This window comes from Panthera tigris, chromosome A2, assembly GCF_018350195.1.
Source record: "Panthera tigris isolate Pti1 chromosome A2, P.tigris_Pti1_mat1.1, whole genome shotgun sequence".
Taxonomy (NCBI): Eukaryota; Metazoa; Chordata; class Mammalia; order Carnivora; family Felidae; genus Panthera; species Panthera tigris.
In genome coordinates, this window is record NC_056661.1 from 12,593,777 (window position 1) to 12,872,257 (window position 278,481).

Sequence of the window (278,481 nt, forward strand, 5' to 3'; positions counted from 1 at the left end):
TAAATTTTAAAAAGTTAAAAAAAAAAAAAAAGCAGTTTTAGGTTCACAGGAAAATTGAGTGGAAGGTACAGAGATTTCCCATGAACCCCCTGCCCCAACACAGGCACAGCCTCCCCTACTATTAAGTAACTTAGTTACACTTGATAAACCTACGTTGACATACATGATAGTAAGAAACAAGGGTGCCTGGGTGGCTCAGTTGATTAAGTGTCTGACTCTCTTTTTTTTTTTTAATGTTTGTTTATTTTTGAGAGAGAGAGAGACAGAGACAGAGCATGAGTGGGAGAGGAGCAGAGAGAGAGGGAGACACAGAATCCGAAGCAGGCTCCAGACTCTGAGCTGTGAGCACAGAGCCCGATGGGGGGCTCGAACCCACAGAATGCGAGACCGTGACCTGAGCTGGAGTCAGGTGCTTAGCGGACTGAGCCGTCCAGGTGCCCCCATCATCTGACTCTTGATTTCAGCTCAGGTCATGATCTCATGGTTCGTGGGTTCAAGCCCCACATCGGGTTCCATGCTGACAGTGAAGACCCTAATTAGGATTCTCTCTCTGCCCCTCCCCTGCACTCTCTCTCTCTCAAAATAAATAAATAGTTGGGCGCCTGGGTGGCTCAGTCAGTTAAGCGTCTGACTTCGGCTCAGGTCATGGTCTAGCGGTTTGTGAATTCGAGCCCCGCCATGGGCTCTGTGCCGACAGCTCAGAGCCTGGAGCCTGCTTCTGATTCTCTGTCTCCTTCTGTCTCTGCCCCTCCCTCACTGTGCTCTGTCTCTCTCTCTCTCTCTGTCTCTCAAAAATAAATAAATGTAAAAAAGTAAAAATAAAAAATAAATTAAAAAATAAACTTAAAAAAATAAAAAAGAAACAAGAGACCTATAATAGAGTCACTTGTGCGAAACCTCACATCAGCAAACCAAGACTTAATACCGAATTTAATAGCACTGTAAGCCCCTCCCAGGACTGTAATCTTAACCAGTAGGTCTGGAATTTCCTGGTCAGCACTAGTGAGGTAATCCACTTGATAGACTCCCTCCATCCCCCAAAGAAAGATAAGATTATCTGGTTGTTTTTTTTGTTGTTGTTGTTGTTTTTTTTTTTGCCCCCTCTGTCTATAAGATCCTTCCATTTTTTTACAGCTCCTTGGAGCTCCTTTCTGTTTGCTAGACAGGATACCGCCCAATTCTTAAATTGTTGAATAAAGTCAATTTGATCTTTAAGTTTAATCAGCTGAATTTTGTTTTCGTAACACATCGGAATCACAAGGTAAGCATTTTTGGCAAGACCACGTTGTAAAAGTTATATGTGGCTGCCTAACAAAGTACCACAAACAGCAGCTGCGAATAACAGCCACGTATGACCTCATCGTTTCTGTGGGTCATGAGGCCAGGCTCATTGTGGTTGGGTTCTTTCTTTGTTCACTCACGAGTGTTAGCCAGGCTGGTATCTCATGGAGTGGCTCACAGCTCTCAGGTTGTTGGCAGAATTAAGCTCCTCGCTGTAGGACTGTGGACCTCAGCTCCTAGAGCCTGCCTCTGTCCATAGGCATTCACGACGTACCCGGTTCCTCTTTCAAGGCTGGCAGGATAGCATCTGTCCACTGTCTCAAGGCGCTGACCTCCAGATTGTCCTTTAAAGGTTGCCCCTGATTAGGGCAGGCCCACCCAGAATCTTCTCCCTTCTGATGAACTCAAAATCAACTCAAGGGGACCTTAAACACCCCTGCAAAATCCCTTCACCTTTGCCATGTGGCGTGACCTACTTGCAGAAGTGACATCCGTCATACTCACAGGTCCTGCCCACACTCCAGGATGGGGGATTCGAGGGGGTACACATACCAGAGGTGAGACTCTCCAGGCCCGTTTCAGAATTCTGCCACAACGCGTGATTCTGGACTTTAGAGATTTTGGTCGTGAAGTTTGCCATCTGGAAAGGCTTCGATTAGTTCAAAATAGTTACCTTTTGATCATGTCTTTTTAACCTCGCCAAAAGACTGTCCAAAGAAAGACCTACCTATGAATCTTACCATAATGCTATTAAGTTTGTGAAATGGTAAGGAAATTAGTGTTGGTCTAGTGCAATTGTCAACATTAAGAGCTTTCATTCAATCTGTGCAGATGAGAACAACAAAGAAAAGAAGTTAGCATTTTTTTTTTTTTTTAACGTTTATTTCTTTTGAGAGAGAGAGAGACAGAGTGGGGGAGGAGCAGAGAGAGAGGGAGACACAGAATCCGAAGCAGGCTCCAGGGTCTGAACTTGTCAGCGTAAAGCCCGATGCCGGGCTTGAACCCACGGACTGTGAGATCATGACCTGAGCCGAAGTTGGAGGCTTAACAGACTGCCACTCAGGCACCCCAGAACTTAGCATTTTTTACGCTTTATAAAAATAAGAACGAAAGATGTCTGTGGATGAAAGACGTCAGCTGGCTGTATGCGTACAAACGCGCAGGCCCGCACAAACACCCGAGGTGAAAACTGGCTTGCCATCTCCTGTTCTCCAAATGAGTGAGGGCTTCCTCAGGGAGATCTGTAAAAAGAATGGAAAACTAAAAGTGATCCTTGAAATGTGAACAGACCCACCCTCCTCGGAGGCGAGGAGGCATAGAGTGAGGACCCCGTGGGGTGTCAAAAGCCCACACGTGCAGTTGGTACTCTAGGACAGTGACTAATAGGTTGCCAGGAGGCGTTGGTGTGAAAATGACTGTCCAGACATCTGGCGGCCTCAAAGGGTTCAGGCCCTCTTAGCCGATGTTCATGCAGGAATGCGCTGAAACTGAGCTGACTCCCTTTCTGGGCTGGGAGCCACGAATCCTGGAGGCTTGCTTCCTCCTCCTCCCCTCCCCCCCACATCTACCAGGCACCACACACAGTCTCTCTGCCTCACCTTCTGAATATTGCTTCCTTCCACCCCCTCCTCTCCACCTCCACAGCTCCCCTCCCTGGTCTAAGCCACCAACCTCCTTTGCCTAAATGATGAAACAGCCTCCCTGCACCCTGCCTGGCTTCCCTCCCATCACTTCCCTGCAGAGCGGCCCCGGGCACTCGCTTCCAAATTCAAAGCTGTTCAAGCAGCAGCTTGCTTGCATAAAACCCATGCGCGATTTATACCGGCGCTAGATGCCAAGACCAGAATTTGTAACTCATCCCATGAGGACGAGTGCTCTGCCTCTGCTGGCCTTGCCCTGCTTATCCTGCCCCTCCCTGCCCCCACTGCCACCCCCTGACTCCTCTGCACTCCCACAACACCGGTGTCTCTGTCTCTCTCTTTCTAAGTTCAAGTGCACCACGTCCCTTCCCATCGAGGGGCCCTTACACAGCTGTTCCTTCTGACTTTCATGGTAAATGCCCACACACCCGTTAGAACTCAGCTGGAGTGTCACCTCCTCCGGGAAGTCTTCCTCATCCCCGGCTAGACTGGGTTAAATCCCCCAGGGTGGCAGGTAGTATTTTCCAAAAATGGTCACGGCAATATTTCCCGTCCCCTATCCTATTCCAGAATCTGGCCACTGCCCAGGTTCTGGAGTCCGTCTGCCTTCCTTTTGAATTTGGGAGGGACTTTGTAATGGCTACAATGGAAGTGATTCTGTGTGACTTCTGAGGCCAGGTCAGAAAAGGCGATATGGCTTCCACCTGGCTTGCTCGCTCCTCTTGGGACAAGGGTTCTCAGAACCCAGCTGCCATGATGCTCAGGGTGTGTGTAGGGGCTGCAGGTAGGTGCTTCTGGCAACAGCTGTCTCCACCTACAGCCAGCGGCAACTGACAGACATGTGGGTGAGTAAACCCTCCGGAGATTCCAGCCTCAGCTTTCCAACTGCCCAGCTGACACGGAGGGGCCAGCGAAGAGCCTTCCCTGCCAAGCTGCCCGAATTGCAGGTTGCAAAGCAAATAAACGTGGTCATTTCAATCCTCTAAATCTTGGGGTGGTTTGTTACACAGCCACGGTAACTAGAACATAGTAACTGTTACACTTGTACCTTCTCTTTTGAAGTACCTGAGACAGTTCAAACTACTTTTGTGTGTGTGTGTGTGTGTGATTATTTGATTCCCATCTTTCCTGAAAGATGGAACCTTCTGTGAAGGCAAAAGCCTCGCCTGTTTTGTTCACCATTCTAATCCTGACACGGAGCCTGGCAAATGATGTGCTCACTGCCAAGGTACTCTTGGCTTTCCTGCACCTCCTCGCACATAAAAAGAGATGCCATGTGGTCATTGATTGAATGTTCATTCATTTGATAAACGTTCATAGATGCGGCTCCATGTCAGGGATTTGTGTTAGAGGTGAAGCACAAAAAGGTGATGTACAGGGGACAGGGGGAAGACAGAGGAGGGGTCAGGTCGTGTTTTGAAGGGTGCATAGGTGCTTTCTGAAGAGACAGAACTGGGCTTCTGACCAGGGAAATGACGTGTGCTGATGCATGGGGCCAGGAAGCAGCCAGGTTGGGCTGACCTTGACAAGAGGTTCTGCACAGGGAGAGGATGAGTAGAAATTTCTGCAAGAAAAGGTTTGTAAGGGCCAGGTTCTTATGACCTTCAATACTGCACATAGGTGCTTAGATTCCATCTCACAAGAAATAGGATGAACTTGGAGGTTTGAAAGCAGCTGTGGAATGATCCCAGTTCTGAGAGCACCAGGGCTAGGAAAACTGGTTAAGAGGCTCCTGAACTGGGGGCACCTGGGTGGCTCAGTCTGTCAAGCGTCTGACTTCCTCTCAGGTCATGATCTCACGGGGTTCGTGAGCTCTAGCCCTGAGTCAGGCTCTGTGCTGACAGCTCAGAGCCTCCAGCCTGCTTTGGATTCTGTGTCTCTCCCTGTCTCTACCCTTCCCCTGCTCACACACACTCTCTCTCTCTCTCTCTTAAAAAATAAACATTAAAAAAAAAAAAGAAAAAGAGAGAGACTCCTGAACTGGTCACTGGGCAAATGATGGAATCAGGACTAGAGAAGTGAAGAGAGAAGTGGAACTAAATCAATAGCCAATTAGCAAAAATGCACTTCCCAAGGCCCCCTGTGGTGCTGTGTGCCCATGCCCCATTGTCGCATCAACCCTATAAAGCAGGGGTCCACTAATAGTTTTCAGTAAATATATCAGGGCCTGCATATCTTAGGATCTGTCACAGCTGCTCACCCTGCTGTCGTAGTGCAAAAGTAGCCACAGACGATAGGTACACGAGCGGGTGTGCTCGCGTTCCAGTAAAATTTTAATTTACAAACACTGAAATTTGAACTGAAGAAATTTCACGTGTCACGAAATAGTCTTCTCTTTTGATATGTTTCCAACTTGAAAAAATGTAAAAGCCATTCTGAGGTTTGCTTGCGGAGCCGGACAAAAACAAGCGGCACGTCTCGGTTTGCTCTCTCCTGCTATATAAGGAATTGGTTAGCGTTTCAATTTTAGCAAGATCCCGGAGCAAGTCCCTCAAGGAGCCACGCCCCTCTCGACCTCATCAAGCCCCGCCCCTCCGGGAGGAGCCTGCGCATGCGCGGCCGGCCCTCGGGCGGGGGCGGGGCGGGCCGCGGCTCCGACTTCCAACATGGCGCACGCTGGCGGCGGCGGCAGCGGCGGCGGCGGCCCCGCGGGCCGGGGACTGAGCGGCGCCCGCTGGGGTCGCTCGGGCTCCGCGGGCCACGAGAAGCTGCCCGTGCACGTGAGTGCTGTCCCTGCCTTCCCTCGCGAACCCTGTCGTCCGGCCCCCGCGGGCCGATGCCCCTCGCCCGGGCCCCGCCCGGCCCCGCCTCGGCCTCCACTCCGCACAGTCCCCGACCCCAGTCCCCTGACCCCTTACCTCGGCTGCTCTGAGGCTCGGCCCGCCCCCCTCCCCGCCAGAGACCCTCGTCCTCCGTCCCCTCCTCCGCCGACCCCCGCCCACTGGGACCCTCTCCCTCCTCGCAGGTGGAGGACGCCCTCACCTACCTGGACCAGGTGAAGATTCGCTTCGGCAGCGACCCCGCAACCTACAACGGCTTCCTGGAGATCATGAAGGAGTTCAAAAGCCAGAGGTACCCGCGGGACCCCTCCCCACCCCAGGGGGGGCGGCCCTGGGCCGCGATCCGGCTGAGCGGGGTGGGAACCCCCATCCCGGTTTGCCTCTCCGCCCCAGTCGGGTGACCTTGCGCAGGTCGTGGAACCTCTCAGAGCCTCCTTCCTTCTTAAAAAAAAACAAAAAACAAAAAACAAAAACGGGAGTGGAGAGTACCTCCCCTGTGGAGCTGTTATGGGGATTCCTGGAAGGAGAGCAGGGATGGGGTTAGGAGACAGCGGGAGAGAAGTCCACAAGTGCACAGTGCGGTCCTGTTTTTACTGAAAATGATTTTTTCAGTGAATTTTGTTCGTCAAGAATTTTTTAAAATTAATTTTAATTTTTTTAAGCACTACATTAAAAGGCTGTTATCTTGATCATTGAGTGTTTTGGAGCCCTCTCCCCGCCTCCCATTAAATCTTGTCATCAAGGTACCCTAGTCCCTGGCCTGTTGGAAAGTAGTGTGCATAAAATGCTTTGTAAAGGACCTGGCACATAGAAAGGGTTTAAAACATTAACTGATTTTGTGGGCACACAGGGGGGTTGAAGATAGATGGGGGACCTCGAGACCACGCCCTCATTTGACAGGGGGCTTACTTGGACTTACAGGGGGCCAGGAGCTTGCCCAGACTAAATTTAGGGGTAGTCAGGACTAGAATTTCTGCACTCTGACTCTTAGGTCCCCGCTGGTCACATCCCCACCATGCTGCTTCCCCCTCTTGAGGAAATGTGATAGGGTTGGCCTGGTTTCCTTCCAAGAGAGCCATGCAAGGGTCTCGAGGGAGCCCCAGTGCAGCCATGACGGAGACCCCTGGCATCGTTGTGCAACTGACACTTGCATTGCCTTTGGTATTTATGCCTTGCCATCACTTGCTGGGATCAACACCGGTGTCATAGTTTATCGCATTGCTTAGAGGGCTTTGGCCTCCTCCCTCTTCCTGGAGTCCCGGACTTCCACTCGGCTCCCCTGACATCTTCAGAACCGGATGCATGTGCTTGGAGTGTTCTGGGGAGCCGTGCCATGCAAATGCCCTGTGGTTCTCACTAGGAGGGCACAGCAAGCCGGAGCCTGGCTGCCGTGGAAGCAGATTACACGTTACACGTTGGCTGAATCACAACCGGTCACACTGCAGGGTGCCTTGTTGTCCTTCGAGAAGCTCGTTAGGTGGCGCCGTGAAGGGAGTTGGGAGTAGATTTCGCTTTTGGCGTGCTCCCCGAGACACTTGTGCCCACTTCTCATTCTTTTCTGTTCCAGCATCGATACTCCCGGAGTCATCCGACGCGTGTCGCAGCTATTCCACGAACACCCTGACCTCATTGTTGGATTCAACGCCTTCCTTCCCCTCGGGTACCGAATAGACATTCCCAAGAATGGCAAGTTAAACATACAGTCGCCTCTGTCGAGCCAGGTATGCCGCTGCAGGCGTTTGAGGGATCTGGCCTTAACGTGGCCCATTCTGGTACTCAGTCCCCAGGCCCGGTGGTGCGTCTTGTGTCTTACGTTGTGGGAGAGTCAGCGAAGAGCCGGTCTTTTTCCAGACTGCTGCTCGCTTCTAGCACAGGGCAGAATAGATCAAAATACCTCCACTGCCTGCCTCTTTACCCCCAAATCGATGGATCCATTTGGAGGATTTAAATCAAGAGTGGATGTATGTGTTTGTGTTGGAGGTGGGGGGCGGGGGGGGGGAGCGCATTCTCTTAACAGTTTTATGTCCTGTCAGAATAACCATCCACAGTCACCAAGCTCTTGTCCTGAGGCTTTCCCTGTGAGCGGGCTAGGCAGTTCACACTTGGACTTAGGCACGTGGTCTCTGGGCATCCTAGGTGCCGCCGACAAAATAAAGCAGTTGCGATGCGGGTGTGAATAGCCATGTCAGTGTCGCCGTGCCGCATTTAATTACCAACAGGGCCGCTGGCTCAGACAAGGCTTGTGGCTTTTGTTCCTCCTCTGTCCCTGCAGTCCGTTCTTGCCTGAGCTCACCAGACCCCCTGAGAAAATGAAAGCCTACGTGAGCTTTACTTTCATAAAGTAACCATTGTCTTTTTCTCCACCTTGGCCCTGTTGCCATAATGCTGTGCTCTTGGTGGGGGGGGGGGGGGGGGGCACCTGGTGCATTGGGGATGTTTGGAAGCATCCCGGCGCTCCACCCACTAGGCCCTCACCCAGTGGCAACAGCCAGAAGTGTCACCAGACGTCGCCAGATGCCTCCTGGGAGCAAAATCGCCCCCATCAGGAACCACTGGTGTGTGTGAGCCCACTCTTCCAGCCTCTTCTTGCTCTGCCCCAGGGGTTTGGGTTTTTAGCGGGGAGCGTAAAGCATCGACCGCAGGAAGCATTTGGTTGGTTTCTGGGTTTCGCCTGTGATGAAAGAGTCAGATTTGGAAGGAGAACAGCCAGACGCAGTGTGACAGTGACAGCCCTCTCTGAGAGCGAGGTTTTAAAAAGGAACTTGGGAGCGTGTGGCCGCTGCACTCCAGAGCCCTTCCGTTTCGCATTCACGAGTGGGGCCCCACGATCCAGATGTAAGGCTCGTTGGTTCAGACAGCGCAAGCCTGAGTGGGATTAATCTTCGGAACTGTCACAGCTGGCGAGGAGACCAAGCTCATCTGCAGCGGTGTGCACGGGAGCACTTTGATGAGTCCGAAGCGCCATATAAACACAGGGTGTCATTGCCATCGCTCACGAAGAAAGAGCCGAGGTCGAAGACCTAAATTGCGCTCCAGGTGTGGAAATCGCCTCTCTCCATCCCCGACCGTTGGAGGAACTCTGCTCGCGGGGCTGGATCTCCGTGTGAACCTGCACGGTGGTTACATTTGGAGGCTGTCCTTCCCGGAAAACAGCCATAAGGCCCTTGCTGTTGTGCTCACTCCATGGAGAGCTGTTATGGAGAGAGCGAGGCCAGCCCAGCCCTTTCTTCCCTGTGACTTAACAGTTACTTAACCCGGCTTTATAATCTCGCTGAAGCCCAGAGCCCCGAAACCAGCATGTCTGGAGCCCCCTTCTACGGCCGCCCACGCCATTTCAGTCCATATTGATTGACCTGTCTGTTTTTCCAGCCCTGCTTTCCGGTGCTCCTTTGGGCCAGGCATAAACGAGGTGGCCTCTTGGCTTCCTGGAGTCCTTTGAGAGGGCATAGTAGCCCAAGAAATTTTTTTTGTTGGTTTTCCTAGCTCGTTTTGAAGTACAGCTTTTTTTTTTTTTTTTTTTTCCATTTTTCATCTTACAAGTCCCGTCAACTACAGGCAAGGAAGGAGTAGCTCTCAGATGCTGACAAAGAGAATTAAGGGAGGCCCACACTGCGGGGGGCCCTTTGCCCTTTGTGCAGGTTTCTCAGCCTTGGCCCTGTTGCCCTTGGGACCAGATCGTTCTTTCTGGAACAGGCTGTCCCGGGCACTGTAGGGTGTTGAGTGGCGTCCCCGGCCGCCACCCCCCACCGTGTGACAACCCAGAAGCGTCTCCCCATGTTGCTACGTGACCCTGTGGGACAGAATCGTCGTCCTTGAGAACACTAGTGTGAGAGGAGGACAGACAGACACGTGCCATGATGGGGGGGGGTGCGGCCAGAGGAGGGCCAGGGCAGCACAGGGGGCCTGCCGCCCCCTGAGCCAGTCATCCAGGCCTCCGTTGTAACGTCACTCCTCAGCCCTCGACCGCCCCCCCCCCCCATCCTCACATCACCCCACCCCATCTCGGGTGTTTTAAAATAGCAACGCTAGGATGTGAAGTTAAAAATGCACTGTGCCTTGGTTTGCCTGGCCCGGCAGACCTGAGCGCAGGTCAGACAGGCCCCTCTTCTGTCTGGTTCACAACAATGTCCCCTGTTCCGGGACAGTGCCAGGCGCTGTGGGAGGAGCAAGACAACGTGTGGGAGGAGCAAGACGCAGCCTGTGGGTGGGAAAGTGATGAATCTCCCAGCTCCCAGGTTCGCTTCAGATCAACCCCGCCTCCCGGGAGCCAGCCCTTTTATGGTCGGCGGGAGCACGGGTAACGGTAGTGAACCTTTAGGGGTCGCTCGTACTCTAAGTGGTCCCTTTCCGTTCAGAGGCAGGCCTGCCGCGTTTTCCCTGGGGGAGGGTCATTTGGAAGTTCAGTGAGTTCCTGGCGGGTCGCCTCTGCCTCTCACATTGGTGTCTTAGTCACTCAGGGGGCAGGTATAGACCATCTTCTCTGCGCCTGGCGCTGGGGTTTATTCAGAGTCCCTGCTGTCAGGGGCACTTTGTAGGTCCACGTGGGGGACTCAGAGGATACGGGTGGACAGATTAATACCCGAGGGGGTTTAGGGCTGCGAGTGAAGGCAGGGGCAGGGTTTGAGGAGCCGTGGGCAGATGCTGCATGAGCGATCAAGAACCCCGCCTGTGTCTTGGGGTGGAGGTGTCCTGGGTGGGGTTTAGGAGCCTGGGGTGGGAATGAGTGGGCGTGCTTGAGAAACAGCCAGGAAGCCTGTGGGGTTGGGAAGTAAAGGGGAGAAGGTGGAGGAGAGAGCCAGGAGCATGGGGAGCCAGTGGAGAGTTCCAGAAAGGCCGCTCTGGCTGCGGTGCCAGAAATGGACTGAGGGGGCAAGAGAGGATCTGGGAGGCCATGGAGGGGTCCGTGTGATCCAGACAGAGTGGGTGGGGAGTCTGTGAAAGTGGGAAGTCCACAGAGGCTCCAGGCGGCCTCAGCCTCTGGGTGAAGGTGGCAGGCACTTGCTGAGGTGAGCAAAGCCTGGGAGCAGTCTGGGTGGCAGGGTGCCGCCCTGTGTTTGCGGTATGCTGTCTGATGAGCTGTCTCCTACCTATCCGGGTGGGGCTGTGTGCGGCCACCACTCCAAGGGCTGGCTATGTGGGGCTGGCCATCTGTGCCTAGGAGTATACCTAACTGTGCCTGTTAGGTCACTCAGGGTAAGCAGACAAGAGAAAAACTTGGATTGTTCTGGAAGGTTTAGAGCAGGGGTTGGCCCGTGGGCCAAAGCCAGCTTGTATTTGTATGGATAGTGGTTTTTACATTTCTCAGAGATGACATTAAAAATGTTTTAGCAGGGGTACCTGGGTGGCTCAGTCAGTTAAGCGTCCAACTTTGGCTCAGGTCATGATCTCACAGTTCATGGGTTCAAGCCCCGTGTCCAGCTCTGTGCTGACAGCTCAGAGCCTGGAGTCTGCTTCAGATTCTGTGTCTCCCTCTCTCTCTGCCCCTCCCCTGCTTGTGCGCACTCTCGCGCTCTCTCGCTCGCTCTCTCTCTCAAAAATAAATAAACATTAAAAAAATTTTTTTAGAGGTGCCTGGGTGGCTCAGTTAAGCATCCAGCTCTTAATTTTGGCTAAGGTTATGATCTCACAGTGAGATTGAGCCCCACATTGAGCTCTGCACTGGGCTTTGAGCCTGCTTGAGATTCTCCCTCTCTCTCTGCCCTCCCCTTGCATGCTCGCTCACTCTCTCTCTCTCAAATAAATAAATAAATAAATAAATAAATAAATAAATAAATCTTAAAAACAAAGATTTTAAGAGCACCTGGATGGCTCAGTTGGTTAAGCGTCTGACGCTTGATTTCAGCTCAGGTCATGATCTCATGGTTCATGGTTTTGAGCCCCATGTCAGGCTCCGTGCTGACAGCTTGGAGCCTGGAGCCTGCTTTAGATTTTGTGACTCCCTCTGTCTACCTCTTCCCCCACTTGTGCGCTCTCTCTCTCTCTCTCTCTCTCTCTGAAAAACAAATAAACATTTAAGAAAAAAACCCACCAAAGTTTTGAAATTGTGATAATATTCACATAACCTGAATTCCCGTTTTGTAAGTAAAGTATCCAACTCCGTGGGTTTGCATATGTTGACACAGCCACTGACACTAATTCCAGAACATTTTTATCACCCCAGAAAGAAACCATACCTCCCAATTCTCCTCTCCCACCAGCTTCTGGCAACCACTAATCCACTTTGTCTCTGTAGATTTGCTTGTTCTGGACATTTTATTTCAATGAAATCATGTATAACTTTTTGTGTCTGGCTTCCTTCACGTAGCATGATGGTTTCGAGGTTTATCCTCCTTGTAGCATGTGTCAGAGCTTCCTTCCCTTTGGTTTTTTTTTTTCCTAATATTTTGTTTTTAATTTTATTTTAGAGCACACGAGCAGGGAGAGGGGCAGAGAGAGAGAGAGAGAGAGAGAGAGAGAGAGAGAGAGAGACTCTTAAGCAGGCTCCAGTGCTCAGTGTGTAGCCCGACATGGGGCTCGATCCCATGACCCTGGGATTGTGATTTGAGCCGAAACCAGGAGTCGGACGCTCAACCGACTGAGCCGCCCAGGCACCCCTCTTCTTTCCTTTTTATAGTTGAATAATACTCCATCGTATGGTTGGACCACATTGTTTATCCATCCCTCCGTTAATAGACACTCGGGCCGTCTGCACGCCTGTTTTCGACTCTTTGGTAGATACTTAGGAGTGGGGTTGCAGGGTCACGTGGTAACTATGTTTAACTTCCCGAAGAACCGCCAGACCGTTGGCCACGGCAGGTGCACCGGGACTGTCTGGCCCTCTTTGCCAAGCCGTGGCCGTGAGGAGAGTTCACCTTGACACAGTGCCTCACTCCAGGGCATTGGAAGGGGCACGCCCCCTAGTTGGGCAGCTCCGATGAGCACGCCGCCTCTGCAGCAAACCTCTGCCCCAAGGCTGCTCCATCCCCCTAAGCCTCCCTGGCTCCTGCTGACTCCTGCTGACTCCTTCTGGCTCCTTCCGCTGCCAGGCCAGCACACCTGGAAGGAAGGCGGTAGAAGTAATCAGCAAGAGCGTCCCCACCGCTAGGGAGAGCCAGTATTTAGAATTGTGGCTGCTGCGGGTCTTTGGCGTGTGTGCTTGTCTCGGCTCAGACTTTTCTAGAGTTGCTTCTGCACCCATGTTTTGGGCTGAGTTGTGTCCTCTCCCCAACCCCGTCCCCACCCCCCACAATTCATACATTGAGGGCCTAACCCTCAGTATGTCAGAATGTGACGGTACTTGGAGACCTTTACAGAGGTAATTAAGGTAACATGAGGCCCTTAGGGTGTCCTTATAAGAAGAGGAAATTTGGACACACGGAGGGACCCACAGAGACGGTCAGCGATGTGAGAACACAGTGAGAAGACGGCCGCCTGCAAGCCCAAGATGCCTCCAGAGATACCAACCCTGCCGACACCTTGATCTTGGACTCCAGCCTCCAGAACCGTGAGGAAATAAATTTCTGTTGTGTCAGCGGCCCAGTCTTGTGGTGTTTTGTTACGGCGGCCTGAGCGGTGTAGCACAGCCGTCCAAGAGGACAGCGAGTGTGCCCGACGGGCGTGCCCATCATGATGACAGCTGTGTGCCCGGCACTCCCCATCCTGCAGAGTCTCCGGGTCAGTGCTTGGTGCCACGTGCTGATGTCACCGCCCGCCGAGGGGGATGGGAACACCCGACTCCGTCTGCTCCTTCTGGTCATCTGATGATTCCCAGCAGTGGATGAGGCTGGCTCTGTTCCAGGCACTGTTCCAGGCGCTTGGGATACGGCAGCGAACAAAGTGGCATCTCTGCCCTCGGGGCGTTTGCCGTCTGGTCGGGGGTGAACAGACAACGAAATGAGTACAATATGTTATGTCTAGGAAGGTGACACGTGCTGTGGAGAAAAACCGAGCAAGAAAGGGGCTTGGAATGCTGGGAGACAAGGCCATTCGAGTTTGGCGTGGGGCGGTTCCGGAAGACTCGCCGAGAACGTGTCCTCACAGACACCTGAAGCGGAGCTGGAGGGATCCCGACCTGCTGGAGAACCAGCTGTGTGCGCGGGGGACCTGCAGGATGCCAGGGGGTCGCCCCTGAAAGCCCAGTCAGGGTTTGTGGGGCGTCCTCAGAACCGCGCATAAAATTTCAGTTTAGAAACCTCAGCATCCCCTTCTTCATGGGGGTGGTCCTGCCCTGCCGCAGGTTAGGATTCTGGGCGCCCTGGAGAGAGAGGTGTGTGTGTGTTTTCTTTTTCATCTTTGTACGGACAGGAAAGCACACAGACGGAGGGCAGGCATGACGACTGGCCGGGGCCCGTCTCCTCCCGGGTGACGCGCCCCGGGCTTAGCACCCGAAGTCCCACAGTCCTGGACGGCGTGGGCGGCGGGGCCCCAACTTTGCCGGCACCGCTGACAGCAGGTGCTTTCACACCTCAGGACAGTCTCGCTGCAGTGGGCTGGCTTGAAAGCGTGGGGAGATTCTACAAACAGCCCCAAACTCCACTCCGAAGGGGATTACACTATCCACTTCTCGTGCCTTTCTCCCGAATGCTCGCTTTTCAAGGTGTCCGGTTGTCCATCAAACTTCTGTGTTCTTTGGTGAGACGGAGGCGAGTTCAGGAGACTCACCGGGCACCAGGAAGATGCACAGAGTGGTGAGGGAGGAGTTACCTGCACGTTCCGTGCCACGGGCCCCCCCCCTCCTTCGCTCCCCCCAAAGGAACGTTTCCCTGCCTCTCGTTAAAAACCTTGGCTCCGCGCTGGGTTTTGTGCTTGCTCTTTGCGCAGGCAGTGGCTCTGCCCGGCGTTCCTCACCCCTGTTCCCGGCGTCAGGACCGCCGGTAACTCGGGTCGTGCTGTTTGCAGGAGAATTCGCACAACCACAGCGACTGCACGGAGAACTTCAAGCAGCAGATGCTGTACAAGGAGGACAAAGCCCAGGTGCCCTTGGAGTCAGATTCCGTGGAGTTCAACAACGCCATCAGCTACGTGAACAAGATTAAGACCCGTTTTCTAGACCACCCGGAGATCTATAGATCGTTCTTGGAGATCTTGCACACTTACCAGGTGAGCGGCCTCCAGTCACACTTCACCGGCGTTCATGGCGCCGCATCCGAGGTGTTCACGTTGTCTGGTCTGAATTCGTCAAACCCTGTAAAATTCTGATCGGCTTTTTTTTTTTTTTTTTTTTTTTTTTTTTTAACTGCGATACAGTATACGTAACCTAAAACCCCCCACTTTAATCTTTTCTAAGTGTCCAGTTCAGTGGCATTAACTGTGCAGCCATTACCGCCCTCCATTCCCAGAACCCTTTGCATCTTGCAAAACTGAGACTCTGTCCCCATTAAACATGAACTCCCCCAGCCCCTGGCTCCCACCATCCTGCTGTCTGTCCCTCTGAATTTGACAACTCCAGGGACCTCCTGTCATAAGTGGGATCATAACAGTCTTTGTCCTTTGGTGTCTAACTTCTTTCATTCACCATGATGTCCTAAAGGTCCGTCCACGTTGTAGCCTGTGTCAGAATCTCCTTCCTTTTTCAGGCCGAAGTATATTCCGTGGCCTTGACACCCCAGTTGTGTTTATCTGTCCGTCCATTGATGGCCACTTGGCCTGCTCCCGTGTTTTGGCTGTTGTGAATATAATACTGCTGTGAACATGGGCATACCAGTATCTGTTGGAGTCCTGTTTAGTTACGATTTGATTTGATTTGATTTGATTATCATTTGTTAATTTTTTATTTATTTTTGAGACAGAGAGAGACAGAACATGAGCGGGGAAGGGGCAGAGAGAGAGGGAGACACAGAATCTGAAACAGGCTCCAGGCTCTGAGCTCTCGGCACAGAGCGCGACGCGGGGCTCGAACTCACGGACTATGAGATCATGACCTGAGCCTTAGTCGGCCGCTTAACCGACTGAGCCACCCAGGCGCCCCAATTTTATTTTATTTTTAATTTTTCTCAAGATGTTAGGTAATCTCTGCACCCAACGTAGAACTTGAATTCAGAACCCTGAGGTCAAGATTCATGTGCTCTACTGACTGAGCCAGCCAGGCGCCCCTCGTTAGGATTTTAATGTGCTCTTTGAGGCACCTCTGCATCCAAGAAGCACTAGGAAGCACCTAATACAGGGATTTAAAAAGGACCTAAGAAGCTGGTCTTCTTTTTATAAGAAGGCTTCGCGATTGTTTTGACAACACAGCTACCCTTTATTTATGCTAATTGCCAGCAAGTTCTGTGCACGGCCTGGGGCGACAGACATAAGTGGTTGCTGCTTGGTTCGGTCTGGAAGGAGAAACTTAGAGCTCTTCGGGGTGGAGAAAAAAACGTGTGTGGGAGGAGGCCTGGGGTTCATGGTTGCCAACCCTGGACGGGGGTGGGGGGGTAGTAGGGGTCAGGAGGGGGAGATTCAGGTTGAATTTGACACACCAGTCAGAACCATCAGGCAGCTGAGTGTAGACAAAGGGTAGACTGTCTCGAAGCCAGGAAGGTCTGTGCAGTGCAGTCACAGGGGTCAGATCAGATAGAGGGCTTCAGGGGACCTGAGGGCTGGGAGGGAAATGTCAAGGCCACTTGATGGGAGGGCTCACTCCCCTTAGAGCCACGGAGCAGGAATGTCATGCTGTCCACTCTAGGGGAGCCCCAGCACCGCCACCTTTGCTCTGTCACATTCTTGGGGATAAAGTTGACAGGGACTTATTTCTAATGGCCGTCCTGAGTTCTGCTTGCTGTTTCCGCCCCTCCCGACCCGAGTCCCCTCCAGTCTTCATCTTGTCGCTTTAAGCTCCAGGTCGGGCCGTCTTCCTTCAACCATTGGGGTCTTTGTGACTCCGGGTGGACAAGCCCCTCATCCTGGTAGTCCCTTCCCTTCAAGGTCCAGCCCTAGCTCCCCTCCCCCCTGCGCAGCAAAACAGGCCCCTTCGCCCTTGGGAGGGGAGTGGGCTCATCACTCACCTTGTACTTCCCCAGCCTCTGGTTGAGGACACGCAAGGGTGGAGGCCAAATCGTTGATGGCACGACTGTGCCCCGCTCTCATTCCGTCCACACTCCTACACAAGCCCCATCCCTGGCCAGGGCTCAGGCTGTGTCGTGCGGTGGGACCAGGACAAAAGCGTACAGAGCTATTCTCCAGAGCGAGGGGGCCCAGCGCGGGGCACCCCGGGGTGTTAGCAGGGTGGCAGGCCGCACTCCTGTCTCCTGGTGGTGGCGGTCACGGGCTCTGTCGGCCGGTTAGTTCTCTGTTTCGTGAGTCATCCCTCTGTCTCCTCCACAGCGGGATGCCTGAATGTCACAGCCTGGGGTGCCTCGTTCCTTGGCTAACGACTCATTTTCCCTTTCCCGAAAATCGGCAGAAGGAGCAGCTGAGCACGAAGGGCCGGCCATTCCGAGGCATGTCCGAGGAGGAGGTGTTCACCGAGGTGGCCAATCTCTTCCGGGGCCAGGAGGACCTGCTGTCCGAGTTTGGACAGTTCCTGCCTGAAGCCAAGCGCTCCCTGGTGAGTACAGAGTGCCCACTGTGACCCGGGGGCCACCTTCTTCTCAGCCGGGACCCTGTTTCTCAGGGCAGCCGTGAAGACCAGGCCAGCCTTACCTGCCACCCCCCCCCCCCCCAGGACACACTGGCTTCCCCCAGAAGGCACACAGCGTGCAGACACCCATGGGTCCCCCGTTCAGGCTCACGTCCACATCCTGCTGGGGCAGGTCCTGCTGTGGAGACCTGCCTGCAACCGGTGCCCTATGGGCAGGTGCAGGTGGGGGCGGTCCAAGGCAGCGTGGGGAACGGGGGGCACAGAGGGCGACGAGGGGCTTGGGAGCGGAGGGCAGGCGTGCAGACCGCATCCTCGGCCTTTCCCCCCCTGCCGTGGCCTGAGGCCCGCCGGGCTGCCCTTGCCACATCCTTTTCATTTTATTTTCTGTGAACGTAAGGCTTTTTAAAACTTGAAGTGAAATTCACGTAACGTAAAATACACCATTTTGAAGCATTCGGTTCAGTGGCATTTGGTTCACAGTAGTATTCAACCAGCACTTCTGTCCAGTTCCAGAGCATTTTCATCACCCCGAAGGAGACCCTGGCCCCGGGCGCAGGCACTCCCTGCTCCTCCTCGCCCAGCCCCCGGCACCCGCCAGGCTGCTTTCTGTCCCTGTAGATTGACCTATTCTGGACGTTTCGGGTAAAGGAGATCACATGTCACGTGGTCTTTAGTGTCTGGCTTCCACTCAGCGTGATGTCCCCGAGGTTCATCCACGTCATGAGATGCGCCCAGCCCTCGTTCCTCGTTATGGCTGAGTCATACTTCTTTGTGTGGACGGACTGCGTTTGGTTTATCCCTTCCTCCGCCAGTGGACATCTGGGTTGTTTTCTTTTAGGGGATTGTGAGTGATGCTGCTGTGAACGGGCATGTGCAGGGATTGATTTGAGTCCCCGATTTCCGTTCTTTGGGGTCTGTACCAAGGAGTGGAATTGCTGAGTCATACGGCGACTCTATGTTTCACTTTTTAAGGAGCTGCCAGACTGTTCCACAGCAGCTGCACCGTTTTACATTCTCGCCGGCCGAGCACTTCACCTCGTCCCCAGCACTTGGTGGTTTTTGTTTCGTTTTGTTTAAAAATTTTTTTTCTAACATTTATTTACTTTTGAGAGACAGGGCGAAACAGAGCCCGGGCTGGGGAGGGGCAGAGAGAGGGAGACACAGAATCCAAAGCAGGCTCCAGGCTCTGGGATGTCAGGCCAGAGCCCGACGCAGAGCTCGATTCAGCAGGGCTGAATCTGTTTATTAGCTTTATTTTTTACTTAGTTTTAAAAGCTGATTTAGTTTTTGAGAGAGAACATGCAGGTGGGGGAGAGGCAGAGAGAGAGAGAGGGAGAGAGAGGATCCCCAGCAGGCTCCACACTGTCAGCACAGAGCCTGACGCAGGGCTGGAACCCGTGAATCGTGAGATCGTAACCTGCGGTGAAATCAAGAGTGGGATGTTTAACCGACTGAGCTGTTTGTTAGCTTTAATAGTCTTGTGTCTTCACTCGGAATTTTTATATACACGATACCATGGCATCTGCTAATACAGTTTTCCTTCTTTTCCAATTTGGGTGCCTTTTATTTCTTTTTCTTGGCCTAATTGTTGTGTTGAGTAGAAGTGGTGGGAGCAGGCATCCCTGTCTTGGTGCTGACCTTAGACGGAAGGCTTTCCGGCTTTCAACGGAGTGTGCTGGGAGCTCTGGGCTTGTCGTAAATGCCTGTTATCAGATTGAAGAAAGGCTTTTCTATTCCTAGTTTGTTGACTGTTCCGTTTCCTCTTTTTGTTCCCTGCTTTGGACGTTGAGTTGGGGCGCGAGCACACAAGCGTGCCCACTGCTCCCCTTCCCCCCCCCCCCCCCCGCCCCACCTTAGGGCATCACCACCTCTCCAGGGTCCCGCTTCTAAATGACGATGTGGTGGGGGTGGGGCAGGGCTGGGGGCAGCAGTCTCGGGTCGGGGGCTTGGTGGGATGGGCACAGGAGTCTGGGTTTGGATGCCATCAACATTCTAGGTAGAATCGCATGGCCTCTCAGTGTCCATGAGTGCTCTCTCTAAGTCGGGATACCACCCAGAAACACTTCCTGACTCAAAGTCCCAGAAGCTCTGCTCCTGTCAAGTCGGGAGCTGTAGCCTGTCCTTCCAACCTTCCTGGAGCCTCGGGCGGGCGTGCTCAGGGGCTGGAGGGCCGGGTCGGGCCCTGGGAGCACACAGTCTGGGCCGAGACACTGGCTCGGCCTCCACAGGGGCTCAGGAGGGCTTGAGCCAGCCGCGTCACCTCCTGCGCCTCGTTTCCTTGTGTCTCACTTGGGGATGATGGCCTTCCTGCTCAGATGCAGATTGGCAAGCCGTCAAGTGCTTTGCGCTCAGCCCGGGACACACGCGGTACCCCAGAAAGAGCAGCTCTCGTTGTTCAGGGAAGGCGGGCGTAGGACCCAGACGGATTATCCCCCACCCTCTCCCAGCGCCAGCGTCCCCCCAGAGTGTCCGCCCAGGCGCAGGGCCTCCCTCTGCCCCGCCAGGACCGGCCTGTGGGAGGCCCCTGGGGAGTACCTGGGGAGGGCTGAGCAGAGCCCCCTGGGGACAGGGAGCTCCCCTCTCCCAGAGGCTCTCAGCTGAGCCCACCTCCTCGCGTCCCCACCCTCGTGTGCGCTCTCGGCCCTGCGTGTCTCTCTGAAGCGCCACAGCCCACGGCCCTCCTCGGGCGGGCTCCCTTTTCCCACACAAGGCCCCCTGCGGTGCTGCGCGCGCCCTTGTGCTGGTGCGCCTGGGATGCAGCTGTGCGCACTTGGGCCCCAGTAGCTGGGGCTGAGTGGTGCCGCCCGCCGGCTGGCCCCGACCCACCCCCTCCTGTGGCACACTCGGTGGGCTGTCGGACTGTCGTGCTTTCGGATCGGGATCTCGCACCTGGGCTCCGGCCTGTGTGGTGGCAGCTCTCGCCCCGGGCCCTGCCCTCGCTAGGGGCAGCCCATCCTCGGGGCAGAGGCGCCTACTCGAGTCCCAGGCCCGCTTTCGCGGTCCTGGCAGAGATCAGGGGGCCAGGGACGTCCCCTTTCTCAAGAGCGCCCTGCCTGGACAGGAGCTGGAGGTGCAGCACTGGGGGAGGGACCCTAGCAGGTCCTTGGGGCTGCGAGCCCTGCCTCTGCAGGAAGTTGGGAAAGCCGGCGCCGGAGCCCCCCTCTGCTAGAGTTGTGGGGGTGGGGTGCACAGCAGACACGTGATGACTCACAAACAGGCGGTCCGAACTCTGCAGGCCTGCAGCAGGCACAGCCTTACTTTTCCCCTTGAGGTTTCAGTCTTGGTGCTGGGTCCTCAGTGCTGCGTGGGGCCGGCCTAGCCTTGTTCTCCGATTGCCATGGCCGCGCGCCCCCTGCTGGGCACCGCTGAGCATTTGTGAAGCTGGACGCTGACAAAGCCCGCCCTGGAAGAGTCAGCATCTCCCTCCCCAAAAGCACCTGCCCACACAGTTTCTTTAAATAGCGTCTGTTATCAATTCAGCAGAGGGTTTTTTTGTGTTTATTGATCAGAGCGTCTTGTACATTTTAACAGATTGAATGAACTTTTTTTAAACTATTAAAAGCACCCACATACAATCTGTTGTATAATTTGATCTTTTATTCACCATCCTTTATGTTAGTTTTTGAATTTCCATTAAGACTGCAGGAAAAAGAAACCAAAGATGAAATTCGATACTGTGCTAATTAAATGTGACCAATTGGCCTAAGAGGGGTCAACAAACTTTTTTTTTTTAATGTTTGTTTATTTTGAGAGAGAGAAAGCAGGAGCAGAGGAGGGGCAGAGAGAGAGGGGGGGAGAGAGAAAAACTCCCAAGCAGGCTCCGTGCTGTCAGCACAGAGCCCAACGTGGGGCTCGATCCCACAAACCCTGAGATCATGACCTGAGAGTCCGGTGCTTAACCCACTGAGCCACCCAGGTGCCCCAACAAACGTTTTATGAAGAACCAGATAGTAAGTGTCTTAGGCTTTGCAGGCCAGTGGGTCTCTGTCGCAAAGACTCTGCTCTGTCATTATGGCTGGAAAGCAGCTTTGGATGCTCTGTAAACCAGTGGGCGTGGCTATGTGCCAGTAAAACTTTGTTTGCAAAAACAGGCCCAGCATGGGTAATAGGTCAGCCCCTGGCCAAAGTGTCTTTGGGGGTCCGTCCGGCTCACATGTTCGTGGTTGGGCACACATAACTAAAAAGTAAGAACTGTCTGAATGAAGTATTAGAGAAACTCGATAATACTGAGCTTGTCTTCTGGCTGGGTGAGTGGTGGATTTCCCTGTCAGGCCCCTGGTCCCACTCGGCACATCACGGCCGACACTCGGTCACCCGGCCGCCTCCTTTAGGAATCGGTGCTTGTACCTGTTCTGGCATCTACAACAAGAAATAGCGGTTGAAGATGGTTCTTTCGAGTAGCTTTGAATCTCTAGAAAACTGTTCTCCAGAGAAGTGTAACCAATCCCCTAAGGGCCAAGTTTTGCCTGTAATTAAATGATGGGTCTTTAATATGATCGGTATAATTATTATGCTAAAAATCACACGTGTTCGTGAGAAAACCAAGCATTAATTAGAACATCAGTGAACTTCCCCTTCCCTGTCTCAGTTTCTAAGTCATTCTCTTCAGAGTTACATACTCGCAAATGTCTTACGTTATCTTTCTAGAAGTTTCCTACACACGTGCAAACGAATGTTTATTCTCCGATAAAAACTAAACATCCGCTTGTTAATTCTGCCCCTACATTTTTTTTTTTTCTTGTTCATGTAAGAATATACCAGGTACACCTGTCCCCAGCAGGGACACAGAGGACACGGACACAGAGTTCACTGGTATCTGATAGTTCCTGGCTATTTTGTTTGGCTACATCACACCTTGCTCACCCAGCCCACACTTCGGGCCAAGAATACTCCTCCCTTTAGGTCGTGTCTCCACGTCCCAGGTTCGGTGGCGGGGCGGGACCTGGGACGTGGTGGGGTGACTGCGGGGTGCCTCTCTGGCCCAGCACGCATCTTGCAGAAAACCTTGCGGCCTGTCTGCCTCCCCAGCGTCTGCTCCGCTCTCCGCCACGTGCACATAGATGCAAATCCTGAACCGTTCTTCCGGAACTATTTTTCGTAAATATGGCCGACACCCTGTAGACACCCCACTTGTGAGGAGCATCCCTGTCTATGAAGCGTAGGACCTGGGAGGACCGGTGACGAGCCCCTGGCTGTGTGCTGACTCTCCTCAAGACGTGTTTTCTCACTCGTAGAGAAGAATACAGACTCGGCTGGAAGCCCCCGCCCCCGCCCCCCTGCCCCGCAGGTGCCCTGGTAGCCACTAGCTGCTTCCTCTTACTGCCGAGGCTGGTGCGTGCCAGTGTCCCCGCCTGAAATGCTCTTCCTTTCTATGGGGCACTCAGACATGCAGTCACATCCCCGTTGTCAGTGGTCTGTTGGGTGCGCCCAACTCTGGTGTCTCCCTGCTGTGCCCTCCTGCACCTGTCAGGACCCTCATCCATCCTGGCCTTTCCTGCACCTTCACCATGTTAAGATTACGATGATTTGGGTGCACGGTCTCTCCCCTAGTAAACGTGAGCATCTCGAGGCTGGAGTCGTCTTGCCTGCAGACGGGGCCCCTGGCCTGTGGCAGGCGGCATTCACTGGGGCCGTGGGCCGAGCCAAAGGTGGTTCCACGCACTCAGACCCGCCAAGAGCCAGCCCCGAAGGGCCCAGCACTAATCGCCTCCTGTGTTTGTGTTTTTAGTTCACGGGAAATGGACCATGCGAAATGAACAGCGTCCAGAAGAGTGAGCATGAGAAGAATCTGGAACACAGCAAAAAGCGCTCTCGGCCCTCGCTCCTCCGTCCGGTGTCTGCACCAGCCAAGGTAACCGTCAGCTGTGCTCACAGGTGACCCACACATGTGGGCACCCGGCAGCCTGGTCCTCGGGAATAGGTGACCTCGGGAGCAATATGCAGAGGCTCCGAGCAGCAGGCCCTGGGAATGGACCCTGGTCTGACTGGAATTCATCAGCTGTGGGACCTTAGGATGTCAGCTCACTCCTCAGGTGGCTGTTTACCTGTTACCCCTGGCTCACAGGATTGGTATGAGGAGTGTTACCTTTTCCGGTGGAAATAGGATGTACTGCTCAGTCTGCTCCTTTTCGCCATAATGGCTCTTTCATAGGCAGGGCCACCATGTGCGGTTGTGCAGGTCGGTCACTGCACAAGAAGCCCGCTGAGAGGTGAGAGAGGCTGAGATCCAGCTCCTGTCGCACTCATTACCGGTGATGGCGATTTTCTAATTCCATCACATTTTGTGCATTTACTAGTTGGGTTTCTACTGTAAGGAAGAGCTTTTTCTTCATCCCCATTTATCAGGTTACCTATGCCAGCATGGACCCTGAGTTATAACCCATGATTTTCATTGTTTATCTTGGCATCTAAACTGTCTCAGATATGGCCAGTGGGGCCCCTTCAAGCTGGCTTCTGTGTCCTCTGGACATATCCCCAGCATTGGGAGATGATTTTGTAGGGTCCGCAACGCCTCAAGAGTGCAGCTAAGTTCTGGTCTAAGTCCAGTTTAGAGACAGAAGTCTTCACAGAGATTTAAAACCCAAGCTTCTTGGGGCATCTGGGTGGCTCAGTCGGTTAAGCGCCCAACTCTTGATTTCGGCTCAGGTCAGGATCTCACGGTTCGTGGGTTTGAGCCCCGTGTGGGGCTCCGCGTTGACTGCGCAGAGCCCGCTTGGGATTCTCTGTCTATTCCTTCCCCACATGCGTGCTCTCTCTCAAAATAAATTAAAAACAATTTTTTTTTTTTTTTTTTAAACCCGGGCTGATCCAAGAGATTGGATCATCCTGTCCTCTTCCCGTCCCCTTGCCCCCACCATCACAGCCCACGGGACAAAACAGGCAGGGGAGAGGGTTCTGATACTGTGTCCAGGGGCACGTCTCCCTTGCCGTTCCAATTTTGTGATGCTCCCGCCTCTCGTCGAGAGCCCTAAACTGCCGAGATTTAGATCCCAGATTGTGGGCAGGGCGGTTGTGACCGTCACCCTTCGCCAGGCCACGGAGGCTGAGGTGGGTGGTCCTGAGAATTCCTCCACAGGGGTCCGGGGCAGACCTCCCCCGGCACCTCGTGACGGTTGCTGTCGGAGAGCTCAATGTTGCCGATGTGGCAACTCTGACAAAGATGAACGGAGCCTTCACGGCGCGGGATTTCTCTCCACAGAAGAAAATGAAACTCCGAGGTACCAAAGACCTGTCCATCGCTGCCGTGGGCAAGTATGGCACGCTGCAGGAGTTCTCCTTCTTTGACAAGGTGAGCCGTCGAGGCCGGCCTCCCCCAGCTCAGACGTGCAGGATGGGAGCCCCAGGGAAGGGAGCTGGGAGGGTGGGGAGCTGCTGGGGCCGGCCCGGGAGAAGGGGCCGGCACCCAGCTTCCACAGCAGAGGGGGCGTGGGCAGGAGGCAGCAGGGCTCGGAGCCCCAGCAGGCTTGAGGACGCACGTCCGCCCCTCCTGAGCTGTATGGCTTTCCTAAAGCAAGGATGGTCCCGTGGTTCCCCCATCGGGGTCGGTGGCAGGAGCCAGCGAGATGGCCCCGTGCACGCACTGTCCGCGCCACGTCATCAGTTGCACGCAGAGCATTGCCCTGCGGCCCGCGGCCGTCACTCGAGAGCATGCCTGTGTTGGTCACTCTGCGCTCACCGAGCGGTGTCTGAGCCGAGCGAGGGGAGGGGTGAGGGTGGGGCCTGGCCCTCCGGGGCCCCCTGACCCCCTGTCCCCGCAGGTTCGCAGGGTGCTGAAGAGCCAGGAGGTCTACGAGAACTTCCTTCGCTGCATCGCACTCTTCAACCAGGAGCTCGTGTCCGGCTCTGAGCTCCTCCAGCTCGTCAGCCCGTTTCTCGGGTGAGTGACGCTTCCCGGGGCTTCCCACGCGGGTGTGTTTCCGGAAACTCCGTCCACCCTGCCGTTGGTCATCGCTTTCGAGAAAGAGTGAAGCCTTTTTTTTTTTTTTAATTTGGTTTTCAATCGCAAGGGTCATAGAGGTCGTAGGTGGAGCTGCAGTCGGAGGAAAGAACACAGGTCCTGGGCGCCGTTCGCCCGTGGCGGCATCTGTGGTCACGTGACAACCAGGATGTTGACTCTCGCCCAGGCCACCCATCTCTTCAGGGTTTCCTGTTTCTAGTGTATGTGCGCGTGCGTGTTGATACAGCTCCGTCACCTGGGAAGCCTCGTGTGTCCGCCGCGGTCAAGATGCAGAGTGGCTTCAGACCCACAGGGGTGCTCGTGTTGACCTCTGATACCCTCACCCGTGTCCCTCCTACACGCCACCCCAGTCTCGGCCCCAACCCCCTGGCAACCCCTAACCTACGCTCCACCTGTAGACCTTCCGCAACAGAAGTGTATAGATGGAATTATACCGTAGGTAACCTTCGGGTGATTGGGTTTTCATCACCCAGCGTAAATCCCCTAGAGATTCACTTGCTACGTGCTTTTAAAAACTACCAATCAGAAATTTCGAAGAAGGATGAAAGGGCCACCCGGCATCCCGGCTGTCCAGAGAGAAGCCCTGTTAGCGGGTCAGCGGTCTGCTTCCAGCATCCCCCGCTGCTGCAGGTGTGGGCGGACCCTTGGGGCCGGGGCAGCCGCTGGAGGGCAGAGATGTTCTAGGAGGTGAGTGCATGTGCCCAGTTCGTGCACAGTGTGCTTTCTTGCCTCCTCACCAGCTCTGTCCCTTCGGGCGAGTGTCCCAGCCAGTCTGAGCCTGTTCTCCATTTATAGAGGTCCCGCACGGTCTTGGAGCCCTCCAAGTGGGCTGGACGCGTAAGACCTTTGAAGTCGTGTCTGGAGCATGGCGAGCGCACGTTACACGTGACCCACGGTATCTTAGCGCTAAAGATGTCCCCAGGGACTGGTGCCTCCTGAGCCTTTTACTGTGAATTTAAAAAATGTTTTTAATTTTTTTTGAGACAGAGACAGAGCATGAGCAAGGGAGGGGCAGAGAGAGAGAAGGAGACACAGGATCCCAAGCAGGCTCCAGGCTCTGAGCTGTCAGCACAGAGCCCGATGCGGAGCTTGAACTCACGACCAAGAGATCATGACCTGAGCTGAAGTCGGACGCTTAACCAACTGAGCCACCCAGGCGCCCCGAAAAAATGTTTTTAATTTTTAAAAAAGTGTATAAACTTAAAGCACAGATCCAGGAAACCATGTGACGGAGGACTCCATGAGTCATGAATCATTTTTAGGCAAAGCCCCTTGTGCCCACCACCCAGGATACAAGTGGGCCTGGGCCGGCCCCCAGGAGCCCCTCCGTGTGCCATCCCATCATGCTCTCTGCCCCTTCAAAAGCATCACTGGGGAGTGAGCACCTCCCTACGCTACGGATGGCACAGGAACCACCAAGCACACGGCTCAGTCTTGCCCCTTTGTCTGGGTTTGGTCTCCTGATTCGTCCTGCGAGTCCCTCCCCCTTTTGTCCTTACTGTTTCGGTGTTGGCGCCCTCACCCCTTGGGTGGGTTTTGCCACCTGCAACTTCACGGTCCCATCCCCCACGTCCCTCTGTCTATCCGGAGGCGGTGGTGTCCGAGTTCTTTTTATGGTTCATTCATTTATTTATATGTTCGCTGGGGGTTGCAAGAGAGAAAATCTCAACAGTATTTCCCACCTTTTGGCAACCCAGGGTAGATGCTTGATTTCTCCCTTTATTGTGGTGTCTGGGTGATGAGTCACATTCTTGTCTCATCGGGACCAGTTAGGGACCAATTCTTTTTTTTTCTTTTTAAGCATCATATGGACTCACGGACACATTAGATGTGTTTCTGTATATTTTAAAGATGGAGAAGCTGAGGCCCAGAACGAATACCTCTCACTTCCCCAGAGACCAGCTCCTCAGAGAGAGCTTTGCCGTGGTGACTGATGGGTCTGGGGTGGACCAGCCTGGCAGCTGGCCCTTCATTCATGCTCTGCCCTCTGGTTATGAGCGTGGCCGTTGTTTCCCAGAAGTAGCATCATACTGTCAGACTGGGCTACAGCACCCTTTTTTTTTTTAATTCAGTATTTCTTGGCCAGTGTCAGTGGTCAGTGTCAGACGTGAGCGTACATGATCATTTTTAGCGACTGCATAATGTTCCCTTATTTGTATGTACTGTGGTTTTCTCAGCAGGGTCTGTAACGGACATTGGTCTCCAGTTTCTTTCTGTAATCGGTGCTGAGATCATGGCTCCGTAGGTTGGGATACCCAAAGGTCAAGTTAGGGTCGTCAGGAGGTGCTTCCTTGGTGATTCTGAGAGAGGGTACCCACGTCAGGGTGACCCGTTTGCTGGGGTTAACTTTCCCAGGCTGGTAAAGCTGTGGTAACACTTTGAAAAACGGCCCAGAGCAGGATGGTGTGGCCACTTACACTGCCTCGGCCATACCGTGCCTGGCTTTTTATATGGACTTGGACTGCCTGCTCACTCCCACGGAAGCGTGTCTGTGAGCTCAGAATCCAGTGCTCTGAGCCTGGTTCCTGGCCGGGAAGTGGGCGCTGTTGTTGGAAAGACGAAGTGCCGTGACGAGTGAGGGGCCCCTGGAGGCCTGTGCGGGGCGGGGAATGCCGCACGTGGCCTTGGCCTGCCCAGCTGGGCGCGTCACCAGCCCCCAGTCCGAAGTGGGCCTCTGCTTCCTACCAGCGGAGCGAGAGTTTCTTTGTTCGCCAAATGGCCAAACCTACTTCCTGCAGTTGTCGGCGGGATTAAGGGAGAAGAATGAAGGAACTCAAAATTTGAGGTACTGAGCAGGTGGGCAGCGTTGGGTCGGGGTCCGCTGTTCCCACGTCCGCGTGCCGAGAGCAGTGTGGGGGCAGCAGGCCTCTCTGACTGCTCGCCTTGATGTGAGGCCCGGCTGGGCGAACATTCACCTCGAAAAGGCCTCTCTTGCGTTGTGAGCCTCGGTGTGGGTTTGCACACCCACAGGCAGCCATGCCCGGGGGCCCAGAGATCTGCCACCTGGTGATGGCACGGCCTTAGTCGGGGCCGGAGTGGGGTGTGCCGGAGTGACCGTTTCCCCTTCCGAGCGTTCGTAGTTTCTGCTTATGCCGACTGCAGCCTCCGTTGTCCTCTGCACTGGTTTTGTGGATGTTTTCCATCCCTGTGTTTCCATTCGCTTGTGTGTTTTCCTTGTGAGCTGAGTTGGCATGGGGTCCTTACAGCTGGGGCACAGTGGACGGCCGTCTCAGGAGAGGAGGGCATGGGTCACGAAGGAAGGAAGCTGCCGGAAGGCAGGTCACCATGCCACCTGTCAAAGTAACTATCCTTTTGGTAGGATTTCATACTCATTTAATCACAGATCCAGGTGACGCTGGGGGCCAGTTGTGTTCAGATCTTCCCATTGCACAGCCGTTACGTTACGACTCATGTGAACTTGTCTGCGGAGGGATCCTTTCCTGGGAGGGATCGCCCTAGGGGAGGCTTCTCCCTCAGGGAGGAAGGCTCTGGAGCAGGGGTTGGCGGACTTTTATCTGTCTGGGGCCAAGGGTGGCACTACGGAACTCTGGCATTGTGCAAAAGCAGCCACAGACCATACTGAGCAATGGACACAACGATGTACCAATAAAACTTTATTTGCAAGGACGGGCACGGACAGCTTGCCAATAGTTCACCGACCCCGGGCCTGATGCCCAACCTCTTCCGGTTAAAGACCATCACTGAGGTGCCTGGGTGGCTCAGTGGGATAAGCATCCGACTCTTGATTTTGGCTCAGGTCACGATCTCATGGTTTGTGAGATTGAGCCCCATGTGGGGCTCCGCACTCAGTGTGGAGATTCTCTCCCTCTCTGCCCCTTCCCCCGTGCACGTGCGGGCGTGCTCTCTCTCTCTCTCGCTCTCTTTCAAATAAATACAATTTAAAGAACATCAGTAGCCCCAGCTTCTGCCAGTCTAAGTTGTCTATTCCAGCATGTTTCAAGGCTCTCCTGTTAGTGGCGGGACCTGGCTGGTGACAAAGGGGTGGGAGGGAGATTTACTCACCATTTGAGGGCATTGCACACATCTGGTGCTTGGTTCCGCCTCTCGCCACTCCTCTCTGACCACCTTCAGCAGGTGTCTACACGAAGCCATTCTGAAATCTCCAGGTCCCTCTCAGAAAGCCCCCCCCCCCCCCCCCCCCCCCGGAATCCAACTTACTCTTTGTCTTTATTTCTGAAGGAAATTTCCAGAACTCTTTGCACAGTTCAAGTCCTTCCTGGGGGTAAAGGAGCTGTCATTCGCCCCGCCCATGAGCGACAGATCCGGGGATGGAATCAGCCGGGAAATTGACTACGCGTCTTGCAAACGCATTGGATCCAGCTACCGAGCGCTCCCCAAAACCTACCAGCAGCCCAAGTGCAGTGGGAGGACGGCCATCTGCAAGGAGGTAGTGCCACAGTAACACCCATCACCCCCATGCTTTACAGAAAAGAACTGAGTGTTGACCCCCTAAATACTGAATGGTGGATGGTGCTGGGGTGTGGCCAGACAAAATGCCTGCACTGAGAGGATGGTTTCTTCTGCTGGTAGTTTTGGCAGCCGTGGGACAGACGATGCTGGCGTAGGCTTTGGCATGTTCTTCTGTTGTTTAGACTTAACGTTTCTTTCTGCCGTCAGCCTGCTCTGTCCCAGGTTCGCTGTGCTTGGTATGTTCCATTTAGCTTGACCATTGAGTACTTTTTCAGGGTTAGTAGACAAGAGTGTTCCTCTGTTTCCATAATTCAAGAGTGCTTGCTGGATTTCAGGGTATGTAGCCCAGGAGTCAGTAAACTAAAATCCGGCCCATGCCGGTGTTTGTAAATAAAGTTTTGTTGGCACACAGACATGCCCGTTCATTTACATAGCGCCTGTGACTGCCATTAGCAGGACAGAGGCAGAGTTGAATAGTCCTGACAGACGGGATGGCCTGCCAAACCTAAAACGTTTAGTATCTGGCCCTTTACAGAGAACATTTGCCAACCCCTGCAAGAGTACGATTTGTTTACTTGACCAAAGTCACGTTTTCTCTTAAACTCACTTTCAAATTAATGTTGCCCTTTGTATGATAAAGTGGTTTCCTGTGAAATTAGGATTCCATTTCTTGTCTCCATTATCTTTTACCCTGGACGACGTAGTAAACCGTCCTGGCCGCCGAGGCCTGCTGCACTGGGCACACAGCGTTTCCTCTCCATGCAGGTGCTGAATGACACCTGGGTCTCCTTCCCCTCCTGGTCAGAGGACTCCACTTTCGTCAGTTCCAAGAAGACCCCCTACGAGGAGCAGCTGCACCGCTGTGAGGACGAGCGTTTCGAGGTGTGTGTGCTGGCACCCCGGGGCCCTGGGCGGTCAGGGAGGCGCGGGGCGGCGCCTTCCTCCCCATCTCCGCTTTAGTCTGTCCTCCTCCCTCTCCACCCTGGGAGGCGTCCGTGGTGATCCTCCCCACCCTCCCGAGTAGCAGGGATTCCAGCGCTTTCCAGCAGGGGGCAGCACCTGAAAGTGTCCTTTTCCTGCCCCCTCCGCTTTCCCGCTGGTTAGGAAATGGTACCGTTCCTTTTCATTTTAAATATATGCGTATTTGAATTTAATTAATTAACTCTAATTTTTTTCATTGAAATGCTTGTTGAGATCGTTGTGTATTTACGTGCAGCAAGCGATCCGGGTGCCCTCCTCCCAGTGGTCGCCGCTTGTAAAATCTCTGGCACAGCGTCACAGCCAGGAGGTTGACACTGGCACACCCGGAGGCCTCATTCCCATCCCCACCGTTGAACTTGTATTTGTGTGTGTGCACACGCGTATGTGGGCACGTGTGTTTAGCTCCGGGTGGGGGTCTCCCCCGTGGAGGTTCCCGTATTCCCCGCCACCGCTGAGGTACTCCGCTGCTCCCCCACTGCCGCGATCTGTCGCGCTGCTCTTTATGGCCCTACCCGCCTCCTTCCCCCACCCTGTGCTTGACCCCTGGCAACCCCTGACCTGGCTTCCAGCTCTGGCACTTTTTCCTAAGGGGAATCACCCAGGGTGTGACCTTTGGGGACTGGCTCCCCGTCAGCACGTGCCCCGGGGAGTCATGCGGGGGGGCTGCGTACGCAGTGAGTCCTTCCTTTTTATTGCCTGTGATGCCCCCGAAGTGGGTCAGCCTGGGAACTGTTTCCCTCTTCTCACGGGTCCACCCGTGTTCTAGCCGCGGGACGTTCACGCGGTGGTAAGAGGCCCACGAGTCCTGTTCCGTGAGCACCTGGCTCTCACCATTGCCGGGTCGCGCCCCAGCCACGTGACCCGCTGTGCGTGCTCCGCGCCCCTGGAGCTGCGTCAGCGCTGCCGCTTCCTGGTTTTCGTCATCCTCCCTCAGAGACGTGGAGGTTTATTAGTTCTGTCCAAGCATCGCTTCTCCTGACCCACGTCTGTCCCTGGGGCCCTGCTGCGCTGCCCCCCGCACCCTCGACAGCCCACCCCTGCCTTCCTTTCCATAGTTAGATGTCGTCCTGGAGACCAACCTGGCCACGATCCGTGTGTTGGAAAGTGTGCAGAAGAAGCTTTCCCGGATGGCGCCTGAGGACCAGGAGAAGTTCCGGCTGGATGACTGTCTGGGGGGCACGTCGGAGGTGATCCAGCGCCGTGCCATCCACCGTATTTATGGGGACAAGGCTCCAGAGATCATCGAGAGCCTCAAGAAGAACCCTGTCACTGCTGTCCCTGTCGTCCTGAAAAGGTGCCCTCCCGATTCTGGCTGTCCCACCTGCTCTGCAAGCAGGTTCCCTGGAGCCCATTAGTGCTCTTTGTCCCCAGTGTGATGGGGTGGGGGGGGGGAGGAGCGGGGCCCCAGGCTGGCTTACTGTGGTTTCCAGCCTTTTCTTCATTTCCCCGTTCTACTCTTGAGAGAAAAGCACAACTGGGAATAATTGTGTCCTTCTAGAACTTTCCACCATGCACATAATCATCAAAACGAGAAAAGGAGCTATTTTAAAGCACAAATAGGATTGTCCTATGGCAGCGCTTGCCTTTTACATGCTAGTACATTTTGGAAAACTTTCTGACCTGGTGAACAGGTATTAATTAAATGGCCGCCCTTGGCCAGATGCTGTGCTCAGCCCTGGGGTTGCAGAGCTGAGCGAGGCTGACAGAGCCCCTTCTCTTGGGGCTTGCAGTCAAGCAAGAGAGCCCAGTAGTTAACCTAGCAACTACCCAGAGTGTGGTCAGGGCCATGGGCCAGGACAGGGAGGAGGTGCTGGGGCAGTGATATTTGAAAAACCATAAAAGCAGCCACATTGCTTCTACAGAGCCCATGCTCCCCACCTTCCTCTTTTGTTCAGCACAGAACCCACTGCCCAGGCCAGGGGCTGGCTGTCCCGAGTTAGGAACGCACCCGGCTGGATCTGTGGGTGGCTGCCAGGCTGCCCGCGCAGGGGTGACGGGTGGGTGCCCCTGGTTGTCCCCATGCTGAGCCCCTCTGACCCCACAGGCTGAAGGCCAAGGAGGAGGAGTGGCGGGAGGCCCAGCAGGGCTTCAACAAGATCTGGCGGGAGCAGTACGAGAAGGCATATCTCAAGTCCCTGGACCATCAGGCCGTGAACTTCAAACAGAATGACACCAAGGCCCTCCGCTCCAAGAGCTTGCTCAATGAGATCGAGAGTGTCTACGACGAGGTGAGGCCCTCTGCCCAGGTCTGAGCCAGCAAGTGGTCCTGGCCCTCCGCTCCCGGCCCTTCTGGTCTCAGGCAGGTGGCTGGGTCTCGGTGCCTCTGTTTCCCCAGCGTCACCCTGGCTTCGTAGGGCTGGAATGGATGCTTCTGTGGCACTCAGCCTAGAGCTAGTCCGGGGGGGGGGGGGGTTGGATTGTAGCGGTTCTGCCATTGCTGGCAAAGGGCTCTCCCCTCCCCTCCTTCCCTCCCCTCTCCTCCTTCCCTCCCCTTCCCTCCCCTTCCCTCCTTCCCTCCCCTTCCCTCCTTCCCTCCCCTTCCCTCCTTCCCTCCCCTTCCCTCCTTCCTTACCCACTGGGCCTTGCTCGACCTTCCTTCAGGCAAATGGTAACAGCAGCTTTCCTTTGCTGCCAGCTGTGTGCCAGGCACAGGTAGACCCTAAGAAGGAACGTTCCATAGAATTTGTACAGACTTTATGATGCAGTACCATTATCTTCCTGGTCTTAACAGTGAGGAAACTGAGGCACGAGAGGTGGCCACTTGCCAAAGCCAGCCACAGGAGTCCGGGCCCTAGGGCTCCGCCTCTAGCCGCTGCCCTGTGCCTTTTTGCCTGCTTTGGTCCATTCAGGCTCATGGGGCCTGCACCACAGAACTGAGGCAGGGCTGAGCTCCAGGCTTTGAGGATTTAGGCATCAAAAAAACTCGTGCAGGGAGTAAGTGACTTGGCGAGAGCCTGTGATCGAAGCCCCTTCTGTCCTGCCTGCCTCCCCTGGGCCACCTTGGCCCTGTAGGGCCCACCTGCAGGTCATCTGGTCTCCTTGCTCTGATCCTTGAGTGGGTCCTTAAGGCCTGAGAACACCGCCTCCCCCCCCACCCCCCCGCCCCAGCAGGGCCCACGGTTCATTATCAGAATGAGAATTGACGAGGTGACACGTGAGATGAACCTCAGTCACCACAGAGTTCCTTCGCTCTTTCCCTGGGGGCTGAGGGAAAAGGAGCCCAGCGCTCTGTGTGGGACCCGAGGTTGGCCCACCAGCCTGGCAGGCTCCGCATGTGCGGGCCCTTCGTGTGTAGGGAGGTCGGCCCCTCGCTGCATTGTGGCTTAGTAGAGACCAGTTCTGTATTCCACACGTGGAGCTTGTGCGGAGAAAAGGAGTTAAAAAGATTTTCCAGGGCATCTGGGGCACAGATACGAGAGGGACTCCAAAAGCAGCAGGAGGAAGGAGGTCACATCAGAGCCGGGAGACGGGCTGAGTGTCCCCACCACCCGTGTGCCAGCTCCCAGGACTCCCGCCGGCACGGAGGGAAGGAGAGCTCGGGCTGCTGCACAGTTCAGTGTCGCTAAGGGAGCCTGACCTCTGGTGGACACATGGGGCGCCCACCCCAGAAAGCCACGGTCCTGGGCCTACCCGTTTTCTGTTGGTCACTTGCTCTGTGGTGGTTCAGGGAGCCTCTTCAGTGCTACACCCTGGACTGCTCACCCAGAGGTGAGGATCCGTGCTCACTTTTTCCTTTTTTTTTAATTTTTTTTATTTTTTAACATCTTTATTTATTTTTGAGAGAGAGAGTGGGTGTGTGCGCCTGTGGGGGAGGGGCAGAGAGAGAGGGAGACACAGAATCCGAAGCAGGCTCCAGGCTCTGAGCTGTCAGCACAGATCCCGGTGTGGGGCTCGAACCCATGAATCACACGATCATGACCTGAGCTGGAGTCGGATGCCTAACTGACTGAGCCACTCAAGCCACCCCCAGGCTCACTTTTTCTGAAAGCCTGGGTTCATCAGCCTTGGGGCTGGGGCTGGGGCTGGGTGCTGCCCAGGAGAGCGCGTCGTTGGGGGCTGACATCGGCAGGCAGCTCGAGGCAGTCTGGACAAAGTGTGACCATCTTCAGGTTTGCAGGAAGAAAAGTCGTTAGCTGGATAAAGACTGAGGGAAGGAGTGAGCCCAGGGCTTTGGTTTTCCAGGGCAAAAGAGCAGAGGGGCACGTTCAAAGGTCCTGCGCACAGCAGGAGCTCAGCACCCCTGAGCAACGAAAGAGGCTGGGTGGGGCGGGTGCCATAGGACCATGTGCCAGGGATCGGGGTCCTGTCATGAGCAGTGCAGCAAGGCCCAGAGTGATGTGATAGGACTGACCGCACTCCTATAGGTCAAGTCACTCTGGACCCAGAGAGGACAGTGGTTGGAGCGGGCTGCTGAATGGGACGGGGCAGGCAGGAGGTGTGGGCTGCACCCAGACCAGAGCGTGATGCCGTTAGAGCCCGGTGGCCCCGGGTGCCCCATCTCAGACACCCCAGCTGGTCACTTCCTGCCTGATGGCCCCCTTGTGCCCCAGCACCAGGAGCAGCACTCGGAGGGCCGTAGCGCCCCCTCCAGCGAGCCGCACCTCATCTTCGTGTACGAGGACAGGCAGATCCTCGAGGACGCCGCCGCCCTCATCAGCTACTACGTGAAGCGGCAGCCGGCCATCCAGAAGGAGGACCAGGGCACCATCCACCAGCTGGTGCACCAGTTCGTGCCCAGCCTCTTCTTCTCCCAGCAGCTGGACCTGGGGGCGTCCGAGGACTCCGCCGACGAGGGCCGGGGCAGCCCCCAGGGGCAGAGCGCGGAGCCTGGTGACCGGAAGAAGCCGGCGCCCGGGCCGCAGAGCAGTCCCCCGGAGGAGAAGGGGGCCGCGGGCGAGACGCCCGCCACCGAGCAGGCGCCACAGCGGCACAAGCCTCTGGACGACGTGTACAGCCTCTTCTTCGCCAACAACAACTGGTACTTCTTCCTGCGCCTGCACCAGACCCTGTGCTCCCGGCTGCTCAAGATCTACCGCCAGGCGCAGAAGCAGCTGCTGGAGTATCGGACGGAGAAGGAGAGGGAGAAGGTGCTGTGTGAGGGCCGCCGGGAGAAGGGCAACGACCCCGCCATGGAGCTGCGGCTGAAGCAGCCAAGTAAGCTCCGGGGTCCCCGGGGTGGCACGCGGGTGCTGGCGGCCACCAGCCGGGCGGGGGGGGGGGGGGGGGGGGGTGGCGCCAGGCTGCCAGTCGGATGCGTCCCGGCACCTTGGGCCGGTGTTAGGGAGCCGGTGGCCGGAGGCGAGGGCCCCACGCGTGTCTGGCCCCCGGTGACCGCGGCCCCCGCGCCCCCAGGCGAGGTGGAGCTGGAGGAGTACTACCCCGCCTTCCTGGACATGGTGCGGAGCCTGCTGGAGGGCAGCATCGACCCCACGCAGTACGAGGACACCCTGCGCGAGATGTTCACCATCCACGCCTACGTGGGCTTCACCATGGACAAGCTGGTGCAGAGCATCGCCAGGCAGGTGAGCGGGCGCGGGCAGGCGGCGACAGGGACGGTGCGGCCCCTCCTGGAGAGGCTGCGCGGTCGGCCCGGGGCAGCAGCACCTCTCCTTTGTAGCTTCAGCGGAGTGGAATTCACGGAACACAAAATGCGGTTCAGTGGCATTCAGTGCGCTCACCGTGTCGTGCGGCCACCGCGTGCCCCTCCCCCGGTCCCTGGCCACCGCCAGTCTGCCTTCTGTCCCTGCGGATCTGCCTGCTCTGGGCGTTTCGTGTAAATGGAATCCCACGCCGTGGCCTTTTGTGTCTGGCTTCTCTCAAACTCCGTATGGTGTTTTCCAGGTTCAGCCACGTTGTGATGTGTGTCATTGCTTCGCTCCCTCGTGTGGCTGCCTCCCGTCGTGTGGATGGACCGTACTCGTCCGTCCACGCATCTGGGGGTGGCCACTTTGCTCGTTGCCACGTTTTGGCGATTGTGAACAGTGCTGTGAACACGGGTGTACAAGGATTCGTTTGACTCCTCGGTGACAGATCTTTTTTTTTGTTTGTTTATTTTTGAGAGAGAGACAGAGCGTGAGGGGGGAGGGACAGAGAGAGAGGGAGACACAGAATCCGAAGTAGGCTCCAGGCTCCGAGCTGTCAGCACAGAGCCCGACATGGGGCTCAAACTCACGGACCGTGAGATCATGACCTGAGCTGAAGTTGGACACTCAACCGACTGAGCCCCCCGGGTGCCCGACAGACCTTTCTTAAAGGTAATTTGGCAACACGTAAAGAACCATAGCCCAGGGACACCGGCGGGGGCGGGGCAGCCAGTTAAGTGTCCCACCCTTGGTATCGGCTCAGGTCATGATCTCATGGTTTGTGGGTTTGAACCTTCCTGGGATTCTGTCTCTCTCCCTCTCTCTGCAACCTCTCCTGCTCACTCTTTCTCTCTCTTAAAATAGATAAACTCTAAAAAAATCAGTTAATTTAAAAAAAAAAAATTGTAGCCCACTTCTGGAGGGAGAATATCGGGGACATTTATTAGCATCGCTTGTAAGAGCAAAAGTCACCCAGAGCTGAGTGTCACCAAGAGAGAACAGTCATGCTAATAATATGCACAGCAGTACCCCAGATGAGTCAGATGTGGTCTTGGGACGCTAGTCCTGCTTAGTTACACCAGAACAGTTGTCGTTCATCCTGACTTTGTTTCCTACTTATCGAGTAAGGCTGTTTGCTGTAAAGCCGCAGAGAAGCCGAGGAAAGTAGTGTCCCAACTCTGCTGCCCAGATACAGTTGCTAGAAACGGCATTTCCTTTCCTGCCAAAGTAGAACACGCACAGAAGCGTGCCCAGATCCCACGCGTGCGGCTCAGTGGGTGGTCACGAACAGCCCCAGCGCTGCCTTCTTTCAGCGCCCCCCCCCCCCCACCTGCGGGCACCCACGCCCCTGGTTTTGAGGTTTGTGTCTGTGTGCATCTGGCCACACCCCGCCAGTGTGATTCTGTGACATTCCTCGGCCGAGATGCCTAAGCTCCCTTCCGCCTCTGCCTGGGAAGGACGGTGGGAATGAGCCCCTGTTTAGACCTTCGAAGTTGCCATCTGTTCATTTCCACCACTCCCCCCGGCCCGGGGTGGGGCGCAGGCAGGCTGCCCGGGGTGCACGGAGTCCTTCCTGGGGCTCAGGATCGGTGGCCTCTCCACCCTCGCGGGCCAAACGGTGGTGACTGTTGTGGCTTATGTTGCATTTCCCTGAAGGTTCGTGGGGTGGGGCCTTTGCGTCCCTCTGTGGCCGTGCAGACGTCCTGGCTTGAGGGCCCTGTCTGTGCCGTTTGGCCCTTCCCCGTGGAGCCCACCTTTTCCCCCACTGATGAGCGGGGGGCTTTGCGTCTTCTAGGTGGCTGCTGGGACGCATCACCACAGACACCCGTGCTCTGAGACCCTAACTAACCCTTTTGGTTTTGGCCACCTCCCCGTTTCCCTCTGCGTGCCGGGCTGGGTCTTTGTCCTTTCCTGGCTCTCTCTCTGGTCGTGACCTCTGTAGACGCGTGTAGAGGAAGCAAGCACCCAGGGCCCTGTGCACAGCTCTGGGCGACAGGGATGCCAGGGATGTTACAGGGCTGGGTGCGCGTCCCCAGGGTGAGCGTCCCGCCTGCCCCCAGCAGGCCACAGCTCTGGGGACAGTAGCCTTGACTTTAGCACCTAGAGGTTGGACCAGACCAGATACTCTGATTAATGTTTAATTATCCTTTCCACAAACGTCTCCTGTGGAACTCCTCTCCGTTTTGGTTACCAGCAGCCAACGTTCACTGGGAACTTGTCACGTGACAGGCATCGTGTGAGACTTCAGTGCGTCCACACGGTGTCTTTATTCAACAAAGCAGCACGTGGGGAAGACTCCCGAACCCCGAGCCTGTAGCAGCCTGTCCGGACCGCAGCTGGTGCCCTGAGGCCCCGGCTCACCTGCGCGGTCCGACCTGCCGCCCGGCCGCGTCCCTTACCCACCTTCTCCTAAACCTCAAGGTTTCAAGTGTGTTTATAGCGGTTCAAAGAACTAATTGTGTTTATAGCAGAACGCTCAGGGAGACGTGACTTGCCACTGTGGCACCTTTAATTACCGTCCCCACTCTGGCACCTTTTCTTCTGTGTTTTTTTTCTGTGTGTTTCTCGTGCCCCGGCAGGGCTCGTGGGTCTGGGCCGGGCTGCCCCTGGCCTTCACGCCCAGCCTCGTGCGCTTTGCCGGCGTCCTCTCCGGGTGAGGCGGGGGCTGGGGTTCCAGCCGCACCCCTCCCCGCTCCTGGGGGCACGCGCGCCGGGCACCCACTGGCTCTCCCTCCCTGCCAGCTGCACCACCTCGTGAGTGACGACGTCTGCCTGAAGGTGGTGGAGCTCTACCTGAACGAGAAGAAGCGGGGCGCCGCGGGGGGGAACCTGTCCTCCCGCTGTGTCCGTGCCTCCAGGGAGACCAGCTACCAGTGGAAGGCCGAACGGTGCATGGCTGACGAGAACTGCTTCAAGGTGAGGGGCTCACGCGAGGCTGGGGCCGCGAGGAGGGCACCCGCAGCGGGGGAGGACGGGCCGCGTCGCTGCGGCCCGAGAGCCGGGCTGGGCCTGGGCCCTCGCTCGGCCGCCCGCCTGCCTGATCCCACACGCTTCTGCCGTTCGGCCCCTGGAGGCTGGGGAAGGCCATCACCGATGACCTCGCAGGCCTCGTTCTGGGCTCTTCCGTGGCGTCGGGCTGTTCACCCTCCTTCTTCCCCAGGTCATGTTCCTGCAGCGCACAGGGCAGGTGGTCATGACCATCGAGCTTCTGGACACCGAGGAGGCCCAGACGGAGGACCCCGTGGAGGTCCAGGTAAGAGCCGTGGCCCCCCCGCCTCCACCCCCCGCGAGCCCTGTGCACACGCTGGCCGAGCACAGGCTGCGGAAGGCCCACCCGGAGAAGCCCCACCGCGCGGCCTGAACGCTGTCCTTGGAAGCCTCGGAGTCGTCGGGAGCCGGTCCTCCCCCGAAACCCTGCTCCTGGCTCTTCCACCTGCTGCAGATACCGTGGCCGGTCCCCCTTGGGCCCGCGGCCCACGTGCTCGCTCGCTCCCAAGCACGAGGGCCGGAGAGCTGGATCCCGGTCCCCGACCCGAGGAGAGATCCCCGGGCCCGCACTCTGAGCTGCACGTGGCGCCTCCTTCACCAGCACCACGGCCGGCGGGGGGAGGGGGAAAGCATCCTCACAGCACCCCGCCCTGCACGCTTCAGGCCTCCCCGCAGGGCGGGGACTGCACACCCGGCCCCTTCCAGAAGCTGCCTCCAGAAGGCCTGAGTCCGGAGGAGCCTCTGGCTCTCACAGGGTGGGAGCAGATAAAGGGTCACTTGGACACTGCAGGCCGTGCCCACCCCCGACCTGTGGCCCCTGCTCACCCCCTTGCCCTGCTGCTCGTGTCTTGATGTCGTTCCTGCTCCCCAGACCGCCCTGTCCTCTGCGTGAGGGCCCCGTTACCCGTGTGCGCTTGCCACATGACGGATACGGCGGGGATATTACCGGGCAGGGATTTACCCACGTAAGCGTGAGATGCCACGAGCGTCTAATTCCTGGCTCTACACGAGTGCTTTATCCACAGCTGCCGTCTGGCGCTTTCCGTCACGCGTCAGGCTCCCCGGGAGCTGCCCTCCTCCCAAAGCTTTGCGGGGCGGGAACGAAGTCCCTGAGCGCCCCTGAGCTCCGGGTGTCCGGTGACAGAGGTCTGTGCCTCCAGTGACACGGGCCCGCCTCCCTCTCCCCGCAGCACCTGGCTCGGTACGTGGAGCAGTACGTGGGGACCGAGGGGGCGTCCGGCTCGCCCACCGAGGGCTTCCTCCTGAAGCCCGTGTTCCTGCAGAGGTGAGAGGCCCTCCGGACGCGGTTCCCTCCCGCGGGCCCCGGGCAGCCCCTCCCGCCGCCATCAGCACCAGGGCCCGACCGGCTTTTACTTTTCACCGCACGGAAGGGTTCGGGGGGGGGGGGGGGGGGGGGGGCGTGTGTGGCTTTCGTCGCTTCAGTTTGCCTCTCTCCGACCCCTGGGAGGTCGGCGTCTCCCGATGCCTGCGGGTCGTGAGGGGCTCCCAGCCTGCGCGTCCTCCTCTCGCCTCCAGGAACCTCAAGAAGTTCCGCAGGTGGCAGTGTGAGCAGGTGCGCGCCCTGCGCGGCGAGGCCAAGACCTCCTGGAAGCGGCTGGTCGGGGTGGAGAGCGCCTGCAACGTGGACTGCCGCTTCAAGCTCAGCACCCACAAGATGATGTTCATCGTCAACTCCGAGGACTACATGTACCGCCGCGGGACCCTCTGCCGGGCCAAGCAGGTGCCCCCTCCGCCCCCGCCCACGGCCGGGGACCCTGGGGCGCGGCCCGTGGCCGTGCGGGGGGTGCCGGGGCCCCCGAGACCCGGCCCGCGGCTGACCGCCCCCCCCCACCCCCCACCCCCTCGCGCAGGTGCAGCCCCTGGTTCTGCTGCGGCACCACCGGCACTTCGAGGAGTGGCACGGCCGCTGGCTGGAGGACAACGTGACGGTGGAGGCGGCCGGCCTGGTGCAGGACTGGCTGATGGGCGAGGAGGACGAGGACATGGTGCCCTGCAAGACGCTGTGTGAGACGGCGCACGTGCACGGCCTGCCCGTGACCCGCTACCGAGTGCAGTACAGCCGCCGCCCCGCCTCCCCCTGACTCGCCGCGTGGGCGCCGTGACCCCGCGGCTCGGCGCGGCCACTCCCTCGGCCCGGGTGTCCCTCGGGGGCGCTCTGATCAACGACCTGAGGGGGCCGAGCGTCCCTCAGCCTTGCTGCTACAGGCCACGAGCTCCGGAGAAGGGCGGGGTTGTGCTAGCTCGTGGCCCCGAGCTGCCGTCCCTCTGGCTCCCCTGCTTCCTTGGGGCCCGTTCTGTGCCAAACCCGAACCCTTCCTGCACCCGAACTCTGGGGGCTCAGTCCCTGCTGGAAGGGGGAGGATCGACACGCCGGCCAGGGAGCGAGTGATTGCGCTCATGCACCTGCTGGACCGCCTTCCATCACACGTGCCAAATCCCCGGGCGGGGGGGCACCTCCGGTCCTTTGTCCCTACGGCGTCTGGGAGAGTCAGCGATGAACCGTGCTGGGCGTGTTGGGGGGGGGAGGGAGTCGGCGTTCAGGACACCCCAGCATCGAAGGAGTTGGGCCTGGGCGGACCTGCTTGAAAAGCATGTCCTTCCTGAATGGTTCTGAGAACTTCTGGAAACTTCCTAAGCTGGGCCGTGCCTGCATCTGATAGTTTGGGCACGGGCTCGGCCCGGCTGAGGCTTGGGGTCCTTGGTCACTCTGAGACCAGGAAGAGCCCTTTCGGCCAAACCGTTGAGATCCTGCTTTGACGTCAAGATGCGGAGTGGGCAGGCGGCACCAGAACTGTCTGGAAGAACCCAGTCTGGAAAAAATGAGACTCCAGACCCTGTGTTGTCCTGGTGGCCACACTGCGGGCTCTTGAGGGGAGGGGCTCAGCCTGCAACTCCCGCCGGGCTCACGTGGCCCCACACCTGGGGTGCGGTCGTGTACCTAGGATGGCCCTTCTAGAAATATATATATGCACACACGTATTTATTCATAAGCTCTCTTAGTGGTTGTAACTTACGCAGTCAGCCGCGTCCCACCGTTTCTTGGGCAGTAGAGCCCTCGTGGAATTCTGCAGTTGTGCCCTTAACGCTGCCGCCCTACCTGCGGCCACCTCCGGGAGAGGGTGTGGGCGCGAGGGGCTGAGGCAGCCGTCCCGCAGAGGCGTCCGAGGCCTTCTGGGCCGCGAATGCTGAGCGGTTCGGGCTGGGGACCAGCTCTTTAAAATCCTTGCACCGTGAGGGGCCCTGGCCGGGCTCCCGGCACCATCAGAGTGGGATCAACCAACGGGGGCCCGGAACCGCCTCCTTGCGGCCTCGTTTCTGCCCGGCGGCAGCCCTCACCCCCTAAACCTGCGCTGTGCCAAATCCGCCGTTCTGGGAAGTGGAGATGTGTTTCTAGAAGTTTCTAGAAGTTACCTGTGGAACTCAAGGTTTGCAAAGCCTCTGACTCGGGGCCTGGGCGAGTCCAAGGCCGGTGTGTCTGCCCAGGGTCTCCCAGCCCGTGTTTGCTCGAGTGTGCCAGGCACTTTGTCCACATCCTTGTTTTTTGTAAGAAGGGAACTTTCGGAATTCCTGAACCAGACCCTCTCGGCAGCCATCCTCCCCGGGAGCCCGCGGCCCCTTCCGTGCCTCCGCGTGGGCCTGGGGTGCGGGCCAGACCCCACCGAGCCCCACCCTGCATGCTTCTAGGGAGCGTCTCTTCTGTTTCTGAAGAATTTCTCTTCTGGGGCTTGTACTTCCTTTGCAGCTGTTTTGAATGTAGTTTTCCTTTTCTATTTATTTGCACATTAAAGTTAAATATTAAATATTGACCTAAATCTGTGAGACGCCCTCAGTCATTTCTTGTCAGTGAACCCACAGGGGGCGTCTGCACCTGTGCTCCAGTGGTTCCCAAACACCAAGTGCGGAACCCTCCCCGACACCGCCTCCGCAGGAAGGTCCTGATCCGCGCCCCCCGCCCCCTCCCCGTGGGTGTCTCCCCGCCCTGAGTTTTCTGGAACGTTCGTTCCCAACTCAGTTTTCGTAGTCAGTAGAAAGGAGAGGTGTTGCCTTCAGCGTGGTGCGGGGGAAACCTAATTTAAAGACAGTGGTGTTCGCGCTGAGCTTCCTCCACCGGCCCGGCGAGCCAGCGAGGGGTGTTTCCCCTCCCCTCCCCCTCAGTGCCCACCGCCAGGCCTCACCTCTCAGTTCCGAGCTAAGTCCTCGCTGCCCACCTGACCAGTCCTCTCCCAGGTGGTGTCCCCGGCCTCCCCGAGTGGCCATTGGTACCTTCCAGGGGCCCCCTCTGCCCATGGGTACCCCCCACGCACATCAACGCCCCTGGTGCTGCACGACTCCCCCTCCAGAGAGCCAGGGCTCCCGGGGAGTTGGGTGAGCGAGGCTTGTTACTGTCCCAGATTCCTCCTGCCTCGAGCCCAGAATCCAGGGCCCTCTGTGCCCATAGACCGGCCATCCGGTCAGAAGCTCTGGGAGGGGCGTCCTGACGGGGGGAGGGGGGGGGGCAGGTCCTGGGGTGCAAGCCGTGGCATCTTCCGGGCCGGGCACCCGGCCCCAGGAGTGGGAGGGGCCTCTGGCTGTGATCAGGCTCCCGAAGGAGAAAGCGGAGAGGGTCTTCTGCTGGCCCCGTTGGGAAGGGGGCACGACCCGTGCTGATGTGGACGGACCTGACCCTGGGGACACCTACCTAGCCTGCAGCCTGGTGGGGCCCTGGGCAGGGAACCAGCCCACCGTGCCCGGACTCCTCACCCACGGAAGGACCCGTTATTCCAAGCCACTGTGTCCGCAGCAGCTGGTTATGCCACAGTAAGGAACAGCCAGCCCTGTGTCCTAACCACCCTGCACCCCCCTCCCTAAATCCTTCACGTCTGGGGAGTGCTCGTAGGCTGCCCTCCCTTGCCCAGTCGTCGTGGGGGGAGCAGTGGTGGAGGGAGCAGGCGTGTGATGCTTAGGGAGGTGGGGGGCGGGGGTCCGGTGGGGCCTCGTGAACATTTCTTCTCTTATTTATTCTGTCATTAATGAGGTGTTTGTCTCACTGGCTATTTTGCAAGGTCTAAGCAGCACTTTACCCCTGATGTCCTGGCCGAGAAGGAGGCCGATTGTTCTGAAAAGCAAGTTGCTTTTCAGGCGGGCGCCCACCTGCCTCCAAAGCACGACACAAAGAAATCACAATCTGCACGAAGATGGTACCCCGAGAAGCGTCGTATTGGGAGGACCCGAGGCATCTCTTAACTGGTCAGGAGATGCACTGACCTCCAGCTTCCACTAGAGACCGTGAGCCCGGCCAGGACAGGCTCTGGGGGCTCCTGGGGGTCCAGGCGGGGCTGGAGGCTGAAGAAATCCAGGACCAGCTGCCGACTCGGATCTGACTGCTTTTTTCCCCCCACCATTTTAAATCAGTTTCTCATTGTATTAAAATACGCACAAAAGTTAGCCATGGTACGTGTCCAGCTGAGGGGCTTTGGGCCACCAGCCCCACCACCCATCTCCAGGACGCTTCGTCTTCCAAAATGGAACTCTGTCCCCGTTAACCACTGGCTCCCCGTCCTCCTCCCCCAGCCCCTGGCACTCACGCTCCTACTTCCTGTCTCTATGAATCTGACCACTTGAGGGACCTCCTATCAGTGGGATCACGCAGTATTTATGCTTTCGTGCCTGGCTTATCTCACTCGGCATGAGTGACAGTGTCCTCGAGGTCCACCCCCATGGTAGCGTAGCTTGGGTCAGATTTTCCTTCCTTTTTCAAGCTGCTGTTCTGCCTTTTTAAAAATGTTTTTCCGCTGTCAGCGCTGAGCCCGCTTCAGATCCTCTGTCCCCCCGCTTTCTCTGCCCCTCCCCCACTCGTGCACACTCTCAAAAATGAACATTGTTCAAAAATGTTTTTATGGAAAGGGACAGAGGATAGAGAAGATTCCAACAGTACAAAAAAGCACAAGGGGGAAAGTCGGCACCCAAATCCTTCTCCCCAAAGGCAGCTGCCCCCAGCCCCGCCCCCCAACCCCACCCAGAAAGTGCCTCGCCGTGGTAGGTGGTCCTGCACCTTCTGTGTCGGGGGGTGAGGGGGTCTGCCCCCTTCTGCTGGCACCAGGTTTTTCCCGTGATGGGCCTCCCCGCCTCCGTGCTGCTGGGAATACCCCGTAAGGCCACTCACTTCCTGCACATGTGTGCCTGCCTTCGATGTCCAGACACAAACCTCCCCCCTTGGGGGCTCGGCCCTGCCCCAGAGTCGCCCAGCTGCCAGCCCCCAGCCTCCCCCCATACGGGCTCGCTGCTCTGCTCCTGCAGGGCCACTGGGGGTCCTCATCCGGGTTTCCCTGCGCCCTGAGAGTGACACGGGTCATGAGTTGCCAAGAGACGTAGGCATGGGGCTGAATTTGTCACCGGTACCGGTGGGAAAAGCTTGGAAATGGAAGAGACTCCTGGCTGAGACCCTGTCCCAGGGGGAGCTCTCCAGGCCTCGGTCCCCCCAACCCTCCCCGGGCTGGGGGGCAGGGACCTCAGCATCTCACCCTCAGCTGCACTGACTCTGTCCAGGACTGCTCAGTCACTTCCTGGTTGGTCCCTGAGACCTCAAGTGTGTGGCTAGATTAAGGCTCGCCACACCAGAACACGGCCACATCGCACTCCTTCTCCCACTCCTAGTTCGTCTCCCTTGACCCCCACCGCCCCTCAGGGTCCCCCTGCTCTCAGACCACACCCCCCTGCCGCCACTGTGGCCCGACCCTGACCACACAGGTCAAGAACCCCCAGTGCGGAGCTCCCCAGGGCACGATGGTCGAGGCCTCTCCCTAGAGGGACATCTGGGGGGGGGGGGGGGGTTGTGTGTAGAAGAGAGGACTACCCTCCCCTCTGAGCCCCTCTGAGTGTCTTCATCTGCACAGTGGGCCCCCATCTCAGTGCAGGGACGTGGAGGGGCCAGAGCGGGGTGGGGGTGGTTGGGGGGTCCTCTCTCCTGGGCTGGCCCGGCCACCACTCTCAGGCTCAGATATGGCCACGACCATCCTCAGGGGCCCCCTGAGGCTGAAGGTGGAGCCAGGACGGGAGCAGAAGGGGCTTCGAGAGCCAGGGATGGGCACCTCCCAGAAGCAGGCACCCCAGGGTAGCACGTGGTCAGCATCGTGGGTCCAGGCTGAGGACCAAGACCCCCTCAGACACCCTCAGCAGACCCCAGACTCACAAGAGTGCCTTCCCCTCTCCGCACCTCACTTGGTGCCCGCCCGCCCAGGGGACAGTGCAGGGGTGTGAGTGAGGCAGCAACAAGCAGGGCAGCCCCCACCGAGGACCTGGGGTGCTTGGAGGAGAGGAGAATCACTTACCTGCTCTGACCTCTGACCTGGGGAGGCAGGGCTCTGGGCCAGCCAGCCACAGACAGGAGGGGAGGGGTGGGGGGGCTTCGGGAAGGGCCAAGAGCCCTCAACTGGGGATGCGACCCAGAGGGCCGTCGTGGGAACGGTGGCTGCAGATGTGACTAGACGGCGGGAAGCGGCCACTTGGCCCACAGAGGCTTTCTGGGCCCAACGGGTGCTGAGGGGGCGGGGACTGCAGCCTGGAGCCTCCTCCCCCGTCCCGCCGGCCCAGCGCCTGGACCCCATGAGGCACCTGTGCATCACTGAGTGACCCCAGCCACCGGGACTCCTCGGGCCACGCCGGGAGCCTGCCATGGGCTTGTGGGGGCAGGGGCTGGTTTATCTCACCAGGCCGTGTCCACTCCTCCACTGGCACTCAGGAAGCTGGGGGTGGGGGTCCAGCTGGGCAGGAAGCCCGAGCTCAGCCGGCCGCAGCCCAGAGCAGCCGGTGTCGTCTCGGAGCATGTGCCTACTTCTGCTGCTGTGGCCCCTGGTGCTGGGGTTCAGCCTGGAAGATGGCACTCAGACCCACCTCACTTACGACGAGTTGGGGAGCACGGGGGGAGGTGATGGTGAGTGACCGTGGGCCCCGTCTTGGGACCGGGGGCAGGCCTAGAGTCGATGGGGGGGAAATAGGTGGCGGGTGGGGGTGGAGAGGGGCCTCCAGCCCAGCCCTGGGCCCACACGGGGCCGGGGGCGTCTGCGTCCGGCTCTGACCCACCGAGCTGGGGGCTCCCGAGAGCCGGGGCCTGGACTCCGGCCCCCTCGGGAGCCGCACCACCGGCCGGGCGGTGGGGAGTGGGGGTGGCGGTTAGACTCTCAACGCCTCTCATCCCCTTCCCCCCGCAGCCGACACACCGGGGCCCCCGCCCGGGCCCCGGGAGGGGACCCCTCTCCCGCCCAAACTGCGCAGCTTCCCCGGCCGGCCCTGGGCCAACAGCAGCGACAAGGTGGAGGTCTCGGACGGCTCTCGGGCGCTGCTGCTGGGCTGGGTGCCCACGAGGCTGGTGCCCGCGCTCTACGGGCTGACTCTGCTGGTCGGGCTCCCCGCCAACGGCCTGGCGCTGTGGGTGCTGGCCACACGGGTGCCGCGGCTGCCCTCCACCGTGCTGCTGATGAACCTGGCGGTCGCCGACCTCCTGCTGGCCTTCACGCTGCCCCTGCGCGTCGCCTACCACCTGCGGGACCAGCACTGGCCCTTCGGCGAGGCCGCCTGCCGCCTGAGCACGGCCGGGCTGTACGGCCACATGTACGGCTCCGTGCTCCTGCTGGCCGCCATCAGCCTGGACCGCTACCTTGGCGTGGTGCACCCGCTCCGGGCCCTCACCCTGCGGGGCTGGCGCCTGGCCACCGGGCTCTGCGCCGTGGCCTGGCTGGCGGCCTTCGCCGTGGCGCTGCCCCTGGCGCTGCAGCGGCAGACCTTCCGCCTGCCGCACTCGGACCGCGTGCTGTGCCACGACGTGCTGCCCGTGGGCGCTCAGGCCTCCTACTGGCGGCCCGTCTTCATCTGCCTGGCCGTGCTCGGCTGCTTCCTGCCCGTGCTGGCCATGCTGCTGAGCTACGGGGCCACGCTGTGCACGCTGGCGGCCGGCGGCCGGCGCTACAGGCCCGCGCGGAGGCTGACGGCGCTGGTGCTGGCCTCGGCCGTGGCCTTCTTCGTGCCCAGCAACGCGCTGCTGCTGTTGCACTACTCGGACCCCGGCCCGGACGCCTGGGGGAACCTGTATGCCGCCTACGTGCCCAGCCTGGCGCTCAGCACCCTCAACAGCTGCGTGGACCCCTTCGTCTACTACTACGTGTCTGCCGAGTTCAGGGACAAGGTGCGGGAGGGGCTGCTCTGCTGGGCTCCAGGCGCCTCGACGGCCTCCAGGGAGGGGGGCACCCCAGGCACCGGCACCCGGTCCACCTCGCTCGTGTGATGGCCCCTTGGAAGGTGGGTCAGATGGGGGGGGGCGCGGCACGGGGTCGAACCGGGGTCCCTCCCGGTTCACATGCACCGGGAACCTCTGAAGGTGAGCTTGTTTGGAAATAGTCATCTGGTGGGCCTGGTGTCCTTGCAAGAAGGGGACGGGGTGGGGGGGGTGCCTGGGTGGCTCGGTCGGCTGAGCGGCCGACTCGATTTTGGCTCAGGTCGTGATCCCCGGGTCACGGGATGGAGCCCTGCGTCAGGCTCTACACTGAGTGTGCAGCCTGCTCAAGATTCTCTCTTTCTCTCTCTCTCCCTCTGCCCCTCTCCCCCACTCGCACTTGCTCTCTCTCAAATAAATCAAAATAAAAAATGAAAATAAATAGAAGAGGGAAAAGATACACACAGGGAAGAAGGCCATACAACCACGAGGACAGACACTGGGGGGACGTAGCCACAGCCAAGGAGCCCCACGACCGACAGAGGCCACAGAGGCCGGGACAGCAGCCTGAGTCACTCTCCCGTGGAGCCCCCAGAAGAAGCCAACCCTGGCCACGCCCGCGTCTCAAACTTCTGGCCTCCAGAACCGTCAGAGAATAAAGTTCTACCGTTTTAAGTCACCTGTTTTGTGGTATTTGGCTACAGCAACCCCAGGAAATGAATACAGGGGTTTAATGAATATTCCCAGGCCCGGCCAGCCACCCCCCCCCAACCTTGTCCAAGGTGGGGCCAAGGAGGCAAGGCCAATGCTGTCCTGCACCTGCTGCGGGACACCCCCCCCCCCCCCCCCGCCAGGAGACTGGTGGGCCATCCTCCTTCCTAAAAGCCCCCGGTTGAGCTCTGGCATGGGCTCCAGGGTTTGGGGGTGGGGTCTCCTGAATAATCACCGTGGAGGCCCCCATTCCACTCCTCAGGATCCACAGGACTCAAGTCTCCTACTGTCGCTGCCAGATGGCCCCCCTTCCCTTTACCCCAAGGTACCCCTTCTTGATGCTAATGTCCCCCACAACTGCAGGATCAGATGCGCAGGTGACTGGAAGGTGGATAGTGTGGGCCTGGGGGGTGAGGGCTGTAGCCCTGTGACCCCCCCCCCCCCACTCCCAGCTGTTTGCCCCGGGCCTGAGCCGTTCTGAACAGACTTAGAGGAGGGCACCACATGGGGAAGGACGGCCATTGCCTCCCAAAGAGCAGCACGGGGCACTGTGTCTGGGGGTAAGCAAGCTCCCCAAGGCAGAGGGAAGTGGGGGCCAAACCGGGGCTCCCCACCGGGGCCCATATTGTCTCTGGGCTGGGGAAGAATGAGCCAGAGGGCAGGCAGCCCCAGGACACATTCACGTGCACAGGAACCTGGGGAAGTGTAAGATTAGTGAAGCACATCCACGTCAATAGCCTGGTTGATGACGTAGGAATTTTCCAATATGTTGCCGCTGCGGAAGGGTACCTGGGACCTCTCTGCACTGGTAGAATGTCTTAGAAATGCACAGGAATCTACCATTAGGTTGGGGGGGCAGGCATCTGAAACGTTCCTCCCCCATCCTGCTCTGAAAGGCTGGGCCCTTCGACTAGGGAACTAGGGATCTGGGGCTCCAGTCCTCAGTGCTGCCCCCCGGAGGCCAAAGCCTGTGACTCTGGAAATGAGCTTTTATTACACCAGCTGCCTCCACCGGGAAAGGGGCCCAGGGCCCAGGAACCGTCCCTTGTAGGCTGGGAGTGGGAGGAACGGGCAGGGGAAGTGGCCGGTGCTGCAAGACAGGGACCCACTGGCCAGGCAGCACCCTCAGGGTCTCTGTGCTGTCCCTGGTGGGGGTCAGAGATGAGCAGCGTGGGCTGAAATAAATACCACCGCAAGGGGGTGGGGAGACAGTGCGCGGGAGGAAACAGAGACAAGGCATCCCCCGCGGGTTACAAAGAGGAATCTGATGACAGTTGGGAGGGTCCCCCAGGGAAGGCAGGTCTGGTCGTGGAGCTGGGAGAGGGCAGTCCCCACGATCAGGAGTCCGGGGGTGGGGGGAGTAGGCGGTGGTGAGGCCCCGAGATGAGAAGTCGACCTAGCCCTGGAGGCAGGAAGCTGAAGGTGCCTGGGTCAGAGCCATTGGCTTGCCCTCAGGGGCTGGCAGGCCGTCAAGACAGAACATTCAGGGACCCCTGGGGTGAGACAGGGGGTGTGTGTGGGGACTGTAACAGTTATGGGATCATTTGGGGTCTAGGTCCAGGGGCTCAGCGGCCCAGGTGCCCCAAAGGGGGCCACAGCTTTGCGATTTCGGAGAAAGGCGGACTGTTCCACTTCGAAGTTGGTGATGAGGGGATGGGTGTTTTTTGTGTCCCTGATTTGGGCTAAATGTCATCGTGTCCCCTCCGACACAGGCCTTTGGCCACAGGTCCTTCCGAGGAGCGTCTCCTCTGGGGGAGCATGAGCTGCTCTGGCCTGAGGAGGGAGGGTACCCAGCCCCAGGTGCAGCTGAGGAGGTGGGGGGATAGAGGCCGACCCTCCGGTTGAGGGAGGGCTGGGGGGAGGCCCGTCATCCATGGAGGCAGGTCTCTGTGTTCTGTTTATCAGGTTCATTCGGAGGCTGGGGTCACCTGGGGTGGGGTCCGCCAGCCCACCAGAGAGTCACGGGAGCTCTCCCATCAGTGGCCCCCTTCCAGCGACCGGACAGTGATAGCACGCAGCCAGATCAAGTCCTCCTGCTCAGAGCGTCAGGAAGAGAAGCCACTCTGACTGAAGAGAGAAAAAGAGAAAGACACCGTGGGCTGCCAGGTCCCCTTGGCAGAACCTGCCTCCACGTCACGGCTCAGCCTGGCCGCTTCTGCCCACTGGGGCAGGTGCATCGTCCCTAGAGAGGGGTTGGGGGGCCCATGGTCTGGCCCGGCCCCTCAGGACCCTGTCCACCCCCACCGGGTCACGGTGATGGGACAGGTTGTTCACTCCCGCTACACGCAGCAATGTGGGCGGATGGCAAGGGAACTCTGCTGAGTGAGAAAAGCCAACCTCAACAGGATTCCATTTACACAGCATCCCCGAAGCGACAGACTACAGACAGGGGCCAGGTGGGCGCCACTATGAAAGGGAAGCTGCTCTGTATCGACTGTGGGGGTGATGACACAAACCTATGTGCGGGGAAATAGCACAGGCTCAATTGCCAAAGTGGTGACTTATGAACACAGGAGGTATGGACGTCAATCTCCTGGTATGACACTGTCTTCAGACTCATCTGCCGGGTGTCACCGCAGGCGGGACTGGGTGAAGGGCACCTGAGAGGTCTCTGTGTTATCTCTGACAACCGCGTGGGAAACTAGGATTACCTCAAATTTAGAAGTTTTATAACTACCTCCCTCCCCCCCGCCCGAACCAAAGAAAAACAAAAGCCAACCTCTGGGCGGGCACTGGAGACAGCTAGCAGATACAGGAGGGAGGGGTGGGCAATGCTTGGGAGAGTTTAAAGCCGGGCACAGGACAACTACAACATGAGGGGCGGGTGAGGATCACACATGGACAGAAATGGCTTCAAAGTTGCTATGTTTTTGGTGAAGCAGTCCGGAACTCTCACCAAGTAAACCGAAAAGTTTAAGGACGTATATTGTAATCCCCGGAGATACGAGTAAAAAGTAATGCTAGGGGCACCTGGGAGGCTCAATCGGTTAAGCGTCCGACTTCGGCTCAGGTCACGATCTCGCGGTTTGTGAATTTGAGCCCCGCGTCGGGCTCTGTGCTGATGGCTCGCAGCCCAGAGCCTGCTTGGGATTCTGTGTCTCCCTCTCTGCCCCTCCCCCCTCACGGCTCTGTCCTCTCTCTGTCTTTCAAAAATAAACATTAAAAAAACAAATTTAAGGATGTCTGATAATTCCCGAAGCTACGAGTAAAAAGTGATGCTGGGGTGCCTGGTTAAGCACCTCAGTCGGTTAAGCGTCTGAACCTGGATTTCGGCTCAGGTCATGATCTCACCGATTGTGAGTTCGACCTCTGCATCGGGCTCTGCACTGTGTCACCATGGAGCCTTTCTCCCCCTCTCTCTGCCCCTACCCCACGTTCTCTCTCTCCCTCTCTCTCCCTCTCAAAAATAAACAAAAAAGATTTAAAAAAAAAGAATGCTAAAATAGGAAGAGCAGAATCCAAATGGAAGCCTCCAAAAATATTCAGTAAACCCAAAGGGAGGCAGGTGGAGAACAAAACAGAACACGTATTGAAACTGCAGCCATAAAAACCCAGCAGACCTACCAACGATTGTATTAAATGCACTCGGACTAAGCCCCAGGGCCTGGTGTGGGATGACGCTCCCCACCCCCACCCCGAGCCTCCCAGACTTTGGTGGGTGCCCAAGGACAAGCATTCCCACTGGGTTTGCTGAGTGGGAGTGGAAACCAGCCTGTGCCACTGATGTATAGTGGAGAGACCCGGGGCTCAGGCAGACACAGCCTCAGGCCTGACGGTGCTCAGCAACCCCTGGGAGCTGGCACATAGCTGAGCCGATAAAATCAACCTGTGGCTTACACCTCTGGAGCCTGCTGTTAACTTAGAACCAAAAGATTCGCCTCCTCCAGGAAGTCTGCCCAGCGCCCCTTCCCAGCCTCACCCACTTCCTCTTCCCTTCCCTGGAGTGACGAAGATTCTCTGACCAAACTCTTTTTCAGCTGGGCCTCAACTTCTGGGCTTCTGTGTTCATCTCAGCACTGTCCAATTGTGGCAAGAACCTTGCTACGTTAGCTTAAGCTGGAATCCTCCCCCGCCCCCCCCCCCCCCATATCTGATCACTCTTGATATCTAATGGGCCTCTTCCTCCCCATCACCCCTGGGGCGCAGTCTGATACCCTGGCCTGCCTTTAGCGGAAATACTGTTAGGTGGGTCCCGCCAGAATCCCCCCTTCATCCCGATGTTTCCTGTTCGTAATTCTCTGTCCACTGCCCCCCATCCTGGTCCTTGGCTACAAATCCCCACTTTTTCTTGTAGAGCTGGGTCCCGTCTTCCTCTCCACTGCAAGACCCCACTGCATCGTCCCGCTACCTATCTCATATTCAAGTTCTCTCCCTTGAATAAAGTCTTCCTTCCTATCTTTTTTTTTTTTTTCAATGTTTTTTTTATTTTTGAGACAGAGAGAGACAGAGCATGAATGGGGGAGGGTCAGAGAGAGAGGGAGACACAGGATCTGAAACAGGCCCCAGGCTCGGAGCTGTCAGCACAGAGCCTGACGCGGGGCTCGAACTCACTGACGGTGAGATCATGACCTGAGCCGAAGTCGGACACTTAACCGACTGAGCCACCCAGGTGCCCCCCTTCCCATCTTTAACAAGCATCGTGAATAATTTCTTTCTTTAACAGAGAGTCCCAGTGGGCCTCATGGACAGGCCTGTCCTGGGGTCCAGTCCTTGGGAGGACTCAGCCTCACCAGGCTCATACAGGCTGTTCCCTGATGTGTGTTGGGTAGACTGTGGGGAGAGGGGTCAGGAGAGAACGGATCCCCCATTTCGTTCCTGGAAACCTGCAGGCGGACCCCTCGATGAGTCACTCTCCTTCCCGCTAGGTCCAGGGCAAGTGAGGGGAGGGAGTTGGGGGGGTCCAGCTCTCACCTGTCCTCCGCCTCCCCCTCCAAGTCTATCACTTCATGGCCATGAGCAGCTGCCACACGCCCAGCGTCCAGGGGGGCTGGGTCATAGTCGTAACTGTATGACGCAGAGGCTGGTGTCAGCTGCTCTGAAAGGAAGGGGCACTCAGTCAGTAGGAAGGCACTGGAGGGGGGGGGGGTTTGGATGACAGCCCAGAGGGACCTTGCAGAGGAGAGATATGGGCCAGGAGGTGGGAGGTCACAAGGGTGGGGGAAGAGGACACAGAGATCACAGATGGGTAGATGCAGAAAGGCGCAAGCTTCGGGTGGGAGTGAGGAGAGACTCAGCAAGATTGAGGAGACCCAGAAACCCAGATACACGGAACCAGAGGCGGGGGGCGGGGAGGACACAACGCCTGAGGAACAGAGGGTGATGGTCTCGAGTCCAAAGACAGAGAGACAGAGACTGGAGGAGAGATGCAGGGACCACCGTTGTGGGGAAAGCTGTGGGGATCAGGGACAGAGAATCCAGGACTGTGAGATTCAGGAAGGAGTGGTGGGAGAAACGGAAGCAAAAAGGAAGGAAGAGGAGAGAGTGATGCTAGAAGGGGGTGGGGGGAGTGGGGAGGTGGAGATGGGGAGGAGGAGGTGATGGAGAGGAGGAGGAGGTAATGAAAAAGATAGGGTGATGCACTATTTATATGCAGGGAGAGGTGGGGTCCCAGAGGCTGGATCCAGAGTGGGTCCTCACCGAGGACACAGTGGCCAGGGGGCGCGGGCTCCAATCTCGCGCGGCCTAGGCAGGCGGCCTCCTGCAGGTGGCAGGCGCTGGTGTAGACGATGCCATCAGAGCCGCAGACAGGGTCCCCGCGGGCGGTACAGTCGCGGGGACAGCCACAGCGCGTAATCTTCGCCCCCTCCTCCGGGGCAGCCGCAGGACCCCGCTCGCCTGGGGACCAGCCTGGGGGCGAGGAGAAGTCGGCAGGGACTGGGGGACCCCAATCCCCACCTGGTCTGCGCTTCCCACCGGGCCTGGAGTGAGGGAAAAGTCCCCGGGGGCAGGGACTACCTTCCACCGGGTGGGGCCTGGGGCCTGACAGTTACTGGGAGTCCCTGAGCCCTGACTTGGTAGAATTTCATTCAAGTGTTTGCTTACTACTTACGAAAACAAAATTTTATCAACGAAAGCAATCTAAACCCATTTCAAGATGTTTGAAAAATAAAGAAAAAGGCCCTGAAGGACCCCTCCCAGCCCCGCCCAACACTTTGCTGCGACCACTCTCTGAGTTCATGGCCCGGGCCCTGCAGTCGCTACGCCTCTATTTTGTGGAGGAAGAGAGGTACGGGTTCTGCTTTGGGCGCCCTCCCTCCCCGCTCGGCCCCGCCCCCTTCCGCTGACCGCCCACACCCCATTCGGGCCCCGCCCCTCCCCACTTTCACCTGCACCCCGCTCGGCCCCGCCCCCTTCCGCTGCCCGCCCACACCCCGCTCAGCCCCGCCCCTTTCCGCTGACCACCCACACCCCATTCGGGCCCCGCCCCTCCCCACTTTCACCTGCACCCTGCTCGGCCCCGCCCCTCCCCACTTTCACCTGCACCCCGCTCGGCCCCGCCCCTTTCCGCTGCCCGCCCACACCCCGTTCGGCCCCGCCCCTTCCCACTTTCATCTGCACCCCGCTCGGCCCCGCCCCTTTCCGCTGACCACCCACACCCCGTTCGGCCCCGCCCCTCCCCTTTCACCTGCACCCCGCTCGGCCCCGCCCCTTTCCGCTGACCGCCCACACCCCATTCGGGCCCCGCCCCTCCCCTTTCACCTGCACCCCGCTCGGCCCCGCCCCTTTCCGCTGACCGCCCACACCCCATTCGGGCCCCGCCCCTTCCCACTTTCACCTGCACCCCGCTCGGCCCCGCCCCTCCTCGCTGCCCACCGACCTTCTGCTCGGCCCCGCCCCCACAATGTTCACCCTTGACCTTGCCCTCTTCTCCTGCCTTTACCAAGCGGTCCCCCTCTGCCTGGAGACCCCCTTCCCCGCTCTGATCTGAGCTCCAAAAGGACGGTCGGGGTGGCAGTGGCCCCGCGCACTCACCGGGGCCCTGAGCCGGGGCGCGCTCCACCTCGTTGCACGCGGGCCCCGCGCACAGCTCCTGGGCAAGTGGACTGCGCGCGCTGACATTGTAGAAGCGCGTGGCTTCAAAGGCTGCGGGACGCGGGAGGCAAAGAGTGACGAAATGATGGGTGACAAGGCGAGGAACTGAGCTGGGGGCGCGGGCGGGCGCGGGCCTACCAGGCTCGTAGTAGTCGTACACAGAGACAGGCAGCGCGGACGTCCTGCCCACTACATGTTCACGGAGCGCCCGGAACCGCACGCAGGTCAGGCACCGGCTGGGGATCTGCGGGGTTAGCGGACGGGCTCAGGCCTGGCTGGGGCCACTAGGCTCAGGGATGAGCTAGGGCCCCTAGGCTCTGCTCTGCCTCAAAGCATGCGCCCAGAACTGGCCGATTTGTGGGGGGGGGGGGGGGGGGGTACCCAGGGGTGTGTGAAACACAGGAACCTGATTCCACTCAATTCTCTGGGTCCTTCCATCCTACCTGGAAAAACATCTCTGCCGGTCTTTCACTCTCCCCTCCCCTAGCCCCTGGCATCCGCTAACCCGCTTTTTGTCTCTATGGATTCACCTGTTCTGGACATTTCATGTGCATGAGATCATACACTACGAAGCCTTTTCGTGTCTGGCTTCTTCCATCCAGTATGTTTTCCAGGTTCATCCACATGCACCCGTGCTCCATTCCTTTCTATGCCTGAATACCGTTCCACATCCCTCCCAACTTTTCCCACCAACGTGAGCTGAGCTGGCTGGGGCACAAGGCCACCAGCTGTGCCAGCTCTGCCTGGATTTATTATTGCCCTCGTTTCTTTCTCATGATAGGAGACGGCTGCAGGAACCACACTGGGCCAGGACAGCTCTGCCCTCGCTAATTGGGGTGCGGTCGGAGCCTCCACCCCTGCCCTGCCCCCACCCCACTGCCGGTACCTCATCAAAGTAGAAGAGAACTCTGCGTCCAGCCACCTCGTACCTCTTCAGCGTGAAATGCTTGTCAGAGAGCAGCTGGCGAGGAAGCCAGAGGTCAGGGTCCACCCAGCCCCTGTCCCCAGTGCTTGCTTCCTCCCCGGTCTCCGTGGGGCCTCCGCTGCTCAGTGGGAGGTGGGCCAGTTCCGGAAGGAAGCCGAGGCCCCAGAGGCTGGGGGGCTTGCCTATGGTTGTCCGGCAAGTCGCCATGGACCGGGCCCAGGGGATGGAGGTCAGTGTGACCCGTGAACCCAGGAGAAGATACTCCGAGCTCCCGCCTTCCCTCCCCTTCCTGCAGCCTCCCTTGATCCAGCCCCAGCCCATGGCAACCCGAGGTGCCCAGCTGGGCCCTGCCACCTGCTTTTACCTCATCTACAACATGTAACACCCTCCAGCCTGGGAATTCGTGTTTGATCCATAAAACCAAGGCTTCTGTGCTGGTCCTTCTCCTTACCCTGCCTCTTCCCAGCCTCCCTGATCGCCCCCACCCCCTGCCTTTCCTTCTCCATCCTCCCTACACTGCAGGCCTCCTCCGGCCTCAGGCAAGACAGCACCCCCATTTTTGTGCCTCCCTCACACAAAAGGGGGCATGGGGCTCGTCTCTCTTGAGTTTGAGGGTAGTGGTAGGTCTCCGGAGAACGAGGGCGGAGGGTATCCTATGGCACCCCATGTCGTCCCTAAAACACACCCATATTTGCTGAATCCCTCCTCCACCACCTGGATCCCACCCCTCCCCACCTGCCCCTCAGCAGGCGACCAGCCCAAAAGCACCAACTTTGCCCGGAGAGGCCAAAAAAAAAAAAGAGCTGGGAATTTGCAACCTGGTCAGGGTGGCCAGCTAGAGACCCCGCCCGGCTTCCGCCTTCCAGCACCACCTCACCTGCTCTAGGCTCTCGATGTCCACCCGGAAGCCTGAGAGCAAGGGCACGTCCAGGACAGCCATATTGGAGGACCCCGCATGCAGCCACCTTCCAACGAGAGGAGAGATGCAGGCCCTCGAGCTCAAGCCCCACGGTGGAATTCGTGGCCCCCTCTGTGCCCCCCGCCACAATCCCCACGCCTGAAGTCCTGGGCGAACCCGCCCCAGGCCTGGCTGGGTGGCCCATTTGTACAAACACAGGTCACTGGTCAGCCCGTTTCACAGTTGAGACCCTAAGATCATAAGGAGAGGGCCCTGCCGAGGGTTCTGGGCCTGACCCAGGTCTACTGACTCTGGGTTGTGCTTGCCCCGAACCCCGTGCTGTGTCCCCAGCACAGGAAGCAGTTTCCATGGGGCCATGGGAGCCCAGGTGACTGGGGATACCCAGTCACTCCCCAGTGCTTGTCCTCAGTTTCCCCTTCTGTGACATGGGGTATGCCCAATTGACCTCTGGGGCCTGCTACGTGCCAGGCCCTCCCAGTGCCACGTGCTGGTGACAAGGAAGGTGACTGATATTCAGAGGGGAACCGGTAGACTCTGGACCCAAGGGGCCATGGTGACCGCAGCCCCTGGGGAGGATGGGGAGGCTTCCTGTTGGGGTGAGGCCTGAGTAAGCCCATATCTGGATGGCACACATACATCCGAGAGAGGAACAGAGATGTCCCCAGCTACATAGGGCCATGGGAGCCCAGGCATGTCCCCAGCAGGCCTAATGGGGCCAGAGTTGGGCCAGTCTGCCTGCTTCCTGCTCCCCTACCCCAGCTGATGGCAGATTGAGGGTCATGGGAGAGTGGCCTTGGCAGCCCCAGTGGGCTTTGGATGCCATGGCAACCATCCACCTTTGGGCTCCCATATTGTCACCAAGGCAACGAGCATCCTCTGAGGGCAGCTGCCCGTGCCCCCCCTGAGGACCCCTGTGACCTGGTCCTGGGGTCACCCTCAGGAAACTGAGAGGCCTGAGGCTCTGGTGAGTCGGGCAGGGGCCACAAACAGCTGTCCCCACCTGGGCCACCTGCCTCACCTGTCACTGGGGTCTGCTGCATCCATTTGGAAGCTTCTGTTTCCTTTTCTCATTCAAAAGCCATCTGCAGTGTTAAGTGCCTGACATCAAGCATTTGCTTGCAAAAGCATCCACGTCAAAGATGTCCATCTCAGATAAACGCACCACCAGCTGTTTGACACAGCTACTAGATTCAAGAGCTAGACAAGGAGCCAGGCGCCCCACGCACAGGAAGTTCCCCTTTTAGAAAACCCTGGGCAGGGGCGCCTGGGTGGCGCAGTCGGTTAAGCGTCCGACTTCAGCCAGGTCACGATCTCACGGTCTGTGAGTTCGAGCCCCGTGTCAGGCTCTGGGCTGATGGCTCAGAGCCTGGAGCCTGTTTCCGATTCTGTGTCTCCCTCTCTCTCTGCCCCTCCCCCGTTCATGCTCTGTCTCTCTCTGTCCCAAAAATAAATAAACGTTGAAAAAAAAAATTAAAAAAAAAAAAAAGAAAACCCTGGGCAGCCGAGGCAACTAACCTGCTTTTCCCTTCCTGCTCCCTGACTCCTGCCCTTAATTTTAAATTCGCCAAAAAAAGAGTGGACTGACGGGGCTGAAGTGTCCGACTCTTGATTTCGGCTCAGGTTAGGACGATCTCACGGTTGTGAGTTCGAGCCCCGCGTCAGGCTCTGCTCTGACAGCACGGAGCCAGCTTGGGATTCTCTCTCTCCCTCTCCCTCCGCCCCTCGCTTTCTCTCTGCCCTTCCCCTACTTGTTCACACGCGTGCTCTCTCAAAATAAATCAATAGACATTAAAAATATGAGAATGGACTGGCAAAACCTTAGATCCCCTCCCTCTACCCCAGTCAAGGCAGAGCCCCAGGTGCATACTTTTTCTCTCTGTACCTGTGACCTTGCTGTCTGGCCCCAGGAATGCTGTGTAACTTCCAGGACCAATAAGTCATGAACCTTGTCCCTCAAAGTTCCCTGAGAGTTGTTGCTGAGGGTATCTTGCAACTGTAACAAAAGCCACAAGGGCTGGTCCGGCCACAGCAGTGGGAAATGTAGTAGGGAGCAGGTGCGTGCCCCAGGCATGCCAGCTGATAGCATCACAATCCGCAGGCTCAGACTGACGCAAAACACCAACCCTGAGCACCTGCTCAGCACCCTGGGCCCGGGAGGAGCTGTCTTCCTCTGATACGGCCCTCCTCTGAGGCCCAGGCAGGAGTGTTGGCCGCGGGGAGGTGGCCTTACCTGGTGCACACCTCCAGGGTCACCTGATACTCCTGGTGATGCTGGTCGGCTGCTGGGTCGTCATCATCGGCCGAGGAGGCGGGAGCGGGGGTCCGCCGCTGCTCAGCCTCGGGCTCCCGGAGGCTCACGAGCAGCTGGAAGGCTGGTTTGGCCACCGGGTCTGGCACATTGTAGGTGACATCAATCTGGGAGAGGGGGGGCGGTGTGGGAGGACCGAAGCTTAGGGAACCTGGGGTTGGGGGAGGGGAGAGGCAGGGCCATGGCCAGAACGATGACAAAAGTGGCATGAATGGCAGATGTGGGGACAACTGTTACTTCGTTTAGCCCTGCAAGTGCCCAAGGGGGTGCAGATATGACCGTCACCCCATTTTCACGCATGTCAAGCCCAGGTCCAACAGCCTCCAGGCCTCTCCCACCTCTCTGCTGTGTCGTCTGGGCTCCCATTTTAGAGATGGGGAAGCTGAGGTTTTCAGGGTCTCCAGGCAGACTTGCCCTCTGACCACCAGCCGGAGCCCGCAGGCTGGGCTGCCCCAGCCCAGAGTGCAGCTAAATCCCAGGGCCTGGTGACCGAGGAGCTGTAGGGGGGGCAGGCTGGGTCCGGGGGAGGGGGGCACATCCTGGTTCAGACAGCAGCAGGGAGAACAGATTTGAAGCACTGGGCAAACCCTGGGCGCGGGGGAGGGCATCTGCGTATGGTCAGAGACCACTGGATTGAGGAGCAAGTGGATTTTCTTGTGGGGGGGGGACCCACACTCGAGAGAATGCATGGCCACCTGCCTTGGTCAGGCTGGGCTGCATGACAGGGGTCAGACAATCTGTCCTGGGGTCTCTCTCAGCCACACACATCCATCCCACTCAGCCTGGCCCACCACTGAGCTTGGAGCTCCCAGCCTGCCCCTCGGGGCGTCCCCAGGTTCCAGAAGCCCCAGCGAGTGCCCCATCTCCCTCCCTGAAGCCCCACCTGCATCAGGCAGCAGCCTTCGCCCTTGGCGCTCACGAACAGCCCCGTGGGGAGGCTGGGAATCTGAAAAGAGAAGACACTGTGACACCCTCTGCAGACACACAAGGGGGTGTGGCAGGCAGGGGGGAGGGGCCTCCAGCACTGCCCCCCAAACCCTGGTCCAGGAATACACACCGCTGCGGTCTGCAGAAGCTTCTGGTTGGCCCCGTGCAGTTCGAAAGTTTCCTGGTAGTCCAGGTTGGTAGAAGCCAGGGAGACGGTGAGGTTGACGCTGCCGGCATATGACAAGATGGCATAGTCTGCCAAGGCCTGAAGAGCCACACAAGTGTCCTGGGGACACAGCAGGAGGTGCTGTCAGCCCCAGGAATGGGTCAGCCAGCAGTGTCCCTCCCTGCTCCCCGCCCCTCCCCCCCATCCCCAGAGGTCTGGCCCAAACTGGGGGCACCATGCACCGTCTCTGAAGGCCGGAGACCCATGTGGGTGGAATGGAGAATGATTCTGCTGCAGACAGACATCCATGGCCTGGGGGCCCTGATAACAGGTGGGCATGCCCACAGAAGCAGAGGCTGGGTCCCTGTCCCAAAGCCGGGTGCATCTGTCCCTCAGGCCCCACCCCCTGCCTTCTCTTGGACTCCTCATCTCCAGGAGCCGCCTTGGGCCTTGAAGCACGTAGTGGCTTCCTGGCGAACTGTGAGCCCTGAGCCTGGGCCTCAGCGACCCCGCCGGGACCTGAGCCCCTTCTTCTTGGCCCTGCTCAACTCACCTGAGTAGAGGAGAAGCCCCCGAGCGCGTTCCGCTGCTGGGACAGCCACTTCACCACGGGCAGGGCCGTGGCCACATCACCCAGGAGGGTGTAAGTCAGCAGGGCATAGGCCGTCATTTCCACCTCAGCTGAGACCACTGCGATGGACAAGGCTGGCTGGGGCCCTTCCAATGGCGGGACCCAGCACCCAGCACCCAAAGCAGGGGGCCAGTACCTGACTGAGAGACCCCATCGCTGAAGCTCAGGAATGCATCCTTGTCCACGTCCCGGGAACCCGTCAGGCTCCAGTGGGTGACCCCATCTGCAGGGCCAGGACAGGTCAGGGGCCACAACCCAATTAAGTGTTCAGCCTGGCATCCCGCGGTGAGTGTCAGTACATATGGGTCTCGAGGAGAGACGTGGCGGGGGTGGGGGGTGGACCCCAGGGGAGTAGGGTGCCAGGGGCAGATGGCTGGGACAGGAAGGGCCTTGGGGCTGTCTCAGATCTGCAACTACATGACGGACCCAGTCTCTCCTGTACCCCTGGAAGACATCGGTGGCCTCCCTCCTGACGGGTCCCTGATGCGGCTCCAGCCATCCCCACTCGGGACCGAGGAAGCCGCTTGCTACCTGGTAAGGCTCCAAGGATTCTGAGTTCGTGTGTGATGTAAAAGGCCCTCGGACCACAGAGAAATCCGTGCTCCCTGCCCCAGATCTCAAGCAGTTAGTCCTAAATAGACACTGTCATCCAATCGGGTAGTTTCAGAATTCTGCTTAATGTTTGTTTGTTTTTCTTCTTAGCAATGAAAGCATTTCTCAGGTGACATCGTGGGCAGAAAAGCTGCTGGGGAAGGTGGGGGGCGGGTAGCGGGATGAGGGCCGGGAGGGGGCTTGGTTTGAGAGGTCTCCACGACTGGGGCTCCCCAAGCACAGTGAGTAGTCATTTTGTGGGTGGAGAGACCAACATCCTGCAGACAGAAACGGCTTCCTTCCCAAGGTTCACCCGGCGATGGAAGGCAGGGGGGCCCTCCCTGCCTCCCAGCACCCTGTCCGGGGGTTGGTCTCCAGGAAGCCTGGGGCGTTCTCTACTGCCCTCTGGGCTATCCCCTATTCCACGAGGGAGAAAAATGACACACGGGCTCAAGCCACTTCATCAAATGGAGCCGCTAGATGCAACAACGAATAACAAACAAAACGGACTGAGCAAAGGGTGCCTCCTTAGCTCCATGCATGTGCTCATGAACCGTTTAGGGAGATGCACGGTGGGCGGGCCCCACGGTGGCCTCTGGGGTGGCGATCAGGAGCCACCTACTCTGCGTGATGGCCAGGCTGCGGAGTTTTCGCAGCGCTGCGGGGGCTGCTGGGCTGCGGAGCAGGGTCAGCGCGTAGGTGGTCAGGGCACTGCTGTAGGGGTCGGCGGCCAAGGGCACACTGGACTCCAGGAAGTGCCTCGCTCTGGCAATGGCGCCCCTCTCCTCCTGCGGGATGGGGTGGGGAGTGGAGCCCTGCGAGGCTGCTCTGTTCCCCCACCCACCTGCCCACCCGCAGGTTCCCAGGGCGCCCCTAGGGAGAGCTCCCAGACTCTCATTCTGCCTCCTTCTAGGGCTCCCGCAGCCTGCGGACCTGGCTTTCAAAACCCCATCCCCTTTCTGTTGGTGCCAGCTTTCTTCCGAATGAGGTCTGAGCACAGTGTATCAACCCAGAGAAGTACTGGGGGAATCAGGCAGAGCCCGGACCACCCTGTCCCACCCACCCCTTCACCAGGCTGGCTTTTAAGAACCCCTGCCCAGGCCCACTTCATCCTCCAGGCCTCACTTCAAGTGTTGCCTCCCCCAGGAAGCCCACCAACCCTGATCATGCTTCTCCCCCAGCCCTAACGTGAGCCGCTGGAGGACAGAAACTGAGGCCGCTGTCCAGCGGGGGCTTGATGCAGAGAAGCTGCCCAAGCATATTGGTTAAATGGAAAAAATGAGTGATTAGAAGCATTCGTGAATTTAATAAATGAGCAACGGTGTTCCCGTGGGCACCGATGGAGCCATGGTGTTAAGATAACTCTGCTTTTAGGCCGCCTGGCTGGTGCAGCTGGCTCAGCGTCTGGCTCTTGATTTTGGCTCAGGTCACGATCTCCCGGTTCTGTGAGTTCGAGCCCCGCACTGGGCTCTGTGCTGTGTGGGGCCAACTTGGGATTCTCTGTCTCTGCCCCTCTCCCACTCCAGCTTTCTCTCCCTCTCAAAAAAAGACATCTCTGCTTTAGATTGTTAAGATCTCAGAAAGCATGCTCTCCCAAAGTTCTCCATCTTTCGATCAGGACAAAGTATGGAAACCGCCCCTAATGCGGGGCGTTGAGATATACCAGGTACCTCCTGGGGCCTGGACACACCGCAGTTAGGACCCATGTCCCCATAGGAGAGGACACAGAGACGCAGGCACAGGGCCATGCAGAGACAGAGGCAGACACTGGAGTGACGCGGCCACAAGACTAGAAATGCCCGGGGCCTCCAGAAGCTGGAGAGGCCTAGAAGGACCTTCCCTTAGAGCCTTCGGAAGGAGCATAGATAGCCTTGCTGATACCTGGACCTCAGACGTATGGCCTCCAGGACTGTGAGAGAATAAATTCGTGCTGTCTGAAGCCAGTTTGTGGTACTTGCTACAGCAGCCCGGACCCCGATCCAGGGGCCACAATCCAGCCTAGGGCACAGAGGCATTCAGAGTCCGGAGTGAATGAAGACACACATGACACAGCTCTAAACGTGTGACAGGGTCCGAATGACCTGGAAGTCCATTTAACTGGAAGAAGGAGCGGAGCCAGAGGAGACAGGAGGGGCCCGCCTCAGGGGATGCGGAGGGGCCGGGGTCCCTCAGCCTCAGAGGTGCAGGCACTCACCAGCCCCCGCCCCCAGTCCTGGGACTCCCTCAGGACTGCTGGCCATCCTAGAGGCAGGGTGTATGAGTTTGCAATGGCTGTGTAACAAAGTGCCACAAAGTGGGTGGCTTAAACAGTAAAAAAAAAGACAAGGTGTCACAGATCTGGAGACCGGAAGTCTGAGGTCATGGTGTGGGCCACTGAGGGAAGAGTCTGCCCCAGGCCTCTCCTGGGCTTGCAGCCGGCTGTCTTCTCCCTGTGTCTCCATGTCATCTTGCCTGTGCGTGTGTGTCTGTGTCCAACCCCCTTTGTATGAGGACGCCAGTCATATTGGATTAGGACCCATCCTGATGGCCTCATTTTAACTTGATTTACCTCTTCAAAGGCCCTAATCACATTCCGAGGTATGGGGGTGCTGTCTGGGCCCCCCACCACAATACGTTGAAGCGCTACCCCAATGTGATGGTGTTAGGAGGCGGGGCCTTTGGGATGTGATTACGTTTAGCTGAGCTTCTGAGGGTGGAGCCCCCACAATGGGCTTAGGGTCCTTACAAAAAAAGGAAGAGACACCAGAACTCCCTCTCTCTCCACACGTGCGTACCAAGGAAAGGCCATGTGTGGACACAACGGGAAGGTGGCTGTCTACCAGGCAGGAAGAGAGCCCTCACCAAGAACTGACTCAAACAGAACCTTGACTTGGGTTTCCCAGTTTCCAGAACTATGAGAAGTAAATGTCTGTGGTTTAAGCCTCCTGGACTGTGGTATTTTGTTACGGCAGCCCGAGCTGGCTAAGACAGGGGGTTAGGATTTCAGGATATACATTTCGGGGAGACACGATTCAGCCCTTTAACACGGGGCAAGGGGCCCTCCAGGCAAAGTGCACAGGACCTAGAAGATCTTAGGTCACGGCAAACCCTAGACCCAGAGGTTAAATCTGGATCGGGAGGCCACGAATTCTGAGAAAAGCCACAATTCCCAGTTCGTCACCAGGGGATGTAGAACCGATACAGATGTTAGGAATGGTGGGGTCCCTACTCCCAGGATTGGGGTCCACCAGGGACGCCCTCACCGCAGGGAACATGCTATACGCACCCCGCTTCACAGAAGCAACAATGGCCCTCCAGTCCCTTGGGACAACTAAACCTTGACTGGCTCCAGTACCCACTGTAAATGGAGGTTCTAGACCCTTCCCCCCAAAAAATTTCACAAATTTTTGTACAGGACTTCCGGAAGTGAGCCCATGGGTCACTAGCCAGGAACGTGATGTAGCCCCAAACAGGGTCCCGGGGTGTCAGATAGTCCTGGGACGTCTCATACTCAGGATACAGCACCTCCACACCCCCCCACCCCACGACTGTCACAGGACCCTCTCAATCCTCTGCCCGGGCTACAAGAAGGTGAGCATCCTGGGACCACAGGAAAGCATGAAAAAAGAGTGGAAGGAGGGCATCAAGGAAGAAATAAAGCCTGCCCGAGGACGGCCAGCCTGGCCTGCGGGGGGGACGTTGCCCACCCACTCCCCCAGCCGCCCAGTGCTCACCTCCGAGGCAGTGCCTGTCTCCAGGAGTGCAGCCACCACGTAAGCCGTCAACGGGACTGTGCCGTGGATCCCACCCTGCAAGAGGACTTTGGAGCCTCACCCTGAGCCAGAGGGGACAGCCCCTGACCTCCTACTGGCCCGAGACAGCCAGCACCGGGGAGTGGGGGAGGGGGCAGGGCTAAGGCACCAGAAGGAGGCGGAGAGGCCACTCACCTGGATGTCCTTGTTCAGGATCCTGCCCACGGCCGGGAAGGAGCCATCCCCCCGCTGCTGCTGGATGATCCAGCCCTTGGCAGCCGCCAGCTCCTGCGGGTCGATGAAGATGAAGCTTCGTGCCTGGGCAAAGGACTTCAGGACAAAGGCCGTGAGCCTAAAACAGGATGAGGCAGGGGCTGGGAGGGCCATGGGTCGGGGACGGTGGTGCAGAAAAGGTCACCTCCCGCGGGCACCCCGAGGAACCGTGCACGCTCCCTGCACTGCCCGAGTCTCCGCTTCCTCCCCTATAACACAGGAGGGTCCAGCTTGCCCTCTCGGGGGCTGTTGTGAGCACGCCAGGGAAGTGTGTGGGCACCCAGCAGGGCCCAGTGACAGAGGCCCGCCTCCCTGCAGCACCAGGGTCTGGCACTCAAGGCCTTCCCGGGAACTGGTCCAGCCCTGCCTCCCCCTGCCACATGCAGGAGACCTTCCTTGTTGCCCCTCCACAGCCACTCCCTGAGAGATCCCCAGTCTTCCAGAGAGATCTCTAGTCTTTCTTGGAAGCCTGCAGCCAGGTGCCTTAGATGCTTAGACCCCCGATGGCCCCACCCAGCCACAGTTAGGGGCATTTCAGTCCCTGGCCCTGAGAGTGACTTTAGAATGGGCACATGCGGTGATGCTGGGAGCAGCTGCTGCAATTTTGCCACCATGAGGGGAGCAGCCACTGTGCTGAGAGAGCCCACAGGGGCCCGAGGAAAGACCCGGGGCCCCGATGCATTGTGGGCCTGCCAGGCTGGCCAACCCTGTGGCCTCCCCAGCACTGTGAACTGGCATTCAGAATTGCCTATCGGCCAGATTTCTGTGGCTTGAAGTTGGTAACGTTCCGCCAACCCACTAGCCTCAGCTACGTGTCCAGGCACGTTTCCCTTCCCGTTTACACAGGACGAGGTCCCACTTGTCTCTCACCACTCAGCCCACGTGCCTCTGCCCGGAGGAAGCCTCTCGGGCACCCCCGCTCTGGGATGGGCTCTCGGGACCCTCAAGACCCCCGCCTGGCCTCCCCACAGCCCACCTCTGGGTCACAGTTGCCCATCCCTGGCTTTGCGGCCTGTGCTTTGCCCACCCCGCACCCCTCCCCGCTCTGTCACGGTGCACCCGAGTGACTTAGTTAATGGGACCGGGGGATGAATGAGGGGGTGAAAAATAATCGCGGGAGAAACACTGGATGGAAACCAAGGAGCCGAGAGGGACGAGCGATAGAACCGTCGGCGGGAGAACGCCCCACTCAGGACGGGGGCGCGGTCCCCGCTCCTCAAAACCCAGCGGCTCCCCCCCGCCACGCCCATCAGGGGGCTGTCGTCCAAACGGCACAAACCAACAAGTGTCGGCAAGAATGTGGAGGGACCGGAGCCCTGTGTGCTGCTAAAGAAACAGGAAGTGGTGCGGCAGCCAGAAGAAAACGGCCAGCGGTTCCCTGACAGGCTGAAGGTGGCGTTCCCATGCGACCCGGCGGTCCCACTTCTGGGGACATCCCCAAATACGAAAGCGGGGTCTCAAGGAGGTATTTGTGCACCCGTGTTCCCAGCAGCTCTGTCGCCCTAGACACCATGGGAGCCCCCCCCAGCTGTCCAGACTGATGAACAGAGTAACAAAACCGGGCGTATCCACACAGCCAGATATTTATTACTCGGCCTTAAGAGGGAAAGAAACCTTGACACCTGCTCAGCACGCGTGAATCTCGAGCACACGCTCGCAGTCTCATAAAAGCACAACGCGGGGTGCCTGGGAGGCTCAGTCAGTTAAGCATCTGACTTCAGCTCAGGTCATGATTTCATGGTTCATGGGTTTGAGCCCCGCGTCGGGCTCTGTGCTGACAGCTCGGAGCCTGGAGCCTGCTTCCGATTCTCTGTCTTTCTCTCTCTCTCTCTCTCTCTCTGCCCCTCCCCCACTCACACTCTTTCTGTCTCAAAAATAAGTAAGCATTAACAAAAAGTTTTTTCAGGGGCGCCTGGGCGGCTCAGTCGGTTGAGCATCCGACTTGGGCTCAGGTCATGATCTCACGGCTCGTGGGTTCGAGCCCCGCGTCGGGCTCTGTGCTGACAACTCGGAGCCTGGAGCCTGCTTCCGATTCTGTGCCTCCCTGTCTCTCTTCCCCTCCCCTGCTCGCGCTCTGTCTCTCTATTGCTCTCAAAATTAAAGAAACATTAAAAAAAAGCCAAAGTTTTTTCAAAAAGAGTTCTGGGGAGACGGACAGTAACGACTGTACGAGAGGGTGAATGTACTCGATGTCACCGCACTGGATGCTTAAGATGGTGAAGATTATAAATTTTGTTTGTGTAGTTTACCAAAACTAAAAAAAAAAAAAGGAAAAGGAAAAGGAAAGAAAAAGAAAAAAACTCAAGTGGTGGCTCCGGGCTCTGTTGATGTGAATCGCCAAAATGCGAAATAGCCCATACCCTAAAACCTGTGCGTGCCTGCCCCAGGAGTCAGCTGGTCCTGGCCACTCTCCCTCCGGGACCCTGAAGCCCCATCCCTGCCCTGGACGCCCCAAAAGCCAAAGGGAAACCAGGCCCCAGGCTGCTGTGCCCACACACTCCCCCGACTTCAGCCTCCAGGTGGTGGTATGGCCTCTCCCAGCCCACCCCCTTCCTCCTCCGGGTCACCCCCATTTCTGGGTCCAGTGGGCTCTGAAGAGACCAGAACGCCCAGGACCTGCTCCCAAGGGGCTGGAGGGCAGGGGCTCCGCCTGGGGCACTGCGGCAACAGCAGCAGAACCGCCCCCCCCTCGCCGCACCCGGGGCCCAGCACACCTGCCCACATCCTGCCCTCTGAATCCCGGGGGAGCAGGGGCCACGGCTGTCTCCAATTCCCAGCCAGGCCCCCTGGCCACCCCGGGGATCTGGCCCCGAGCGTCCTGGCCCTGCTGTGCTGCGCGTGAGGCTGTGGTTCCAGGGTGAGGGGGAGGTGGAGAGACCCCGCGGCCATACCCTCCGGAGTGGGGACTCACCACATGCTCCCCGATGCGTCCCGATCCCCGAAGGCGCTGTAGGAGCCGTCCCGGTGCCTGTAGGTCAGCTGCCGCTGGTAACCTGCGGGGCAAAGGGAGGGGTCGGCATCCTGGCGAGCCGCTGGGACTGGGCCTCGTCCTACCGTGGGACCTCCACATGATGTAATACTCCCATCCGGGGGGGCCAAAACTGTCCCACGCTCACAGCCGAGGCCCTGGAAACTGCCCCACCACCCACAACCGGAGACGCACAACCCCACTCCACAGGTGTGACCGAAACCTCCACTCTATTCCTCTCGCTTCCTGACATCACCTCTTTGTCACCCCTGCTCACATACCCATCACGCCTGGGTGGTCGGTGACGTGCACCATCTCGAGGCAGCACCCTCTGTCCCCGGGGGTGGGCACTATGCCACAAGAGCTTGGTGTGCTCAGAGAACAGAAGAGCAAGGGGGCAGGGGAGGGAGGGGAGGAGGCCACTCGGGCCACCCTGGGGGTCTGGCCTTGCTGCCAGGGCAGCGGGGGGGGGGGCATGGGCGGTGTGAGCGGGGCTGGGACGCAAGGGGACATGGGCAGTGGGTGGTCTGTAGGGTCCAGGGAGGAAGCAGGCAGACCGGGAGGTGGGCACCGTCCAGGCGGGCAAGGACGACGGGCTGCCCCGGATCAGGTGGTGGAGACAGTGTGGGCAGAGCCGCTGAGGCCTGGAGGAAAGAAAGATCTGGGGGCGCCTGGGTGCCGCAGTCGGTTAAGCGTCCGACTTCAGCCAGGTCACGATCTCGCGGTCCGTGAGTTCGAGCCCCGCGTCAGGCTCTGGGCTGATGGCTCGGAGCCTGGAGCCTGTTTCCGATTCTGTGTCTCCCTCTCTCTCTCTGCCCCTCCCCCGTTCATGCTCTGTCTCTCTCTGTCCCAAAAATAAATAAAAAACATTGAAAAAAAAAATTAAAAAAAAAAAAAAAAAGAAAGATCTGGAGAGCAGCAAGGTTTGCAACTTCCCCGCTGGAAGGACGGTGCTGCGCCCTCGGAGGTGGAAAGAGCAGAAGGGAGCGCTATACCCGATGGACAGTGACCCCCCCCCAAGTTCATGGCCACCTGGAACCCCAAAATGGGACCTTATGGGGAATAAGGGTCTTTGCAGATTCAATTATGCGGAAGATCTCCAGATGAGATCATCGTGGAATAAGGGAGGACCGAGATCCAGGGACTGATGTGCTTAGAAGACAGGAGAGGCAGAAATAGAGACGCAGGAAAAAGTCCTGTGAAGACGATAGCAGGGAGCACGGTGATGTGTCTACAGGGCGGGCTCCCCCAAAGCCTCCAGACGGAACCAACCCTGTTGAACCTTGACTTTGGACTTCTGGCCCCCGGAGCTGAGAGTGAATCCAGTCCTGTTCTGAGTCACGCAGCGGGTGGTACAGGCATCCCTCAGAAATACCGCGGGTTCGGTTCCAGACCCGTTTGCAATAAACCGTGTCAAATGAATTTTTTTGGTTTTCCAGTATATTTAGAGTTATGGTTACGCTACTCTATAGTCCGCGAAGCCTGCGACAGCATTACGTCTAAGATAACAATGTACGTGCCTCGGTTTATTTAATTTAAAAATACTGGGGCGCCTGGGTGGCTGAGTCAGTTGAGCGTCCAGCTCTTGGTTTCGGCTCAGGTCCTGACCTCACGGTTCGTGAGTTTGGGCCCCACATGGGCCTCCGTGCCAACCGTGCAGGGCCTGCTTGGGATTCTCTCTCCCCTCTGCACTTCCCCTGCTGTGCACGTGTGCGTGTGCTCTCTCTCAAAATAAATATATTTTTAAAAAATTTAAAAAAGAAGAAAAACTTTAAAATACCATGGCCAAAAAGATGCTAACCATCATCTGAGCCTTCTGCGAGTTGAAATGTTTTTGCTGGTGGAGGGTCCTGCCTCCACGTGACGGCTGCTGACTGATCGGGGTGGTGGTCACTCACGGCTGGGGTGGCTGTGGCAGTGTCTTAAATAAGACAGTAGTAAAGTTTGCTGCATCGAAGGAGCCCTCCTTTCACGAGCGGCTTCTCTGCAGCATGCGATGCTGTTTGGTGGCATTTCACCCACGGTGGGACTTCTCTCGGAATCGGGGTCCGTCCCCTCAAATCCCGCTGCTGCCGCCCCCTCCACTCTGCCTCTGTGACGTTCTGAACCCTGTGTCGTCGTTCCAACAGTCTTCACGGCATCTTCTCCAGGAGCAGATTGCAGCTCAAGAAGCCTTCTTTCCTCGTGCTCTCAGAAACCTTCGACTTGGAAAAAACGCCCTGCCTGCGAAGCGTCTGCACTTGTGAAGGTGGGCCCAGGAAACGAACACCAGCGAGTGTGCAGAAAACCGGTAGAGTCTGAAATGCCAACTGGCTGAAGGGCACAGGGTCTGGCTGTCCAAGAGAGGTCCGCGCTGCTGGTTACGACTAGGGGTGGCCTTCAAGGCCCTTTGCCGGGATGGATTCAGCAACCTGAGCGTCCCCAGCCACAGACTGAGCGGGCTTGGGCTTCCCAGCAGTCTTTGGTCAGCCCTTATCAGGCCAGATTTTCAGCCCATGGCAACCCACCTTATTTTTCCATCAAAGGGTTGTACATTTTCATCACGACATCTCGCTGTTTCCTTTTCCCGTTGAGGACGGATGGTTCTAGATCATCAGGACTGCTTTTGGAGATCTCATCCAGAAGCACAGTCACTGGGAACCTTAACAGGCCAGGAGGCAGGAACCCCAGGCTCGCCTCAGGGATCAAGGCGCTCTCATGCCTCAGTTTCCCCATCGGAGAGGGGCCTGGCATCATCTGGGCTGGGCACATGCCAGTCTTTCTTGAAAGCAGAACCCTCCAACGTTGTGGCCGTGGGCTCTCATCTCACCCTGGCAGGGACCTAGTGCCCTGGCTGGCTGATCCAGGAGAGCCTGGGATCTCAGAAGCCCCCACCACTCGCCCCTGAATGGTCTCAGGCTGGCTGCTTCCAGGACTCTCGCTTTGCTCAGCTGGGAAATGAGGACCATTGGTCTGGGGGTGGCCGGGAAGGTGACTTGGGGCAGCACGGATAGAAGTGCACGGACCTGCCCGCTGTGGATGCCAGCTTCACAGACGCGTCAAACCTTCTCCTTCCTCTCCTTCACTCCACCTCCAGCCCAGGGCCAGAAGCACACCCCAGGAGGCCCCAGGACCTTGGCATCACTGATCTTAACTCCCTTGCTACACACATAGGTAAGAAACCAAGGCACTGAGAACAGGCCCTACCTGAGAACACACAGCAGGTGCCCGTGACAGAGGCGAGGCTACAGTCTCCCTTGTCCCCCTCCCTGCAGGGCCAAGACGTGAAGAGGAAGCTGAGGTCAGGGCACTCAGAGGTCCTACCCTCCACACACAGGGCTGTTCCCTACTCTGAGGATCTGATTCCTGGCGACGGAAGACATTCAGCGCTGCGTCATTTCTGATATTCGGTGCTGCGTTGTTTTTTTGTGAAGATATTCAACGCTGTATTGTTTAGGGGGGAAACTCGAGAAATAATCCCAACGTGTCTAAGAGAGGAGTTTAGCATGTCGAAGTTCATAAATGTATTACGATGGACAAATGGCGTAGCCTCGAAGATGATTATGAACTGAACACGTCCCGAGACCCAGCAGTTTTACTTCTGGACACCCCCCCTCCCGCCCCCACAGATATTCAGGTGTTTTCACCGAGCACCCGGACAGGATGCTTCGGGGCATCACGACTGTAAAAGCCCCGAATGTGAATTTCTCTAGCGCCCGTCATCAGACACACCGCCCATGGTCCCTCCACGCAGCCATGCAGGTGAATGGACCACGGCTCCGCACAGCCCGGCGGACCAATTGCACACGCACAGCGTGTGGCTGGGGCACACGGTACGATGCCACGTTATAAGGCACCAAGAGCGGTGACGCTAACCTGTGCTGCTGGAGGGCAGGAGCATAAATACGGAGCCAACACTGACATGGGGATTACAGGGAACGTTTTGTTTCTTTTCTTCTAAATGTTTACTTATTTTTGAGAGAGAGCGCGCACGCGAGCAGGAGAAGGGCAGAGACAGAGGGGGACAGAGAATCCCAAGCAGGCTCCGCGCTGACAGCAGAAAGGCCGATGCAGGCTCGAACCTACGAACTGCAGAGCCGAAGTCGGGGGCTTAACCGACTGAGCCACCGAGGTGCCTTTCATTTTTGACTATACCTTATTTATTAAAAAAAAATTTTTTAAGTTTATTTAGTTTTGAAAGAGAGACAGAATGTGAGCAGGGGAGAAGCAGAGAGAGAGGGAAACACAGAATCATAAGCAGGCTCCAGGCTCTGAGCTGTCAGCACAGAGCCCGACGTGGGGCTTGAACCCGTGAACCATGAGATCATGACCTGAGCCGAAGTCAGGCGCTCAACCGACTGAGCCACCCAGGCGCCCCTATATCTGTTTTCTAATGTTTGTTATATTGCTATTATATTGCTCTGTTAAAAAAAAACAACATTCTTATTTTTATTAATATTATTATTATTTTTTTATTTTTAATGTTTATTTATTATTGAGAGAGACAAAGCATGAGTGGGAGAGGGGCAGAGAGAGACAGAGACACAGAATCCAAAGTGGGCTCCAGGCTCTGAGCTGTTAGCACAGAGCCCGACGCAGAACCCGAACCCACGAACCTTGAGATCGTGACCTGAGCCGAAGTCGGACGCTTAACCAACTGAGCCACCCAAGTGCCCCTATTTTTCTAATTTTTTTTAACGTTTACTTATTTTTGAGAGAGAGACAGAGAGAGAGCAAGCGAGCGCGAGTGAACAGGGGAGGGGCAGAGAGAGGGAGACACAGAATCCAAAGCAGGCTCCAGGCTCTGAGCTGTCAGCACAGAGCCCGATGCGGGGCTTGAACTTGCGAACTGTGAGATCATGACCTGAGCCGAAGTAGGATGCTTACCTGACTCAGCCACCCAGGCGCTCCCCCCAAATCTACATTTTTTAAAAGGTGCATCTGCTGTCCCCATAGCTGATTCCCAGCATTCAGAGCCTTGTCCTAAAGGGTGCAGACACGGGGCTCCTGCTGACAGGGACCAGGCGGGGGCCTGGAAGTGGCCTCTTCCACTCCCTTCCGTCCCTCCACATCCGCTGCACCGGGCACATAGGCTGCCTCCCTCCCCGTGTCCTCCGCACAGTCGCCCGGCCCCAGTACCTTGTACCAGGTAGTCAGTGGTCTCCCGCTCCACCTCTGGGCTGAGCTGCCGGGTTTTCTGAAGATACTTGAGGACAAAGATGTTGGGCGCAAAGTGGATCATGTTTTGCTCTCCACAGCCGAAGGGCAGCCGCAGGAGGCTGCTGAGGTGGTTCAGGGTCGGCCCCATGACGTCTCCTGGTGGGAAGGAAAACAGGGCTGGGCTGCAGGCTGGCCTCAACCGGCGCCCTGGCTGTACTCAGGACGGCTTTCCCCAGGGCGGCCTGTGGCCTCACACCAGCTCCCCACCCTCTGACGGGCCGGCGCTGCCTTTGGGACTGGACCATGCCCTGTGCTCACGTGGCCCACCGGGTGCCCTGGCTTTGGCCGCCACCTGCTGGAACTCTCCCACACGCCTCCCTCTCTGCTCTTCAGTCTCAACTCGGTGTTCTCTCTCTCTACCTTTTCATTAGGCTGAATGCTCGTTTCTTTTTGGCTTTTAAAACGGGTACATTTAAAGCTATGCGTTTTCCTCTAAGTACGACCTTGGTTGCATCCCACACGTTGACAGGTCAATCCAGTCACTGTGGTTCCATTTTAAATATTTTTTTCCTAACTTCCAATAGGAAATGTGATTTTCTCTTCAACCACAAGTATTTAGATCTTTAAAAAAAGTTTCTGTACACACATGATATTGTTGGTATACTTTTAAAGTTTTTTTTTTTTTCTTTTTGATTTCTCCTGTGCTTTCCTCCCTTCAGCACTCTGTCTTCCTCTTCTTGGCCTCTCTGCACCACACATGGCTGAACTCCTGCTGTTCCTGATCACACCTCCCTTCCTTCCTTGGCCTTTCCTCCTGCCCCACTGAGGCTGCCACTGCTCCTGCAGCCTCCATCCATGGCAGGGCCTGCCTGGCTACTTTCTCATCACCCTTCTCCGGGCTTTCCAGCTTCTTCTCCACCTTCTATTCCACTATGCTGAAGGCACTGGCACACAGGTCCTGGCCTTCACCCCCTCTCCATCCCTGCCCATCTGCTGGCTTCCCTTCACCCCTACCCAGGCCACTGACCCCCACGGCCATCTCTGACTTCATCTCCTGACTCAGAAATTATAAACTCCCACTTCTTCTGATTGGGCCACAATCACCAACCTCTCTGGGCCCCAGGACTTCTGTTCTCCAGTGTGAGAGAGACCTGAGACCCCCGCATTGAGGACTGTCTGCCCTTCCTGGCCTCTTCCCCTCTTCCCACGCTTCCAATACCCAACACCACATCCGTCACAGAGGCCCCACTTTCCACTCCTGTAGCCGGGCTACAGGAGACCACCCACACCCCCCAGACCCCCTGTCACAGTCACTCGCTCCTGCTCAGGAAACGTTCTGGAAACTTGCCCCCCTCACCAGGACCCCCACCTTCTGCCCCGCACCCGGCTGACTTCACCCGCACTTTCTGTCCTCTTGCACATCACCCCATGCTCACTGCCCTCATGGAATTCGCCACCTGCCCCTTGGGGTTGCTTCACACAGGGCTTGGGTGGGCAGACGGGGAACTCCTCAAGGACAGGGCTGGGGTCATCTCAGGGTCTGCCCCGGCATGGAGAAAGCACCAAAGTGGCCGGTCAGGTGAGGCCCCAGGGGCACAGATTCCCAGCACAGGCTGACGCGAGACCAAGCCCGGGGCGGATACCCTGCCCCTCGGCCTCAGTTCTCGCCTCTCTACTCCCCAAGCCAGCAACAGGGCAGACGCACCTATGACAGAGGCTGCTGCCCGCTCTGACCCAGGGATGGCGCTGTGCGGGACTCCCAGGGTAAAGGCCTCACTGTAGCTCTCGTCCACCTCCACCTTCTTCCAGATGCGGAACTCACCCATGGAGCCCCAGCCAGTGGAGAAGCCGATGAATCGGACCTCCGGTGGCCTGGGGAGGGTCCAGGCCATGATGACAGACTCATTGGAAGGCTCTGGGCCATGGCCAACCTGGAAAAGGAGGCCAAGGCTGCTGGCTGCTGAATGCTGAAAGGAAGCGCTCAGGCAGCAGTGACACTGGCTACAGGGCCCACAGAGAAACCAAGGGTCACCTCATCCATTAAATGGCCAACAAGAGACACAAGCGTAGCACGTAGTTTGCCAAGCCGTCAGTTCCCTGGAACCCCTGGGCCTTTGCACATGCTATGCCCTCTGCCTGGAACATCCTCCACTCCCTAGTTTGCCTGCTGAACTCCTATGCATGCTTCAAAACCCAGTTTGGCTATGTTCCTCTTCTAAGAAGCTGTTAGCTGCTCCTTTCCTATGTCCTCTTTGCCTGACCCATAAAATGTCCCAGCCTCGATTTCACCTGCTTATATGCACTTTCCTTCCCCACGACGACCCACTATACTTCAGCTCCCAGTTCCCCTGGGTGCTTCCTCCACCACAGCTCTCACCTTTTTATTTTTTTTTTGTAAGTGACTCTAGGCAGACTGTGAGCAACCTGAGGTTGCACCCTGTGTTTATCCCCCCCTCCTCCTCGCCCCCTGTTAAGAGCTGGACACAGAGTAAGAAGCAGCAAATGCCAAGGAGCCCGGGGTTCCCACGCCCACCCCAGCCAGCCCAGCCGTGCCTGGATGAACCCGCCATGCCAGCTGATCCAGAACGTTCTGAATTCATCCCAGGACAGGATCTTGGCCGTGTACGTGCTGGCCACGGGGTCGCCCATCTTGCTGGTGGAGATCCAGGACCTGGTGTTCTGGTGCCCCCCCAGGACAATCTCTATCATGCCCGCTGTGTCCTGGGGTCCGGCGGACAAGGCCACGCGGGCATCATTGTGGGCTCGCACGGCCACATCAAAACGGGTGAGCCACAGCGGCCGCTGCACGTACTGGAACTCGTACTTGTTGGGCGTGGAGATGTGGACTCTCTCTGGACGGAGGGAAGGAGAGAGGGTGTTGAGGGGGCACCTGGAGGCATCCTGCCTCTCCCTGCCTGTGTCCAGAGCTGAGGATCAGGGCCCCTGGGGGGCCCGTCTCACTGTGGCTCTGCAGGCAGCTTCCTGAGCAACGGCGAACGGAGACGGCTTACCCACAGCTTTGCCGAGGGCACACAAAAGAGGAGATGCTCACGGGGCTAACTCCTACAAAAGCCCTGTATAGCCAGAGACTGCAAAATGCTGTTGCAGCCAATTCAGACCCCAATCAATGGAGAGCCAGACCGCGTTTGTGGGTCAGAGGACAACACAGCAGATACGGTAATTATTTCCCAAACTGACACACGGATTCGCGGCAATCCCAGTCAGAATCACGGGAGGGTCTTTTGCGGAAATGACAAAGCCGATTCCACAATTCATATAGAAACGTAAAGGACCCAGAGGGTCAACACAACTTTGAAACGGAACCAGGGTGAAGGACTCACACCTGTGACATTGAGACGCACTCGGAAGCGGCAGTAATCACGACAGTGTGGTACGGACATCAACCCAGGCTCACCAGAACAGCGTAGGGAGTCCAGACGCGGACCCGCTCGTGTGCGAACAACTGATTTGCAACAAAGGTGAGAAGGCAATTCGACAGTGAAAATCCTTTCAACGGAGGCTGTCGGAACCACTAGTTACCCAGAAGCAGAAAAGGGAACTCAGATCCACACCGCGCGTGGTTTTCCAAGGACCAACTCAAAACGGATCAGAGCTATTTTGTAAGCGTACAACGTAATGCTTACAAACGTGGAGGAGAACGTGTAGGAATTGGAAAAGATTTCTTTCTTTTAAAATCTTTTTTAAGTTTATTTTATGAGAGAGGGACAGAGTGCAAATGGGGGAGAGGCAGAGAGAGAGGGAGACACAGAATCGGAAGCAGGCTCCAGGCTCTGAGCTGTCAGCACAGAGCCCGATGCGGGGCTCGAACTCACGAACCATGAGATCATGACCTGAACCAAAATCAGACGCTTAACCAACTAAGCCACCCAGGCGCCCCAAGATTTCTTTTTTTTAAAGTTCATTTATTCATTTTGAAAGACAGAGAGAGCACACACGTGGTTGAAAGGCAAAGAGGGAAAGAGAGAATCCCAAGCGTGGAGACTGGTGCGGGGCTCAAACTCATTATTAACTGCGAGATCATGACCTGAGCCATAATCAAGAGTTGGACACCCAACCAGCTGAGCCACCCAGATGCCCCTGGAAAAGATTTCTTTTAGATACAGCAAAAGCATAATCCATAAAATGAAAAACTGGTAAACTGGGCCACATCAACATGAAAAACTTCTAAAAAAAAAAAAAAAGAAGAAAAGAAAAACCTCTGGTCTTATAAACACACTATTAAGAGAAAAGACAAGCCACATATTGGGAGAAATGTCTCTGCGAAGCATTCATCTGATAAATGACTTGTAACAAGAATAAATTTATAAAAACTTCCAAAAGTCAACGTAAAATAAACGTTAAAAGATCTGACCAGACACTTCACCAGAAAAGATACATTAATAGTAAACAGACACATGAAAAGATGCTTGAATGAGGGAAATGCATATCAAAACCACAATAAGATACCATCAGGCACCTATCAGAAGGGCGAAAAGTAATCAGAGGGACAACACCAGGTGTGGCGAGGAGAGGGAAGAAGTGATTCTCGCCCCCTGCTGGTGAGAATGCAAAATGGGACTACCACTTTGGAAAACAGTGTGATCATTTCTTAAAAGGTTGAACACATACCTCCTGTATGATTTAGCTATTTCACTCATAGGTACAGACTCAAGAGAAAGGAAAACATATTATCCATACAAAGACTTGCACATGAATATTCATAGAAGCTTTATTGGAAATAGCCCCAAACTAGAAATAACTCAAATATCCATCAGCAGGTCAATGAACAAAATGCAACACATCTATTCAATGGAGGCCCACTCGGCCTTAAAATGATTGAATTAGTGATACACACAACGTGAATGAATCTCAGCATTTTTATGCTGAGTGAAAGAAACCAGAGAAAAAGAGTACATTTTTATATGATTCCATTTATATAAAAGTCTAGAAAGTGCGAAGTAATCTACAGAGACAGGAAACAGGTCAGTAGTTCCCTGGTGACAAGACTAAAAACAGGGGTGAGTGATTACAAGGGGGCATGACTTTTGGGGTTAATGGAAATCTTCATTATCTTAGATGTGATAGTTTCACACATGTACACAGATGTCAACACTTCCCAAGCTGTACGCTTAAAAATACGTGTGATTTATTGTATGTCAATTATACCTCAATCAGCATGTTAAAAATATTACTGACTTTACTTTGAATACAAATGTACATTCAACCTAGTGTAAATTATGATTTTAAAAAAGTAGAAACAGGGGCACCTGGGTGGCTCAGTCGGTTAAGCATCCGACTTTAGCTCAGGTCATGATCTCACAGTTCGTGGGCTCGAGCCCTGTGTCAGGCTCTGTGCTGATAGCTGGAGCCTGGAGCCTGCTTCCGATTCTGTGTCTCCCTCTCTCTCTCTGCCCCTCCCCCAGCACTTTCTCTCTCTCCCTCTCTCTCAAAAATAAATAAACATGTAAAAAATAAGAAGAAAATTCTATAGTGGTCAAATTCTGGAACAGTCATTTGATAGAACATACTGAAGCTGTTTTGAAATGCTGTTTATAAAGTCTTTACAATAACAAAGAAAAGTGCTTGAGATGTGTTAAATGAGCAAGGCAGACCACAGAATTATTTAGCTCACGAGTCACAACTATGTTAAAACAAACAATGATCAACCCTATGCAACCAAATATAACAAAATGTTAGAAAAGGTCATTTCTGGATGAGAAGCAGAGGAGATATTTTTCCTTCTTTCTATCTTCCTAAGTTTCCTGTAATACACAAGTATTGCTTTTGCTTTTCCCAATTTTTAAAATTGTGATAAAATACAAATAATGTAAAGTGTGTCCTCTTAATCATTTCTATGTGTCCAGTTCGGGAGTATCAAATACAGTCCTACTGTGCAAACATCATCACTGTTTCTCCTTGCAGAACTGTAACTCTGTCCCCATTATACACTAAGCTGCCCTCCCCTCCTGGCAACCCCTGGCTCCCACCATCTACTTTCTGTCTCTATGATTTTGACTTCTCTAAGTAGCTCATATTAGTGGAATCATACGGTATTTGTACCTATGCGTCACTTTTACAAATGTTTTTATTTTACTTTTGCTGAGATAACTGTACATTCACATATGACTGTAAGAAATAACACAGAGAGATCTGTGTCCTCTGGACCCAGTTCTCCCCAGGGGTATCTGGCAAGATTCTAGTACAATATCACAACCAGGATATTGACATCGATACAACCCATTAGTCTTGTTCAGATTTCCCCAATTTTATTTGTACAAGATCCCTCTTATTGGCCTTTATCAGCATACCCACACTCTTCCTCCCCATCCCAGCCATGGCTAATATAACCTCCATTTCTAAAATTTTGTCATTTCAAAAAATACTGCAAACAGAATAATTTATGGACCCTATTGGGATTGAGGGTTTTGTTTTTTTTTTTGTCCCCACTCAATCCCCTTCACCCAGATAGCTGCATATGTCAATAGCTCATTCCTTTTTATCACTAAATAGCATTCCAAGGTAGGGACGTACCGTGATTTGCTTATCCACTCATCCACTGAAGGACACCTAGGCTGTTTCCAGTTTGGGGCTATTACAAATAAAGCTGATATGAACATTTATGTATGGGTTTTTGTGTGAACATAAATCCTCGTTTCTCTGGGAAAAATGCCTCGTAGTGCAATTTCTGGGTGGTACGCATGGAGCATGTGTAGCTTTTTAAGAAACTCCCAGCAGCAGCCACACCATTTTACAATTCCCACCAGCAACGTATGAATGATCCTCTTTCTCCCCATCCTCGCCATTTTTTACTGCTGTCGCTATTTTTTTTTTACTTCAGTCATTCTGATAAGCGTGCCTTGACAACTTACCGTGCTTTATTTTGCATTTTGCTAATGGTTAACGATGTTGAACGTCCTTGTGCCTATCTGTCACCTGTATACCTTCTTTGGTGAACTGTTTGTTCCTTTTTCACCCTTTCTAATTGGATCGTTTGATATTCTAGATACTAGTCTTTTGTCAGACCTGTGTCTGGAAGTATTTTCTCCCAGTCTGTAACTTGTATTTCCTCCTCTTAATAGCATCTTTTGCAAAGCAGTTTTTCATTTTGATAAGGTCCATTTATGAGTTTCCTTTTATGGGTGATGCTTTTTGGTATCATGTCTAAAAACCCTTTACCCAGGTCCGGATCCCAAAGGTTTCTCAGAAATTTTCTCACACATTTTTCCTAAAAGTTTTATCATTGTACATGTAAGTCCATGATCCATTTGAGTTAATCTCATATAAAGTGGGATCTTTAGGTCAAAGTTCATGCTTTTACCAATCATGTCCAACTACTCTATCACTATTTGTTGAAAAGGCTCTCCTTCCTTCATTGACTTGCTTTTGCACCTCTGTCAAAATTTGTTTCAGCTTGTAAGTGATGCATTGCTGTTTAATACACAAAGGGCGTGGCGGGGGGTGGGGTGGTGAATGTCAAGAGGAAGCCTGTGTCTAGAGTGGTCCATGTGGGGCCTGTCACGCTGGATGCCTTGGCAACGGGGAGGTGCTGTACCTGGGGAGCCGACAATCCCCAGGGACTCGCTCAGATCCTCAGCTCGGCCACCTGGCAAAGCCTGCTGGGTGCTGCCCAGTGCCAGGCCAGGCCTGAGCTCCTCTGGGAGGGGCCGGACAGGGAGTGGGCAGACCCTCCCACTGGCAGCCGGGCTCACATCCTGCCTAGCATTTCCCTGACCCCACCGAGGCAGAGGCATGGAAGGGCCCTGCTCTGGCCATTCTGTCCACCGCACACTCCTTACCCCTTTCTTTTCACGGATCATGTACAAACCTAATATCGATTTCAGGGGATCGAGGCAGACCCCAAATCCCACCCCTTCTGGAACCCACTTGAATTTCCTATTTTCTCTTTGGGCCCAGGGTTCCGGGTCGGTCGTTTCCCACAGCTTTCCCCTGACATCTCTCTAAGACCTCCCTTCTCTGGATCCTAGGCTCCTCACCCCAGGACCCCGAGGACAGCCCTGTTCCCGCCTGTAGTCTCTTTTCCCATTGGCACCTCCAGCCTACATGCATGTGCACGTCCTTCCTGTGTGGCAGATGCCCAGTCCTCTCTCTGGCTTATGGTTGTCACCAGCCAGGACATCTCAGTTCTCCCCTGCCGTGTCCTCTGGCCCCAGGAAGGGCAGGCATCCACTTAGCAGCAGGAGTGCTGCAACAGTGTGGTGGGGGGGAGGGCCAAAGTCCTCAGTGGGGTGGGTGCAGGGACTCACCGTTGGGACAGAAGAAAGCACTGTAGGTGTAGCTGCGGGGGGCTCCTTCCGGCTGAAACAGAGAGATGGGGAGAACTGAGCGGGGGAGGGGCAATCGGCACGGGGGAGGGGGGGGGGAGCGGCTGCCCTCCCACGGCGGCGGCTCCGAGTCTGGACCCTGCAGGGTGGTGCCAATGTCACGGGTACCCAGAGAAAGACCAGGCTGCCTACCTCCTAGGCCCGAGTGGGGAAACTGAGGCTCATTCCTCTTCTCTGGGCTCTGGTCAAACCCACTCACCAGCTGCTTCTAGACTGGCCGTGCTTCCCATACTCCCCCTTGTCCTCGGGGTCTCCTGGGCTAATCGGGGAGCCAGGCAGGAGGGCACCAGCAACTCCTCCCTCCGGTTTAGCGCCCGCGGTGGTTCCCAACCGTCACCTGCTTCCCCACCTCGCGGGAAGGTACTGGTGCCACGCGCAGTTTCGTCCCCAGCAGAAGGCACGCAGCGTCGCGTGAGGGTCCACCAAATATCCGATCTGGCAAACAAACCACGCACCCGGAGCTCTCCAGCGGGGTGGAGAGGCAGCAGGGCTTTGCTGCTTTATCAAACCGCACGTCGGCCACGTCCTGTTTCATAAACCTGGTTTCCTCGTCCACCACGCTTCAGTGTTTCTGCTTCGACCTCTCAGGTCTTCTGATGCCCACCTGTCACCTCCCGCCCCCAGGGCCACCTGCACAAGGCGATACTGCAGATTAGGCAGCCCTTGAGCCGTGTGAGTGGGAGGAAAAAGGCCCAGGGGCAGAGCCCCTTGAGAATCCCTCTCTGTGCATTGAGAAATTCCTTCTGCAGACGGACGAGGCAAGAACTCTGGATGGCCTGCCATCTCCTCTGGCCCCAGGAGGGCGGGTTGTGGGCCAGGGAGCACGTTCAGGCCGAGCAAAGGGTTGCCAGGGGTCTCTGTGTTTCCCGTTGAGGCCATCCCCTCACCCCACTGGCTCACGGAGATGGCATTCCTCATCAGAGGACCCACTTGTCCCGGAGGAATCCATCAGGTCACGTCAAGCACGCTGTGGCCAACGACTCGTCCACCTCGGGGAGTTCTGCCCAGCACGTGTGTGTGACTCCGGAGGCTGATGGAAATCATTTGTGCTCCGCGCTGCCAGGACCACGGCCAGGAGGGAAGGTGGCTGTTTGCAGCTGAGCCCCTGGGGAGGGGCAGACACTGGGGACGCCGTGAGGAGCTTCCTCGGGGCTGTCGTGCACTCTCCACGTGGCATGAAGAGTCTTGGCAGGGCTCTGGGCTCTGAGGTGTCCAAGCAGCCCCCAAAAGATGGGACATCACTGCTACCACATGCCCAACGTGCACTGCGAGGTGCCCTCTCCACATTGTGGGGTGAGCGTGAACGCCCCTGATTTACGGAGCAGGATTGGACTAGCAAGGCACACGCCCAGCCCACACGGAGCGGTAGATCCTAGATTCCCAGCCAGCAGGGGAGGTGGGGCGTCAATGAGACCCCAACACCCGGGCCCCTCTGCTGCATAGGCTCTGCGTCCTTTCTGCCCCAGGCATTCTAGTGACCGCCCTCCAAATGCCAGGTCATAATCCCTACGGCTGCCTATGACAAACAGGAAGTCGGAGACAGAGGCACATCGCCCTCCAACACGGTCAACATGGGGATCAGAGGACACTTCCCTGCGGCCCCTGCGAGTCCCAGACCGCTTTCCCCAAGTCCACGGTGCACGGCGGAGGGGCTGGATGCTGAGGGCCTCTAGCGAGGAAATGCAGACACCCCACGCCTGCCCCGAGCCCCAGAGCAGGACCCGTGGGGGCTGCCCCCGCCCCAGCCAGGCCCCCGCCTCATGGGTGATGGAATCAGGCCCCGGCCGAGTGCCCTGGCTGAGGACACGGGCTTACCTCAACCATGACACTGCGCCTGATGTGATCCCTCCCAGTGGGGCCCCTCCTGTCAGCGAAGTGGTCCTCCAGGTGTCGGATGGACTTCCCGTCCCGGCAGCAGCTTGTGTCTCCGTAAGCCAGGGCTTTGGCTGCGGGGATTTGTGTGCTCAGCGCTTGCGGTCCGAACAGAACGCCCGCCCTCCCGGGGAAGCCTCACGCCCCACCTCCTCGTGGACTGCCTCGCCCCACCTCCTGACCATTCCCCAGCCGCAGTCCTGTCTCTCAACGTGGCCTTGACCTCACATACTGCCCCACCGGCCACTCACCTGTGCCTGGGGTCCGGACGGGGGGCGGGGGGGGCGGTGGATGCCTGAAGCAGCACGGGGCCTCACCTGTGACATTGCTGAGTCCCAGGTCACCGAAGGACAGAACCACCCAGGTGGGTTCCGTCTCCCCAGAGGCCACGCACATCTTCTTGGTCAGATGGCGTCTGCCTGGATGCCCCACAAAGCGGATGCCCTTGGGAACTGAGATCTTCACGTAGACCTGGGGAGGGAGGTATGCCGCTCTCAAGGCTCCCGGGATGCGTGCGCCCTCCAGGCACATCCCACTGGCCGCCGCCCACCGCGTCAGCCCTCTCCAAAAGCCACGCTCTTCTCGGAAGGTCCCCCCACTACTCACCGTGGTCTTGCTGGGAGCCCTCTTTTTACTTCGGCCCCCCCAACACCCCACGGGGTCAGCCTCCCCTTAGGGCCAAGGCTGATGGGGGGCACCAGATGGGTACCAGATGGGAGGGACCGCTCCCCCTGCAGGCCCCACAAGGCACTCCCCCTGACCCTCCATCCAAGCTCTGAGGTCCACAGGGTCATAACAAGAGTTCTGTGTGTGTGTGCACATGCGCGCATGCATGTATCTCTGTGCACACCTATGTGCATGTAGGTGTGGTCTATGCATACACACGTGCACAATGCATGTGTGCATGCGTGTGCACACGAGTGTCTCTATGTGCACGTGCGGTTAGACCTCCCAGTCTGCAACTTGGTCCACGGAGCCTTGGTCCCAGGCTCCTTGGTCCACATCCTTTTGTCCAACGAGCATGTGTGAAGCACCTAGTGGGTGCAGGGGCCCTACTAGGAGCTAAGGTAATGTAGCCAAAGAGGACACGAGTGATCCCTGGGCGCCTGAGGGTCAACACGCCTACATCGCACACACATGCACGTGTGATGTGGAGGGAAGGTTCCGAGGAAAATCTAGTGGCAAGTGTGACAGAGCATCTGAACCCCGCCTGAGGACAAGCCCGGAGGGACCTGAGTGTGAGCAGCTGGTGCAGGCTGCGTCAGGAGCTCCCACATCCCTCTTGACTCAGTGTTCTTCCAGAACATTCTTCCAGGGAGGAAAGAAGAAACTTGAGAGCCAAGTGTCGGTGGGCCGTATTTTCCGGCTCCTGGGTGGAACGACCGCCTGCCCGTGTTGAGGGAGCTGGATGGGTCCGTTTTCCTGGTGCCTTGGGGATGTGCGACAAACCAGCCTCCAGCGTGTTCTTGCAGCTGAAAGGGGCACCTGAGGGTCCCGCCTGCCTATTCGGTGAGGACCCTCCCTTGCAGGGGCCACCTGGTTGATCAGGGATCAGTCTGCACTTACTCCGGCTTTTTAAGATGGGGGTCCTATTCCTCCTGGCAAAAAGAATGACAGGGGCACCTGGGTGGCTCTGTGGAGTAAGCATCCGACTTTTGGTTTCAGTTCAGGGCATGATCTCACGGTTTGTGGGTTCCAGCCCTGCGTCGGGCTCTGCGTCGACAGCTTGGAGCCTGCTTGAGATTCTCTCTCCCCTTCTCTGCCCCTCCCCCCTCCGTGCTTTGCTCTCTCTTGCTCTCTCTCAAAATAAATAAATACAACTAAAAAAAAAAAAAAAAAAAGAATGACAGAGGATGGACCATACAGACACTGGGCTTTGGGGCACTGCTCCCTGGCTGCCTGTTTTGAGCCTATTTCACGTGTCCCCCTTAGTCCCCTCAGGCCACCCCTCGGCCGCCGCCTTGCTTTCCAACACAGCAGCTCCCACCCAGCCAAATGCACGGGGTTCTGATTACCCCACTCCTGCTTTCCCCACCAGGCCCTAAAGCCCAGCTAGACTGTGTCATGGGCAATTCCCGGGACAGGCTAAGCCGCCTCCTGCCTCTGTTGCATGTGTATGCTGTTCCCTCTTCCAGGAATGCCCTTCCAGGTCCTGGTGCCTGGCTCAAACAGTGCCTGACGACTCCAGAGCTCAGGAGACCTGCCTCTTCTCGGGGCTCCACTGGCTCCCTGAAAACACTCAATTCTAACACAGCTCTGCCCCAAACTCCCTGGGAGAGCTTGGGCATGTAACAATGAGTCTCTGAGCTTCCTGTCTGGGAACAATTGCATCGACAACCCTTCTTCCCCGGCCCACGTGGGCATTTGATATCGATGTAGGCAAAATCCTGAGGCCAGCACGGGGCACAGAGGTTAGTGGTAACAGCGCTCCGAGGTTGAGCACAGATGGACCCCATGTCCTGGGCCCTGGGGTCCTCTGACACCTGCACAAGGCCCAGCACACACAGAGCACGTGCACAATTGGTTCTGAGTGACAGTGAATTCGAATCACTGGCATTTTACACCCAGGGGCCCCTTTCTGGTGGCCTCTGGAGGTTTCATTTCTATTTCAGAATCTGCAGTGACTATTCTTTTTTTTTTTTTCCCCTCCAGTTGAAATTTTCCTTTAATTATAAAGTTTCAAGGGACAAGAAGCTCCTATGTGACAACACATTAACGTGTGGCTCTTCTGTAGAATCAAAGAAACACCAGCGGGAAAGTCAAATATAAACACCAGCATCGAACTTGTGCTGTGCCAGCCGGATGGCTGTGCGAGAGTCCTTTACTGGCCTTCAGGCTGTCACTCGCCATCACATGCCACGTGTTCTGATGCAGACATAATCATTCAGTGGACGTTTAGAACTTGCAAAGGAAAAAAAGGAGTGAAATATTTTGTGCAAGCTCAAGGTCACCTTCTGAGCCGGGACTCAGTGCTCGCTGTCGCCTCCGGGCCAGGCTCAGAAATGATCAGAGACCACAGCCATCCCCTTTGAGACTCACAAGGGACCCTCGTGTCTGCTCTTTCCCTCCTGCTCCAGAGAAAGCCAGTGAGGGCGAGTGGGGCCAGGGTGAGCTCTCCTGCCCAGTTTACAGATGGGGTAACTGAGGCAAAGTGGGGCTGTAAGTGGAAGTGCTGAGCCAGAGCCTGGTCTTCTGGGGGCAGTGGGGTCTGAACTTGCTGGGACCACAGCTGCGGGGTAGTGGCCGTGCCTCCCACCCAGGCAGCCTTGGGTACCCCGCTGGTAGCAAATTCCAATCACTCTCTAGCCACGTGTCCTCATTGTTTCAGGAAAAGCCAAAAATCTGGGGTGAAGTCTCTTGGTTTCCATGGTGCCTGCTTTGCGGCTGCAGCTCACATCTGCCCTCAGTGTGTCGTGAGCCCGCGGCCCTCGGGGTCCCCACCCACTTGGGCAGGGCCAGGGGGAGGTCAGCCACGTCCCCAGCGTGTGGCTTGTTAGGGTGAGGCTGAGACCTGCAGAGAGCAGGCCTGCTCCCAGCTGGACCACTGATCCTGTGCCCCACTCACCCCTCTACCCACAGCCTCGGCTTCCAGCCCCTGAGGGTTGCCCCTAACCCCGGAGAGCCCTCCCCACTTCCCTTCCTCCCACACACCACTGACATCCAGGCCTAGCCAGCGCCCAAGGATTACAAAGTGGTGGAGGGTGAGTGCTCCTGGCCTCCCCAAGCCGCACAGATACACAGACCCCTGCCCCCCGAAACTCTCCCTTCCCCTCCATGCACCCACCTTATCTCACAGGCCACCCCCCTCGCCGGCCGGCCTTCCTCCCCAGCCTCCAAGCTCAGCCCCAAGCCCCCCTGTCTTGGGGTAGCTGTAACGGTCCGACTGTGGCCCCCGGAAAGTTATGTTGAAGTCCTAAACCCTCTGGTACCTGTCAACGTGATTTTCTTTGGAAACAGGGTCTGTGCAGAGGTCATTAAGTTACAATGAGGTTATTAGGGTAGGCCCTACCCCAACAGAATTGGGATCTTTAGAAGAGGAAACACAGAGAGAAATTCACAGAGGGAAGGGAAAGCAAGGGAAGAAGGAAGGCCATGTGAAGACAGGTTGCACATTGGAGCCATGCAGCCACAAGCCAAAGAACATCAAGGGCTGCCCACAGCCGCCAAAGCCAGGCCTGAGGCACCAGAGGGACCCTCCCTCAGAGCCCCCAGGAGGAACCCACCCTGCCTGCACCTTGACCTTGGACTCTGACCTCCAGAACTGTGAGACAACACATTTCTATTGTCTCAAGCCACCTGGTTCCCACTACTTTGTCACAGCAGCTACAAGAAAGGGGTAGAGTAGACTTTTCCACCAGACCCCACCGCACAGCCCCTGCAGGGGCTGGAGCCTTGACAGCATGACCAGGGTCTGGGCCCCTCTGCGGACACCCTTCTTAGCACCTGCGAACCCATTTAGCGTGTAACCACCGGTGACTCCTATCTCCCTGACATTTGTGGAACCTGAAACACCAACAAGCAGAGCAACGCGGCCAGGGCTGGCCGGTGTGCAAGTATAAACTGGGAGACCGGGCCGCCTCAGTCAGTAGAGCGTCCGACATTGGCTCAGGTCATGATCGCAAGGTTCACGGGTTCGAGACCCGCACAGGACTCTGTGCTGACCGCTCGGAGCCTGGAGCCTGCTTCGGATTCTGTGTTTCCCTCTCTGTCTGTCCCTCCCCCACTCACATTTCTGTCTCTCTCTCAAAGATAAACATTTAAAATAAAGAAAGAAATAAACAAACTGAGATACTGAGCACTTGCTTTGCTGACCTCCAGGACTTCCTGCCCCTGCCTCCCCAACAACACAGGGACCACCCCTTCGGTGACTCCCTCCCTGATAATGAAGATGCTCTGTCCCCTTCCAAGCCCCTCAGGCTGATATCCTCCCCTCACCCCTGCCTCTTGACATCACGGGTGCCATCCCCCCACCCCTGCGGGGCGGGCGTAGTACCTCGGCACAGGTGCCCATGTAGTTGTAGACGCTGAGCGGGATCTTGGCTTGCTCCCCGCGGACCACGTAGGCGGGCAGGGTGAAGTCCACAAAGAAAGGCTTGAAGGTCTTCAGCAGGGCAGGCACGGCGACACCCAGGCCCCAGGCCTCGGACAGACCCACGGCCTCACCCACCCAGCTGGTGATGGAGTCCGGGACCCGCACGCTGAGCATCTCCTCGCCGGACGGGTCGCTGCGGAAGGATGGACAACCATGGGACCCTTTTCCAGGGCCAAGCTGAGGCAGCCAGGTGGGAATGCAGGGCTGCAGCTGGAAGGCCTGGGGGCCCAGGCAGGCGCCCCTGCAGCTCGGCAACAAGCACGCAGGCACAACGCGGCGTGTGACAGGAGAATGCCGCCCCTCGGCCCTAACTCAGGTAATGAGGCACACCAGTGGCTCTCAGGACAACGGTGGACCCACAACAGTGCATGCTCCACCCAGTGTAGGGGGAGGGTCGAGTCATTTGGGGCTTGTGTCTCCCAGAAGTTACACCCAAGCCCTAACCCCCTGTACCTGTGAATGTGACCTTATTTGGGGAAACAGGGTGTTTGCCGATGAAATTAGCCAAGATGAGTTCATACTGGACGAAGGTGGGCCCCAATCTAAGGATGCGGGTCCTTATAAGAAGGAAATCTGGACACAGAGGAGGAGACCATGTGAAGACAGAGGCAACAGATGGGAAGGATGCAGCTAAAAGCTGAGGAGCACCAGAGCCCCCAGGGGCTGGAGGAGGCGCAGAAGGCTCCTCCCCTAGAGCCCCCAGCGGCGGCGTGGCCCTGCCCACACCTTGATCTCGGATGCCTGGCCTCCAGAACTGTGAGACAACAAATTTCTGTTGTTTTAAACCATCCGGTCTGTGGTTCTTCGTGACAGCAGCCACAGGAAACGCATACAGTACCAAAAAAAAAAAAAAGTACAACGTATCATCGATCATTTTTTATATTGATCGCATTTTGAAACAACCATGTTTGGGGATGTGTATCGGGTTGAATAAAATATAAGATTCAAACGAACTCCACCTGTTTCTTTTTGCCCTTTATAACACGGCACTAGGAAATCTGACGTTACGTATGTGGGGAATTGCAGATGTTATATTTCGAGCAGACGGTGCTGCTCACGATTCTCCCTGCCTTCACCCCGCCCCCACCCAACCCCCACCAACAGCACCACTGATCACGTTAGGATGGCTCGGGAGGGAACCTCTGTGGTCAACTTTGCATATCCAGGATGTCCTTTCCAGATTTATCGCAAACATTCACTGCAAGAATCCTCTGCTCCTTACTCACCTGCCTGACCCCTGTCTGCTTCCCGGGAGCCTGACCCCAGGCTGCGGCACATGGAGACCCCGCTGTCCATCAGGCCCCACAGGACCTAGGACACCTATCCTCACTTCTACGAGGGCCACACGTTGTCACCCTGTGACAACTCAAGTCAGCCTCTTCCCATGAAAAGTGGCAGAACTTTTACCAGCTTCATATGGGCACAGCCAACTTTTCTGTGGACGCTGGGTGCCACCAGCCTGCCCTTCAGGGGTATCTACTCTTCCTGGCCTGGCATCCTTGTCCCACAGACTCCTGCAGAGCCCGACCCTCGATTATAAATCTTTGTGTGATTTTTTTTAGGCCTGACTACAGGCTGTTACAAAGGCTTTCCCTCGCAGGCCTCGGGGAAAGCCGCCCTCCCCACACCAGGCTTGTGGCCTAGCCAGTGTGCTGTGGTCTCTGAGGGGAACTGCAGTCAGGGACTCTGGGCCCCTGGCCAGCCATGCTTCTCCCATATTTGCCTTCCCAGCCCCAGTGTCTCCATTCGTAGCTCTGTGTGTTTTTGGGGATCTGCCTGGGCCCCAAGGTCATTAGGTATCTGAAGACCTCTGCCAAGGTCTCCTTCTCATGGGAGGAAACCTTGAAGGCATTTCTCCCACTTTGGCTCAGCACCCAGTACTTTCCCACTCTGAGCTCTCCTCTCCCCCATTCTGTAGGTGTCAGGGCCCATAAAACTGCCAGAGCCGTTTGTCCAGGGCTCTCTCCATAGTGAGACGACCCCCATGGCTGATCCACCTGCAAGGTGTTCCGTTCTGTGGGGAAACCGGGACGGGGCGTCAGGCTACACTGCCACAGTAATGATGAAAGGGCTTCACCATTACTTTCACTATGGCTTCTCGTCATTGCTTGACTTGGCCACTCCAGCACCTGACAGCTCAGTTCTCCCTCTCTCCGGCTCAGCCTTGACAGCTCCCACCCATCCCACCTTTGTGCATCTCGACCCTTGAGCCTCGTCAAACTGCTCAGAGTTACCTGCTTTCACAGTCATACGACACCTGGCTCTGCCCACCGACCTGGGGGCGCTCCCTCTGCCTGAAATAACCATGAAACAGCCACAAGAATGGGAGCTGCCCACCAGCCTAGCTGGGCTGTTGTGAGGGGCCTGGAGATGCACGGTGCACTGTGACTACCCACAAACAACTCACAGAGGGGAGGTGGGCATTACAGCCGAGGACAGAACATACTGGGCACTGGAACCAGGATACTGTCCCCAATCCCTACCATGTGCCCAGACAAGGTCCCTGCCTTGTGCTGCCTGCTATAAGGCACACAGAAAACAAAAAGCACAGTGATGGAAATAAGGCCCTCCTTATGAGCAATTACATTAAATGTAAATGGATTAAACTCCGCAAGTCAAAAAAGCAGAGATTGACAGAGTGAATTAAAAAAAATGACCTGACTCTGCTGTCTACAAGAAACTCACTTTAGCTGCAAAGACAAAAAATAGGTTGGAAATGAAAGAATGGAAAAGATATCCCAGGCCAACTGTAACCAAGAGAAAGTAGCCGTGGCTATCCTGATACGAGACAAAATGGGCTCTAAGTAAAAAAAGAGTACATAAGAGACTAAGAAGGACATTAGATAGTAATAAAAGGTTCCATACAGCAAAAAGATACAACAATTACGAACACCTACACATCTAATAACAAACCACTGACATATATGAAACATACAAAAAGGGAAGGAACTGAAGCAAGAAATAAAAAGCTTACAATAATAGTTGGGGACTTCAATAGCCTGTTCTGAATAACAGACTGAACAACCAGACAGAAGATGAGTAAGCAAGTAGAAGACTTAACACAATAAAGCAACTAGATCCAGAGGCATGCACACACGACAATCTTCAAGCAAGATCATGAGTAAGGCCACAAATGAAGTCTCAGTAGATTTTGAAAGGCAGATATTATACAAAGTATCTTCTCTGACCACAATGAGACAAAATTAGAAATTAGTAACAAAAGTAGTAACAAAAGGAAAACCAGAAAATTTACAAATCTGTGGAAATTCAAGAACACATTTTTTGATGTTTATTTATTTCAAGAGACAGAGAGAGCATGAGAGCATGCATGCAAGTGGCGGAGGGGCAGAGAGAATCCCTAGCAGGCTCTGTGCTGTCAGCACACAACCCGACACAGGGCTCTATCTCACAAACCGTGAGATCATGACCTGAGCAGATGTAATCAACACATTCTTAATTGACCAATGGATCAAAGAAGAGATCACAAAGGAAATTTTAAAATACTCAGAAATGAATGAAAACAAGATATAACACACTAAAACTTATGGGATGCAGTAAAAGCAGTGCTGAGAGGGCAATTTATAGCTATATATGTATTGAGAAAGAAGAAAGATCTTGGGGCACCTGGGTAGTTCAGTTGGTTAAGCGTCCAACTCTTGATTTTGGCTCAGGTCATGATCTCACGGTTCCTGAGTTCAAGCCCTGAGTTGCTGATGGTGCAGAGCCTGCTTGGCATTCTCTCTCTCTCTCTCTCTCTCTCTCTCTCTCTCCCTCCCTGTCTGCCTCTCCCCACTTGCACAAGCATGTGCACACTCTCTCTCAAAATAGATAAACTTTAAATAATAATAAAAAGAAATATCTCAAATACACAACCTAATTTCACAACTTAAAGAACCAGAAAAAGAAAAACAAACTAATCCCAAAGCTAACAGAAGGAAGGAAATAATAAAAATTAGAGCAGAGATAAAGGAAATAGAGAACAGAAAAATAACAGAGTATCAACAAAACCATAAGCTGATTCTTTGAAAAGATCAATGAGACTGACCAACCTTTAACTAGACAGACTAAGGGAAAGAAAGAGAGAAGACTCAAGTTACTAAAATATGAAATGGAAGTGGGGGACATTACTACCCATTCTGAGAAATCAAAAGATTATTTTTAAAAAGTACATAAAAAAGTACATAAACACCTATATGCCAAGAACTTGGATGATCCAGACGAAATGGGCAAATTATACAAATGCAAAACCAACCAAGACTAAATTACAAAGAAATACAAAATCTGAACAGACCCAGAACTGACCAGACCTCTAAAGAGATTGAATCAATAACCCAAAATCTCTTTACAAAGAAAAAAGCCCCAGACCTGATGGCTTCACTGGTGAATTCTACTGAACACTTAGAGAAGAACCCTTGTGCACTGTTGGTGGGAATGTAAAATGGTGCAGCTACCGTGGGAAACACTATACAGGTTCCTCAAAACGATTAAACATATGGGGCGCCTGCGTGGCTCAGTCAGTTAACCATCCGACTCTCAATGCTCAGGTTCAGCTCAGGTCATGATCTCACGGTTTCATGAGCTCGAGACCCGCACCGGGCTCTGCACTGACAGGGTGGAGCCTGCTTGGGATTCTCTCTTTCTCCCTCTCTCTGTACGCCTCCCCCGCTCACGCTGTCTCTGTCTCAAACAAACAAAGAAACAAAAACCGATTAAGCACAGAATCACCATACGATCCAACAATTCCATTTCTGGGTATACACCCAAAAGAACCGAAAGCAGGGTCTGGAAGAGCTATTTGCACACCTGTGTTCATAGCAGGATTATTTCTAACAGCCGAAAGGTGGAAGCAAGAGCAATGTTACCTGGCCCCCCCAAAACATCCAGCACCCAGAAAATAGATACATTTGACACATGTGAATGATTACAGACAGACAAGCTCATCTTAGATTTAGACCCCTGGAACTTGACGCAATTATCTGGATCTGTTCTGACCAGGAGTTAAGTCTTTCCATAACGGGGACACAAGCATCTGTGAAAGCAGTCTGAGGAACCCCCAGCTGTGAGCTCGGTTCTGTGGTGACCACGTGCCATGGCATCTCGTGTCTAGAAGCTCCCCCCACCCCACCTGCTCAGCAGCAAGCCCACCCATGGCCCAGGGGCGTCTGACCCTTCATGCCTAACTAGTACCACTCGTGTTCTGACCCCAAGCATTGAAAGAAAAAAAACAGCCAATAGCATCTGGCAGGAATTTGGCACAGCAGGGCTTCTTCAAAAAGAACTAAAAGGGGGAACAAATGTGGAAAGGAAATGTGCTGAGGAAAGCAGCCTGTTTTGTGGGCAGGAGCTTGAGTCCCCTGAGGAGTGAAGAGGGGATGGAGGGGGGTGGGGTGGAGTTCACGTTCCAGGGAACTGTAATCGTTTTAATGAGCTCGTTACGCAAACAGAGCGGATAGAGTTACCCCAAGTGGGAGTTGTGAGAGGCACAAAGCCCCTGCATTTCATATTTCCTGAGCAGATGTCCAAAGCTGCAGCGGGATTTGGGTTGACTTCATGGCTTTGAGTTTTTATGTGTTAGGAAAGGATGCCCAAAAAGTCTCACTCAGATGTTGATGTCAGATCTGAAAGCAAACCTACTCGGGGCAATCTGGACTTGCACGAGTGCCCTTGAGTCAGCCTGCAAACACAACGAAGAAAAGGAATCTGACCGTACCTGATGTTGAGACAATGCCAAATCCATGTTTCGGGGAAGAAGGTCCTTTTCCTCTTCTCTGCTCTATGAAATTCGAAGAAGAAATGATTAAGTTTCCATGGGCGTAATGTAATTCTGCTACCTGGCAGGTTAACATCTACACAAGTAGAACGTTAACACGTTACTTCGTACCTGGAAAGGTTAACCTTCTACCCAGTTAGGGTGCAGTGTGTTAATTCTCTTGGCTGTCCATTAACATTCTACTTGATTAGGACGGAACGTGCTAACTCTTTTACCTGGCAGGGTTAACATTCTACTCGATTAGGACTAGTAGGAGTGAAGCATCAAAGGCTTGATAGAATCACCTTAAATCAACAGGCACTTCACATCCTGAGTTTAGAAGGGAAGAAGGGTCACAGGGACCATGCGTCACAGGGCAATACCCACGGAGACGTCTGCCAAGATAGACGAATGGACTGGTTTGTCGGAGCAAACAGCCAAAATCTCCATCAAGAGGGTGACTGGGTTAATCAAATGGTAGTACAATCGTGCAGTGGGATGTTACACGTCAGTCTAAAAGAGTGAGGTCAGTGCAGATATACTGATACGGATTGGTCTCTAAGGCTTATTGTTGACTTCAAAAAAGAAGGCACAGGGCCACCTGGGTGGCTCAGTCGCTTAAGTGCCCAGCTTCGGCTCAGGTCATGATCTCATGGTTTGTGGGTTCGAACCCCACGTCGGGCTCTGTGCTGATGGCTCGGAGCCTGGAGCTTGCTTGGGATTCTGTCTCTCCCTCTCTCTGCCCCTCCCCACTCACGTTCTATCTCTCCCTCTCTCTCAAAAATGAATAAACATTAAAAAAAAAAAAAGAAGGCACAGCACAGTACTATAGTATTCACTCATTGTTTAAAAAAAAAATCCTTGTATATGCATGGAAAATTTCTAGAAGGATCTCTAAGAAATTACTGGCCAAAAAGGGGAATGGAGGGTCTAGAGGTAGGAGAGAAACTTACATTAAATTATATAAACTCTCACACTGCTCGAAAAAAATTTAAATCACTGCATATGGTTAAGAAAAATATCTTGTCTTCAGAATACAGATGTACAGATGGGTTATCCAATTACAAAAAGATATGAACACTTGCTTTTGAAGGCATTTGTTATGCCTTTGTGCAGCAGGATTTACAACTGCCTTTGTGGTTTGGGGTTTCAGAAAATTACTTTCATATCCACTCCAGGCCAAGCTCTTGGGGGTCCTGCTACACGAGAGTGTCAGGACCCCCAAGGCACTATCTGGTGGGTGGAGGCCCAGAGGCCAGTGTTACACCTCCCTCACCAACCACATCCTAGAATACTGCCGTGTACCATATGGGGAGCCTGGTTTGCCCATGCTGTGATTTGGAGTTTGGAAACTAGGACCCTCCTGGGCCTGCCACACTCCTGCAAAGTGTGCGGCCCAGGCAGAAAGAACCCAGGAGAACAAGGTATCCAGGATCTCAGTCTAGGTAGAGAATGTGTGAAAGATGGAGAGGGCTTTTGGGGACAGGCTTGCCAGGGCTGGAGGTCTTCTCGGCCACTTCTGGCTTAGAACAAGGGCTGAGGGGTGTGGGGCCCACCCTCAGGGTCTCCAGAGAGACAAGATGCTGAGCCACTACCGACCACACTGATGCCAGCCCCAGCCCTTTGGTTCTGTGCCCTTCTTGGAGTGGGTGGGAGAGAGTAGAGCTAAGGCCTGCCTCCCTAGTCCCAACCCCTAAATCCAGACAGAATGGGAGCCAAGGTCTCCAGAACACTTCCCCTTCCCCAGCTGGCTGGTTGAGACCTGGGCTTGAGGAGGTAGTAAGAGAGGCATCAGACGAAGGGGTTGGGAGAGAAGAGAGGGGAGACAGGAAAGGATAGGAGAGACTCGGAGAAAACAACACCTCCTGTGAAACTAAGTTTCCATGACTCCAGGGACAAAACCACAAATCCAGGGGAGAAATGGGAACTCTTCTCTGTCTCAGTCATTGATAAGTTAGCAAACAGACAAACAAGAAGTGAGCAAGAGTATGGAGAATGTAGGCATCACCATCGATAGGCTTGACCTAAAGTATCCATAGAGAGCCCTGTACAGAATTGATGGGGGCTTAGATCTTCTTTTCAAGAAGACATGCACATTTACAAAAATTGGCCACATAAAAAGTCTTCAAAGTAAGAACAGGACAACAGATAACACGCAGACCATGTTCACTGGCCACAATGCATGTTTGCTACAAATTTATGAAAAACATTAAAAAATATTAATTAAAAAATATCAGTTGAAATTTTAAAAAGTGTCCACTTCTGCACAAGTCACAGCTCAAAAAGTTAGAACCTATTTGGAAAGAAGCAATAATGGAAACACTTCACAACACAACTCAGGTGCTGCCAAAGCAGCACTCTTAGGGAAATTCATGCCTTTCAAAAGGCTTAAATGTGCAGAGTTCAAATAAGAGACTGAGAAGTATTACTTGGTGTCCAACTTGAAAAGGCAGAGAATTGAAGGTGAAAAGGGAGGAGAGAGGAAAAGAACGAAGAAGAGAGAGATACTAGAAGGAAGTTTGTAAGCAAAGTCCCTGGGAGAGGGAGGACCAAGCCCCAGCTTCCCTCCCCACCCCAACCCTTCTGTTCCAGGCAGTTCTGCTCCTGAGGTGCCTTCCTTTCTCTGCACCCCCAATCCCGTGCACTCGGGTGTGGTCAGGAACTGGGGAGGCGGGCTGGCATGCTTGGTTCCCGGGGTCACTACTAGGTCAGTAGTGACTTTGTCCACCAGGGGACACTGGGACATTTTTGGTTGTAACAACTGGGAGAAAGGGGTGCTATTGGCAACAGGTGGGTGGAGGCCAGAGATGTTGCCCAACACCCAGCCGTGCATGGACAGCCCCACCACAGAGAATGATCCAGCCCCCAAAGACCACAGTATGAGGCGAGACAGCCCTACTCGACGTGGCAATTACCTGGGGGGTTGTCTGGAGGACCCTGCTGCTGCCAGGCTCCCCGTGTGGGGCTGGAAGGCAGGAACAGCCTCATCGGTGTATAGGCCGCCATCTTGTCGGTGGTTCAGGCTCACCAGGTCAGTCATCACCACCAGTCCCGTTTCCTAGGCAACAGACAGTGCCGTGGATGGGATGGCCCCAGCAGTTCCATCACTGTGGGGTTACCAGCCCAACATCCTCTGCTCTGGGCTTGGTGACACAGGCTGAGGAGATCATGGGGCCCAGTGACCACGTAAGATAGAGCAGAGGGGAGGCCAGCATATCTGTGGCTCAGGCACAAAAAGCCACATGTATGACTCCACGGATATGAAACATCCGGAACAGGTAAATCCATAGGGACAGAAAGTAGATTAGCAGTTGCCAGGGGTTGGGGGAGGGGGCACAGGGAGCCACTACTCATGGGGATGCGGTTTCCTTTCGAAGGGATGAAAGCATTCTAGAATTAAGACACAGGTGTCGGTGGCACAACACCGTGAATGCCCTAAATGCCGCTGAATTGTGCATTTTAGAATGGTTCGTTTTCTGTTTGTTCTGTTCATTGTGAATTTCACAATTAAAAAAAAAAATCAGGGGCGCCTGGGTGGCTCAGTCGGTTAAGCGGCCGACTTCAGCTCAGGTCACGATCTCACGGTCTGTGAGTTCGAGCCCCGCGTCGGGCTCTGGGCTGATGGCTCGGAGCCTGGAGCCTGCTTCCGATTCTGTGTCTCCCTCTCTCTCTGCCCCTCCCCCGTTCATGCTCTGTCTCTCTCTGTCTCAAAAATAAATAAAAAACGTTAAAAAAAAAAAAAATCAGTTGGCACCGTGCCTGATCTAGACCAGAGACAGACGGAGATCTGCAATTGTTACTGTTATGATCTCGACCACTGCGCTAAATACAGGGGGCAACTAGACTGCAGGAAAGCCCCACCCCAGACTGACCAGCTCTGCTTTGGGAATAAGGAGTATAAAGTCAGTGACTCAGACTCAGAAGCACCCCCCCGCCCCGCCCCTTAATTCCAAGAGCGGCCAGGGCCCAGCAGTTCAAACTGCCAGGCGTTCAACAAATGTGTAATTGAAACATCGTTTGTTCCAGTACAGACATAGATGTGCAGACAAATATATAGACAGATGTAGGCGTGTACTATTTTTTAGCTAATAGAGCAACGTGCTAATTGTGGGATCTACAGGCGGTGAGTATATAGGCATTTGTTCCTTTGTTCAACTTTTCTGTAGGTCTGAAAATTTCCCATAAAAAAAAAAAAACAAGAGGAAAAGGATGCGTTTTTAATGATTTTTATAATGGGGGGGGGGAAGAGCAGCCACAGATGGGCCGTGAATTCGAGTGGAGACCGCCAGCATGCTCATGGGGGCTGGCGGTATGATCTAGAATGATGCTTGTGTCTCCTGCACCCCCGGTAGCCCCCGGCGTCCGCAGCCCGGAAGGAGGGGGACGACGTGAGCCCCTTGAGAGCACGGCCGCCTGCTCCCAGCGTGATGGTTTTCCTCCCAGCAAAGCACCCTTACTACCTCTGCTCCATACCAAGTCCCAGTTATTGGTTGACACCCATAGCATTCTGCTCTGGTTGGCCTTGCAAATCAGGAGGGTCCGCTTATGAGCTTCCATTGGGGAGAATCAAACTAGTTCTGCCCCAATAAAAGTTTGGAAACCTCCACCCTGACCATCTCCGTATCTCGGAGTTCATTTGTTTCCAAGCGAGAGGAGTCTGGAAGGGGCGGTGGGTCTAAGACCATCTGTGCTTACGGCGAAGGCAGACCCGGAGTCCTTGGTGACGCCCCAGGGCCACGGGAAGATGGATGAACGCCTGCGTCGGGCTGCCAGTCCAGCCCACCAGAAGGACCCATCCTCCCGGGACACCCCGAAGGCATCAGAAACATCATACTGTTCCAATTCCCGGAAAACCTACAGGCAAAGGAGAACAGAGAGCAGTCAGCCGGAGGTTTCCTTTCAACCCAAACTGGCTCTCGGGGGTCTGGCTGCTCCTTCCGTGAATACCACTTCGAGACAATCTCAGGAGATGGGCGTTGGTGGCATTAGCCCATTCTAAAGATGGGCAGACTGGGGCTGGAAAGGTAGGACCTGTGGACAACGTTCTATTGCAAGAGTCTGATGAATTCGACTCTACGATCTTTCACTACAGCAATAAAGATTGGGTTCGATGGTGAGAGAAAGAATCTGGTTCACATGGGGGCTCTTCACTGACTGGAAAGGGAGAGACCCTCGTGGGGGTGCTGGAGCCTGGCACCAGAGGGCCCCACTCACCTGGGCCGGAGTCAGCTGAAACCCAGACCTGAGCAGGTAGACGCTCTTATCCACCGCAGTGACACACACACAGCTGCCCCTTGCAGCCCTGACCCGCAGGTCAACAACCTCCCCAGGCTGGGTCTCATTTGCTGAGTACGTCACTGAAACCTGGATCCGAACACAGCAGAGAGAGACCAGGAGCTCGGCCAGACTCTCCTGACTCACCCACCCACCCTCTCCGCCTGCCAAGGAGAACCGGTCTTGGCCAGCTCACTTGGGACCCTGGCCTTGCTGCCCAGGTGAGGACAAGGGCGGGAGGCAGAATGAAAGGAACAAGGCTGGTACAACTGGAACATTCTGCGCAGAGGAGGGGAGGGGAGAGATGGGGAGACAGGCACGGGCTGAGGGCATGCGGCAGCCAGCTTCAAAGGATGCAGGGAGAGGCGGCAGAAGGCTGAGCCCACTGCGGGGGACATGAGTGGTGTCCCTTAGATCTGGAACGCAGTAGGGACAGCTGACTGCTTTCCCTGCGTGCGATCGGTGGTGACTTCTGGAGGCGGTCCAGTAAAGATGCAACCTTGGCTGCAATCATTCCTGAAGGGTCCTGCCCGGGATACCATTTGGGAGCCCGAGCGGCAGCTGCGCACGGCCCGGCGCGGACACCCTGGAGCCCCCAGCTTTCGGTGGCGCTTGCCTGTCCCCACTCCCCTGATTGGCCCCCCACGTTCTACCTGGTTCTCAAAGAAGCTCTCCACAGCAAACTGGAGGCTGTCGGCGACGCCTTCTCCGTTCTCCCTGACGTAGAAGACCAGCAGGCGGCCAAGGGGGGCCATGCTGGGGGTCACGGCCAGCCGGAGAGAAGTCACACACACGTTGACCTCAGCTGCTGGGGCTGGAGGGGGCTCTAAGACAAGGCAAAGGTGGGGAGAGGCGTGAGGACCCAGCACCCCACGACGGGGCCACCAATGCCCCAGGTTGCCCTGGGGATGACCTGGGGGTGCAGCGTGGAGGTGCTGGCCCAGGGCAAGGGCTCCGTGGACACTTGCACCACCTAGAAGGGAAGGGAAGGCCCAAAAGGATGTGGGTGTGTGATTCCCAGAGCACCATTCAGGCCAGCAGTTCTCAACTAGGACCGTGCTGCCCCCCAGGGGGCAGTTTTGGCTGTCCCGACTTGGGAGTGCCGCGGGCATCTAGCGGGGTGGGGCCTTAGCGGGGTGGGGCGCCGGGGATGCTGCTCAGCCCCCTGCAGTGCACAGGACAGCGCCACCAATGGGAGAATGATCTGGCCCCAAACATCAGTAGTGCCGAGGGTGAGAAACTCTGCCTTCTCATGAGAGAGACCTTGACTTCCTGTGTATCTATCTATGCACCTATATCTCTATGAACTATGAATTAATCTATGAATCTGAGTGTAAATCTAAGTATTTAGGGATCTATCTGTGGATCTATCTATCCATAAATCCATCTATCTATCTATCTATCTATCTATTGATCTATCATCTATCTCTATTATCTACCTATCTTCCTATCTAATCTATCATATCTATCTATCTTCCTATCTATCTTCCTATCTATCTATCTATCTGATTCTCACCTACAGATGACTTCTCCTCAGGGACACTGCCAATGTCTGGAGACTTCTTAGGCATCGTACTGCCTGTGGATAGGTTGCTACTGGCACCGAATGGGTGGAGGCCGGGGATACGGCTCCATACCCCACTGCACACAGGACGGCCCCACCACAAATCGTCTGTCTTCAAGTGCCCCCAAGGCCCGGTTTGGGGATCCTGCTTCAGGCAGAAGGGCTGTGAAGGGGATGGGGCTGGGGAAGACCCAGGGGAGGTGACGGACATTGTAGTGAGCACACAGAGTCAAGGAGAGGAGGAGGGCTCCTAGTTGTGGTGGGGGGCGGGGGGGGGGTGACCTGGGCAGAGTCAGAGCGGCCACCGGCAGATGGCAACACAGTCCAGTGCGGGCCGGCGCAGGGGTCTAGCCTGTGGCTCGCCTCCCCCAGTCCCCTGCAGACAGGCGGTGAGGACACCCTCGAGAGGACGTCTCCACCCCCCCTGCGGCTGACCCCTGCCCATCCTCCTGGCCCGAGCCCCATCTCGCCTGGGACACACGCCCTCCGCCCTGAAGCAGGCACCTCTCCAGGCTGCGTCCTGCTCCCCCTTCCCGTCTGTCCCACCCCAGTGTCAGTGGGAACAGGGAACCCCAGCCTAATGGCCTGGCTCACCCGTCTCAAGAAGGTGCATTAAGCGAATCGGTTTCTCCGGGGCCGCCCGCCGGCTTCTCCGCTGGGTGAGGTGGGCGGGCTGCCGGCCCGAGAGCACGATGTTGCCCCGCGCGGCCACCTCGTAGTACAGAGTGAAGCTGCAAGGGCACGTGGACTTCACCGGGAAAAGCGCTTCCTCTCCGACCTGTGGGAGACACGCAGCACGGGGGGCCCTGCCTGGCACCCACGGCCCGGCACCCACGCCAGGCAGATGGCCGCTCTGGGGCCACAGGGAGGCTGGGATGGCTGCGGCAGGAGTGCTGGCCTCCCGGCAGAGAGCCGGGCATCCTGGCGCCGGCCGTTGTGCCCTGGGCGGCGGGGCAACTGTGCTAACAGCGTGGAGACTCTCGACGAGCTGACGGTGCAGGAACATGGCCCATGAGAGGTGTGGCCTTTGCCCCCCAGCTCCTGAGAGGCGATCTCCAAGCCTCTGAACTGTCCTGCCTGCCTGTCTCTGTTTACCTGAGGCCTCAGGCCACACCAGATACTGACAAGATGATTCGTGGGGGGCCGGGGGAGGGGTACAGGTCACACTCTGTCACTTTGACCTCTGGAGGGGCTGGGACTGAGGTCAGCTATGCAGGTGGTCGGCCAGGTCTGGGTTACTGACCCCTGGTAAAAACCCCAGACGCTCAGCATTCCTGGTCATACGCCTGGTAAGGGTCTAGCGTCCGGGACGTATAAAGAACTCTCACAACTCAGCAATGTACAGATGACTTTCTAAAACTTAAAAACAGCAGGGGAAGCCGGATGAAGGATATACAGGATCTCTCTGCACCGTCTGAGCAACGCTTCTGTAAATCTAAAATTATTCCAAAATTTGAAATTAGGAGCACCGGGGTGGCTCAGTCGGTTAAGCGCTCGACGCATCTGCAGTGCGGGTTATGATCTCAGGGTTCGTGCGTTCAAGCCCTGTGTTGGGCCCTGCGCTGACAGCACGGAGCCTGCTTGGGGTCCTCTCTCTCTCCCTCTCTCTCTGCCCCTTCCCCACTTGCACTCCCTCTCTCTCTCCCTCTCAAAATAAAGAAACTTTAAAATAAAATAAAATAAAATAAAATAAAATAAAATAAAATAAAATAAGATAAAATAAAAAGTATGAGGGGCGCTTGGGTGGCTCAGTCGGTTAATGGTCCAACTTTAGCTCAGGTCATGATCTCGAAGTTTGTGAGTTGGAACCCCGCACCAGGCTCTGTACTGACAGCCCAGGGCCTGGAGCCTCCTCTGGATTCTGTGTCACCCTCTCTCTCTGCCCTTCCCCCGCTCCTGCACGCTCTCTCTCTCTCATATGGACACAGAAGAGCCAAACGCAACATGGGTGGCCACGGATCCCGAATGAAATGCGCACATGCCCACGCGTGCACACGCGCTCACATATACACGTGCATGCACACAGCCGCACATTACTTGCACACGTGTGCACAAGACTGTGGGCGTTCACGCGCAAGATAGAAGAAGTCACATCCTGGGGACATCTTTGAAAATCTGAACACTGCCCGTGTTGAGTTAATGTAATTTTCTTAGATGTGACAATAGCTTTGAGGTCATGTTGAAGAATGTCCTGATTTTTAGGACGTATTATGCTCAAATATTTTAAGAGTGAAGCATCAGGATGTCTGTAACTCATTTTCAAATGCTGTAGCCAAAACAAAAGGGCTAAAGAAATAGGTGAGTTGATGGGGTGCCTGGGTGGCTCAGTCAGTTAAGCATCCGACTTCAGCTCAGGTCATGATCTCACAGTTTGTGAGTTCAAGCCCCACGCCAGGCTCTGCATGGACAGCTCAGAACCTGGAGCCCGCTTCATATTCTGTGTCTCCCTTTCTCTCTGCCCCTCCCCTGTGTGCTCTGTCTCTCTCTCTCTTTCAAAAACAAACATTAAAAAAATTGTTTTAATTGAAAAAAATAGATGGATAGATGGGTGGACAGGTGCCTTGGACAGGTGCGTGGATGGGTGAGTGGGTGGATGGATGGGCAGAGGGCTGCATAGGTGGACAAGTGGGCAGGTAAGTAGAAGGACAGATGGACAGAAGCAAAATGTGAATTCATAAATCTAGGTGAAAGGCATAGGATTATACTTTTTTTTTATGATTTCTAAGTTTGTAAATAGTCACCTTATAAAAAGGCACTGAAACAAAAGTCCCCTTCTGTTTCAGATGTTAGAGGGCAGAAAACGCATAACCTTCCTCTTCTCATGCACTAACCCCACAGCAACCCTAAAAGATAGGGGTGTCAAACCCATTTACAGAGCAGCAATCCCCCCTCCCCCGCCCTGCCTGGGCCTTCAAGCTGGAGGAAGGGGAAAGGGCCCTGACACAGAGCCCAGACTGGACCAAGCACGGCCACTCTTGCCTCAATGCCCTGAGGTTGCGCCCAGGGCCCCGGCGATGACAGTCGTGGGGGGGGGGGGGGGCTGGAGCCAGCTGACCCGACTCTGGCAGGATGGAGATGTCCCTCCAAGAGGAAAGTCCGAGTGGCTCAGCCAGGTCCTTGCCTAATGGGAACAGACGATCTCATCTGACTCTCTTATTCTCAAAACTCCCACAGTGGGCCACGAAGCCCCCAGAATGGGCCGCTCCGGCACCAGGATTCCTCTAAGCTGCATCCCAGGCACCCCCCCGCCTCCCCTGGCGGCCTTGGGCCTGAGCAGCGGCTGGTTTACGGGCCAGTAAGGCCTGGGAGCAATGCCGGGGAGCAGCTCACTCTGCAGCAGCCAGGCTCTGCCTGGGGCCTCTTGGTTAACGGAGTTAACAGGGTGCTTTACACTGTACACAAATGTGTATCTTATTTAATAGATGAGGGATAAGCAAACTACAGTTCATCCAAAGTGAAAGAAGCTGATGTAAAAAGACTACACGCTGTATGGGGTGCCTGGATGGCTCGGTGGATGGGGCACCCGACTTTGGCTCAGGTCCTGATTTCACGGGCTCATGGCTTTGAGCCCTACATCCGGCTCTGTGCTGACAGCTCAGAGCCTGGAGCCTGCTTCCGATGCTGTGTCTCCCTCTCTCTCCCTCTGCCCCCTCCCCCCACCCCTGCTCACGCTCTGTCTCTCTCTCCTTCAAACAGAAATAAACACTAAAAAAAGAAGGCCACACGTTGTACGATTCCAGCTACCACAGTCTCCCCTGCAGTTACCGCTGTCAACAGCCTTCTGGAAATGGGTGATCCTCCTTTTTTATTTTTTTAATGTTTATTATTTATTTTTGAGAGAGATAGAGAGAGACAGAGCGTAAGCAGGAGAGGGGCAGAGAGAAAGGGAGACACAGAATCCGAAGCAGGCTTCAGGCTCTGAGCTGTCAGCGCAGAGCCCGACGCGGGGCTCGAACCCACAAAACGTGAGATCATGACCTGAGCCGATGTCAGATGCTTAACCGACTGAGCCACCCAGGCGCCCCAGGTGATCCTCCTGATGTATCATCAGAAGGTCAGGTGCAGCCTAATGCTTTGTCACAACGCCTGCATCACTCACCTTGATGTGGGAAACAAAGGCAGACTGAGGGCGAGTCACAAATTAATAACCTACCCCCCCCCCCACACACACACACATAGGTGACATTCCTCAGGCACTCCTGGCCGCCCAAGAACAAAGGAAAGGGAAAAACCCATGGTTAACTGATAAGAGATCACAGTCATGCGGGCCCTGAGTCTCCATCAGTTTACAACTGTCTTAATAATTTACAAGGGGAAAAAGCAATTCTATCAATCGCCAGACTTCCAGGAACCTGTAGATTCCATTTCCTGGGACCCTGACACCACCCTACCCCCCTCCGCCAATAGGATAGAAAATCTTACACCATCAATCACTCCTCACAACTCCAGTGCAGCTCTTTCTGCCCAAGGGTCCTGTCCCCGTGCTTTAGGAAAACCACCTTTTTGCACCAAAGACGTCTCAAAGAATTCTTTCTTGGCCGTCGGCTCCGATCCCCAACACTCCGAACCACATCAACCTTACTTCATCTCCTCACGTAGACACTTTACTATCTCATGATCACAAGAAAGCAGGCTGGGTACAGTACAGTATATTTCGAGAGAGAAGGAACCACATCCCCGTGACTCTCACTACAGAATATTGTTACCGTGGTTCTATTTTATCATTATTGTTGTTAATTTTACTGCACCTAATTTATAAGTCAGTCTTTGTCATAGGCTTGTAGTATAGGAAAAAACAACACACGTAGGGTCTGGTACAATCCGGAGTGTTAGACGTCCACTGGGGATGTAGGGATGTATCCCCATGGATAAGGGAGGGGGGACTACCATATACATGTGATGGGAAAACAGCTATTTTGAGCTGCTGCTGGGGCATCTGACGGCCTGACAAAGCCCCTCACACCCGGAGTCTGGACATTTAGATAAGGACCCGAGCTTAGGATTCTGGCCGCAAGTTTCTGCTTCACTTTTCCCCAGGGGGCCTTTTGAAATAACCACATAGCACTGACCCCCCCCCCCCCTACAGCTATGACCTCGTCTCCAACCACCTTACAAGTAAAGGGTGCTTGCTGCCCGGCTGCCTGTCTCCTGCTCGCTTGTGACCTGGGACGGAGGACTGCCCTTCCCCCCACCCTTCACTTTGCACCCGCGCACCCCACTCTGGGATCTGTAAATAACTCTCACGGCTTGACTTCTTGTGTGTGTGTGTGTGTGTGTGTGTGTGTGTGTGTGTGTGTTGAAACTGTGCCTCCAATCAAAACAACCCCGGAGGTTTTCACTTCTCCCAACACAACATGACATTCTAGAAAAGGCCAAAGTACAAAGATGGTGAAAAGATCAGTGGTTGCCAGGGGGTAGCAGGGAAGGAGGGATGAACGAATAGGTAGGTGGAGTCCAGAGGATTTTTAGGGCAGTGAAACCATTCTGTATGATACTATAACACCAGAGACGCCTGGGTGGCTTAGTCAGTTAAGCACCTGACTTTGGCCCAGGCCATGATCTCATGGTTCAAGTTCAAGCCCCGCATCGGGCTCTCTGCTCTCAGCTTGGGATCCTCTGCCCCATCTCTCTCTGTCTCTCCCCCGATCCTGCCCCCCCAAAGATAAATACACTTAAAAAAATTGGGGTGCCCAGGTGGCTCAGTCGGTTAAGTGTCCGACTTTGGCTCAGGTCATGATCTCGCGGCTCATGGGTTCGAGCCCCGCATCAGGCTCTGAGCATTCAGCTCAGAGTCTGGAGCCTGCCTCAGATCCTGTGTCTCCCTTTCTGCCCCTCCCCCACTCACGCTCGGTCCCTCACTGTCTCTCAAAAACGAGTAAACATTAAAATAAATAAAACAAGAATAAAAAAGATACTACAACCCTGGGCACACGTCATCATACATTTGTCCAAACCCACAGAATCTGCAACACGAAGAGAGGACCTAACATACACTGCAGACCTTAGTTAATAACAACACATCCAACCTGGCTCATCAACTGTACGAGATGTGCTACCTTAATGCAGGCTGCTAATAACTGGGGACACTGCCTGCAGGGGTGAGGGGGCACAGAGGAACTCTCCTCCTTCTGCCCAATTTTTACAGATCCGTGTCTCCACACACATCTCCGCGAATCTTACTTAATCGGGATTGCTGAGTAACGGGGAAGAAGGAACACGAGACCCAGCTCTAGGTCCGTGGGGAAACCTCAGAGCCTGTGCACAAGAAGTACAAGCCCGCAGACAGGAGCCCTGATGGCCAAGTTTATGGTGGTAAACCCCGGGGCCACAGCCTAAATGTTCACCATAATTAAATTACGGGCATTCATTCCGAGGAATACGGCCTTGCTGGAGGGCCGGGGGCCAGGGGCCGGGGCATGCACACATCCCCTGGAGGTGTGTGGAGGGCACGCCTGAGCACCTTACCTGCAGGGGGCGGGCGGGGGGCTGCAGCTGCAGGTGGCACCGGCTGGGGGAGTACCAGCTGCTGAGAGAGAGGTAGCTGGGCAGGTACTGGGCCCCCACGGGCTTTCCATTGAGTGCCGTCACCTTGGTCTGAGGAAAAGAGGGTACTTGGTCAAGGCCTGGGTGCTCGGCCTAGGAAGGGGGTCCTTGGCGATGCTTCTGCCTGCCCTGGCCTGCGGCAAGACCCTCCCACGTCCCAATTCCCCTTTGGGGAACCCTCCCCCCGGCTCTCAGAGAATGGGGTCCAATGCGCTTTTGCCCCCCTCTCCCCGTTCCTCAGCTCCAGGAAGCGAGTGTCCGAGGCTGGTCACAGGGTGTTAGGGGGTGGCTCAAGACAGAGGCAGGTGACTCATGTGGCTGCCAAGAGACAGCTCTATCATGGACATACTAGGAAACCCTCCCCATGCCCCTGTCTCTCTCTCTCTCTCTCTCTCTCTCTCTCTCTCTCTCTCTTTCTCTGGCTTGCTAGTGACCCTGGTGGCTTCTTGGAGGGGATCACAGGCCTGACAGGACGGTCAGGAGATGGAGAGGCTGTGTGGGACAGCATCCCCGTGGCTCTGGAGCCTGCTCCTCCCTAAGCTCGAGCCCTGCCGCCCTGCGTGCACCAAGCCCTGGGTGGTTATACGGCTTTGCTCCTTTGGGCTTTGAGCTTTTTCCCTTCACTTGCCCCAACACAAGGGAGAGGCCAGAGGTGCAGTTCTAAGACTTCTGTGAGATCAAGAATAAAGAAGTTGGCCATGGGGCGCCTGGGTGGCTCAGTCAGTTAAGCGTCCGACTCTTGGGTTTTGGCTCAGGTCACGATCGCAGTTTGGTGAGTTCGAACCCTGCGTCGGGCTCCGTGCTGACCGTGTGGAGCGCGCTTGGGATTCTCTGTCTCCCTCTCTCTCTGCCCCTCCCCCACTTGCACTGTCTCTGTCTCTCTCAAAAGAAATAAACTTTAAAAAAAAAGGAGGGGGTGCGCCTGGGTGGCTCAACTGGTTAAGCGTCGACTTTGGCTCAGGTCATGATCTCACGGTTTGTGGGTTTGAGCCGCACATCAGGCTTTGTGCTGACAGCTCAGAGCCCGGAGCCTGCTTCAGATTCTGTGTGTGTGTGTCTCTCTCTCCCTTTTTCTGCTCCTCCCCAGCTCTCTCTCTCTCTCTCTCTCTCTCAAAAATGAGTAAATGTTAAAAAGAAAAAAAAGAAGTTAGCCCATTTTTGTCCCCGGTTTCTGGGAGGTAGCCTCCAAAGCCTGGAATTTTCCAAGTGATGAGAGTGTCTTTGTTATTTACGGTGCATCCTGAGGGTATAGGCCACCGAGCCGAATCAGGATGGGGCAAAGGGTTGGGGTTTTGAGACTTGTGATACCAGCCTAACCTCCAGGGAGGGAGGCGACTGGAACCGGAGTCTGTCACGGGGCCCGTGATTCACAGCTACTTTACGAACCCCGATGGACACCGTGGACACCGAAGCTTGAGAGAGCGCCCCCGGCCGGCCGTTCTCTGGGGGCACGGTCACACATCATGAGCCAGGAGGATGGTGTGTCCCAGGAACCCCAGAGGGACAGCTCAGGAAGCTTCAAATGTGGGACCCTCCCAGCTCTGGCCCCACACCTCTCTCTTTTTGGCTGGTGCTGATTTGCCACGCTGCTATAAAAAAAACTGTGATTGCAAGAGACACGCACTTCGAGTTATAAACTAAGTCCTGGGGATGGAATACCCAGCGGCCGTGACCGTAGTTAACAACACCGCAGTGTATACTTGAAAGTTGCTAAGAGTAGATCTCAAAATTTCTCGTCATAAAAAAAAATGCAGAACTAGGTGTGATGCTGGCTATGAATTACACGTATGGTGGTGTCTGTTTCACATGTGCAAATATGGACTTATGGTATACACCTGAAACTAACACAGTTACAAGTCAACTGTCCCTCATTTAAAAAATAATTGACTTGGGGCGCCTAGGTGGCTTAGTTAAGTGCCTGACTCTGGTTTCGGCTCAGGTCACCATCTCATAGTTCGTGAGTTCGAGCCCTGCATCGGGCTTGGGATTCTGTCTCCTCTCTCTCTCTGCCCCTCCCTGACTCGCACGCACACAGCTACTCTCTCAAAAATGAATAAACATTTTTAAAAGTTAAAAATAATTGATATTTACAATTAGCTTCCCTTTTTAAATTTTTATTATTTTTTTTTTAATGTTTATTTCTGAGAAAGAGAGACGGACAGACAGGCAGGGAAAGGGCAGAGAGAGAGGGAGGCACAGGATCCAAAGGAGGCTCCAGGCTCTGAGCTGTCAGCAGAGAGCCTGACACGGGGCTCGAACTCACACATTGAGAGATCATGACCTGAGCTGAAGTCAGTCCCTTAACTGACTGAGCCACCCAGGCGCCCCAAGTTTTGTTTTTAAATTTTTTTTTTTTCAACGTTTTTTATTTTATTTTGGGGACAGAGAGAGACAGAGCATGAACTGGGAAGGGGCAGAGAGAGAGGGAGACACAGAGTCGGAAACAGGCTCCAGGCTCCGAGCCATCAGCCCAGAGCCTGACGCGGGGCTCGAACTCACGGACCGCGAGATCGTGACCTGGCTGAAGTCGGACGCTTAACCGACTGCACCACCCAGGCGCCCCAAGTTTTGTTTTTAAAAGAATAATTACAGGGGCGCCTGGGTGGCGCAGTCGGTTAAGCATCCGACTTCAGCCAGGTCACGATCTCGCGGTCCGTGAGTTCGAGCCCCGCGTCAGGCTCTGGGCTGATGGCTCGGAGCCTGGAGCCTGTTTCCGATTCTGTGTCTCCCTCTCTCTCTGCCCCTCCCCCGTTCATGCTCTGTCTCTCTCTCTGTCCCAAAAATAAATAAAAAACGTTGAAAAAATAAAAAAAATAAAAAATAAAAATAAAAAATAAAAGAATAATTACAGACCTTTTCCTAAACAGTATTTGGTAACAGAAATAAAATATCTTCCTATTAAAGTGACATTTTGGGGAAAAGCTAATTTTTAAAAAAATTTTTAAGTTTACTTATTTTGAGAGAGAAACAGACAGACAGACAGAGAAAGCAAGCAGGATAGGGGCAGAAAGAGAGAGAAGCCCAAGCAGGCTCCACACTTGAACTCCTGAACCAGGAGGTCAAGACCTGAGCTCAAGTCAGGCGCTCAACCGACTGAGCCACCCAGGTGCCCCAGGAAAAGCTCATTTTTAGACATGTATCTATGAGAGAGAAAATTATTCAGCTAATTCTGGTATTTGTAGTCATCTCAGGGCTTTGCTGCTACTTAATTGCTAGACGACTAAATGGAAATAAAAGGGATGTCTTGCGATCATTAAGAAAAAGCTCATTGTAACCAGGAATTTGCAGCCCGCTGGATGGCCCGGAGAGCCCCAAGCTTGCAACTTCCATGCTTAAAAATCTTTAAGGACACGTTGCCCCACAGAGGACAGTCACCACAAGCGTCCTCGGCTCCCACCTACACATTTACTCTAAGCTGCCCCCACCCCTTCCCCGCCATCCGGCGTCCGTGGGGCTGTCACAGAGCCGGACGCCCTCTTCTGTCACTCCTGCTCCTCTCTTCCCTGACAATGGGACCCCGTGTCCTACCTTCATAGCTCCAGGCTTGGTGGCCTCTCTGTCATCACCTTCTGTCTGCCCACCTGTGCCCGCTCCCCACCCCCCGACCAGGTACCCTGTAATGTCACTGGAACAACTGTTGAGTTTCAAAAATCAGGCCACTCTGTCCCCCTGATGCTGCCTTCTGGGTAAACCCCAAGCACCCCTGTGAGGTGGGGGGCACCCCACCAGCTCCCTCCTCCACATCTTCCTGAATGGCTCAGCCTGGCTGGGCCCTGCAGGACCCAGTTACACTATGATCGAGGGCCTCTGGGCCTCTGCACATGCTGTTCCACCCTCCTAGAAGCAGTCTGGATGACCCTCCCCAAGGTCAGGAGTCCACATGGTGGGATCCCTTTGGGAAAGCCTCCTTCAGCATGACAGCAAGGAAGCTTCGCCTCTCCTTGACTCCTGTCTTGCCTTGGGCTCTCCCCCGGTCAAACTCCCTGTCAAAGACCATAAACTCCCTCAGGGAAGCAGCAGGCCACAGTTCCACTGAGCTCGTGCCCAAGCATAAATCAGGGAAGGCACCAAGGCTGTGCCTTGTGGCTGAATGACAAAGGTCCAGGCAACTCACCCACCTCCAGCCACACGTGTTGGGCCGACATGGGGATGAAGGGGATCTCAAACCCCACCAGCCCTCCCCGGGACACAGATTCAGTGGTGTAGATGTTGTCCTTCGAGGTCAGCTCTGCCCTGATCTGGACCGTCACCCCCTCGGCCGGGCTGCCGTCTGGGTAGGACAGCTCCACCTGGAAGGGGACCACCAAAGATTCAACACAGGCAAGGCAGTACCACTCCCCAGACGGATCTACAGACTCGACCCAATCCCCCACCAGAATCCCAGCCAACTTCTTTGCAGAAATCGACAAGCTGTTGCTAAAATTCACAGGGAAATAACCAAATAACCAAAACAACCAGGAAAAAGAGGAACCGAGAAGAACTCATATCTCCTAGTTTCAAAACTGTGAAGCTACAGTAATCAAGACTGGCCTAGGAGAGACATGGCGATCAATGGTATGGAATTGAGAGTCCAGGAATAAACCCACACATCCGTGGCAAATTGGTTTTCAACAAGCGTGCCAAGACCATTCAATTGGAAGAGAACAATTTCCTCAACAAAAGGTGCTGGGAAGCCTGGACGCCCACATGCCAAAGAATGAAATCGAACCCCTACCTCACACCATCTGCAAAAGTTAAAAATGGATCATAGGGGCACATGGGTGGTTCAGTCGGTTAAGCATCCGACTCTTGGTTTCAGCTCAGGTCATGATTTTGAGGTTTTGTGGATTTGAGCCCCGAGTCAGGCTCTGCGCTGACAGCATGGAGTTGGCTTGGGGATTCTCTCTCTCCCTCTCTCTCGCTCTCTGCCCCTCCCCCACTCACACTAAATGTCCCCCTCAAAATAAATAAACTTAAACAACTAAAAAAAAAAAAAAAAAGATCATAGACCTGAAGTTAAGAGCTGGAACTCTGAAACACTTAGAAGATGGAGGGTTGGGCGGGGGAGGCCAGGAGAGGAGGACCTTCACGACCTTGGACTTGACCAAGAAGTCACAAGGTACAAGTTACCACGGGCTGGCTGTTAGCCTGGTGCCACGTGGTGTGGAAAAAGAACGAGCAAAGGCTATTTATTCACAGCTTGCTGCAGCCAGGGAGTCAAAGCCGCCATCACTTGTGTTTGGCAGAGACTCAGGTGCAGGTGAAGCGGGAAAGCCTTGTAGAGAAGCAGGGAGGGCTTCAGGTGTGCCTCTGTTGAAGGCTATAGCTGTGGGGAAGCTGTGGGGGCTAACTAGAAGTGGGGTATCCTAGACAATCGGTTAGGAGAGCGTACAGGGACTCAGTATCTCTCCAATGTGCGGATCTGATCTATTCTATTCTATTCTATTCTATTCTATTCTATTCTATTCTATTCCATTCCACTGCATTTTAGAGACAGTGCACAGATGCCCAAGTAGGGGAGAGGCGCAGAGGGAAAGAGACAGAGGATCTTAAGCAATCTCCATGCTCAGCGTGGAATCCAAAGAGAGGCTCGATCCCACGACCCTGGGACCATGACCTGAGCTGAAATCAAGAGTCGGACACTTAGCTGACTGAGCCACCCAAGTGCCCCGGCACTCTCAATTCTGTCCCATTGGTCTCCAGGTACAAATTACCGTGTACGAATCACCACATGCTGGCCACTGGCCACTGGCCTGGTGCCACGCTGGGGGAGGAACAGAACGGGTAATGCTATCAACAGTTCCGTGTGATGCTCAGACCTCATTCAGATGTAGAAGAGGCAGTCGGAACGAGGGGTTCAGAAGACAGGGATGGTGTGAAAGAAATATGGCCAGTGGGCCCTGAAGGACCCTAGAGTAGCCCCTCGACCGTGCAGGTATTTGGTGACAGAGTGACAGGGGCTTCGGCCGGCACGATCCCCATTTACAGCTCTGTTCTTTAATGCAGATGGTGGATAATTTCTCAGTGGTCCCTGAAATGCTCCCTTTCGTTGATCTGACAGCCCGAGCCTCTTCTTCAGGCACATTCTGACCCTGCACGTTGGGCTTTAGCTTCTCCTCAAGCTGGGACCCTCAAAGCCAGGGGCGCACAGGCCGTGTCTCTGTGATTGCGCCTGAGGGGCTGGGATCCGGCACAGACAGAAGGGAGGTCTCGGAGCAGAGCAGGAGTAGCAGGCCACAGCATGAGGACACCGGGATCCTGTGAGTGACCCACAGAAGGTTAGAGGGGCCAGCGATGTGGGCGGTGGGCAGAGCTGTGGTCAGGGGTGCAGCCAGCTTCCTCTGGGGTGACACTAGGCTCCACTGGCCTTGGCCCCCTGGGACACAAATGCCCAGTTCAGCAATTAGGATAAGGATCTCGGGTTTCTGGTCACCTAAAACTTGACTGTGTATAAGAATGGCATGATGGGTGGGCAGGAGGTGGGGGCCTATTCAAATTGCCACATTTGGGGCACCTGGGTGGCTCAGTTGGTTATGCATCCGACTTCAGCTCAGGTCATGATCTTGCGGTTCATGAGCTTGAGCCCCACATCAGATTCTGTGCTGACAGCTCAGAGCCTGGAGCCCGCTTCGGATTCTGGGTCTCCCTCTCTCTCTGCCCCTCACTCCCCTTAAAAATAAGTAAACATTAAAGAAAACACACACATACACACAAAACGCCACTTTCCCCCAGGAGATCGAATCAGTCTGTCTCAGGGACAGGAGATCTGCCTTTTGGGGCATTCCCTTGGATATTAGTTCATCCAGAAATAAGTCGACCCAAATAGGAAAGGCATTGCCTGAGAGAAACCGAATGAATGGCTTTACAACGCCTTGGTTTAACGCTGTAGATACACGAATGTCTATCTACGTCCACTAAAGCAGACCATCCTTTTAGGTGGAGCAAAATGCCCAGTCCCCTCACCCTGGGCCCAGTACCAGCTCTTGCCACAGTCAGCAGAGGAGGCCCTGGTCCCCAGACAGCAAAGGTTATACAATGTAATTAAAGGACACCGTCCTCCGCAGAGTCACCGTGATGGGACCCACTGCCGTGGATTCTCGGTGGTCCTCGGGGGGCGGGGGGGCTGGGGCGGGAGGTGGTGCGGAGCCTGCGCCCTCAGACGGCCCCTGCTGGGCTCTATCCCTAGCGCTTACCTTTCCCACGTAGGACAGGCCAGGCTTGAACTGCTTCCTGGTGTCCTTGGAGTAGCGGACATCCACCAGCTGCCTCTGGACAGGAGTGGAATCATCAAAGGCCACCTGCTGGCTCCCGTCCACACTGACCACCGTGGCCCAGATGCTGACGGTGCCCCGGAAGTGCTCGGGGACATCGGCTGGGATCATGTCCTTCACGCAGATGTCGAAGTCCTGGGAGCCGTGGATCTGGAGGCAGGAAACGCCCAGAACGTGCTCACTCGGGGTCAGAGTGGTTTCAGTGAACGACTCTCAAAAACACATGTGAAGTCCAGGACTCTCCAGCCGCTTGGAGGCCCAGGGGGTCACTGGATCCCTTGTTGGATATGCAATATGACCCAGGGAGGAAGGGCATCGGTCCCACCAGGCAGAGGAGGTGAAGGCTTCTGTAGTAAGTTGCTCACCCTCCCACAGACAGCAGGACAGGGATTTGAACCAAGTCGCCCCCACTTTGGAGCACTCGCTCCCGCTCCTGGGGCACAGAACGCTCCCATTCACCCCCTACCCCAGGACCCAGCCAGGAGCCGGGCGAGTAAGTCCATCCAGGAACAGCTTTGGAGTACATTACTCAGCAAACCAGACAATTAAGGCTAGGGCACCACAGCCTGCGGGGAGGACAGGGTTCAGTGCCGGAGGCCCCTGCAGAGACAGAGGATCCCCAGGATGTGTGTGCACGTACGGGGCGGCACGCTCACAACTGAGCCAGGTTATAAAACTTTACACGCACGGGAGTGTGAAATCATGCAGCCGCCTTGGAAAACAGTCTGGGAGTTTCAAATGGCTAAACATAGCTACCACTGAATCTACAAATGGGTAACAGGTTGGCCAGACCACATAGAAAAATGGCCAACCCATTGCCTATACACCAGCCTTGTAGAAAGTCTGACCCCCAGGAAGAAGCCAAACCCCCATAACAACCAGCCCCACACGGCCAGGACTTGATTAACCACGGGCAGCTTCTCTGATTTTTTTTTGCCCCTACTTCTTGTCTTTTTTTAATTTTTTAAAAAATGTTTATTTCTTTCTGAGAGACACAGAGCATGAGCAGGGGAGAGGCAGAGAGAGAGGGAGACACAGAATCGGAAGCAGGCTCCAGGCTCTGAGCTGTCAGCACAGAGCCCGACGCGGGGCTCGAACCCACAAAACGTGAGATCATGACCTGAGCTAAAGTGGGACGCTTAACCGGCTGAGCCACCCAGCCGGCTGCCCCTACTTCTTTGAACGAACTGAGAAAGCCACACATGCACCCCTAACCAATCTCACCGGATGCTCCCGTTCTAGTCAGGTGGTGACAGCTTCCCCCAAACACCCACAGCCTCCAACCGGGGCACACGCGAAACCCTCCCTGTTTCTCACGACCAAGCGTCAAGCCTGCCAAACGCAGGTGATGGCGGCTGACTCCCTTGCTACAGCAAGCTCCGAATCAACGGCCTCTGCACGTTCTTACTCAGGTGGCTTCTTTATTTAATTCCATACCACACGACCTAGGGACGCCACATCCAAGAGAAATGAACACGGGCCAGCCCCACAAAAACCTGGACGCGAGCGTTCAGAGCAGCAGCAGCGGTAATAGCCGAAAAGTGGAAAACAATTCAGATGGCCATCGCCGGGCAAACGGATAAACAAAATGTGGTCCCTCTGCATGATGGAATATTACTCGGCCACAGAAAGGAATGAAGCCCTGACACGCGCTACACTGTAGATGCACCTTGAAAACATCGTGCTGGGGGGTAAGAAGCCAGACGCTGAGACCATATAGTGTGTGATTCCATGTGTACGGAACGTCCAAAATGAACGCCCAAAATCCATAGAGACAGAAAGCAGATCTGTGGTTGCCCAGGGCTGGGGGTGGAAAGAGATTAATCACAAAAGGGCATGAGGGATTTGGGGAGGATGGTGGAGATTATCCTAAAACTGGGCTGTGGCAACTGTTGCACACTCTGAATATGCCCCCAACCCCCAAATCCTACATTCTATAAGAATATTTGAATCGTATGGTATGTGAATTGTATCTCAATGAAACTATTTTGGGGAGGGGCGCCTGGGTGGCTCAGTCAGTTAAACGTCTGACTCTTGGTTTCGGCTCAGGTCATGATCTCACGGTTTGTGGCTTCGAGCCCCACATTAGGCTCCGTGCTGACAGCACGGAGCCTGCTTGGGGTTCTCTCTCTCCCTCTCTCTCTCTGCCCTCCTCCCGCTCACTCTCTCTCTCTCTCTCTCTCTCAAAAATGAATAAGTAAACTTAAAAAAAAAAAATAAGGGACGCCTGGGTGGCTCAGTCGGTTAAGTGTCCGACTTCAGCTCAGGTCATGATCTCAGTTTGTGGGTTCGAGCCCCGCGTCGGGCTCTGTACTGGTGGTGCAGGACCTGCTTGGGACTCTCTAGCCCTCTCTCTCTCTCTGCCCCTTCCCCACTGGTGCCCTCCCTCTCTCAATAAATAAATAAACTTAAAAAAAAAAAAGAAAGTAAAATAAACTGAACGATCACGGAGCTGAAGCCTTCCCTGCAGGAAGGGATCCATTGGCTAAGCGGCCCTGGGGCCCCTGCTCCTTACCTTGGTGGTTCTGAGGACGGGGCGCCCCACCTCCTGGCTGTAGTACCCCACACCATTTACAGTCATATTGATCATCAAGGTCCCCGAGACAGGTTTCCCAAAGGTATACCTGGAACAAAAGGATAAAGGGAGTTAATTTCACACAGAGCAGCAGGAGAGGGTCGGTCTCAGGAAGACCAAGCCCCCCGTGTCGTGGCCACTGGTATGGCAGCTGATACAGGGCTCCTTCGCCCTCCTACATTCTCTGCTTACAGCCCTTTCCACAACCCAGAGCCAGGAGAGATAATGTCAGGGGCCTACAGTCCTCTGCCCCAAGATTTATGTTTGAGAGAAAAAGAGACCAAGGGTCAGAGAGGAACTCTGAACCCAAGAGCAGGAGGGTATGTGAGACGACCACAGGGCCTGGCCAACTTGTTGGGGCAGGACAGTACAGGGGAGCAAACAGCCGTGGGCACCAGGGAAGCCCGGGTCTCAGAGCCCTGGTGAGTGCAGTTCTGAACCAAGGCTCTGACTTCTCTGAGTCTTGGTTTCCTCACCCAGAGAACGGGAATAAACCTATCCTCTCAGAGATGCTGGTAAAACTTACACATATCTTTGTCATGCCCTATGCAGAGGGGACACCTGCTTACAGGGGCACAGGAGCAAGAGGGACGATCACAGCGAATAACAAAAATAATGCCAGGCACTTTGATGGTATTTTCTAGACTATTAAAAAAATGTGTGTGTCTCCCACACATCCTTGGACTGTATTTTTTTTTTTAATTGTATTTAAGGAGAGTTGACAACATCCTTGGGTTTTAAACACACCCAGCTGGGGAACCTGGCGGGCTCCGTCAGTAAAGCGTGTGACTCTTGATCTCAGGGTGGTGAGTTCGAGCCCCACGTTTGGGGTAGAGATTACTTCACACACACACACACACACACACACACACACACACACAGCTGGAGGAGAGGAGGGCAGGAGAACCGCCTCAGCCACAACCTCTGGCAGGTGGCAGAGCTCAGCGGGAACACAAGGCTGGGTGGGCTCTCCCTCAGAGCCCCCAAAAGGGACAGTGTCTCTGGACACCCTCTGGTCGACGCCCACTTTGGACCTGGTCACCAATCTGGTCATTAGACAGGCAACCCCTTCAAGAAATCCCTTGTGGGTCAGCCCACTCACTGTGGGTGCTGTCTGCAAGGAAGAGGGAGTCCCTGGAAGGGGTCCCTGGGGGTCTCCCCCCAGGAGGAGGGGGAGGATACCTGAGGGAGGAGGGGCATGCCTGTAGGGGATGTCCCAGGGAGGGGCATGTCATGGGGGCGTGTCCCAGGGAGGGGCCTGCGGTGGGGGCGTGTCCTGGGCGTGTTTCCCCGCCCCCAGGGGGAGGGGCTTACCCATGCTGACCACCTCTTCCTCACCTGGCCCTCACGGTGCCCTTCTCGCATGTGTCCAGGTCCCGGATATACCGGGGCGGGTCAATAAGGAGCTCAAATTTTGGCAACACTGGAAGGAGAGAGCAGAGAAGAGGGAAGGGCGGGTTCCACCGCTGGGGTGGCCTCAGAAAGTACTGGAGGTGTTGGAGGCGTTAACAGCAAAGCCGCAGCCCCCGCCACGGAGCAGCCAACCCCACAGAAATACACACCACCCTTCGCTGAATAAGGGCAGCATTCTGGGGATTTTGCTGACCCACCTCTATTTCCTATTTTCGGAGAGACCCACACCCCTTTTTTCTCAGGAGGTCCACATCTCATCACTTTTAGGCCACATGCTCTGAATGCAGCCCAGCCCAGAAGCGCCCAAGTGGCCAGGTCCTAGACCAACTAGGGGTGGCTGGAGAGTGCTTGCAGCTGGAGGGGTTCTCTGCTTCACGACTCAGCCTTGGGAGCATCCAGCCATCTGGTCACCCTGTGCAGCTTGGGGAGCAAGGGAGCAGCCCAGAGGAAACGTAAAGACCCTGGTCCTTCGAGCTTGTTACACAAGGCGAGAAATGCCTTTCCTCGGGAAAACAATGAAAGAACCAAAAGAAGTGGACTTAAAAGGGAAGGAAATTTGGGGCGCCTGGGTGGTTCAGTTGGTTGAGCATCCCTCCAACTCTTGATTTCGGCTCAGGTCATGATCCCAGGGTTGTGAGATCGAGTCTCGCGTCAGGGGCTGCACCGAGGTGGAGCCTGCGTAACATTCTCTCTCTGCCTCTGCCCTTCTCCCCCACTTGCATACATGTTCTCTCTCTCTCTCTCTCAAAATGAAAATTTTAAATTTAAATTTAAAAAAAGGAAGGGAATTCTGCTACAGTATGGATGAATCTGGAGGCCATTATGCTGAGTGAAATAAGCCAGACACAAAAGGATAATACCGTATGATCCCGCTCACATGAAGCACCTAGACGAGTCAGACCCAGAGGAACAACGAGTAGGATGGAGGGTGCCAAGGGCTGGGGGAGGGGACAAGGGGTCAGCGTTTAATGGGGACCAAGTTTCAGACTGAAGGATGAGAAAGATCTGGAAATGGATGCTGGTGATGGCTGTCCAACAACATGAATATCCTTAACACAACAGAAGTATACACTTACGAGTAGTTAAGACGGCCAATTTTGTCACGTATGGTTCATGACAATCCTTTAAAGAAGGAAATGACAAAGCGCCCAGCTCTCTGCACTGATCCCCCAGTGAACGGGGCTCCTGCCACTCACCCCCATCACCGACGTCACCACTGAGTCTGTGGTTTCTCCCAGATGTGAAATCCCAAGATCCCAACATTCTCTGGCTTACCATACTTCTGAACTTCGAAGGACTTGTTGTACACGTGGCCTTGCATTTCGACAAAAATGAACCATTCTCCCAGCACCGGCTGGTCGGACAGGGGGAAGGTCACGTTGGCGACGCCTGTGTGAAGAGAGACCACCCGTCATCCTGGGGCGAGTGCACGTGCAGGGTGCCAGCTGGGTGCAGCAAGGACGGAACAGAGGCACCCCGGGGACCTGCACCCCCCACCCTTCCCAGAGCCAAACCTCGGGGGAACCAGAGACGAGGCCAAGGCCCGGGCTGGCGGGGGGTCTGTGCCCAACAAGCTCCCCCGCGGGCTGAAGGTGAGAGATGTGGAGAGAGGCCACCCTTCAGCTTCCTGGGGGAGCCCTGTGGCCAAGACGCCACGCGGACAGGGAGGTGACAGGCCATGGAGACAGGGCACCACGCTCAGCCACTCTGCTTCCCGCCTGAGCCAATTCCCAGCCTCGGCACTGCTGACATTTGGGGCTGGGTCGCAGTCCACGGTTGGGGACATCGTAGGACACTGAGTGGCATCTCTGGCCTCCACCCACGCGATGCCAGTAGCTCCTCCCCCCACGTCACGGCGACCCCCAAGTATCCCCCACGGAATGCTACATCCCCTGGGGGGCTGAACCCACCCCCTGCCCACCAGTTTGCTACCCAAACTGAACACGGATTCTCAACAGGCTTCAAGACCGGGCACTGCTCTCCCTGCAAATGGGCAGCCGGAAATGCCAGCGGCCTCCGGGACAGGGGGCAGCCTTTGCCCTGGGTCTGCTCCTTGGAACCCCGGCTGGAGCGGATACTGGGAGGAGAGTCAGGGCGGCATTTTGCACGCGCCCCGCCGCGGGGGAGTCTGAAGGGGTGCGTAGACTCCAAACCGCTGAGTGTGACGCGCTCTGCCTGTCCCCAACAGGGACACCGTGCCGGCAGTTCTCACTGGGACTCCCGCGAAAACCCAGACTCCAACAGCACCCTCTGCTTCTCTCCGCCACTCTGGAATTGGAAAACGCGACGGCCAAAGGTCCCTTTCCTCACGTATTCTGAGCCTTTGATGGTCAGAGGACACTTAGGGTACATGTCGCCAGCGTGCATTTTTTCTACGGGGCCTCAGCCAGGAGCAAAATCACACCAGTTGAGCACCTCTGGTCTACATATATCACAAGGGGGTTAAAAAATTCTTTTTAATGTTTATTTATTCTTGAGAGAGAGAGAGAGAGACAGGGAGCCTAGGTGGGGGAGGGACACAGAGAGAGAGAGGGAGACACAGAATCCGAAGCAGGCTCCAGGATCTGAGCCGCCAGCACAGAGCCCGACACAGGGCTTGAACTCACAAGCCGTGAGATCACGACCTGAGCCGACGTCTGATGCTTATCCGACTGAGCCACCCAGGCGCCCTGCAAGGGGTGTTTTAAACGGGAGGCTAGCCGTTCCCTTCCTCTGTGTTCTTCAGATCAAGTCCACACACCTCCCCGCAATCCAAGACGCCCCGATCTCACTGCTGCTTCTGCTGTCAGCACTCCTGACTCCCGGGGCCTCCCTCCTGTTCCCAGCCTCACTCTCCCTGACATTCACTGGCCTCTGTCTGGAATGCGTTCCCTGTCCCCCCACTTTTCCTGGCTAACTTCTGCTCCTTCTTCACTTCGTTGCTGGAAAGGCTCTTCCTCCCGGCAGGCTTCCAGGATTGTCTCTGCTGCCCCAGGCTGGGCGACAACTCCATTCTGCTCTCTCTCGGTTTGTATTTCTCCTTCCTAGCACTCATCATGGCGGATGTCATCGCCTGTTATCGCTTAGTCGATGTCTGCCTCCCCCGCTGGCCTGGAAGTTCACCCTTTGTCAGCGGCAATGTCAGTGCCCCACTGACAGGAAAAGAGAGAGAGTTGTCCTGCCCTTGGCTCCGCCGCAGCCCGTGCAGCCCCAGGCTCCGAACTCAAGGAAGCCCTGTCCCTGCTCGTCAGCCCTCCCCAAGCCTTCTAGAGACGCTGCACTCTTACATCCGGCTCGCAGAGGCAGTCGGGGGTCCAGGAGCCCCCGAGGGGATGATGACACGAAACACCTACGCTGGGAGGAAGATGTGGGGGGGGGGGGTTGGCGCCCACAAACAAGACCGTGATAGTCCCGAAAGGCCTCAAGTTATGTGCAGGAGCCCCAGCCGGATGCCGGGACCAGAGAAGCATGGGTGGGGGTGCCACGCTGCAGGGAAGGGCTGGTGGGGTCCCAGGCAGAGCACATTCTATCTTCCTGGAAGATCTGTTGCACCTGCCGCCCAAAGGTGCAGCCCCCAAGCCGCAGAAGGAAGAAGGGGAGGGGACGGGAAGAGGTTTACCGCAGCAGAGTGGCTCCAAGTGTCTCCACTCCATCATCCTCGAGCCCCTGGGGTCCTGCGGGGGACAAGCGCGCATAGTGAACTCAGGGCGCCCGGCTTGTGTCCGACGCACGCGAGCACCCCCGAGCCCTCTCTCTCTCTCGGGTGCGACAAGCACGGAGGACAGGCCCCCAGATTAGCCATTTACACGGGAGCAAATGAACCCTCAAGGCGCTGAAGGGACTTGTGTGCGAACACGGGGACAAAGGGGCCAGATCTGCTCCTCGTTTAGGGAGCTGTGTGCAAATCTACAGACAGACACACACTTGGCTTGTCCCAGGGCAGATCCGGGGCCCGGGATGGACCCGGCCCCCGGCTTGGGAGGTGCTGGGACAGGCAGGATCTACCTCGACAGCAGACAGTCGGGGAAGACAGACCAGGTCTGCAGAGAGCAGGTTAACCGGCCCCAAGTCCAAGCTGCACTCACCAGAATGTAGGCTTCTAGCTGCAACACAGACAGGCAGGCAGGCAGTGAGCAAACCCCCCTATAAAGCCCCCGCCCTCTGAGCACGCTGCCACATGCCCACCAGTGCTCTGGCCTCCCCGTGTCCCACGGACCTCCCCCTGGCTCCCCAGGGGACTCGGAGCCACAGGGAAAAACGAGAACGGAGGTAGAAACCGGAAGGAATTGGGAAGAAAGACCCGTTGCTGGTGGTGCCCCTGGCCAGGTGGTCCCGGTTGGGGGGGGGGGGTGTTCCAGGCACATGGTTTTATTGGTGTTTTTTGGTTTTGGGGGGTTTTTTGTTAAGTTTATCCAGGCACACGGTTTTAGATGCTGCTCTCACCTTCCTGCTGACAGGCCTCAGGTTTGGGGTGACAGTGAAGATGCTTATAAGCACTGGAAGGAAAGGAGACAGTCATGCAGCAGCTCAGGCCATGGCCGGCCCTCCCCGCAAGCCTGCACGAGCCGCCCACCTCGGTGCTGGGGCTTGTACACTGGCTTGTCCGTCTGGATGAACACGGAGACGCCCCGGCCGTCCACAGTCACGGAGGTCTGGTTGTGGAAGAGGGGGCCCTCCTCTGCCCGCCGGCCGCGGCCCCACACCTGCAGGAGGGCCTGGCCCTGGAGGCCCGTGGGCACCTGCAGGCAGAGCACAGAACTTGGCGAACGACACGGCATTTCTCAACCTCGGCGCTGCTGACCCTGAAGGGCTGGATCATTCGTTGCAGCGGGGGCCATCCTGTCACTGCAGGGTGTTGAGGAGCATCCCTGGCCTCCGCCCACTGCATGGCGGCAGGACCCTCACCCCCCGAGTCATGACAGCCAGAAATGTCTCCGGCCACTGCCAGTGGAGCCAGAATCTCCCCCCACACAAGCTGAGAATCACTCAGCAGGAGCCAGTCTAAGAGTTGAGGAGCCCAAGACCTTTTTTGGGCGTCTCTAGTCTGCAGATCCCCTGGTCCCCTGTCCTACCCCTTCGTGGTCTCTTACAAATCCACAGCACCAATCCTGTGAAGAGTGCCTTCTGATGTGCAGTGGCCAGGGACAGTGTGTAATCTTAACCCCTGTCCAGGGCAGCCCTGCTTTCTGATTCACAAGAAAGCCGACCTGTAGTTCAAGAGGACTTATCAAGGGTTTCCCAACTATCGACATCTGGGGCTGACTCTTTCTTGGTCGTGAAGGCGGTCCTGGGCACTTGGGGGGTTCGGAGCTCCCACTAAGTGCCCTCCCCAATTGTGACAAGCAAAAAGGTCTCCATTCTCTGTCTCAAATATAAATAAACATTAAAAACAAAATTTAAAAAAAAGGCGGGGGGGGCGCCTGGGTGGCTCAGTCGGTTAAGCATCCGACTTCGGCTCAGGTCGTGATCTCATGGTTCGTGGGTTCGAGCCCCGCGTCGGGCTCTGTGCTGGCAGCTCGGAGCCTGAAGCCTGCTTCGGATTCTGGGTCTCCCTCTCTCTCTGCCTCTACCCGCTTGCGCTCTGTCCCTCTCTCTCTGTCTCTCAAAAATAAATAAACATTAAAAATAATTTAGAATGCTAATAGATCTTTGTGCACAAAGACGCTTGCAACTTTCAGATTACATTACCAAAACCCTGAAAACAACCTTTTAAAAAAAATCTAACCATGTACAAGGTGGAGAGGGTTAGTAAATTAGTACATAAAAAAAGATCCAGTAGGATGCTGTTTACAATAAAGGGCAAATTACAATTATAGAGGCTTGAACACACGGACGTATGTTTATGCAGTGTGTTAAGAGAAAAGAGCAGGAAACGCCAGGGTGTCTACCCTTTAATTGCAACGATGAAAGAAATACCTTTTTGTTTTAAGTTTATTTATTTGCTTTGAGAAAGAGAGCAAGCGTGAGCAGGGGAGGGGCAGAGAGAGAGGGAGACAGAGAAAATGAAGAGTCCGACGCTTGGCGCGCCTGGTGGCTCAGTTGGTTGAGCATCCGACTTCAGCTCAGGTCATGATCTCTCTGTTCATGAGTTTGAGCCCCACATCGAACTGGCTGCTGTCAGTGCAGAGCCCGCTTCAGATCCTCTGTCCCCCTCTCTCTGCCCCTCCCCACCTAGCATGCACACATTCACGTGTACTCTCTCTCTCAAGAATAAACATTAAAAAAAAAAAAAAAAAAGAGCCAGACTCAACCAACTGAGCCACCCAGGCATCCCTAGAAATGTCTTTATGTGGATGAAGATTTATGGGAAACACAAAAGGGAAAAGTATAGGGGATGGGATTACAGGTGAGCTTTCTCCTTTTCTCAATTTTTTCTTCATTTTTCTCACCACACATGCAACTTCTCTCGCTCCATTTCAAATCAATTATTTCCAAGGTAGGATTTATGATTTTAAAAATTCAGAGCTTACCTTGAGTTTGATTGTTCCTTTATCTACAAAAATAAAAATTAAATGACAACAGTTAAATTGGGAGCTCTGTTTTCCTGCCTCCCTGAGCTGCAGTCTTACAACTAGGAGCCTTTTCTACCCAGAGGGATTTTCTGTAGACAAACACACACACTGGGTCATGCTGGTCTGGCCTGGGCTGGGATTGGGAAAAATGAGATGTTTCCTCCTAGGTGGTGAAAGCTGAAGGCCAGAGGGGATGGACAAGGCTGAGTTATTCAGGGGAAAGTTGGCCAGCCTGTATTCAATTCACTTCACCCTTGGCCCCTACCCAAGGTAAGCTTGAAGAGAGCAAAGGGAAAACTCCAGGGGAGTGGAACAAGGAGAAGGGTGGAGAGAAAGAAGAGGAGACTGAAGTCCCCAGTGGACCTCACTCCAGTAGATCTATTTTCCCATCACCTCTCTCTTTACCCAAACAGAATCATTTACCATTCTGACACTCTCTGGGCTTTCTAGCCTCTAAGACTTGATTTAGCATCTACTGTTTTTGCCTCCCAAAACTCATTCCCCATTTTCCACTAGCAGAACCCTGATTTCCTTCGGGGCGCCACCTCCCCAGCTCCCAATTCATGAGGCTTGGTGGGGGTCTGCCCATCTCTCTTGGGGCTCTGTGCAAATCTACATAGGTCTTCCCTCAGCCACAGTGATTGGTTCAGAGTTGAACACATGACCCAAAATGGGCCAATCAGCATTGGCTTCCCCAGTCCCGGAGGTTGGGTCAGGATTGAGCACATGACTCAAGATAGAACAATCAGAGGGAATGATGGGACATTTCTCAGAGGTCTTGAGAACCGCTTACTCTCTCAACTTTGGGGAGACACAGGCCCATCCAGAAGTGAGCCTGGGAGACAGCCAGTGACGTCAGTGGCCTTTTCTAGTTGTGACAGCCCATAAACACTGTTGTTGAAGCCAACCTGATCTGGGTTTGGGGACTGGCCAACAGGACTGCTGTGCTCCCACCTGCCCAAGCCCTCTCCCGGTTTCCACTCCAGGTCAGCCTCTCCCTCGTCTCCCTGGGGGACAGGTACTGCCTTGTGGGCCTGAGAGCCCGGACATCGTCTCTGTGTCTCCTGTGGCCAAATCACACTCTGCGTGAAGAACGAGTTGTCTGTCCTGCTGGACAGGTCCCTGCTCTCACCAGCTCTGTCCAGGAGGCCAGCATTGTTGTTATCTGAGGTTCACCAAGGGCGGCAGGGGAGAGGCTGGCTGGGGGCCTGAGCTCAACTCAGTGATAGTCTGGCTGTAAGCCCAGGTCTGGGCCTAACACCACAGGGGTGCTAGAAGCTCAACAAAAGGTCTGAAATGGTCCTGCGATTCCCTCTGGGTCCAGGCCCCACCTCTAGCCAAAGCTGACACAGAAGGGTTCCCGGCTCCATCCGGATCGGCACCCACAGAACCTGGGCTGCCGAGGAACAACGGACTCTGATTTCCCAGACAGGGCAGGTGGCTGCCCCTCCCGGGTCTTACTCTTCCCATCTGGAAAAGGGGGAAAAGGCAACCCGCTCTCCCTCTCCTGCTGGGAGGTGGGGTGGGAGAGAAGCAAAGCAGTGCCCGCACGGCCTGAGCCCTGGCCAGGCAGTAAAGGCCACTTTACAAAGAGAGACGAAGGAAGCACCCCAGGGACCTACCCAGGATGGCTCCCTGGCTCCGTGCCACCGCCTCGCCCTGGGCCACCAGCTGAGCCTGGACCATGACATCCCTTGGGGAGTTAAAGATGGTCACACTGATGACTTCCTCCACTCCCGAGCGGAAGACAGAGGGTGCAGCAATCAAATAGCCCCTGTAGGAGAGGAGAACCTGAGTGAAACTGACCCACTTCCGGCCTCCTTGCCACTCTGGCTGCGTCAGGGTACTCCCTGGGTGGTCTTCTACCTATGCCTGACCACACCACGATGACACTGTCATTTTATGTTATCTGTGTCCCCCACCAACCTGTGAGCTCCTGGAAACCAGGGGCTGGCTTATTCATCTCTGAAGTCCCCGGATTAGGTAAGAATCTGGCCTCTCTGTATCTACCCAGCGCCGCGCCCCTCCTTCAGTGTCTGCATTCTGGCCTCGGGCCTTTTTAGTCAGCTCATTCTGCCCCAGGACCTTTGCTCCTGCCGCACCAACACGGCGAAATACTCCCCCGAGGAACTGACCGGATCCCACTTCATCCTCACAGCCGCCCTGGGAGATGTGCTCAAACCACCCATTTACAGAGTCAGAAATTAAGCCCTGGACAAAGCCAAGTCATGTGCCCAACCCAGGTTTCGAACCGAGGCAGCCAGACTCCAGAGCCCAGTGGCAAGAAGCAAGGAGCTTCCTGCAGCATTTAAAGAACAAAACCCTGAAAATCAACAAAATGGCCTGAAACAGGAAATGCTCTGTGAACAGTGGAACCAAAACGGCCCTCTCTTTCTGAAAATCCTCAGCTCAACTAACCGTGAAGATATTCCTGGAGAATAAGTAGCATCATCTCACTTTCCAGATGGGAAAGCAGTCGCTCCGGAAGGAGAAGGAACATGCAGCAGATCGCATTCGGACAGGGGAGAGCCTTGGGATGCCCTTAGGGCACCCGACCTGAGGTACAGGTCCTCCTCACCTGAGTTCCTGCCTCTGTTATTCTAGAACCTTCCATGGATAATCAAGAGGTCTTATTCACCTGTAACCACGAAAACTGCTCACGATGCAACAGTAAACACCAAGAGCCTAGACAGCAAAGGCAGAAACCCAACGGTGCAGAACTACAGGCACCAGAAGGAAACAGGCAAAAGGCAAAACACGAGGCCAGGCAATGAGATTAGGAGAGATTTTTGTTTCTCAAGATCCTCTCTGGGACAACCCCACGTTCACACGACAAAGAGACGAATTTAGACCCTTACCGAACATCTTACACTCAGGTGAACTCAAACCGGGTCAGAGATCTAAAGGTAAAACTCTAAAAGCACCAGAAGGAAACATAGGAGAAAGGCTTCGGTGCGCTCGGGTTAGGCAGACGTTTTGTGACTACGACACTAAAAGCTCAATCCGTAGAAAAAATTGTGGACGAAGCGGACTTCGTTAAAACTTCGTGACAAATCGAGCATTTCAAAAGACGCGGTGGGTTCCTGTTGAGTACCATCTGGCCACAGCACCGACCCTGGGAGCCCACCGCGCTCCGTCCAGCTTGAACAGTGGCCAGAGTTCACGAATCCTGGGTTCCTACATGCACTGTCCTACTTCAGGACTGTTCGGGGCCCACAAGGACCTCGGGACATACCATGTACAAACCAAGTACCATGTAACTCCAGCACTGATGGGAATCTGCAAAGACCCCAGTTTGGTAGGTACACAGCCCAGATCCAGCGATGACTGGAACCGGTAAAGACCCCGAGCTCCCCTGTGCAGCGTCTCCTCTCAGCAGTTCACATAGCGGGCGGTGACCCTGGGTACATAACCATGCTTCCTGGAGCGCATCGTCACACTAAGTACGTGCTGTGTATTATCTAATTCCACCACGGACCCAGGCATGCAATGACTCTGGCTTCCCATGTGTCCTGTGGTGCGGCAGCATGGGAACCCCGTCTCCTTTAGAAATACTCTTGCGGAGCCTGGGGTGGCTCAGCCGGTCAAGCATCCGACTTCGGCTCGGATCATGATCTGGCAGTTCGTGAGTTCAAGCCCCCCGCGTCGGGCTCCTGGCTGATAGTGCGGAGCCTGCTTGGGATTCTCTCTCTCTCTTTCTCTCTCTGTCCTCCCCCCACTTCCTCTCTCTCTCTCTCTCAAAATAAATAAATAAACTTAAAAAAAAAAAAAGGAATACTCTTTCCATCTCCCAGCTCCCAGCTGACCTCTAGGGCCTCCCACATAGCCCATGCAGAGTATGGACGAGCATCTGGGGAATATACAACCCCCGTGTTCATTTTCCTTGGTCACTTCGTAAAGCCTTTGTCCAGAGCTGAGGTAGATTTTTCACCCGGAGACCCCAGAGAGCCCGAAGAAACCACATGAACTCTCCCTGAGGTTCAGGAGTTGCAGCTGTTGGGATGCTTGCTACCCAAGCACTGTTGACCTGATGCATGCCCTGGGCATGTGGACCGACAACTGGCTTCTCATCCTTTGGTCTCAGAAGGTCCCAGCCTGGGAAAGGCAGTGTATGGTAAACAGCAGACAGCACTGGTCTTACTACAGGGTGCAAACCCACGCTGCTCTCTGGGGTCAGGGATCCCTCATGCAAAAATCACATGGATCTCAGAAGCGGGTATCCAGGGCTGTTCCCAAAACAGGATCCCACAGCTCTGGCCTAGAGGCCGACGAATCTAGAACCCCGGGTCAGTAATTCTGCAAGTTCATTTCCTAGCCCGTGTCTCCAGCACAGGGACTACATTTCCCTCGACAGAAGGTAATATCCCAGGATGACTTTAGTCAGAGGCCCACACTCCCGAGAAGTGCTTGAAACTCTGCAACTCGGAGACTCTGAACTTGCCCTTAGAAGGCAGGGTCTCTAATTTCGGGCCAGGTCAAGCTTTGTGGTGGCGGAGGACCTGGGTGTGGCAAAATGTTGAGCAGCATCCCTGGCCTCCACTCAGTAGATTCCAGAAGCATTGCCTCCCCTAGACGCCAAGCAAAAACGCCCCTGGGATTGCCAAACGACCACCAGGGAAACAACCCCCTCCCCACTCCCCCACCCCCGCCCCACCCAACCCGGCTGAAAACCTCTGTGTTTAAGGGACGCTCGCTTTGAAAGATCAGGACAAAAATTTGCTGGATTCCAATTTCACAGGGTCCAGGGGCACCGGCACAGTACGGTGTCTTACTTCTCAAACTGTGGTCCCAAAGGAGCTGTGGCTGGAAGTGACACGACCCCCCCTAGCCCCACTATTGGCCTATTTTCTGGACTAAACAAGCACTGCTTGAACAAGCCACCTCATGAAGACCGAGGCCCGCCTCAACGGCTGAACTTGGGCAGCTCCAGGCAGCCCCCCTGAACCCACCGCCTTGCAGGTCTGGAAATACTCCCGAGGACGCCAGCTCACGGGGGATTCTCCTTAGCAGCTAGTTAATTCACCTCCTCACTGTGTCAACTCACCAGAAGCTCTGTAGGCAAACTTCAAGAAAAATGTGGAAGCAAAACAAACACTTCCTCCCCACCACCACGCCCTCCCAAGGAAAACGGAACGGTAGGTCTCTCCTATTTCCCAGCCAAGACACGCACCTCTTACCTTCATGCCACGGGCAACTTGAAATCGCCACCCAAGACGACAGCCCCCGTCACGCCAAGGGGGCGAGCTGGGGAGGAGGCGCTGGCCTCGCAGCCCTAGCTCTGGGGACTCCCTGTACTTGGATGTGGCCCCCTCAAGAAGGCTCAGGGGGACCCCTTCCCAGCCCGACCCCTGGAAGTCAAGGGACAAGGTCCCGCCCAGTGCGGAGGCTGTGTAGCCTCGGACAGGTCGCTGCACCTCTCTGAGCCAGTCCCCGGGACCCCCTCCCCGAGAAGACAGCCAGCCTCCTCAGCCGCGCGGGGCAACTCACGGGGCCTGGGGCGCGGCGCACACTCCGTCCCGCGGCGACAGCAGCAGAAGCCGGAGCCACAGCAGCGGGCCGAGCAGGGCGCCCCACATTTTTCGGCTCCGCGGGGGCGCCGCGCCCGGGGAGGGGGCCGGGCCGGGGCTGGGCCAGGGCCGGGGTCCGAGCGCCGCGGTGCCCCCTGCGCCGCCGGGGGCCCTTTGTTCGCAGCCCCCGCGCCGTGCGCACGGCGCCATGCGCCCCGCTCCGCGCCGGGCCAAGCTGGGGCAGCCCCGGACCAGCCCCCTCCCGGGACCCGCCTCGTCCACGGGCCCGCCCCGCCCCCGCCAGGGTCCGCCCCGCCCCTCGCGCCCCCTCCCGGCCCCGCCCCGCGCCTTTCCCCGGACTCGGCCCCTCCACCCACTCGCCCCCACCCACTCCTGGACCAGCCCCGCCCCCTGCCCGGACCCCTGCGCGGATCCCCCCCATACCCTGCCCACGCCCTCCCCGCTCCTCGGACCCGACTGACCCCCTATTCCCCCTACACCCCGCCCCCTCCCTGCCCGGCCTCCCGACCCGCCCCCTTTCCGGACCCTGACCCGCCCCCTCTCCCTTCCGGGGACTCACCCTCTCCAAGGACTCTCTCCGGTCTCGCCCCGCCCCTTGCCCAGGCTTGACCCCACCCTGGACTCACCCCCGGCCAGGCCCAACCCAAGCCCACCCCCTTCCTCGGACCCGAGCTGTCCTTCGCCCCCAACTTCCCTTTGCGCGGGTCGTTATCCTCCTGGAACCCGCCTCCTCCCGGGACTGCCCCCCACCCGGCCTCCTCCGCCTCCTCGGCCTCATCCCCAGCCGCCCCCGCACGGCCCCCACCGCGGACTCGCCCCGCCCCGGCCACCCCCGGGGCGGCTGCTTCTCCCAGGCGTCTTCACTCCCCCGCCCCGCAGGGCGCCCACCGGAGCCTGGGCCGGCGACCTTGTGCAGTGCACCCGGCCTCAGGAGTGGAGCTCTTTGGGGAAACAGGCTGGCAAAGGACGAACTTACCAGATGTGCAGCTGGCCCCCCCAACCCACCCACCCCCCCCCCCCCCCCCCCGGGCCTCCGGCTGCCGGTCCTCATTTTTACCCTCTCCCCACCCCTGCTGCTCTCCACAAATCCCCACGGCCAAGGCCCTCCCTCTCTGGGCCTGCCTTTCCCCTCTGGCCTACAGCGAAGTTGGGCCGGCACCCCTTACTGTCTGGGGGCAAGGTGCCCGTCCTGCCCCCCAGAGTGTCCCCACCTGAGCAATGGCCTCATTGTCATAGGTTGGGGGGGGGGCACCTCCTCTCTGTGTCATGTCCAAGTCCTGCTCCCTCCTTCCAGCACCTTCAGCCAGCACCACTGACCCCTCTAGGAGGATTACTCCAGCTCCCAGGGCCCTCTAAAAGTCTAATGCTGACCCCACTTCCCTCCTGCCCCAACTCTTCGAGGCTCCCTGTTCATTGAGACCAAGTCCAAACTCCAGGCTGCCCTGATGGCTCAGCCTCACCCTGGTTCCTCAGATGCCTTGTGCCACGTGCTCAAACTCTGTTCTTCTGCCCTTTTCCTTTGGCTGCCCAGCTCCTGCTCCTTCTGGAAACTTCCTTTGAACCCCTCCTGCTCCCAGGCACAGTGGGCCCTCTAGGGTGGCCTCCCCATCAGTCCTCTCTTGGCTTTAGGCCCAGCCCTGGGCCGACAGTGGGGACACGAGGGCAGACAGGGCTTGCATTAGCAGACGTTGGAGGGGGTTCGTGCAGGAGCCTGGCTGAAAGGGGGCATCAGCAGGCGCAGAGGGGGCCAAGACCAGGAAGAAGAGGTGCAGGCCTCTGATCTCAGTCCACCCCGGGAACCAGGCAGGGCCTTCTAGTATAACCCTCCTAATGTACCGTCTGTCCTGCCCAGCTTGCCCAGCCTGCCACACCTCCTCTTGCTGGGCCATAAACCAGGCCCCCCTCTACAGTCAGGAAGCCAGCCTCCTGCCCAGCCCTTTGCTCCCTCCTCCACTGGACTCTGGCCACCCACCACCCACCACCACAACCTGCGACTGAGAAACCTGCTGTCCCCTCTGCCTGGGATGGTCTTCTGGAGTCACAGGCTGGCCCCCCTCCACCTTCAGGGTCTACTGTCCACCCCCTTCTCTGTGTTGTAAGGACTCAGATTGGACGTGCTGCCCTTACAGGTCCCCAAGGGCCTAACTGTGAGTTCCCTGCTCTCACCAGATATGCCCCCCGCCCAACAAAAGAGGCTGCTCCCCACCTATTCCCCTGTCAGCCAGACCGGTTACACCCCACCAGTCCCCAACCTAAGGGATCTCATCTCCTTGTCTTTCTAACAAGCCAGGCACATCCTCCCGTGGGAACCGGGGGCACCCCACCCTCCTGTTACTACGAAGTCTGCCTCTAACATCTTCTGGCGGTTCACTCCCCTCCCAAGGGCACCCTCCCACATGGTCTCCTGTGAGCTGGGTCCTCCCGCAACCCCGGGGCTGTGAGTAGATGTGACTAAGAAACTACAGTCTGTCTCACCTGATCGGCATTGGGTGTTAGGCGTTCAGTGCAGGGGATCCCTCTTTCACTAATGGGGTGAATAGGGGGTGAACAGACTCTACCATGCCCCTCATCACCCAGTTTAACTCTCTCCCTGGGGCCCAACACGGGGTGGGGCGGGGGGCTGTGATCTTATCATCCCAGGAGCATTTTCTTCCCGTCTGTGTCCCCTGGGGTAGTAGAAGCCCCTTTTGCTGCTGGACACCTGGCCCTTGGCTCAAAGTGGGCGCTCAGTATAAACGTGCTGACATCCTCACTGCCCCCTCCCCCCCCTCCCCGAGCTGCAGTAGAACGCTGGAGAAGAACCAGCTGATACATTTCCGGGAAACGGTGTGAGCCCTTGCTAAAAATTCAGTTGTCCAGACTTGCAACTAAATTCACGATATTAAAATTAAGAGTGGTAAGTACTCAAAAGTTCTCACGTCTTCATTTCACTGCATCTTCCTATGCTCTGTGCTCTTGAGGACATCTCTGGCTCTTGTATCTCGAGGTGAAAAGATTCTATAATAACTACACATCTCGTCCCACACAGCGCATTGCGTGACCACCCACCGGCGGGGGTGGGCGGGGGGGGGGGGTCCAGTCAATTCCGCTCTGAAGCTTGCTTTGAAAACACGGATTTGTTCCCACGTGGTGAATACGTGAGGGGTGGACTTGAGCATGATGTGATCCAAGGTGGTGATGCTTATGCGGGATCTTGTCCCGGGGGCAACGCTGGATGAATGCAGAAAACGGCTGACCCAGGTTGCATGGGAATACACAACCCCCCCCCCCCGCCCACACACACACACACATCCCTCAACATCTATACTCTCCCTCAGCTGTTAGGAGCTACCATGCCAGGCCCCATCTGGAAAGCTGGCTACAACCTTCCCACACCCATGTCCACCTGTGAACCTCAGGTCCTTTCCAAAGACCAACTGCTGTATTGGCTGTAACGTTCCTATCATTCTAAGCCGTTCGACCTGTGTACAATTGCCCTACTGTTTTTAGTAGGTACCTATCTATTTTTAATGTGTCACCGACAAGTTGAAAAGCTGTGACCTGTCCCCATTTCCCCATAAGCGCTGTGGCTGGTGCAGATTTGCAGAGCGTGGTCATTTTTAGGAATGTCACGTCAAGGTGGAACCGGCTAGGTTTGTCCTACCTGGAGATTGTTAAACGTCTCTTAGCATGTCAGTGATGAGAGGCATAGTGGGCGGAGTTTGGGCAGACGAGGTAGATGGTCCTCTTGTTGAGAAGTATTTTGGGGGCACCTGGGTGGCCCAGTCAGTTAAGCGGCCAACTCTTGGTGTCAGCTCAGGTCACAATCTCACGGTTTGTGGGACCGAGCCCCACGTCGGTTTTTGCACTGACCATGTGGCACCTGCTTGGGATTCTCTCTCTCCTTCTCTCTCTGCCCTTCCTCTGCTAAATAAATAATAAACAAACAAACAAATAAATAAATAAATAAATAAACTTAAAAAAGAGAGAGGGTGGTGCCTGGGTAGCTCAGTCAGTTAAGCATCCAGCTTCAGCTCAGGTCACGATCTCACAGTTCATGAGTTCGAGTTCCGCGTCGGGCTCTGTGCTGACAGCTCGGAGCCTGGAGCCTGCTTCGAATTCTGTGTCTCCCTCTCTCTCTGCCCCTCTCCTGTTCATGCTTTGTGTCTCAAAAATAAATAAATGTTAAAAAAAATTTTTTTAATTAAGAGAGAGAGAAGCATTTTATCCTTCCATGGGGCCAGCCAGCTCCTAGACCCTCCGAGCAGTCAGCAGTCTGAACTTGGCATGGGAAGACAGACGTGCAGACTTATCCCCCTCAGGGTATAGGGCTCCTGCACAGCACGGCCAGGACCCCAAAGCCAGAGCGGGGAACCGTGCATGCCTGTGTGCAGGAACAGCTGTGGGGCACAGCAGTGACATCACTTGGGGAACCCCTGGCCATACTAAAAAAGCTGAAACTGCATGTGACCTCTGACCCCGCTGGACAGATGCCAAGGTGATCCTGCCAGGAGCTTTCACAGCAGCTTTGTTGGGGGCAGTGAATAACCAGAAGCAGCCTTCATGCTCGTCCACAGGAAGAGGGACAACCCGATGGAGGAAGGAGGTGCCGCAGTCGATCCCCCCCAAAGCAGGGAAGGGAGGACGCAGGGGAAAACAGCAGCCAGGGAGAGGGTGCAGGAAGGCAATTTGGACAAGACCCAAGCACTTGCACTTCCTGCCGCCCGGGAGACAGAAGCCGGCTAGGTGGGGAAGGGATTCCTGGCCCAGAGATGTGAGCACAGGGGTGCTGGCTCCACAGGGGGTCAGAGGTCTCTCCCCACCGCCAGTGTGAGCCCACTGCCTGGGCCTGGGGTCCAGAGTAGGCAGTGAGGAAGACTCCTCAGCCAGCCTCACCTGATCTCAGCAAAGAAAATGGGCAGGAGGGCTTCTTGGTTTTTCCCAAACCCCGAGGGTCCAGGGAGCCAACCTCAATATCTTTGTGTGTGTGTGTGTGTGTGTGTGTGTGTGTGTGTGTGTGTGTGTGTGTGTGTGACTGAACTAGGTAAGTGGCTTTATTGCAGAAAGCCAAGATTACAATGGACTTAAGAGTTGGCATGGGGGGGGGGGCCTTCTTCTTGCCAAAGGTGGGCACAACATAGAAAAAATGCAGGTTGTACTGTGTCCCCTGCTTGACTCGGCCCGTCTTCGTTTTCTCCTGTTTGGCCACCTTGGGAGTCCTCCCTCTTACTTTCCCAGCACGGACCAGGGAACCACGGACTTTCCCAACCTCCTTCCAGGGGTCAGAGCCCCAGCTCCACACTGACCCCGGGTGGCCTCATCCTCTAGGGGGCGTACCTGCCAGGAATCCGACTTGATCTTCTGGGGCGATGCCCTCCAGTGAGGCTCCGTGAGCCTTGATGTGGGCAACCGGCTCCCGGATGGCCACCTCGAGGGTGTGTAGCTCCTGGATGCGGACAAAAACCTGCATGTCAGCGACTGAACCACGGCCACCGCAGCCACGACCGCAAAGGTGGAGTAGAGAACAAGGAGGAGCAAGGGTGTGCACGTCCTCACCGCCTGCTGTGTGCCCCAACCTCAGCATCTTCTCAAGGACTCCCAGGTGTTTAGAAAAGACGCCCAAGAAGAGCACGTGGGAGACGCTGCTCGGAAGCAAGGTGCAAAGGCTGCTGGGGCCCTCCTTGGAGCAGCATTTTTACAGATCAGGAAACATCCAGGCTGAGATCTACCCGGTTCTCTCCCTGCTGCCCATGGAGAGAAGTGAGCATTCACCCGCCCCGGCAACAACCAAAATGTCTGGGCGAGGTGGGGGGGCGGGGTGCGTGTGTGCACATGCACACATCACACGTGCGTCCCGGGCCAGGCAGGGGCATGGGAGGAAGAACACTGTATGAGTTTCTGCATGAGTGGCTCCTGTAACAAATCGCCAGAAACGGGTGACGTAAACAACAGTATCTTAGACAACCCACAGAATGGGAGAAAATATTTGCAAATCATATATCTGGCAAAGGAGTCACATCCAGGATATATAAAGAGCACCAACAGCTCAATGACAACAAAAGGCAAACGACCCAATCAAAAAATGAGCAACGGATCTGAATAGATGTTTCTCCGAAGAAGGCGGTACCGATGGCCGACAGGCTCATGAGAAGAGGCTCAACATCACTAAGCGTCAGGGGAACTGCAGATTAAAACCACAATGAGATGCCATTTCACACCTCTTACAACGTTGTTGCGAATTTTTTAAATAGACCATAACAAGTTCTGGGGAGGAGGTGGAAAAGTTGGTGCAGGGCTGGTGGGAATGTGAAACGGTGCAGCCACGATGGAAAACAGTTTGGTGGTCCCTTGAAAGCTAAACGTAGAATTACCATATGACCCAGCAACTCCGTGTTGGGGTATATACGCAAAAGACAGATTTTAAGTAAGCATGGGGCTAAATAACAATGTCTTCAGCAGAGAAAAGGCATGAATTAGGTGCAGGGTTGCCAGAGTTAGCAAATAAAAATATATTTAAATTTGAATCTCAGATAAATGACCAAAAAAAAAATTGGATGTGTGTATAAGTATATCCAATGCAATATTTGGAATGTACTTACACTAAAAATAAACGTATTTGTCCCTTAAATAGGATTTACATTTTTTTAATTTATTTTTTTATTTGAGAGAGAGAGAGCGAGTACGAGTAGGGGAGAGGGGCAAAGGGAGAGAGAGAATCTTTTTTTTTTAATTTTTTTAATGTTTATTTATTTTTGACACAGAGAGAGAGAGAGAGAGAGACAGAGACAGAGCACAAGCGGGGGAGGAGCAGAGAGAGAGAGAGAGAGAGAGAGAGACAGAATCCGAAACAGGCTCCAGGCTCTGAGCTGTCAGCACAGAGCCCGATGCAGGGCTCGAACTCACAAACTGTGAGATCATGACCTGAGCTAAAGCCAGACGCTCAACGGACTGAGCCACCCAGGCGCCCCGAGAGAGAGACAGAGAGAGAGAGAGAGAGAGAGAGAGAGAGAGAGTGTATCTTAAGCAGGCTCTACGCTCAGCATGGAGCCTGACATGGGGTTTGATCTCAAGACCCTGGGATCATGACCTGAGTCAAAATCAAGGGTCAGATGCTCAACCACTGAGCCATCCAGGCGCCCCTGTAAGATTCACATTTGACAGGGTGTCTGTCCTGTGTTTTATTTGACAACTCTAACGGGGTGGGACAGAGAGTAAGGTGTTCATTATCATCTTTTTAATAACCTCAACCAAAGAAGGAAATGATTCTTTCAAAAGTTAAACACAGAGTTTGCAAAGGACCCCGCAACTCCACCCCTAGGCTTGTGCCCAAATATTTGAAAGCAAGTGTTCAAACAGATTGAACACACGTGTTCACAACAGCACTAGGCACAATCGCCAAAAGGCAGAAGCAGCGGAAATGTCCATCAACATGTGAATGGATACAATGTGGTCCAACCACCATGCAACCAACGGAATATTACTCAGCCATAAGCCGAGGGAAGCCCTGACTCGCATTACAAGGTTGCACGGACCTCGAAAACATCGGGAGGAGAGAAAGAAGCCAGGCACAAACAGACAAATAGGGTGTGATTCCATTTATATGAACTATCAAAGACAGGCCAATCCACAGCGACAGAAAGATGAGCGGTGGCCAGGGGCTGGGGCAGGGGGGTGGGGACGAGGTCTTCTTTGGGGGTGATGGAAATGTTCTAAAAGGTTCTAAAGCGGGAGCGGTTGCACGACTCTGTGAACATACTACAAACCAGCGTACTGAACACTTCAAAAGCGCGAATTAGAGGGCCCCTGGGGGGCTCAGTCAGAGGAGCATCCGACTCTTGATTCGGGCTCAGGTCAGGATCCCAGGGCTGTGGGATCGAGCCCCGTGTTGGGCTCCTTGCCGGGCGTGGAGCCTGCTTGAGATCTCTCTCTCCCTCTCTCTAAAATAAAAAAATTAAATTAAATAGAAGGGTGAATTGTATGACGTATCTCAATAAAGCTGTTGCTCAAGAAACAGAAACCTGGCTCTTCGGTGGCTGGCAGGGAGTGTTGGGCCCAATGTGGCCCCACCCAGGCCCAATGTGCCTCTTGGACATTCAACCTGTTGAATTTGCTTTGGAAATTTGGATCTAGCAAGTCCATCCTGCTCCAGATCCCTAGGCTTGGAGCAGCAACCCTGCACACCCCCAGCGCCTCGCCTCACCCCACCCCTACCGCCCCCACAAGGCCAAAGCTTTTCTCCATGGTGTTGTTCCAGGAGTGACAGGCCCTGCTTGGCTCGCTGGGGCAATACGCTGAGATGTTCGGCATCGCTCGAACCTGGACAGGCCGTGGGGGACGGTGCTGGTCTGTGCTGAGCAGCAGAGCTGGCTCCAGGCCACGGTGGCCCTGCAGATACAGGGGACCACTCAGAAGTGGAAATCTCAGGGCAGGACACAGAGAGTCTGGGCACATTCTTCCACTGCCCCCCAGCACAGGGTACCCTCTGCACAGGGTACCCTGCCAGGGAGGGGCAGGCGGGTGCATTTCCTTCCCCTTGGCCTTTGCAACAGGGACAGATCTGGGTGGGGGGGGGGGGTCACACTGGAAATCTGATTGCTGGCTACTTTCAGGACTCAAGGAGGAATAAGGAGTGACTGCTAATGGGTACGGGTTTCTTTCAGGGGTGATAAAAATGTTCTATATAACGAGACAGAGGTAATAGTTGCCCAACATCTTGAATATACAAATGAATTGTTCCCTTTGAATTTTTTTAATGTTTATTTATTTTTGAGAGAGAGAGAGAGAATGTGAGCAGGAGAGGAGCAGAGAGAGAGGGAGACACAGAATCCGAAGCAGGCTCCAGGCCCTGAGCTGTCAGCACAGAGCCCGACGCAGGGCTCAAACCCACAAGCCACGAGATCATGACCTGAGCCAAAATTGGAGGCTCAACTGACTGAGCCACCCAAGTGCTGAATTGTTCCCTTTAAAATGGTTAATTTCAGGGGTTCCTGGGTGGCTCAGTCAGTTAAGTGTCCCACTTCGGCTCAGGTCATGATCTCACAGTTCGTGAGTTCAAGCCCCGCGTCGGGCTCTGTGCCGACAGCTCTAGAGTCTGGAGCCTCCTTCAGATTCTGTGTCTCCCTCTCTCTCTCGCCCCTCCCCTGCTTGTGCTCTCACTCTCTCTCTCTCTCAAAAATAAAGATTGCACTGTCTCACTCTCTCTCTCTCTCTCAAAAATAAGTAAAGATTAAAAATTTAAAAAAAAACAAAACCTGAAGTTGGAGATTAGACTCACTGGGACAGTATCTGACCTACAGAAAGCGCTTGATAGAAAGGAATCACGTTCATCCAATGGAACAATACCATGAAGCAATTTGAAAAAGGGAGAAATACTGATGGGGCAACAACGTTGATGGATCTCGATAATGTGGTGCTAAGTGAAAGAAGACAAACAAAAAAGAGCACACATTGCACAGTTCCGCTTATAGAAAATTCTAGAAAATGCACACTAATCTAGAGTGGCCCAAAGCTGACCAGTGGCTGCTTGAGAAAGAGAGGGAGGGGCAGGCAGGACGGATTAGAACTATTGTTCTTGTTATCATGATGCAACAAGAAACCATATTTGGTTTTCGTTCTGGTTCCCAGCACAGAGCTCCTAAAACCCTTGTCCTAAGCGATGAGCGATAGAAGCATCTTTTGTACCATTTACTTTCCGTCCCACGTTTCTGAAGTAGGAGGGTCTTTTGTTATTCACGACAAACCCTTTCAACGACCCCCAACTTTCTGTGAACGGGATGACTTTTGGAACACAGCTAAGGATGGGGGCTGGCTGCCAGGGAACCAACTATGTGATTAGATTCCAAAGAGGCAGGAGGGGCTGGAAATAATCACCGATGGCCAATGATGGCGTGAATCATGACTATGTCTTGAAGCCTCTGTGAAAACCCAAAAGCACGGGGCTCGAAGAGCTTCTGGTTTGGTGAACACGTGGCGGTGCTGGTGGGGGGCGCACCCAGGGAGGGCATGGAAACCCCATACCCCTTCCCACATCCCCTGCCCTACGCGTCGCTTCCTCTGGCTGTTCCCGAGTGGCATCCTTTATAGTAAACTGGTGACAGTAAGTAAAGCACTTTCCTGAGTTCTATGAGCAGATCTAGCAGATTATGGAATCCCAAAAGGGGGTCATTGGAACCCCCTGATTTGTAGCCAGTCTGTCAGAAGTCCTGGAGACCCGGATTTGTAGCTGGGGTCGGAAGTGGGGGCCATCTTGTGGGACCAAGGAAGGCTCTCACCTGTGGGGTCTGTGCGATCTCCGGGTGGTGTCAGAATTGCCCAGGGTGGGGCGCCTGGGTGGCTCAGTGCGGTAAGCGCCCAACTCTTGATGTCAGCTCAGGTCTGGATCTCAGGGTTGCGAGTTCAAGCCCCGTGTTGGGCCTCGCACTGGGCATGAAGTCTGCTTTAAAAAATAATAATTATAATAATTGCTCGGTGTGGAAAACCCACATTCGGTGTCAGAAGTACTGTGAGTACAGTACAGGAAACAGAAGTTTGCTTTTAGGTCCCAAGGACCTTTGGGGGGAGGCAGGGAGGCACTGGTTGTGTTCAGGATCTCGACCGCGGTGACGGTTTCACGGGCAAGTACTTATGTCAAAACTTAGCCAGTCAGATATTTTACACAGATGTGTGCAGTTTATTGTGTGCTGGCTGTGCCTCAATAAATCTGTTTATAAAAACAGAAACATACATTTTTTTCTGTATTCAAGAGCTACGGCACGAGATTGGGCCACAGGGCGAGGACTTTCGGAGGAGGGAGAGGCGTCTCAGAACCCTGCCGCGTGGGATCACGGGCCTGAAATGCGCTGTTGGACTCTGCCTGCTCTGGGTTGGGGAGAAGCCAGCAGTCCCCGGATGCTGCCCTGGCCACAGCAATGTCACAGAGCATCCTGCCGACAGGAAGGAGCTCGTGCCCACTGCAAGGAGCATGGGGAACCAGGGAGGGGTGAGTCTAGCTGCGGTGGGCCCTCTTGGGGTGCAGGAACCCAGATCTCAAGCCACCCTGGGTCCCCACCCGTGGGCTGCAGGCCCTGGCGAGGGAACGATGGGCAGACAATCCCCGGGGTCAGGCATAGCCAACCTTTCAGCTCTCAGGTCACCTGTGGGCCCCCAGGGCAGTGTCAGGGTGGTCTTGGCGGCCTGCAGCTGACCCCGGCCCACACTCTGGGAACACGCACCAGCCTCGCTACTCCAGACTTGATAGCAGAAACTTCCGGTCGGACATCCCCAGAACCACTTCCCTGAGACCCCAACTTCTAGGTTTTCGCCTCAGGACAAAAGCTATGATCTTCATGCCCCAGCTTGCCCGCCAGCTGTCCCCTTGTCCCTGGGACAGACCCCAGACATCCCCCCCTAACCCCCGCAGGCCACCCTCAGGAGATCACTCACTGATGTGGCCTCTGCACCCACACAGCTCTTTCTTCCTTTTTTTTTAAATTTTTTTAATCTTTATTTTTGTGAGATATATATATATATATATATATATAGAGAGAGAGAGAGAGAGAGAGAGAGAGAGAGAGCGCAAGTGGGGAAGGAACAGAGAGAGAGGGAGACCCAGAATCCGAAGCAGGCTCCAGGCTCCGAGCTGTCAGCACAGAGCCCGACGCGGGGCTCGAACCCACGAACCGTGAGATCATGACCTGAGTTGAAGTCAGATGCTTAGCCAACTGAGCCACCCAGGCGCCCCGTTTTTTGTTTTTTTTTTTTTCCACACAGCTCTTTCTGGTCTCATAGGTCCTGTCCAGGTGCGTCGAGATCGCGAAGCCCCGCCCGGGGGGGTCCCTCAGCTGAGTGGCTGTGACTCCAAATGAATCCCTATAACCTGTGCTGCACCTGGCCCACCTCCCCGGGGGCCCGTGCACCGATGGAAAGAGTGATCCTGGGATGCGTGTGCCTGTGCTGGGAGGAGGGTAGAGGCACCATCTACAGCCCTTCTTACACAGCCAGAGCCCTGGGCATGGCAGGGAGTCAGACACCCCCAGGCTTTTATCTGTCCCTTGGGCTGCCACCACGGCCCAACCACTCATTCTTGGAGGCCCCAGTGAGATGAGAGCAGGGACCAGCCTCAGACGGTACTCCGGCCAGCTCTGAGGCCTGGCGGGTGAGAAGACTGACGGCCAGACAATTCACCCCCAAAATGGGTGCCCTGGCTGGTTCTGCCTTCTGGGCAAACAGGCTGGAAATAAAAGCACCACAGTAAACGCCCTGGCCCGTCTCAGCTCCGCCGGCCACTTCTGTCCTGGGGAAGATGCCAGCTCGGTGCCCGGAATGTTCCGGACACACCCTGGGCCAGGAGGCAACTGGCTGTAAGCATCCTCTGCTCCCTGTGGGGACTCACCCAGCCCTGCAGGACATTGGGTCTGCAGGGGACAGAGCCCAAGACAGCCACCGGGCCAATGGCATCTCTGGGCCAGTTGAGGTAGGCAGGGACAAGACCCCCTGGGTCAGGTGGGCAGGTGCAGTCAGCCCTCGGGTGAGGCGAGCGCGTCTTCTCCTTCTTCTCTCACCAAGCATCCAAGGTCACCACCCACTAGGCCAGTGAACCAGGTATTTAAAGATGGAACCAGACTGGCCCAGCCCTTGAGGGTCCACAACGTTTAGGGAAATCAGTTCTAAACAGGCGAGTTCCAGAACCTCTGACAGCAGAACTCACCTCACAGGGCACCAGTGGGGACCAGAACTGAGGGTGGAAGGCCAGCTCTATGTCCAGGATGTATTCAGTGGTCCATAAAGGGCACCTGTTTCCCATAGTGCAGGTGGGGGGCCTCCTGGGTGTGACACAGGGGCCAGGTGGCCTGGGAGTGGGAGGAACCAGCTCCCAGGGGCCGGTTTGCAGGAGGCGATGTTTCCATGCAAAGCTGCCAAGGCTGCTTCGCTGTCCTGGCCCCCCAGGCCCATGTCCCACCCCACCCTGGGTCCTCAGCCCCTGCTGCCCTGTGAACCGGGGGGTGTCATTCCTACCTCCCCAGCGTCACCTGCCTTGTCTCCAATGGACTTCAGCTCTAGGGGGCAGACTCCAGGCCTCACCACCCTCTACCTCTTCCATGGGACTCTTTCCATTCCTTTCCTTTTTTTTCTTTTAACAGTTTATCAAGATATACTTCCCGGGGTGCCTGGATGGCTCATCAGTTAAGCCTCCACCTTTGGCTCAGGTCATGATCTCATGATCTGTGAGTTCAAGCCCTGTGTCAGGCTCCGTGCTGACAGCTCAGAGCCTGGAGCCTGCTTTGAGTTCTGTGTCTCCCCCTCTCTATGCCCCTCCCCTGCTCACGCTCTGCCTCTCTTAAAAATAAACATTAAAAAAAAAAGATATACTTCCCTAAAGTTCACCCATTTCAAATGTACAATTCAATAGTTTTTAGTATATTGACAGAGTTGTGCTGTCACCATAACCTAATTCTAGAATATTTTCATCACTCCGAAAGGAGAGCTCGTTCCCATGAGCAGTCACCATCCATCCCCCACCCCACCCCCAGTCCCTGGCAACCACTAATCTGCCTTCTGTCTCTATGGATTTGGGTCTTCTGGACGTTTCATGTCAATGGGATCACACATCATGTGGGATTTTGGGACTGGCCTCCCTCACTCAGCACGATGTTTCAAGGTTCATTCCTGAGGCCTTCTTCACAGCTTATCAAACCGGTGGAGAGAGACAACAGTGGTTCTGCTGAGAATAAGAAAGGGCCCCAAAGTCCCAAAGACAGCAGCAACAGTGAAACCACCAATAACAGTAACCGTTGGCCTTTATGGAGTGAGCACCATGTAGCAGGAATGAATCATGTCATTTTTTTTTTTCATAACCACCTTCAGCAAGGATGACTATTGTCCCCAGTCCTCAGACAAGGGGGCTGCATTCCAGAAACACTGGCTACCCAGTTAGAGCCCAGATCTCAGAGCACCCCGCCCCCCTCGCACACACCCTCCAGCCACACTCTGCCCTTCTGCCACTGGCCTTGCCCTCTCTGCTTGGAACACTGTTCCCAGCAGCCTCTGCATGGTCGGTTCTATCCTCATGGAGGGTTGGGAGGCTGGCAGCTCCCCTGTACCTGTGGGAGTTCCTCAAAATGGCAGACTTGGGACTTGGCCCCAACTTAAATGTTCTAAAGAAAGAAAGAGAGGAAGGAAGGAAGGGAAAGAAAGAAAGAAAGAAAGAAAGAAAGAAAGAAAGAAAGAAAGAAAGAAAGAAAGAAAGAAAGAAGAGGGAAGGAGGAAGGAAGGAAGGAAAAAAGAAAGAAAAGAAAGAAGGAAAGAAAGAAAGAAAGAAAGAAAAGGAGGAAGGAAAGAAGAAAGAAAGAAGGAAAGAAAGAAAGGGAGAGAGAAGAAAGAGAAAGAAAGAAAGGGAGAGAGAAGAGAAAGAAAGAAAGAAAGAAAGAAAGAAAGAAAGAAAGAAAGAGGAAGGGAATGAAAGGGAAGGAGGAAGAAGGAAAGAAAGAAAAAAAGAAAAGAGAAGGGAAGGAGGAAGGAAGGAAGAAAAGAAGGAAGAGAAAGAAAGAAAGAAAGAAAGAAGAAGGGAAGGAGGAAGGAAGGAAGGAAGAAAAAAGAAAAAAGAAAGAAAGAAGAAGGGAAGGAAATGGAAGGAGAAAGAAAGAAAGAAAGAAAGAAAGAAAGAAAGAAAGAAAGAAAGGAAGGAGGAAGGAAGGAAGAAAAGAAGGAAGAGAAAGAAAGAAAGAAGAAGGGAAGGAAAGGGAAGGAGGAAGGAAGGAAGAAAAGAAGGAAGAGAAAGAAAGAAAGAAAGAAAGAAAGAAGAAAAGAAGGAAGAGAAAGAAAGAAGAAGGGAAGGAAAGGGAAGGAGGAAGGAAGGAAGAAAAGAAGGAAGAGAAAGAAAGAAAGAAAGAAAGAAAGAAAAGGGAAGGAGGAAGGAGGAAAGAAAGAAAGAAAGAAAGAAAGAAAGAAAGAAAAGGGAAGGAGGAAGGAAGGAAGAAAAAAAGAAAAAGAAAGAAAGAAAAGAAAGAAAGAAAAGGGAAGGAGGAAGGAAGGAAGAAAAAAAGAAAAAGAAAGAAAGAACGAAAGAAAGAAGAGAAGGAAAGGGAAGGAGGAAGAAAAAAAGAAAAAGAAAGAAAGAAAGAATGAAAGAAAGAAGAAGGGAAGGAAAGGGAAGGAGAAAGAAAGAAAGAAAGAAAGAAAGAAAGAAAGAAAGAAAGAAAGAAAGAAAGAAAGAAAGAAAAAGGAAGGAGGAAGGAAGGAAGGAAGGAAGGAAGGAAGGAAGGAAGGAAAGGGGGAAAACACAAAAGAAAGCAAGGGGCTGTTTTTCAGTCTGATGCACTAATCTGTGAGGATCTCAAAGAAATGTTAAAGCCTCTGTTGGTATTAGTGCTCCAACTACATTTTGCACCTCATACACAAAGTAAGCCATCCCCTGATTGTTTGCTACACTAGGAACGTATAACTGAGCCCAATTTAAGTCTACAATACTTCCACTAAGAAAGAAATCCTTTATTTACCATTAATAATCCGCAAATGATCTGTTTTCTAATAGCCACGATTATTTCATTTGCCATTTTGAAAGCTTGGTCAGTAAAAAGTTGGGTGTTGTTAGAATTGGGGAATCTTTTCTTTTTAATTTTTTTTTAATGTTTATTTCTGAGACAGAGAGAGACAGAGCATGATCGGGGGAAGGGCAGAGAGAGAGGGAGACACAGAATCAGAAGCAGGTTCCAGGCTCTGAGCTGCCAGCACAGAGCCCGACGCGGGGCTCAAACTCACAAACCATGAGATCGTGACCTGAGCCGTAGTCGGTTGCTCAACCGAGCCACCCACGTGCCCCAGAATTGGGGAATCTTGAGCTTGGCCTCTGTAGTGAGCTGAAGTCCATCCCCCTGCCCCCCTCCCCCCCCACAATCTCCCCAAATGATGTCTGAGTCCTAATCCCGACTCTGGAACCGGAGAATGCGGCCTCCATTGGAGTTAGGGTCTTCAGGCTCCAGTGCTCACATCTTACCCGGATGCCTCGTTATCAAAGGAGACGCAAGGAGACGTGAGATGCCAAGACATTCAAGGGGCTGAAGACGAGCTACGGGGAACAGCTCAGAACGAGGCCGGGCAGCACCCCAAACTCCCTCCAGCCACCAGGACACAGGCGTTGGGCTAGGAAAGCGCATAAAGGCTTGTCTCTCTCTGCGAGGGATACCTTTCACACGTCTTTTTGCCTAACGTGTCTCCGAAACTCCATAAGAACATGTCTCGTTCGCAGAGTAACTGCAAAGCGCTTTGGCTGGGCCACTGGTCAGGTCCCCCTTGGAACTCCACTTATCTGCCTTCACCTGTTCATCCCTGATGCCAGATCCGAGGACAGGACAGACTAGGATGTGGATCCTAATGGCCTGGTGTCCCCGGGCCTCTCGCAGCCGCTCGGGGAGGCTGGGGTGGATGGGATGCTGCTGTGTGAGCGCGCGAATCGCTGGCCCGTGGCCAGGGCAGCCCGGGACCCGGAGCCCAGAAGCTTTTAGGTCTCCGGGGAAAAGTGTGGTGCCGACAGGAAAATATTTGTTTGCTTTGTAAGCGGAGCTAGCCCTCTACGGAAGTGACTGAGGAGACAAGAAAGGTGGAAGCCCGTGTGGTCACGATGTTGGCGAGGCTCCCGACTCGGCTTCGCCAGGCAGCACGGGGGCCGCGGTCCTAGGGGGCTCTGCACAGAGGTGATGGACGTGACCCGCGACCCTCTTGCTTTCTGAAATCATCAAACATCTGCTGAGTGAGCTGTTTGGGAACGGGTCCCAGGCCGGTAGTGGAGGGAGCAGAGCCAGGGGCGGGGGTAGGGCGGGGGTGGGGGGAGAGGGGGGTGGCGGGGGTGGAGGCGGATAAGCCCCAGGGCCCTTTTCATCAGGAACACACATGAGTCATTTTTCATCAGTCAAAAAGGGGGAAAAAGACCAAATGCAGTTAATGAATGCTCGCATACCAAGCTGTGACCGGACGGGGCAACAGCGAAACCTTGGAGGGACCTTAAATGCCCATCAGGAGGGGAGAAGGACTAAGTCAACAAGGTCGCGTCCACCCGACGAGATAGCAGGTAGCTGATATAAAGAGCAAAGAGGAGCCAGATATGCTGACACGGAAAGATACAGGACAGATTGTTCAATGAAAGAACAACTTGCCGAACAATCTGTGCCTGCTGTACAGCTGACCTTGAACAATACGCATTTCACGTGGGCGGGTCCACCTAAGACGCACGGTTGTTTCGATACAGTACAGGACTGTAAATGTGTTTTCTCCTCCTTATGATTTTCTTTTTTTTTTTCTTAATTTTTTTTTAACGTTTATTCATTTTTGAGAGACAGAGAGAGACAGAGGGTGAGCGGGGAAGGGGCAGGGAGAGAGGGAGACACAGAATCCGAAGCAGGCTCCAGGCTCTGAGCTGTCAGCACAGAGCCCGACGCAGGGCTCGAACCCACAAACCATTATATCCTGACCTGAGCTGAAGTCGGACACTTAACTGACCAAGCCACCCAGGCACCCCAGTTCACCCCATTTAAAAACATTTTTTTTAATGTTTATTTATTTTTGAGAGAGAGAGAGACAGAGCGTGAGCAGGGAAGGGGCAGAGAGAAAGGGAGACACAGACTCAGAAACAGGCTCCAGGCTCCGAGCTGTCAGCGCAGAGCCCGACGCGGGGCTCGAACCCACGGACCGTGAGATCGTGACCTGAGCTGAAGTCGGACGCCCAACCGTCTGAGCCACCCAGGCGCCCCCATCCTCTTTATGATTTTCTTACTAAGATCTTCTTTTCTCTAGATTGCTCTATCGTAAGAATACAGAATAGAATACATGTGACATACGAGGTGTAGGTTAATTGACTATGTGTGCTATTGGTAAGGCTTCTGGTCACCAGTGGGGTATTAGCAGTTAAGTCTTGGGGAAGTCGGATGTTATCTGTAGATTTTCGACCGTGGGCTAAGGGGGATGGTGCGGGGAGTGAGTGTCAGCCGCCCTACCCCCCTCGTTGTTCGAGGATCGACTGTATTTTCTTCCCATGGCTGTTGTAACAAATTGCCGTGAACCTGGCGGCTGGAACAACACGAACGTATCCCCTTATGGTCTGGAGGCCGGAAGTCTGCAGTCAGCGGCATCAGGCTATGGTCAAGGTGTCGACAAGGCTGGCTCTTTCTGGGGCCTCCAGGGGAAAATTCGTGTCCTTGCCTTCCCTGGCATCTGGATGGAAATAGGAGCAGTGTGACCTGAGTTTCAGGCTCGTGGCCCCTTCCTGCATTACTCTAACCTCTTGCTTCTGTGGCCTCATCGCCTATGTCGTGTGAGACTGTCCTCTGCTTCCCTCTCATAAGGACACGTGGGGGCGGGGGCGCCTGGGTGGCTCAGTCGGTTAAGCGTCCGACTCTTGATTTCAGCCCAGGACATGATCTCGTGGTTCGTGAGATGGAGCCCAGTGTCGGGCTCTGTGCTGATAACACGGACCCTGCTTGGGATTTTCTCTCTCTCTCTCTCTCTCTCTCTCTCTCTCTCTCTCTTTCTCTCTCAAAATAAATAAATGAACGTTTAAAAATTAAAAAAATAAAATAAAATAAATGAACACTTGGGGTTATATTCAGGACCCACCTGCAAATCTAGGACAATCTCACTGTCCTCTCGAGATCCTTAATGTAATCACATCTGCAGGGTCCCTTTGGCCATAAACATAACATCTGCAGGTTCCAAAGATTAGGACACGGATGTCTTTGGGTTGGGGGGTACATTATTCAGCCTACCACATGCATCCTTTTAGGGTGGCTGAAATTGTGTCTAGTTCTATGGTTGTATCATAATGTATTACATATCAAGACATAGTGTATCAGTCAGGGATCAGGGTGGGAGAACAGAAGCCACTTGAGGTCTTTAAACAGAAAGATACAGGGGCGCCTGGATGGCTCAGTTGGTCAAGTGCCCGACTTCGGCTCAGGTCATGATCTCACGGTCTGGGTGTTTGACCCCATGTCCGGCTCTGTTGCTGACAGCTCGGAGCCTAGAGCCTGCTTTGGATTCTATGTCTCCCTCTCTCTCTGCCCCTCCCCTGCTCACGCTCTGTCTCTCTCTCTCTCTCAAAAATAAATAAACATTAAAAAAAAAATTTTAAATACTTTATAAGTGCTAAAAAGTGCTAAGCTTTCAGTGAGTTGTAATCACTGATCACAGATCACCGTAACAAACGCAACGATAACGAACAGGTTTGAAATATCACGAGAACTACCAAAATATGACAGACAGATACAAAACGAGCAAACACTGTTAGAAAAACGGTGCTGATAGACTTGCTTACTGCAAGGTTGCCGTTGCCACAAACCTTGGGTTTGTGAAAAACATGTCACCTGCACAGCGGCATAAGCGAGGCACAATAAAGTGAGGGATAGCCTGTACAGGCAGTTCACGGCTCAACCCCACTGGAGAAGGAAAGCGGCCGCAAGCCGTGTGTAAATGAATGAGAGTAGCTGTGTGCCAATGAAACTTTATTTACAAAACCAGGCTGCAGGTCCGCTTTGGCCTGGGGGCTCTAGTTTGCCAATTCCTGGCCATCCCGCACAATTTGAGGATAATAATTCCATTTTTGTACGGAAACTGAAGAACGGGACAAAAACTGTGGGCAGCAGCTCCCTGCTGCCTCTGAGGTAGTCATGCTGCCTCTATCTTTAAAGAGTTTCCAGAATGTGACCATTTCTCCTCACCTCTGCTGTCCTGCCCCGGGTGAGCCCCATCATCACCTGCCTAGACGACGCGGCCCCCACAGGTCTCCCAGTCCCTGTCCTGGCAAACAGATGGCAGAATACTCACTCCTCTGCTCCAGAACTCCCGAAGGCTCCTCCTCCCACCCAGGCGCTCTTGCCTCAGGGCCTTTGCACTGGCTGCTCTTGCCGCCTGGAACACACGTCAGCTGGATACCTTCGTGGCAAACCTCCTCACCCTCTTCTTGGTAAGACGTACGGTTGCTGCTCTCACACCCCGATGTCCTCACCTTCACAGCTTTCTCAGCTCTGTTCCTTGTTCACAGAACGACCATCTGATGTACCAGATAACTTATTTATCGTGGTGACCGTGTGTTGTCTAGCTCCCTTCACTACAGGGTGAGCCCCACGAGGCAGGGATCTTTGGGCGATCTTTCTTTGCACATGAATACCTTTCGGTTGAATAACAAGCGTGCACCTGTGGAAAGATACATATGCATGGGGGTCTGGGGTGGCTCAGTCGGTTGAGTGTCTGACCCTCGATTTTGGCTCGTGTCATGATCCCTGGGTCGTGTAATTGAGCCCGCCTACTTAAAACACATGCTCTCTCTCTCCCCCTCTGTCACTCTCCCCTGCACACACTCTCCCCCTCTCTAAAAAAAATAAAAACAGATACATACACGTATCGGAAAGGATCCACACCAAACCCTCAGAGAAACCTAGAGAGACCCTCTTGATCTCACGTACTTTTTGCAACAAGCATATCCTCTGTTCTAATACAAATTAAAACACAGGGATGTTTCTCAAAGGCACAAAATATTTTATAAGGGCTCAGAACCAACAGAAAATCTTTATAGGGGAGAAACACTTGTTTGGGAGGTGCATTTCAGTTAGAAAAAAAAGAACAGGATTTCTGGGAACGTGAAAAATGGGCAAAATAGCTGGGACCTCTTCGAAATCTGCTTTTGGTGTTGGAAGTCACGTGATGAGGAAGCCATGTGTTAAAATGCCCTGGGGGTGCCTGACTGGCTCAGTCAGAAAAGCACGCAGCTCTTGATCTCGGCGTTGTGAGTTCAAGCCCCATGTTGGGTGTAGAGATGACTTAAATAAATAAATGTATTTTTTAAAAATGTCCTGACTGAGCAAACTGACCAACCTCAGCATGGGAAGTGGGGCGGGGGTGGGGGTCGGAATGAGTGTTTCTGTGTGTGGGCACCCCTTGTCTGGGGCAGGCCCTGGGCTGGAGGGTGCCATCTGAGGTCTGGGTCGCGCCTCAGATGGGAAGCAGCACCTGCAAGGTCAGCCGCTTCAGGAGCCCTCGGCTTCTACTGCGATGTGAGTGTTCTGGGCTACTGAATAAAGCACCGTAAACTGGGGGGCATAAAACAGTAGGAATTTTGGGGCGCCTGGGTGGCTCCGTCGGTTGAGTGTCCGATTTCAGCTCAGGTCATGATCTCATGGCTCATGAGTTCGAGCCCCGCGTCGGGCTCCGGGCTGACAGCTCGGAGCCTGGAGCCTGCTTCAGATTCTGTGTCTCCCTGTCTCTCGCCCCCTCCCCTGTTCATGCTCTGTCTCTCAATAATAAATAAACGTTTAAAAAAAATTTTTTTAAAACAAAAAACAATAGGAATTTGTTACCCCAGAGTTCTGGAGGCCAGAAGTCCAGAATCAAGGTATCAGCAAGGCCATGCTCCCTCTGAAGGCTCTAGGGGCGGATCCTTCCAGGCCTTTTGCGGCCCCTGGGGACTCTGGCGTTCCCTGGCTGGTGCCGCGTGACCCCAATCTCTGCCTCTACCTCCTCCTGCCTCTACCTCTTCTCCCCGTCTTCCTTCTGTGCATGTCTCTTCTCTCTGTGTCCAAATTTCGCCTTTTTTTTTTTTTTTTAAGGACACTAGTCACACTGGATCAAGGCCCAGCCTAATGACCTCATTTTAACCTGGTTAAATCCAAAAAGACCCTCTTTCCAAATCAGGTCGCGCCATGCAATTCCGGGGGTCAGTAGTAGCATTGGTGAGGGACACAATTCGGCCCACAACAGAGGCTGTGTCCTCCTCAACGGGCAGCAAGAGAGGAAACACATCTACCTGCGTTTGGGGACTGAGGACGGCATGTGCCAGGCCACCACTCGTTCTGCAGCGGCCGATGCCCCTTCTGGACCTCCCGGCTGCCTTGCTGGATTCAGGAGAGAGAACAGGCTTCGGCTGCAAACCAAGTGTTTCCGGGAGAACTGTGCCGGCCACATGCTTATCAGCAGGGGACACCTCATGGCCACGGGGACACCCACGGGGGTGGGAGAACACAGCACTCCCCAAAAGTCTGATTTTGCTAAAATGTTCAATTGTGAGAAGAAAATTAATGTTTATTTATTTTTATGAGAGAGAGAGAGAGAGCACAAGCAGGGGAGGGGCCGAGAGAAGGAGAGACAGACTCCCAAGCAGGCTCCACACCATCAGTGCAGAGCCCAACACGGGGCTTGAACTCACAAACCGTGAGATCATGACCTGAGCCGAAATCAAGAGTTGGCTGCTTAACCGACAGAGCCACCCAGGCGCCCCAGAAGGAAAATTAAGCGGATCTTTCAGACAGCCGTGAACCAGAACCCGGAGATTCAGCACAGGGAGGAGGAAAAAAACACAAAGAAAGACAAAAGATGAACAGTGGCCTGGGTCCCTTATGGGGGTGGGGGGACAGCTGGATGCTGGGTTCGTTCACAAGCCAAATGCAATCTGGGTCCGCAGAGAGGGCGCCTGGGCCGACTTCTGGGTCCACAGCGTCTGGTCACAATCCCAGCAAATGCTCTTAATTGTTCAGGGTTGGCAGTTCACTGAGCAAATCGTTGGGACATCGGGGGTCTCTCTGATCGCCGAGGGGGGCTTCCGGAACTCTCTGGAACCCAATCAGTTCCAATTAGCCTAAAAGGCAGGAATGCGGGCTGGAGACAGAGCAGGGGGGGTAGAAGGGCTTCTCCACAGGAGATGAGGCACAGGAAGGAAGGGAGGGAACCCAGGGCCCGCGGTCGGTGGGGGCCTGCCAGGTGACTTAGCCACACCACCCTTCATAGTTAATTTGCTCGTTCAAAAGCTATGGTTCAGTAAGCCAGAGAAGGACAAATACTGCACGGTTCCACTCATGCAAGGTCCCTAGAATAGGCAAATCCATAGAGTCCAAAGTAGGACGGAGGCTACCAGGGGCTGGGGGCAGGGGCTGATGGGGAGTGACGGTTTGATGAGCGGGGGTTGATGAAAAATTGGGGGGTACAGAGGCCACCCAGTTGTACACTTTCAGACCCTAGAAATGATAAATACTACGTGGAGAGTCTATCACACTGCCTTCATCGAAGGAAAATAAAACAAAAATCCAGCCGGATGCTGTGTATAGAAGCTGGCTTCCTTGGAAGTAGCTGTCGCCATCCCCGTTTGTAGGGGACAAGGTGATGGAGGCATTTAGCCCACTGTCACCCAAGCACGGTGGGCAAGCATCCAAGCACAGCCTCGTACTCCCCGGGCCACGACCCCCTGGGCATAGTCCCAGGCCCCTGGCCAAGGCAAGTGCTCAGGTGACGGCCTGCATCCAGCTCTAACCGGGCACATCAGGGCATTCTCGAAGGTTCAGGCTGTTTCTTCCCTGCATCTCCCGGTTCATCTCAGAGGCTGGTGGCCACAGTTCTTGTCCTAGATTCGAGGCAGCCTGGGGAGGAGTCTAAAAACCACTTCCCGGGGGAGCCTGGGTGGCTCAGTCGGTTGAGTCCGACTGACGACTTTGGCACAGGTCACGATCTCATGGTTCATGAGATCAGGCCCCACATCGAGCTCTGTACTGACAGCACGAAGCCTGCCTGGGATTCTCTCTCTCTGTCTCTCTCAAAATAAATAAATAAACCCAAAAAAATAAAATAAAGTCTTTAAGAAGAAAGAAAGAAAACCGCTTCCTGTCCAAACTCACTAGACAATGTCAGGCCAGAGGATCCCCCCAGTAAAGGGGTCAGCCCAGGGGGCAGCAGAGTCCCTAGGAGCTGACCAACCGGCATGGCCAAAGTCACGGCACCCTCTTTTCCACACAGAAGTCCCTTCGTTTCTCTGACTGGATCCTGTATTAGCTTCCTGGGGCTGTTGCAGCAAATAACCACGGATGGGCCCCTTAAAACAACAGAAATTTACCTTCTCGCAGTTCTGGACGCCAAAAAGTCTGAAAGCAAAGTGCCAGCAGGGCTATGCTCCTCCTGAAGCCTCTAGGGGAGGGAGGGTCCTCTCTGGCCTCTTCCAGCTCAGGGGCGCTCCTCGTGTCCTTGGCTTGGGGCCGTGTCACCCCAGTCTCTGCCTCGGCCTCCACGCGGCCTTCTCCTCCTCTCCGTCTCAGTCTCTCTCTGCCTCTCCTTTAAGGACCCTCGGCATCAGATTTAGGGCCCATATGGATGACCCAGGATGATCTCATCTCAAGAGACTCACCTAATTATATCCGCAAAGACCCTTTTCCAAACCAGGAGGCAGTCCCAGGTTCCGGGTGTCGGGGTTTGGATGTAACTTCTGGGGGGCTGCCATTCACCCCACTGGGGCCCCCAAGCACATCCTTCCTGAAGACCAGGTGTCTGCCTGAGCCATATAAGTTCTTGGGCAAAAAAAAAAAAAAAAAAAAAAAATTTAAATCTCCCTTCTTGGAAGTGCTCCAAACAGACCTAATCTTCTCATGATGTGGCGTTCTCTATGAAGATCGACAACCCCAGCATTGAAACCTCCACCAGTAGCTAGAATGTTCCACATTACAGAGCTGGACAGGCTGGACAAGGACAGGCGACCATCCAGAGTGCTCAGCTGAGGGGTTCCAGGAGAGGCACAATGCCCTGGTGCACCACCGAAACTTGAAACAAAGTGCACTAGGCCTTTAAGAGTGATGGCATTGGAGGGGGAGACTTCCCCGCAGGTCCCTATCTTGCGGGTTGTGAGTTCAAGTGAGTTCAAGCCCCACGGTCGTCGGGCCCTGCGCTGACAGCTCAAAGCCTGGAGTCTGCTTCAGATTCTGTGTGTGTGTGTGTCTCTCTCTCTCCCCTCTCGCCCGCTCACGCTCAGTGTCTCTCTCTCCCTCTCTCTCTCTTTCAAAAATAAACATTAAAAAAAAAAAAAAAAGAGTGAAGGCATTCAAGGGTACTTGACGCAAAAAGATGTCCATGATATTACAGACGAAAGAGAGGCAGGTTACGAACGTATGTTTCCACTCTGTATTGTCTGAAATTCGATTGGAATTCTGTGCTCCAAAATGTGAATCGTGCCGGTCTTACTGGTGACAATTCTGGATGGTTGATAACTCTCCCCTTGATTATCTCAATTTTCTACAACAAGCCTGTCAGCAGAAGTCCACTAAGATAGAAGAAATAGTAAAATATGAGTATCATCTGTGAACGTTGATTTTTTTTTTTTTTTTTTTTTTTTTAGAGCGTGCAAAGACACAAGCAATTTCATCTGAATTGACAGAACTGGCCAGAGGGCTGATAAACGCGGATACTGGCGAGCCAGGGCCTTGCTGCCCCCTAGAGTCCGCCAGGAGAGTCTCCAGCAGAAGACGGGACCAGAAGGCCAAAGTTCCTTGAAGCCAGACGGCAAGGCTGGAAGAGCCCTCTGTCCACTGCCCTGATTTCATCTCCTCCGTGAACACTCGCCCCTGGAGGGTGCCGTGCTCCCCTCCCCCTGGACCCCTGTTCACCTGTCAGCTGAGAAGGACTTTGCAGAGCACCGAGGCTCTATCTCACCTCCCAGCCCAGGCGCCCGGGACGATTTGAGGCCCAAGTGACCTCAAGGCTGCCTCTCTGTGACTTCTTCCTTTGGGTCTCCTCTCCTCCGCCTGCTTCAGCCCCCCTCTTGCTGACCAGGGGGCCCAATTACAGCCTTCATCTTGCCGCCTGATACTCACCAATCACTGGGCTTCACTCGTGAAATTACCCTAAACAGGCAGTTCCCAAGCTGGGTACTACGGACATCTGGGGCCGGGATCATTCTTTGCCGGTGGGGGGCGGGGGCTGCCCTGTGCATCGTAGGATGTTAGGCGGCATCCCTGGGCCGACCCACTAGGGGCCAGTAGCCTCCCCCACCCAAGAGTTGTGGCAGCCCAAAATATCCCGCACATCCCCCAAAGCCCCCTGGGGGTCGGGGAGGAGAACTGTCCCAGGTGAGAACCACAGCCTGAAACGGACAGGGGCTGTGTACAAAGAGGGGCACACTGCCCCCCAGAAACACCACCAGCATCCTGCATGGGAGGCAGCCTTTGGGACACACAGGTTATAGGAAACAAGATTTCCTTAAATTTAAAAACTTTGTGCTTCATTTATTTTTTATTTTTTTTAATGTGTATTTATTTTTGAGAGAGAGACAGAGTGCAAGCAGGGGGAGGGGCAGAGCGAGAGAGGGAGACACAGAATCCGAAGCAGCTCCAGGCTCCAAGCTGTCAGCACAGAGCCCGACGCGGGGCTCGAACTCACGAACCGCGAGATCATGACCCGAGCTAAAACCAGGAGCCGGACACTTAACCGAGTGAGTGTTAAGTTAACGCTTAACTGAGACACCCGGGCGCCCCCAAAACTTTGTGCTTCAAAAGGACACCAGCAAGAAGGTCAAAAGACAACCCACAACAGGCAGAAAATATTTGCAAATCATATATCTGATAAAGGATTTCTATCTAGAATATATAAAGAACCCTCACAACTCAATAAAAAAAACCACAGTTTAAAAGTGGACAGAGATCCACGCAGATGCTCAATGTCACTCATCACCAGGGAAACGCCAATCAAAACCACGAGATACCACCTCACGCCTCATCCGAAAGGCTATTATCGAAAAGATAAGAAATAACAAGTGTTGGCGAGGGTGCGGAGAAAAGGGAGCCTCTGCGCACTAGTGTTAAAATCAAGGACAGAGACCGGCCTTGAAAGTTCCCTGAGACAGAACCAGCTGAGGCCTGCAGGCAAAGCTTAAAATTCAGCTTAGTTTGCACGGCTAACTTGACCTGGATCACTTTGCTTGTGCCTCTGGAAATGGTAAGTTAAACTTGAACTGTTTCCCAAGGTTGATATGACCGTAGCCCAGCTGAAAATTGTAACATTGTAACCAATCACCTTGAGGCATAAACAGTCATTGCTTTCTTCCTGTAAAAGCTGCTTTACAGCAACGTACCCCTGAGCCTCATCCCGTGTTTTAGTTTGAGTGCTCCCGGCTTGCAAACCATGTTTTTGGTGTGTGTACAATTTCTACTAAACACTACGTGAGTGATTCACTGCTTTCACTTTGGCTATTTTGAACCTTTGAGAGAGACAGTGTAAACGGAGGCAGCCACACTGTGGCAAACAGTAAGGAGGCTCCTCACAAGATTCAAAATCGAACACCCATATGATCCAGCCACCCTGCTTCCGGTATTTATCCAAAGGAAACAAAATCACCGACTCAAAAAGACCTCTGCACCTTCAAGTTCATTGCAGCATTATTTATAATAGCCACGACATGGAAACAACCTAAGTGCTCACTGATAGATGAATGGATAAAGAAAATGCAGTGTATACACACACACATATGATTGTGACATATACACACACACATATAATGCATATATGTCTCAAAAATAAATACACATTAAAAAAGAGAGAGAGATTTGCTATGGAGTGCATATTTGTGTCCCCCCCCCCCAAAAAAAAAAATTCAGGGGTTGAAATTTAAATCCCCCCGTGTGATGGTATTAAGAGGCAGGGCCTCTGGGAAGTGATTGGGTCACGAGGGTGGAGCCTCATGAGTGTGATTAGTGCCTTTTTGTAAGAAAAGACGTAGAGAGATGACCTCTCTCCTCTTCTGCCAGGCTCCTAGAAGATGACTTTCTATAAATCAGGAAGAGGGCCCTCAGCAAGAATCCAAACACGATCTCAGACTCTCCAGCTTTCCAGAAGCCTGAGAAATAAATGTTTGTGGTTTAAGCCCCCCAGTTTCTGGCATATTTGTTATAGCAACCCAAACTAAGACAGCAGTTCTCCAAAGAAGATACACAAGTGATCGACACATACTTGAAAAGATGCCCCACAGTCACCAGTCGTTAAGGAAATGCACATCAAACCCACAAGGATACCACCAGACACCCACTAGAACGGCGGTAATTAACAAGCCTGCTGGCTTTCCTTCCGTTGCGCGCATTTCTCGTGGAAATGTGATACGTGCGGATGGGAAAATGTTTGAGGGAAATGTGAAGGGAGTGGAAAAGGCAACAAAAAGGATAACAAGCAGGCGTCCCTCCTCCCCCAGAGTCCCCAACCCCCAACCCTGGAGGCCGCTTCTCTCCACACATTTTTGTTTCTCTTTCCAGGTTTTTTTTAGAAGCCTCCACACAAACTGTTCCCTCTCCTACACATTATTTTGACCCCTTCTGTTTTCCTGTAAGAAATCATGGCGATCTTCCCACGTGATTCATGTTCACAATGCACGGTGGTGCCTTAAATACTTTTAAGTTTCGTTCCTGGCACAACAGAGGGTATTTTACGCACCATCTGTTCCTTTCGCAGTGCTCTGGAGCCCTTGCTTGACTGAAGCATGCAGTATGTACCACGGCCCCCATTTTACACGGTGGGAGGCACAACTTCACAATTATAAGTGGAGGCTAAAAGATGGAGGGAAGTACAGGGAAGATGAATAATCCAAAACCCGCCAGAGAAAAGAAAAAGAGCAGAGGGAAGAACGTGCATATTTGCAGACAGAGCAGCAGCAGCAGCCCTCAGGGTTAGGAGTTTGGACCGTGTGGACGGCCGCAGGAGGAGCAGAGTTTATGTGTGTGTGTGTGTGTCTGTGTGTGCAAGCACACGTGTGCGCTTATGTGTGTGTGCTGCCCACTGTGAATCGTATCGTTGGGTGGTGTTATTGTTTCCGAAGGCTGTCGTAACAAATTCGCACAAACGAGAGACTTAAAACAACTGAAATTTACTCTTCTGGAGGCCAAAAAAAAAAAAAAAAAAAAAAAAACCCAAACAAACAAACAAATAAAAAAACAAACTAAAAACCAGAGTGAGGGTGGGGTTGATTCTTTCTGGAGGCTCCGAGGGAGAATCCGCCCCATGCTCCCGGTTTCTGGCGGCTGCCGTGAGCCCTTGGCTACGTTATTCCCGTCTCTGCCTCGTTCATCTCACGGCCTTCTCTTCTGTGCCTTGTGTCTGTTTCCCCTTATGCTTTTCGTATACAGTCACCTGTTACTGGATTTAGGACCCACTGCGAATCCAAGATGATCTCACCTTGAGATCCTTATGTGAATCACATCTGCAAAGAGTCTTCTTTCCAAATTAGGGTCTCAGTGTGAGTCCAGATGAATGTATCTTGGCGGGAGGGGGGGCACAATGGTTTCTACTATATTTACAGACTTGTGCAGCCATCACCTCTATCTAGTCCCAGAATCTTTCATCACCCCAAAGGAAATCCCATCCCCCTGAGCAGTCACTCCTCCCCACCCCTCTCCCCCAGCCCCTGACCACTAATCTGCTTTTCTGTCTCCATGAATTTACCTATTCCGGACATTTCATAGAAATGTTCAAATGGATACACGCTCTGTGACCTTCTATGTCTGGCTTCTTTCGGGTTCATCCACATAGCAGCGTATATCCCTGCTTTATTCCTTTTTAGGACTAATATTCCATTGTTTGGACACACCCCATTCTGGTCATTCACTCACCCACTGATGGGCATTTGGGTTGTTTCCACCTTTTGGCTATGGTGGATAGTCCTGCTATGAACGATGTGCTCAAGGATCTCTGAGTTCTCTGTGTTCGGTTCTTTGAGGTCCATACCTAGGGGTGGAAGGAGTGAGTCACATGGTAATTCTACGTCCAAGTTTTTGACGAGCCGCCATACTGCCTTCCACAGAGGCAGCACCACTGTCCTCATATCTGACACCTAAACCATTGTCAGGTTTGGTCATTCACCAGAGGGGCTCACAGAACTCACTGGAAGCTGGAAAGAGATGCACGGGGCAGGGCGCAGAGGGGGTCCAAATGCGGACCCCCAGTTACCCTCTCCCCGGGGTGTCGCAGATGGCTGTTCTTTCCCCCCCAACCACACTGCACGACAATGCACACCAATCTTGCCGACCAAGGGATCTTGCCTGAGCCTTGGTGCCCAGTTTTGTTGGGGCTTGGTCATCTACGGCCCACATGGCTGACATTCAGTCTCCAATCTCCTCCAGAGGCAGTACCGAAATGCTGTGGGCCATAACCTGCAGACAAACACACATTCTTGTCAGGCGGAACATTCCAGAGGACTGGAGGTCACTTCCCAAGAGCCAAGAGCAAAGGCCCGACCTCTCTGAGGCCAGGTTAATTCTTCACCACACACACATCTTGGCAGTTTCTTCTGCAGCTATTTTCTCTACCTTCCTCCTGGAGTGTGAAGAATGACCCTCCCTGTATCGTTTACATTTTTTTATTGTGGTGAGAAATGCATGAAATTTACGATCTTAACCACTTCTAAGCAGACAGGTCAGTGGTGTTGAGTATATTCACGTTGTTATGCAACCAGTCATTTTGCAAAACTGAAACTGTGTCCCCACGAAGCACTGACTCCCCAACCCTCCCCCACCCCCGTCCCTGGCACCCCCCAGTCTACCTTCAATCTCTTTGAACGTGACTACTCTAGGGGCCTCGTATTAAGTGGAATCACACAGTATTTATCCTTTTGTGGCTGGTTCATTGCACTTAGCCTAATGTCCTCAAGGTCCATCCACACTGTGGCATGTGCTAGAATTTCCTTCCTCTTTTAAGGTTGAATAATATTCCTCTGTGTAGGTAGGTCACATTTTGTTAATCCATCCGTCTGCCTACGGACACATGGGTTGCTTCCACATCTTGGCTATTCTGAGTGTTGCTGTGAACACGGGTGTGCAAAAATCTCCTCAAGGTCCTGCTTTCATTTCCTCTGGATATATACCCAAAAGTAGAATTGCTGAGTCTATGGCAGTTATATTCTTAATTTTCTGAGGAACCATCATACTGCTTTCCATAGTGGCCGCATCACTTTTACATTCCCACCCATCACGCACAAGGGTTCCAACGTCTCACATCTTCGCCAACACTTGTTAGTTTGATAGTAGCCATCGGATGGGTGTGAGGTGGTATCTCATTATGGTTTTGATTTGCATTTCCCCTTATGACTATGACGTTGAGCATCTTTATAGGTTTGTTGGCCATTTGTGTACCACATTAGGAGAATTGTCGGTTCGAGTCCTTTGTCTCTTCCTTCGATTATTTGGGGGTTTTTTGGTTGCTGTTGTTGAGTTATAGGAGTTCTTTATGTACTCTGGATATTAGTCCCTTACCATATATATGTTCAGTGAATATTGTTTACCATTTCACAGGTTGCCTTTGCACTCTGTTCATGTCCTTTGATGCACAGAATTTTAAAATTTTGATGCAGTCCACTTTGTCTGTTTTTACTTTTGTTTCCTGTGCTTTTGGTGTCACGGCCGGGAAATCCTTGCCAAATCCAATGTCGTGAAGCTTTTCCCTGTTTAGTTTTTTTTTTTTTTTTTCTTTTTTAAGTAATCTCTACACCAAACGTGGGGCTCGAACTCACAACCCCGAGATCAAGAGTTGCACATTCTACTGACTGAGCCAGCCAGGCGCCCCCCCTCCTCTGTTTTCTTCTAAATTTTATCATTTTAGGTCTAATGTTTAGGTCTTTGATCATTTTAAGTTACCATTTGTGTATGGTGCTAAGTAAGGGGTCAACTTCATTCTTTTTTAATTTTTTTAATGTTTATTTCTGAGACAGGGAGAGACAGAGCATGAGTGGGGGAGGGGCAGAGAAAGAGGGGGGACACAGAATCCAAAGCAGACTCCAGGCTCCGAGCTGTCAGCACAGAGCCCCACGTGGGGCTCGAACCCACAGACCACGAGATCATGACCTGAGCTGAAGCTGGACGCTCAACCAACTGAGCCACCCAGGCGCCCCTCAATTTCATTCTTTTGCATGTGGATATCCAGTTTTTCCAGCACCATTTGTTCAGAGACTCCTCTTGCCTCACTGAATGGTCTTGACACCCTCGTTTAAAATAATTTGACTATATATGTGAGGTTTTACTTCTCGGCCCTCTATTCTATTCCATTGTTCTGCATGTTTGTCTTTATGCCAGTACCGTGCTATTTTCATTATTTTAGCTTTGGAGTAAGTTTTGAAATCACAAATTGAGACCTCCCAACTTTGTTACCCTTGAGGTGCCATATGCATTTTTGGGAAGGATTTTATTCGTTCTCTTAAAAAATGCTGTTGGCCTTTTGACAGGGATTCATTACATCTATAGATCACTTAGGGTAATAGTGACATCTTAACAACATGACGACTTCCAGTCTATGAACATGGGATGTCTTTCCATTTATTTGTGTCTTCTCTCTTTCACTAAAGTTTTCTAGTTTACACGTTTTTTGCTTTCTTGGTTAAGTTTAGTCCTAAGTGTTTTATTCTTTGTGGTCCTCTTGCAAGTGGATTATTTCCTTAACTTCCCTTTTGGATTGTTCATTGTTAGTGTATAGAAACACAACTGAATTCTGAGTGTTGATTTTGTATCCTGCAACTTTGCTGAATTCATTTATTAGTTCTCACAGTTGTGTGTGTGTGTGTGTGTGTGTAATTTTAGGATTCTTCGTATACTATCATGTCATTTGCAAACAGATGCGATTTTAATTCCTCAATTCCTACTGGGATGGCTTTTATTCTTCTGACCTCATTGCCCTGGCTGAGACTTCCATAGTACTATGTTTAATAAAAGCGGTGAAGTGGAGATCCTTGCTTCTAATTTCAGAGGAAAAGCTTTCAGTCTTTCACTATTGAGTATGTTGAGTATGACGTATGATGTGATCTGTGGGTTCTTCATATATGGCCTTTATTATGTTAAGGTAGCTTCCCTAAGTCGGTTTGTTGAGTGCTTTTATTATGAAAGGGTGTTGCATCTTGCAAAGTGCTTTTTCTGCATCAATCGATATAATCATGCTTTATTTTCCACCATTTTTGTTTGAATAAACCTCTTTTTTTCTTTATCCTCAGCCCTAACAGTGTTTGAAGAGGGAAAGCAGAAAGGATGAGTTAGATGGGTGCATTCACGAAACACTGTCTACCCTTTAAGCCTCCTCCAATATAAACATTTTCTGAGCACAACCTTCCCATCGTACACAGAGGCCGCACAGTGAGCCCCATACCCAAGGCTCAGGACTGGCTGTTCAAAGAGTGTCAGACAACACAAGTCTTACTCTGATACCAGTTACAATGTGTGAGTTTTCCCTCCACGACACCAAGCAATTCTAGGACGCCCAGCTGGGTGTCCTACAATTTAACTCAACTCGGGCACGACCTACACGGAGACAGTGTCAGGCCCACTGCCTCCGGGTTCAGTCCTAAAAGGCTGTCTTCCACTTCAGCTGCCCATCACCAGTCCAGGTTGCTCTCCGTGCTCCTGATTGACGGGCTATAAAATCAGAGGTTCCCATGACCTCTTCCCTCGAGTTCCATTAATTTGCTAGAGTGAGTCACAGAACTAAGAAAAACTGCTTACTCATTCAGTATATCACCAATTTACTATAAAAGGATATGACTCAGGGACAGCCTGATAGAATAGATGCGTCCGGCAAGGTAGGGGGGAAAGGGCATGTAGCTTCCATGGCCTCCCTGCACGTGCACCCTCCCGGCACCTCCTTAAGCTCACCAAGCAGACCAGACATTCTCTGAATCCTATCCTTTTGGGGTTTTATGGAGGCTTCATCCCACGAGCATGGCTGATTCAAACACTGACCCTTGGCAACTGAACTCAACCACCAGCCCCTCACCTCTCCCAGAAGACGGGGATGTTGGGGGTCGGGTGGGGCTCAAAGTTCCAACCCTCTAACCACCACAGTTGGTTCTCCCCATCCTTATGTTACCTAGGGGCTTTCCAAAAGTCGCCTGGTTAACAGCAAAATACACCTTTATCCTTCTCATCACTTAGTGGTTTGCAAGGGTGGTAGGAGCTCTGCCCAAAATCCAGGTGAAGACCAAACATATTTCTTACTATCAGTCACAATATCGTGGGGCACCTAGGTGGCTCAGTCGGTTAGGTGTCCAACTCTCGATTTGGGCTCAGGTCACGATCTCACGGTTCATGGGATCCAGCCCCGAGTTGGGCTCTGTGCGGACAGCACAGAGTCTGCTTGGGATCCTCTCGCTCCTTCTCTTTCTGCCCCTCCCCTGCTCAGGCACTCACATGCACCTGCTCTCTCTCAAAGTAAGTAAACTTAAAAAGGTATCCTAACTTTCAGCAGTCCCCTATACACAGAAAACAGAGACTTGAAGAGCAAAAGGGGTTCATTTTTCAAATATCAAAAAAACCCAGTGACCACACAGATAGCTGTAACAAGTGCATAAAGTGGTCAAGTTCACTGAGTATCACATACCGATCACTGAAAAGCCCTCTCTGAACAAGCGTCGTAGGAATGTGCTTTTCCCAGCTGTTTGCAGGGAGGTCTTCACTCGGGTTAGTGAACGTGGCCTGGGTGTGGGTTCAGGAGGCACGAAGCACGTTGTCACCTGAGGGGAGCATGCTCTCGAGCTCTCCCCGAGATTTCCCAGTGGTGCTCTCTCCCTTGAGATACTAATGGACTTCCTTGTTCTCTTCCCAGACTTCTGGTTAATGAAGCCTGCTTCTGTAACTAAAGGATATGAAATATTCTTTTTTTGAATGTTTGTTAATTTATTTTTAAATTTTTTTTAACATTTATTTATTTTTGAGACAGAGAGAGACAGAGCATGAACAGGGGAGGGGCAGAGAGAGAGGGAGACACAGAATCTGAAACAGGCTCCAGGCTCCGAGCTGTCAGGACAGAGCCCGACGCGGGGCTCGAACTCACGGACCATGAGATCATGACCTGAGCCAAAGTTGGACGCTTAACCGACCAAGCCACCCAGGCGCCCCAATGTTTATTTATTTTTGACAGAGAGTGCATGTGCACGCAAGGGGGAGGCACTGGGGGCGGGGGGTGGGGGGCGCGGACACAGGATCCGAATCGGGTATCCTGATCGGGAAAGAACCCAATGCGGGGCTCGCACTCACGAACCTTAAGATCACGACCTGAGCTGAAGCCAGATGCTGACCCGACTGAGCCACCCAGGCGCCCAGGATATGAAATATTCTCAAAATCTGCCATTCCCATCGTGTTTTTGATGGTGTCGGAGACACACTCTATCGGTGACAGCAATGCCCACACTTTACTAATACCATGCACAACCGTGCTACTGGGGAAATGAAAGGAGTAGATACCCAAGATATGAGTGGGCAGGGAGCCTCTTTTCCCCTGGGACGGGCTGTGAAGCCGTGCGAACAGCTGCCAGATTCTATTGTCACTAAAAGCGTGCCCTATAAGCAGCTCTCAACTGACGAGGAGCTGCGCGGCTTATGGAGAACAATGGCCAAGCTATTGGCCTGTCTGGAAGGCCAGCACTCTCACCAAAGAAGGTACAAATCAGTCCGGTGGGGGCTGAACCGCACTCTTTTCTCAGCGGCCATGGAAGACTTAAGCAGTACCAAGAGTCCCTCTCTCTGGGGTCTTAGACTCGGGGGTCGTGGCCATAGAATCCGGCAAATGGCAAGGGAAAGCTGGCCTACAGAAGGGATGCCCATGTGGGACGCAGCCCTGTGGAAGTCACTATGGGAATCTAAGGGGTGCATTAGAATAGGACGTACCTGGGGCGCCTGGGTGGCTCAGTCGGTTAAGCGGCCGGCTTCAGCTCAGGTCATGATCTCGTGGCTCGTGAGTTCGAGCCCCGCGTCGGGCTCTGTGCTGACAGCTCTGAGCCCAGAGCCTGCTTTGGATTCTGTGTCTCCCTCTCTCTCTGCCCCACCCCCCACTTATACTCTGTCTCCCTCTCTCAATAATAAATAAACATTAAAAAAAAAAAAAAAAAAGGGTCCTGACGGGAAGAGACACCAATTCTGAAGGGGCTTTGCTTACCGCGTGGCACACGTGGGTGCCCAGAGTGCCCGAGTCACATTCCATCAGACTGGGAACACGCTTATATCCCATAATATCCAGCAACAGGCAGAGAGAGGTCCTCCGCAGAGTAACAGTTTGATAGCAAACTGGAGACACTGGTTGTTAAAAACCGGGGAGACAGGGCCTGCAGGGCAATAAGCGGGTTGGTAACTGCAGGGAACGACGGAGAAAGGGACCCGGGTTCCTGGGTGTCCCTTCTATGGACCCAACACTTTCTGCACACAAATGGGGGAGGGGGGTGGGAAGTGGTCAGGGGCTGGGAGAGAAGTTTCTGGAACTCTGATACAGAAACTCCACGGGAAGCCCCAGAGGGGGCTTTGAATGGACGCAGGGACTGGGCATGTGCAGGCTGAGAATGATGGGGGACGTGTGGACAGAAACTGGAACGTTTCAACAGGCTTGATGGGAAGAGCTGGTCTCAGTCACTGGCTGTTTGACAGAACGGCTAGACGTCTCCCCAAGTCTGCCCGCAGCTGTAAATCCAAACCTGCTGGGGAGGCCCCGGATAAGGCTGCTCGGGTCGGTGGGACAAAGGTGAGAGCCGCACAAGAGCGGCCCCGTTTGAACGGTGTGAGGGACAGTGGCTGTGTCTTACTCGAACGCGTGATGGGGACGGATACTGGGTCTCTCTGGGGAACGTGCCGGTACCCAGAGTGTGGCACAGGCGTGTAAACGGGAACCAGCAAACATCAGTGGAGGCACGCTACCTGGGGAGCACCAAGACGGCCAGAGCCCACGCAGTGTAGACAGGGGCTGGTGGGCTGGCTGGGCCGAGTCTCTGCGCCTTCCTGGGTGTGGGGTGTGGACCGCAGCTTATGGCAAAAGCCCGTCTGCGCGTCCAGCAACAAACAGCGCCGGGACTCTGGACTGGGTGGAGAACTTCCAACTTCCAACTTGCTGTCGGACAGTAGACAGAAGCAGCCCAATCGCTGAAGGACGTGAAATCACCCTGCAAGTGAAACAGTCCTAACGTCCCAGACGTCGTCCCGAGGCTCAGAACCAGCTGTTTAGAACTTAAGATACCGCGTGCCTTCCACTGGCCGCTTAAGTAGAAACTAAGGCGCGATTGCAAAAGTTTTATTTTTTCAATATCAGGCGATATGCTCATACAAAACAGCTACTCTGCTGAATTAGCGTCTAAAGTGCTTGAGCTCCCAGAGCATCACACATGTGCCACCACAGCACACGTGTGCCCTGAGCCAGTGGCAGGGGACGGGCTTCCTTCCCGACGGTCTGCAGAGGTCCCCAGCTGTGTCAGGGGACACGGCCGCACACAGATTCACACCGTGCGCGGCTCACTAGTGGCCAGCAAGAGCGGAGGCCTGACGTGTCCCGGGGTTTCCCCGCAGGCGCCTTCTTGATTGAAATACCACTGGCTGGAGGCCGTGAGGCCCTGGGTCTCTTCCCAGGCCTCCTGGTTGATCAAGGCCGCCTCTTTACTTGCCTCGGCAGAGAGTTCCAGCACCTGGGCAAAGCTCCTGCAGAAACAACAGGGCAGGTGAGGCCTTTTCGCTCTCTGTGCCCAAGAGCCAGATAGCCGGGGCACCTCGGCCTTCACAGCTGCGGTGTGGGGAAAGGGGTTACTTCCTGTGTGTTCATGGGAAAACGCGGGAAGCTCCGTCTGAACAGAACCTAGAGACGCCTGTAAGAAGAGGACTGGGCAGGCATAAAAGATGATCTCGGGAACACTGACGCCGTGTCAGGAACCACGCCACGAACGAACCGGGTGGTCCTCACGCAGCATACACGATGGCGGGGAAATCCACACTAAAGGAGCGTATCCGGCCAGCCGAACCTGAGACCCTTATAATCTGGAGCCCTCTGATGCGTCCCCCTTCAATCTCAGGGCACGTACAGGAGCAGCAAATGCCCCAGTATGCACCCGGCTGTTCTTCAAGAGTACCTTTCCAGTGTTCTAGGCATTTCAGGGAGTAAATTGAACATCACAAAGGAGAACACCACAAGACTCTTATACCGAAGAAGAGAAGGAAAGCCCCAGAGTGAAGAAAATCCCCTGCGGGAAAGATGCCGGTGGGGGAGCTGGCTGTGGGGAGCACTGGGACCCGGGGCACACGCATGTGAAACCCATCGGGCTATACTGTCAAGGTCTGTGCCTGTTCTACATGCATTTACACTCCAGTAACAAGTTCTAAGATCACCCCAGGAGACACTTAAAGTGTGAACAGCCGATCCAAGGGCACCTGGAGTGCTGTCACTCTGAGGAAGTAAAGGGCTGGGGCTGTTAGTGCCCCCTTTCTCCCATGTCTGCTGGAGAACGCACACAGGGGTTTGCACTGACTTGGGAGGTGCTTTACCCACCCCCCCACCCCCACCCCGCCTCAGTGGACCCTTGCACCCTTGGCCTCTGCAAAACCACAGCTGCCTGCTCTCCTGAGTGTGGCAAGCTGCTCCCGACTTAAAATCTTTTCTGAAATACCTTCGGAGCTCTAGATCCTTCTTTTGGGTCATTTCCTTGAGTTCGCTCAGCAGGTTCAGAGCTTTCAAATTTTCTTCTAAACTGCCGATCCCAAGTTCTCCCAGCAGGTGGCATGTGGTCGTCAATTCACGCTGCAAACTGTCTGGAGGGGAGAAGGGAGGGTCAGCCAAGGGTTTCAAGGCGCCCCAAGCAATGGATGGGCAGCTGACTAGATTTTTCGCGTTCACTGGAATGCTCTTAGGCTACGCTCGCTCGCATCGCATCGTGAAGCTCAAAGGCAGAGAGGATCGGGTGGTGGAGGGCGACATTCACGTGCTGGTACCGCCTCTGTGCCCCTTTGCCGGAGATCATGGCGGCCTGAGATCATGGGTCACGGTTGTCCGCCATGCAGGCAGTCACTGGAACAGACCTGGAAAGCCACTTCGATGTCCTCAACAGAAACCTACGCAAAAGGCCAAGGAAGTCTGTGCTACGAGCGACTTAAACCCAAGCCCGTGGTTCCCTCTCTCCGTTCGCAGGATCTCTGTGCCCCCACCCACGAGACAGCAGCCTGTATCCACACTGTGTCCCACCTGCTCTAAGGAGACCAGCACCTGTCCGCTTCTGGCACACACACCTGTACACACGTCACAACTGTACACAGTAACAGCTTGAGACCTCGAGAAAGGTTTTTCCAAACACCCGACCTCTTAATACTTCTAATGGGGGTCTGAATCGCATCCTCCCCAAAAGACACGTTCAGGACCTAATCTCAAGTGCCTGTGAATGTGACCTCCCTGGAAATGGAGTCTTGGTAGACATAACTGAGGTAGAATGAGGTCACAGGGCAGGGTCTGATCGGTACCTGGCATCCTTCTAAGAAGAGGGGAATTCAGAAGTGGAATGCTCAAGGGCAAGGCTGTACGAAGACACAGGTGGACCGCAGTGAAGCTGTCACCAGCCAAGGAAAGCCAAGAACCGGGGGCAACACCAGAAGCCAGGAGACAGGCATGGAACGCCTCTTCCCTCAGAGCCTCTAGAAAGGTCCAGCTCGGCTGAGGCCTTGATTTCAGACTTCGGGACCCTGAACTGATGGGAATACGTTTCTATTGTTTTAAGCTACCCAGTTAGTTTGTCACTGATTCCAGGAGCCACATGACACTCGTACACTCCCCGACCCCAACTCCTGGCAACCACCCATGGCACTTATGAGAGGCGGAGTCCAGGAGCCACAGGCATGCGTGGCCACTGCGGTAATCCTAAAACCGCACGCCTGCACACAGAGAACTACTCCACGAGGCTCCTTCCTTAAGACTCCACGCCACTGGCTTCCTATTTCATACTGGGAAAAGCTGGATTAAAAACCATCTCTGTCCGAGATTACCAATTCAGCAACACCCTCTGTGACCTTGAACTGTGTCTATGGAAAGTTCTGGAAGGAAAGTCCATCTGATTTTAGGTGGAGATGTCCTAGTACATCAGCCTCAGACAAAACATACTTAGATGGCTGGCAAGGGCCCTGCCTGGAAATGACCGGATTCCAGGACGGCTGAAAACTTGTTTGGGGAGGATACTTGCTCTAAAGAGAATTTTAAGACCGAGCACGGCACTCTGCACGCCTGCTGATTTCTTCAAAGGGTTAGGCGGGAAGCCTAGGCAAGCGAGGGATCCCACGAAGCTGCTGAGAAGGCAGGACAGGCCCGGGGATCAGCAGGTCTGAAGAGACCCGCCCCCAGTCTCAGGGGATTACAGCTGCTCCCCAGGAGTGCCTTTCAGCAGGGCTGGGAACTACTGGCCTGTTCCACCGACCCGGGTTCAAATCCCAGCACGATCCTTACTTGGGGCACAACTCTCGACAAACCCCAGCTCTGCCGGCCCCCGTGTCCTCTGCCATCTGACGAGGGATGCGCCATCCGCCTGACACGACACAAGCGGATAAAGGTGGCTGGCACACAAGGAGTGCCGACACGCACGGGCCACTCACTGGACCCGCTCCCTGTCCAGGAGCCGCCCTGTTTCCTACCTAAGAACTGCTGCCCGTCCCCGTCCAGGTGGATTGATTTCACCGGAAGTTCATGCCTCGTGGTGTCCAGGGCCGTCGCGAACGTCTTGTACTGCTCCTTAAAGCGCTCGGCCACAGCCTCATAGGGGCTGAGCATCTCAATCTGCAGGCAGGAGGGAACGAGGTTTGTCAGACAAGACTCAGTGGCGCACTTGGGGAGTCCAACGGTCCGTGTGAGGTGAAGACACGCCGTTCTTTAAAAAATTTTTTTTTTCAACGTTTTTTATTTATTTTTGGGACAGAGAGAGACAGAGCATGAATGGGGGAGGGGCAGAGAGAGAGGGAGACACAGAATCGGAAACAGGCTCCAGGCTCCGAGCCATCAGCCCAGAGCCTGACGCGGGGCTCGAACTCACGGACCGCGAGATCGTGACCTGGCTGAAGTCGGACGCTTAACCGACTGCGCCACCCAGGCGCCCCTACGCCGTTCTTTCAGAATCTCCTAAGGAATCCTCCAGGAAGCTTACGTGGGTGTGGCGGCTCTCCAAAGGCTCAGCCGACAGCAAAGTGGCCCAGGCCGCCTATGAACATGGTTTCCAGAACATTCCAGGACCAGGCCCTCACCCTAGGGAGCTTGGGCCCTCCTGCTTCAGAGAATTGAGCTGAAATGTCTGCCCCCTTGTAAGACTACCCCAGCAACCCCCTTCTCCTTCATACATGCTGTCAGGGTCCTCGTGGGGGGTTTTAAGGACACATTTGCTTACTTGTCTTTCCTTTTCCTAACACTGTGAGTTCCATGAGAACTGAGACCTCGATCTTAGCTCAGGGCCTGGCCGCAGGCAGGGCGTTCTCTCTCTCTCTCTCTCTGTTTCTCTCTCACACACACACACACACACACACACACACACACGCACACATGCACACACACACACACACATGCACACACACACACACACAGGGTATTATGGGTTGATCGCGTTCCCCCAAATTCCTCTGTTGATGTCCCAACCCCCAGCACCTCAGAACATGACCTGATTTGGAGACAGGGTCTTCACAGAAGTAACAGGAGTTAAGATGAAGTCGTCAGGGTAAGTGGGCCCTGATCAGAGTTCAAGACACGCGTCAGGCTCTGCACTGATGGTGCAGAGCCTGCTTGGGATTCATTCTCTCTCTCTCTCTCTCTCTCTCTCCCTGTCTGCCTCTCCCCCACTCGAGTTTTCTCATTCCCAGGGCTCTGTCCCAGTGCTGACCACACGGCACCAAGACCTCGTCTCCCACCAGCACCCTGGCCCTGCAGGGAGGCCTGAACTGCATCTTCGTGTCACTGAGCACAAGCGACAGGTGCCTAAAGAATACGTGCACGTGTGTGATGAAGGGACAGGTCCCTGTGGCTGGTTGGTACTTGACGTCACAGCCCCGTCCTCTTTAGAAGCTGTCACAGACTGACACCCAGCGGTGTCAAAAGCTGGCCGCAGAGTGAGAGCCCGGCGGCAGTGACACGTACCGTCAACAGTCCCTCCAACTTCCCCACCGGGACCACCCCTCCCTCCGGGACACGTGGCTCGGAGACCAGTCACCGCTGACCTGAGCGTCTAGGATGTCTGCCAGCTCCCGCTTCCTCTGACAGAGGAGAAGTTTGCGCTTCAGCTCGTGGGCCTTTTTCTGCAGCTTCTCCCTCTCTTTGCACATTAGTAGTAAGTTCCTTTCTGCCTTTTCTTCGAATGGAACCAGGTTGTTCTCCATCTGTTGAGTGTGCAACAAGAGCTCAGGCCGGAGGAAACTCCTCTCTGCGGCTGACAGAGGCCGCCTTCCACCCACATCACGCGGGAACGAGGCTCCGTTCTCACCTTTACGGCCAGTAGAGTCAGGAGCAACGTTTGGGATTCCATCATTTCCATCGACTCAGACGGGCTCTCGAGGGTGAGAAAAAGACATTTTTGGTTGCCGACGAATTGGTATAAATCTAGCTCTCTCCCCCAGAGGGGCAGAAACCTAACCTTTACAAACTTTACTCAGTTCAGGAGTTTGAGGATTCTCTCCTGTAGGTCAAGCCGTGTCTACTTTCTAGTTTACTCTTTTTGGGCACTCTGGGAGAAGGCAGAGGAAGGTCTGGCCCCGTCCCGTGGCTGGCTGGTGAAGGGCCAGCCAGGGGGCACCCATCCGGTCACCGCCGCACTGGAACCAGGTCTCGGGCCTCCCACCCCCGTGAGACCGCAGCCCAGCTGTCCTCCCCTGGGGACACGGCCCAGCCCCGGGCCTCCCCGAGCACAGCATCGGCAAATAAGGCCCCAAATCTCATTTTTCACGTGATCTCGCATTCGTAACTACTCCTGTATGTGTACTTGGGGAAACGTAAGCTCTAGGAACATTCTGAGAACACGCGTGGTCTCCGGTTTGTCCTAAAACGCACGGCTGGCTTGTTCAGTCATAAAGCCTCGGGGCCTCGAGTGGCACCTGAATGGGGCAGGAGCTGGTATCAGCTTTCTCTGACTGAGTAGCTTCCCTTTCATTTCGGACACTTACTGGGCTCTTCTTCTGTGAAGCCGAAAAGGACGTCGACTCGGTTTTCTTTGACATCGTTTTTTCTAACTGCGGAGTCTTTCTAACCATGCTTTTGTCTAAGGCCAAGGAGAGCATTTTGAAGGTGAGAGGAGCTTCCTTCGGAAGCCGACTGGGACAACCCCCCACTAGGGAAAGCAGGGGCAGGGCGGACGGCTTACCGTTGATGGCCGAGAGGTCCAGGTCAGGCGGGGCGGTGCCGTGCCCTTCCAGCAACGTGGACTGCAGGTCTCCTTTCCCAATGCCACTGCTGTCTGTGGGCCCAGGGAGAACCCCCAGAGGTCAGCACGGTCTGCAAGGTACTGCACACGCCTCCGTCGGGAAGCCGGCAACCTCACTGGATGCTACCACCTGCTTCCAGAAACTCAGCTTCTTGGGAGGTGAGCAGCACCGAAGGCTGAGAAAGCTTTGCAACTTCCCAGCCAGCGGGTTGAATGGATTTCTAAGTAGAACTAGAAATAAGACGCAGGCTTTATAAGCCTTTCTGCTTAATAAAAAAATGCTGTGGGGGTGCCTAGGTGGCTCAGTCGGTTGAGCCGACTTTGGCTCAGGTCACGATCTTGCGGTCCGTGAGTTTGAGCCCCGCATCGGGCTCTGTGCTGACAGCCTGGAGCCTGTTTCGGATTCTGTGTCTCCCTCTCTCTGACCCTCCCCCGTTCATGCTCTGTCTCTCTCTGTCTCAAAAATAAATAAACGTTAAAAAAAAAAAAAATGCTGTGTTCTGGGTAGGAAGTCTGGTACGCGCCATGTATTTGTCCTTCCCTGTGTTTTTCCCTTCTTTCTCCAGCGGCTTCTGGACTGTTCATCTTCCCTGGGAGTTCCCTTCATCTTTACCTCTATTTAAAACTGGGAAATTATGCCTTACACCGTCTAAAATGAGCCCTGGGGTACTGCGGGCTTCAACTAGGCAAGGGCTCCAGCGGGCTGCAAAACGAACAGACAGTATGTGGAATTCTCTGTCGTGTTAGGAACTAAACAGAAAGTGATTTAATGAGCAGCCGTGAGGGGCGCCTGGGTGGCTCAGTCGGTTAAGCGTCCGACTTCGGCTCAGGTCATGATCTCGCGGTCCGTGAGTTCGAGCCCCGCGTCGGGCTCTGTGCTGACAGCTCAGAGCCTGGAGCCTGCTTCGGACTCTGTGTCTCCCTGTCTCTCTGCCCCTCCCCTACTCATGCTCTGTCTGTCTGTCTGTCTGTCTGCCTCTCTCTCTCTCCCTCTCTCTCAAAAATAAATAAATGTTAAAAAAAAAATTTTTAATGAGCAGCCGTGAAGTTGAGGAAATGAGTATGTGGAGATAAACAGAGCGAAATGACAATCTGTGGGGTATGCTGCCCTTTGTTAGGATTTTTGAAAAGTTCTAGAGAAACAAAAATCGATCGACCTCGTGGGTGAGGGGGGAGATGAGACTTTATTGCTATTGTTTTTGCACTGGTTATAGGTTTTGTCATCCACGTGTACAGACAGCATTTCCACTGAGAAAAGTAATCTCCTAGGGAGCTAGACGGTGGAGCTCGAATAAGCAGTCTCTCTTAATTATCATGGTTATGCTTTTTTCCTTAATGTGTATTTATTTTTTAGTATATGTGCTGCCGAAGCGAGCGCAATGTTTATTTATTTTTGAGAGAGAGCGCGTGCGGGGGAAGGGCAGAGGTGGGGGAGGTGGGGTGGACAGAGACAGAGGATCCAAAGGGGGCTCCGTGCTGACAGCAGACGGCCCGACACGGGGCTCGAACTCATAAACCGTGAGATCATGACCTGAGCTGAAGTTGGACACTCAACGGACTGAGCCACCCAGACGCCCCCGGATGTGGCCGGCCCCATTTCTGACCCCTCTGGGTTGTACTCCAGCCTTCCCGGCTTGACCCACGGCCTTCAACCCAACTGCATGAGGAGAGACCAGAGGGCCGGCCCCAGTTTCACGTGCTGTTTCTCAGTCATGCCCCCGGGTCAAGAACAGCACAAATGCTGACAAACATCTAGACCAGGACCAGCAAATTTTCAAGCCCCCAAAATGTGACCACTGCTGTTGACCGGAGGCCCTACTGACAAAATAAAGTCAATCAGCGTGTATTTTCTATGTTGTATGTATTATACACGGCATCCTTACACACGCTGTCTCGCTCTTCTATGTACGTTCTTATACGTACCGCACCCTTACGACAAAGTAAGCTAGAGAAAAGGAAACGTTAAGGAAGTCGCGAGATAAAATACGTTCACGCCACTGCACTATGACAAACCCGCATAGAAGTACACCCAGGCGGTTCAAACTCGTGTTGTTCAAAGGTCAACTGTACTTCATTTTTAACGATGAGACTCAAAGCTGTTGCCGTTTTGAACAAGGAGGCATGGGCCAAGAAACGGTTTTGCTTTTTGTGAGCTGCTTTCGTGCCAAAGAGCTGCCGGTGATCGCTGGAGAAGTGGGCACGTGAGGAGCTGGAGGAAGCGCCTGGGGAGAGGCCTTCCCAGAGTCCGGGATGGGCACACGGATTACAACGGAACACCTAATACACAGTGACGATCTGAGTGGGGGATCATGAGGGAGTTTCCACCCTCCTTGTCCACTTTCCATTCTTTTTTACAAGGAACACCTATGTCTACAATCAGCAAAACTGCAAGGTTTTCGTATCACTTTGGGGACAGCTTCTAGAACGGGTCAGGGGACACCATGACGAAGAAGACCTAACCCAAGGTGGTGAGAGACAGGAAGATGAGGCCTCATGCCCCTTCTGAGTCTTGCTTCCGGAAGTCCCACCCAAGAACTAGTCACGTGACCAAGGAAGCGCCATGTTGGAAAGGTGGCTCTTCTCCGGGGCCATACAGGACGTAACCACCCCTTTCCCCCTGCCATTTCCCTACAGCTCCCCACATGCTGCAAATTTGTCCTCACACGGAAACACTTTCACTAGCTGCTGCTTCTGACACTTCCCAGAAAGAGGGAGCTTGACTTTAGCGTACTTGAAAACAAAATTCACCACCGTGTTCATCCCTTACTGAATGGACTTCAGAGCTGTCTCCCACCCTCCTCCATCTTTACACACCTTTGCTCTTCTGGAGCAGGTGGACTCTCCTTGCACCTTCAGGCATCTTCCCACTGGCCTTTAATGCATCTGCTGCAGAAGCCTGTTAGGGGAACACATGACATTTAGGGCAAAAGACACCTCCCCTGCACGAGAAGGGGCCCCTTCATGGTCTGTGCAATTTGCACCTGCTATTACTTGGAAGCAAGGCGTAGACAAAAAGAGTTCTGACCTGTAATCACCATATACACAGGATGAACTAATTTTGTCAAAAAGGATATCCTCACATGCACAGAATATAGGAAAACACCAAAAAGTGTACCAAGGATTATCTCTGGCATGGCAGGTTCCAGTTGACTGATATTCTACATGCTTTATAGTATTTACAAGATTTTCATTTCATTTCATTTCATTTCATTTCATTTCATTTTTCATTTCATTTTTCATTTCATTTCATTTCATTTCATTTCATTTCATTTCATTTCAGTAGGCTCCGTGCCCATCATGGGGATCGAACTCACAACCCTGATATCCAGAGTCACACGTGCTCTACCAACTAAACCAGCCAGTGCCTCCCCCCTGCCCTGCATTTGCCAGTTTTAGACAAACAACATATTACTTCAGTCATCAGGAAAAATAAAAGTTTTGTACAGGTATTAATCTTCAAAACATTAAAAAAAAAAAAGGCATGCAGGGTTGGCAAACCATTACAATAACATACAAGCAAAAAGAAAATCTCCTAAAGAGCAAGAATATTTCAATGCGTAGACACCACTCCTATTCAACCCCCTACTGGAGGTCTCAGAATAAAAAATAAAAGGTAAACAGATCAAAAAGCAAGAAGTAAAACTCTCTTCTTACAGATATGACATGATTTACAAAGAAAATCCCAAACGCTACTCAAACTAATAAAGTTTATTTAGCAAGATTGCAGGATACAGGGTCAACATAAAAAAAAGCTCATTTCTAGCAATGAACACATCTGGAAAGTGAAATTCAAAGACAGTACTATATAAAAGTTCTCAGTAAGGAAAAAACAAAGCTATGTATGGTGATAGGTATTGACTAGATTTACTGGGGGAACCATTTTGCAACATATACAAATGCTGAATCATTATGTTGTCTACCTGAAACTAATATAACTTATGTCAATCATACCTCAAATTAAAAACGAATTTCTTCATTTATAAAATAACAAAGGGGTGCCTGGGTGGCTCAGTTGGTTAAGTGTCCGACCTCAGCTCACATCATGATCTCACAGTTTGTGGGTTTGAGCCCCACGTGGGGCTCTGTGCTGACAGCTCAGAGCCTGGAGCCTGCTTCAGATTCTGTGTCTCCCTCTCTCTCTCTGCCCCTCCCCCACTTGCCTTGTCTCTTTCTCAAAAAATAAATAAAAATTAAAAAAGAAAAAAGAAAACACAGTATTACGTATAGCAGCACTAAAAACCACCAGATACTTAGGTATAAACCTAACAAAATATAGGGAAGGCCTATAAGGAAAGGAAGGCCAACATGACCAAATAAAAGGATAGGTGTACCACATCCATACATTGAAAGGCTTGGTGTTTTTAGGATGCTATCCTCCCTAAACTGATGCACAGATTCAATACATTCAAGATCCCAGCAGAAATTTTGGTAGAAAACGGCAAGCTAAGTCTAAAACTTACATAGAAAAGCAAAGGGACTAGGAGAGCCAGTGTTTGGCGAATAGAGTGGGAGAATTCACACATACTGATTTAGAGACTACAAAACTACAGGAAGCTTCGCATCTGGAACTGGCTTAAGGACAGACACGTAGACCAATGGGAAAAAATGGAATCCGGAAGTGATGCGTACAAAAAAGGTCAAGTGCTTGTCAACAGAGGTGGTGACAATGGGAGAAGGAAGGTCCTTTCAGCCAATGGTGCTGGAACAAGAGAACATCCATACACTTAAAAATGAACGTCAATTCCATGATCACACCAGATACCAAAATTAATTCAAACTGGATCACAGACCCAAATGTAAAATCTAAAACTATAAAAGTCATGGAAGAAAACACGGGAGAAAACCTTTGTGATCTTGCGTTAGGCGAAGATTTCTTAGATGAGATACCAACAGCATGGCCCATAAAAGCAGAAATCCATTAAGATGGACTTCATCAAAATTGAGGATTCAATTCCCCTCAAAAGACCCTAAAGAGAAGGACAAGACAAGCTACACACTAGGAGAAAATATCTGAAAATCACCATAAAGGGTTGGGGCCCAGGGGAGAGAAAGAGTTCTCCGAACTCAACAATGAGAAAACAACCCAATTTAAAAATGGGCAAAAGATCTGAACACACCAACAAAGATACAGGAATGGCCAGTAAGCACATGAAAAAATACTCAAGATCAGGGGCGCCTGGGTGGCTCAGTCGGTTAAGCGTCTGACTTCGGCTCAGGTCGTGATCTCGCGGTCCGTGAGTTCGAGCCCCGCATCGGGCTCTGTGCTGACAGCTCAGAACCTGGAGCCTGCTTCAGATTCTGTGTTTCCCTCTCTCTGACCCTCCCCCCATTCATGCTCTGTCTCTGTCTCAAAAATAAATAAACGTTAAAAAAAAAAAATTAAAAAAAAAAAAAGAAAAAATTCTCAAGATTAGCGGTTAAGGAAAATGTAAATTAAAACCACAAGATACCACTTCACACCCACCAGAATGGTTTCCATCTCCAAAGTACCGACTGGAACTCTCCGCTGTGGTTGATAGCCATATAAAGACCTGGAGCCACTCTGGGGAACAGGTGAGCAGTTTCCTACGAAGCCAAAAATACACCTACCCTACAATTCCTCTCCAGGGAGACCCGAGAACGCATCTACACGGAATCCCACAACAGGAATGTTTGAGGTGGCTTTGTTCACAATTGCTCAAAATGGGAATCACACCAAATGTCCTTCCCTCACAAACGCTAAACACAGCATGGAACATTCTTCAGCCATCGGAAGGAACCAACACTCACTGTGACAGGCAACCACAGGGAGAGACCTCCTCTCCTTTATGTGAAAGAGGCCAGACGCAAGAGGCTGCATCCCGTGTGACACCTTTTAAATGACCTTCCGGAAAAGGCAAGGCTACAGAAACAGAAACAGGTAACCGCCTGGGATGCAGTGGGGCTGGCTTCATTGGAACACCGAGGGATCTTGGGAGTGACAGACTGTTCCGTATCTTGACTGTGGTGTGTCTGTGACTGGGTGAGTTTTTGCCCAAACTCACAGAAATGTAGGCTGGGGAGTGATGCCTTACTCTACGTAAACTGTATGTTAAGAGATGGAAAAAAAGGGGCGCCTGGGTGGCTCAGTCGGTTAAGCGGCCGACTTCGGCTCAGGTCACGATCTCGCGGTCTGTGAGTTCAAGCCCCGCGTCGGGCTCTGTGCTGACAGCTCAGAGCCTGGAGCCTGTTTCAGATTCTGTGTCTCCCTCTCTCTGCCCCTCCCCTGTTCATGCTCTGTCTTTCTCTGTCTCAAAAATAAATAAACGTTAAAAAAAAAAATTAAAAAAAAAAAAAGATGAAAAAAAAAAGAAGAAAGAAAGAAAGAAAATGGACAAGCTCTTAGAGATGGAAACTACCTCAGCATGGAGACACATAGGGTGCTGTAAACAAGTCTGCAAGGCAACATTAAAATTATGAGGCACGGACTGTGATCTCTTGTTGAAAATCACTTCAACAAAATCACTCTGGCTGATGACGTGTCCGTGTAGGTTCATCAGTTACAAATGTGCATCTCTCTGGTGGGGGGGGGTGTTGACCAGGGAGGCTGTGAGGGTGTGGGGCAGGGATTCTACGGGAAATCTCTGGATTTCTGCTCAATTTTGCTGTGAACCTAAAACTCCTCTAAAAAAAAAACAAAAAAAAAAAAAACTAAGTCTGTTGAAAACAACAAACCACGCCCAAGGAGTGACATCAGTTTGTGAAAAGGTTTCCTTTTCCCTCAAGTTGGATCTTAAGGCACACTATTACTTAAGTTTGTTTATGTATGCAGTCCTTCTCGAAGACCCGGTAGGTGTTTTTCAAACACCAGTCAAGGGGGCACCTAGGTGGCTCAGTTGGTTGAGCGTCTGACTCTTCTTGATTTTAGCTCAGGTCATGATCTTGCAGTTTGTGAGTTTGAGCCCTGCATCAGGCTCTGCGATGTCAGGCACTGACAGTGCGAAGCTTGCTTGGGATTTTCTCTCTCTCCCTCCCTCTCTGCCCCTCCCCTGCTCTCACCTTAGTTCTCAAAATAAATAAACTTAAAATTCTATAAATACCCGCCAAGGCCAAAGACTGCGTGCTGGGCACCCGACAGAACTGTTTCAGGACAGAATCCAGAAAGGAATTATCAGGTTGAAAGGCAGGAACAATTTCAGGTTTCAATCGAGGTCATGTCTTTGCAAAGGGGATCCTCAGAGAGACCGCTGCTCACAAAAGAGACTCAAGACTGGGAACGAAGGACGAGACAATCACAGAGGCTGCTGGGTAAAATCCCCGAAAGGCTTGTTCGGGGACCATGCTGTGCCTGGCTCACGTGACTTGTGTCAGAATTCCAAGTTCCGACGGAACTCTATTCAGAACGTTCAAAAAACAGTCGTTACCTTTTTGGTGGTTTTCTTCTCGTACTGCAGGTATCGGGACTCAACCACTCTTCCACCTGTGGGAAACACGCTGTTGGTTTATAACAAAACTACAACAGTGGAGTGTGAGAACCGGCCCACCCCCGACCCCCCCATCAACAGCAGGGACAGCAGAACTGTTCCTCCTTGCTCCTCTCAGATCCTGTCCTTTGGCATCCTCGAGCATGTATGGGACACCTACTGTATACAACAACATGGATGGGATACTTGCGGCATCCAAGTCGCTGGGCTAGGGACAGAGCCCCAGAGAGAGAGCTGCAGGAGCTATGATCGAGGAATAGGAGGGAATAAGCTCAAAGCAGAAAGCGCATTTAGGGGCAGGGCAGGGCAGGGCAGGGCAGGGGCAGGAAGCAAGACTTTCCACAGAGAGGCACGTATTTGCCTCCTCCTGTCTTTCCCAACTCACTCCCTGCGGTCAAGACCCCAACCACCCCTTCCTTCACCCAGGTCTGTGTCTGACCCACTCATGGTACAGGACTCTCATGCCTCTTTACCCCCTTACCTAGCTTAGGACTGCTCGGGAGCCATGCTCAGCACCAAGCCATACATCATGGTGACAGCGCAGCCCCAGGCACCCTTCCTGCTGCTCTGTGGCAGCAAGGGGGTGTCTCTCAACAGCCCCAGTGACCACGCACAGTCCTCTGCTCTGTCTCCCCCCACCCCCCTTCCCCTGGACCCTCCCTTGCGCTTTCTCCTCCCACTTCCCACAGGGGGCCCATCCCTCCAGTTAGCTAGGGACCAGATTCCACTTCACTGGCAAGACAGAAGCAGCCCCAGGAGACCCTCCCACCTCAGCATCCAGCAGCCTCCCAAGTTCAGGGCCATATCCCGGCCCCACCACGTGGAGGGACCTCTGTGCTTTGGGGTAAAGCAAACCCTCCACTCTAGGTGCCAGAGCCCGGCCCTCACCCCCGCTCCCCAACCCCAGTTCCCCTCTCCAGTGGTCTTCCTGCCATTATTTCTCCCTCCACCTAGACCCTCTCCCCCCACCTCTCCACTCCCCTTTACGATGCCAGCTCCTCTTCCTCTCCTCTCTCCTGAATCCCACTCCGGTCCAGTCTGGCTTTCCCGATCACCACTGCACCAAAGAAACCCCTTTCGGCAAGACCGCTGAGATCTCCCCGCCCCAAAGCCCACCAACCAATTCTTAGTCCTCACTCTGAGCACAGCACTTGCTGGCACCCTCCTCCCTAAAACACCCTGTGTCCTCCTGGCCGGCTGCCCCCTTGGTGGCTGAGAATGGGCTGCCTTGCAGATCCACTAGCTGGTAAAGCCTGAGCGCCTCCAGGCACCTCGCGCATCTCATATTCCCACCTCGCTGCCCTCCCTCCTGTTCCTGCCACCGTGACCACTTTTGCTGTCCCTCCAACCAGCAGGCACGCGCCTGCACCTGCCCTCCTTCCCAGCTCCGCTCAGCCCAGCACCTCCCTTGGACCAGGAAGCCACCCACATCCTGGTCTATCCACAAGGTCCAACACACCCCATGTCTCCTTACTTCTCCATCTGATGCGCGGCCAGTCTGCTTTGCTCAAGGCTAAATGCCACTGCCCAGTAGGGAGTAGGTGCTCAGCCAGGCATCCAGCGCACGAGTCTACGCTTTTTCTAGGTACACCCAGAGCTCAGAGATGTCCCCTTTTTACTGAAGAGACCCAGAAAGAGTGACACGATTAACATCACACAGTTTGACAACTTGGTTAAGTGACACGGTGATCTCAACCGGATCTTCATGCCAGGATTTCATCTTTCACTGGGGCTGGAGATGCGGCCACAACCCTGAGTGGAAAGGAGGTACATCCAGAGTTCATGGGGACCATGGAGCTGGACGAGGAGCTAGTGGTTGCCCCGAGTGAGCCCTGGATATGGAAGAGCCACGCCTGCGGGGTGAGCGGGCTCAGACGATCGGGCAGGAGGCATTAAGGGTCAAGGCCAAGACCAGGCAGGGGCCGGGCGAGAAAATCAAGATACACCAAGGGTCTGCCGCTGGACGTCAAGTGAGGATCAGGGCAAAGAACACCCCACCCCCCCCCCCCCCTTCTAAGCACAGGAAACCATCCTGCTTTCAGTCCAACACCATCAGCAAAGGGTTTTGCTCCTCTGGAAGGATCGGAGGCCTGGGGTTCCTTGAACGTCTCTGACAAGCAGTTTCAAGTTTCCAGAAACTAAAATGTACATGTTTGTTTTAAACAGGGGTGGATTCTCCACAGAAGCAGTATTGTGACGAAGGATAGAATTTGCGTTCAAGAACCAGACCACGTGTAAACATAATAAACGTTAGAGACGAGATCATCGAGCAGCACTGTAGCGTATGAACCTCCAGTCCCTTGGAACTGGAATTCTGCTCTAACTCTGCACTGGCCCACAGCACACTTGGAGGAAAACCGTTCACTGTATCAGAGGCTGGAGCTCCGACGAGGGGGATCCTCCAGTCCTACTGCCCCAAGTGGCACTGACTGCCAAGAGTCAAGGGAGGCTGTGAGCAGTGACTGCGGACCCACACGGGGACCCCAGATGTGGGCACGCCCCCGAGGCGCTTACAGAGAAGAAACGGAGACTCCAGGGTTCAATAACAAGTTCGGCTCATGCTCTCCTCACCCACACTTCCTAGTGGCGAGTCCTGCACACAGCCCGTGACGCAGCCCAGCCCCCCCCCCGCGGCTGGAAGGGCCCGCTGCCCTGGATGACGTCCGCCGGGACCTGCCGCACCCCTGGCTGCAGGGCTGGGTGACCAGATTCAGCATCACACGAAGGTGTGTGTGAAATAAAGTCCTAGCTTCCCTGCTCCGGCCCGGGCTTTTCTTCCCCAAAAGCACTTTCTGAAACTGGATCGTGAGGTAGCTTGCAATGTTGCTCACCTTGTGTTCTGCTTCCTTTCATCTTTGCGCCACTAGGGGTACCGGGGCCCCCTGAGGAAGGCTTCCTAGAAGAGGGAGATGGGGGTCTTGTTAACATAGTTGGCTAGGCTCAGGGAAGGCAGCGAGGAGCCTGGGCTTCCTCGGGACAACCCAGTCCCGGCACCCTGACGTCCGCGAGTCTGGGCCGCCTTCACTGGAACACAGACACAGAGCCCCTGCCCGGCCGAAGCCGAGGAGGGCCCAGAGGGGTAAGAGTGAGAAGAATGAGCATGTTTGCCAAGCCTCAAAGATCTCAACTTAGGTCAGGGGTTCATTAATTCATCAGGCGTTTAAGTGCCAACTGTATGCACCTGATGCCACCTGGTAAAGGGAGACGGAGCTCCTTCCTGAGAGGCAAAAACAGTGTTTTCCTGTCAGGCAATGTGAAGAGTGCCCCGGACAGGCAAAGAGGTGGGGGGTAGGCGAGAGACAAAGCCCTGTTTGCTCAGGTTCATGGCAAAGGACGTCCAGAGACAGGGATCAACAAGGCCAAGGGCACAGGGCAGAGAAGAATGATGTCGAAATGGAAATTGATCAGCCCTATGGCTTTGCAGGGAACCCAGGCAGGGATACAGGATCAGGAGGAGAGAAAGCTGGGCTGGGCTGGGCTGGCAGAGTCCTGACTTCCCAGCTTAAAGGCTCAGATCTATTTCTATAGCCTCCTTACTGGTAACCTTTCTCTGTAAAGGGCCAGACAGTAAATATCTTCTGCTTCGTGGGCCATAGGTTCCTGCTAGAAAACAACGAACCCTGAATGTTATTCAGCCCTAAAAAGGCATACTGATACATGCTAAAATGGATGAATCTCAAAAATATTATCCTGGGGGCACCTGGCTGGGCTCAGTTGATGGGGCATGCGACTCTTGAGTTCGAGCCCCACACTGGGGGTAGAGATTCCTTCAATAAATAAACCTTTTAAAAGTGAAAGAAGCCAGGCACATAAGGCAACATTTTGTATGATTCCATCTGAAAAGTCCAGAACAGGGGAGTGAGACAGAAAGCTGATTGGTGGTTGTCAGGGGCAGCAGGCTGCAGGAAGAACGGGGAGTGACTGCAAATACATACAAAGTTTCCTTCTGGGCTGGTGAAAATGTTCTAGAACTAGACAGAGTTGGTGGCTGCACCTCGTGAAGGTCTTCAGGCCATTAAATCGCTTGCTTTGAAATGGTTAATTTGATGTTATGTGCCTTTCATCTCTATTTAAGGAAAGAAAGAATGAAGCCTGATGTCATGGGGGAGAGGGAACCTTGAATCAGGAGAGTCAGCGATGCCTCCCAGGTGTCCAGTCTGGGCAAGGGGGAATGCCACGAACAGAGACCAGCAACTAGGAAGTTGCACATTGAGGGGCGGGGCAGGGCAGGGGCCTGGTGCTGTAACCCCAGCTGACATCAGGACACAAGCCCCACTGGTCACAAAGTGACCTGTTCAGCTCACGGCAGCCACCTCCTGTGTGGCAGGTTCTGAGGACCCCAAGTCGGTGCTGGGCCACAGTGGGGAGAGGCAACCTCACAAATGCTCACTAGGTGCCGGAAGCTCTGCTCCTTCACAAAATCCTCCCAATCCTACAACCAACTCACCGTTGGCCTGCTTTATCCTTGTTTTCTAGACGAGGACCTGAGGGTTTGAACAGGTCACCCCTGACAAGTCTCAGAGCTGGCAAGGGACAGAGCAAAGATTCCCTATGGGGTCAGAGCTAGGGCTCTGGAGTCAAACAATGTGGGGGGGGGGGGGGAGTTCATTACACCTGTGCCAGCCTCTGGTACCACCCCCCTCCCCCCCAAAACGTCGGAGAGACTAATGGGAATCTCAGGATAACGCAGGGTGGAGAAAACCCAACCGATTTCAGTCGGCCTATTTAACTTCAATTTGCACTGGAACAATAAACATGGGCCGAAAGCACAAATAAAACAAACCCAGCCCAAGCATCACACCTGGCACCGCCAAGTGTTCAAAGTCTGTCTCTCTTGTTCCTGCTGTGACAAATGACCTTCCCTCCCTGAGCCTCTATTATGTCACCTGTAAATGGGATGCGTAGAAAAAAAGAGACTGGAAAGATTAAAGGAGATAGTTTAGTGGCCCAGCACTGTCCACTACAAAACGTTAACTGTAATAACGCCAGATCACATTCAGGAGCCACGCACTGTTGCAAGAGCTTTTCAGTTTCACACAAGGCCTACAAGATTGAGCGGCGGCGTCATTCCGCCGATTTCGCAGGGGTGTAAGGCGGAAGCACAGAAAGGTTAAGCCACTAGCCAAGGCTCGCCCCGCACCCACATAACTGACTCGGGACTCAAGGTCTAGTTCCGCGCCCACGCTCCCGAGCATGCGCAGAGGCCGCACCCCGCCTCCCCGAGCCTGTGCACCCGCGGTGGGTCCAGAAGGGATCAAATCCCCAACCCCCAACCCTGCTGGCCCTCCCCCACCAGCTCCCGGCCATGGCCTTCTCGCCGGCACCGACAAAATCCAGGCCCGCGGCGCCTCAACTCACCCAGCACTGCGCCCCGACGAATCCGCCATTTCCCGCCTTTAACTCAAAGGCCGGCTCTTCAAGTCCGTGTGCCCGCCCCCTCGGTCCGGACCGGGCCATATTGCGGCGCCATAGGAGGGGCGGCCACGGACCTCGGCGAGCGTGCCTGCGGGTGGAGCGGGCGAACCCGGCTCGCGCGCCTCGCTGTGTTCCCCTCACACTTGGTTTCGTCCACCAGAGGCAGGAGGCGGTGGCCGGAGCCCGTAGGGAGGAGGCGGGTCTTCGGGACGCTCCGCCCCGCGGCGCTCTGGCGTCACGCCCCAGCCCCGCCCCTCCGAAACCCGGAAGCGGGAGCGCGCGGGGGAGCGGCGGGCGCGGCGGGGCGGAGCGGTCCGACCAGTGGTGGGCGGTCGGTCGGGCGGGCGGCCGGGCGGGGACCCGGCCCGGGACCGGCGGCGCGCGGCGGCCGAGGCCAAGGTGAGTGGCGGCGGCCGCGGGTTGGGGGCTTGATCTCCAGGCTCGCATTGGCGGGCTGCCTTGGAGGATACGGAGCTGAGGATTAATGGGAGGAGGCGCGAAGGCAGGAGTCGAGGGAGCGGGAACGAGCTTGGGGGTCGTGAAGGGGTTGCTGGCGATGGGGTGGGAGCGGGATGGTTGAGGAGAAAGTTGATGGGAAGGGCCTGGTGAGGGAGTTTACGGATGGGGAGGGAGCAGGTCTTGTGGCTTTGAGCAGCTTCTCTGGAGGACGTGGCTTTAGTGGTAGTTGGGGGGTCGCAGGAAACGGGGCTAGGAGCGGGGAGGCAAGGAGGCGGGGTTGAGAGGCCCAGGCTGGGGACGTGGGGCAAGGCCGGTGGGGGGACAGCTGAGATGCGATTGAGGGAAACGGTATAGGACGGCCTGGGACCGTCTGCCTTCGGTGGACGGGGTAGGGAATGGTTCCTGGGGGAGGGAGGCGCCTGGGATTCAGTGGGTGCTCAAATCCTGGAGGTCTGAACTCCCTGGTGTGGAGGCCGGCGGAATGGGGAGGGGGGAAATGGGGGATGGGAGAGGGGGAAGAAACTGTGGCAGGAACTGAGGGCCAGTTGGGGTGGGGGGGATAGAGAGGAGAGGAAAGGACAAGAGTGGCCCTGTACAGACATTGGGGTGCAGCCCATATCATTTGGGGGGTCCCCTTTCTCTCTGGATTCTCCTATTTCCCGACTTCATCCCCAACCTCTGGGTAACTGGAGCGAGTCCCAGTGCCCTCTAGGCTGGTGTTCTGGTATTTGGAAAACCACACCACTCTCCTAAGACAGGGCTGGCTGGAGCCCTGGGGTCCCAGGGAGCAAAGAAGGAGACTCCGGACCTCGTTGGGGGCCCGGAACTGGGTTTAGGGGGGAGGGAACGGGTGTGCACACACCCGCGTGTGCTAAGCTGTCACCACCTCCTCGGAGTTGCATCCTTGGACTTAAATGGGTAAAACGACATACAGGAAATCTGTCCCCCGGCGGCGGCTGAGCTCACAGCCCAGCTCACAGCCCGGGAGAGGCAGGGCAGCCACGGCGGCAGCCAGCAGCAGCCAGCCCACATGCGCTCCCTCCTCTCCCTTCTCTCCCGGGCGCCCTGTAGGCCAGGGGACTTTAAGGGAAAGCCTCTCTCACACCTCTTTGTCTGAGGTGGGAGCTGGTGGGGACATTGTGTCTTGAAGGTGGAGGGTCCCAGCTCCTACCTTTCTGAGGTGTATTCTGGCCTTGGAGGCTCCAGTCTCTTAAGGCATCCAGGAGCAGTGGGGGGGCCCCTTGGGCATCTGAGCTGGGAAGTTGTTTCATCGTCTGATGGGCCGGCTCTGGCAAGGGCCTTGCACTGGGCGGTTTTAATCAGCATTAATTTCTCTTCTTTCCCAACTGTGGGGGATCCTTGTCCGGGATCTGCCAGAAGGGCTGGGGAGCCTGGGTTTATAGCTCATTCAGGAGATGAATCTGGATAGATGGAATGTAAAGAGGGCCACAGAGAGCTATCTGCTCCCTTTACTTCCAGAATGTTCTGGTCCTTATGGAAGGTAGCTTTTGGCCTTGCTTGCCCCAGGACACATTGTCAGAGCCCAAAGTCTTGCCTTCTACAGACATTCAGTGTGGGCTTGCCCTGGCCAGGATGCCCCCCCCCCCCCCAAATGAGCAGGACTGGAATCTTCTGGTTGCATGGCCCTGGTCGTTGTCTCCCTGGAGCGCAGCCAGGCAGGCTTTCACGGAGGGTCCTGTGTCTGGGGTCCTGACCTTGGTCAAGTCTCTTTGTCTGTGTCTTCACCTGCAAAATGAATGGATTGGCGTCAATCAGCATTTCTCAACCTTAAAACCCAAGCCCTTTTCGATAACCTTCGTGTCTCTGGCATACAGTCCCCTCATATTTTATGCAGCCCCTGACTTCAGTGATCCCAGTTTTGTTCAACTTTCCATTGTATGGTTTGTATCCAAAAGACGATCTTTTTACTGCTCCTTTATCTTCCACATGGAAAATTCCACAAATTCCACCTTTGCGTTTGCACGTTACACCTGTTCCCCGAGCTTCAGCTACATCTTTCTGGTTGGAAGTCGTCCCTGAGACCCTCTCTCAGTTCCAGGCCTCTGGCTCGGAGAAGAGGGTGGAGACTTGGGAATGTCCCCTTTCTGTTTGGCTGTGTGGTCTGTTTTCTGTCCCCAACAGGGGCTTGTTAACTTGCCACTTCCCTTTCCTTGTCTCCCCCCCAAAGTTGTGTCTTGGGTGAGCTTAGAGTTCAGTTAAGCCAGGGCTGATCCTTCCAGCACTGGGGGCTAGGCCCCAGGGACAGAGATGAGCCCTCATGCCCTGGAGGAGGGACATTCTAGTGTTCTCCCTCCCCGAGGAATGATGAAATTCAGAGTGCGCGGTCAGTGCAGCAACAGAGGTGGCGCAGGAAGTTGTGAAGACAGAATCAGGGATTAGCAGTGCAAGCTTTGGGGCTTGGGGGAGTTCTGGCAGGTTTCCTTGGAAGAAGTGGCAGGGTCCAAGCCAGGCCTTGAAGGATAGGGAGGTGTTCAATCAAGCCAGGAAGAGGGAATTGCATGAGCAGATCCCTGCACAGTTCTGCTCTTTATTGAGCATCTTCTGTGTCGGAAGCTTTTATACCCATCTCTTTTATTCTGCCAACCAGCCGCAGGCGGTCTGGGTTCCTCTTTTCTCAGTATGGAAACTGAAGCTCAGTTTCCATAGTGGCGACCTCAGAGATGGTCCCCTGGGCTTTCCAGAAACATGAAGGATCATTAGAAACCTCCAACTGGCAAAGACCAAATTGCTAGAGCATGTTTCTCAGCTGCAGCACCATTGACATTTGGGGCTGGGTTATTTTTTGCTGTGGAAGCCACCCCACGCATTACAGGGATAGCAAGCAGCATCCTGGTCTCCACCCACTAGAGGTCAATAATACCCCTCAAGTTGTGCCCACCAGATGTGGCTGTGGGTTTCTCGGGGCTCAAGAACCACCACTCTGGGGTGAAATCTGGTTATTGCCCCAGGCCTACCTTTGCCTCGGTGACTCTTTGGTGTTTGATCCGCTCCCAGGGAACGGCAGCCAAGGGCAGGCGTGGGGTAGAACGGCCAGCAACTGAATTCTGCCATCTGGTCGGTTCTTAATCTAGAGTCCTGATAAAAAGGAGACACAGTTGGGAAAGGACTGAGGGGGAGTTAGGCAGCGTGCCCCAAGAATGGACAGCAGAGGAGGACCAAGAGGTGAGCCAGGGCCATCTTCGCTCACTGGGACAGCACATGCCGTTGTCTTTCTCTTTGTCTTACAACTGACCTGGATTTCTGCAGGAACCGTCCCTCATCTCAGAACGAACTACTGGTTTTCTTCCGAGATTAGAGGTATTAGATTCTCTTCTCGAGAGCTACTTTGGAGGTGGCCCCAGATCAGCGTGGCTCTTGGCCCCAGACGCCGGAACGTCCTGAAGCACAGACTGTCTAGCTTTTGCTCTTTGTGCGTCCTTCTCTGCTTGTTCCCCAGCCATGCCATAGCTGCTTTAACTCCACGGGAGGAAACAGCACGTTCTGGGGCCGCCCGACCCCTTCTGAACATTGCCCTCCCCCACCAGTCCCCATCCACCAGCCCTTTGTGTGGCCAGCATCCCTGACCAACTGTGCCAGGCAGCCCCTGCTCGGCCTCCCCGCAGAGCAAGACAGGCCCTTCTCTCTGCCCTCCTCCGGACGGACAGCACAGCAGAACAAAGGGCTCTGTCTGAGCACCACCGGGTCCCCGACGGGCCCTGTCACTCTACCTCTTTTCAGTGTGGCCCAGAAGGGGCCTCGGCGATTAGGCACGTCTCAGAGACACAGCCGATGAGTTTGGGTTCTACTCATTTCCTCGTCGAGACTTTCTGAGCCCGTGGCTGATGATAAATAAAGTAGTGATTCAAGGGTTCAGCCTGCGGGTTAGTCGGAGCAGTGAATAAGCTGTCCAGGTCTGACTCATTCGTTTATACTCTAGCTCTGCCCTGCTTCAGCAGGGTTGCATGTGCGAGAGGGGACCCAGCTACAGGCATTTCATTTCTGTCTCTGCTGGGTGTACGAATCTCCCAGGGCCACTGTGACAAAGAACCACAGACCAGGCTGCTTGAGCAACAGAAATGCATTGTCTCACAGATCTGGAAGCCAGAAGCCCAAGATCAAGGTGTTGGCACGGTTGGTTTCTCCCTTCTGTGTCTGTGTCCTAATCTCCTCTTGTCAGGACAGGAGTCCTGTTGGATCAGGCCCACCCTAATAACTTCATTTTAACTTAACCATCTCTTTAAAGACTCTATCTCCGAATCCAGTCGCATTCTGGAGCACTGGGGAGTAGGACTTCAACATAAGGAATTGGGGTGCGGAGGTGGGTGGGACCCACTTCAGCCCATAACACTGGGTAAGGGACAAATTTCGTCTTTATTTAGTGAAGCAATTTTGGACGAACAGTCACACCGATAGAGTTCATCTTGTTGAGTCTCACTCATTTAGAGAAACATTTTAAGGGAGGTAGCCAAGTTGGCCACATCAAGTTTGGAAGCATCCCATTAGGAATCTTCCAGATCTCACACGCGTCCTTAACGTTTGGGGTGACGGTAGGCAGACAAGGACCCGGCTTGGGAAGAGCGGATCTCGTGGGACTTTACCAGGGTGTATTTTTTTTTTTTTTAATTTCTTTTTCAACGTTTTTTATTTATTTTTGGGACAGAGAGAGACAGAGCATGAACGGGGGAGGGGCAGAGAGAGAGGGAGACACAGAATCGGAAACAGGCTCCAGGCTCCGAGCCATCAGCCCAGAGCCTGACGCGGGGCTTGAACTCACAGACCGCGAGATCGTGACCTGGCTGAAGTCGGACGCTTAACCGACTGCGCCACCCAGGCGCCCCTACCAGGGTGTATTTAGAACCAGGCCTGGGAGACTGTGTGTGCCCACCTGGGGGCTGGCGAAGATTTGTGATCGGGGGCGTACGGAGGTCTCTGGCCTCAGTGTTGCTACGGTCACAGGAGGGGGATCTAAGAGCGACTCTGTTAATGAACCAAAATGACTTTGGGACCAGCCGCTGCCATAGCTGATTTGACAAAAGTTTCCGGAAGATCTGAAAATCATTCAGCAAAAAGGGTTAACGAAGCAGGTGCAGAGCTGGCTTTCAGGGTTACCGTGAGAGCAGAACGGCCCTCGCCTCTTTCCCCCGAGTGCAGATGTCAGGAGTCATGCCCACGGAGAGGCGCCCAGCACCCGGCGAGCTTGTGACCCGGTCAGGGCTTGTTGGCGGAGGAAGAGGGACACACGAGAGCTCCCCCAGCAAGCCCTGGCAAAGGTCGTCTCCCTCGGAGGCCGATGCCACCCCATCCTTGCAAGTGTAGTCAGAGCAGTGCGTCAGCGGCAGGCCCGCTGGGGCTTTGCCCCGGGCCTCCTGCTCGTCTCTCTGAGCATCTCCATCCCGTCCTAGGATGGGTGGAACAGAGGGAGTGGAGGGGTGACATTTGAGATGTCGCTTCTCAGGTTGCTGGGATGCACCCGGGGCTTTCATTTCCTGGTGAGCAGGGTCTCCGGCCACTGCTTGGGAAGATCCCTGGGATCCTCACCTATACGTGGAGATGCTATTTATCAGGAGCTAGTGGGAGAACAGGTGGCACAAAAGAGGCGAGCCCAGCCCGTAGGCCCTTGGGAAGCCCGTGTCTCCCCTAGGTGGTCCCTGAGGAGTCTGCTTGCTGGCTTAGCAGGGAGCCAAGATGAAGGCACGGAAGCTAAGGGATGGGGTGTCAAGTAGAGAAAGGAGCCTGAACTGGCTGGGGCAGGTGTCCGTAGGCCCCCGCAGCTGATGTGGTCCCCCGACAAGGCCGGCTCGCTCTCGCTCCCTCGTTCTGAATATTGTGCAGTAGGTGAACTTGGGCTTGGAATCTTGCTGATGTCTGCTGTGCCTGGGAGGCCCTGGGGACACCCCAAAGTGTGTGAACTTTGCTCTTACTTAAAGCACAGTTTCTCAGCCTCGGTATTGGGGACACCTGAGCTGGGTCCTTCTCTGTGGTGGGGACTGTCCCGTGCGTGTTGAACAGCATCCCTGGTCTGTCCACCCACTAGATGCGTAGCAACCCTCCCACCCCCTGAGTCGTGATAAGCTAAAATGTTTCCACATATTGCCAGGTGTCCCCTCAGAGAAAAGTCAACCCCAGAATGAGAACCATTGGTTTAGGGGTTCTGTGGAGTCTAGGAGACTTCGTGTTCTGTCATTATGTTACTAGGGGCGCCTGGGTGGCTCAGTCGGTTAAGCATCTACTCTTGATTTCGCCTCAGGTCGTGATCTCACGGTTCGCGAGTTTGAGGCCCACATCTTGGGATTTGTCTCCCTCTCTCTCTGCCCCTCCCTGGCTCACTCTCTATCTCTCTCTCAAAAAAAAAAATTAACACATTAATTAATTTCAGTTAATTAATAGAGGTCCTAGGATGCTGCGTTCATGTAAATGCACCAAGTGGGGAGGGAGAGAGGAGGTATCTCACAGACGCCAGGAGGGAATCTGGCCCCGTTGTTGCCATGGTCACGGGAGGGGGATCTAAAAACGACTCTGTTGCTGAACCAAAATGACTTTGGGACCAGCCCGTTGCCATAGATAATTGGACAAAAAAAGTTTCTGGAAGATCTGAAAATCATTCAGCAAAAAGCGATCCTTAGGAGGGATCACCCTGGCTTGTACCATCTAAGTCCCCAGGAATTTATTCTGGTGTGTCTATGAGTTAGGGACCTAAATCAATATTTTTTTCCAACTGATGAACACAGTGTTTCTTGACCTCAGCACTGCTGACATGTAGGGCCGGGTCATTCTCTGTGGTGGGGACTGTTCTGTGTCTTGTAGGGTACCGGGCAGCATCCCTGGTCTCTACCCCCCTGGATGCCAGCAGCTCCCCCTTCCCCGGGTGGGAACAATCACAAAGGTATGTCTCCTGTCATTGCCAGATGTCCCCCGGGGCCACAGTTGGCCTGGGAGAGAGGAGGGTCTGAAAGAATGCTGAGCTCCAGGACAAGAAGAGGTGGCTGAGACACTGTGTGTCAAACCTGTGACTGGCCCACAGGGACACCTTTGCCCCTGCCCTGTGGTGATGCGTAGATAGGCTGGGAGGGGAGCCAGTTGGGGGCTGTCACCAAAGATGCTGACAAGGCAAAACCCTGGGCTGTGGGCTGCCTGGGACATCTCACTGGGTCCAGAAGTGTAACCAGGATCATCACGGCAGAAACTGGGCCAGGGGATGGACTTTGTGACCAGGAGGAGCCCTTGCCCAGATGAAGGCCACGAGGCCCTGGGTCACAGGTGGAGGAGAGGAGGCGACTCTGGAGGCTGCCCGCCCTGCAGCCACACACAGGGAGGGGCCAGTGTGGTTGCTGATCAGTAACGAAGCCAGTTCCACGGGAACAGAAAACAAGGATGGGGCTCGAGGGTCTTGTTGGCAGGACAAAGGATCCGTGGTCTCTCTCTCGGGTGGGAATGTTCTGAAGCGGATGGGGTGGTGATGGCAGGCGTCTGACCATAGTACAGACTGCTGTCCCAGGCACTCCCAACGCGTGAGCCGCGTGATATGTGGATTCTACACCAGTAAGTCGTGTTCAAAGGAAGAGTTTTATCAGAACAAAATGCCATTTTGAAGCGAAAACCAGTGGGCCGCCGGAAGGATCGAGTCGAAGGGGGTGTGTCGTTGAAGAAACCAGACCCAAGCGGGGCTCCTGGTGGCAGGCGATGTGGATTTTGAGGGGACAGCAACAGCTCGTCTGAGTCTTTGGAGAGGTTAAGTGAGGAGCTGCTTTGTTCCAGGTTCCCGGAGGCTAATGGCTCTGTGGGCCACCAGTGGGGCAGGACTTGCTCCCCAGGCCAAGTGTCCCCACTGCGACAGGGGGCTGCACAGGGACTTGGCCCCGAGGCGGGGGATTCCCACGGGCCCAAGTGGCTGACCCATACGGGGCACTTAGGCCGAGGAGTGGGCCCACTCTGTCCCTTTTGAGGGGCTGGCACAGAAACCCCTCGAGCCCCGCCTGAGGTCCGTGAGGATCCAGACTGCCTTTAAGAGCAGAGTGGGGCAGGGTGCGGCCCCTCCTTTTCCAGGGGCCTCTCAGCCAAGGTCTCAAGCAGGGCTTTTGTGTGTTTCTGCCTGGGCATGGCGGCAGGGGGACTGTGTGATTTGGAGAGGGACCCCCAAAGGGGTCTCTTCGGCCCATCTCAGCCTTCTTCCCTGGGAGCCTTCCGAGTCTCCATTTAAGGAGCCCACTGGTCACCAGGGAAGGATCTGAAGCGCGGGTCCCCACAGGACCTTGAAAGCCTGTCTTACTTCCCCCTGTAACCGGAACTGTCCTGTGTCAGGCTATGGCCCGACCACAGCCACCAGCAATCCCCTCCCTCCTAGCCCCAGACACCTGCTGGAGCTGTGGACCAGCAACTCCCCCCCCCCCCGCCCCCATCCCACAGTCCACCTGCCACATACAGCCTAGCTGACCCCTTCCAGATGTCACTCTTGTCCTGGTTCTCACTGCTTCCAACCAGCCAGGCTCCCCATCAGACTTGCATGAAAATTGAAACTCCATCCGTCCCGTCCCACGTTCGCAAGGCCCTGCGGGATCTGACCTTCCTGACCTCAGCCCTTCCCCCTCCAGCCTCAGCCCTGCTGGCCACACTGGTCTCCTTGTTCTGAGACCAGCCCCAGCTGCCCCTGCCCTTGGCGCTCACCGCCCTCGCCTAGGCGGCCCTCCCCAGGAGCTCAGTCCGTGTGCCCCCTCCCACTGCAGAGGCATCAGCAACCATCTCCGATGAGTGCTTCTCTGCCTCCTGGTTCATCCAGGATGACTACCCTGCCCTGGTCAGTTTCTGTCCCCGTGGCCGCACTGCTGATGTCCGGGGGCCGGATCATTCTTCACAGTGGGGGCCATCCTGTACACGGTAGGATGTTGAGCGGCATCCCTGGCCTCCATCCACCACATGCCCTGGTACCTCCCCCCTCCCCCAGTGGTGGCGACCAAAACGTCTCCAGCCTCCAATCGGAGACGCACGTGTCCGCTGGGGCAGCGCAGCATTGCCCTTGGGTGAGAACCACCGGTGTAATACCACGCGAGATTTTTCCTTTCCCGAGAGCTGTCCCTGTTGGAAATGCCTCTTTGCTCATAGGTTGGTTTGTCATCAGCCTCCCTAAAGGCCAGATCCCTTTGGCCTCCTTCACCTCTGCATATCCACATCTGGAGAAACACTTGTTGACGAGCGGGACATTGGAAAAAGACAGCCTGTTCTTTTTCAGAGGGGGTGGGAGAGGTAGTCACAGACCCCAGGGAGAGCAAACAGCCTGTGTCAGCCCCGAGGGCAGCTGAACCAATAGAATAGAACATAATGGCCCAGCATATGCCTGAGGGAGGGGCTCTCTCCAGGGCTCAGACCGGTTGGTCCAGACTGGAAGGTTGGAGCACAGGACTTAGGGAAGAAAGGGACAGTTGTGAGAGAGCATTTGGGATGGGTTTCTGGGGGGGGCCGGGGATGGGGTATTCAGAGCAGACGGAAGAAAGGCAGTGGTCCTTCTGGATCAGGGCCTTGCTCGGAGCATCTGGTATCTTCTGCCCTGGGCACCTGGATTCGTGTTCTGGGGCTGCTGTAAACTGTGGTCTGAGGTACCACAAACCCAGTGGCTTAAAGAATAGAAATGTATTCTCTTGGGCTGCCTGGGTGGCTCAGTCAGTTAAGTGTCTGACTTCGGCTCAGGTCATGATCTCACAGTTCGTGGGTTCGAGCCCCGCATTGGGCTCTGTGCTGACAGCTCAGAGCTTGCAGCCTGCTTCAGATTCTGAGTCACTCTCTCTGCCTCTCCCCCACTCATGCTCCATCTCTCAAAAATGAATAAACATTAAAAAAAAATTAATGGGGTGCGTGGGTGGCCCAGTCAGTTAAGCGTCCTACTTCGGCTCAGGTCATGATCTCACGTTCGTGGGTTCGAGCCCCGCGTTGGGCTCTGTGCTGACAGCTCAGAGCCTGCAGCCTGCTTCAGATTCTGAGTCACTCTCTATCCTTCCCCTGCTTAGTCTCTGTCTCTGTCTCTCTCTCAAAAATAAATAAACATTTAAAAAAAATTGAGGAATTTATTCTCTTGAAGTTCTGGAGTCCAGAAGTCCAGAATCCAGACATCAGTGGGGACCTGCTTCTTCCAAAGGATCCAGAGGCCAGGGGGACAGGGGGATCCTTCCTTCCCTGCCTCTTCCAGCCTCTGGGAGCTTCCTGGCGTTCCTCGGCTTGTGGCCGCATCACCCCTACGTAAACCTTAAGCCATCCTCCAGCTCCGAGCCGCCACACCTGAGAAACATGCTCAGTTTGTGCCTGTTTCTCAGCGTGTCCATCTTGAGGATAATTTCACGTGATCATCTCTTCTTAAAAAGCCTCCACAGGCTCCAGGAAGCGAGCATTGGAAAATGGAGGCGCCCAGAGTTGTTAAGTGGCGTTTCCTAAATGATCCTGCTGTAATGCTGGCCTTCTCCTTTTAGCTGGAGAGTGATTTCATCTGATAAACATGTGGCTGCAAATTATGGCCTTATATAAACGAAGCAGCTACACTACACTTTCTGGAGGCCCTGTCCGCCTTATTTTCCAGCAAATTCCGAATTATTCGCCAAGCTGATAGGCAGAACCTTGCATTTTTGAGCACGGGGCCTTGGCCGGGCCTTGAGAGCAGCTCATTCACATTTGTCCCACTCCCCCCGCCCCCAATCAGGGCCTGAGTTTTGGTTGTGTGCCCCCCCCCCACCACCACCACTTTGCCTGCACCTCCTTCCTCCAAGAATATAAGAGAAAGGCCCTGAATTGAGGTCCACGTCTTTTCACAGTGCAGAAAGTATACCCCGTGTGGTGTTTGCAAAGCCCTTGAATTTTCCACGGCTCAGGTTTTTCAGCAGGAATCTCTCTTAACTGTGGTAAAGTGCACGTAACATGTGGATTCGCGTTAGCTACGTCGAGTGGACATGTCGTGCAACCCCCACCTCTGTCTAGTCGTGGACCATTTCCGTCTCCCCCGGAAGGAAGCATCCCTCCCTTGGCCCCTGGCAACTGCCGCTCTGCCTTCTGCCGTCTCTGTGGGTTTGCCTGTTCTGGACATTTCACGTAGACGGAATCTCACAGCGTGTGGCCTTTTGTGTCTGGCTGCTTTCACTGAGCGCGACGTTCTTAAGGCCCACCCACGTTGTAGTGCCTGCCGATGCTTGTTCCTGTTTATGGCTGAGTAATGTTCCACCGGGTGAATAGACCGCATTTTATTTCTCCACTCATGCTTCGATGGGCATTTTGCTTCCACCATTTGGCTCTTCCAGGGGCCGGTTTTCTCACCTGGCAGCTCGATTTCCATCCGGTGATGAGGGTACATCTCTCCCGTGAAGGCCCCGGGTAGACAGATCGAATCAGTGCGGAGAGATGGGTCTCACTTCCCCCTTCTCACACTTGCGAGTGCTTCAGTGAGCATCACCTGGAGGGTAGAACGGCGTTACGGTTCAGAGTAAGGGTGAACACGCAAGTTTTCGGGACCTGCTGCCCCCAACGTGGCTGCAGCCTGCGGTCACCGGTTGGCTGAGCCGTCCCCCCTCCCTCAGCCCCAGACGTACTTCCTTTCGTTCTGGGCACAGGCTGGAGATTCTTGGGGCACAGGTTTCATATCCACTTGTGACCAGGACCTTCAAGCCACAGTGTGACCAACTTCCAGATCTCAGGCTCCATTAAGACTCAATGAGGAAGGTGCGATCAGAAGCCAGAGAAAATGGCCTACCCCCTCCAAGAGAGATGTCATCATTTAAGAATGTCCCTTGGAGCTGTGTTCATCAAAACAACATGGCACCTCACAGGCATCGACAGCCCGGAAGCAGACCCACGCATGTCAAACAATTCATATACTGTATTTAACAAACCAAAGAGACTCCCTGGCCAAGGGAGAGGATTCTTTAAGGAAAGAGATCATCTGGATCCCCATTTCACCTCCCACACTATTCTGGGTTGACTTGTGTCCCCCACAAATTCATATCCACCTGGGACCTCTCAGAACGTGACCTTGATGGGAAATAAGATCTTGGCAGATATAATAAGTTAAAGGTTTCAGGATGAACTCATCTTGAATCCAGTAACCGGCATCTCTAGAAGAAGAGGAGAGGATGCAGAGACAGGAAAGGACCACGTGATGATGGATGAGGAGATCAGAGTGACGCACGTACAAGCCAAGGAACGCTAAGAGTTGGCAGAAGCTGCCAGAAGCAGGGGGGGAAGCATGGGAAGGATTCTCCCTCAGAGCTTCCAGAAGGAGCCAGCCCTGCCTGCCAACACCTTGATTTTGGACTCATCCAGAAACGTGAGACAATGAATTTCTGTTGTTTTAAACCATCTCATCTGTAGTACTTTATCACAGCGGCCCTAGGAAAACTCCCACACCACCCAAATAATTTCCAGATGGATGAGAGTTTCAACGTAAAGAATAAGTCCAGGGAAGGAGAGGGGTACAGACAAAAAGTATGATTCCATGTTAATCAGACCTGGGAGAGGACGAGACAACAGACATGAAAGAAATGACCCACAGATCCACTGCCTGGAAAATACAACATTTGTATCCCCAAAACACCGGAAGTGGAAGCCAAGTGCCCTTGACCCTGACAAACCATCAATACCCTTCCTATACAAAGAGCTGTTCCAAAAGCAATGAGCAGGAGGAAAAAAAAAACAACAACAACAACAAACAAAATGGACAAAGGACGTGAACAACTTAACAGAAACAGAAAAATAGTTGCTCACGACACAAAATTTTTTTTGAAGCCCCGCCTGACAGCCGAAGGAATGTCAATGACAAGATGCTCTTTTGTGCCCACTGATGCCTGTGGGTTGAGAAAAATATTAACACTTGGTGCCAGCGAGGAAGCTGTGAGGCAAGCACCCTCGTATTACCCCATACCCGTACTCTCGCCTGGGTGAGGCTCTCGGGAAGTCGCTGGGGCAGAATGGATCGGATCGGGGGCCATCGAAGCAAGAACGCAGAGCGAATCCGACCAGCGCGGTGTTGTAGGGGAAATGATACAGCACGTGGAGGAACAAGGGAACTCTGGGTCTGTGCTTCTGTTGTTGGGGACACAGTGTTGTTGGGGACCCTGAGATTTTGCCCTGAGAGCAGAGCCGTCCTAGAGCCGGTGGAGGGGCTCAAGGAGCCTTCTGACCTGAGGGGACAAGGACAGCCCCCAGGGTGGGGCGAGCCCCTCATCTGAGGTACAGATGAGGGAAAGAGGGGGCAGGGTGCCTGGGAGCGGGTGGGTGGCTGGCCCTCCAGGCCTGCGGTGAAGGCGGGGCTGGTGTCTCACAGGAAAACAGCCCAGGCCAGGAGAACTAGGCTTTCTGCTGGGGGTCAGGGGCTTCGGGCAGCGTGTCCCTGATTGGCCTGGAGAAGCCCTGCAAGGTTCTGGTTGGGTGGGCAGTGGCTGGAGTGTTTCCAGAAACCAACGGGTGGCCATGTTGAATCAGGCCCGATGACCAGGGGCTCTGAGGGCTGGCCGTGGGGTGCCTTCGAGGGACTCTGTGCTGGGACACGCACACCTAGACCAGTGCTGCCAGGGGGTCCCTCCTGATTGGCTGATGAGAAGAGGACAGTTCTGGGGACATGGTGACAGCAGTCAGGATGTGGTCAGGGAGGATGTGGGGGTGGGGGTGGGGGGGAGTAGGGAACAAGCCTTCTGGGTGTTTGGGGCCCAGGAGAGGTGGCTGTGGTGGGCTGGGGGTGGAGTGTGGCCCCTAGGAGCATGCAGCAGAGTGGACGGGCCCCAGGGGGCAGAGCCTGGGCGGGGGGTCCCCTGCACAAGAGCAGGTGCAGGTGATGCCTCCATCCCCGGGGGCTGCAGAGCAAGCGAGCAGAACCAGGAGAAGTCCGTGGCCAGCCAATGTGACTGGTGGGAGCTCGGTGGCATCTTTGGGGAGAGGCACTGCGATTTTTACAGTGGGGGGACGGGGGGGGATGGTGGCTTGAGGGACAGGTGGGAGTAGGAAGGGCTGGCTCCAAGTCATGTGGAAGTGAGGAGGCAACCAGGCTTTTCCCTAAGCTGGAAAAGGGTTTATTAGTGTCTTTGGTTTTCAGGCACATGAGCCATTTCAATGGGAGGGTCCTGCCCCAGATGACCGGGGAAGGGGCAGGGGGGGAAGGAGAGTGCGGGCTCCTTGGGGAAAAGGGCCAGGTGAGGCCAGGCTGGACAGGGAGGGCCCCAAGACAGGTCCAAGGCAGAGGAGTTTCCCAGGACGTGGATGTGGTGGGCCTGCGTGGGGCAGGTGGGCCCTGTGGGGACTCCTGCAAGGGGCCCCAGATGCTATCTGTCCCGCGCTCCCCTACTCTTTGGCTACTCCTCCCCTCCTTGCAGCCCTGGTGGTCAGCAGCTACCCTGAGCGAGTCTTATCTCCTTCCTCCTGGCCTGGAGGGGTGGAGCACACATCAGCTGGTCCTGTGACTGCCCGCATGGCCCCCAGTCTCTGAGCATGCGGTTGTCTTCTGCTCCCCACACCAAGGGGCCCAGGGCTACAAACATCCCCTGTGGGGCTCTGACGGCACCTGGTGATTGACTGGCTCTGGAGGACAAGGGGTGGCACTGAGGGCAGCCGGCCATGCGGCCCTTAGCCCATTCTGGCTTTGACCAGACCCTCTCCAGGGCAAGGCAGGGAGGCCCCGTGAGCAAGACCGAGGTGACATCGGCGGGCTCTGATGCCTCCTCACCTAGGTCAGTGTCTGCTGGGAGGAGAAAGCAGGTGCATCCGTGTGACATTTCCACCACCCACATCCCTGCACTTGGACGTGAGACAGTCCAGAGCCCCGAGTCCGTGAGCCGGACCTCCCCCCCAAAGTTGTGGCACACATCAGCTGTGTCTGCACAAGTGCCAGAAGGGGCCAGCTGTGCCTGAAGCCCTGGCTCTGTGCGTGTGTGTGTGCGTGTGTGTGTGTGTAGGAGCGTTCGTATGAAACTGCACGTGGGTGTGTCCGTGCTTGTGCATGTGCTTTGGTGTGTGTGTGCACGCATGTGGGTGTGTCCATATGGAAGAGTGTACATGCCCATGTGTGTCTGTGTCTGTGCGTGTTGTGTGCTCATGAGCACGTGTGTGCGTTCGCGTGGCTGCGATTAAGGTGCACACCCGCGACCTGAAGCTCGTACACTCTCCACCTTCCGCAGCGGGCGCGGTGCTGCCTGTAAATGTCCTGCAATCGGGGGACAGCCAGGAGGGCGGCTGGCACTCTGAACACCTGACACAGGTTCCCTACCCCTTGTCCACTGTGGCATCCGAGGAACTCCGTGACGGGGCTCACGGGTTGGACATTTTGGAAAGAAAGCAAGAAGTTTTGAAAAGATGCTTTCCTGGGGGACTTGGTTCCTTTGTAATCCACGTAATTTTTAGAGCGTTATTGGGGCCCCTGGGTGGCTCTCGGTTAAGCGCCCAACTCAGTCTTGGCTCAGGCCATGATCTCACAGTTTGTGAATTCAAGCCCCGAGTCGGGCTCCAACCTGACACTGGAGCCTGCTTGGGATTCTCTCTCCCTCTGCCCCTCCCCCACTCTCTCTCCAAATAAATAAACTTAAATAATAATATATATTTTTTTAAATTTTTTTAATGTTTGTTTTTGAGAGAGAGACAGAGCATGAGCTAGGGAGGGGCAGAGAGGAAGAGAGAGACAGAATCTGAAGCAGGCTGCAGGCTCTGAGCTGTCAGCACAGAGCCCGACATGGGGCTCGAACCCACAAACTGTGAGATCATGACCTGAGCAGAAGTTGGACACTTAACCAACTGAGCCACCCAGGTGCCCTTCCTTTTTTTATTTTTTAATTTTTTTAATGTTTTATTTATTTTTGGGAGAGAAAGTGACAGAGTATGAGCAGGGGAGGGGCAGAGAGAGGGAGACACAAAATCCAAAGCAGGCTCCAGGCTCTGAGCTGTCAGCACAGAGCCCGATGCGGGGCTCGAACCCACGAACTGTGAGATCGTGACCTGGGCCGAAGTCGGACACCTAACCGACTGAGCCAGCCAGGGGCCGCAACAATATATATATTTTAAAAAGAGCTTTATTAACTGCAGCCGATATACTGTAAACTATACTTCTTTAAAGCGTGCAATTTGGAGAGTTGTGGCACACGTAAACACTCATGAGCCCACTACCACAACCAAGATAGTAAACACATTCATCACCCCAAAAGTCTCCCTGGGCTCCTTTGTTGTCCCAACCTGCCCCCTCCCCCACAAGCAGCCACTGATCGACTTTCTGTCTCTATAGTCTGCGTTTTCTAGAATTATATATATGTGGAATCATACTGTATACACTCTTTTTACAACTGTATTGAATTTGCAGGCGCCTCACTGGCTCAGTCAGAAGAACGTACGACTCTTGATCTCGGGGTTGTGAGTGTGAGCCCCACATTGGCTGTAGAGATTAAAGATAAATAACCTTAAAAAAAAAAAAAAACCTTTACAGAGGTGAAATTCACATAACGTAGAATTCACCATTTTGAAGTGTACAATTCAGCGGTGGTTAGTATATCGTCAGCGTTGTGCAACTTTCACCTCTCTCTGGCTGCCGAACAATTTCATTCCCTGAAAGGAAACCCCCTCCCCTTTAAGCAGTCACTTCCTCTTTCCTCCACCTGTCTGCCTCCGGCCTCTGGCAACCACCGATCTGCTTCCTGCCTCGATGGATTTGCTGCTCTGGATGTTTCATTTAAATGGGATCACACAAAAAAAATAAAAATAAATGGGATCATACACTGTGCAGCCTTTCGTGTCTGGCTTCTTTCAACAGTGTTTCCAAGGCTCATCCATATCGTGGCATGTATCGGCGCTTCGTTCCTTTTTATGGCTGAGTAGTATTCCACTGTGTGGATGGACCACATTCTGTTCACTCGTCAGCTGTTGGACCCTTGGGTCGTTTCCACCTTTCGGCTGTTGTGAATCGTGCTGCCGTGAACATGCGTGTACGAATGTTTCTTTGAACACCAGGTCTGTACCTAGGAGCGGAACTGTTGGGTCTGTGCGTATTTTTTTTGGTTGTCTTCTTTCTTTCTCTCAGCACACAGATCCTGAGATTGTTCCGTGTTGTTCCATGCTGTTCCGAGGATTAGAGGTTGGTCCCGCCTCATGGCTGAGTAGCGTTTCGTTGCGCGGCTGGTTTGTTCGTCCATTGGCTGGTCGATAAACATTCGGGTTGTTTCCAGTTCGGAGCTCTCAGAAACGATGCCACAAAGCACATTCGTGTCCAATCCCTCTAGGGGAATCTGCTTTGTTTCTCTTGAGCGACTGCTAGGAGGGGAACTGCTGGGTCACATGCTAGTTGTATAACTAACTTCTAAAGAAATTGCCACGTGAGGTCCAAACTAGATGGGCCACGTAATCTAATACAGTCTCTGCAGTATACTGTGGCTGTTTGAAGACCCTTAGCAATGCTGGTATCTATTTATCTGCTAACCCTGCATAAATGCATCAATCCCAGGGAGATGCTCAGAGTTACGCATAAAGATGTGTGTCCAGGAAATCAGAAACCAGCTGCCCGTTGGTAACAGAAGGATCACATGCTTCACAATTTCTCGATGTACAGCGACATCATTAAAAATCATGTTGCAGGCGCCTGGGTGGCTCGGTTGAGCATCCAACTCTTCATTTTGGCTCAGGTGAGGTTCCCAGGGTTGTGGGATCAAACCCTGTGGCAGGCTCTGCGGTGAGCGTAGGGCCTGCTTAAGGTGTTCTCTCTCTCTCTCTCTCCCTCTGTCCTTCCCCTGCTCGCTCGCTCTCTCTCAAATTTAAAAAAAAAAAAATCATGTTTCAGGGCGTATTTTATGACATGGAGAAACGTTCACAGGTATCTACATACCACATAAAGAACAATCCAGGGGGGCGCCTGGGTGGCTCAGTCGGTTAAGCGTCCGACTTCGGCTCAGGTCACGATCTCGCGGTATGTGAGTTCGAGCCCCACGTCGGGCTCTGTGCTGACTGCTCGGAGCCTGCAGCCTGTTTCAGATTCTGTGTCTCCCTCTCTCTCTGACCCTCCCCCGTTCATGCTCTGTCTCTCTCTGTCTCAAAAATAAATAAACGTTAAAAAAAAAATTAAAAAAAAAAAAAAGAACAATCCAGGTTTTGTTAGCGTACACGTGCCACTTGTGAAACTGGGAGAAAATTTCACCAAAATTGCTTTATTTGGGAGAAAGTTTAAAAAAATAAATATTCCCGCCTCCCCCCACCCCGGACCTTCCTACCTGTTGCCACTAGCTACAGCTGGCCACGTGAACTATTGTAACAGCTTCGTAATGTATAGTTTTATTTGGCCTCTCCTTCCCCTGCCCTGCCCACATGCTGCAGGACTTGGTTTCCCAGAGTCCGAATCATCTCAGCCTCCAGCGGGCCCTCAAGCTCAGGGTGCTGAGTCATGCTTCCTTCTAGGGTACAGGTCAGCAAACTTTTTCTTTTCTATTTTTGTTGTTGTTGTTGTTGTTGTTGTTGTTGTTGTTTTCAGTTACCTTTTTCTGTAAAGGACTGGAAAATAAGTATTTTTGGCTTTCAGGGCCTCAAGGTTACAGGCTTTCACAACTATTCAGTTCGATTGTTACACCAAAAACGACCGTAGATGATGTGTAAACGAATGGGCTACATTCCAATGAAACTTTATTTCCAAAACCAAGGGGCGGGCCTTCCATACCCTTCTCCCTCCTTTTGCCTTCCTGTCGAACGAACTCCTCTTCATCCTTCAGAATCCCTCTTAGATGTTGCCCCTCCGCTAAAGCCTTCTCTGGCTCTCGAGGATAGTAACTTCTCGCTGGCGTGGCTGATGCACTCACATTTGTTTGCCTACCAGCTGCTCCCGCTGGGCTTTGAACCAAGGTCTGGTTCATCTTCGTATCCTCAGCTACGCTTACGTGGCACACACCGAGCCCACACGTGACCCATGCTGCGTGCGTGCCTCTCGCCCCAAGACACAAAGTGAACCGTTGCCAGCGTTGGCTGCATGGTCTCTTTTTCCTGCGATGTCCGAAGAAGCAAATGAGGTTTTGTTTTGTTTTTTAAATAAACTTTTTCTATTGGAGTCATTTTAGATCTACGGAAAAGTTGCAGAGACAGTACAAGAGCCCCCTATGCCCCTCCCCCAGCTTCCCCAAATGTAAATATCTTACATTATCGGGGCGTGTTTATACCACTAAGAAATGGACGTTGGTACACGGCTTTTAACCAACCTCCTGATGTTATGTGGATGTCACCAGTCCTTCCATTCATGTCCTCTGTCTGGTTGAGGACCCCGTCCAGGGAACCCACTGCACCTGGTTGCCACATGTCCCCAGTCTCCTCCTGTCTGGATGGTTCCTCCGTCTTTCTGTGTTGCTTAAGACCTCGGCGGTCTTGGGGAAGACTGGCCAGGTGGCCTGTAGGATGCCCCTGATCTGCCTAGGTGTGTCTGATGGTACTGTCATGATTAGAGTGAGGTTGTGGGTTCTAGAAGCAAATGCAGTCTGAGCAGTTCTCTCAAATGAGTTTTGGGGGGCTGTCCCCACCTTAGTCCTCCTCTGTGGGGTTTTGGAATCTCTAGGTTTGGGGGCAGGTTCAGTCTTGCTCAACCCAACGTGCCTCTTGCTGCCCCTCATGTGTTTTGGGGGCATAACCAAGGCCCGCAGGGGAACTTGGGGATCTTCTGGGGAGGTTCTATCAGAGGGGAGAGGCCAGGAAGGATGTGGGCCGAGAGGGGCTTAACTGAGAGATAGTTATGGCCATTGGACTTGAGGGTCTAAGATGCTGACTCGGGGTGGGGGGCAGGAACAGGGACCGGGATGAAGCAAACTCCAGGGGAAGAGTTTGACCTTGGGGGACGGGGGGGGGGGGGGCGGGAATCTGGTGATGTCACTCTGCAAGAGTCACAAACCTTGGATCAGGGGTCACATTTAAGGACAGACAGAGGCTCTTCTACCCTTCTTGCATTTTTTTTTTTTTTTTTTTTTTTTTTGGAGAGACTGCGAGCCGGGGGAGGGAGGGGCAGAGAGAGAGGGGGACAGAGGATCCAGAGCGGGCTCAGCGCTGACAGCTTCAGCGAGCCGGATGCAGGGCTGGAACTCACGAACCCACGAAATCGTGACCCGAGTCAGAGTCGGACGGACGTTCCAACCGGCTGAGCCACCCAGGCGCCCCCTTCTTGCTTTTCGAGAGAGCCCCGTTAGGGGCAGGGAAGTCCATCCCGGCCGCGGGTCTGAGACTGTCGGCCGGGGGTTGGGTGTGCGTGTCCCCCCCTCCACCACCACAACCACTCTGACCGTGCCACCCTCTCCCTCCCAGCTCCAGGACGCGCGCCCCGAGCCCGGGAGGCATGCTGAGGCCAGGCCAGCGGCAGGATGAGTGTGAACGAGGCAGGCAGCTCCGGCCGCGGGGGGCAGGCGGCCTACCACCTGCACATCTACCCGCAGCTGGCCACCAGCGAGAGCCAGGCCTCGTGCCGCGTGACCGCCACCAAGGACAGCACCACGTCCGACGTCATCCAGGATGCCATCGCCAGCCTCCAGCTGGATGGCACCAAGTGCTACGTGCTGGTGGAGGTGAAGGAGACCGGTGGGGAGGAGTGGGTGCTGGATGCCAACGACTCGCCCGTGCACCGCGTGCTGCTGTGGCCGCGGCGGGCGCAGGACGAGCACCCGCAGGAGGACGGCTACTACTTCCTGCTGCAGGAGCGCAACGCGGACGGCACCATCCAGTACGTGCACATGCAGCTGGTGTCCCAGGCCACGGCCACGCGGCGCCTGGTGGAGCGCGGCCTCCTGCCCCGGCCGCAGGCGGACTTTGACGACCTGTGCAACCTCCCCGAGCTGACCGAGGAGAACCTCCTGAAGAACCTCAGGCACCGCTTCCTACAGCAGAAGATCTACACGTACGCGGGGAGCATCCTGGTGGCCGTCAATCCCTTCAAGTTCCTCCCCATCTACAACCCCAAGTACGTGAAGATGTACGAGAACCAGCAGCTGGGCAAGCTGGAGCCGCACGTGTTCGCGCTGGCCGACGTGGCCTACTACGCCATGCTCCGGAAGCACGTCAATCAGTGCATCGTGATCTCGGGCGAGAGCGGCTCGGGCAAGACGCAGAGCACCAACTTCCTGATCCACTGCCTCACTGCGCTCAGCCAGAAGGGCTACGCCAGCGGCGTCGAGAGGACCATCCTGGGCGCCGGCCCCGTGCTGGAGGTGAGGTGTCGCTCTTGCTAACGCGTGGGTGTTACTCCTGTCCAGCTGCGCTGGGACCACTGCCGTGGAGAAGACCGTTTCTTATACTCCGGGTGTCCTGGAAATGGGGCGGCGGGGGGCGGGGGTGGTCAGCCGGCCACGCGGGGCCACGCCGGGAAGCACCGGGGCCGGAGCGAGGGGAAACCATGGGCACGGTCTCTGTTGTGGTTTTCCCGGGAAGCAACGGGGGAGCCGGGGTGGGCAGGCTTAGAATTAGCCAGGCTGAAGAATTCCGGGGGCTCCGGGAGGTAGGGGCTGCGCTGCTTGTCTGGTACTCGGCCCCCGGGGTGATCAGGGCGGGGGAAGGTGGCCCTGGTAATAGAAGTGGTGGCCGCATGGGCCCTGGCATGGTTGGCTTGCCTAGGCGAGGCACACTCACGGGTGAGTCCTTTGCTCTCAAGAATTAGCTAGCCTAGGGGAGGGGCAGTGCCTTCAGGGCCGGCCAGGCCTCCTGATATCAAAGCATCAGCTTGTAGGGAATAAAGGGCCTGATTAATACACTGTTAATCTCTACCGGGCAGGCCGTGATCTATACTCCAGTTCCAGAAAGAAAAGGACGGCATGTCCAAACTGAACAGTTCGTGACAGGGTGTTTTCGGCAATGGAACCTGTGTTCAGAAGGAAACCGGCAAGGCAGGGTGCGGGCCTGGGGGGCTAGGGGACAGTGAGGCCAAGAGAGGGGGGCCTCCTGGCATCACCATAAAGGCGGTGGGTGAGGAAGCCCCCTCCACCCTCCATCCGATGTCTCCATTGGCCAGACCCCACAGAAGCCGTTGGTGCATCATTGTGACTGAGCCCTCTGGATGCAGGGGCAGTGGCAAGGACCACCCAGCACCCGTCACTCTTGGGGTTTTGGTGCCCGATGCATCCGTGTCTCAGATCACGGTGTAACTTTTGTCACCCGGTGAGGGCTGGGACAACACATGGGCCCGGGGGTCTGTGCCTGTGGGTTTGGAGTTCAGGGCTCTGCTCTTTTTTCCTCTAAGTAGATTGTGTCAGAATTAAGTGTTTCTAAATAATTAAGTTTCATTAAATATAATGATGTAAGTTATAGTTCTTAGAGCGTTTGGGTTTATAGAAATACTGAGCCAGACAGTACAGAGAATGCCCACTTATCCCCTCACTCTCCACACTTTCCCCGTTATTTTTTTCTTGTAATTGGAAAAAAAAAAAAAATTTTTTTTTTTTAAGTTTATTTTGAGAGACAGAGAGCAACAGAGCATGAGCAGGGGAGGGGCAGAGGGAAGGAGACACAGAATCCGAAGCAGGCTCCGAGCCCTGAGCTGTCGGCACAGAGCCCGACGTGGGGCCTGACCCCCTGAACCGGGAGATCATGACCTGAGCCGAAGTCAGACGCTTAACCGTCCACCCAGGCGCCCCCACTTTCCCTATTATTAACGTCTTACATTAGCATGTTACATTTGTTATAGTAGATGAGCCAGTGTTGACATACGATTATTAACTCAAGTCCATTATTTATACTGGGGTTCACTCTTGGTGTTGCGTATTCTGTGGGTTTGGACAAAGGCACAGCGTCACCAACTATGTGCCAGTACCCCGTCATCCAGAGTAACTCCACTGCCCTCAAGTCCTCTGGCCTACTCATCCCTCCTCCCAGCCCTGGCAGCCCCTGATCCCTTTCCTGGCTCCATAGCTTTGCCTTTTCCTGGATGCCATAGAGTTGGATTCGTACTGGCCGTAGCCTTTCCAGACCAGCTTCTTTCACTTAGTAACACACATTTGAGGTTCCTTCGTGGCTTAAGAGCTCGTTTCTTCATCTTGCGGACTGATACCGCACCATCTGGGTGTGTTGTAGTCTGTCCATCCACAGGACCCCAGACCCTCCTTTCGCAGAGTAGGGGGGTGGGGGCCTACCCACCCTGAAGTGTTGACCTCCAGCCTCTGGTTGATCCTCCCTCCCCGCCAAGCCTAAGGCCTGACACAGCCACTCTGCTGCCATGCAAATTCACTGACAGTGCATCTAGCCTACGCCTGCCGAACACATTTCGGTTCCTCTTCCTCCCTGACGATGTCCGAGATCACCAGCAAGAAGTTAATTGGGGTTCTACAGTCTGGCCCTGTGCCAGCACGTATAGCCGGCCTGTTTCTTCTCCTATACACGTAACATAGAGATCAGCCATCGTTTTTTGTGCAAGCGTTTTAAAAACTACTGAGGGATCAGCCACAGCGCGTGTGTTTCCTTTTAAAGCTGTGTACCCTGCGCGTGTTGTCGCCTCCTCTGTTCGGATCATCTGTTCCTTCTGCAAATACTCTGCGCGCACATCTGCCACATGCCAGCCACCGTTCTAGGCACTGGGCTGTGTGGTGGCCCAAATCGACACAGAGCCTACCCTCGCAGAGCGGTCATCCCAGCAATGAGGCGGCAGGCAGCGAAACAAACAGCAGGCCTCGTGTGCGAGCTGAGTGCCAGCCAGGACGGCAGGCATGCCCAAGGAAGAAGGGTTAAGGGGACAGGAGGTGAGAGGTGGTGCTGAGCTGGGCCCAGAAGGAGGTCAGGTGAGCCACACGGCATCTAGACGGAGGGCACGGCCAGCACAAAGCCTCGGAGGCTAGACTGAGCCTGGCGTGTTGGGGCCTGGAGGGCACAAGAAAGGGCCAGGGCAAGAGGCAGTGAGGACAGGGAGGTGATAGGAGAGTGACGGGCAGATCGTTTGGGACCCTGTGTGCTGCAGGGAGGGTTCATGTGACGTGGGAGCTACGAAGGGCGTCCATCGGTCGGTCTGGCTCCATCCCAGCTCCGGAACTTAGCGTCAGCGAAGCTCCCGGTGATCCCGCGGCCTCGTGGCGATAATCCGTGGCCACGACAGGCACTCCAGGCCAAAGCAGCAGTGCCTGGCTCTGCGGTCCCAGGTAGAATGGAGCAGGCCACTGGCGATGTTAGAAGTTAAGTACGTAAACAAGAGGGCAGACGCGGCATTGGCCAAGTCAAGCATTTACCCCTCACTGAACCGGGCAGGCAGGTAGATCTGCCCGTGCTCGGTGTGGACGCCAAGCCCCGAGGTCTCAACGCAACACAGTGAAGAGGCAGGAGTGACGTCACGGTGCCATTTCCTTTTCTAGCTGAGGACCATCCCCGGCACCGGGGTGAGGTCCCGCGGCTGCCATAACAAGTTACCGCAAACCCGGGTGGCTTAAAACAACGGAAGCCTATTTCTCACGGAAGTCTGAGTGCAAGGCGTCACGCAGGGCCCGGCCCCTCCCAAGGCTCTGGGAGAGGGTCCTTCGTCACCTCTTCCAGCTTCCTGAGCCTGAGGCTCCGGCGTTCCTTGGCTTGTGGCCGCGTCACCCTGATCTCTGCCTCTGTTGTCACATGGCCCGTCCCTTCTGATAAAGACACCAGTCGTTGGATTTGGGGCCCACCCGACTCCAGGATGACCTCACCCTAACTAATTACGTCAGCAAAGACCCCGTTTCCAAAGAAGGCTACGTCCACAGGGCTCAGCACACGGACGGGTCAGGAGACAGGCCCCCCCACAGCAACCCCCTGTTGGACATAGAGCTGGCAGCCTCGGTGCCTTCTTCTCTGAGGGCCGCCCTTGCGCAGCAGTTGTCCTGGGAGCTCTTCCCCTGCAGTTGCCCCAAGGGATTCTGGCACATTCTTCGAGGGCCGTTAGTCACCCTCCTTGCCTGGTGTCTGCACCTCATGAGTCAGATGCCTCCGACCCCGCCCTGCTGCCTCCCTCCAGCCTCGGCGGCGTGAGCCAGCAAGGCCAAGTTTCCCCAGCGGTTAGGAGCTCCTGGAGGGCGGTGCCCACGCTGGCTTCCAAAACAGGCTTGAGCCAAGTCCACGTCACGGCCATAAACGTGCTTCCTGGGGCGACCGTTTGGAAAGGGAGAAGATTGTTGTAGTGTAGAGCTGGGCTTTCTCGGCCAAAGCACCACCGGCGCCCGGGGCCAGGTCATTGCCTGGAGGGGTCATCCTGTGCGCTGCGGGCTGTCGAGCGGTGCTCCCGGCCTCCGCCCCCCAGATGCCACTGGCACCGTCTCCCCCCAGATGTGACAACCGAAAATGTCCCCAGACATTACTAAGTGTCCCATGGGGGCAGATTATCCCCCAGATGAGAACAACTGTCTCAGAGTCACAGCTCCGGATCCCACGAGACCAAGCTGTTTATTTCCAGCCCCGACCGTTGAGAAATTGTTCACAAGTTCCAGCCAGTCTGAGCAAAACGCCAAGAGTCACTTTCTAATAACAGGAATAATTTGTTGTTGTGCCTTCGGGTACACTTTCCATCCGTTGGGGTCCTTGACAACACTTCTGCCCATTTTAAAGATGAGGAAACAGGGTCCCAGAGGGGCATGCTGCTGTGCAAGTGTCCTGGGGCTGCCGTCACAAAGCGCCACAAACGGGGGTGTGGGGATGGGGTGGGGGAGTGCGCTTAAAACAAGCAGGAATTAATTCTGTCACAGTCCCGGAGGTCAGAAGTCCACCATCAGGTTGTGGGCTTGGTGGGTTCCTACTGTAGGCTCTGAAGGAGAATCTGTCCCTGGCCCTCTCCTGGCTCTGGTGGCCACCAACAGTCCTTTGGTGTTCCTTGGCTTGTGGTAGCACCTCTCCGTTCTCTGCCTGTGCCTTCACATGGCCTTCTTCCCTCTGTGTCGCTGTGTCTCTAATTTACTTCCTCGTATAAGGATGCTTGTCGCTGGATTTAGGACCCACCCCAAACCCAGGATGATCTCACCTCAAGATCCTTATTTTAATTACATCTGCAGAAACCCTATTTCCAAATAAGGTCTCCTTCACAGGCTCCAGGGATCAGGACTCGGGCATACCTTTTGAGGGGGCACAAGTCAACCCGCTACGGTCTGGGTTCCCCAGGCCACACCGCAGGCAGCCATGGCTGGACCGTGGTTGGAACCTGGCCTGAGTCTGAGGCTGAGTTCATGGTACGTCTCTGTCTTCACGAGAGATTTCCTCAGCCCCAGGGGCTGTAGAAGGCCAAAGATCGACACGTCCTGTAGCCTTTGGGACTTTTTCTCAGCTCCCTGAAAGGAGAAGTTGAGTTGTTTTGAGGTTTGGGTGTCGCCAGGCCGCTCCCCCCACTTGTGGGTTGCAGCCTCGCTATGCAATTCTGACCAGAAAACAGGAAGGGGGCACTGTGGAAAGCCGGTTCCAATCAGCTGATCCGCCCGCCCCTGCAGTTAACTGTTACTGTCACTTACTGTCACCATTTCACACGATGTCACTCGGCCGTGCTCTGCCCCCCTGCAGCCCGGCCCCCAAACTGCCTCTAGAAGCGTGACATTTGTGCAGGACTGTTGTTTCGGCTCAGATGTACTGAAGGTAGGAAAAAAGAAAGAAACACCGAAGGTGCAGAAGGCAGGCTCACTAGGGCAGTGAGTGGCCCGGGGTCCTCCTTCCTGTGTGCTGGGGTCCATTGCCCACCCTGGGTGCCCTTGGAGAACCTGCCGACTCTAGACACGGGCAACTGAGGCGTCGGCCACTGGGCTGGCCACAAAGCATGCCCAGCCAGGCACGCTCCTCTCCCTGGGCCCACAGACCTCAGCATCAGAGCTGAGGCGGCTCTCTTCATCTTTCCTGAACTGTGACAGTTGCCACCAGCATTTGCTGATGCACACAGAGTTTTAATTTTGAAAGCAGAAATGAAACAAGGATGCTTGCTGGCCAGGCCATTTTCCCAAGCAGCCAAAGGCCGCTGCTTGCTGGGGTTCGGGACCTTCATGTGGCTACCGCGGCCTGGCCCATGCAGACACAGGATCCTGGCTGAGAGATGGTGACACCCTGAACCATCTGGCACACCCATGGGAGGCCGGTGACCTGGTTCAGCGTGATGTGGGACCAAGGGGGTCCTGGAGCTCACTGCTGCCCCTCACCCACTTCCGGGGGGCCCTGAAGGAGCCAGTCCTGGGACTGGCATCTATGCCCACTTCGGTCCTGAGCCCCAGCCCCCTTTGGGGCCCACAAACCCAGTCTCCTGTGACTCCAGACCCCTCCCAGCCCCCTTCCACCCACCGGACTACTGTGTCTGTTCCTTCTACCATCCATTAGCACCAGTTCAGCCCACCCAGGACTGCATGCCATCGTCCTCTCTACCCTTTGCTCTCAGGGACACCTGCCCAGACCGTATCCTTCATTCCCACAATTGCACGGATGGGCCAGCCCAGTGGTGAGGGCATGCAGGTGAAGCCACTCAGCCAGGGTGACCCCGATAGAAGGTTCCAGAAACAGGTGTATGCCTCTGCAGTTAGGGTTTCTTTTTTTTTTTTTTTAAGTTTATTTATTTTGAGAGAGAGAGAGCGAGTGAGCAGGGGAGGAACAGAGAGAGAGCAAGAGAATCCCAAGCAGGCTCCCCTCTGTCAGCGCAGAGCCGGATGTGGGGCTCAAACTCACAAACCGTGAGATCGTGACCTGAGCCAAAATCAAGAGTCAGACGCTTAACTGACTGAGCCACCCAGGCACCCCTGCAGTTAGGGTTTCTATTTAAGCGCTTTATTGAGACATAATTCACCCGTTTCAAGTGTACCGTTCAGTACTATTCAGTACCTTCACCGTGTTGAACAGCCACCACCTCTATCTAGTTCCAGAACATTTCCATCCCCCCTAAAAGATACACCATGAGCAGCCATTCCCCATCCCCTGCCCCGGCCCCTGGCAACCACCAGTCTGCTTTCCGTCTCTATGGATCTGCCTGCTCTGGACGTTTCCTATAAATGGAATCCTACACCGTGTGGCCTTTTGTGTCTGGCTTCTTTCACTCGGCACGGTGTTTCCGAGGTTCACCCACCTTGTAGCGTGAGTCAGTGCTTCGTTCTTTCTGTGGCCGAGCAGCACTTCCATCCTGCGGATGAGGCTGCACTGTGTTTCTCCCTCACCAGCTACCTCGGGGCTCCGTTCCTTTGTACCGGCTGAGTCTGCAGTTGGGTTTCCTCCCCGGCCAGGCCAGCGTTACCCCATCAGTGACAGGAGGGTAGAGGGGAGGGGCGCACGTGAAGGCGATCCCACTGGAGACTCTCAGGGTTGACCGAGCCATGCCAACGGGAGGCAAGCAAAGCCTGGCCAGCAGCCTACTCTGGAAGTGCAGGCTCCCCTGGGAGGGCAGGGTAGGACAGGTAGACACGCCTAGGTCGGCCTGTCTGTGTTTGTCATCTCTGTGTGCCTGCTGCACCTGCTAAGAGGCTGGCAGTCAGAGAGAGGCTGGCGCTCAGGAACAGGGGCAGTGAACACATAGGGCAAGCTGCCCAAGGCCTCCGGAAGCAGACGAGAGCACTTATGCATGCTGTTGGGCTTCCGGAGCCAAGGTGTCAGAATGGGACAGGGTCAGAAGCAGCCGCACAGGGCTGCCTGGAGCTGGGTGCTGGTGTGGACTGCCATCCAGGGTATTGCATCCAGGGCAGACCTGAGCACAAGCAGCACAAAGACCTCTTGACCCCAGGGCTTGCTGGGCCTTCGGGTTTGTCCGGTTGCATGACCCAGCACGCAGCACAGGGAGAGAGGCCAAGAGCAGATGACCAGCTGGGGTGCCTCCTGGCCAGGCGCTCATCCCTACCCTTTGTGTGTTAGCCACGGGGGGAGCTGGGCTTGCCAGGAGGAATGAGGGTTTGAGAAAGGAGCGGGTGGCCAAGGACAGGCCTCCAGGGACCCGCTTCAGGGCATGGGCCTCAGCAGGAAGGAGGCTCAGGATAGGGAGGAAGGAGGAAGGTCGCTGGCGTTGCCCACCCACAAAGGAGAGCCAGAGCATTTGCAGCAAGAGAAGTGTTTGGGCCGGGAGTCTTTATCCGATGCCCATCCAGTTCCCAGATCTCAGGGCCCAAAAGCCTGGTTGTGTCTACATTACATGAACGCAGGTGTTTCAGACAGTCCTAAGACCGCTTGTTCTTTTGGTGTGTTGAGGGGAAGGTTGGCAGCTGGTAGGGGGTGGGGCTTGGGTGAGAGAGGGTCTCGGGCAGCAGCATAGAACACTCTGGAGGGAAGTATGCTGATCAGATAAGTCCAGGCCAAGTCTGGGTACACAGGCCGCCTTGGGCCTTGGGCTGGAGTCACCAGACACTCCTGAGCTGGGGGTGAGCTGGAATGGGCGTGCAGCTTGGCCAGGGGGGAGGGGGGCAGACTAAGATCTCCCAGAAGTCATCCCCTACACCCCAGCCAGCAGTCAAGGCTCGAGCTATCCTGAGCCACCTTCAAGGCCGGGTGGCTAGAAGGTCACAGATGCGAACATCAGAGTCACCCATCAACAGGGGAGAGAAAGGGAGAGCCAGGGGTGGGATCTTGGGAAAATGGGCATCGTAGGGAGATCCAGTGGTGCAAGAATGAGGGAAGGTGCGGTGTGGTCTGGAGGCCAAGCTACTGGGAGCCCGTGAGGGAGGTGGGCCCACCCTGGGCAACTCCACAGAGCAAGGACTCTAATCTCTGGCTGCTTCTGTCCCCAGTGTGGCCTCCCTCAGGATGTTTTGGGAAGTAGTTGGGGTGGGGGGGCCCAGGTCAGTAGAGTGGCCTGAAGGTAAGGTAGGAGCTGAAGCCAGAACCTGGAGCAGGAGGGAGACAAGGCAGGGCGGATCACACAGGGGACAAGAGGATGAATAAGGCACGTGGGGGGTCGGCTTCAGACCTCGCAGACAGAAACACGCAGCGACAAAGGCTGTGCCTCCACGCCACCGACCTGGGGCCAGATCACTCTCTGCTGGAAGGGCCATCCTACGCACTGCAGGATGTCGAGCAGCGGCCCGGGTCTCAGCCGTCGCGTGCTGGTAGGAGTCCCTAAGGCAGTCAGGATAACCCAAAATGTGTCCAGGCCTCACGAAGTGTCCCCCTGGCAGGGCAGAATTGCCCCCATGGAGAATAAGTTTTAGGTTGATTGCATGCAAAGAGCACTGTCGGTGTCACAGACGTTTCATGCCTAAATGGCTGCAGATATTATTTTGGTAACATTATGTCGTTGTACTTACACATCAACCCAACTATATTCAGCACCAACACCGAGGGCGGCTGGCAGGCAGGGAAGCAATCTCCTGCTGGCTTTCTCAATCGTTCCCGGAAAGAGGAGGCTGGTGCTGTTTCTTGCCCTGAGATCAGCCAGAGCCAAGCAAATGGGTCACTGCTCCCAACCCCCCCCCCCCCGCCCCTGCCCTACGCCCAGAAATCTCATGGCTTTGTCGCCGCTCAAGCACTTGGGTTTGGCCTTCCAGGCAGACTCTGAGTGACATTTTAAAATGATATTTTAAGAGCTGCTTGTCAATACCGAAGAATGGAGCTGCCCAGTCTGAGGCCCCCCAGAGCTGAGAAGTCACCCGCTCCCTATGTGTTCCTGCAGAGGAACTTCATGAAAGCACATGAGCAGTTTCCCGAGGCAGTTAGTACTGCTTCCAGAGCTCTGGAATTTTATCACCCCTCCACCCCTGTCCTCCTGGTGCGGCTTCCTGAACATAATGGCAGGTGTTGGCTGTGGTTTGGCTTATGTCTCTTTTAAGCGTCTCCCCGACAGGAAACAAGCCAGGGCCACCATGGTGGTTTTTGCTGCTGGGGAGCATGCGTGGTTATCTGCCCCGTTTTGGCAAAACTGTGACGCATTTTATTATTGCTTTTGGTTCTACTCCGTAGGTGCTTGTCTTTGCTCTTTTCGTCTAATGCTTCATTTTTGTTATTAGTATCATTTTCCTTATTTGAAGTATAATTTCTTTTTGTATATACCAGGGATTGGCAAACTCCAGCCCACGAGTTAAATCTGCCAGAGCCGGTTTCTATAAATAAAGTTTTATTGGCACATAGCCACGCTCCCTCATTTACCTATAGTCTGTGGTAGCTTTCACGCTGCCTTTCACAAAGGCAGAGCAGAGCCTTTGCAACAGAGACACAGTATAGCCCACAAAACCAAAACTGTTTATCACCTGGCCCTTTATAGGAGAGGTTTGCTGACCCCTCATACCTCTACGTTCACATGGAACATTCTGGAACTTTCCACAGTTAACTTTCTTCATGCCCTCTTCTCACCTTCTGTTCAGCTCCCCATACCCAAATATAGGAAACCAGATTCTTCCCCTTGTTGGTGAACTGGTATCACCAGCTCAAATCTTTCTGCATTTGTATCCATACCAGGTATAAGCACGTGTTCATAAACATCTACCCGCGGGGGGGGGTGGGGGGGTGGGGGGCGGTCTGTGATATTGTGATTTATAGTAAGAAATATATATTTGGTTTTCCTCCTGTTCCTGGCACAGAACTGCTAAAACCTTAAGAATTTCCTAAGTGATAAGGATAATACGGTTGTGTTATGTTAATGAGGTGGCTTTTGGAAGGCATCTAAGGATGGGGGCTGGTTACCAAGAGAGCCAGCCCTGTGATTAAAGGGTTGGAACTTCAGCCCTGTGCCCCTGACCTTTGGGGAGGGGAGAGGAGCTGGAAGTTGAAATCAAAACCAGCTTGGGTGACTCAGTTGGTTAAGTGTCCAACTCTTGATTTTGGGCTCGGGTCATGATCTTGTGGTTCATGGGATCAAGCCCCATGTTGGGCTCTGCTCTGACAGCACCAGAGCCTGCTTGGGATTCTCTCTTTCCCTCTCTGCCCCTTCCCCTCCTGCGCAGACACACTTTCTTGCTGTCCCTCTCAAAATAAACATTAAAAAAAAAAAAAAACCAGTCACCAATGGCCAGTGATTTAATCAGTCATATGTATTTTATGAAGCCCCCATAAAAACCCAAAAGGAGGGAGTTCAGAGAGATTCTGGATTGGTGAACACATGGATGTGCTGGGGGTTGGGGGGTGGCACACCCAGAGGGCATGGGAGCTCTGCGCCCCTTCCCACATACCCTGCCCTGTACGACTCCTCCATCTGGCCATTCCTGAGTTACATCGTTTTACAAGAAACTGGAAATGGAGTGAGTAAACTGGTTTCCCAAGTTCCGTGAATCACTCTTGCAAACTAATTAGACCCAAAGAGGGATTTGTAGGAACTTCTGACTGATAACCAGTTGGTCAGAAGCGTGGATAACAACCTGGCTTTCAGTTGGCATCTGAAGGGGGGCAGGATGCAGCCTTTATGGGACTGGGCCCTTAACCCGTGAGATGTGACGCTATCTCAGGGTCAGCGGCATCAGAATTGAGTTGAATTGTAGGAGGCCCAGCGGGCGTTGGAAGCTAGGTTCGCGTTGGGGGGGGGGGGTGTGGGGAAATGCGCACGTCAGAGTTGGAGGCAGAACTGTAGAGTCTCAGAGCGGTTTGGGGGGGCCGGGAAAGGAAGGCTGGGATGCAGATGTCCCGTAAAGTCCAGCAGGGCCGGCTCCACCCTAGCGCTCTGCTCAGGCTTCTTGCTGTCCTCCTCACCCACTCTGGGTCCCACGGGCCACTGGGCGTGTTTTTACAGCCAGCACATCTGAGCTCTGGCTGAGGGTGCCGGGGGCTGTGTGGGTCCTCCTCCCAGCCTTGTACCCTCACGCAGGGCCCTTGGAGGGTCTCCAGCCACACCCCAGGCCCTGAGACCTCCTGCGCCCTGCCTGCAAGGCCACACCACCTGCCAGGGTCATAGTGGGAGGAGGACGCTGAGCGAGACCCCAGTGTCACCTGGACCCTCCCCCATAACCCCTGGATCCCCCGGTTTCGGGGAAGGTGCTAGAGCTTGACAAGGCCAGGTCGGAAGTGTGTACCCAGGGCTGAGGCATCCCTGGAGGAAGCTAGCATCCGAGATGTCAGATGTGTGCCCAGACAGACGCACTGGAGCTCACAGCTGGAACGGGGGTTGGGGGGGGGAGGTGACTCAGCCAGAGAGAGGAGCATGAGGACTAGACTCTCGTGGCCCGGCGGGGGAGAGGTGGGACTCAGCCCAGCTGCAGAGTGATAAGAGGATGTCACAGAGGACCAGGTGTCCTATGGCAGTGGGTTTTGGGGAGGGAAACACTGCGGAAGGGGTGGCCATCCAGATGCCGGGGCTCGCTGTTGCTCTCTGTCCTCCCTGGGCCCTGCAGACCTGCGAGGCTGCCTTTCTGGTCTCTGCATAGAAAAAGTGCAGATCCCTGACCCTTTGCAACCATCTAAGGGTATTTTAGACAAAAGGGGAACTTATTTATTTTTGGGAACGCCGCATCTAAGAGAAAAGTGAAAATTGTGGGTTGTATTTTAAGCACCCAGAAAGGCCTCTTTGGGATTTACAGAAAAAGTTGATTAAAAGGCAAAGCGTAGCTGGGGCCCGGGACACCCCTGCCACAGCCACCGCCCTTTCGGAAGGTTCTGAATACTTGGCTGCACCAGGACTGGACGGGGCGGGGGAGTGTCGGGCCATCTATCAGCTACATCTGCCTTGCTGTCTGGGGCGGGAGCACAGCTGGGCAATGCAGCCACGTGGCCTGGCAGCCAATTTGTTTCCTAGCGATTACCCAGGATGGAGGGACTCCAGTGTCCCATCCCCAGCATCTCCGGGAAGCTGCCCTCTGAAATTCCCCCCGTGTCGGTCAGCCACCCGCTGGCCACAGCCCACTTCCAAGGCCAAGCCCTGCAAGGCTCCAGTTACCTGAGGCCCCTTGAGCCTGAGGCTCGCGGTCACCTGCCCAGCTACTGACCAGCCCTGTGACCCCAGCATGGGGTTGCTGACCAGTTCCTTTTAGGTGGAGGGGAGAATAGCACACCACGTGGCAGCAACAGACACAGGCCTGTAGCCTTTCCTGGCTCAGTGGATCTCTGGGACCCAGGGATCCCCGGGGTAGCTGATTTTTTAATGGAGTTTAAGGCTTGGTCCTCAGCTGGCACGATCCTGCCCCGAGGGCGCATGTGATAACACTGCAAACCGGCATCTAGAGGGTCGGAGCCAGGGATGCTGCTGTTCAAGGTCCTACAGCGTGCAGGACAGCCCCCACCACACACACACACACACACACACACACACACACACACACACACACAAATGATCTGGCCCCAAATGCAGTGCCAAGGCCGAGGAATCTGCTGTAGTTGAGGGGCCTCTAGGATATGCAGTTAAAAATCCAGCCTGGGGCTCTGGAGCTACCACCTGGACAAAGGTACTCATTGGAGGTATGAATGTGGGGGAGATTGTGAGAGAGAGAAGATGACAAGGACACGCGGCCCCTGAGGGAACACCTTTCGTTCTACCGAAGTGCCCGGACCAGTTCCTGCCCTTCAGCCTGTGACCGCACCCCGTTCCACCATAATTTACCACCCGTAGGACTTCAGGGCCCAGAGCCAGCCCCTGCCAGGAGGCCAGGAAGACGGGAGCTGCCATGTGCTGTGTGACCTGCGGCAAGTGTGCATCTCTGCTCTGCCTGCTGATCTCTGACCCCAGGGCCTTTGCATGCACTACATCCTCAGTCTAGAAGGCTCTTGCCCCCAGTAATCTAGCTGAGTCCCACCCCAAGGCCTTCTGGGAAAGCCAGAGGTCCAGAATGTCACATGATCAGCAGAGTCATGCCAGCAGAGCTCCCGCCACCCCACATCCTGAGGCCATTTGGTGTTCCAGGGCTGTTTGTTTCTTTTTTAGTTATCATTATTATTATTGTTCAGAAAATATATTTTTTTAAATATTTACTTTTTGAGAGAAACAGAGCATGAGCGGCAGAAGGGCAGAGAGAGAGGGAGACACAGAATCGGAAGCAGGTTCCAGGCTCTGAGCTGTCAGGGCAGAGCACGACGCGGGGCTCGAACTCACAGGCCGCGAAATCATGACCTGAGCCGAAGTCGGACGCTGAACCAACTGAGCCAGCCAGGCGCCCCAAGGGCTGTTTGTTTCTAACAGCAAGCTAGTCCAGTTTGATAGCCCCAGCTCTGAAAGAGCAGGGATTAAGTGTGTGCTGAGATGAGGTCACCGTAACACCAAGGTGGGGAGGATGCCTCGTGGGGAGACTCCGTGGAGAGGGTCACGAGAGCAGCAAAGGTGAATGAAAGAAGCCACGTTACAAAAGGCCACATATTCTGTGATCCCATCTATATATGTCCAGAACAGACAAGTCCATAGGGACAGAAAGTAGTGATCGGCTAATCTGGGGAGGGGGCAGGGAGTGACTGCTCATGGGGGTGGGGGGTCCTTCTTTTGGGGTGATGAAATGTTCTGGAACTAGCTAGAGGTGACAGTTGCACAACATGGTGAACATACCACATGCCCCTGAATTACACATTAAAAATCATTAAAATGGTGACTTTTATGTTACAGGGACTTCACAATTGAAACAGAAATGCAGAGTGGGGCTCTACACATCTGGAACTCCCCATGGGGACCTGCCACTTCCCCTCCCTGATTCCCTCCCATAGATCTTGCACCTTGTTGCCATCAGTAGCCAGACCAGGGAGGGTGATAATGAGTACAAGTCCCAGATGAAATTTACAGACACCATTTCTTAGCAGACAGGAGCCCAGACATCCTAGAGATCGTTCTACTGGCTCTGACCTCTTTGGTGGCTTCGGGCACACTGGAGTGTCTCCATGTCCCTGAGCCCCATCCCTCAAGAAGAGGCCACAGGACGCTTAGAAGGAATTTCTCAAGGGAGGCAAATGTCTCAAAAATGTGTTGTCCAGCCCACTTTTCCATCCATGGAAGCCCACTTTGAACACCCATTATGCCAATTGCTGAAACTCCAGGGGCCGAGTGATGGTAAAATTGGCCAGAGTGGGTCGGCGGTGGTCACTCCAGGGTACATATCCTGGATGAGGCCGCTGCCCTTGTAGAGAGGCTCGGACCACAATTCTGCAAGCTGATTCCGTCAAAGGCCCCATAGTCAACATTTCCAGATTTTAGGACCATGCAGTCTCTATCAGTTATGGAACATTGCCCTCAAAGAGCAAAAGCAGACACAGATAATACATACATGAATGGGTGGGGCCACATGCCCATAGAACCATTTATAAAAAGACTCACAGTGAGGGGTCGCCTGCAAAATACCCAAACAATCCTCCTCGAAACTGGTCAGATCTCAAAAACAAGGAAAGTCTGAGAAACTTTGTACGGAGACATCAAAGAGACAGGATGACTGAATGTGATAGGGGATCCTGGAACAGAAAAGGGACATTAGGGAAAAACTGAGGACATCTGAATAGAGCATGAACTTAATTACTAATAACTTAATCAATATTGGTTTGTTAATTGTGACAAATGCAGGGTTCACAGGGAAGCTGTGAGCTACTCGGGAATTTTGCTGGAATATTCTTATATATTGCTTTTCATAAATCCAAAACTATTCTACAATTAAAAGTTCATATTTTTGGTAAGAAGTCATTCAGCCAGGGGCGCCTGGGTGGCTCAGTCGGTTAAGCATCCGACTCTTGATTTCCGCTCAGGTCATGATCTCGTGGTTTCATGAGTTCGAGCCCCGCATCGGGCTCTGTGCTGACAGTGCAGCGCCTGCCTGGGATTCTCTCTCTCCCTCTCTCTGCCCCTACCCTGCACATGCTTTCTCTGTCTCTGTCAAAATAAAGAAACTTAAAAAAAAAAAAAAAATTCATTCAGCCAGATTTGGCCTGTGGGACATAGTTTGCAGACCCTGGGCTTAGATAAGTTCCCACCACCTCAATGAAATGCTCAAAGTAAACCTCAGATAGGTAAGATCCTGGCACAGTGAATTTGGACCACACGCACCTCCACCCTCTCCCGCTTCCCCGTTTCTGCCGGGCAGAGCCATCACCAGTGGTCTTCTTGGGTCCTTTCCTCCATCACCCATATGCTCGCTGCCTCCATATCCTTGTCTCTTCCTCTGAAACATTTTCCGCTACGGCCGGGACCCTGGCCACAGTAGCCCCGCTGCTGTGTGCAGGTGACAGTGTCACACAACCAGGGCGACGTCCCGAGCAGCGGCTTCTGGTCCAGGCCTGTCTGGGCACATAGCACAGCCCCCTGCCAGGGGTGTTTCCCAGACGAGCCCTCGCTTCTCAGAGCTTTGAGGGTCCAAAGCCAGGAGGCGGTTCTCAACAAGGATTCCTCCTCCTGTACCTGTTCAGGCATCATCACAAGGGCGTCCCTCACCCCTCCACCTTACCGTGCCTGGCAGAACAAGGTTGTCGAGTGGGACAGGGGCTGGACCTGCCTGGGGTCGGGGTGCAGGTGGGGAGTGGCCAATCCTGGCAAAGCCCTGTAGTATGAAAGCTGCCCTTCTCTCAGGGCTAAACGTCAGGAAAGCAGTCTGATTAAACCAAGTGTATTGAACACCCAAGTATTTTGCTCCATTCTGCCCTTGACTCTCGAGACCTCTACTCCAGACATCCAGGAAAGAGGGGAGTGTAAGTAGACATTCTCTTGCTTTATTTCTCCCCCGAGATACGTCATTTTCATAATAAATCCTAAAGCCATAGTTCTTATCCTACCATGAATCAGAAGAACCCTCTCAGGCTCTGGCTTAAGAATTTAGATTCATTGGCCTTTCCAGAAATTCTGCAGGTTTGGGATGGGGCCCAAGACTCTTACCTCTACCAAGCTCCCACAGCTCCTACTTGGGGTCTCAACTTTTTCTTTCCATCTCCCCAACCCACCAGAGTGGCACAGTAGTGGTGACTCATTGGCAATTCTGACTAACTCCCCCCCTCCTATAAGCAGGGGAGCCCCAAGATAACAGGTTCGCCCACCCCAGGGATGGGGGATGGGATCAAAGGCAACCCCTTCTCCAGGGATGTGGAGAGAGTCCGTAGTGCCTCCACAAGGGTGGAGGGATGCTCCAGAGGACCCCCCAGCCCACCCGTGGGAGCTCACCTTCCCTCACGCGTGCAAATGCTTGATTTTGCTGCATAAAAAGTACCAAAAGCCCTCACTGTTCTCACGATTGCCACCCGAGTGCATGCTGTTTGGGAACTGGGTAGGGAAGTCGTTGTCCTCCCAAGATGAAACCTTCCATAATGAACTGCCCACTTACAGAACAAGTCCTCTACTCACGCTCTCCTGTCAACGTGCTCTCTCCTGGGTACATCCCGCTGCACAAACGCCATGCAAATCAGTTGCAAAGTGAGGTTGAAAAGGTTCAGGATTCCAGGACGTCCTCACATGACCCGGATTTTGCTCCGACTTCAGTCACTCATGAGTGACTTCGGTCACCTCCATGAGCAGCAGGTGGGGAAGGGAGCTAATGATGGCAGTCTGAGCTTCAGGAGGAAACGAGTCTGTCGTGCTGTTAAATGTGACCGGGTGCAATCTGCTTACCAAAGGGAGAGGATTTTCAGCTTGGCTCACCAAGCCGAGTTCGACTGTGTGGTTTATGAAGAAGACACGCCTAAATCAAAGTGGTTCAGGGTGCTAAGAATGAAAAAAACAGGCCCAGATGTAGCAGGCAGATAGAAACAGGAGCGAAGAGAGCTGCGGTCCATGGACACGAAGGCAGAGCTCGGGGCTCTGAAGGTTACATGTGACGACATTCATCATAATGCCAAAAGCCTCAGTTTACACTTAAGGCATAATAGTTGCCAATGTCTGCACCAGACAATACAGATGCTGTCACTACAAAGTGGAAATTATAGAAGATACCAGGAGAAACAGATATGAACACATAGCAAGAGGCTGGTCGAGTGGACAGCAAATCACAGGCATGTAATATGCCCAAACCATGTATTGAGCCAGATCTGTGGCCATATCACAAATCCTTGACTGTGATATGAGAATAAATCTTAAGTACTTATGGAGCATTCACAAAACTCATTCCTATATCAGGCCACGGAGAAAGCATCTAAAACTTCCAAAAGTAGGAACACTACAAGCAGTACTTTTAACAATGGAATAAAACTAGAAATTAATTTTTAAAAAAATTTTTAATGTTTATTTTTGAGAGACAGAGCGCGAGTGGGGCAGGGACAGAGAGAGAGGGAGACACAGCAGGCTCCAGGCCCTGAGCTGTCAGCACAGAGTTGGATGTAGGGCTCAAACCCACGAACTGTGAGATCATGACCTGAGCCCAAGGTGGACACTTAACCAACTAAGCTACCCAAGCACCCCCAGAAATTAATTTTTTAAAGGCCCTTCCACATGGAGATTTTTTTGAAAAATAAACCATAAGTCTCTGTTAACTCTTGGGTGAAGGGGGATCTATAAATCAAAATTACAGATTTTCTAAAAATCAATGACCAAAACTATGTATTATCAGAATCCACAAGACCCTTTAAAGCAGTACCAAGAGGACAATTCATAGCCATAAGCACTTTACATTCATAAATACGAACAAATGAAAGTGACTTAATTTCCCAGCTCTAAAACCTGAGAAAAAGGACCAAGTAAACCCCCAAGAGAATGATTTGGCTGTCACAACAGATAAGATGAGCCTGCGGGGATCTTGATGAATTCCTCAAATATTTTTGGTGCAATAGGAACCCAGCAAGTCCTCTCCCTATCAAAGCTTGATCTGTTCTTTAGTCTTTCTGTGATCTAGCACGTGGTTTCATTATAACCTAAACAAAAATGTAGTGAAATATGAGATATGATAACTTGTTTCATGCTTGGTTTTCTCCTCCCCCTCGTCCTGTTCTTCCTCCTCCTTGTTCTGGTCCCCCAGGACCTTGGTTTGGTCCCCCTAGGAGCCCTTGCTGGTTTTCAGTGTTTCTGGCCAGGTCTGTAGCTGTTTGTTGGTGCCAGTCCAGATAAGAGTGACAGAGCCTGTGAGAAACTGGGGACACGGAGGTAGGGTGAGAGTCACATCCCATCATCCCTCGGCTCTCTGCAAATGCCTGCTGTCCATTTGTCCATCCATCCAGCAGCTGGCTGTTGATGAGAGCTGCTGGTTGTCCCCAAGACCCATGGGCAACAGGAAGGGAACAGAATCCAGGCAGAGGCAGGGTGTCAGCAGGGGCCCTGGAAAGCCTCCACTTCCTGCCCCATACCTGCAGGCCCCCTGAGCCAGCTGTGCCTCCTGGGCAGGCTGGCAGTGACGGGGAGGCTCCTATCTCCCACCCCACGGCCCCCTCCTCTCACCAGCATTACCACCCTCCCCCCCATCATCATCCTTGTCCTCCCCTGGCATCTTCTCTCCTGAGAACTGGCCACCCCCTCCACTGCTCCCCACATGGCAGTTCTGTGGGAATCACTTTCGTTGTACTTCTTACTTCTGTACTTCCTGGGACCTTGCGGGCCTGTCTGGCCCTCCGTGCTTTAAGGTCCTGTTTCTCTGTGTCCTTGCTGTGCCCGGGGAGACCAGTCCATCCAGACGATGCTCACCCACCCTGTGTCTGAGCGTCCATGTACCTGAGGGCCCCCAGAACAGTGGCCGGCACGCTTGTCTCGTGAAGGACCCCCGGGTCACTTTCAGCTCTGCCGCCGTAGTCCGAGAACGGGCACAGACCGTATGTTAACAGACACGGGACATGGCTGTGCGCTAGACAGAACTTTATTCATGGACACGGGAAGGTGAATTTCATATCGTTTTCACATGTTCTTAAATGTTCTTTTTTTTTTTAACAAGTGTTTATTTTTTTTTTTAATGTTTATTTATTTTTGAGACAGAGAGAGACAGAGCATGAACGGGGGAGGGGCAGAGAGAGAGGGAGACACAGAATCGGAAGCAGGCTCCAGGCTCTGAGCCATCAGCCCAGAGCCCGACGCGGGGCTCAAACTCGAAGTCGGACGCTTAACCGACTAAGCCACCCAGGCGCCCTTTTTAACAAGTGTTTAAAAACGTGAAAACCATTCTTAGCACGCAGACTGTACAGAAACAGGCTATAAGGAGAGGTCCGTGCCCACGGCCGCCCTACCCTGCCGGGCATCAGGAGGGGGTCCTCTGCACAGCCACGTTCCAGTCGTGTACAGAGCCTCTGTCACTGCCTCGGCCTGCAGTGGCAGAATTGAGTCGCTTTGACAAAACCCCAATCTTTAGTACGTGGCCCCTCACAGAACAAGTTTGCCTGCCCGTGGTTCGCACAGTCTCACTTCATCTTTAAACACCCTGGGAAGTCAGAGGTTCTCTCCCTCATTTTATTGGAGAGGAATCTGAAACCCAAGAGCTTTGAACTAATTTGCTCCTCCCCCCCCCCCCGGTTGGCACCTGCTAAGGGTAGCCTTGGGCCTGCAGCCCTCCCCCAGAGCCACCAGGACCCACTGGAATCCCCTGCAGACAGAGCTGTTTTCCTGGGCTTTCTACCAGCAATAGCCCTCCACCCCACGCAGGGTTATTTTCCGAGCATTTCCACACCGGAAAGCCCCAGGTTCAAGTGGATGCCACCAGGCCGTTTGCTCAGCAGACCTGGCAGAGCAGTCCCCCACCAGGGTCCTCCGTCCATGGACCACCTGGGCAGAGACACTACCTGTGGCACTTCTGTGCTCCATCCAGCCCACGGGACACCTCCGGGTGCCTCTTGCCATGTATGACTGTTGTCTGTGTCCCCAGACGGGCACAACCCGTCAGTGGGTGCAGGCCAAGCGCTGTTTCACGTAGCAAAGTATGCCTGAAAGATATAGCAAAAGAAGTCTGGTCCCACCAGCACCAGCTTCCAGTTGATCTCGGTGTCGCGTTCTCCGCCCCCACCAACGACGCGATCAAGACGGCTCCCGCGCGCCAGCAAGCGAGGGACAGTCTCTCTCGACCCCATCTTTGGGTTTCATTGTTGGCTAAGATATGCTGATGTTCTTTTACCAACTTCAGCCTCTGCCTGCAACCCCAGCCACTCCTCCGTCCCCACGCCCAGTCTTGGCTTGGACACGAGAGATCCGGAAGCCCTGTGTGGCTCGTGGTCTGAGGCAGGGACGGAGGCTTCACCCAGAGGTGGCATTGCAGAGGGAGGGGCAGCAGGAAGGCCACAAAAGGCGGTGGGCAGCCCACCCTGCTTGGGCGGATCGGGGGTCTCCTAGAAATGGTGACACCCGCTCCACGGACGTGCAGGCATCCCCTTGAGACCCTCATCACGGAGGATGCTCTCTGAAGCTAGAACAGTTACAGGCACACAGCAGCCAGTCAACAAATTGTCAAGTGGATGGATGGGTGAACGAATGAGTGAATGAGAGCTTATGTGCAAAGCCTCACGAACACTTGGGAAGTGAGGTCCCTGTGGCTAGAAGATCAGGAGAACAGAAGGCCAACCCCACAACTAAGACAAAGCCATTAGAGTAAGCTAGAACTTTCCGCTGAGAAAGAATGGCCACAAGTAAATCTGGGAGCAGCAGAGTTATCTTGGGTTGGGCCACCTCAGCCTGGCTGGAGGGACAGCCACCCCGGGCAGGGATCCTGGGGGACTTCTCAACAGGGGAAATCCCTCCTTGGGGCTCACCTGTCAATACGGGAGGTAGGCAAGTGCGTTTGCCTTCGTGAGCTCATCGCATGGGGCTTTTAGGTTTTGAAATCTGAAAGTAAAACGGTGTTTTCCTGATACGGTCCATCGAGACTTGTTTGGTTTTTGTGCGGGATGCACAAGAGACCAGAGTTGTAAGCTCAGAAGAGGCTCGGGAATCCACCTGCCTGCTCACCAGGCCCAGGGGGAGCGGCCTCAGCTGGAACAGGCAGGCACCAACAATAGGTCTGAAGAAGGAGCCCAGGCTGTGGGGACTGAGGGGGCCAATGCATGGGGCATGGCCTGGGAACGAGGACACTGGGTTCCAACCCAGGGTCACGTGCACCGCCTGCCTGCTCTCAGACTTCCGGGAGGTCGGCAGGCCTCTCTGTGCCTCGGTTTCCTCTTCTGAAATGGGGGTTGGCACAGGTGTCTCTTAGAGCAGAAGAAAGAGCCAGAAGCTCCAATCGTGCCTGGCGTGGGACTGGACTCCCCACGGGGTCGTTCTGTGATCCTATCACCATCCTTCCTAAAATGTTTACCACGCGTCTCAGCCAGGAGCAGAGGCATCCTGTTTCAATAGAAAAGGTATCTTCTAAAATTTCTGCCTAAGTGAGAGGCTCTGCCTCGATATCTCCAAATTAAGAAACCTTTTTGAATTTCCCAAAAGAGGAACCTCAAAGATCAGGACAGTTGGAAGAAAATCAGATGGCCTCCAACTCTTGGCATCCTTGGCGGGGTGGGGGGTGGGGGTGGGGGGCGCCTGGTGGGCACACCGTGCCCCCCCGTAGGCACAGGTGTCATCTGCCCCATCAGAAGGAGGGCGGGGGTGCTGCTCCTTTGTTAGTGTGACCTAAAAACCGTGCCTGGAGAATTTTAAATTACAGAGTCGTCTCTTTTTTTTTTTTTTTTTTTTAATTTTTTTTTTTTTTAACGTTTATTTATTTTTGAGACAGAGAGAGACAGAGCATGAATGGGGGAGGGTCACAGAGAGAGGGAGACCCAGAATCGGAAACAGGCTCCAGGCTCCGAGCTGTCAGCACAGAGCCCGACGCAGGGCATGAACCCACGGACCGTGAGATCATGACGTGAGCCGAAGTCAGACGCTTAACCAACCGAGCCACCCAGGCGCCCCTACAGAGTCGTCTCTTAATGGGTTTCTTCTTCTATCAGGATTCCTTCCATTTTTTTTTTTTCTTCCCAAAGTGTGCAACTTGTATTAGAGATGTGTACTTTTATGTTATATAAGGAGGGGGGTGGAAAATGTGTCCAGGAAAGGAGAGGCCTGTTCTCCCATAGCATTTTGCCAGTGCTGTGGGTTTTCTGGCCTGGTGGGAAGGCAGCATTAGCATGTGGCCTCCGCAGCCCCCATGCCAGATCACATCGCATCATTGCTGGCACCCTGATCCAGCTTCCTCCCCGCCCCCCATCCACCCCGGGCCCCACATGACCACCGTGCACACCCGTCCTCCCTTGTGCCGTCTTGCGCTCTGAGCCCGTGCGTGCACCGGTCCAGCCCCCAGAGCAGCTACATAATAGTTAGTTCCCCTGGCCGCGCGCGCCAGGCCGGCATTTCCTCCTCCTCGGACGTATAATAGCAGCAACCGGATATTTTTAGACTGGCTTTGAAAAGTCGCAGTGTTCTGAGACCGCATACCAGACACATGAGGTCACTGCCCACCCCCCCACCCCCACACCAAAGCCTGGGCTGCACGGGGCTGGTGGGCCCTCACATCCCGAAGACTTTCCCTCTTGCGGTCCCCAGGACGCCAGCCCTGTTTCCTTAGAAATCCCACAGAGACTTGTCCCGAGTTCAAAAGAGGGACGGCTGTGGGCTCTTGGGCTGTGCGTGCACATTGTTGGTGAGCTTCTGTAGCGGGTCCCCGACTACAGGGGCCGCAGCACAGAAAGAGGCCTGGTCCCCCAGGGAAGGAGCCCACACGGGCTCGGGCGTCGCTTCCCCATCTGCTCGTAGTTAGGCAGGAGGGCTTGCTCACCGAGTTTATTTTCGTTTGGCGCAGGGGGAGGGCCCTGGCCCGTCCTCCGCTCCGATGCCACCCCGCAGGGTCTCGTAAGGGATGAAGGGAGGCAGCGGACCCACTGCCCGCTGATTCCCAGAGCAGAACTTGCGGAGTCTACAGGCTTTATTCCAAACAAACAAACAAACAAAACACGATTCCAAGGCCGAACTTGGGGGGAGCGAGGGATTCAACCTAGAAAGACAGTTTGCTTCCTCACAGGACTCCACAGGCCTGCAGTGCACGTGGGGACCCTCAGGACGGGATGAAGGGCCCGCAGAGCCCTCGACCACCCAGCCTTGCAGACCCGTCGTACCTCCCTCTGTAAATAGCAGGGCTACCCAAAGTTCAGCCAGCTCTGGGGACATTTTTGGTTGTCGCCGATGCTGCTGGCCTCTGGCAGGTGGAGGCCAAGGACGCTGCTCAGGACCCAACAGCACACGGACGGTCCCACCACTGAGAAGGATCCAGCCCCAAGGATGAGCAGTGCCGAGGCTGGGGACCCTGCACTGGGTTCCACAGACACTTGGGAGAGCAGGCAGTCCCAGACCTGGCCCCAGGCTGTTGTCACTCAGCCACTGGGCCGGCAGCTCAGTCACATGTCAGGACCTGGTCGTTCCCACTGGCTGAAGAGCCCGTGTGTTTAACTCAGCTCTTCGAAGACTTTCAAAACCCGGCCAATGGACACGTCCTAAGGAAGCATTTGTGAAGACAAGAAGGGGCCCCTGTGGCCGCTGACTTGGGAAAGTGCCTCCTCAGACTGGGTTCTGCCTCCATGAGGCTGTGGGGAGCCCCCCAACCCCAAAAGTGCCCAGCCGCCACCCCTGCCCCGAGCAGAGCCCCCATTTCCAGTACTGGGCCAGGTTGCCTCCCTGGAGCACCTCCTTCATCGTTCCTCTCCTGCTGGGTGACTTGGCCTCAGGTCTTTCAGCAGGGCCCATTCTTGGGGTCTGGAGCCCCTGGGGCAGTGGGGCAGGAAGTTGCTTGTCCTGTGATCCCCATCTGCCAGGCACCTGACAACCCGGTGCCGCTGTCCTGGTTCCGGGCTCTGCTGATTGGAGCCTTTCTCAAAGGAAGTGTCCCAGCAGACGCTTCTTCGTGGGGCCTTCACATCGCGACACCAGAAGATCTGATTGGGGATCTGCTACATCCATTTCTCTGCAGAATGAAGCCTTTAAGGAAATCCTGCTTGCTCTCCGTGTGGGCACGTCTCCCGGTCCCTGAGTCCCCTGCGAGCCTCTCCACCTCTCCCTGCCCTACCCTCATCCCCCTGGCCCACCGGACCCTCACACACCTACACTCATCCCCCAAACCCCTGCAGACCTTGACAGTGGCCTTACCACTTCCTTCCCGCTGCCCTCACGCCTTCCCAGCCTTCCACACAGCTCAGCCTTCTCGAACTGGAACATTGTTGGCCTGACACCCTCCTTGTGGCCACCAGGCTTCCCTTTCTGTGTCTGAGTGGGGCATCACCCCACCCCATGTCACCCCTTCTTTGGCGCCTGGAGACACAAGGGCTTGGACAGCTGAGCACCAGTCTCCATGACCAGTTCTGCCTTTCTCTCCTCATCCGCCCAGCCCCATGGCCCCCACCTCTGCCAGTGTCTTTCTCCCTGAAAACAGGGAACACCCCCCCCAGCACCTTCTTCTTCCCTGCCCTGCGTTCCCCCAAGGTTTTATCATATGTTCCCCCTGCCTGTTCACCCCTTGGGGCTGTTGGATACCTCATGGAAAGGGGGGCACCCCAAAAACCTGGGCAGGGTGTGTGCTTTGTCTTAATCTGGGTGGTGGACCCTTAGGAGGCTCCAGGGGGACCCCACTGAGTCACAGACTCCATGCACTATTCATACTTTCCTCTATGTATTGGAAATAAAGCCCTGATTTGTGCCACAATGAGAATGAACCCCAAAAGCATCACGCGGAGTGAGGGACACCAGACAAAAAAGCCACATAATGTATGTATGCTCCCACCTAGGTGAAATGTCCCGAACAGGCAATTCCATAGAGGCAGAAAGCAGATTGATGACTGCCAGGGGCTGGAGGAGGCAGGAGGGGGGGTGGGAAATGAGTTCTAACGGGGATGGGGTCTCCTTTTGGGGTGATGGAAATGTTCTGGAATGAGACAGAGGTGACAGTTACACAACACGGGGAACGTACTAAATGCCACTGAATTGCTTATTTTAAAACGGTTAAGTTTATGTTATGCCAGTTTTACTCCAGTCAGAAAGCTTGCCAGGGCGTGTGGGTGGCTCAGTCGGTTAAGTGACCGACTCTCGATTTTGGCTGACGGTTCATGAGTTCGAGCCCCAAGTCGGTCTCTGCGCTGACAGTGCGGAGCCTGCTCGGGGTTGCGTCTCTCTCCCCCTCCCCCTCCACTGTGTCTGCCTGCTCTCTCTCTCTCTCAAAAGAAATAAACTTCGAAAAAATTTGCCGTGAACTGGCTTGCCATCCCACAGAATTACAGAACCCCCTCCAGGACGGGACGTGTCTCCACATCTGCTTCCTCCTACCCAGCCTCATATTCTTCTGGAACCCAGAGCCCATCTCAGCTCAGGGCCCAGCAACCTCCTTTCAGAAAGGGCCAAATAGTAAATATTTTCAGCTTTGCAGGCCCACAGGTCTCTCTCACGGCTACTCTGCTGTTAACGGTATAGAAGCAGCCGTGAAAGATCCATAAATGAGCAGACCTGGCTATCCACCAATGAAACTTCATTTACAGACACGAAAATGTGAATAGAATTTTCATGTGTCAGGAAATAATATTCTTCTTGGGTTTTTGTTTTTTTTTTAATGATTTACAAATGTAAAAACCACTCTTGGCTCACAGGCAGTACAAAAATAAGCAGCGGACTGGATTTAGCCCACGGGCCAGAGTTCACCGTATGAACAATTGTAACTTTAAAAGGATGCCGCTGATTGGCCTTTTTCACATCCGAGACTTAACACTTGCACCCCCCTCACCCAACCCAAACCCGGAGATAAAGCGTTAAGTATGGTGGAGCCCACCTGGGCCTCACACCTTCGGGTTCTCCAGCTCTCGGGCCGCCGGGTGACTTCAGCCAAATGAGCGTCCACGGCGCCCAGGGGGACCTCCGAGGCTCCAGGCCGAGGCGCGTGTAGACATTTCATCCTCGTGATCTGAAAACCTGCTTCCGTTTTCCTCACAGGCTTTTGGGAATGCCAAAACAGCCCACAACAACAATTCCAGTCGATTTGGGAAATTCATCCAAGTCAACTACCTGGAGAGTGGCATCGTGAGAGGGTGAGTTGGTAGGCATCTAGCTGTGTACCAGCAGCCTTGGTCTGGGGTCCTGGGGCATCCCTGTAAGGAAGAGCCAGCCTGGGAGCGCAGCGTTGACACTACGGCCGTGCAGACACGTGTGGATCGTACGGAGACGCAAATGTGATTTTTTTTTTTTTTCCCGAAGTCATTGATGTGAAGATCTGAACTGTGGGTCGAAGTGGGAGGTGTAGGTGCAGGAGGGGCGGGACCTCTGTCCCCCGGTCATGGAGCATGGGCCCCGGTGCCCAAGAAGCAAGTACAATGACCTGAAGGTGCTAGTCTGCCAAGAACTGGCAAGGACACGCCAAGCTATGTCTTGGTCTCGATGAGGTTTTGAATTTGGTGGCTCTGGAGATACCACAGGCAAAGCTGATGCGGACCACGGAGTTTGCCAAACGTGTGCCCCTTTAGCCAGGAGAAGATGGAAAAGACGTAATGCTGGGTAGCAAGTTGAAGCGGTTGTCCAGGGAAGTACTCAAGGGTGGGTAGATGGCTAGACGGGAGGGAGGGAGGAAGGGGAGATAGATTCATGGATTGATCCATGGGTGTGTGGGTAGATGGATAGATGGATAGGTTCTTGGGTATGTGGGTGAATGGATAGATGCATAGATTCATGGGTGGGTGGATGGATTCATTGGATGGGTGATGGATAGATGGATGGATGGATGGATGGATGGATGGATGGATGGATGGATGCTTGGATGGATGGATGGATGGATGGATGGATGGATGCTTGGATGGATAGATTCATGGATTGGGGAGGTGGGGAGGTGGATAGGCTCATTGCTAGATGGATAAATTCATAGGTGGCCGAGTTCGTAGGTTGATGGATTCATGATGGATGGATGGATCAGGTAGATGGGTGAGTGGGTAGGTGGTAACTGGGCTGTGAACTTGATTGCCTGGTGGAAGTTAAAACAGACCAGCATTTTGTGCCAAAAATGTGAGTTCTGGAGGCATAGTTACCTGAGCTATATGTGTAACGTTGAAATCGTGCTCATTTACACTCTGTGTAGCAGTTATGCTTATGAAAATATCTGGCAGTTGTGTGCAGCGAATTAACGTGATAAGGAATTATCTGTCTTGTCATAGTATTTAAGCCATGTCATTTAAGAATTCTATTCTGAAGGATTTCTTGTTTAAAAAGTATATATTCTGGAGGTGCCTGGGAGGCTCATGTCATGATCTCAGAGTTCATGGGTTTGTGCCCTGCCTCCGGCTCTGTGCTGATAGCTCGGAGCCTGGAGCCTGCTTCAGATTCTGTGTCTCCCTCTCTCTCTCTGCCCCACCCCTGCTCACACTCTGTTTCTCTGTGTCTCTCAAAAATGAATAAATGTTAAAAAAAAATTTTTTTTTAAGTATATATTCTGAAAAAAAAAGCATTCTGGGTAGTTGCAGTTGGTTAAAACGTAATTGTGATTGAATACTACACAGTGTTTTGGGTATTTTTTACTGTGCAAAGGTCTTATGGGCCAATAAAACTCTTTTTTTAAATTTTATTTTTGAGAGAGAGAGAGAGAGCAAGCAAGGGCAGGGCAGAGAGAGGGGGACGGACAGCGGATCCGAAGTGAGCTCTGCACTGACAGAGAGCCCAATGTGGGACTTGAACTCACGAACCGTGAGATCATGACCTGAGCCAAAGTTGGACGCTTCACTGACTGAGCCACACAGGCGCCCTTGCCAATAAAACTCTCTCAAAAAAAAAAAAAAAAAAAAAAAAAGGCATCTTGGCACAATCCAAGGTTATTCAAAGGGATCCTTCCTGCTTCCACATTCTTTTTTTTTTAATTTTTTTTAATGTTTATTTATTTTTGAGACAGAGAGAGACAGAACATGAGTGGGGGAGGGACAGAGAGAGAGGGACACACAGAATCCGAAGCAGGCTCCAGACTCCGAGCCGTCAGCACGGAGCCTGATGCGGGGCTCGAACTCGTCAACCTCAAGATCATGCCCTGAGCCAAAGTCGGACGCTCAACCGACTGAGCCCCCCAGGCGCCCCTCTGCTTCCACATACTGATGTGAGGGTCTACAGTGGCGGCAAATTTACACCCGTTCCAGGTGATGCTCTGAGCAGCGGGGTGAGAAGCCCCAAATGTTCGATGTGGGGAGAGCTAAGCAGCAGGACTAGAGGCCTAGAGAAGGCTCCGGCATTTCGGGAATGGAGAAGTCCTCAAGTGGCAGGGCCCGGGGATGGCGTCCAAACTATATAGGTTCTTCTGTCCCTCTAACCTGACTGATGATCGTTTCAAATGCCAGTTCGTTTTCAAGACACAAGCAGGAATGTTGTTTTCCCGAGTCCTTCAGCCTCTGGCTTCTTTCCTTTTTCCCACTGGCTCCAGGGGGCGGTGGTATGGGTGAGGGACCCCCCAGTAATGACACTTCTCTTCTGGCTCCTCAGCCCCCCCCCACAGACCATCCAGTGGTCCCCCCGCCCAGCACTGCTGGGCCCCTCCACGGGCACCGCCACCCACCCACGTTGCAGGGCAACTGACCAGCCAGAGATGCCCAGAATTATACCTTGCCTGCAGTCCTGGGGGCTCCGTCAGGGGACCAGAGACGCCAGAAGGCTGCCTCATGTTTTCCTGGGTCCCGGACTCCCAGCTCACTCCTCTGTGTGGCCTGTGTTTGGTGTCCTGGGGCCGCCTTAAGAAAGTGCCACGAACCGGGGGCTCCGAAAAACAGGAGTCTGTTGTCTCCCAGCCCTGAAGATACAATCAAGACGTAGGCAGCAGCTCTCCCTCCGGAGGCCACGGGAGAGGGTTCTTCATGCCCCTCTTGCAGCTTCTGGTGACCCCAGGCCTGCCTTGGCTTGTGGCCACATTACCCCAATCTCTGCTTCCACGTGGCATCACGTGGCCTTCTCCTCTGTGTCTCTCGGTGATTCTCTTCTACCTTTCAGGACATTTGTCCTTGGATTCAGGGTTCACCGTGATCATGGAGGATGATCGTATCTCCAGATCCTTCCCTTAATTGCATCTCCAAAGACCCTTTTTCCAAATAAGGTGACATTCACAGGGTCCAAGTGGACATTGCTTCTGGGGGCCACCGTTCGCGACCCAGTACGCCAGCAAGGGCTGGCCCTCCGCTAACTGGTACAGCCTGTTCTTCCTGCCACAGCCTCCCGTCAAGCTCAGGGCCAGAGGCCTCGGTGGCAGGATCTTAGAGACCAACTTCTGAAAGTCATATGTGTGGCCTCAGATTCAGGAGAGGAAGTCCCACCTCGGCCCATGACCATGGCCTGCCCACGCTCCAAGGAGGAGGTGCACTTCCTGTCCGGGGAGTGGCCGTGGCCAGCTGGAGAAGAGCAGGCCCAGACCCGGTTCTGCTTTTGGGGAGGTGACACTTCTCAGTGCCATTTCCTATGGAGGCTAAGGGTCAGGGACAGTCCAAGGCTTCTTCCAGTTCCCCAATCTGCAAGGCCTCGTCTTCCTGTGGGTTCAGTGGCTCCGTGTCGGGGGATCGCTGGCCCCCTACAAACCCGCCATAGGGGCCTGGGGCCTCAAAAATGATCAGGAAAGGGAAGGGGCTGTCATCGTCAAATGACAACTCAGTGCCAGTGAAGGGTCACTGTCCTCTCCTTACGCTGACACAGCACAGGGAATTGGCCACAGGGGTAGATTCAAACAGGAGTCTGATTCTAGAACCAGATGCAGCCTCCCTCCCCAGGAGAACAAACCGCCGATAACTAAAATAGTTACTAGCTGGAGCAAGAAATAGAAAAAACATGGGCTTGAAAGAAGAGAGGACACAGGCTGAGCCCGTGGAACCCCACCCGTGCATGTTTTGTGTGCATGTGTCCCAGGCAAGGCTGCAGACAGAAGACTGTTGTCCTGAAGAGAGAGGCAGGTGGCCTCCAGAAAGCCCTGGATCAGAGGCCCGGTGCTGCCCCCTCCCCCCCCCCCCACCACCACCACCCTGCCACCCCTCGGCCACCAGCTGCCTCTCCTGTAAAACACAGTGGGCTCCGGGGCTCCTAGGTGTCTCAGTCGGTTGAGCATCGGACTTCAGCTCCGGTCATGATCTCACAATTCGTGAGTTCGAGCCCCGCGTCAGGCTCTGTGCCGACAGCTCGGACCCTGGAGCCTGCTTCCGATTCTGTGTCTCCTCTCTCTGCCCTTCCGCTGCTCATGCTCTATCTCTGTTTCTCTTTTAAAAAAAAATAAATAAATAAAACATTAAAAAAAAAAATTAAAAACACAAGAGGCTCAAACAAGGGTTGCCTGCATAGCCCTCCAGCTCCCACCCGTGGTGATGGTGGAACCCGTGAAAGACCAGCCCCTCTGGCCCCAGAGAGTGTGCAGGGAGCAGGGCCAATGCAGGCTTGGGTCCCCGCCAGGCCACTTCCCTCCTGTGGAGTCCCAGGCAACATGTGGCCTCTTCAGTTTTTAGTACCTCATCTATCAGTGGAAGCCACAGTGCCCGCCCCCAGGGCGGAAGGATTCAGGGCACCTAATCCTTGCAAACCAGTGCTTAGAAAGTTGTAGACGCTGGGGTTTGTGGGTGGCTCAGTCAGTTGAGCGTCTGACTTCGGCTCAGGTCACGATCTCACGGTTCATGAGTTCGAGCCCCACATCAGGCTTTTCGCTGACAGCTCAGAGCCTGCTTGGAGTTCTCTCTCTCCTCTCTCTCTCTGCCTCTCCCCCCACTCACGCCTGCGCTTTCTCTGTCTCCTCAAAATAAGTAAATAAACTAACAGAAAAGAAAGATGCTGAAGGAAAATTTGCCATTACTGCTGTCAGCATTCAGAGTATGGCAGCAGAGGTCCCTGGCCCCTGCCCTAGGGCCACACAGCAAACATTCAAAGGTCCCTCGGCTGATGAATAGGCCGACGCAATGTGGCGGGTCCAGCCATAAGAAGGAATGGAGTTCTGGCACGTGCCCCCATGTGGCTGAATCCTAGAATCATTGGGCTGAGGTGACAAGGCAGACACAGTATATAGACCAAGTGCTCGTATTTCTTTCAGATTCTAGAAAATGCAAACTAATCTATAGCGGAGCCGATCGGTGGCTGTTTCGGGGTGGGGTGGGAGGCAGGGAGGGATGACCAAGGCCCAGGAAACTTGGTCATGGTGGCGGGCACACAGGTGTCACCACCAGTCACCAGTTCACACGCTTTTAGCTTGTCGTACATCAGGGACCGCTGGTAAAGCTCTCGAAAGAAAATGTGTAGATTATGGAAGGATCCAGTCAAAAATCACCCGGTTGAAGCACGCGCAGTCTGTATCGGTAATAAAGCTGTAGAAAAAGTAGAAAACGAACCTGTTATCATCTTATAGTTAGATTTTTTTTTTTTCGGAGGGGAGGGGCGGAGAGAGAATCTCTCTTTTTTTAATGTTTAAGAGAGAGCACACGCATGTGTGCACACACAAGGAAGAAAAGGGCGGAGAGAGAGAGAATCCCAAGCAGGCTCCACGCTCAGTGCAGAGCCCAACGAGGGGCTCGACCCCACAACCCTGGGATCACGACCTGACAAGAGTCAGACACCTGAGCCATCCAGGCGCCCATAGGCTGATCGTATTTCTAGAGGTGATTTAGGTGCGCGTGGTTTACCTTGGGTCAAAGGAAGTTAGTCCACAGCTGGCATCCTGATGGTGTAACAGACGACACCCGTTCCTTCCAGAAAAGTGTATCAAAAGGTAACATTTTCTCCCTTCATTTTTTTTTTTTTTTCCTTTTAACGACAGGGCTGTGGTGGAAAAATACCTGCTGGAAAAGTCTCGCCTGGTCTCTCAAGAGAAGGATGAGAGGTAAGAGGAAATTTTCTCAGTGACCGGCTGTTATCTGCCTTCTTCCCGCACAAAGGAGAGAAGCAGGTGGCTTGGCCCCACGGGAGGCAGCGGCCCGTCCCCCCGGAGTGAGCTGCTCTGTGGCCGCGAGCTTTGCACTCCTACCTCCTGAAAGCCACCTTTTGCCCTTATTTTTGTGCGTCCTCCGGGCTTTTCCCCAGAGTAACGCCCCCGCCCCCCAGCCCCAGAAACGTAGTCACTGGCAAAGCTCACAGCTTCATTTTCTTCTCAAGACGTAACGGGAATCGACGTATTGTCTCAAATTTGTACGTATTCGAGGCGCCCTCCTCCCCATAAACGGTATTAGTAGCGGCTTGAAGCGTAACTGCTGCTTGGCCCCCCAAAACGCATTTTTCCTCCCCATTCGGACCCACAGGAACTACCACGTGTTTTATTACTTGTTACTTGGGGTCAGCGAGGAAGAGCGTCAAGAATTTCAGCTCAAGCAGCCTGAAGATTATTTCTACCTCAACCAGGTAAACAGCCCCGAGCCCTGGCCACAAACGCTGCCTCTGTTCCCCACGGGCTGTTTACGCGCCACCGGGCGGTCAGAGGCTGTCTGCCTGGGCCTCGCTGGGCCTCCGAGCAGACTCCGAGGCGGCCCAGAGGGAGGCGGCATAAAGGGGCCCATTCATCCCCCGTGTCCCGAGCCCTGCCCCCTCGGTTCCAGCCAAAATCTTTCTTGCACGCCACCCTCACCGGCCCAGAAATACCCAGCGTGCCACTGACTGTTTTCCAGCATAACTTGAAGATCGAAGATGGAGAAGACCTGAAGCATGACTTTGAAAGACTCAAGCAGGCCATGGAGATGGTGGGCTTCCTCCCTGCCACCAAGAAGCAGTAAGTGGGCAGGCCGGCCGGCCCACCTTCTCCTGCGCGGACACCCCCCCCCCCCCCCCCACCTTACCGGGCACTTCCTAAGAGCTGACTGATGGCCCAGCAGGAACTAAGGCACTAAGGAGGGCTGCCTGGCGATGATGAGCACAGGAGGAGAGGGGCTCGCTCGTCATTAGTCGTTGGGAGACACAAGACGACGGGGCTTTCTCCCAACAACGCAGATGTGCTTAACGCTTAAACGTGGTTAAGGTCCTGAATGTTCCCTGCCATGTATTTTTACCACAATTAAAATTTTTTTTGATTGTTTTTGGAAGCCACACGGGGGCCTTCTCCACACCTGCCCGATGGACAGTACACCCAGCGGGAGCACTTGCACGCTTCTGGAAGGGCACACGTCAGGCCAGCCACTTTGGAAAAGGGTTTGCAGGCCCTACCAGAGCTGTGTGTGCACAACTAAATGCGCACGTGTACTCAAAGACACACACACGACAGCCTCGTTATTAACAGCCAAAAAGATTGAATTCCCCCCCCCCCGCCACACACACACACACACACACACACACACACACACACACACACAAATGCCCACCAGCAGGAGATTAAATAAATAAACAGCTATATATGGTGCAGGGGTTGGCAAACTTTCCGTCAAGGGTCAGATAGTAAAATTTTCCATTTTGAGGGCCAGACGGTCCCTGTTACACGTTCTTCTCTGTGTTGTGTTTAGTTTCTTAACCATACTCTTAAAAACTTAACCATTCATAGCTCAGAGGCCGGACGATAACGGACCGTAGATTGCGGACCTCCGGACTCCACACACAGCAGTGGTCTTCTCCCCGGGGCGCCGTATCTGGAGACATTTTTGGTTATCGCACTGTGTAGGGGTGGGGGAGGAGGGACAATGCTGTACCAGCATCTTGTAGGCGGAGGCACCCCGCGGTGCAGGGGACAGCCCTCCGCAGCCAAGAATGATTTGGTCGCACACATCAGCAGTGCCAAGGCTGACATGCTAAGAATGTACAAGCCAGATCTATACGCGGTAACATGCGTTGTCCCCCCCTTCCCCTCCCCCCCCCACGCACCACAGTGTTCCAGTGACAGGCCGGATACAAGTACATATCTGTTCACGGACGGAACGTCCGTTCCGTTCATGTCATGTCCGTGACATCCAGTTCACGGACAGCGTTCGCTACGAGGACAGCAGTTCCTCTGCAGGGCCTGGGGTGGGTTCCAGTGCCTGGAACGTTCTGTTTCTTGCTCTGAGTGCTAGTTACAGGGCTACGTATATTTTGCGACAGTTCGTCAAGCTCTGCGCTTGAGAGTTGTTTGCTTTCTTTGCCTGTTCTTTATGCATGGTGACGTAGTTTTTGGAATTTTTTTTTTTTCATGCATGTTAGGCCTCCATACAAAAAGTTTGTAACCAACCCCCCCCCACGGGGGGGAGGGTGGGGAGGTGTGCCATCTGCCTCCGAAGTCACATACGTTCCACAAAGGGTCCCTGACCATGAGATTGGACGTGTTTTGTTTTTTTTTAAACTTCATATGTTCTGACCGGACCTGGCTGGTTTTACGAATTCAGCCCAATTGGCTGGAAGCTTCTGTCGTCTTATGACTCTGGAAACGTCCCCAACCCAGGCTCCTTTGCTCCCCCAGGATTTTTTCCGTCCTCTCTGCCATCCTGTACCTGGGCAATGTCACGTACAAGAAGAGAGCCACGGGCCGAGACGAAGGTCTGGAGGTCGGGCCCCCCGAGGTGCTGGACACGCTATCACAGCTCCTGAAGGTACTGCTTGCTGGGCTTGGCCGCGGTGGCTGCGCTTCTGTGAGCCAGGGCTTGTCCGCCTGCTTCCTCCCTGCCATCTGTACAAAGCCTCTTCCTCGTTTCTGTTTTTCTCTCTCTCTCTTTAAGCAAAGTATAATTGCCCTCCAACATCGCGTTAGTTTCAGGTTGCAACATAATGATCCGCTATTTGTATGTATTGCAAAATGATTACCACAATAAGTCTCGTTAACATCTGTCACCACACATCATTACAGTTTGGGGGGTTTTTCTGGTGTGTGTTTTTGTTTTTTTTTTAGATTCCACATACAAGTGAGATCATACGGTACTCGTTTTGCTCTGTGTGATTTATTTCACTCAGCGTAATGCCCTCAAGGGCATCCCTTCTTTATTTTTAAAGGACTGCCTCCTGGGCATGGCTACCTCCCCCCTCAGCTCCTCTTGTGAAAGGCCCTTAAAGCCATACTTTGATCAGCAAGGTCGTTTTCTCATTGGACCTGCCAGTCCCTTACCCACCGGCACTCAACCCCCCCCCCCCTCTAGCTGGTGGAGGGGGCTTGGTGGTCAGGAGGGAACAGGCCAGGAGCCCACGCCTTCCAGCGACATCTATAAATGCAGGTTGGCAGGCTGCACACGGACCCACAGTGACACCTGGGCCCGTGTGACCATACTCCCAGGGCCATCGAGCCTGTGGGTGTAACGGTTCTGAAACCCAGCGAGCATAGCACACAGCACAGGGTGGGCGTAGGCACACTTTCAGTACAGCTGCTGGGGGTCCTTCTCTCACCTTCCTCGGTGACAGGAGGACCTGCCCAACAAGCCCTCTATCCCCCGTCCCTTTCTCTCCCTCCTGGACTTCGAAACAGGTGAAGCGAGAAATCCTGGTGGAGGTTCTGACCAAAAGAAAAACCGTGACGGCCAATGACAAACTCATCCTTCCCTACAGTCTCAGCGAGGTGAGCGCCACCCTGGGCTCTCACGGGGCACCAGGCCCCAAACCATGACTTAGGGTGGGGGCCTGGATAGTCTTTTTCCGATGTTTAAAGTGGCAGAGGAGGAGGCGCCTGGGTGGCTCCGTTGGTTGAGCATCTGCCTCTCGACTTCAGCTCAAGTTACAGTCCTGGGGTCTTGGGATCGAGCCCCGCATCAGCCTTCGCGCTGACAATGGAGCCTGCTTGAGATTCTCCCTCTCTCTCTCCCTCCCTCTGCCCCTCCCCACTGCTTGCACACATGCTCTCCTTCTCTCTCTCTAAAATTTTTTTGAATGTTTTTATTTATTTTTGAAAGAGAGAGTGAGAGAGAGCATGACCACAGGAGGGGCAGAGAGAGAGGGAGACACACGATCTGAAGCACGTGTTTGTCTTGGTGTTCCCATGCTGGTTTTCACTAGCAGAGGACGGCCACCTGCAGCCCGCAGGCCAAATCCAGCCCACCGCCTGCTTTTGTAAATAAAGTTTCAGGGGCACACAGCCGCACCCATTTGTTTCGGTGCTGCTTTCCTACTGCACGGGCCGCGCTGGGCCATCACAACACAGAGACCGTCTGGCCCTCCTATCGGAAACTGCTGACCTTCTAGCCAGCATTTAAGATAGTTGACCCCCCCCTCAGGCTAGAGCATGACTTTTACAACCATTACGTGGGTCCCTAAATCTTGATAAGGCACCTCTCTCTCTGGCCTTTGCCCCAGCCAAGATATCTTCCCAGCAATGTGTTTTTCTTGCATTTTTACATGTCAAGAGCGATGGGACCTGCCGCTTGGATGGCCGCAGGAAAGTACCTAGCCACTGGGGGGATTTTTAGTTGGTGGTGGAGGCCGCGTGGGCATCTTAAACAGGCACCGTGGACATTCTGAACCCCCACGGGCAAAGGTACCCTGCGATGTTATGTGAAAGTTGCTACAGGACACCCGAGACCCCAGCGGCGCCGCTAGCCCTTAGGGGCTCAACGCCAAGGGCAAGGTGCCAGGCATGGGCCTCGTGGCCCCATTTCCACAACCACCCAGGAAAGCCATGTGTTGTACGTCTTGATTGCAGCCAGGTACATCTGTCGCAACTTAGATGTGAGTACATACGGAGAAGGAATTTCTTATTTCTCGTATGCAAATTAGACCTCAATAAACTTTTTTTTTTTTTTTAATGTTTTACTTATTTTTAAGACAGAGAGAGACAGAGCATGAGTGGGGATGGGGCAGAGAGAGAGGGAGACACAGAATCCGAAGCAGGCTCCAGGCTCCGAGCTGTCAGCACAGAGCCCGACGCGGGGCTCGAACTCACAAACTGTGAGATCATGACCTGAGCCGAAGTCGGATGCTTAACCGACTGAGCCACCCAGGTGCCCCTTTTTTTTTTTTAATTTAAAAGGCATTACTGCTTTTATGCACACGATGGCATCCCCATGATGCTCCCAGAACCGCAGGGGACCTGGCTTTAAGCCCAGTTCGGCCTCTTGGCTGGTTGTCCCCACGGGCAGGCCGGGCGCCCTCCCTGAGCCTGTGTTACATCCTTAGTCCCCAGGCTGCTGGAGAGACAGCCTTTGCTAAACCTTAGGCTGCCGGCTTCATAGTTCACGCCTCGCCTCGGGGAGTCCAAGCTGACTGAGGTGTGTAAAGTGACAGGAGGCGTGTCTGAAGAGTTGGGCGTTTATTGCCACATCCTGGATTTTCCAGCGAGTGCAGACTTCCGCGTGGTGCGGCCCGGGGCCCACCTCATCAAGGTACAACACTCTCTGCTTCGTGCCCACAGGCCATCACTGCCCGCGACTCCATGGCCAAGTCCCTGTACAGCGCCCTGTTCGACTGGATCGTGCTGCGGATCAACCACGCCCTCCTCAACAAGAAAGACATGGAAGAATGTGTCTCGGTGAGAGCCCCCACCCCTGCCTGCTCCGCCAGGCAGGGCCGGGGAAGGCCGCGTGCTCAGTGTCGCACAGCCTCGGCAGATGGCCTGCGATGTCGGGAACCGAGGCGGCTCTGGGTGGTATCGGGTGAGAGGCGGGTTTCTCCGAGGGGCAGGCCCAAGGAACCCGATGGGGTGCAGTCCAGAGGGCCCAGTGCACCACGAACACATGGGGCCCCTTGTGCGCATGTTACGGATTCCGAGGCAGTGACAGCAGAGCGTCCAGCCGAGCACAGAGCCCTCGCAGCCAAACAGGGCACTTCACAGGAGGATGCACCAGTAATAACCGTTTTCTCTGTCTTCCCAGTGCTTGTCCATCGGGGTCCTCGACATATTCGGATTTGAAGACTTCGAGAGGAACAGCTTTGAACAGTTCTGCATCAACTATGCCAACGAGCAGCTTCAGTATTATTTCAACCAGCACATTTTCAAACTGGAACAGGTAAGGAAAGGCCGTCTTGTTGCCTGTGCAGCCCAAGGCGGGGACAGAAGGAGCCAGAGCCGGGATCTCCCTCGGGGCCCAGTTTGTGGAGGAACCAGCCCTGGGATTTTTCTCTGCAAAAGAGAAAGTGTGGGAAAATCCTGCCCAGCCTTGGATGAGGCAGACCTTGGGGATATTTTTGTCTATGGGGCAATTTTGCACCATCCCTCGGCTCAGATGCGAAAATCCATTCAATGGGAGAGCAGTGCAGTGGCCCTGGAAGGATCTGCTTTGGTCAAGAATATTGTCAGTCTGGCTTACCTGTCTCTTCCCTACCAAACACTCAGCCGTCTTTACCCATGTATTTATCCTTTACACGGATGATTCTGGTGGGGGGGGGGGGGGGCTGGGGGGGGGAAGTGATGGGTTTACATAAATATCTAGCTGATTTTACTGTTACACTTTCTTTCTGGCTGTTGAGCACTCGAAATGTGGCTGGTCCAAATTGAGGCGTGTGGCAAGAGTGAAACACTGCCAATTGCACACACGTAGTGCGGAAGAAAAAGATTATCAACACAAAACGCCTCATCAATATCTTTTACATTGCTTACACGTGGACAGGATCGTAGTTTGGATATATTGGGTCTAAATGAAGTGTATTATTAAAGTTAACTTCACCAGTTTCTTTTTACATTTTTTTTTATTTTATTTTTTTTAATGTTTATTTATTTTTGAGAGAGAGAGACGGAGAGCAAGGAAGGGGCAGAGAGCGGGAGACACAGAATCCGAAGCAGGCCCTCCAGGCCCTGAGCTGTCAGCCCAGAGCCCAAAGCAGGGCTCAAACCCACAAACTGTGAGATCATGACCTGAGCTGAAGTCGGACGCTTAACCGACTGAGCCACCCAGGCTCCCCTTACGTTTTTAACTGTGATTATAAGAAAATTTGAAGTTAACGTAGGTCACTCGCATTATTGGACATCGCAGTTCCACAGCAGAGGCCAGCAAATGGTAACTCACAGGTCGAATCCGGCCCCACGGCCAGTTGTTGTAAATAAACCTTTATTGGCACCTGGCCACACCCACTTGGCTACGTATCACCTGTGGCCTCTTTGACATTGTAACAGCAGAATCGTGACCGACCCCGTCTAGCTCATAAAGCTTAACACGTTACCACGGCCCTTTACAGAGAAAGTTCACTGACCCCCCTGGGACGTTTTAAGTGCAGTCTTAATCATCTTATGTGATGGATGTTTAAACACGTGCATTCTTGTTTCCTGTTACTAGTGCTTTTGCAATAACTAATAGATCTCCATTGCTGTCTTAACGTGTATTGTGTTATTTACATGTGTATGTGTAAATAGGTACACGCATACGTAAGTGTGTGTATATACAACGTGTACTATGTAAACACGCACGTAGCCATGAGATAGTGACATTCTCAGCTAACCGCCGAACCCCGCAGGAGGAATACCAGAGCGAAGGGATCTCATGGCACAACATTGACTATACGGATAACGTCGGCTGCATCCATCTGATCAGCAAGAAACCCACCGGGCTCTTCTATCTGCTGGACGAAGAGAGCAAGTAAGTGTCCACGGCCCGGTGCCCGCACAGAGCTGGTTTCCGAGCCCCTGGAGCCTCACCCTGAATCCACACCGTCCCCGAGAACTTCCGAGTTCGTCCGACTCACTTAACCACAAATCCTGACCTATCCATGCACGTAGCAATCATCACAGAAATGTTAACACGTGCAGTGGCTGAACTCTGAAACACACCCGCATCTGGGAGTTCTTAAGAAAGGGACCTGGGGCCCGAGTCTAGAAACTGGGCTCCAGGGTGATGCATCCTCGCAAACGGCAGTGCACGGAATCCAGGGCCCAAATGCTGGATTTACCGCTAAGCCTGGCACCCCCTCGTCCACGGGACACAGTGAATGCTGGAAACTTTGTTTGTAAAGTGCCTCCCGCTTGGTCACCTAGCTGGAGTCCCCAAAATTCACTCACCGAATTCGCTTCCTGCAGCTCCTGTAATGACCACAAAGCACAGGCAGCTTGAAACAGCAGAAACATACTCTCTCCCAGTCCCGGAGGCCAGAAGTGCAAAATCAGCATCAGTGGGCCAAAATGAAGGTGGCGGCAGGGCTGTGCTCCTTCCAGACCTTCTAGGGGAGGATCCTTCCTCACCTCTCCCAGCTTCTGGGGGCCCCAGGCATTCCTTGGCTCGCGGCCGCATCACCCCGATCTCTGCCTCTGCGGTCACGGCACCCTCTTTTCTGTCTTTGTCTCATCTCCTCTTCTTAGAAAGATTCCAGGGGCTCGGTGGAGCATCTGACTCTTGGTTTTGGGTTGTGAGTTTGAGCCCCGACTCTCTTACTCTGACCTCGACAGCGCAGGACCGGCTTGGGATTCTCTCTCCCTCTCTTTTCGCTCCTCCCCCACTTTTACTCTTTCTCTCCCAAAGTAAATAAATAAACCATTTTTTTAATGTTTATTTTTGAGAGAGAGACAGATTGTAAGCAGATGAGGGGCAGAGAGAGAGAGGGACAGAGACACAGAACCCGAAGCAGGCTCCAGGCTCCAAGCTGTCAGCACAGAGCCCGACGCGGGCTTGAGCTCACGAACCGTGAGATCGTGACCTGAGCCCAAGTCAGAGGCTTAACCGACTGAGCCACCCAGATGCCCCATAAATAAACTTTTAAATAAATAAATGTTCCAATCCACCACCCTAAAGACCTCATCTGAATTACTAATTATATTCATAAAGACCCTGTTTCTGAATAAAGTCACTTTCCCAGGCTCCAAGGGTCAGGATGCGGACACATCTTTCTGTCACCAACTTCTTATCAACCACTTGTCTGCTTCTGAAGCCCCTGCGGGGCTGGGTTGAATCAGGCTCACCTCCTGCCTCAGACCAAGTCCCCATCTGGGACAGGGGACAGACACCTCCATTCACAACTGGGGTCCAGGGAGAGAATGTTTAGCTGAAAGGAGAGGCAGGGTGCTAGGAAGGGCTAAATCGTCACTCCCGGGAAACCCAGAGCTGGATCTGGATGTGAGGCAGGGCTGGGCTGAGCAGGGTCCGATCTGTCTTTGTTTAAAATCTTGCTGTTTTTGTTCATCGTGGATTTTTTTTTTTTTTTTTTTTTTGCATTGATTGGGATTTTCTAAAATAGCACGGGAAACCGGTATTTTTTTTTTTTTTTTAATTTTTAATGTTTATTTCTGAGAGAGACAGAGTGTGAGCAGGGGAGGGGCAGAGAGAGAGGGAGAGGGAGACACAGAATCCCAAGCAGGCCCCAGGCTCCCAGCCGTCAGCGCAGAGCCCAACGCGGGGCTCGAACTCACGGACCACGAGATCATGACCTGAGCTGAAGTCGGACACTTAGCCGACTGAGCCACCCAGGCGCCCCAAAACTGGTATTTTTGTTTTTTCACCTGGGTGAGCAGGTTCCTCACTCCATACCCTTTCACCGGCCCTGGAAACCGTGTGCTTCATAGCCATAGACCCTCTCCCTCCGCCACCCCGCCCCCATTAAGTCGTGGAGTCCGGCATTGGGAGTCAGGCACGTTGTTCAGCCTGCGTTTGCGATGCGGCTGGGCAGCGGCAGGGTGGGCCAAAGCCAGCTGCAGCATTTCCTCCCTGGGGGGCAGAAATAGCCAGCTACAACACGTCCCTCATCCTGCCCTCCCTGCCCCCTCCCTGCGGCACCCTCATCTCCCAGCCCCTCCCTATGACAGGGGAGCGCGGGCAAGACCCCCTCCACAACACAGCATCCAGGTACAGACAGATCTGAGACCAGAAGTCCCATCCTGGGATTATGCCTGGGAGCCGCCCGCGGTGAGGCCCGCGTCCCAGTCTTGCCTGCGCCGAATGTTCCCATGGGCCACCAGGGCCCTGGCCTCACCCACAGAGGGCCCGTGAGAGATGCAGAGCCGGCGATCGCCGCTATTCCTGCAGCTAAAAGCTCCCAATCCTCCTCCCAGCTTTCCCCATGCCACGAGCCAGACACTGCTGGCCAAGTTCAAACAGCAGCATGAAGACAACAGGTACTTCCTTGGCACCCCCGTCATGGAGCCGGCGTTCATCATTCAGCACTTTGCGGGGAAAGTGAAATACCAGATCAAGGTACGCGTCTGCCCGTTGCCGTGACCACTCCGGTCCTTCTCTGCCGGGGAGGCGGGACAGGGACAGGGGGATGCCCTGGAGGCCCCTTACCTCCTGGCGTCTGCTCGGTCCATCCCCTTGATCAGATTGTGCGGAGCGAGGGTCCAGGACCCTCAGACCCAGCCCCAAATCCCTGGCTCTTACCATCAAAGGCCCTGGGGACAGGACCCGCCTGTGTGTTGTGGAGATGGGCCCCGCCCCACCAGGCCCCCAGGACCTTGGCGGTCACAGGCGAGTGACCACCCACCTCCTTCCCCCACCAGGACTTCCGGGAAAAGAACATGGACTACATGCGGCCGGACATCGTGGCCCTCCTGCGGGGCAGCGACAGCTCCTACGTGCGGGAGCTCATCGGCATGGACCCCGTGGCCGTGTTCCGCTGGGCTGTGCTCCGGGCCGCCATCCGGGCCATGGCCGTGCTCCGGGAGGCCGGGCGCCTGCGGGCCGAGAGGGCGGAGAAGGCCGCAGGTAGGAGGGGCCCACGTGTCGCCGGCGAGAGGGGGACCCTCAGTCTTTTGGCACGTTCACCGTGTCGTTGCTCCGGAGCTCTGATCGTCCCAAACAGAAATTCCGCACCGGGGTGTGTGATTCATTCCCACCATCCTCTCAAGGCAGGAAGTCACGTTCTTGTATCTTCTGTAGGGATGACCCAAGGCCCAGAACAGCTGAGTGGCCCCCCCAGGGAGCTCGGCCCCAGATCCCAGCCACGGGGTTCCATTTGACAGAGGGCCTTGATTAGAAGGAGGATCGAGAGGATCGAGCCTGTATGAGAAGTAGGAATAGGGGCCCCTGGGTGGCTCAGTGGGTCGAGCGTCCGACTTCGGCTCAGGCCACGATCTCGTGGTCCGTGAGTTCGAGCCCCGCGTCGGGCTCGTTGCTGTCTATTCCCCTCCCTCCCTTCCCCTCTCTGGCTTGCACCCTCTCAAAAATAAGTAAAAAACATTTTTTGTAGAAAGGGACTCAATAGTGCTGTTTGGGGGAAATCAAACACTTCATAGTTCCCTGCTCTGCCCAAATTTGAGGGACTATTTTTGTTTTGGTTTTTTTTTTAAGATTTTATTTTTAAGTAATCACTACACCCAGCATGGGGCTCAAACTCCCAACCCCACGATCAAGAGTTGCACACCCGACTGACTGAGTCAGCCCAGCACCCGTGTTTTGGGGGGTTTTTTTTGTTTGTTTGTTTGTTTTTTAATGAGTTAAGTCGGGATCAAAGCCTTTGTGAAAAAGACAAAGGGCCTTCAAGTCCCCAGGCAACCCCCGCCTCCAACTCCCTCTGCTCTGTGTCCCCAGCAGGTCTGGGCAGCCCGGGCACCCACAGTCACCTGGGAGAGCAGCAGAGAGGACCCGGCACCCCGTCGGAAAAACTGTACCGGTGAGCGAGACCTTGATTTGTCCAAACCGAAGCTAGTATGTGGTGGCAGTCATTGTTTCAAACAATGCCAGAAACCCTACACCCTGAACCCAGGTTGGGGTTGACCTGGATAAGGAACTCAACAGCCACGTGAATCAAAAAGGACCCAGAAACAAATGGCATCTGGTTGCCACTTTTCTGCACACAGAAAGACGGGCCTCCATGCATCAGCTGCTTTCGGGAGATGTTGCACGGCTCACTTTACAAAGGATTCTTTTCACGGCCGGTCATGGCCATTGGCGGGTGGGGCCGAGAAGCTGCTGGTTGCACCGAGCAACAGGCTTGATTGAAGAGCACATCCTGCCCTAGGCTGGCCAGGGTGTCCTGAAAGAGATATGCCGAGTTACTTCATGTGCCATCAGAAACACAGTATGCGTCATTGCACGCAAGACGATGAGGGTATTTTGTGGCCACGGGCCTCCCACATACCCCAGTTTGTACTGAATGTAGAAGTGAGCAGCGTGTACTCTCAGGAAGGTGGGGTTACAAAAAAAAAAAAAATAGGCCATACTGGACAGACATCCAAGGCAATGACAAAGCCAGGGGAGGGACACTTCTGGTGTCTTGAGAGAGCCAGGCAGGCTGCACTGAGAAGGGACCAGTTGAGCCAGACGAGGCAGGCAGGGTGTGCTGGCAGGTGCGGGCGGCACATGCAAAGGCCCTGCGGCAGCCAAGTTCCCAACCTCTTTCTCAACACTCACAAATACCCAAGGAGCAGGCCAGTAAATATTGAAACTTGAAAAGATCATTTTATGTTTGAGTCCTTCACAACAAAAACCTCTTCAAGAGATTCATAACAACGTACGCGTTGGAGGTGGAACTAGCTACCGAGGCAAGTGACCCTAAGTCATTTGTCTGAAAGCACAGTGTGTCCTTTTCCTGATTTTACGAGGTACATTTTTAAATCCGCTTTTTCACCCAAAAGGGGGCAAGAGAAAAACGAACACCTCTCTTTATTTGCTTGTGTGTTTTCCCCCCACCACAAAGACCGAACGTGGCCCCCGACCCGCATCCGCTGAAGCGACACCAGTCTCCCCAGGGCCTGGCCCCTAGGCTGCGGGTCACCACTCCAGGAACGCGTTTAGTTTACACAGATTCGATATTAACGCTTTTGAGGACACATCATTGCTTTCTATGAAAGCAAGAAGTAAGGAGAAGCAAGGGCCTTCGAACCCGAGACCAGGAAGGCACACAGAGGAGCCGCCGTCCCCAGGCGCTCAGCGTGGCGTCCAGGGCCAGGAGTGGGAATCCGCAGGCTAGGGGGTGCCGGGGCCTGCTGGGGGCACTCTAGCCAGATTTAGCGGGGTCGGGAAGCAGGGAGGGGAGCGCGGGTTGAAGCCATAGGCCTTGTCCAGAGCTCTGGGCGCTGCGCTGACCGCTCAGGGGGTGGAGGTGAAATGTGACCCCTCTGTTGTCTTTGCTCTGTGCCTCCCTGGAGGGCGAGGGAGCAGAGGTAAGTGTGGCTGTCCAGGCCCTAGGCATGGTGCATGGAACACAGACAGGGGACTGCCGATCGGGGTCTTTCCAGGCCAACTGCCCAGAGCTTAAACATGTATTTGAAATAACTGGAATGAGGAATTTTTAGAAAGAAACAAAACAAAACCAGAACCTCCCGACTCCTCCCGCAGTCACCGGCACCTCGTTCCCAGAAACCCCATGAGGACGTTTGTCATCTAGACATCCTTCATGAATCCTCACTTTCAGAGCATCTGATTTTCATCTCTGATTCATTCTTGTTCTCACGCGTTGGTGCCGAAGTGTGGGCCCGGAACGTACGCTCCGCCCTGAACCCCCAGGAATTGAACAAAAGGAAGTGAATGAGATTGACTTCTTTGGGGCAAAGATCTCCTTCAACTAGGGTTTCCCACCCTCACCAGTGGGCCGGGCCACTCTCTGTGGTGGGACCGTCCCTTGTACTGGAGGGGGTCGAGCAGCATCCTGGCCAGATGCCAGGAGCACCCCCCCGCCCCACGTCATGACAACCATAAATGTCTCCATAAATGTCAACCATTTATGTCTCCAAAACATAAATGCCTTGCCCGGAGGGTAGCATCTCAAGCCGCTGGTGGAGAACCACCGTGCGAATCCTGGTCCGCTCCTCCTGAGGCCTTTCTCGAAGCCGACACGGAGGTTGACGTGTGGCCACAGAATCATCAAGAAAAACCGAGGGGCTACCTCCCACTGGCACCCTCTGGTCCTTTCTTTTCAGTAGCCCCTGATGCCTTGTCACAGATTCCAGAAGCCTGTTCTACGTGAGGCCTTTTTCAGTGATCTGAGCCGCCAGGTTGCAAAACCCATTCTGCCTGGAGCGACCCTGGCCCTCCCAGAGAAGGGGGAGCCACTCTTGGCCGAACCCCGCCCCCCCCTCCCCAGTGCAGGATGGAGAGACAGTGGCGCACACGCTCGCCAGCTGCATGTTTCGGCTCCAGTGGCCTGGGGAGGGTCCCGACCGTGCTGGGGACCCCAAGGTGGCGGGCCTGCTGCTCTAACTCGGTCTTCTCCCTGTCACTGCGCCCCTCCCCCTCCCCACTCTCAGCGATTTGCATGACCAAATCATCAAGACCATCAAAGGATTGCCCTGGCAGGGTGAGGACCCCCGTAGGCTTCTCCAGTCCCTCAGTCGGCTCCAGAAACCCCGCACCTTCATCCTGTGAGTCCCCCCCCCCCAAGGCTGCGGCGCCTCCCTCCCTGTCCCCCTGACCCCGCAACAAGTGCAACGGCCGCCCCCCCTCGCTCCCAGGACCCCCGGCCTGCGGGCTGCCCGTAATGCTGAGTCGGCCGCTGCCAATGTGACGTCTCATGGCTCCGTGCATACACCAGCCTTTGCTCAATGGCGCTCGTAACACGCCTGCCCCAGCGTCTGCCCTGTGCCCCTAGCCCTTGCCAGCTCCCGGCGCAGCCTTGCAGGAACGCCCCTCCCACAAAGCATCTCTTGTTCTGCCCCCAGGCGTGCAGACAGCAGGCCTCGTCTTTCCCCACCTCTTGCCACCGTGCGCTTGTAAAAAAGCTGTCAAAAGCGGAGCCTCCGTGGCCCTGCTCTGTGTGGACAGCAGTGCGACGTGGTAGGAAGGGCCAGAAGCCACACAAACTAGGTTTGGATGCGGTCTCGCTCTGGCTAACCCGCCATGTGGCCTGAGTGCCCTGAGCTCTCGGCCTCTGTGTCCAAAGCAAGGGTCACGACTCTCAGAGCACCTGGCGGGCGGCCGCCTCGGTTGGTGGGACGCCCGTGGCCGCTCCGGGCCCGAGCCTGCGGAGAGCAGAGCTTGTGCCCGCAAGGGCACCGGTTTTCAAATTCGTTTTCATTCCTGGGGATCGAGGTCGCACCTGACGCACAGCGAAGCTCACAGCCAAGCGTCTTGCTGATCTGTGGGGCACCCTCTCCTCGGCTGCTTTCCAAAGCGAGCCGCCCCGCAAGTTATAAAAAAACTTTTCTTTCGCCTGCAAGGTTTCCGTAAAGTGTCTGAGAATGAGGGGCCTACTGTACCCCTTCCCTTGCCCCCAAAGATTGGCTTTTGTTTTTTTCCTTCCCACCATTGTGAGTCTGAAAAGCGCTCCTACCCAAACCCCGCTGCAGTTCTTTGCAGGGCAGACACCCCCCCCCCCCGCTCCGCTTGCCAGGGGGTCCCAAAGAGGCTCTGTGGGCCTACTTGGCATTTCCCAATGTGTAGCGAGTAAAGCCAGGACGCCCGGCCGGCATCAGAACCGCGCAGGGTCCCTCAAAGCTCCGTTTGGGGCATTTTTTGAGATCTGTAGCTGGCCCCGTACAGATGCACGTTCTGCCCTACCGATCACCAGCGGCCCCTCTTGCCCCCCGGACATCCGAGTGGCCCCAGGCTAGGTGCCCCTGCCGCTTCGGGGGCCGCCGCTGGCCCGGTAAAGTTCACGTCCAGCTACAGAAGCGCCCCACACGTGCGCAGGGAGGGCCCGCCGGGGCTTGGGGGGGCGGGGGGGCGCCTCGTTGCACTTGTGCCTCCCGACTGTGCTTTCTCTGCTCTCACTCCGCTCCCTCTAACCCGCAAGGCGTGGCTTGCTGAACTAACCCAAACCTATGGACACCGTGTTCCCTCTGTTCACAAAACCATTTTTAATATTTTGACAGGAAAAGTAAAGGTATCAAACAAAAGCAGCTCATTCCAAAGGTAAACGTTCGCGACACCGTCCGAGGCCACCTCCTTGCTTTTGCCTGTCTTGAGAGCGCCTGGCTCAACTTGCCTTCCGGAAAATGGGAGGAAGATGGGAGGGGGAGAGGGGGAGGAGGCACTTTTAACTTCTCCAGCTCTGTAGTCCCTTCCTCTTCCCCCCATCACCCCCTGCCCCCCGCTCCCCTCCAAAAATAAGTGCTCGCGTGGAAATGATTTGGAGCTGCCTTTGGGCTTCCCGGAAGCAGGGCGCGTGATGGGGATAGGCTATTTGCAGAAGCGTGTGGAGGGGAGAAGCAGGCTGGGGCGGGGGAACTGAGCGAGGAGGTGGGCTCGGCCTCATCCCACAGGAGCCTAGGGGCGTGAACAGCACCACAGAGCTTTTCCTGCCCAGAGGCAATGGGACCCTTCTGTCCTACCCCCACTTTGGGGGTCTTTAGCTACCAGCCACCTCCGGAGGGCGGGACAGGGTGCAGCACCTTCCTGGCCTGTCTGGGAGAGGATGCCCTTTAGCCAGGGAAGCCCCACCAGGAAGGGGGCAACCGTGCGTTGCCAGCAGCCAAGACCCCAGTAGCCGGCCTTGGCCAGAGTGCGTCCAGCCTCTGCCTAGTCTCCACACACGGTGTGCGGACGGATCAGGAAGTCTGCAAAAGTGAGAAAAACCCCTCAGTGCATCCAGCGGATGGGACGGTGCTGTTCCTCTTGTCAGCTGCTACTAAGTGTTGGCATACATGGTGGGGGGACCAGACCAGCCGGATAAGCTCCTGCGGAAGTGCAGGAGACTTGGCGGTCCTGGAGCTCGACAGGAGGGAGGTGGCACGCTGGAGCCCTTGGCTTCCGGGCACTCGGGCTGCCAAAGAGGCTGTAATCAGTCCTTCCAGAGCCGGCACCATGTGCAGGGTAAAGCCCAGGTTCGGCCCCAGGGCGGTCCCTGCCTCCCACCAGGCCCACCATCCCCTACCCTCCAGCAGCCCTGCCCCGAGACTGATCCCAAGAACTGCCCCCCCTCCCCGGAACACAGTCCTGGCTCTGGGGCATCTACAATGCCTCCCAGTGCCCACTGGGACCCCAGGAGGGCAGGCCAGACCCCCATGTGTCTGTCCTAGAACCTGCTGGACTCCAAGTCGCTGAAGCTCATCATCAGCATGACGCTGCACGATCGCACCACCAAGTCCCTGCTGCACCTACACAAGAAAAAGAAACCGCCGAGCATCAGCGCCCAGTTCCAGGTGGGCAGCCGAGAGAGGCCAGAGGTGACGCTAGACTCAACCCGATGCGCCCGTGACTTGGCCACGACAGACCCAACAAATTATTACCCTAGGGCTTCGTGGCCTCAGCATTGTTTGACATTTGGGGCTGGATCATTCTCCACGGTGGGGGTCATCCCGTGCATTCTGGGATGCACAGTAGCATCTTCCAGTTGTGGCAGCCAAAAATGTTCCCAGTCATGGCCATGTGCTCTGGAGGTGAAGCAGAATCACCCCTGTTTTGAACCATCGAGTTAAAATAACGGATTAACATGTTATGATGTTACATCATGTTTTCCTTTTCTCCTTGGCTGCCAGGAAGCTCAGAGGCATATTTTTTTTTTTTAAGGGGGTTCAATGGCTGCCACTAACCCTCACCATTAGCTTTTTTGTCCCTTTCCTCTTTTTCATTCTGAGTCTTTTGTGCCCACCTTGGCCTTTTTGGCAAATTACCTCACCTGGAAGCTCCTGAAAATCCTTTTTGTTAATAGCAGGCCAAAGACCAAAGTCACTGTATCTGTGTTTCTTTCTGAAGCTGTCTAGCATTTTAAATGCCCAGAAGTTTGGTCCCACTCCCCCTAACACTCCTGCTGAGACAAAGAGCTAGGAGACCCTGGGAAGATGACAGCTGTCAGCTCTGGGGACCCTACCGCTCTCTTGGGGCTCCCAGAGGTAGTTCAGCCTCTAGTCAGAATGTCCACCTACAACCTCCCGTGTCCTGCATCACTACTGATGCCAGCAAGTGACCTGGGTCCCCTCCCACTGAGCAGTGTGCCTCTTGGGGGTGGGGGTGGGGGGTCCCAGCTCAAGACCTTCTCCCTCTTTCCCCAGACGTCCCTTAACAAGCTCCTGGAGACACTGGGGAAGGCAGAGCCCTTCTTTATCCGCTGCATCCGCTCTAATGCCGAGAAGGTGAGTAGCTCCAGTGTCTTGGGGAAGTGAAGGCCAAGGTCTGGTGGCTCAGCGGGGGGTATTCCTGTGTTGCCGTGGCCTCTTGGGGGCCATGAAAAGCCTCAAGGAACCAAGTGTTCAGCCAGGTTCCAGGAACGGTAAATAGCCTGCCGAGGGCAGCCAGGTGGCCAACCAACAGCAGCGACATCGTCTGGAACATGGAGGGGCCCCAGAGGTTTGCTCAAGAAGGGACAGGTCAAGCGTGTCAGTACATCCCCGGATCAGCCAGTGCAGAAAATGTAGCAGAAGGGAGAGGGTGAGATCACACGGCAGGAGCATAGAGGCTGCTGTTCATTTGATCTGAAAGCTTCTGGAAAGACTCAGTGGAGCACCACGGGGGGCCCTAGTAGTGGGCTCAGCCCTCACTGCCAGGCTTCCTTTGCCCCAGGGGTCCGCTGGCCATTCTGCCCCCTTGGGAGCGTGGCTGGGGGCTGTTCAGGATCTGGACCTACCCCCTTTGTCTACTCTTCCCATTTCCCTGGCTCTCCCCTGCTCCTGGGACCGTCCTCTTCTGGGCCTTTACCTGGCTGTTCCCCGCCCTCCTCCTCCTGCCTGTTCCCTCCTCAGGACCTGGCCCAGGGCCCCCTCTCCCGTTGGACACTTCCCAGGGGGGCCCAGGCAGTGTCTGCCCCATTCACATATGTGCCTGGCTCCCACCTCCAGACCTTATTCCCCTCTTAGCCAAATCCTTAGTGTTTACCCCAGGGCCTGGCACAGAGTACGAGCTCAACACAGGTTTTGATTGGAGTCCTTAAGAAATAACTCTTCGCAGCAAATTATCCTAAATTGAGCAGTGAGAAATGGCATCTGTCTCCCAGACACCAGGGAATAGAGCAGCTCAGATGCCAGATTTTCCAGAAGAGATGAATACCTTAAGCACCAGTGCTGAGCAGCCCCAGCTCTTTATTCCAAAAAGAATGTCTGGAACAAGGAAAGATGGGTCCTCCAGGTGCCCGCGGCTGCCGTGCTGGGGACATTCTGACCAGCCGGGGGGGGGCCCGTGTGGGCTCCCGGACCATGCTCATGTCCAGAATCCTACAGGATCTCGTGCCTACAGATCCCCATCCCCGGCTGCCGACGCTTGATTGTCCCGCAGCTGGCACCTGTCCTGATGGCTCATATTCCGTTTCAGAAAGAGCTGTGTTTCGACGATGAGCTGGTGCTACAGCAGCTACGCTACACGGGCATGCTGGAGACAGTGCGGATCCGGAGGTCAGGCTACAGTGCCAAGTACACGTTCCAGGTAAGCCACACACTCGTGGCCGTCGTGACAGGGCAGAGGGCTGGCCACCTCCCTCTTTGAGAGAGAGCGCTTCTCTGGAACACGAGCCCAGGGGGTTACTCTGTGCCAGGGCTTCTCCGCTCCGGCCCTGTTGGCATTTATACCAGTCATTTCAGAGGTCGGGGTGGGGAGAGGGAGCAAGTTTTCTTGGAAGAGGTGGCTGGGCCCAGGCCAAGCCTGGAAGGATACAGAGTTATAAAGCCAAGCCGGGAAGAGGGAATTACAGGAGCAGATCCCTGCACAGCTCTGCCCTCTGTTGAGCATCTTCGGCGACAGACGCTTTTATACCCATCTCTTTTATTCTGCCAAACCAACAGCAGGCGGTCCTGGCTTCTGTTTTGCCAATGCGGAAACTGAGCCCCGGGAGGTGATGACTTCATAGATGGCTCCCTGGGCTTTTTAGAAACACAAAAGGATCAGAGGTGCCTGGGTGGCTCAGTCGGTTAGACATCCGACTTCAGCTCTGCTCATGATCTCATGGTTCATGAGTTCAAGCCCCCCATCAGGTTGTGTGCTCACAGTATGGAGCCTGCTTGGGATTCTCTCTCCTCCTCTCTCTCTGCCCCTTGCCTGCTCTCTCTCTCTCTCTCTCTCTCAAAAGAAGAGAAAAGAAAAGAAAAACAAAAGGATCAGAGGTGCCTGGGTGGCTCAGTCGGTTAGACGTCCTACTTCAGCTCTAGTCATGATCTCATGGTTCATGAGATCAAGCCCCACACCAGGCTATGTGCTCACAATATGGAGCCTGCTTGGGATTCTCTCTCCTCCTCTCTCTCTGCCCCTTCCCTGCTCTCTCTCTCAAAAAAAAAAGAAAACAAAACAAAAGAAACACAAAAGGATCAGAGGTGCCTGGGTGGCTCAGTCGGTTAGACATCCGACTTCAGCTCTGGTCACGATCTCATGGTTTGAGTTCGAGCCCCACATCAGGCTCCATGCTAATGGTGCAGAGCCTGCTTGGGATTCTCTCCCTCTCTGCCACTTCGCCACGTGTGTTTATGCATGTGCACGCGCTCTCTGTCTCTCTCTCTCTCTCTCTCTCAAGATAAATAAAGAAGAAAGAACAAGAAGGAAAAAAACCCACAAAGGATCATTAGTAACCTCAAGTTGGCAAAGACCAAATTCCTAGAGCAGTTTCTCATCTGCCGTACCGTTGACACTGAGGGCCACCAGGTCATTCGCTGCAGGGGCTGCCCTGTGCATTATGGGATGTTGAGCAGCATCCCTGGGTCTCCACCCACTCGATGTCAGTAACACCCACCGCTCCCAAGTTGGGAGAACCCTGGATGTCTCCCGACATCGCCACACGTCCCCGGTGATAAGCTGGCCTAGGTTGAGAACCCCTGGCTCGTGCCCTGAACTGGCACCACCTGTATGAGCACTGACGTGAGCCCCGGGCCTGAAGCCAGTGGCACCTGGTCCCCAATCCAGCTGTCCCCATATGGCCTCGGGGACATGGCTCCATCATGGCCTGCCTCCTTTTTCTCATCCTGAGTGGCTCACTCAGGAAGTGGCTGAAAGACCCTGGTGCTCTGTGTGTGTGGCAGTCTTTCCTAAGCTTTAGGCTGCTGCAGAGAGTCCGAGATTTTAGCTTGGTCAGTGCCATTCAGGTCAAACCAGGTCCCGGCTTCGGAAATTTGGGATTCGCTGGAGCATCCTATCCTTGCTGGTGGCGGGAGCGCTCAGCAGAGATTCTCTTTTCTTGGCCACAATCCCCCAGGATTTCACAGAGCAGTTCCAGGTGCTGCTGCCCAAGAACGCCCAGCCCTGCAGGGAGGTCATCTCTGCCCTGCTGGAAAAGATGGACATAGACAAGAGGAGCTACCAGATCGGGAAGACCAAGGTCAGGACTCCGGCCCCTCGGGGGGCTTCCAGCGTCCACAGGGTCCTCCCACGGCCTGAAAGACAAGGGACTCTGCTGCGGAAGTGTCTTTTTTGGGGCCCAGCGCATGTTTCTTCCCAGAAGGCAAAGGGTGCCTCTAAGGGGCGGGGCCCAGGCATCACTCCTGTTTTCCTGCTTCCTCACACATAGCCTAGGGTTACTGCAGGGGACTCAGGGGCCAGTTGCTACCTCTTAATGTCTGGCAAAAGGTCTCATTCCCTTGTGCTCCTTCCAGACGCCGTCTCCCACCTCTAGGTACATGCTGGTTGCTTCTTAATGTTGTGGCACCAGCCACTGTCCCCGTCCAACAGCGGTAAGGTCAGCTCCCGTTAGGGCTTCATCTGATGTGAAAAGTCCCCGCACAGTTCCCCAGCAAGGCAATCCTAGAGTTACCACGTGACCCAGCAATTTAGTCCGCACGTATGGACCCAAAAGACCTGGAAACAAAGCGTCCCAGCAAATCCTCATACACGCGTGTTCACAGGGGCATGAGTCACAATAGCCAGAAGGTAGAAAGAAGCCATCCGTTCATCAGTTGATGAACGGATTCAAAACACGCGGGCCACCCGTACAATGCAATGTGGTACGGCTCCGATACAGGTTATGATATGGATGAGCCTTGACAACGTTGTGAGCGAGAGAAGAAGCCAGACACAAAAGCCTGTAGTGTGTGATCCCACGTATATGAAACATCCAGAACAGGCAAATCCAGAGAAAGCAGATTAGTGGTGGCCAGGGGCTGGGGGGAGAGGGCCAGGGGGATGACCGCTAATGGGTATGGGCCTCTCCTGGGGGTGGTGGAAATGTTCTGGAGCCAGACAGTAACGATGTTTGCACCATTGTCACGAAGGTACCAAATGCCATTGAACTGTTTGCGCTGAAATGGTTAGTTTCACGTTACGTGAATTCTCTCACCGTATTAAAAAGCTCCCCGTGGTCGGGTCGGTCAGCACGCCAGCTTGGTCTCACGCCCTTCCGGGGTGGGCTATGCAGAGACCTCCCGGGCACGGGGATTCTGGGGGCTGTGCTGACCCCTCCTGTGCCCACCCACCCCCGCCCCCGCCCGCCAGGTTTTCCTGAAGGAGACCGAGCGGCAAGCCCTGCAGGAGACGCTGCACCGGGAGGTCGTGCGGAAGATCCTGCTCCTCCAGAGCTGGTTCCGGATGGTGCTGGAACGCCGCCACTTCCTGCAGATGAGGCAGGCGGCCGTCGCCATCCAGGTACCGGGCGGCCCCCTGCAGGGCTGGGGGTGGGGGCAGCCGGGGGGCCCACGTGCCGGGTCCCTGAATGCCCGCTCCGCCCCCAGGCCTGCTGGCGGTCCTACCGTGTCCGCCGGACGCTGGAGAGGACGCAGGCCGCTGTGTACCTCCAGGCTGCGTGGAGGGGCTACCGGCAACGGGTGGCCTACCGGCACCAGAGACAGAGTATCGTCCGCCTGCAGAGCCTCTGCCGGGGTCACCTGCAGCGCAAGAGGTGAGCAGAGCCAGGCCCCCCTTCGCCCCCCAGCTCCCCCCAGCCCCGAACGTTCCACCCGCCCGAGAGCTGCCTGAGATGGCTTCTGGCCAGCGGAGCCATCAGGACGTGATTCTAGGCGCAGGGAAGCCGGGAGGGGCTGGCAGGAGTCTAGCCGTCTGGGCACGCACGGCCCCAGAGAGAGAGATGCTCCACGGCTGGTGGGCAGCACTGTAGATGAAGACAGAGGTCACTGTTGGCCAGGCTGGCTCTCCACTGGAGACCACCCCCCCCCCTTCGCTGCACCTGCCCTCCCTGGGCCCCTTAATGAAACACTTGGCTTCAGAGGTGGAGGGTTCAGGTTGTTAGGACCAGCCCATAGCCGGTTCCCCTTGCCCCATTCTTATACGTGAATCTCAGGCGTCCACCCAGCCAGGGACCCCAAAGGAACTCAGGGATTTCTTAACAGATCCTTCCCACGGTGAGGAGACCCAGGGCAGAGGTGGCCATGACAATAAGGGGCCACCTCCTGTATCCCCCTTTCGTAGCTGAAGAGTTTCCACATTTCCAGAAGACTCTCCGAGGGCCAGGGTTACCCCATTTAACAGAGGCAGAGCCTGGCCCCTAGCCCACGGGTGGCACGGGGGCCCCTGATGCCCTGCGTGGGTTCTGGAGGTGGCATGCATGTTTGTTCCTGAAATTTCCCCCTTAACGCCTCACACCAGCTTCAGGCAGATGGTCGAAGAGAAGCAGAAGGCTGAAGAGAAGGAGAGGGAGGCCCAGCAAGCCCTGAGGGAAGAAACAGCGGAGGGAGGGCCAGGCCAGGTGGCCGAGCAGGAGCAGGTGCCCAGGCAGGGCCCGGAACCATCGGAGGACAGGGAGCCTTCGGCAGTGGAGCCCGAGGTGTGGCCAAGCGATGAGCCCCTGGCAGAGAGCTCCCCACCGGAGGAGGTCCCCAGCCTGGAGAAACCTCCCGCACCCCAGAAGAACACGGCTGAAAGTCACGAGAAGGTGCCCAGCAGCCGAGAGAAGCGCGAGTCACGGCGGCAGAGAGGGCTGGAGCACGTGAAGCTCCAGAACAAACACATCCAGTCCTGCAAGGAAGAGATTGCTCTCAGAGAGCCTTCTGGAAGGGCCATCCTCGAGCAAGAAGAGAGCCTCCCAGAAGACAGAAAGGAGAGCAGAGAAGATGAAACCCTTTCAGACTTGGGGACGGAGGCAGAGAACGCTTTTAAGCAGCAGCCAGAGGAGCCACCGTGCCAGCTGCCCGGAGAAACCCCGAAGGTGCCCCAGGGTGGGGACCCAACGCCTGGCCACGTGGAACGGCCAACCAGCCTAGCCTTGGACAGTAGGGTCAGCGAGCCCACCCCCAGCACCACCCCTGAGACTCCCAAGGACAAGAGCAAGCTCGGTGGTGACCTGAGGGCACAGGACAGGCCCGAGAGCCCTGGAGGCTCCACCCAGATCCAGCGGTACCGGGACCCGGACTCTGAGCGGCTGGCCAGCGCCGTGGAGCTCTGGCGGGGCAAGAAGCTGATGGCCGCCGGTTCCAGCACCATGCTGAGCCAGTCCCTGGACCTCAGCGAGCGGTACCGGGCTATGGAGGCCACTCTCACACCCACAGAGTAAGCCCCGGGCCCTCCTTTGTCTGAACACCCGGGGTGCCAGGCTGGGTTGGGCGGGCAGGGTGGAGGGACACACAGATTCCTGGCCGCAGGACCAGGGCAGTGCCGCACGTCCCAAAAACATGTGAGTGGCTCTGAGTGTGGGAGCCCTGAGGACGGAGGGGAGAAGGGGCAGCGGAAGGTGGAGGGGAGGCATCTGGCAGGAGCCGCTGAGCCTGGGGCCAGCTGGGACCCTGAGGCCCCCGCCACAGCGAGCTGTGTTCACACAGAAATCCCCTGGCTTCGTGGGAAGCAGCGTCTCGGGGCAACACCCCACTCCCCGGCCTGCCTGGGTTTCTGTTTCCTCGGCAGAGATTAGGGGTGATCGCACTCACCCAGGAATTGAAGAGGGGCCCAACTCTTGACCCTTAGTTAGCTGCATACCGATGACTCCCGAGTCGCCAGCCTGACCTCCCAGAGACCTGCTTGGCCAGAGGGCGAAAGGGCTGGAGGAGGATGTGGGCTGTTAGGTCGGGCTTTCTGGGCCTCGCACACTGACACCTGTGTCGGGCTCCTTGTCTGGGCTGGGCCGTCCGGCACACTGGGGAGCACCCAGCGGCATCCCTGGTCCCCTCCCACCCAAGTCAGGACCACCAAAACCGTCCAACTCGCTCTTGTAAATAAAAGCCACATTTCTGTGATCTCACAGGGAGAGGCGCATTTCCTTATCCACGAGCGACGTCTCCAAGCTCCTCCTGTCCCCGTCCCACACCAAGACTCAGGTAAAGCTTCAGGCTGCGGCTGCCACCTCTCAGGGGCCAAACCCGCTTCTGCCCGGGGCGCCCTGGCTCTGCCCGAAGGGCAACGTAAAAGAGAAGGGAAGTCGGTGGATGGAGCGCACGGGGAGCGGAGCACCCCCGCTTTCCCTCCAGCAGGTCCTGCCTGCCTTTGCTCACCCAGCCCTGTTCTCTGGCAGCCTTCTACAGAAACGGTGGACGGGGAGGCCGGCACCAAGAAGCTGGCCGTCCAGAAGAAGAAGTCGGGCGACGCTTCTGCCGGCACAGATTCCGGGCTGTCCCCAGGCTCCCAGGCAGACTCTAAGTAAGTGTGGGGTCTGGAGGTGGCTCAAGTCACCAGGGGATGCCCAGGGTCCCTGCCACGGCCTCCCATCTCAGAGCAGTCTGGTCTCCTGAACTGACGGCAGTTAGGATGCACGGTGGGGCAGGTGTTCGCTCAGCCTGGGACGAGAGATCCCTCACAGAGCCCGGGTCACGCCCCCCTCATGTGCCAGCGTGGCCACTCGCCAGCCTGATGACTCCCACTAAAGTCTGGGGCCAGTCTGGGTCCCCTCCTCTGGGTCCACAGAGAGACGGTTTCCCTTTGACTTGTTATGGTATCCAAATCCAGCCCCCTCTACCTTAGAAACCCCTCCTGGGTCCTGGGATGGAAGAAACTGGGCCAAGGCTCTGTCCCCAGAAAGCTCCACAGAACTGCTCCAGATGGTTCCATCACAGAGCAGAGAGGATGGGCCATGGGACGGGCGGGGCTTTGATCCTAACGCAGAGACGGGAGGCAGAGGAAGGGCCAGCACAGGCTTGGAGAGGCAGGCAGAACGAAGCCCCACAAACCAGGGGGGCTTCCAACAACTGGAATTCACTTCTCACGGTCCTGGCGGCCACGAGTCCGAGATCAGGGTGTCCGCAGGGCGGCTCCCTCGGACGGCCCTGGGGAAGGGCCCTTCCTCGCCTCTTCCGGTTCCTGGGGGCTCCGGGTGTCCTTGGCTTGTGGCTGCATCAGCCCATCTCCGCCCCCGTCTTCTCTCTCTGACATTCTTCTCTCCTCTGTGTTTTCTCTTTCTCTGTCTCTTATGAGGATACTTGTCACTGGATTTAAGGCCCAACGGGGTATTCCGGACGGTCTCCGCTCCAAGTGCTTCATTTAGCATCTGCTCTAACAAAACTACCACAGACTAAGTGGCTTGAGCCACATGTGTTTCTTACGGTTCTGGGGGCTAGGAGTTCAAGACCAAGGTACCAGGAGATGCAGTATGTGGTGGGGGCCACTTCCTGGTTCACAGATGGCATCTTCTCAGGGGGCCTCATGTGGCAGGAAGGGCAAGGGAACTCCCTGGGGCCCTTTTTGTAAGGGCGTTAGTCCCATTTATAGGGACTCTACCCCCGTGATCTAATCAGCCCCCTAATACCGTCACACTGGGGATTAGACTTCAGCATACGAATTTGGGGTCACAAACACATTCAGATCGTGGCACATAGAACTTAGTCACATCTGCAGAGACTTTTTTTTTTTTTGAGATCTACAGAGACAGTACAAGGTTGGGGGGGGGCGGGAGAGAATCCCAAGCGGGCCCCGTGCTGCCAGCGCGGAGCCTGATGCGGGGCTCACATTCAAGAAACCACAAGGTCATTGGGGCGCCTGGGTGGCTCAGTAGGTCGAGCAGCCGACTCCGGCTCAGGTCACGGTCTCGCGGTTCATGAGTTCGAGCCCCGCGTCGGGCTCTGTGCTGACGGTTCAGAGCCTGGAGCCTGCTTCGGATTCTGTGTCTCCCCTTCTCTCTGCCCCTCCCCTGCTTGGGCTCTGTCTCTCTCTGTCCTTCAAAAATGAATAAACATAAAAATAAAAAAAAGAAAGAAAGAAACCACGAGGCCATGACCTGAGCCAAAACCAAGAGTGAGACGCTTAACCGACTGAGCCACCGGCGCCCCTGCAAAGACCCTTTTCCCAAATAAAGTCACACGCCCAGGTCCTGAGCGTTATTTAACACATGGACACATCTTTTGGGGGGCACACCATTCAGTGTATGATTTGGCATGTATTTGATTTTTTTTCCCCCTGAAACTTGGGCCCGTAAAAACACATTAAGGGGGCAGAGGGTAAGTTCTATTTTTTTTTTTTCTTAATGAGAATGGGGTCATGCTGTGGTGGCTTCCCTGCATCTTGCTTTTTCACCTGACCCCCCTTGTCAGTTCACACAAACCAATCTCATTTTTAGTAGGACCTCATTGCATTGACAACCAAGAAAAGCGTTATTTTGTCTCTTTATAAGTAAGAGGACCTTTCCTTCAGCCTTGCTTCCGTGGTCATTTCCAGAGGCTTAAATGAAACCCCTTACTTTCCCCTACAGATCCACTTTTAAAAGACTTTTCTTGCACAAGAACAAGGATAAAAAAGCCAGCCTGGAGGGTGTGGAGGAAACTGAGAACACAGTGCCAGGGCACACGGTGCTGGAAGCTGCTGCCACCAAGAAGAATCTAGAAGGTTGGTTGCCGGCAGCCTCAGGGATGGATGGTGGAGCCGCCAGGGTCCCTGGGGACGTGTGCTGCCTCCAGGTGGGGCCTTGGGCACAGGGCTTGAGGGCTGGTCCCAGCCCCACCAGGGCACTTTCTGGCTGCAGACCCCGGTTCGCGGCAGGGCAGGGTCCTGGTTCTCTGTGTGTGTGACCCTGCCTCCCCCAGCACCCACCTCACCAGCTGCTCCTTCTCCCTCCAGCCTCCTCCAGCCACCAGCACCGCCACGCAGCCGGGGAGAAGCACGCCAAGGAGCCGGGAGGCAAAGGGAAGAAGAACCGAAACCTCAAGATCGGCAGAATCACGGTGTCAGAGAAGTGGCGGGAGTCGGTGTTCCGGCAGATCACCAACGCCAACGAGCTCAAGTACCTGGATGAGTTCCTGCTCAACAAGGTGGGTCACCCAGGGGCACGTACAGGGTTGGGGGGACACACACAGTGTCAGAGCTGGGCCTCCCCAGAAGGGTTTTCACCACCCGGCCGTTTTCTGAGCCGCCACACCACAGCCCTTCGTGCGCCGGGAACAGAAAATCCAGGTGCACAGTTCCGGCACAGAAAGTTCCGGAAACCAGATGAGAACCCCTCCCTGGGCTCACGTGAGGACACCTGCAGCCGGTGTTCCTGTTGCTCACCACAGATGTTTACATCTCGTGTAAAAACTCAGTGGGTCTTGAGGTGCTGGCTCAGGCGGTAGAGCATGTGACTCTTGATCTCAGGGTCGTGGGTTCAAGCCCCACGTTGGGCATGGAGCTTACTTTAAAAAAAAAAAAAAAAAAAAAAAAAAAAAAAGGTCAGCGTGTCTTAATACAGGGACTGCACAGGAAATGTAGAACCGGGGCACCTGGGTGGCTCAGTCGGTTGGGCATCCAACTTCAGCTCAGGTCATGATCTCACAGTTTGTAAGTTCAAGCCCCGCATCAGGCTCTGTGCTGACCGCTCAGAGCCCGGAGCCCGCTTTGGATTCTGTGTCTCCCTCTCTCTCCAACCCTCCCCCGCTCATGCCCTGTCTCTCTCCCAAAAATAAACATTAGAAATTTAAAAGGAAAAAAAAAAATACACTTTTACGAAACACGCTGGGTCTCAGGGCAGATGCTGATTGAGTGCTTAGTGTATACAGTGGAGCTGAATTAGTAACCACGGCATGGATCCGGGGCGTGGCTCGGTATTAAGTGCCTGTGAGGGCTGGCAGGAAGGGCCCCAGCTAGACCAGTGGTTTTCAACCAGAGATGGTCCTGCCCCAGGGGACACTCTGGGACATCTGCAGACATTTTTGACTGTCCTGACTGGGGAGTGCTACTGGCATCTGGGGCGTGGGGGCCAGGGGTGCTGGTCAACAGCCCCCAGTGTGATCCAACCCCAAATGTTGGGTGGTGTAAACCCGACCTAAGGGGACTGGAAAGACCGGGATTAGCCAGAGGGCCTAGATTTTTTCCCAGAGGAGCCAGGGAAGGACTTGGGACAGAGCGGAACAGCCACCAATCAGCTGCAAAACCTGAGGTCACTCAGGGTCAGCGCATCTCTTTCTTCCTGCAGATAAACGACCTGCGGTCCCAGAAGACCCCCATTGAGAGTTTATTCATCGAAGCCACCGAGAAGTTCAGGAGCAACCTCAAAACCATGTACTCTGTCCCCGTACGTGCAGCCCCCAGCCCTGGCGAGGGCCCCTGTGGGGATCCCCATGGCCTCTCCCGGGCGCCTCCCCCTTCTGTCTTTCCCCCCCGGGTCACACCTGCATCCCTGCAGAATGGGAAGATCCACGTCGGCTACAAGGACCTGATGGAGAACTACCAGATTGTCGTGAACAACCTGGCGGCCGAGCGCGGGGAGAAGGACACCAACTTGGTCCTCAACCTTTTCCAGTCGCTGCTCGACGAGTTCACCCGCGGACACACCAAGAATGACTTCGAGCCGCCCAAGGTTGGTGGCGCGGCTTCGGGGACGGGGGCAGGCGGGGGCGCTCCCGGGGCCCACACAGACTTCGCCTCTGTGCCCCCTCACAGCAGAGCAAAGCCCAGAAGAAGAAGCGGAAGCAGGACCGCGCTGTGAGTATTTGCACGCGTGCGAGAGAGCGTGTGTGTGAGCGTGTTGTCCCACCCAGCCCTAGGGAACCCGGCCATGAATGGGAACCTCGGCCCCGATAGGCCACGGGCCGCGTGCACGCTGGGCGGCCCCGTGGTGAGACCGTGGAGGGTCTGCCCTCGCCGCTCAGCGCCCTCCTCCACCGCCCCCAGGTCCAGCAACACAACGGGCACGTATTCGCCAGCTACCAGGTGAGCATCCCTCAGTCGTGTGAGCAGTGTCTCTCCTACATCTGGCTCATGGACAAGGCCCTGCTCTGCAGCGGTGAGTGCCCCAACCCCCCCGCGTCCCCTAACGCTGTCACCACTCCCCCTGACCCTCACCTTGCCCCGGGACCCTCCTACCAGGCCCCCTGATCCCCCACCATGTCCCCAACCCCTCACCGTGCACCAGGGCCTTCACTCGAGCCACAGGGTGGATCTTTCTGGAACACTGCCCTCGCCACACCTCACGCACTCAGACCTCCCGCTGTCACCCTGGGGCAGATCCCGATTCTCAGCCAGCCCTGAGGCCCCCAGCCACCTCTGCAGCCTGCCCTCCACCTCGGCAGGTTACCCCACGTCCTTCCTCCAAGCCTGTCAACACACTGCCCCTGCTGCCTGAACTCCAGCGCCTCTCTCGACCCCCCGAGTCCCTCCCTCATGTGCCAGGCGAGGTCAGTCAGTCCCACAGGAACCCCGAGAAACATACAGCCCAGGATGACCCAGCTGGCAGGAGGCCGGGGCCGGGTCAGTCGGTCTCTGGCTGTTATATTTTCCTGCAGTGATCGGCCTTCTCTCCCTGGGCCTCTCTCTCTTCTGCCCGGGGTCTCCTGTCTCCTCAGTCCCTGTGTAAAGAGCGATCTGTCCCCTCATGTCCATCACAGATACCCAGGCAGTGCTTCCGATTCTGTGTCTCGCTTTCTCTCTGCCCCTCCCCCGCTCACACTCTCTCAAAAATAAATAAAAATGTTAAAAAAAAAAAAAAATACCCAGGCAGTTGTCACCGTCCTGAGACAAGGACACTGGCTGCCCTCTCCCTTTTGGCCTCAGGCAATTTCCTCTCTCAAGTATGCCCCTGCCCCCCACCTCCCCCGTCCCAAGACCTTGCTCCTGTCCCACCAGCCAGACTCTGAGGCCACAGACAGTCACCAGCTGTGAACATCTGCCCACGTGGCTTCCTCGCCTGGGCATCAGGGCAGGGATTCGTAGGACTCTAATTTAGAAGCTGGTCAGCTGGTCCCTGGCCGACAGGGCAGGCGGCCTCGGGAAACCGGGGTCCTCGATGCATCATCTGTGACCACCCCCCCCCCCCTTACCTCCTAGTGTGCAAGATGACCTGCCACAAGAAGTGTGTGCCCAAGATTCAGACCTACTGCGCCTACGCATGCAGGAGAAAGGTGAGCGGGCCGGGAACTTTCCGGAACACCTAGGGGAGGCCCTCCCGAGCGATGTGGAGGAGATGGTGTGCTTGGTGCCAGGCCAGTGTAGGGTGTCAGACGAGGGGCTGGTTTGCAGCCCCTGTTCTGTCAGAGCCCCTCGGGGTCCCCTGAGACAGGACTGGGCTTATACGTGCGTCTCAGACCCCCAGCCCTGCCCCACCCGAGACCCAGGAGGGCATCCCCAACTCTGCGTGAGGGAGGCAGGGTCCCAAGCACTGGAGCTGCAGCGGAAGCAGGACCAACCACCCTGAGGCAGCTGGGGCCGCTCCGCAGGGGGAGCCCCTGCCCAGCGGCCAGCAAGCTCACCTCCCCAGCCGGGCGCCCCCAGCAGCCTGTGGGAGGCATGAGGGGCAGGGAGGGTAGAGCCCACACAGGAGACCTGACCACCCCCCCCCCCACCTCTGGTACTGCAGAGCGAGCCAGGCGCCGAGCCAGGCCACTTCGGCGTGTGCGTGGACAGCCTGACCAGTGACAAGGCCTCAGTGCCTGTTGTGCTGGAGAAGCTTCTGGAACATGTGGAGATGCACGGCCTGTACACCGAGGGCCTCTACCGCAAGTCGGGCGCTGCCAACCGCACGCGGGAGCTCCGACAGGCACTGCAGACAGGTGGGTGTCCGGGGGGAGTGGGCACGAGGGGGCTGGGGCACAGCCCCCCTGCCTGCGCTCACCAGCCCCGCCCCCCGCCTCCCCGCAGACCCCGCGGCCGTCAAGCTGGAGAACTTCCCCATCCATGCCATCACCGGCGTGCTCAAGCAGTGGCTTCGGGAGCTGCCTGAGCCCCTCATGACTTTTGCCCAGTACGGCGACTTCCTCCGAGCCGTAGGTGAGTCCCACGGCAGCAGCGAGGGCAGGGCAGGTGGCCACGGCCAGGGTTGGAACCACACGCGCTCACTGTGGCTAATCGGGGAGGCACAGCTGAGAAGCCAAGGCTCAAAGCAGCCAGCCCGGTGCGGGTCCCCAGCCTAGGACAGGGCCAGGACCCCTCTGTGGCCCTGCATCTGGCCCCATGTGGCGGGGGGGGGGGGGCTCCCCTGAGCCCCGGGAACGTGTGGGGGCCAGCGCCATGGGGAGCTGACGCCCTGGGCCCTTCCAGAGCTGCCGGGAAAGCAGGAGCAGCTGGCCGCCATCTACACCGTCCTGGAGCACCTGCCTGAGGCCAACCACAACTCACTGGAGCGGCTCATCTTCCACCTCGTCAAGCAAGTGCCTGCCACCTGCTCTCGTGGGGTGGGGGTCCCCGTCAGGAGCCCCGCCACAGTGTTCCCTGGGCCAGCGTTCTCTGGTGGTTGCACCCCAGGCCCCGGGCCCGGGTTGGGGGCGGGGGGCGGGGAGGGGCCCCCCACGCTCTCCTGTGGTGGCTCTCTGCCCCATGGAAGCGAGGTGCTAGCCTCCACCTCCAGGGTCTGGAGGCACTTTTCCTGGCAGCGGCCCCAGGGTCCTGGCCTCCAGTCTCGGGGCTCCCTGGCCACCCCTAACTGCCGCTCACCACGCAGGGTGGCCCTGCTCGAGGACGTGAACCGCATGTCGCCCAGTGCTCTCGCTATCATCTTCGCGCCCTGCCTCCTGCGCTGCCCTGACAACTCAGACCCACTGACCAGCATGAAGGATGTCCTCAAGGTCACCACGTGAGTGCCAGGCGCCAGGGCCCCCGCGCCGTCTCCTCCGGCAGCTAGGGCATCACTTCCGAATGCTTTTGAGGCTGGAGAACACAAAAAGGAGGAGAAAGCCCTCGTCTCCAGTTGCAGGGCGAGGGGCAGACGGCAAAGCCCCGTGTTCTCGGCCTCTGGTTAGCAACGAAAGCCGTCAGGAAAAGCAGCAGTGGCCTGGGGGGTTCTTCCCCTTCTCCCCACTGCGCGATCTTCAAAAGTTCTCAAAGTTCTTCAAAAGAACTCCGAAGAAAGTCGTTAGACATCAGCGACCGAGAGGACATTGTTCAGGCTTCGAATTGTAAAAATAAGAACGTGTCACCCTAGGCGGTTTCTTGGGTGGCCCTGACGCTACCCCAGTAGCTGCGTGGTGTTGACAGAGTTCCTTCCGGCCTCTTCCGCCACACTCTTTGCTCCTTTTTTCCTCATGTGGTCAAGATGTCGGGAGACCTGAGCTGTGATTCTTTCTTCGGGCTGAGCTGCCCGCCCTCCCCCCACCGACCACCGCAGGCTGAGCCCCCCACACACTTAACCACTCACAGTGCACCTTCTGGAGCCCTTGGGGTTGCTTGCCCGCGGCCCCTGTGACAAATCGCTCAGCCTCCCCGTTCCTCATGCTTCCACGGGAGGTGGGAGAACCCCCACCCTGCAGGGTGACTGTGAGGGATCGGTTCACTCTGATCCGCGTACTGTACCTCCTCCTTCAAACCAGGCTGGTTGAGTCCGAGGCTCAGGCTCAGAGAGGTGGAGTGAGCCGCACGAGGTCACACGGTGAGCTGGCACCGAGATGACACAGCCCACGGCTGTGTCTGTGGCCCTGCCTGGTCTCTGGATCTCTGCCTGGCCGCCGTGCCCCAGTCTCCGGCCAGTGCCTCTCTAGACGCCAGGCCCTGACGCTGGCCGTCCTGGGGGCAGTGACTGAGTCACCTTCTCCGCAGGTGCGTGGAGATGCTGATCAAGGAACAGATGAGGAAGTACAAGGTGAAGATGGAGGAGATCAGCCAGCTGGAAGCCGCGGAGAGCATCGCCTTCCGCAGACTCTCCCTCCTGCGACAGAACACTGTGAGTGGAGGGGTGGGCGGGGCCGGTGGGCGGGGCTGGGGCGTGGGGCGGGGCCTCACGTCATCACTCCTTGCGCTCCCTGCCCACCCTCCGCCACAAGCTGCCTGGCCAGGGGCCTCATGGGAGCAAGGTTGGGAGCCAGGTCCCCCACATCGGCTAAACGACCGCCTCCCTCCCCCAGCCTCATGCCGAGTGCCCCTCGAAGGGCAGCAGGGGACCTGGCACCCGCTTGGTGATGGTTCAGGTCATCCACCAGCCCCGCCTACGGGGAAGACTTCCCACAGCAGAAGTGGCCCTACAGTGGGGGTGGGGGCTGAGGGGGAGGCAGGTCTGGGGCTCCCGGGGGAGGACCCCATCCTTGTTCCCGCAGCCAGATGTGGCTCCGGTGCCCGTGACTTACACCCGTGTGGTGATCGTGGCCCTGTGTGGTCACCCTCTGTTCATCTCTTTCCCAGCCATGGCCTCTCAAACTGGGGTTTTCGTCTCCCTATGAGGGGGTCCTGGTATGTACATGTTCCGCGGGCCCACCCTGCATGTCTCCGGGCGTGGTGCATGCTGGGTTCACCTCGTGCCCGTGGTCTCCTAGGATAGACTGAGCGTGTCCTAACCTTCTGGAAGTGCATGCTGGGGGAGGCCCGTCGCCTGCTGCCCACCTGCGCTGAGGATGACTAATCAGCCTAGCACCGGCCACTCGGTCCCCACCTGATCCCCGGAGCAGCCTCACTAAGCCCACCTTTCCACATCAGAACTAATCTCTCCCAGAGCCGTTCACACCACCCTCTCCCTCCCGTGAGCACTGAGCCCACCGTCCAGAGGGGCCAGCCAGACCTGCCGTTTGTCTGTTGCAGAACAAGAGCCCCAAGACCCGGGGAAGCAGTGCAGGTGGCCTGGAGGATCTCGGGGTGCTGCCAGAAGAGGAAGTGCCCAGCGGTGACGAGGACCGCGAGAAGGAGATCCTCATTGAGCGGATCCAGTCCATCAAGGAGGAGAAGCAAGTGTCTCTGCCCCCTTCCTGCCCTCGGCTCTGCCGTCCGGCGCCCACCCCCAGGCCCCTCTGCCATAGCGGACCTGGCAGTTAGGAGGCTGACGGGCTAGGCTCATTCCCGCCATCCAGTACCCACCTTGTGGGTGCTGCTGTCCTGACACGCAGCCTAGGGCTCTGTTTAAACCCCACACTTGGCCACCGGGAACCGTGGTGGCCCACGAAGAAAGAAGGGGCAGCAGAGGGGTAATGCCCAAACTTTGCCTGGAAGTTGGTCTTAACTGGAGTGACCAATCTGTCGTCCCGCCAAGACGTGTGAATAGGGCACCATTAACATGCCAGGAGAACAGGTGTGACCCGGGCCACCTGGCCACCCTAGTCTTAGGAACAAGGTAGGGCACTCCAGGCAGAGGGAACAACACTTGCAAAGGCCCTGAGGCAGAAGCAGGTCACTAGCTCAGTACAGGGCCTTCCCTCAGCAGCCTGACACATCCCTCCCATGAGTTTCTCCGGGCCAGGTGTGATTTGGGGACGGGTATTGGGGGTGCTGGGAGCAGGGACTCCCATCCAGGACCAGGAAGGCCTGTTCTGCCCCCTACCCGGCGGCTGGCACTCTGGAGGGGTGGTCTTTCACCTTGGGAACAGCCTTAGACACCGTGACCCCCTCATCCCCAGGGAGGACATCACCTACCGGCTGCCGGAGCTGGACCCTCGGGGCTCCGACGAGGAAAACCTGGACTCGGAAACGTCGGCCAGCACCGAGAGCCTGTTGGAAGAGCGGGCCGGGCGGGGGGCCTCAGAAGGTCAGTATTAAGGCGGCGTCTGCTTTTCTCCTTCCCGTGTCCACCACCGGCAGGCCCTGGGGCAAGGGTCCATCTACTGGCCCTGAAGCTGCAGTAACCCTGCCGTCTGTCTCTCAAAAGGGCCCCCCGCGCCTGCTCTCCCCAGCCCCGGCGCGCCCGCCCTGAGCCCCCTCCCCGTGGCAGCCGCCCCTCCACGACGAAGGCCGTCGTCCTTCGTGACGGTCAGAGTGAAGACCCCCCGGCGGACCCCCATCATGCCCACAGCCAACATCAAGCTCCCACCCGGCCTACCCTCCCACCTCCCTGGCCGGGCACCGGGTGCCCAGGAGGGTGCTGCCCTAGTGAGGCGCCGAGAGCCGCCCGCCCGCCGCCCGGACCAGGTGCACTCTGTGTATATCACACCCGGCACGCACCTGCCCGCGCGGGGCACTCGGGAGCCCCCGGACGAGGACGCCCAGCCTCCCGGGGCCAAGCGGAGGTACTCGGACCCCCCGACCTACTGCCTGCCCCCCACCCCGGGCCAGGCCAACGGCTGAGGGCCCACACAGTGCCAGAGGCCGCGTGTCTGAGGACGACCCAATGCCGGAGCTGGGCGGGAGCTGCGGAGCCAGCATTTGGCCGAGAAGGATTCCGAATGAAAAGCTCCGAAAGCAGTGTGAGGTGGGCGTCAGCTCCGAGTGCAGAGTCCAGGCAGGGAGAGGCCAGCCGAGGCCCGGTCGCCCTTGCTGGGCCCCCACGTCACACAGACACGCCCACCCAGAGCACCAAATCACGGTGGGCAGCCTGGCATCTCCCACCTCCCTTTTTGTTTTTATGGTAACTGTTTCTTCGTGCGTGGTTTACATAACTTCAAACTGTAACAGCCTTAACAAGAGACCAAATTGTTTTTTATACGTGTATGTACAAACTTTTATATTAACGCCCTGCATCGCCCTTGTAACCTGGACATGAGTCTTTGGAGCAAAGCCCGCAACAGCCGCCACACGGAGGAGGCCCAGACTCGCACTGAGGACGGCTCGGGGCCCGTGGTCTGAGGGCCAGGACCGTGCGCAGGGGCTTTGGACCCTTGGGGCACCTGACTGCCCCAAGTCCGTCTCAGACTCCTCCTCTGGCCCAGCTGGCAACCGGCCA

At 54.9% G+C, this 278,481-nt stretch overlaps 5 protein-coding genes and 1 long non-coding RNA gene across 24 annotated transcripts in view; 4 read left to right on the plus strand and 2 right to left on the minus strand.

Annotated features, from left to right (window-relative positions):
* Positions 1 to 5,519: 5,519 nt before the first annotated feature.
* SIN3B (SIN3 transcription regulator family member B) lies at positions 5,520 to 43,012 on the plus strand. The gene is made up of 19 exons (XM_042978501.1): positions 5,520 to 5,641; positions 5,887 to 5,993; positions 7,269 to 7,422; positions 14,579 to 14,779; positions 17,064 to 17,207; positions 22,969 to 23,091; positions 24,439 to 24,528; positions 24,998 to 25,116; positions 29,398 to 29,605; positions 30,394 to 30,510; positions 31,665 to 31,903; positions 32,654 to 32,837; positions 35,160 to 35,763; positions 35,962 to 36,131; positions 38,934 to 39,107; positions 39,352 to 39,444; positions 40,370 to 40,464; positions 40,716 to 40,920; positions 41,051 to 43,012. The coding sequence occupies exons 1-19, from the start codon at positions 5,528 to 5,530 to the stop codon at positions 41,279 to 41,281; spliced, it is 3,372 nt and encodes a 1,123-aa protein (XP_042834435.1). The 5' UTR covers positions 5,520 to 5,527; the 3' UTR covers positions 41,282 to 43,012.
* A 3,940-nt stretch (positions 43,013 to 46,952) lies between these two features.
* Positions 46,953 to 49,051, plus strand: F2RL3 (F2R like thrombin or trypsin receptor 3). 2 transcript variants are annotated; one of them, XM_042977324.1, is made up of 3 exons: positions 46,953 to 47,109; positions 47,387 to 48,357; positions 48,830 to 49,051. In XM_042977324.1, the coding sequence occupies exons 1-3, from the start codon at positions 47,001 to 47,003 to the stop codon at positions 48,953 to 48,955; spliced, it is 1,206 nt and encodes a 401-aa protein (XP_042833258.1). In that variant the 5' UTR covers positions 46,953 to 47,000; the 3' UTR covers positions 48,956 to 49,051. The 2 variants fall into 2 exon arrangements, with proteins under 2 accessions (XP_042833258.1, XP_042833259.1); XM_042977325.1 differs by having other exon boundaries at positions 46,978 to 47,109; positions 47,387 to 48,470; positions 48,830 to 48,917.
* Positions 49,052 to 50,070: 1,019 nt separating this feature from the next.
* Positions 50,071 to 132,476, minus strand: CPAMD8 (C3 and PZP like alpha-2-macroglobulin domain containing 8). 6 transcript variants are annotated; one of them, XM_042978502.1, is made up of 42 exons: positions 132,358 to 132,463; positions 128,493 to 128,644; positions 126,829 to 126,851; positions 124,932 to 125,097; positions 124,802 to 124,854; positions 124,444 to 124,461; positions 123,978 to 124,032; positions 121,655 to 121,768; positions 120,305 to 120,389; positions 118,907 to 119,015; positions 116,314 to 116,541; positions 113,260 to 113,430; positions 109,064 to 109,192; positions 103,193 to 103,376; positions 101,688 to 101,860; positions 100,975 to 101,124; positions 100,456 to 100,614; positions 98,676 to 98,818; positions 95,722 to 95,784; positions 89,913 to 90,144; positions 85,237 to 85,390; positions 84,863 to 84,993; positions 82,970 to 83,021; positions 77,259 to 77,557; positions 76,411 to 76,636; positions 74,685 to 74,861; positions 69,510 to 69,591; positions 66,521 to 66,677; positions 66,308 to 66,382; positions 63,217 to 63,382; positions 62,140 to 62,226; positions 61,926 to 62,062; positions 61,337 to 61,492; positions 61,163 to 61,225; positions 60,202 to 60,386; positions 57,930 to 58,017; positions 57,014 to 57,088; positions 56,266 to 56,371; positions 56,068 to 56,178; positions 54,733 to 54,942; positions 54,007 to 54,130; positions 50,071 to 51,162 (listed from the first exon to the last, which is right to left on the minus strand). In XM_042978502.1, the coding sequence occupies exons 1-42, from the start codon at positions 132,444 to 132,446 to the stop codon at positions 51,141 to 51,143; spliced, it is 5,379 nt and encodes a 1,792-aa protein (XP_042834436.1). In that variant the 5' UTR covers positions 132,447 to 132,463; the 3' UTR covers positions 50,071 to 51,140. The 6 variants fall into 6 exon arrangements, with proteins under 6 accessions (XP_042834436.1, XP_042834439.1, XP_042834438.1 ...); XM_042978505.1 differs by lacking the exon at positions 113,260 to 113,430 and having other exon boundaries at positions 132,358 to 132,476; XM_042978504.1 differs by lacking the exon at positions 100,975 to 101,124 and having other exon boundaries at positions 132,358 to 132,476.
* A 36,656-nt stretch (positions 132,477 to 169,132) lies between these two features.
* On the minus strand, positions 169,133 to 188,288 carry HAUS8 (HAUS augmin like complex subunit 8). Of its 5 annotated transcripts, none has more exons than XM_042978513.1 (11): positions 188,070 to 188,288; positions 185,543 to 185,607; positions 182,652 to 182,707; positions 178,084 to 178,165; positions 175,210 to 175,302; positions 175,013 to 175,107; positions 174,337 to 174,402; positions 174,074 to 174,232; positions 172,511 to 172,652; positions 170,509 to 170,650; positions 169,133 to 169,549 (listed from the first exon to the last, which is right to left on the minus strand). In XM_042978513.1, exons 1-11 carry the CDS (start codon positions 188,096 to 188,098, stop codon positions 169,351 to 169,353), a joined length of 1,128 nt encoding a protein of 375 aa, XP_042834447.1. In that variant the 5' UTR covers positions 188,099 to 188,288; the 3' UTR covers positions 169,133 to 169,350. The 5 variants fall into 5 exon arrangements, with proteins under 5 accessions (XP_042834447.1, XP_042834448.1, XP_042834450.1 ...); XM_042978514.1 differs by lacking the exon at positions 188,070 to 188,288 and adding an exon at positions 186,494 to 187,076; XM_042978516.1 differs by lacking the exon at positions 185,543 to 185,607 and having other exon boundaries at positions 188,070 to 188,287.
* On the plus strand, positions 182,631 to 185,471 carry LOC122236620. Of its 5 annotated transcripts, none has more exons than XR_006214718.1 (3): positions 182,631 to 182,681; positions 184,297 to 184,478; positions 184,878 to 185,471. It is a non-coding gene; the product is annotated as an uncharacterized LOC122236620 (long non-coding RNA). The 5 variants fall into 5 exon arrangements; XR_006214717.1 differs by having other exon boundaries at positions 182,671 to 182,755; XR_006214719.1 differs by lacking the exon at positions 182,631 to 182,681 and adding an exon at positions 182,765 to 182,856.
* Positions 188,289 to 188,473: 185 nt separating the features above from the next.
* Positions 188,474 to 278,481, plus strand: part of MYO9B (myosin IXB) — a 90,444-nt gene continuing 436 nt past the window's right edge. The window contains exons 1-41 of one of the 5 annotated variants that reach the window (XM_042978508.1): positions 188,474 to 188,525; positions 208,839 to 209,734; positions 236,092 to 236,186; positions 241,892 to 241,954; positions 242,370 to 242,469; positions 242,733 to 242,833; positions 244,484 to 244,613; positions 245,477 to 245,566; positions 247,352 to 247,468; positions 247,812 to 247,946; positions 249,388 to 249,509; positions 251,909 to 252,050; positions 252,353 to 252,557; positions 253,383 to 253,464; positions 256,040 to 256,153; positions 257,603 to 257,642; positions 258,749 to 258,871; positions 259,721 to 259,801; positions 260,973 to 261,083; positions 262,837 to 262,959; positions 264,069 to 264,218; positions 264,305 to 264,471; positions 265,176 to 266,075; positions 266,764 to 266,836; positions 267,031 to 267,155; positions 269,197 to 269,330; positions 269,562 to 269,752; positions 270,892 to 270,990; positions 271,102 to 271,275; positions 271,359 to 271,400; positions 271,590 to 271,701; positions 272,742 to 272,815; positions 273,271 to 273,463; positions 273,552 to 273,680; positions 273,951 to 274,056; positions 274,351 to 274,482; positions 275,442 to 275,565; positions 276,021 to 276,068; positions 276,414 to 276,556; positions 277,223 to 277,350; positions 277,471 to 278,481. The exon at positions 277,471 to 278,481 is cut by the window's right edge and continues 436 nt beyond it. In XM_042978508.1, the coding sequence (XP_042834442.1) occupies positions 208,895 to 209,734; positions 236,092 to 236,186; positions 241,892 to 241,954; positions 242,370 to 242,469; positions 242,733 to 242,833; positions 244,484 to 244,613; positions 245,477 to 245,566; positions 247,352 to 247,468; positions 247,812 to 247,946; positions 249,388 to 249,509; positions 251,909 to 252,050; positions 252,353 to 252,557; positions 253,383 to 253,464; positions 256,040 to 256,153; positions 257,603 to 257,642; positions 258,749 to 258,871; positions 259,721 to 259,801; positions 260,973 to 261,083; positions 262,837 to 262,959; positions 264,069 to 264,218; positions 264,305 to 264,471; positions 265,176 to 266,075; positions 266,764 to 266,836; positions 267,031 to 267,155; positions 269,197 to 269,330; positions 269,562 to 269,752; positions 270,892 to 270,990; positions 271,102 to 271,275; positions 271,359 to 271,400; positions 271,590 to 271,701; positions 272,742 to 272,815; positions 273,271 to 273,463; positions 273,552 to 273,680; positions 273,951 to 274,056; positions 274,351 to 274,482; positions 275,442 to 275,565; positions 276,021 to 276,068; positions 276,414 to 276,556; positions 277,223 to 277,350; positions 277,471 to 277,886 (6,474 nt within the window). In that variant the 5' untranslated portion in view covers positions 188,474 to 188,525; positions 208,839 to 208,894 and the 3' untranslated portion in view covers positions 277,887 to 278,481. The remainder of the gene's footprint in view (positions 188,526 to 208,838; positions 209,735 to 236,091; positions 236,187 to 241,891; positions 241,955 to 242,369; positions 242,470 to 242,732; positions 242,834 to 244,483; positions 244,614 to 245,476; positions 245,567 to 247,351; positions 247,469 to 247,811; positions 247,947 to 249,387; positions 249,510 to 251,908; positions 252,051 to 252,352; positions 252,558 to 253,382; positions 253,465 to 256,039; positions 256,154 to 257,602; positions 257,643 to 258,748; positions 258,872 to 259,720; positions 259,802 to 260,972; positions 261,084 to 262,836; positions 262,960 to 264,068; positions 264,219 to 264,304; positions 264,472 to 265,175; positions 266,076 to 266,763; positions 266,837 to 267,030; positions 267,156 to 269,196; positions 269,331 to 269,561; positions 269,753 to 270,891; positions 270,991 to 271,101; positions 271,276 to 271,358; positions 271,401 to 271,589; positions 271,702 to 272,741; positions 272,816 to 273,270; positions 273,464 to 273,551; positions 273,681 to 273,950; positions 274,057 to 274,350; positions 274,483 to 275,441; positions 275,566 to 276,020; positions 276,069 to 276,413; positions 276,557 to 277,222; positions 277,351 to 277,470) is intronic. The other 4 variants (XM_042978510.1, XM_042978509.1, XM_042978511.1 and 1 more) reach the window with 4 other exon arrangements.

Excerpts from the sequence above, each read along its gene's own strand:
- SIN3B (XM_042978501.1), top strand. The coding sequence starts at position 5,528 with ATGGCGCACGCTGGCGGCGGCGGCAGCGGCGGCGGCGGCCCCGCGGGC. Across the intron at positions 7,423-14,578 it reads AGTCGCCTCTGTCGAGCCAG|GAGAATTCGCACAACCACAG; the intron begins GTATGCCGCTGC and ends TGCTGTTTGCAG. Across the intron at positions 40,465-40,715 it reads AAGCCCGTGTTCCTGCAGAG|GAACCTCAAGAAGTTCCGCA; the intron begins GTGAGAGGCCCT and ends TCTCGCCTCCAG.
- F2RL3 (XM_042977324.1), top strand. The coding sequence starts at position 47,001 with ATGTGCCTACTTCTGCTGCTGTGGCCCCTGGTGCTGGGGTTCAGCCTG. Across the intron at positions 47,110-47,386 it reads GAGCACGGGGGGAGGTGATG|CCGACACACCGGGGCCCCCG; the intron begins GTGAGTGACCGT and ends TTCCCCCCGCAG. Across the intron at positions 48,358-48,829 it reads CTGCCGAGTTCAGGGACAAG|AAGAGGGAAAAGATACACAC; the intron begins GTGCGGGAGGGG and ends GAAAATAAATAG.
- CPAMD8 (XM_042978502.1), bottom strand. The coding sequence starts at position 132,446 with ATGTGGGGCGCCCTGCTCGGCCCGCTGCTGTGGCTCCGGCTTCTGCTG. Across the intron at positions 121,769-123,977 it reads CTTGGAGCCACTCTGCTGCG|GCGTCGCCAACGTGACCTTC; the intron begins GTAAACCTCTTC and ends CTCTTCACACAG. Across the intron at positions 56,179-56,265 it reads GTACGACTACTACGAGCCTG|CCTTTGAAGCCACGCGCTTC; the intron begins GTAGGCCCGCGC and ends CGCGTCCCGCAG.
- HAUS8 (XM_042978513.1), bottom strand. The coding sequence starts at position 188,098 with ATGGCGGATTCGTCGGGGCGCAGTGCTGG. Across the intron at positions 182,708-185,542 it reads GAAAGGAAGCAGAACACAAG|GTGGAAGAGTGGTTGAGTCC; the intron begins GTGAGCAACATT and ends TGTTTCCCACAG. Across the intron at positions 174,233-174,336 it reads TGACTCTACTGGCCGTAAAG|ATGGAGAACAACCTGGTTCC; the intron begins GTGAGAACGGAG and ends CACACTCAACAG.